At 46.4% G+C, this 261739-nt stretch overlaps 80 protein-coding genes and 5 non-coding genes across 85 annotated transcripts; 49 read left to right on the top strand and 36 right to left on the bottom strand.

Moving 5' to 3' along the window:
* Positions 1–2563: 2563 nt before the first annotated feature.
* On the bottom strand, positions 2564–3192 carry BJ212DRAFT_1298986 (uncharacterized protein; the record flags this gene model as incomplete). Its single annotated transcript, XM_041332774.1, has 2 exons — positions 2564–2614; positions 2674–3192. 2 exons carry the CDS (start codon positions 3190–3192, stop codon positions 2564–2566), a joined length of 570 nt encoding a protein of 189 aa, XP_041194212.1.
* Positions 3193–3705: 513 nt separating this feature from the next.
* Positions 3706–4603, top strand: BJ212DRAFT_1298985 (uncharacterized protein; the record flags this gene model as incomplete). The annotated part of the gene is made up of 4 exons (XM_041332773.1): positions 3706–3816; positions 3886–3951; positions 4037–4206; positions 4336–4603. 4 exons carry the CDS (start codon positions 3706–3708, stop codon positions 4601–4603), a joined length of 615 nt encoding a protein of 204 aa, XP_041194211.1.
* A 351-nt stretch (positions 4604–4954) lies between these two features.
* BJ212DRAFT_t52 lies at positions 4955–5026 on the top strand. The gene has a single exon. It is a non-coding gene; the product is annotated as a tRNA-Thr (tRNA).
* Positions 5027–6438: 1412 nt separating this feature from the next.
* Positions 6439–6739, top strand: BJ212DRAFT_1269843 (uncharacterized protein; the record flags this gene model as incomplete). Its single annotated transcript, XM_041330832.1, has 2 exons — positions 6439–6532; positions 6585–6739. 2 exons carry the CDS (start codon positions 6439–6441, stop codon positions 6737–6739), a joined length of 249 nt encoding a protein of 82 aa, XP_041194210.1.
* Positions 6740–7307: 568 nt separating this feature from the next.
* On the top strand, positions 7308–8296 carry BJ212DRAFT_126564 (uncharacterized protein). Its single transcript, XM_041330504.1, has 2 exons — positions 7308–7514; positions 7576–8296. The coding sequence occupies exons 1-2, from the start codon at positions 7502–7504 to the stop codon at positions 8103–8105; spliced, it is 543 nt and encodes a 180-aa protein (XP_041194209.1). The 5' UTR covers positions 7308–7501; the 3' UTR covers positions 8106–8296.
* Positions 8297–9696: 1400 nt separating this feature from the next.
* Positions 9697–11844, bottom strand: BJ212DRAFT_1269615 (cytochrome P450; the record flags this gene model as incomplete). Its single annotated transcript, XM_041330821.1, has 12 exons — positions 9697–9754; positions 9803–9946; positions 10004–10126; positions 10189–10199; positions 10237–10307; positions 10358–10547; positions 10648–10782; positions 10830–10945; positions 10996–11144; positions 11203–11391; positions 11450–11579; positions 11646–11844. The coding sequence occupies 12 exons, from the start codon at positions 11842–11844 to the stop codon at positions 9697–9699; spliced, it is 1515 nt and encodes a 504-aa protein (XP_041194208.1).
* Positions 11845–14906: 3062 nt separating this feature from the next.
* Positions 14907–15289, top strand: BJ212DRAFT_1479974 (uncharacterized protein; the record flags this gene model as incomplete). The annotated part of the gene is made up of 2 exons (XM_041339982.1): positions 14907–15036; positions 15066–15289. The coding sequence occupies 2 exons, from the start codon at positions 14907–14909 to the stop codon at positions 15287–15289; spliced, it is 354 nt and encodes a 117-aa protein (XP_041194207.1).
* A 398-nt stretch (positions 15290–15687) lies between these two features.
* BJ212DRAFT_1349025 (Neutral/alkaline nonlysosomal ceramidase) lies at positions 15688–19516 on the bottom strand. The gene is made up of 19 exons (XM_041335446.1): positions 19399–19516; positions 19117–19335; positions 19048–19066; positions 18967–18991; positions 18801–18915; positions 18302–18753; positions 18196–18250; positions 18090–18149; positions 18010–18037; positions 17714–17815; positions 17184–17327; positions 17072–17133; positions 16993–17017; positions 16671–16943; positions 16450–16607; positions 16266–16390; positions 15907–16216; positions 15824–15855; positions 15688–15773 (listed from the first exon to the last, which is right to left on the bottom strand). The coding sequence occupies exons 2-17, from the start codon at positions 19289–19291 to the stop codon at positions 16043–16045; spliced, it is 1992 nt and encodes a 663-aa protein (XP_041194206.1). The 5' UTR covers positions 19292–19335; positions 19399–19516; the 3' UTR covers positions 15688–15773; positions 15824–15855; positions 15907–16042.
* A 303-nt stretch (positions 19517–19819) lies between these two features.
* BJ212DRAFT_1269495 (DUF1479-domain-containing protein) lies at positions 19820–21583 on the bottom strand (the record flags this gene model as incomplete). Its single annotated transcript, XM_041330813.1, has 8 exons — positions 19820–19985; positions 20040–20093; positions 20148–20244; positions 20299–20600; positions 20649–21015; positions 21066–21123; positions 21182–21292; positions 21347–21583. The coding sequence occupies 8 exons, from the start codon at positions 21581–21583 to the stop codon at positions 19820–19822; spliced, it is 1392 nt and encodes a 463-aa protein (XP_041194205.1).
* Positions 21584–24079: 2496 nt separating this feature from the next.
* Positions 24080–25509, bottom strand: BJ212DRAFT_126215 (uncharacterized protein). The gene is made up of 2 exons (XM_041330241.1): positions 25407–25509; positions 24080–25340 (listed from the first exon to the last, which is right to left on the bottom strand). Exon 2 carries the CDS (start codon positions 25232–25234, stop codon positions 24122–24124), a length of 1113 nt encoding a protein of 370 aa, XP_041194204.1. The 5' UTR covers positions 25235–25340; positions 25407–25509; the 3' UTR covers positions 24080–24121.
* A 534-nt stretch (positions 25510–26043) lies between these two features.
* BJ212DRAFT_1298979 (uncharacterized protein) lies at positions 26044–26750 on the bottom strand (the record flags this gene model as incomplete). The annotated part of the gene is made up of 2 exons (XM_041332772.1): positions 26044–26439; positions 26712–26750. The coding sequence occupies 2 exons, from the start codon at positions 26748–26750 to the stop codon at positions 26044–26046; spliced, it is 435 nt and encodes a 144-aa protein (XP_041194203.1).
* A 5072-nt stretch (positions 26751–31822) lies between these two features.
* On the bottom strand, positions 31823–33547 carry BJ212DRAFT_1348998 (uncharacterized protein). The gene is made up of 8 exons (XM_041335445.1): positions 33261–33547; positions 33096–33206; positions 32593–33040; positions 32530–32537; positions 32415–32473; positions 32099–32365; positions 31929–32029; positions 31823–31871 (listed from the first exon to the last, which is right to left on the bottom strand). The coding sequence occupies exons 1-7, from the start codon at positions 33289–33291 to the stop codon at positions 32024–32026; spliced, it is 930 nt and encodes a 309-aa protein (XP_041194202.1). The 5' UTR covers positions 33292–33547; the 3' UTR covers positions 31823–31871; positions 31929–32023.
* A 483-nt stretch (positions 33548–34030) lies between these two features.
* Positions 34031–35962, bottom strand: BJ212DRAFT_1479969 (glycoside hydrolase family 18 protein; the record flags this gene model as incomplete). Its single annotated transcript, XM_041339981.1, has 15 exons — positions 34031–34071; positions 34133–34182; positions 34235–34263; positions 34316–34521; positions 34573–34760; positions 34814–34833; positions 34889–34929; positions 34977–35057; positions 35114–35130; positions 35179–35268; positions 35320–35551; positions 35608–35695; positions 35749–35830; positions 35888–35895; positions 35945–35962. The coding sequence occupies 15 exons, from the start codon at positions 35960–35962 to the stop codon at positions 34031–34033; spliced, it is 1191 nt and encodes a 396-aa protein (XP_041194201.1).
* Positions 35963–39953: 3991 nt separating this feature from the next.
* Positions 39954–40713, top strand: BJ212DRAFT_1348977 (uncharacterized protein; the record flags this gene model as incomplete). Its single annotated transcript, XM_041335444.1, has 2 exons — positions 39954–40419; positions 40481–40713. Coding segments are annotated over exons 1-2 (229 nt in total), but the record flags the coding sequence as incomplete, so codon positions are not given.
* Positions 40714–44447: 3734 nt separating this feature from the next.
* On the bottom strand, positions 44448–44831 carry BJ212DRAFT_1269392 (uncharacterized protein; the record flags this gene model as incomplete). Its single annotated transcript, XM_041330807.1, has 1 exon — positions 44448–44831. A coding segment is annotated over one exon (384 nt), but the record flags the coding sequence as incomplete, so codon positions are not given.
* A 5340-nt stretch (positions 44832–50171) lies between these two features.
* Positions 50172–50546, top strand: BJ212DRAFT_1220924 (uncharacterized protein; the record flags this gene model as incomplete). The annotated part of the gene is made up of 2 exons (XM_041329380.1): positions 50172–50365; positions 50414–50546. Coding segments are annotated over 2 exons (327 nt in total), but the record flags the coding sequence as incomplete, so codon positions are not given.
* A 3585-nt stretch (positions 50547–54131) lies between these two features.
* BJ212DRAFT_1479963 (uncharacterized protein) lies at positions 54132–54952 on the bottom strand (the record flags this gene model as incomplete). The annotated part of the gene is made up of 3 exons (XM_041339980.1): positions 54132–54507; positions 54564–54868; positions 54926–54952. The coding sequence occupies 3 exons, from the start codon at positions 54950–54952 to the stop codon at positions 54132–54134; spliced, it is 708 nt and encodes a 235-aa protein (XP_041194197.1).
* Positions 54953–57524: 2572 nt separating this feature from the next.
* On the bottom strand, positions 57525–58159 carry BJ212DRAFT_1499165 (CHAT domain-containing protein). Its single transcript, XM_041341563.1, has one exon. It carries the CDS (start codon positions 58023–58025, stop codon positions 57561–57563), a length of 465 nt encoding a protein of 154 aa, XP_041194196.1. The 5' UTR covers positions 58026–58159; the 3' UTR covers positions 57525–57560.
* A 593-nt stretch (positions 58160–58752) lies between these two features.
* Positions 58753–59562, top strand: BJ212DRAFT_1348969 (uncharacterized protein). The gene is made up of 2 exons (XM_041335443.1): positions 58753–59221; positions 59283–59562. Exons 1-2 carry the CDS (start codon positions 59152–59154, stop codon positions 59447–59449), a joined length of 237 nt encoding a protein of 78 aa, XP_041194195.1. The 5' UTR covers positions 58753–59151; the 3' UTR covers positions 59450–59562.
* Positions 59563–59646: 84 nt separating this feature from the next.
* BJ212DRAFT_1446585 (YIF1-domain-containing protein) lies at positions 59647–60806 on the top strand (the record flags this gene model as incomplete). The annotated part of the gene is made up of 5 exons (XM_041338274.1): positions 59647–59958; positions 60006–60204; positions 60252–60465; positions 60514–60610; positions 60660–60806. The coding sequence occupies 5 exons, from the start codon at positions 59647–59649 to the stop codon at positions 60804–60806; spliced, it is 969 nt and encodes a 322-aa protein (XP_041194194.1).
* Positions 60807–62982: 2176 nt separating this feature from the next.
* Positions 62983–65918, top strand: BJ212DRAFT_1348957 (P-loop containing nucleoside triphosphate hydrolase protein). The gene is made up of 11 exons (XM_041335442.1): positions 62983–63175; positions 63238–63360; positions 63414–63859; positions 63913–63981; positions 64038–64326; positions 64376–64786; positions 64836–64875; positions 64898–65034; positions 65090–65469; positions 65522–65653; positions 65679–65918. Exons 1-11 carry the CDS (start codon positions 63048–63050, stop codon positions 65765–65767), a joined length of 2244 nt encoding a protein of 747 aa, XP_041194193.1. The 5' UTR covers positions 62983–63047; the 3' UTR covers positions 65768–65918.
* A 12-nt stretch (positions 65919–65930) lies between these two features.
* Positions 65931–69528, top strand: BJ212DRAFT_1348952 (uncharacterized protein). Its single transcript, XM_041335441.1, has 7 exons — positions 65931–66182; positions 66245–66408; positions 66462–66844; positions 66956–67066; positions 67130–68437; positions 68490–68960; positions 68987–69528. Exons 1-7 carry the CDS (start codon positions 66010–66012, stop codon positions 69284–69286), a joined length of 2910 nt encoding a protein of 969 aa, XP_041194192.1. The 5' UTR covers positions 65931–66009; the 3' UTR covers positions 69287–69528.
* On the bottom strand, positions 69476–69547 carry BJ212DRAFT_t51. Its single transcript has one exon. It is a non-coding gene; the product is annotated as a tRNA-Thr (tRNA).
* Positions 69548–69558: 11 nt separating this feature from the next.
* BJ212DRAFT_1348950 (DNA-directed RNA polymerase) lies at positions 69559–70500 on the top strand. Its single transcript, XM_041335440.1, has 5 exons — positions 69559–69669; positions 69725–69822; positions 69883–69909; positions 70094–70143; positions 70205–70500. The coding sequence occupies exons 1-5, from the start codon at positions 69640–69642 to the stop codon at positions 70333–70335; spliced, it is 336 nt and encodes a 111-aa protein (XP_041194191.1). The 5' UTR covers positions 69559–69639; the 3' UTR covers positions 70336–70500.
* A 55-nt stretch (positions 70501–70555) lies between these two features.
* On the top strand, positions 70556–73264 carry BJ212DRAFT_125408 (uncharacterized protein). The gene is made up of 5 exons (XM_041329746.1): positions 70556–71631; positions 71684–71836; positions 71935–72648; positions 72781–72901; positions 72983–73264. The coding sequence occupies exons 1-5, from the start codon at positions 70770–70772 to the stop codon at positions 73080–73082; spliced, it is 1950 nt and encodes a 649-aa protein (XP_041194190.1). The 5' UTR covers positions 70556–70769; the 3' UTR covers positions 73083–73264.
* Positions 73265–73776: 512 nt separating this feature from the next.
* On the top strand, positions 73777–76993 carry BJ212DRAFT_125386 (quinon protein alcohol dehydrogenase-like superfamily). The gene is made up of 5 exons (XM_041329744.1): positions 73777–73881; positions 73939–74250; positions 74302–74965; positions 75025–75045; positions 75099–76993. Exons 2-5 carry the CDS (start codon positions 73976–73978, stop codon positions 76764–76766), a joined length of 2628 nt encoding a protein of 875 aa, XP_041194189.1. The 5' UTR covers positions 73777–73881; positions 73939–73975; the 3' UTR covers positions 76767–76993.
* Positions 76994–77105: 112 nt separating this feature from the next.
* On the bottom strand, positions 77106–77542 carry BJ212DRAFT_1348921 (uncharacterized protein). The gene has a single exon (XM_041335439.1). The coding sequence runs from the start codon at positions 77503–77505 to the stop codon at positions 77221–77223; it is 285 nt and encodes a 94-aa protein (XP_041194188.1). The 5' UTR covers positions 77506–77542; the 3' UTR covers positions 77106–77220.
* A 3917-nt stretch (positions 77543–81459) lies between these two features.
* On the top strand, positions 81460–82518 carry BJ212DRAFT_1298966 (uncharacterized protein; the record flags this gene model as incomplete). The annotated part of the gene is made up of 1 exon (XM_041332771.1): positions 81460–82518. The coding sequence occupies one exon, from the start codon at positions 81460–81462 to the stop codon at positions 82516–82518; it is 1059 nt and encodes a 352-aa protein (XP_041194187.1).
* A 3689-nt stretch (positions 82519–86207) lies between these two features.
* BJ212DRAFT_1348894 (uncharacterized protein) lies at positions 86208–87962 on the top strand. Its single transcript, XM_041335438.1, has 4 exons — positions 86208–86586; positions 86635–87013; positions 87141–87245; positions 87445–87962. The coding sequence occupies exons 1-4, from the start codon at positions 86277–86279 to the stop codon at positions 87536–87538; spliced, it is 888 nt and encodes a 295-aa protein (XP_041194186.1). The 5' UTR covers positions 86208–86276; the 3' UTR covers positions 87539–87962.
* Positions 87963–89423: 1461 nt separating this feature from the next.
* Positions 89424–90739, top strand: BJ212DRAFT_1429494 (uncharacterized protein). Its single transcript, XM_041337674.1, has 2 exons — positions 89424–89548; positions 89631–90739. Exon 2 carries the CDS (start codon positions 89636–89638, stop codon positions 90521–90523), a length of 888 nt encoding a protein of 295 aa, XP_041194185.1. The 5' UTR covers positions 89424–89548; positions 89631–89635; the 3' UTR covers positions 90524–90739.
* Positions 90740–91049: 310 nt separating this feature from the next.
* Positions 91050–93391, bottom strand: BJ212DRAFT_1348877 (uncharacterized protein). Its single transcript, XM_041335437.1, has 21 exons — positions 93321–93391; positions 93229–93247; positions 93094–93172; positions 93032–93045; positions 92891–92986; positions 92826–92835; positions 92741–92764; positions 92666–92691; positions 92590–92615; positions 92498–92532; positions 92419–92443; positions 92352–92363; positions 92275–92290; positions 92194–92221; positions 92039–92145; positions 91929–91988; positions 91846–91873; positions 91741–91795; positions 91653–91677; positions 91504–91599; positions 91050–91448 (listed from the first exon to the last, which is right to left on the bottom strand). Exons 1-20 carry the CDS (start codon positions 93355–93357, stop codon positions 91518–91520), a joined length of 804 nt encoding a protein of 267 aa, XP_041194184.1. The 5' UTR covers positions 93358–93391; the 3' UTR covers positions 91050–91448; positions 91504–91517.
* A 2178-nt stretch (positions 93392–95569) lies between these two features.
* On the top strand, positions 95570–96865 carry BJ212DRAFT_1479953 (uncharacterized protein; the record flags this gene model as incomplete). Its single annotated transcript, XM_041339979.1, has 6 exons — positions 95570–95723; positions 95783–95854; positions 95927–95948; positions 95999–96556; positions 96617–96701; positions 96770–96865. The coding sequence occupies 6 exons, from the start codon at positions 95570–95572 to the stop codon at positions 96863–96865; spliced, it is 987 nt and encodes a 328-aa protein (XP_041194183.1).
* Positions 96866–98350: 1485 nt separating this feature from the next.
* BJ212DRAFT_1348838 (uncharacterized protein) lies at positions 98351–98897 on the bottom strand (the record flags this gene model as incomplete). The annotated part of the gene is made up of 4 exons (XM_041335436.1): positions 98351–98465; positions 98515–98601; positions 98647–98831; positions 98895–98897. The coding sequence occupies 4 exons, from the start codon at positions 98895–98897 to the stop codon at positions 98351–98353; spliced, it is 390 nt and encodes a 129-aa protein (XP_041194182.1).
* Positions 98898–99486: 589 nt separating this feature from the next.
* Positions 99487–101456, top strand: BJ212DRAFT_1348834 (uncharacterized protein). Its single transcript, XM_041335435.1, has 4 exons — positions 99487–99927; positions 99986–100248; positions 100296–101098; positions 101159–101456. Exons 1-4 carry the CDS (start codon positions 99558–99560, stop codon positions 101385–101387), a joined length of 1665 nt encoding a protein of 554 aa, XP_041194181.1. The 5' UTR covers positions 99487–99557; the 3' UTR covers positions 101388–101456.
* Positions 101457–101951: 495 nt separating this feature from the next.
* Positions 101952–104299, bottom strand: BJ212DRAFT_1348823 (chaperonin GroL). The gene is made up of 4 exons (XM_041335434.1): positions 103978–104299; positions 103863–103913; positions 103752–103812; positions 101952–103695 (listed from the first exon to the last, which is right to left on the bottom strand). Exons 1-4 carry the CDS (start codon positions 104141–104143, stop codon positions 102219–102221), a joined length of 1755 nt encoding a protein of 584 aa, XP_041194180.1. The 5' UTR covers positions 104144–104299; the 3' UTR covers positions 101952–102218.
* Positions 104300–104335: 36 nt separating this feature from the next.
* Positions 104336–108915, top strand: BJ212DRAFT_1460488 (MED14-domain-containing protein). Its single transcript, XM_041338908.1, has 19 exons — positions 104336–104573; positions 104628–104766; positions 104811–104902; positions 104956–105034; positions 105085–105217; positions 105268–105408; positions 105462–105647; positions 105699–105740; positions 105792–105882; positions 105934–106225; positions 106280–106427; positions 106478–106680; positions 106735–106813; positions 106863–107184; positions 107235–107282; positions 107334–107803; positions 107855–107940; positions 107991–108403; positions 108459–108915. Exons 1-19 carry the CDS (start codon positions 104458–104460, stop codon positions 108754–108756), a joined length of 3378 nt encoding a protein of 1125 aa, XP_041194179.1. The 5' UTR covers positions 104336–104457; the 3' UTR covers positions 108757–108915.
* Positions 108916–109854: 939 nt separating this feature from the next.
* Positions 109855–109932, top strand: BJ212DRAFT_t53. The gene has a single exon. It is a non-coding gene; the product is annotated as a tRNA-Leu (tRNA).
* Positions 109933–110859: 927 nt separating this feature from the next.
* BJ212DRAFT_1499133 (phosphoglycerate mutase-like protein) lies at positions 110860–113467 on the top strand (the record flags this gene model as incomplete). The annotated part of the gene is made up of 12 exons (XM_041341562.1): positions 110860–111137; positions 111192–111493; positions 111551–111644; positions 111700–111722; positions 111774–111803; positions 111853–111899; positions 111952–111998; positions 112049–112148; positions 112202–112470; positions 112567–112787; positions 112845–112970; positions 113020–113467. The coding sequence occupies 12 exons, from the start codon at positions 110860–110862 to the stop codon at positions 113253–113255; spliced, it is 1773 nt and encodes a 590-aa protein (XP_041194178.1). The 3' UTR covers positions 113256–113467.
* Positions 113468–125989: 12522 nt separating this feature from the next.
* Positions 125990–126548, bottom strand: BJ212DRAFT_1479946 (uncharacterized protein; the record flags this gene model as incomplete). The annotated part of the gene is made up of 2 exons (XM_041339978.1): positions 125990–126483; positions 126533–126548. The coding sequence occupies 2 exons, from the start codon at positions 126546–126548 to the stop codon at positions 125990–125992; spliced, it is 510 nt and encodes a 169-aa protein (XP_041194177.1).
* Positions 126549–127550: 1002 nt separating this feature from the next.
* On the bottom strand, positions 127551–130253 carry BJ212DRAFT_1587148 (uncharacterized protein; the record flags this gene model as incomplete). Its single annotated transcript, XM_041342398.1, has 4 exons — positions 127551–129524; positions 129720–129878; positions 129949–130001; positions 130236–130253. 4 exons carry the CDS (start codon positions 130251–130253, stop codon positions 127751–127753), a joined length of 2004 nt encoding a protein of 667 aa, XP_041194176.1. The 3' UTR covers positions 127551–127750.
* Positions 130254–130693: 440 nt separating this feature from the next.
* Positions 130694–132462, top strand: BJ212DRAFT_1298955 (uncharacterized protein; the record flags this gene model as incomplete). The annotated part of the gene is made up of 3 exons (XM_041332770.1): positions 130694–131063; positions 131126–132042; positions 132097–132462. The coding sequence occupies 3 exons, from the start codon at positions 130694–130696 to the stop codon at positions 132460–132462; spliced, it is 1653 nt and encodes a 550-aa protein (XP_041194175.1).
* A 30-nt stretch (positions 132463–132492) lies between these two features.
* BJ212DRAFT_1348797 (thioredoxin-like protein) lies at positions 132493–133773 on the bottom strand. The gene is made up of 6 exons (XM_041335433.1): positions 133552–133773; positions 133465–133488; positions 133318–133403; positions 133066–133264; positions 132934–133012; positions 132493–132884 (listed from the first exon to the last, which is right to left on the bottom strand). The coding sequence occupies exons 1-6, from the start codon at positions 133650–133652 to the stop codon at positions 132726–132728; spliced, it is 648 nt and encodes a 215-aa protein (XP_041194174.1). The 5' UTR covers positions 133653–133773; the 3' UTR covers positions 132493–132725.
* Positions 133774–134563: 790 nt separating this feature from the next.
* Positions 134564–136332, top strand: BJ212DRAFT_1446574 (uncharacterized protein; the record flags this gene model as incomplete). Its single annotated transcript, XM_041338273.1, has 10 exons — positions 134564–134589; positions 134642–134856; positions 134911–134967; positions 135025–135395; positions 135448–135465; positions 135516–135557; positions 135585–135744; positions 135769–135833; positions 135886–135936; positions 135988–136332. 10 exons carry the CDS (start codon positions 134564–134566, stop codon positions 136330–136332), a joined length of 1350 nt encoding a protein of 449 aa, XP_041194173.1.
* A 2607-nt stretch (positions 136333–138939) lies between these two features.
* On the top strand, positions 138940–140880 carry BJ212DRAFT_1576554 (uncharacterized protein; the record flags this gene model as incomplete). The annotated part of the gene is made up of 3 exons (XM_041342163.1): positions 138940–139561; positions 140487–140597; positions 140650–140880. The coding sequence occupies exons 1-3, from the start codon at positions 139040–139042 to the stop codon at positions 140878–140880; spliced, it is 864 nt and encodes a 287-aa protein (XP_041194172.1). The 5' UTR covers positions 138940–139039.
* Positions 140881–141665: 785 nt separating this feature from the next.
* BJ212DRAFT_1479939 (uncharacterized protein) lies at positions 141666–142182 on the bottom strand (the record flags this gene model as incomplete). Its single annotated transcript, XM_041339977.1, has 3 exons — positions 141666–141704; positions 141753–141900; positions 141953–142182. 3 exons carry the CDS (start codon positions 142180–142182, stop codon positions 141666–141668), a joined length of 417 nt encoding a protein of 138 aa, XP_041194171.1.
* Positions 142183–142559: 377 nt separating this feature from the next.
* Positions 142560–144016, bottom strand: BJ212DRAFT_1446573 (uncharacterized protein; the record flags this gene model as incomplete). Its single annotated transcript, XM_041338272.1, has 6 exons — positions 142560–143024; positions 143121–143201; positions 143254–143402; positions 143453–143620; positions 143737–143877; positions 143926–144016. The coding sequence occupies 6 exons, from the start codon at positions 144014–144016 to the stop codon at positions 142560–142562; spliced, it is 1095 nt and encodes a 364-aa protein (XP_041194170.1).
* Positions 144017–144754: 738 nt separating this feature from the next.
* On the bottom strand, positions 144755–145462 carry BJ212DRAFT_1479937 (uncharacterized protein; the record flags this gene model as incomplete). Its single annotated transcript, XM_041339976.1, has 1 exon — positions 144755–145462. The coding sequence occupies one exon, from the start codon at positions 145460–145462 to the stop codon at positions 144755–144757; it is 708 nt and encodes a 235-aa protein (XP_041194169.1).
* Positions 145463–146423: 961 nt separating this feature from the next.
* On the bottom strand, positions 146424–148008 carry BJ212DRAFT_1479936 (peptidase family M48-domain-containing protein; the record flags this gene model as incomplete). The annotated part of the gene is made up of 10 exons (XM_041339975.1): positions 146424–146537; positions 146588–146681; positions 146732–146792; positions 146842–146997; positions 147050–147064; positions 147114–147188; positions 147243–147409; positions 147481–147548; positions 147600–147666; positions 147725–148008. The coding sequence occupies 10 exons, from the start codon at positions 148006–148008 to the stop codon at positions 146424–146426; spliced, it is 1101 nt and encodes a 366-aa protein (XP_041194168.1).
* A 110-nt stretch (positions 148009–148118) lies between these two features.
* Positions 148119–148209, top strand: BJ212DRAFT_t54. Its single transcript has one exon. It is a non-coding gene; the product is annotated as a tRNA-Glu (tRNA).
* Positions 148210–149992: 1783 nt separating this feature from the next.
* Positions 149993–153962, top strand: BJ212DRAFT_1446571 (uncharacterized protein; the record flags this gene model as incomplete). Its single annotated transcript, XM_041338271.1, is given in 13 exon segments — positions 149993–150343; positions 150395–150473; positions 150522–150636; positions 150682–150976; positions 151026–151047; positions 151103–151546; positions 151596–151838; positions 151875–152369; positions 152424–152492; positions 152512–153143; positions 153197–153537; positions 153592–153649; positions 153699–153962. 13 exon segments carry the CDS (start codon positions 149993–149995, stop codon positions 153960–153962), a joined length of 3408 nt encoding a protein of 1135 aa, XP_041194167.1.
* Positions 153963–155178: 1216 nt separating this feature from the next.
* On the top strand, positions 155179–156805 carry BJ212DRAFT_124241 (isoprenoid synthase domain-containing protein). Its single transcript, XM_041329608.1, has 4 exons — positions 155179–155453; positions 155529–155666; positions 155731–155952; positions 156011–156805. The coding sequence occupies exons 1-4, from the start codon at positions 155334–155336 to the stop codon at positions 156656–156658; spliced, it is 1128 nt and encodes a 375-aa protein (XP_041194166.1). The 5' UTR covers positions 155179–155333; the 3' UTR covers positions 156659–156805.
* Positions 156806–156820: 15 nt separating this feature from the next.
* Positions 156821–158393, bottom strand: BJ212DRAFT_124269 (uncharacterized protein). The gene is made up of 4 exons (XM_041329611.1): positions 158078–158393; positions 157289–158021; positions 157158–157235; positions 156821–157095 (listed from the first exon to the last, which is right to left on the bottom strand). Exons 1-4 carry the CDS (start codon positions 158325–158327, stop codon positions 156984–156986), a joined length of 1173 nt encoding a protein of 390 aa, XP_041194165.1. The 5' UTR covers positions 158328–158393; the 3' UTR covers positions 156821–156983.
* A 1466-nt stretch (positions 158394–159859) lies between these two features.
* BJ212DRAFT_t55 lies at positions 159860–159930 on the top strand. Its single transcript has one exon. It is a non-coding gene; the product is annotated as a tRNA-Gly (tRNA).
* A 246-nt stretch (positions 159931–160176) lies between these two features.
* BJ212DRAFT_1348770 (uncharacterized protein) lies at positions 160177–160814 on the top strand. Its single transcript, XM_041335432.1, has 3 exons — positions 160177–160397; positions 160465–160569; positions 160624–160814. The coding sequence occupies exons 1-3, from the start codon at positions 160260–160262 to the stop codon at positions 160675–160677; spliced, it is 297 nt and encodes a 98-aa protein (XP_041194164.1). The 5' UTR covers positions 160177–160259; the 3' UTR covers positions 160678–160814.
* A 331-nt stretch (positions 160815–161145) lies between these two features.
* BJ212DRAFT_1348752 (permease for cytosine/purines, uracil, thiamine, allantoin-domain-containing protein) lies at positions 161146–164274 on the bottom strand. Its single transcript, XM_041335431.1, has 23 exons — positions 163747–164274; positions 163645–163692; positions 163559–163594; positions 163500–163508; positions 163414–163448; positions 163344–163351; positions 163268–163292; positions 163204–163216; positions 163097–163150; positions 162951–163043; positions 162794–162889; positions 162703–162741; positions 162586–162638; positions 162503–162533; positions 162331–162450; positions 162266–162282; positions 162203–162215; positions 162070–162153; positions 162011–162022; positions 161828–161952; positions 161675–161777; positions 161486–161628; positions 161146–161425 (listed from the first exon to the last, which is right to left on the bottom strand). Exons 1-23 carry the CDS (start codon positions 164067–164069, stop codon positions 161283–161285), a joined length of 1623 nt encoding a protein of 540 aa, XP_041194163.1. The 5' UTR covers positions 164070–164274; the 3' UTR covers positions 161146–161282.
* Positions 164275–178619: 14345 nt separating this feature from the next.
* Positions 178620–179079, bottom strand: BJ212DRAFT_1249184 (uncharacterized protein; the record flags this gene model as incomplete). The annotated part of the gene is made up of 4 exons (XM_041329697.1): positions 178620–178673; positions 178720–178845; positions 178873–178877; positions 178902–179079. Coding segments are annotated over 4 exons (363 nt in total), but the record flags the coding sequence as incomplete, so codon positions are not given.
* A 1450-nt stretch (positions 179080–180529) lies between these two features.
* On the top strand, positions 180530–184043 carry BJ212DRAFT_1446567 (uncharacterized protein; the record flags this gene model as incomplete). Its single annotated transcript, XM_041338270.1, has 17 exons — positions 180530–180631; positions 180981–181286; positions 181347–181438; positions 181504–181564; positions 181621–181696; positions 181766–181803; positions 181861–182057; positions 182106–182257; positions 182379–182428; positions 182471–182526; positions 182579–182675; positions 182726–182905; positions 183013–183153; positions 183209–183400; positions 183527–183544; positions 183594–183660; positions 183727–184043. 17 exons carry the CDS (start codon positions 180530–180532, stop codon positions 184041–184043), a joined length of 2142 nt encoding a protein of 713 aa, XP_041194161.1.
* Positions 184044–186402: 2359 nt separating this feature from the next.
* Positions 186403–187175, top strand: BJ212DRAFT_1479925 (uncharacterized protein; the record flags this gene model as incomplete). The annotated part of the gene is made up of 5 exons (XM_041339974.1): positions 186403–186495; positions 186567–186695; positions 186744–186897; positions 186946–186987; positions 187036–187175. 5 exons carry the CDS (start codon positions 186403–186405, stop codon positions 187173–187175), a joined length of 558 nt encoding a protein of 185 aa, XP_041194160.1.
* Positions 187176–187771: 596 nt separating this feature from the next.
* BJ212DRAFT_1298943 (uncharacterized protein) lies at positions 187772–188893 on the bottom strand (the record flags this gene model as incomplete). Its single annotated transcript, XM_041332769.1, has 4 exons — positions 187772–187884; positions 188224–188420; positions 188691–188723; positions 188832–188893. 4 exons carry the CDS (start codon positions 188891–188893, stop codon positions 187772–187774), a joined length of 405 nt encoding a protein of 134 aa, XP_041194159.1.
* A 1569-nt stretch (positions 188894–190462) lies between these two features.
* BJ212DRAFT_1298942 (uncharacterized protein) lies at positions 190463–191207 on the top strand (the record flags this gene model as incomplete). Its single annotated transcript, XM_041332768.1, has 6 exons — positions 190463–190501; positions 190540–190556; positions 190686–190820; positions 190883–190926; positions 190968–191105; positions 191185–191207. The coding sequence occupies 6 exons, from the start codon at positions 190463–190465 to the stop codon at positions 191205–191207; spliced, it is 396 nt and encodes a 131-aa protein (XP_041194158.1).
* Positions 191208–194103: 2896 nt separating this feature from the next.
* On the top strand, positions 194104–194319 carry BJ212DRAFT_1269486 (uncharacterized protein; the record flags this gene model as incomplete). Its single annotated transcript, XM_041330812.1, has 1 exon — positions 194104–194319. A coding segment is annotated over one exon (216 nt), but the record flags the coding sequence as incomplete, so codon positions are not given.
* Positions 194320–198925: 4606 nt separating this feature from the next.
* BJ212DRAFT_1298941 (uncharacterized protein) lies at positions 198926–199851 on the bottom strand (the record flags this gene model as incomplete). The annotated part of the gene is made up of 5 exons (XM_041332767.1): positions 198926–199008; positions 199062–199160; positions 199205–199405; positions 199626–199730; positions 199821–199851. The coding sequence occupies 5 exons, from the start codon at positions 199849–199851 to the stop codon at positions 198926–198928; spliced, it is 519 nt and encodes a 172-aa protein (XP_041194156.1).
* Positions 199852–207898: 8047 nt separating this feature from the next.
* BJ212DRAFT_1479921 (uncharacterized protein) lies at positions 207899–209167 on the bottom strand (the record flags this gene model as incomplete). The annotated part of the gene is made up of 5 exons (XM_041339973.1): positions 207899–208180; positions 208230–208557; positions 208678–208730; positions 208784–209067; positions 209092–209167. 5 exons carry the CDS (start codon positions 209165–209167, stop codon positions 207899–207901), a joined length of 1023 nt encoding a protein of 340 aa, XP_041194155.1.
* A 557-nt stretch (positions 209168–209724) lies between these two features.
* BJ212DRAFT_1446566 (uncharacterized protein) lies at positions 209725–213895 on the top strand (the record flags this gene model as incomplete). The annotated part of the gene is made up of 13 exons (XM_041338269.1): positions 209725–210407; positions 211141–211333; positions 211384–211585; positions 211633–211861; positions 211929–212040; positions 212092–212192; positions 212314–212410; positions 212462–212686; positions 212798–212885; positions 212972–213144; positions 213224–213354; positions 213655–213671; positions 213708–213895. The coding sequence occupies 13 exons, from the start codon at positions 209725–209727 to the stop codon at positions 213893–213895; spliced, it is 2439 nt and encodes an 812-aa protein (XP_041194154.1).
* Positions 213896–213979: 84 nt separating this feature from the next.
* On the top strand, positions 213980–214183 carry BJ212DRAFT_1269688 (uncharacterized protein; the record flags this gene model as incomplete). Its single annotated transcript, XM_041330827.1, has 1 exon — positions 213980–214183. The coding sequence occupies one exon, from the start codon at positions 213980–213982 to the stop codon at positions 214181–214183; it is 204 nt and encodes a 67-aa protein (XP_041194153.1).
* A 252-nt stretch (positions 214184–214435) lies between these two features.
* BJ212DRAFT_1446565 (isoprenoid synthase domain-containing protein) lies at positions 214436–215792 on the bottom strand (the record flags this gene model as incomplete). Its single annotated transcript, XM_041338268.1, has 4 exons — positions 214436–215083; positions 215142–215363; positions 215413–215550; positions 215673–215792. The coding sequence occupies 4 exons, from the start codon at positions 215790–215792 to the stop codon at positions 214436–214438; spliced, it is 1128 nt and encodes a 375-aa protein (XP_041194152.1).
* A 1955-nt stretch (positions 215793–217747) lies between these two features.
* Positions 217748–218944, top strand: BJ212DRAFT_1348692 (proteasome endopeptidase complex beta subunit). The gene is made up of 6 exons (XM_041335430.1): positions 217748–217820; positions 217873–217970; positions 218030–218106; positions 218159–218435; positions 218485–218686; positions 218741–218944. Exons 1-6 carry the CDS (start codon positions 217788–217790, stop codon positions 218852–218854), a joined length of 801 nt encoding a protein of 266 aa, XP_041194151.1. The 5' UTR covers positions 217748–217787; the 3' UTR covers positions 218855–218944.
* A 1176-nt stretch (positions 218945–220120) lies between these two features.
* BJ212DRAFT_1446563 (uncharacterized protein) lies at positions 220121–221689 on the top strand (the record flags this gene model as incomplete). The annotated part of the gene is given in 9 exon segments (XM_041338267.1): positions 220121–220135; positions 220655–220765; positions 220860–220910; positions 220978–221065; positions 221113–221157; positions 221177–221196; positions 221275–221442; positions 221502–221583; positions 221613–221689. The coding sequence occupies 9 exon segments, from the start codon at positions 220121–220123 to the stop codon at positions 221687–221689; spliced, it is 657 nt and encodes a 218-aa protein (XP_041194150.1).
* A 1065-nt stretch (positions 221690–222754) lies between these two features.
* Positions 222755–224662, bottom strand: BJ212DRAFT_1479916 (uncharacterized protein; the record flags this gene model as incomplete). Its single annotated transcript, XM_041339972.1, has 6 exons — positions 222755–223739; positions 223808–223823; positions 223895–224137; positions 224192–224269; positions 224322–224505; positions 224558–224662. 6 exons carry the CDS (start codon positions 224660–224662, stop codon positions 222755–222757), a joined length of 1611 nt encoding a protein of 536 aa, XP_041194149.1.
* Positions 224663–225861: 1199 nt separating this feature from the next.
* Positions 225862–226607, bottom strand: BJ212DRAFT_1298933 (Redoxin-domain-containing protein; the record flags this gene model as incomplete). The annotated part of the gene is made up of 5 exons (XM_041332766.1): positions 225862–225969; positions 226020–226114; positions 226168–226202; positions 226279–226388; positions 226443–226607. The coding sequence occupies 5 exons, from the start codon at positions 226605–226607 to the stop codon at positions 225862–225864; spliced, it is 513 nt and encodes a 170-aa protein (XP_041194148.1).
* An 808-nt stretch (positions 226608–227415) lies between these two features.
* Positions 227416–228313, bottom strand: BJ212DRAFT_1269808 (emp24/gp25L/p24 family/GOLD-domain-containing protein; the record flags this gene model as incomplete). Its single annotated transcript, XM_041330831.1, has 6 exons — positions 227416–227476; positions 227524–227577; positions 227630–227680; positions 227734–228050; positions 228103–228114; positions 228167–228313. The coding sequence occupies 6 exons, from the start codon at positions 228311–228313 to the stop codon at positions 227416–227418; spliced, it is 642 nt and encodes a 213-aa protein (XP_041194147.1).
* A 148-nt stretch (positions 228314–228461) lies between these two features.
* On the top strand, positions 228462–230776 carry BJ212DRAFT_1348660 (uncharacterized protein). Its single transcript, XM_041335429.1, has 7 exons — positions 228462–228539; positions 228636–229806; positions 229850–230047; positions 230150–230172; positions 230225–230388; positions 230438–230454; positions 230504–230776. The coding sequence occupies exons 2-7, from the start codon at positions 228638–228640 to the stop codon at positions 230607–230609; spliced, it is 1677 nt and encodes a 558-aa protein (XP_041194146.1). The 5' UTR covers positions 228462–228539; positions 228636–228637; the 3' UTR covers positions 230610–230776.
* Positions 230777–231556: 780 nt separating this feature from the next.
* On the top strand, positions 231557–232446 carry BJ212DRAFT_1348648 (uncharacterized protein). Its single transcript, XM_041335428.1, has 5 exons — positions 231557–231702; positions 231790–231885; positions 231940–232010; positions 232074–232142; positions 232201–232446. Exons 2-5 carry the CDS (start codon positions 231806–231808, stop codon positions 232275–232277), a joined length of 297 nt encoding a protein of 98 aa, XP_041194145.1. The 5' UTR covers positions 231557–231702; positions 231790–231805; the 3' UTR covers positions 232278–232446.
* Positions 232447–233940: 1494 nt separating this feature from the next.
* BJ212DRAFT_1446560 (kinase-like domain-containing protein) lies at positions 233941–235157 on the top strand (the record flags this gene model as incomplete). The annotated part of the gene is made up of 4 exons (XM_041338266.1): positions 233941–234001; positions 234066–234340; positions 234509–234740; positions 234796–235157. The coding sequence occupies 4 exons, from the start codon at positions 233941–233943 to the stop codon at positions 235155–235157; spliced, it is 930 nt and encodes a 309-aa protein (XP_041194144.1).
* Positions 235158–235267: 110 nt separating this feature from the next.
* On the top strand, positions 235268–235781 carry BJ212DRAFT_123314 (uncharacterized protein). Its single transcript, XM_041329513.1, has one exon. It carries the CDS (start codon positions 235441–235443, stop codon positions 235717–235719), a length of 279 nt encoding a protein of 92 aa, XP_041194143.1. The 5' UTR covers positions 235268–235440; the 3' UTR covers positions 235720–235781.
* Positions 235782–235855: 74 nt separating this feature from the next.
* BJ212DRAFT_1446559 (MRG-domain-containing protein) lies at positions 235856–237151 on the top strand (the record flags this gene model as incomplete). Its single annotated transcript, XM_041338265.1, has 7 exons — positions 235856–236016; positions 236071–236293; positions 236367–236465; positions 236515–236600; positions 236664–236875; positions 236932–237016; positions 237067–237151. The coding sequence occupies 7 exons, from the start codon at positions 235856–235858 to the stop codon at positions 237149–237151; spliced, it is 951 nt and encodes a 316-aa protein (XP_041194142.1).
* Positions 237152–238867: 1716 nt separating this feature from the next.
* On the top strand, positions 238868–239620 carry BJ212DRAFT_1429443 (HSP20-like chaperone). Its single transcript, XM_041337673.1, has 3 exons — positions 238868–239102; positions 239157–239367; positions 239432–239620. Exons 1-3 carry the CDS (start codon positions 238981–238983, stop codon positions 239564–239566), a joined length of 468 nt encoding a protein of 155 aa, XP_041194141.1. The 5' UTR covers positions 238868–238980; the 3' UTR covers positions 239567–239620.
* A 201-nt stretch (positions 239621–239821) lies between these two features.
* BJ212DRAFT_1269404 (uncharacterized protein) lies at positions 239822–240827 on the top strand (the record flags this gene model as incomplete). The annotated part of the gene is made up of 5 exons (XM_041330808.1): positions 239822–239980; positions 240035–240113; positions 240163–240251; positions 240312–240514; positions 240578–240827. The coding sequence occupies 5 exons, from the start codon at positions 239822–239824 to the stop codon at positions 240825–240827; spliced, it is 780 nt and encodes a 259-aa protein (XP_041194140.1).
* A 1263-nt stretch (positions 240828–242090) lies between these two features.
* BJ212DRAFT_1348617 (uncharacterized protein) lies at positions 242091–242448 on the top strand (the record flags this gene model as incomplete). The annotated part of the gene is made up of 2 exons (XM_041335427.1): positions 242091–242105; positions 242199–242448. 2 exons carry the CDS (start codon positions 242091–242093, stop codon positions 242394–242396), a joined length of 213 nt encoding a protein of 70 aa, XP_041194139.1. The 3' UTR covers positions 242397–242448.
* On the bottom strand, positions 242413–245134 carry BJ212DRAFT_1348595 (Aldehyde/histidinol dehydrogenase). The gene is made up of 15 exons (XM_041335426.1): positions 244882–245134; positions 244723–244826; positions 244491–244664; positions 244147–244444; positions 244022–244094; positions 243932–243972; positions 243818–243880; positions 243666–243765; positions 243565–243619; positions 243472–243518; positions 243402–243418; positions 243319–243354; positions 243134–243270; positions 242999–243075; positions 242413–242948 (listed from the first exon to the last, which is right to left on the bottom strand). The coding sequence occupies exons 1-15, from the start codon at positions 245065–245067 to the stop codon at positions 242893–242895; spliced, it is 1464 nt and encodes a 487-aa protein (XP_041194138.1). The 5' UTR covers positions 245068–245134; the 3' UTR covers positions 242413–242892.
* BJ212DRAFT_1348592 (glycogen synthase) lies at positions 245135–248158 on the top strand. Its single transcript, XM_041335425.1, has 6 exons — positions 245135–245777; positions 245830–246309; positions 246359–246961; positions 247010–247444; positions 247496–247572; positions 247624–248158. Exons 1-6 carry the CDS (start codon positions 245274–245276, stop codon positions 247784–247786), a joined length of 2262 nt encoding a protein of 753 aa, XP_041194137.1. The 5' UTR covers positions 245135–245273; the 3' UTR covers positions 247787–248158.
* On the top strand, positions 248159–249908 carry BJ212DRAFT_1348587 (integral membrane protein DUF92-domain-containing protein). The gene is made up of 5 exons (XM_041335424.1): positions 248159–248497; positions 248553–248832; positions 248895–249174; positions 249228–249377; positions 249425–249908. The coding sequence occupies exons 1-5, from the start codon at positions 248305–248307 to the stop codon at positions 249482–249484; spliced, it is 963 nt and encodes a 320-aa protein (XP_041194136.1). The 5' UTR covers positions 248159–248304; the 3' UTR covers positions 249485–249908.
* Positions 249909–250986: 1078 nt separating this feature from the next.
* On the top strand, positions 250987–252840 carry BJ212DRAFT_1348580 (glucosamine-6-phosphate isomerase). The gene is made up of 9 exons (XM_041335423.1): positions 250987–251187; positions 251238–251301; positions 251355–251471; positions 251524–251627; positions 251684–251842; positions 251969–252169; positions 252253–252272; positions 252332–252398; positions 252532–252840. Exons 1-9 carry the CDS (start codon positions 251184–251186, stop codon positions 252660–252662), a joined length of 867 nt encoding a protein of 288 aa, XP_041194135.1. The 5' UTR covers positions 250987–251183; the 3' UTR covers positions 252663–252840.
* A 595-nt stretch (positions 252841–253435) lies between these two features.
* BJ212DRAFT_1298923 (uncharacterized protein) lies at positions 253436–256079 on the bottom strand (the record flags this gene model as incomplete). Its single annotated transcript, XM_041332765.1, has 7 exons — positions 253436–253498; positions 253562–253795; positions 253838–254277; positions 254434–255357; positions 255521–255668; positions 255708–255952; positions 256037–256079. The coding sequence occupies 7 exons, from the start codon at positions 256077–256079 to the stop codon at positions 253436–253438; spliced, it is 2097 nt and encodes a 698-aa protein (XP_041194134.1).
* Positions 256080–257197: 1118 nt separating this feature from the next.
* BJ212DRAFT_1479903 (uncharacterized protein) lies at positions 257198–258621 on the bottom strand (the record flags this gene model as incomplete). Its single annotated transcript, XM_041339971.1, has 3 exons — positions 257198–257824; positions 257878–258203; positions 258258–258621. The coding sequence occupies 3 exons, from the start codon at positions 258619–258621 to the stop codon at positions 257198–257200; spliced, it is 1317 nt and encodes a 438-aa protein (XP_041194133.1).
* Between the last annotated feature and the right edge of the window lie 3118 nt (positions 258622–261739).

Raw genomic sequence — 261739 nt, 5'->3', positions numbered from 1 at the left:
TATCGGTGACAGCAACGAAATAATGTATAAATGGTTAGGAATATTGGTATCATGAATGATACTTAAAGTCGAGAATCAGGATGTGGCTGTGCAAACTGCAACCAAGTTGGAGCTGAAGCGCTGAAGTGCGGCTGATGCCGTCAAATTGAACGTTGCATCAACTGCGCTGTCATAGATTTATAGTGCAGTGCCACGTCTTGTGTTGGCTCGATTCATCACAGTTGTACTGCCCTCAAACTGCCCTTATCCCGTTTTTGGCATTCTTCTGGCGTTATAGCCCGATGGGCTACACAATTTCACTGATGGAACTCCTTGGACGATGCAAATGTAACAAGAAGATCTTGAGAATGGTGTCAACGCGAACAAATTGCAGAAATAACACAGTTCTTCGGTCTTTTGCGGTGTTCAAAGGTTTCGCCTGTGGTTTGTGACCTAAAAAAAATCTAGTGCGTTGCCATTGATGGCACTGGATTAGCTACTCTTTTGCACTCAACCTCATACGACCATACTTCGGTCAATAAAGAATCAAGATGGGAACGTGTATCATCCTTATAATGCCAATTTTGGTGGTAGAGTCAAGCGCTGGACGGCGGGTATTTAGAACGAACACCATTGTCATATACCCACAAAGTTTTCCGCTCCTTTGCACCCATCCCCGAATCATAGTATGACTTTAGTCTCAGATGATCCCAGCTGGTGGCCGTTTATCAATTCGAGTCGCATAGCTAGCTATTTCGCAGGTTCGTGGAGGGCTATTCGGATGATATCTCAATCTAATATTGGTTACTGTCTTGTAGTTGCCGCCTCTGCCGGAGTGATGTACGATTGGGGTGAGTAAGGTGGTATCAATGAACGACTGGCATTCAACTCACGGCATTTGCAGCACTAACACTCGGACAAGAGGTAAGTTGATGACGTTACCGGAGCCGCCAGCGCGCTAAGAATGGTTTTATAGGTCGAACTGCTCTGGGTGAGCAGAATCCCACCAAAGAACATGAAAATACAGTTAATTCGTTGCAGAGGCAACGTTGGTCCCTGATGACTGTTCTGTATCTCGGTGTACGTAGCAAGTATGATTGGTAAGTTGTGCTGACTTGAGAATATCTAGTTGCGCTATCTTGGAATATTATATGCTGTGTACGTTTGGAAGGCTAAGCAATGGGCGCTCTGCTAATCGGTATCTTATATAGCCTCAACATCCTTTGTACCATGTCTCCTCGCATGCACTATTTCTTTCTTCTAACAAGTGGTATACAGTCAATGTTTTAACAATCCCGATGACTGATACAGTGAGTATTCTGCACTGATTCTTGTCATTGTTGTCCAATCACTGCACTCCCATGTAGGGGTGAGTGACATTCTTGACTAGCTTGTCGGTTCAATGTAATAACTGCCGCAGCTGTGAGTTTGTTTGGAGCGTATGATTCTTTGAGGTTGGTCGCTCACCTCTGAATTTTTCAGGCCGTATTATGTACCTCGCAATGAGCTGGGTAGACGTCGTCGTATTGGTAATAATGGGCGGTGAGCTAGGCAGCTATGATACCTCAATTATACTGAAACATCGTGCAAGTCGTCATGATTTCTCGGTTACATGCCATGTATCAGCAATCTAGACGTTTATTGGTTTTTCTTATTATCATCTTCTTGGCAGTCAACATCGCGAATGGAATGATCTTCGCGATAGCGATGAAGGGTATTTTGGAGGGTAAGTCATAATTATAGTACTTATGCGTGCCAGGCTCATCGGGAAATACAAGAGGAGCTCATTCTCTCCGGCACCTATCAGTGCACTGATAGCTTGGAGGGAGATACCCTAATTCTTTTTGCCACGAGGTGGACGCTGGCCACTATATGGGAGATCCTCGCACTGTGTCTCGTAATTTGGATTGCTGTCAAACACTTCCATGAACGGCAACGAGCTTGGATAACTGTCGGGGACTCTGTCACGGAATTGATGAAAATTCACGTGTTTTATTTTGCGAGGTGAGCTCGTAATGTGAACGAGGTCCTCATTTTATACTGAATCTTCGCATCTCCTAGCATTGTCACTATTTCTTGCTTTAAGCTTATTTGTCTATCTCCCACAATTGCTGTGGTATGTTGATCTGTGACTGACCTCTGCGTGTGATCACGCCTCATCATTTTATAGGACACATATTCTCTGGGAGCCCAGATGTATCTTGGTGTTCTTTCGATTGTCTCGCTCGTCCAAAAGTTCGTGCTGGGACCACGCCTCATTCTTAACGTTCGAGAACATCATGCTAAGCTTGCGGCTGACTCCGATGCGGGGATTAGCATGACTTCAATTGTCTTTCAAGATCGCATACACTTGTCAACTTACAGTGGTGTGTAGCACGGCAGAGGCTGTCATAAACACTTGCTGTGTATTGTGTAGGAAGCGGCTGAACTGTATGCTTCTTAGATAAATTACTACGTTCAGTACTATGTAGCAATTGATATCAAGCACTTTCAAGCGTCCAGTATGAGTATAATGCTATGAGTGGAAACATCCAAAGTGCCAGTAAGTAGGTATCCGTCGCAAGCAAGCCATTTCAGTATCGTCCTACGCAAAGCTGTAAACATTATGCAGCTGAGATCCTTGCGCCGGATTAGCCTGAGAAAAAAGTACAATAAGCCAGTAGAACAAAAAGACGCATACGTACGTGAACTTACAGGGTATACGACTTCATCTCGTGAAAGCCGAATTTGGTGTTGGGGTAGGTATCCTTCGAGCATAATTTGGGTATAAGGTAGAGAGCTGACTACCTCCTCTGCAAGCAGGCGTCCCGGCCGTAAAACACTCGGTTCTGTTACCAAAGCACCGCGCAGTCCACGACCTGCCTTCTGCTCCTGTCGAGCCCATCGGATACTTGCGGGATTGAAATCTAAGATAAAAGCTGCAGAACGGGAATGCTCATCGGAAATGCAAGTCCGGCTGTCGCTGCAGTCTACGTTTGTGGAAAAAGCTATCCTGTAGCCTTCTACGTCCTGCAAGGGCTCTACGTCACCTTCTGTACGGAAAACCTCGTTGATCAAGAAAACACGCGATGTTTTTGGACCCCATTCTCTCCAGAGCATCGTGCGGTCAGATATGTCGTTGCCACGGGCGATGGAAAGTAATCTTGCAACGTCAATGGCGATGTCCAATCGAGCCTTCTCGACACCCATGGTAAGGGGTATTGATAGAGCCATGATTCCGCTGTTCAGAGGAAATACTTCTCGAGGGCGCTGATTGAACTGGAGCACCTGCTCCTGCAACGCTCTCGGTAGCATCATACGACTTGGAGATATAGATACCTGGTCCTCGATACGTGGTAAACGCAATGACAAGCGGAGTCTAACGCAACCAGACGAAGAGAGGTGGTTTGGAAAAGTGACGTCGTAAAGGCGAAGTATTAGCCCAGACGGGTTCGAAACTCTATGAATGACGGCAAGTGTACGAGAATTTAGAAGACTAAAATCGTCGACTTTGTCGGGATGAATTCCCGCCTTATGTACGCCAATTCTCGGTTAGTTTAATTTACTTTTCAAGTTAGAAAACATGTGCATACCAATTTAAATAGTGCATTGGTTTTCCAGTTGCAAAGTAAGAGTGTGTTGGCTTGCGCTTCCGGCCAGCTTGAAGGCCGATCCGTTGTGAGCAGTGCGCACCAAGGACCAAGTATTCTTAGACCATGAGCATGAAGCGGAGCAGATAAATATCCTATGGGACTGATGCCGGCGAGGAGAACACAAGTAGGACTAGCAGCTGTTGGATGCGGAGACATTCCTCTTAATGAGAGGAAGCAGAGATATGACAATCCTGTTCTAAAAATGGTTCGTCAATGCCATTAATTGCGGGCATTAACGTGAGAGGACAACCACTGACCCAAGGTGCATCCGTAGGAGAACAAGAAGGTCCTGCAGTACATCAGCGGCATGGAATCGAGTAATCCCGTCTATTTGGCCATGGTATGTTGAATGTTCAACCGTGGCCCCATAGACAACAGTAGATGCTACTTGTCTGGATACATGCAAAGCTATATTTTGAGAGTAGCTAGTGAAGTGGCTCTCATTCAAAGTTGAACGACAGGACGAAGTGATTGGACGCATCGTCCTCCACCTGTTTTCCCTGCACCTGAGGGAAGCCAGTGCCTGCGAAAAGGACACCGTCGGTGATGCGGACGCAGCATTGTACTCCAGACCCTCTTGGTTGAGCTCATGCAGGTATGGGGCGCGAACAAGTCCACAAATAGTTTGAGTTGTTTACACGTCTGTGGGAGGGTTAGTCCAACGCGTACACAAGGGGAGACGTGAGGGCAGCTACCTTGGAGACACTCTCCATGTCACTCATAGGTGTCAGATCGAGAAGATATGCAAGCACATCGTCAGGGAGGCGAAGAAAGCGGGATGTATCAGGCATTGGAGAAAATTGTTCGACGTCCAACGGAGTCATTGGAGAATCTATCGCATAAAATACGTCGGGTCGAAACTCCGACCATATCTGTTCGTATGCGTCCTGTCCACATCAGTACAACTTGGTAGCAGAACTATCGTATCTGTGCAATCGGCACTCCGAGGAGTCGCTTTTGTGCAGAATGTGACGAACGATGACTACAAGTAACAAACTTCAAATTGCAACGAAATTGTCAGGTTCCTCTTGAGTAATGATCAGTGAATCGTTTCGCGACGGGGGATCCGCGTGAGGATTTGATGTTTGTGGCCGCTCGGTCCAGCAGTGCATTCTAGTGCATTGCGATATGATAGACAGGAACTACTGAACTTGAACTTCGCGAGTTAATTGGGATTTCAGAATAAAATCGGGACGTCACAAGTCAAATGAGGTGGAGAGGCTTATTGACGTCTGTCCACAGCAGGAAATATTATTGATCCCGGGTAAGCTGCGTGCCTTACTGCCTAAATCGGAGAACCAAGCCAACATGATCGTGTATTCTGGTTTCAAACGTGTCATCAAGCCCGTTTAGCTCAGTGGTAGAGCGCGCCACTCGTAATGGTGAGGTCGGTTGTTCAATCCAGCCAGTGGGCAGGTGTGTTTTATTCCTTTTTCTTGCCTGCGTGACGCATTCAGCACTCCAGATCTTGACCTCGCAACTCCAGTCTGTCGCACTTGTCCGCTAATATTGTACCGCAGCAACGCGTACACATCCAACATCCCGCTAGCAAGAAGACGTAAACCAAACATGGACAGTCAAACAACGGACTTCATGATACTTACCACCACATTCAAATCGGGCAAAGTATGTGCCAGCTGCAGCGGACGATTTTCTTCATATTCTACACAAGTTCGAGGCACGAGAACGAACTTCGAATGAGGTCGGCCGTCTAGTGGCAGGCCGCGCCCGCCTACGTGGCTTATTGCTTTCATACTCGCAACTTCTCTACTGCTCGACTTCTTTTTGGTTCGTCGCACCTGCCCACCACTCCCCTTTACAGCATGCGTCTTGGTGAAAAGGTCATAATTCTAGATTTTTATTATTATCGTTATTGATCAATTCACAGGATCAGTCATTTTTGTAAGGCTGGCAATGAGTTCGATGGGGATTGATGGATCATGAGTGAGTGGGAGTTGATTCACTAAATATACGGAAAGTAAGGACACGCTCTTATATCTAAGCGAGTAGCTCATCAAAGCAGTACCAAGGGAATTCCATTATCAGCGGAGCAGCACTCCTTACGCTTGCTGAATACTTAAACTCGACGCATCACTTCCCACCGCATAATCATCTTCCAATACCAGCACAGACTAGCACTCACATACTCATAGTCTAGGATCGTTTCCCCAATTACAGGTAATTGATGTCTCTCGATCTATGGCGATGCCTGTGGCTAGTGACAGCTGTTACATAAAATGCCCTAGGACGCCTTACACAACATTACATGTAATTTCGAACACAGCCCACTGGACCCACCCCAACAAAATTGACACTCCGTTCTATGGGCACGACAACGATATCTGACATGAGGAGCGTTCGGAGTTTGAAATACGGTGTGCAGTTGTGGGCCAGAACTCCGCACTAGAATCTGGAACTGAGATGGTTGATTAAAGGTTAGCGACGTTAAAGAGACCACTGGGGAAGGAGCCTGATTTTAGACTTTAATTAGTACCCTTGCGGTCGCAATTCGAAGAATTTCGAACTTCCAGTGGAGTCGTGGACTTGGCACGAGCGCGGAGCGCTGGCGTTATTATCGTTGCAGCTCATGTCATTCAAAGTCAGCAGCCGACTAGAAGATGCAATATCACAGCAATCACACAGGTGCCCATGTGATAAATCATCAGGCGAGATATTTGAAACGGAGCTACGACCTCCTTGTCACCCACCTATATAAACCTGGGGTAAACACATTCACGGGCTCTACTCAGACTCATCTGATGCCAACAACCATCTCACCCAGTCGAGTCACTACAAATCACTACTGTTGACCACTCTCTGGGCAAAAATGAACTTCAAATCACTTGCCCTATTCCTCACTGCCGCTGCAGTCCCCCAGGCCGTAGTCGCGGGTCCGCTTGCCTATGGTATTTGTCAGACAGGTAAGGTCCAATCACATAATTTGAATGTGCACCGCTGACTCGACTTCAACAGGATGCAACGGCCTGGCTGTTGCTTGCTATGCTGCTGCTGGATTCACATTCGGGGTCGCACTCCCTGCAGCACCTCCTGCATTGGTTGCATGTAATGTGGGCCTTGGGGGGTGTATGGCGGCTTGTGCCGCGGTCGCGCTTGCACCCACTCCCTGAGTGAGTGCAATCGTGAATGTGGCGACGAGAACCCACGGGTTCTCGTCTTGCGTGGTGAGAACGGCATTTTTGTTGTAGCATGATAACGTGACGCAAGTTCAGCGGTGCATAGAACCAGAAATACAACCATGGGCTCTTACATATCTCGTTTCCTTTGTCTTCCCATTTCTCACAGTCAGTTATCGAGGGTCTATGTCTTGCCGTTTCCATTTTGCGCTAGCCATGGACTCGCTATATCTAGACTATGATTCTTGTTCTCATAGCATCGGTATCTTGTGATTGGTATTCAAACCTTAGCGGAAAATTAAATGAACATGCGGTTATTTGGCAAAGGCTTTGGATCCAAACAAACGCCCATGCTTTCCATCGTGGATTGTTTTCAATGGCATCAATCTAGTGGTTCTAATGGGTCATTCAAAAATTCCTATGGCTCATCGAACCACGCACCGAACTGTTTCACTTTCAAAACGGAGTTCGCTTGCATGGAGCGCTGTCACAATCGACATGCCGCGGCTAATGCCATTCAAAGTCAGAAATGAAACGTCGTTTATGGGATACATCACCACGTGTATCACCTCGCTTGTGGACCCCGCTAACACGAAGTGGGGTCACTAATAGTACTTGCGACATAATGGTTTGGAGCGGAGCTACGACCTCATGTCACCTACGCATATAGTTGGGTAAACACAGCAAGTTCACCAGGCTCTCTGGTACCAACCGCCATCTCATCCAGTTAACCAGCCACACGGTGTTCCACAGAACATGAGTAATCCTGGTATGGGGCTGCCTATTAGATGTTAAACCCATGATCAATAACCCTTCAGATATACCAGAAGGGTCACCTCACGACGCTCCCGCTGCTCCAGGCCAGAGAGGGCCTTTATTCAGCCCTATGGGGAGCGCGCACGGCACTGCACCTCCAACTCCAAGTATCATCAACTCAAGCATCATGCAGTCCCCTGCTCCGAATGGGACACCTTCAGTCCCTCCGGCTTCGAATCCTGCGAGCCAGCCACAACCCAATCCATCGGATCTACCACCTAATTACATGTCTCCAGACTTCATTCAATCTATGTCAGCATCGGAGGACTTAGACCCATCTATGTTTCGGACAGATTTTGAGCGAGCTTTCCGTGAATGGTTCGATGATCCTCCAGGCCAAAGAGGGCCTTCATCCAACCCTACGGGGAGCGCACTCGGCACTGTACCCCCGACTCCAAATACCACCAACGCAAGCATCAGGCAGTCCCCTGCTCTGAATGGAATACATTCAGTCCCTCTGGCTTCGAATGAGCCCATGTTTCGGGCAGATTTTGAGCGAGACTTCCGTGAATGGTTCGATCCGACGGGTGTGGATTTCAGGTGAACGGTGGATGGAAGATATGATTTTTTTCGGGCTATGTGTTTGTCTGATTCCTCTTGCTTTCCGAACATTTTTACCTCGATTCATACGTGTACATGTTTCACTTTACCCTGACCCTTTGTTTTCTCCCTCTTTGCGCGGAATAAGGATGTCTTAGTTATTGCAAAAGCAGCGACATATTGTCTCCTCCCAGTTTAGATGGCTTATTTTTGTCGTCAACTTGTTGCGATCGTTCCACTTGCTGTTTGTTGCCTCGCTCGGTCACCTTATCTCATCTTGCTGCATGTATAACTAATCTGATCATGATCTACTTCTCGCTCATCCGTGTTCTATATGCCCCAACATGTCTCATAGCACTTAAGCACGCTACAATGAAGGTAAGTCGCGGACTCAAAGTGGGCTGGAGCGAAGGACATGAAGGTACCCTGCATAGGAACAGCAATGATGTCATGTACGAGCCCAAATGACATCTCGAACACAACCGAAGGTACGACACAAGAACAGACTCCAACCCCGACAAAATGCATCAGGGGTCGCAAATGCAGCAGGATGGGCATCCCATCAGTCCTCGGAGGTCATGGTTCCAGAAGCCGAGTCCTGATAGCCCACATCTATCATTCAAACAAGGACCAGGTGAAATAATGTAGCACTGCCTCACACACCGTCACACGGACCGTCGACACCTTAATAGGATCGATTGGACATAAGCGCACTGAATTCTATCGCATGATCTCGGAGGGTCGTGAAAGAAAGCCCTTCTGACCCCCTTCCATGGCAAGCGAGTACGCATGCTCCTATCTTCTTCTGACGGTTAGCCACCGTCAGCCTCAATAGATCATCTTCGAGTGCTTTTCCCCAGCTGATTATACCAGTGGTGATGTAGACAACATCTCAAGATGCTCTTACTGAAGATTGGTTGCTTTTACGTCAGCTCAAGAAGCTTGCAGAGACACGGGATTATTTCTCGAATCGTGAAAGAGTAGGGATACATACCAGCCAAATTCTTCTCCCAGTGCTAATGTTTGTTTAGAGGGACGTTCACGTGTGCCTTTGCAGCCGGTGACTATATATACGATCTTCACGTATGAGAGACGTTGAAGGCAATAATGACAGGAACGCTGCTGTATGAAATCATCGGTCTGTCTATGACTGGAACAGAGGTCAGTTTTACCGCCATAGCATCACAATAAATCACACCCCGAAATTGTTGCCGCATTTACGATTCAGCTCTTGAGGGAAAGTAAGACTGTTTGGCCCATGGTTCACTGAAGCTCGCGAGAAACGTCTATTCCCAGCGTAGCAGCAGCAACTGCAGTCATCTGTCTGTCGCACGGTGCTAAGCATCCGCTCCTTGACTGCAACTTACCATGTCGATCCAGCATGGTTACTCACCATGCAGAACTCAGTCGTGTCCAATGGAGGAGAGGAGCCACTGAAGGAGAAATCTACATTGAAGTCAACGAGATGGACAGTCCTCCTATCACAGGATGTCATTGCAACGAGGGTGGAAAGCTTCGGGGAAGCATTAAAAAATGAAGTCACATGTAATGACTGTAAAAAATCGTCCTTTCGATTAAAATAGTTGGATTAACGATCATATATCTGCCTTGCGGAGCCTTGTAGTGATGCTGCACGGAAAGGGAAGTGGGTGACTAAAAAAAGTCTTATTAGTTGGGACAGAGGAACGGGAACGAACGCACGTTGCGACACCACTGAACCATTGTGGTTCGAACTCAATCGCCTCCCCATCTGGACCAATTTGCTTCGAAAATTTAAACATAGCAAGTAGACCAGACATTGCTATCCATATAGACGCGTCGGCAAAATGTCGACCAACGCAAATCCTGCAGTATCACAAAGTTATCCGATGTCATATGAAAAGAAGAGATATTATAACAAACCTTCTTCCAAATCCAAAGGCCATATCGACGGTGTCGTCATTGAGGTCGCCATCGGCGTTCAGGAAGCGTTCGGGAGAGAATTGTGAAGGATTTGGGTACTTCTGTTCATTTTGTGACATCGCCCTACAAAGCAGTTAGCCTCCGGGTGATCCCTTGGACATGCGGACTCACCACACATTCGGCACGATAATGGTACCTGTTTACGAGGCTAGCAATGAAATTCATTAGAAAACATGAAATTTCGTGCCTTTGGGTATGTAGTACCCCTCATACACATCGCTATCCACCGACGCATGGCTTACTGCTACACAATTCCGTAAGAAATGGGCGGGCGCCTGAAGACTGTACACGTACATAGGGGCAAAATCGGATGCCAACGAAGAGTTTCCCGAAGGATAGCATCGATATATCGCAGGGACGATCTATCTTCGAAAGTCGGCAACCTTGACGTGCCAACGACGGCATCAATAAGAGCGTGGGCTTTCACCTGAACTTCCGGGAAGAGCACCATGGCAAGGATGAATACTTGCAATACCGAATCTGTCTAAGTGAAAGTTAGAGCAGTGCAAGATAGATCTTGAAAACTGGATACCGTTTCGGAAGCAGCTGCTCAAGTAGTTCTCGTTAATATTGTCTCGACACACCGTATCCGACTGGCACTCACTTCCAAACGCCGTAGCTGCACATTCCTTGATGACTGTCATCTCACCAGAAGTATCTTTTCCGTCGATCCGTCTGAGGGCGTTTGAAACCATGCACGATTGGGCTGTCCCTTCAGCCTTTTGGGACATGTCAGGTGCGAATATGCGAGAACTCGATGGCATACCATTCTTTTGAGCACATGTTGGAAAGGATTGTTCATCCACTCTTGAACACGTTCTCGTGACTGGATAGCCTTCCTCTTGATCGACATGCCAGGGAACCATGCTGGTAGTCGAAGAACTGTATAAATAGCATCCAGTTGATCCCGTAAAATACGATTGAAGACTCACGACTCGGAAATGCGATGAACACAGCAGCCACCTCAGGTCTGAGTTCTTGCACGGCCAACTCGAGAGACTTCCCGATGAGCTCCACCAATGGGTCATCGTGCTTTGTATCATAGTCGTATGAAGCCGACATTATGACGGAAGACGAAAATCTGGCAGAGAATCCAGGCGTTAATGATACACCGCACCGACCGGTGGGAGAAGACTTACACGCGAATATGGTTTAGGAACTCTTCTGGATTATCAAGCATGTTATGGATAAGCTGTTGAGCTTTCCGCTGCTGCATTGGACGGTAACTTAGAGCTGCCCTCGCCCTGAATGCTTCATGGAATATCCTTCTTTGGCGACGCCAACGAGCTCCGTATTGCATCAGTATGGTGTTGAAACCGAACCCGAGACTGTTAAAGATGCTGTGTCAAGGACTGCACTGGCTGATTAATTAAATGTAGCGCCTACAGAACATTCGTTGGAAGCTCCGGCCTGTCAGAGTAGTTGTATGACCGCCTCTCCAAAAGCTCGATCGCCACTTTCTCCGAGTTGACCACAACAATGTGTTGGCCAAAAAGGTGCGAGTACACAATATCGCCTGCCAGGAGACCATTTAGCAAAATTCGGCGTAGTGATATTTAAGTTTTCGTGACATCGCACTCACCGTATTGTTTACCCCATTCCGTATAAGCCAACCATGGGGCATTGATGTCAATCCCCCGGATATTGCCAATGATTGGCATAGGCCGCGGTCCCGGTGGCAGCGGAAGCACTTTTCTCCTCTCCATGCTATAACAGACAGCACCAACGAGAGTGGCACAGATCAAGGCGCCAATGTAGCTGTCTCTCCAACCCGACGACATGATGGGGATGAAAGAATTGTGTTTGGGGCATGTCCATTTATATGCATATGCTGAGCAATTTTTTTTTACACATTTCAATTAGTGTATTAGTCTTCGCGTCCAGACCCCAGGGCTGGTCCCATTAATACCTGTGGTGCGTAGTTCGCCGCAAATATTATAACGAGCTCGGAAGCAACGCGCCTGGTGTGCCAGTATACAAAGTTGGTTCCACATGTCCGCGAGTTACACACGTACAACTTCCGGTGAGTACTTACTAGGAGAGAACAAGATGTCTTGACGACCGGTACGATATCTTTGAATGTGCAGATCTAGGTGTTTACAGACATGCCGAGGATAATTTGAAGCTTCAAAGTGCTGCTTAACTTGAACTTGAAAATGTCGTTGTCGATGTCGGCTTCACCTTACGGCCGTCCTCTCGTAAATTACTTCGACGGACCCTGAACCTTTCCTGACTTGGCTACCACCGCGTCGGCTAATGTTAACGTCAAGTGGCTACGTGCCTAAACCTCACCATGTAGTACTTGACAGGCATAGCAGTTTCATTGCTAGATGTCCTCCTTAACCTGATACAATTTCACTCCGCAATTTTTTATTTAATTTTGTCCCTCGTCGATCATCCAGCATCGGAGACACCAAAATTTCCCAATCGGTTCGGAAACAGTTGATTAGGGTTCCTCGGCGAGCGTGTTTCTAATAGGGTCCGGATGTGCTAAAGGCCGCCGGATCTGGGATCTGAAGCTTTCTATCCCCTAGCATTTCATTTCGTTTGTTTCTAATAATAATTCTTCATGCACAATGTACATGTTCAACGCAGTAAGACCATGATATCCTCTGTCTCGAGTTTCAGTGAATTGAAACCGTTCGGTGACCTTGATACCCATACAAGTTACGAGATATACCGATGACACTAATATAAATTCAATGCGACGACAAAGCAGTCAAGCAAAGTGTTTCATAACAAAAACCAGTCATCACTCCAATCCGATCTGCAGATTCATCCCATAGTAAAAGTCGAAGAATCACCCGTGAACGTTTGAATGTCGATATACTGCCCAAGAGCGACTTTGAATCATCGTAGTATGTGTCCCGCTGCAGGTGTTCTATCCTCGATGGTCCTGTGTAAAACAAACTCACCATCGGATATCAACCATGCTCATGTCAAGTACCTAAAATGACGTTAGTCAATGAATATGCATATCTTACATTTGAGACGTGCCTTGCTCGTCCGATTCCATCGGTACGTCGTCTAAGGATGCAAATCCGTCCTCACTACCACCCACTCCGTTCATCTGCCTGTCCACGGTGAGGAATGTCCACTCTAGTCTCAGATTATTCTGGTGGTATTCATAATAATCGGGTCAGAACGAAAGTACAAGGAAAGCATTCGTGATGGAGTGATAGACCTGCCCGTGAGTTACATAACAGAACAACCATGGACCCTTACGTGTCTTTTATCTGTCCTTTTCTCACACTCGGTTGCACGTAATCGAGGGTCTGACGTTTATATTTCGCCGTTTCCATTTCGCGCTAACCACGGACTCGCTGTGTCCATGATTCTTTTTTTTTTCTCCCGCCACATCGGTATCCTGTGATTCGTACTCCAACCCTGGCGGAAAATTACAAATGAACATGCGGCGGGTGCAAGTTGGGGAAGTCTTTGAATGCTTCCCGTCTTGGATCATTTCCAATGGCATCAATTCTCCCAACAAGCGGTTTCAACAGCTCATCGAACTACGCACCGAGAAATTTGCTATTGGTTGATCTTTAAAACGGATTTCGGTAGGAGACCGGACAGCTCGACGACTTGCACAGAGCGCTGTTGCAATCGACGTGCCGCAGCTAATGCCATTCAAAGTCAGAAATGAAGCGACGAGCAAGAAGACGCTGTTTATGGGATATACTATCACGTGTATCACCTTGCTTGCAGTGGCCCTTGATAACACGAAGCGTTGCTTATAATTTCACGCCGCACATACACTGCGAGGCGACATACATAATCATGTTTTAGAGCGGAGCTACGATCTCATGTTATCCACACATATAGCTGGGTAAACGCACCAAGTCTACCAGGCTCTTCTGGTACCAACCACCACATTCAGTCAAGCCACCACCAAGCTACCGTCAATCTGTCAAGATGAACTTCAAATCCCTTGCTCTGCTCCTCACTGCCGCTGCAGTCCCTCAGGTTGTAGTCGCGGGACCGCTCGCCTACGCCATTTGTCAGACAGGCAAGTTCCAATCACACCATTGAGCACCGTCGGCTAGACCTGTTGAGCAGGATGCAATGGCTTGGCCGTTGCTTGTTACGCCGGCGCTGGATTCACATTCGGGGTCGCACTCCCTGCAGCACCTCCTGCGTTGCTTGCATGTAATGCGGGCCTGGGAGGGTGTATGGCGGCTTGTGCCGCAGTCGCGCTTGCACCCACTATATGAGTGGGTCCCATCGTGAATGCGGCGACAAGAACACAGGCCCTCCCCTCAAGTGTGATGGGAACGGCTTTTTTTTTTTTTTGTAACAGCTGTGTATTGTATGATTTCTCATCTTGTGCATCGGTCTTGTGTCGGTCATGTTCTGTGGCTCGTACGTAGTCTGTGACTGCGTTTCATCATCCGTCTGTATTATCAGTATACATCTTACGACTTCCTCCTATGCACTCGTAGCTATTGTTTTTTCTTCTTGGTTTTAGTCATAGCGTTTCGTTTCGTTTGTCTCTGAAAATAATTCTTCATGCACAACGTTCGATGCAGTGAGACTAAAGTTACCGGGGTGCAGTTCTGAACTGCCCGAACTGGTTCCAAACCGTGAACCGCACCATCGGTGCAGTGCGGTTACGGTTAGGTTCGACTGACGCACGCTGGGAGAGGTTCGTGGTTCGGGCACTGAGCGTTTTGTATGAACCATAGGGAACCTGTTCGAACCGTAACCGCACCATATGTACTAGTAAATAATCACCTTGAGAAAGAGGAATCTTGGTGTCTGTTTTGGTCGTGCAGCCGGCAAAAATTCAACAAAAATACAAAGTACTATTCAACTGCATGCAGCCAGTGTGATACACTTCAAAATGCCTCTGCAACTCGATGCTCCAGCACTCAATCCTGATAGATCCCTAAAAAATGCCGAAGAGATGGAATGGGTTCACTCTCCTACTAGTGAACCTGCATCATTGACTCTCAAAATACCAGCGAGGAATAGTAAACCATCCTCACCAACCCCATTCAAGGCTCCTCTGTGCCTTGCGAGCGTGCATTTTCGGATGCTGGGCTGACAGATACCAAACGCCGTGCACGTTTACTTCCAGCAAACTTTGGTGACATTCAAATTGTAAAGAATAAGTACAAGAAGGAGCGGAGGCATCACGAAGCTGAGATGGAAGCCAAGGACGCTGCGCGGAGACAACGTTGGCTCGACGACGCTGTCGACGAAGTGCAGTTGGGTGCGAAATAGCTCTAATACCTATTTTTTTCAATTTTGGTAGTAGAAAAAGTTCGAACCGGTTCGCACCTGAACAGCACCATATAGGACCGGTTCTTGACCGAACCGTTGGCTAATGTTCGTGTTCGATGGCCTTGAGATATCATGAACAGGTTCGGGTTCGGGTTCGGGTTGTCATACCTCGAACCAGTCTTGAACCGCACCCCGGCAACTTTAAGTGAGACCATGATGTCGTCGATCTCGAGTCTCAGTGAATCGAAACCGTTCGGTGACACTAAATTATAAACTGAATACGATGACATGGTAGTAAAACAAAAAGCGTCCCATAACAAAAACAAGTCAAAGCCAGTCACCACTCCGATCGGATCTGCAGATTCATCCCACAGTAAAAGGTGAAGAACTACCCGTGAACGCCGATATACTGCCCAACAGCAACTTTGAATCGCCGTAGTATGTTATTCGGTATGTCCCCACTGGCGTCCCGTCCTCGATGGTCCTGTGCAAGTGATCAGCCAACCGCACAGTTTCGCACTTTTAAAAACTCACCATCGGATATCAACTGTACTTGTGCCAAGCACCTAAAATGACGTCAGGAGATGGATATGCATATCTTGCATTTGAAAACATACCTTGCTCGTCCGATTCCACTGGTACGTCGTCGAAGGATGCGAATCTGTCCTTACTACCACCCACTCGCCGTCTATTTGTCTGTCCACAGTGAGGAATGTCCCCTCTAGTCTCAGATTATTCTGGTGATATTTATAGTCAAGACAGAACGAAATAGAGGGAAGGAGATGGGGTTGAAAGACATACCCGTGGGTTAGCACCAACAAATCGCACAGCTACAGTGTCTCCCGCGTGATATATGCCACTCTCGACATCAGCGAGGACGTCTCCAAAGTGCTTGAAAATAGGAGGATTGTCAACGAGCACTGAGGTCTGCGAGTCATGAGTCACTCATTGAAGGACACGTCGATGTTAGACCCGCCTGTAATGAGATTGCCTTGCTCGTCTGTTCCGGAGGAGCTGCATTGGATGACGGGATCCCAGTAGCATTCGTCGCGAGGTACGGAACGAGCTCGCTGTACTTGTTGATATACGCCTCAAGCGTGGCTGGCAACACAACCCGTCAAAACATAATTTCCTGCAAGAAGCTCGAAGGGCAAACTCACCAGGTCCAAATATCGTACTAGCACCTTCGTATCGCTGCACACTATACTCCTCGCGCGTCGTGACGTAGTGTCCGTATGTGTTCGCAGGACCCGCAATCACCACGTACGCCCTATCGTCCAGGACGCCCTCCGCAATCAGCCTCGCCCTCAGCGCATCCCTGCACAAGAAACACATCTATCAATGACCAAAGATCAAAAACCCAAGCACAGAATGTACCCACCTCATCCTCCTCCCCGCCATAGTCGTCAATTCCCCTGGCATCACAAGAATCACGAATTGCCCCACCCTCAACATCTGCACGTCCACTATCCCAGGCGACCAATCGTACGGCTTATGGTTGTATCCCGAGTTCAGTAATATGGGCTTGGGGTAGTGACATGCGATTTGTTCTTCTGAAGGGGCTGGAGTGATAAATCTTTTGACGACTTCCCAGAAGGGGTTTTGGGAGGAGGTGTTATCTCCTTGGATGAAGTCGAAGGCGCCGGGGCCATCACTGAAGGATGTGTTATGTAATGGGAAGTGGTCAAGCGACATGGGCTTACGTGGTTCCGCCCGCGAAAGAGTAACCTAGTGGGAGTCGGCTTAGGAGGGAGCGATAACGGAGGAAGATGAAACACTCACCAAGAGCAGCGGGGCATGTTCTCGCAAGCGTCCCATTTGGCAACGTAAACGTATAAGTCGTCCTTCAACTATATTAATCTCACCGCTAACTCAACGATGAAACGCAGCTTACATATCAAGATATACATGCACGCTTTTCACACTCCCGCTCACAGCGGTCATATTGCTGTCTTCCATCACAGTCCGTGTTGCTTCAAATTGTGCCTGCCCGATTAGCCTGTTGGATTCAAAATCCGATGTGCGGAAGCCGGGACCCCTTAATATGCGGAGAGGAAATAAGTTATCATTGTGTGTTTTGGTGCAAGTCATGAAAGGTGATCCCAAGACTGCTCCGTGTTTGCTGTTCGTTTCAACAACAGGAACGCGGTGCAGCATACGACATGGGTCACAAACCACAAAAGAAATGATGCAATAGAAAGTGAATGAACAGCGCAGCGTATTGCAACTATAACAGAGATGCCAAAAGTAATGGTGGAAGAACAGCAAGTACGCTGTCTCTTGCTGTGACCAGGGGGGAACCTGGCGGGCAAGAGACAACATACTCGCTGGCTCGACCGGGACGATCGAGTTATCGAAATCGAACGTGAAGAATGCAAAGAACGAACAACCAAGTGAAGAGAAAGGACGAAAGGAAAAACTCACCGTCCGTGACAGTCCTCAGTCCGATTACCACATGTCGAGTGCTCAAACTCACAGGGTTGACCATCCCATGGTTTTCCGGGTGATTCGCAGTAAGCGCCCAGGCTATTAGAGGCGAGTAGGGGGAAAGGGATTATATGTGGATATGTGCATGCGGTAGAATATATGCATGGGTGCAGACCGGGAGGTGGATTATATGTGTCGTAGAAGGGGAAATGTGTATATATATGCGCATTGTCGAGGAGGATGCAAATGAAGTCAATACATCAACATTCTTGACACTGCAACAGAAGGCTCACGTATTCGGGGTGGTGTCGCCCACATTGGCTTCAAGTGCCTTATTTCAACATGAAGGAAGGAAGGAGGCATGGTAACTCACATTGAACGAACCCTGCAACAAAGGAGTTGTTACCAGGCATCGAGGAAGGTTCGATGTATGCTACTGAAGCATTAGATATGCCAAATGTGGGTGAGCAGAAACTCACATTCGTACATCCACGCTGCCATGCCCTTGTTATCACCGCTCACCAGGGTATTGTTCTACCGCCTTGAGTTTTTTTGAAAATCAAGCACGTAGAAACGTTCACGTACCTCATACAAACTCGTCCCATGCACCGGGAAAAAGCTCAGCAATCCCATCGCATCTCCATTCCCATTCTCGAAGCCCAAAACCGTCACCGTCGTGTCCTGATTTTCCTCATACATCGCTCTTTCCCACTCCGGATTCGCCAAATACGCACTCGGGCTCCGATTCCGATTCGCATTGAGCAGCGTCGTGTTTCCGAGCTTTATATTACCCGGAACGAGTGAGTTGTGTGCGTCTGCGATGGCTTTGAGGGTACCGGAGACGATGGCAGCTGCAGTTTCATTCACGTATCCGAGGGAAGTGACTTGTGGGAGGAGGTTCTCGAGATAACCGCCAACGCCGCTGTGGGCATGAGTTCCAACGAGAGCAGTGTTGGCGGGTGTGTAGAGGTCTCCATAGAGCGATTGAAGGGAGGAGAGAATGGTTCGTCGGATGCCGGTGTCGCCCATGCAAATGTCTGGTGGAGTTGAATTGGAGGGTATAAATTGGATATAAATGACGTACCAGAGTTAATGAAGAGAACACGTTCAGATGGGTTGGAACCGTCGGCGACGATAAACGCGCGGCTGCGCTGGCGCATGTGGAGGCCAGTGTCGGTTTGTGGCAGGAATGCATAGCCCTGACGCGCTACTTAGGTGGTAGATGCGATTAGAGATGAAGTAGGACGTACCATCATATTTGTCTCGACAACTGGGCTGTTGGAGGTATCATAAGAGGCACCCGAAGAACAGCAAGAGGGCAGCGAACGTACCCAGTAACATCCCCAATGCCTGTAGCACAGATTCTCAGTATCGCACTAGCTCTCTAAGACTGTGCTCACCAAGCCCGATCAGATATTCCCCACTGCTGCTACTACCACCCTGGGCCTCGATAGTTGGCGAACTAGCAGCAAAGAACGTAGCTAGATACATGACGAATAAACGCATGGTGTCATGAATCCAATTGAATGGAAAGGCGGAGTCTGCGAGTGCTGTGGAGAATGATGGGAGATACATCTTTGCTTTGGCTCATGCGAGGTCTTTATGACTGAGTTTTGCACCTAACGGGCTGCAGGTGAACGTGTGCTTAAAGTCGGTTGATACGAAGAATGAGAATAACGTACTGTATTTGGGATTGGAACGGGACTTGTGATTATTACTGGATGAAAAGGATTCAAAAGGATGATTGGGAACGGAGAGGATGACGTTAGGGAGGATGGGAACCGTGTGGGAGTAAGTTCACGGAGCCGTGCGAGCCTCGAGGTATGTAATTCATTGACCCCTATCTGGTGCCACTAACACAGAGTGTACATAGGTGTTGAGTCAGTCAAGGCAAAAGTAGTAAAATGCGCCCGATGATCTGATGCCATCTGGCACACGACAATCCAACGGTCTGTATTTTCACGTAAATCTCTCCTCAACTTGACCATTCCGTTGATGTACCTAGACTGATCAACCTATCAACCAAGTGTTTTGCATTAAGCAACCAAGAACGTTCTAATTGCAGCGAGATACATGAAACTTGTTCTCTAGTACACGGCATCCTCAACCGAACAACGCACGATTCGCTGTATCGATAAGCTCGTTGTTCTCGCCACCCCTTGATACGAACGGTTCGAAACCCAATGCCCGACGTCCTTGGCTAGTGGTGATATCCTGTGCCGTAGCTCGTCCTATGAAAGTAGATTCGCCGGAGCCTCCCGGGAAGTCCCTACCAACATTGAGCAGTCAGCGTCACGAGAATCGCCCGAGACGAAAGACATACGGAGCGGGAAGACCGTGAACGAAATTAGCTCGTTGGTCCCGAATGTATGATGCGCTAAGCAATGCAGAACTTGAGTTGAACTTAGACTATTAGCTACAAAAGACTCACTTTTTCACGGAAAGCGGGACTGCAGGAATATAGAAAACCGACGAATCATTTTGACCACCGTGCAGTTTTTCAACAGAATGTACAGTGTCGCAGTGCCCTGACAGCGCGAACACAATCAAGAAATGTAAAGAGTATATAAGAAACCACATACAGTAAACCTGATCACCAGGTTGAATCTCTGGAATGCTCGTCATGGTCTCGCCGAGTCTCAAATGCGGGTGCGTTTCTTCGTTAAGCTCCTGCCCCTTGCCTGGTACACTTCCTGGAAAAGAGCTACCTTCCAAGTCTAGCTCCCACTCCCCACCATCAGGGTTAGGTCGGAAGAAAGGACGAAGTATGATGTACGCCGTCGCTAGGGAGAGCATGGGAAGTACGCGAAGTGTACCCTCACCGACGCCAGTTGTGGAGAGTGAGGTCCAGCCTTGCCAACAACGGAGCACAGAACATTGACCTCTTCAAGCTTTGTGAGCGTACATATAAAGGAGAACGTAGAACACATACGGTGCATTATATAGATCTTGCTTTGCATCCATGCGCCAGGACACATCAAATGGGTCATGTAACTTCCAACCAGCTCCGCCTGCTAAGATTCGGCGAAAGACCCTACGGTACGCAGGGTCCTCCCAGCGCTCGACACTACCCCCATCGATATGAGGACCAAGTGTGAACGATTTGTCGCCAGGAGTACGAATGCGCAAGCGGTCGAAGTAGCTAATAGGTGTACTAAAGCAAACGTGCTTGTTTGATGGGTCGTGCCAAAGCTGAAGGAGCTCTTGTTGAGTACGGAGAATGGCTGGATGAGTACGCGCCGCAATTTGAGGTTTGGTATTGTAGAGCTCGTATGCTTGAATATCGTTCGCTGGGAAGCCTACGACACGACATCGAGTCATCGAAAGAAGCGTGAGGGAAAGTACGGACCTTTGACAGGGTTTGCGGCGATATATTGCTTCAGTGACGCTTTCCACTGCAGCGCTTCCTATATGTACCACACTAGTCAATAAACCCGACTGGTATCAGTGATAAAGTGAACAGACCTCCTTTGGAACTGCGCCAGTGACTACAACAACACCAGATTTCTTGACATCATCCTTCTGGGTGTTGGACAAGCCGCGTTCAATATCGGTAAACGACACACGAGGAATAACCTATTTTCTTGACAGTGTTGGTCATGTGAAAAGCACTTGAATAGGTGCGTATACTTGTCCTCCCAAATTAACAATCTCCTTCGTCCGCTCTTCCAAAGCAGCTAGAACCTGCTTCCAAGCCAGCAAGATGCCCGCATGGGTTGCACCCATATCGGCGAGCACATCCTTCTTCAGCTGAGCGAACCGAGCTGGAAGTACAGCGACTTCGGTACTAGGTCCGAGTGTCGTGAACACGTCTGCGATCGTGCCTTCTTGTTTGGCTGCACGCTTCGTCTGTGCAGCTGCTGTCATCATTGTGCGGCTGCGTCCGAGTCCGGGAAAGTAACCGAGTGCTGAGGACATATCGTGCGGGCGCGTGAAAGATGGAGATCATGTTGATAGCAGGGATGCTAGCTAGGATGCAAGGACTGATTGTTAAGTTGCATACCTGGGAGCATTCAAGCTCCGATGTTTGAGTTACGGGGCCCGAGGATCTCCGAGGTGATTATTCAGGGGCTATATACACATTCGGACAGCAAACATAGCATCCTGGTAGCTAGAGTGACCAATCCGTCTATGAGGCAAGCCGTCGCCTGGTAGCAAACATTACTTGAATGCGTCTTGCAGACAAGTCGAATTCAAAATCCACTGATCAATTCAACAGTGCATGAGATAGGCTGTCAGTACCTCGTGAGCTAAGAATTGGGTATGAAATTGACTCACCTGACCGTCTTATCATCCAATCAACATGATCTAAGCTGTACCGAATCCGATGCATCAGAACTTGCTGCATTGAGCCTCCGAGCAGTGAGTCCAGACAACGAATTTTTGTGGGACAGCAAACTATTTGCCTCCATCGACGAGTATTCAAACCGAGTCGCTCAAGGGCCAGCATTCTATTGCGTATGCAACAAAACCAGTACCCACATGTACATTGCCGACCCATGCTACATCGAGCTTGTCACCTAGTCCACCCCCGCCAATTCCTCCACGGATCCAGTAATTCATCTGTAGAACTTCGGTGGCATAACGTCTACCCACCACTGCGGCTCTCTGCCCGTGAACTTGATGAGTTCATCAACCTGTTTCTGAGTAGGACGCCAATGATAACTGTCCGGCTGGTCGCTGAAAATGTACAACACGCAAACAGCATCGTTGTCCATGCATTCCGCTGGAATTATCTGTCCGGGAGAAAAAGAATTGCTAGAGCAGTTGACAACTGAATGGACGTGGAAGTTTTTTTTAAAGCTGTAGCTAGGGTTTGCATGGGCATTGGTCCTAGCCATCGTTTCGGGAAAGTCTGGATGTAGGTTGGCGAGGAAGGAACGAGCCGTTTCATAAAGCCACTCCCCAGACACGTAGTTAACGGTGGCATTGCGGGGGTGGAAAGATTATATTGATACGGTTTCATTTAGATCGTCTGGTACGTCCAGAATCGCGCTGTTGGTCTTCCTTGGCTTCACCAAGCTGAGCAAGAGCAATTGAGAGGAATGTCAACAAATAACACCTGGACGCACCTGCATACTAGACATCGCTCCATCGAGGCTTTGGAATGATTGTTGAAGCATTGTTCAAGTAACGGGGGGGACGTTCGGAGTTGTGCAGCTTCAAATTCCATCGACTTCTATCTGACAAAACTAACTCCGACTTCAGCGTCAGTCGTGAGGTCAAACGGTTGCCCATCCGGCCATCGATAAATCCGACCTCTCGGTGGCCTGCATTTTCACGTGCTCAACGTTCCGTTGCTTGCCAACTTGGAACAGTCAAACTTTCAAGAATTGAGTACTCGTATCCAGCAGTACTAGTCAATGTTTTTTCGCAGCAAGATCATACATACAACTTCATCAGGATATCTGCCAGGATATATCAAACCATGGGTCGTGTGACCTCTAGCCCACGTTACCTCTTCGTGAGTGAGTGATCTCGGGCTGTAAGCTGACGCCGTCCGATTTTCCCAAGTTCAACTTCAAGGCAAGACCCAGTGAAAAGCGGACATTCAAGAACAGAGCTTGGAGGAGACGTCGACACAATTTCAGCCAGTCGTAGGTTGATCTGGTGGTATGTATCATCACTATACGCTCTGCTCATGCTTGATCTCTACATTGAGCTTCGCCCATTCTCGGCCCAACTAATAGTCTCTAAGTCCAATCACCTTCCAAGTCCATCGTCCTGCACCGCCCAAAGTACCAGTGTAACATGGTCGCTAACCTCGGAAAGCCCTCACCGCAGACGCTATGACCGAGCCATGCGTTCAAAAGACTGTCACCGTGGGTGTCTGGGAATGCCTCCATGGAATCAATAGTCTCTATACCTGGACCACCGAGATCGGAGAGACTAAGTGAGTCTTACACCAAATTTTTCACCAAAGCTCTCGCCCCGATTATCACGAACCAGGCATTGCATGACAGATATTTGGTCAACTCATAACCATTCTCGAATGTCATGCACTATCTGCTTCGTGAATAAGAATTAGTGCATACTCATGAGGATGGATGGTCCAGCTGTAGAGCGACGGGGCCTACCCCAGAGCCTCTTGGTGTCCACATACACATCTCCATCTATGGCTTTGTCCCAGTGATATTATGACAAGCCTACTTGCAGCTTGGTCCTTGGGCCATTCGGCATGGGGGTACTGCTTCACCAACGTCATCTGGGCCGTTCAACAGTGACTCAAACTTCAACGTCGATGGTTCCCTCCATCACTGACAAAGCATGCAGTCGTTCATCGGGCGCCTGCTTTCATTGGTATACAGTAAGTGTACAGTAAGAAGGGATTCCAAGTAAGTACATATCCAAGATAAGTCATATCAAAGCATTTATCATGATTTTCATAACACCCGGTACCACTTATCAGTCGGCTAACCCGCAGGCCCAAACCTTATCCCACATGTAAAAAAACTGCCAAAAGTTTGCCCGATCTTGTGTAACCTCGAATGAAACACCATTTGATGGAGTACTCTTCTCTCCAGGACGGGTCACAGGAAACGGCGGTGTCACCCACGGGAAGGATGCAGGGTCCTGCCTGAACAGGGAAGCAGACACCGTGAGCCGCTCTACATGCAAGTCCAGTCCCACTGTGTCATCGATATACGTGAGTATGTCGTAGGGGGCATCCAGGTGCGGGTAGACTACTGAAAATGTTTCGAGGCTCTTCATGCAAGCCCACGGAATGTCGCGCATCCACGCACGCAGCGGGTGTTCCGGGGATACTAATCCCATGCTGAAGTCGCGAAAAATGTCACCCTCCGTCCCAATATTGGCCAGGTAGGTGAGATGGGGGATTGATGCGAGGAAAACAGATCCTTTTCGAACGTGCTTGAAGATATCCCAGTTGATGCAGTGGCCCATTATCGTCAGACTTTGGGTTTTCCCAGGGAAAAGGGCATGTCTGCGGTCGGCATCGAGATCTGCGCAGGAGGTCCTCACATCTTCCACGATCTGAACAACAAGCTTTAAATTGTACCAGTCAATCGCAAGTGCTGGTGCAGCGAGCAACACCGGAACCAGCAAGTTCAGGTACAGCTTGCTCTCAGAATCTCGGCAGCGTTGTTCTACCAAGTCATTATGACTAATCCACATCCTCTGTACGGCGGAGGTATAGTCGAAGAAAAGATCGCTTTTTTCAATAGCGTACACTTCCTGGATAAGCAGAGTGGTTGCGAACATTCTCATGCTGTCACATCGGTGGAGCGAGATGGTGTGCAGGAATTCGGGGAGGATCGTGCGTCTCACAAGTCGAGAGACAAGACATAGGGAGAGAGCGGTTGCATAGGGATTTTTATCAGCATATTTCTCTCTTTGGGAAAACGTCGGTCTGGCCGCATATTTGAGGATCAGGAGGGCAATCTCAAGAGGAAGGTCACTAAATCGAAAGCTGATAGCAGGCTCCATGACAGGGGAGTAAGATGCTAAGCTGGTTGGAAGGAGCCATACCTTAAATACTCGCCTCGTGAATTGTGGCATCACATCCACAGCAATAGACGCACATTGTGTGCGGGACCACAAGTTGTGACCCGGTGGCCCAGAGCAGACTTATTGTTTCTTCTAGGTTTCACAATGTGTTATTGTCCTGTGGAAATTACTATTTCTTAGTCGTCACAGATTATCATAGCAATGATGCGGATGTGGCACGAACCATAGAGCCCACCTTCCTACCAGATTCGACGGTGCACACACAAACTCATTCATGTTTCGTCATGGTGCAACTCTCACAATGCATGGTTTCCAGGAAAATGTCACTGCACTCGAGCAACAGGTGACAAGGATGCCCACTAAAGTATGAAATCAAACCTATTTCTAAGTCGATTAAGCACTTGCCGTATTTCTCAAACTGATCCCATAGCACCCTGTCTGTGACTCGGAGCCACATATTTACCGGGTAGATGCAATCGCCAACTTCGATTAGTGAGCATCCATGCGCAGGTGAGTCAATGCATAAGCTGCGCCTCTATCTTGAGGTTGTTCGACTATGGGTGCTTAATCGATGTTGCGTTGAGGTGTAGAAGGATTTAAAGACTGAATCAAAAGTGATGATACATAGAAGATGATGCCACAGGATTTTTACCGTGACTTGAGCACATGACACTGAAGTAGAGAACAACATGAGAGAGAGGTGTATACAAAAGCATGATGACTACACCGCGTATATCGAGGTAATTTGTACAAAACTTGGGATTCTATATTCCGGTGTACGTCACGTGCATTGGGATGTAGAATCCATGATCAATAACTGGCAAAACTAAAGCAGACGACAGCAATACAACACAAAAGAGCTATACACCAATATGAATGAAACCAATTCTTTGCTCGAGCCCCGTTTTCTTCTCGGAGCATGTAGCACGCTCAAGTGTCTGGGTCACCTTTGTGAAGTCCATGACAACGCTATCATCCAATTGCTTGAACGTGCTCTCGTAGAAAGCTTCAACGACGTGTTTTGCGACAGCGTTGTCGATCTTCCAGTGTGCCAACGACACCCTCGAACTCTGAAAATTGCAGGTGACTTCGGCGGGTGTCCCCCTCGTCGCCAATGACGATATTTCATACAGACAAGAACGCAAAAATTCGGCGTACGAATTGTATTTCTCCGTGATATCGAGCTGCGTTAGAGTGTATCTCTCTTCACGAAATGAGATTGTGAGGTTGCGTTCGGTCCTGCTTACCGTGGCGAGCTAGGTGCACCAAGCTGTTCTGTTTTTGAAAGCTCCAAATACACCTACTCATGTGGCTTTGTCACAAGAAAAATTGAAATAGCGGTACGGTCGGCCGTCGCAGCCACCGAGGTTCCAGAGAAGTTCAAGCTTGCCTCCAGTGCCTCCTCGAATCGACATTAATGGATACATCGCCCGGAAGAAGGTTGAAATTTATTTGCGCCGACGACTGTAGATTGAGCGTGAGGATCACAAAACAGATACGAAGTGATATAGTAGTGACTCACCTAAACCTTCAAGTCTGAATACTGGCCTTCTAAGCTACCAGGCATGATGGTGCGGGCGGTGAAGCAACACAAGGATCGAAGATGCGCTGAGTGGTGGGTAAAAATATCTGGGAAGATGTACGAGTGGCCGCCCAGTAGATGGGTGTGTCCTTCAAATGTTGGAGGAGGGCAGAGTAGCACGCATTTCCGGCGGTTTATGTCCACAGAGCAGTGCTGAGTCAGCACTGCACGGTGGACATGCGGCCCATGCTCTGATCCCCTTTTTTGCTTTCAATTCAAAACGCATCTACAAATCAATACAACAATAAAAACTACTGGAAATACGACGGCTAAATCACTCTTCCTGATGGTGTCCTAGCGGCAGCGGTGACGGCAACCATGCGTTAGTCATTCTCATTCTAGCTGGGAAAATCACTTGAGGCAACTATCAATCGAAACGACATCACGGTCTATCCGCAAGCTCATCCTCGCCTGTCTAAAACACCTCTGCGAATGCAGCAGTACTACAGATAACAGCTCTGCATCGTCGATTCGTCCAAGTCCAACTGCTCACAAATTTCAAAACCACTGTATTCCTTGCCACCACCTTCTCATTTTTGCTTTCATCACATCTTCACACTTGGAAATAGTGTCAGTGGATACGACTACATGCTGCAAATCATTGACGACCTCTGGCAAACTCAACTCCGAGATTACGGACTAAGGCGACGGAGATCTTGGAAGTATACAACGAAGAGTTATGTTTGCGGAGGAATTGGGATACATTTCACGCAGAGGGCAAGAATATGTATAATCAGCTCAGTGCTTGACAACAGCATGTTTTCGAACAGATCTACCATGTAATTCAGAGTTACGAGAGCAGGTTTTTCTTTGTAAAGGGTCGACCAGGACGAGGATAGTCTTTTTTGGTGAAAACATTATCCTCCGCATTGCGAGCACACGGAGACATCGTGCCCTTGGCAGCAGCTGTGCCCTCTGTGCAACCGCATATGACCGTGGACTCACAGCTCACGACATATTTGGAACTATTATCTGCGATGGCCGGTGAATTGCAAACAGTTTCCTTTGAGACTAGCTTATGCGACTACTTTCAATAGCTGCCAAGGCCTCACGCTCTCGCACAGTTCTGGATCTCCCAACGGATCCTTCGCTCATAGTCAGCTGTATGCTACATCTTCGCGTGTTCAAAAGCCGTCGAGATAGACTGCTTATTTCAAGAAGCAAACGAGGAGAAACATACAGCAAGTATTGTGCAGAAATATCTGCTTTTGTAGCGAAAGTTCTTCATGATACGAACAAAGAGCAACGACCGAAGGTCACCGCTTGTTTTATATAATGGTACGTTGAACTCTGAATTAGATTATCATTAACAGGATGTTGGCATAGTAGTTTATCATGCAGGCCCTGGCTAGCGACTGATATGTACACTGCAAAGACTTACAATTGATCATATGAACCATGTTGTCGAGCTGAACACATCTTATAAGTATCAACCACTCTTGCACCGATAGAACACACATCTTATAAGTATCAAACCACTCTCTTGGCACCGATAGAACACACCTCCCATCGACCATTCTAGCCGAATACTGTGGCTCAGGTCACATTCGTACTCGAGCACAATTGCTTCATCGCGAAAACCGTCATTATCACATTTATCGTAAATGGCCCCAGATTCCATTCTCACAATTGAAGCATAGTTTGGCGCAGATGTTTAACGACGAGACTTCTTCGGAAAAATTAACCACAATAAGTACCACGACACAACTCGGAATAAATCAAAACAAAAACCGCTCCCTACAGACTACCCGCCGATTGTAAATCTCGAGTATCTCCCGTACTATACGCTAATACTAGTTGCCACATGGACTTGCTCTTGGAAAGCAATTGAAGTCGTACCGGTTGCTGTATCGGAGTTGGCCACCACTGCCAGCTCAGCGTAATATTCTCGCACTCCAAGGATGAGGCGTGGTCCCAGCACGAACATCTGCACGGATATAAACATCTGAACGAAACCAGCAAAAATCTGGGAGTCCACGTAAGATATGTCCTGTAGAAATGATGAATCATGACCGCATGCAGAGATCGATGACAGATCGGCGTACCGTGTAAAACGTCAGAAACAAATAACTGAGTTCAAAACAAGAAACTGCGAGGAAGCTTGAACGTGCAGAACTTTAGCAAAACAGAGAGCCACATTCACATTATGAGCTCACCTCGCAAAGTAACTCACGTGAGTTTGCATTAACACCGCGAAACAGTCCCCCATAATACCTCCTGTTGAGTGTTGTCGCAATTCACGGAAGTGCTTCACAGCAATCCAGACTGCGAGACACAGTGCAAGAACCTCCCATAGAGTCCCAATTATCCAAGTCGTGGAATCCAAAAGTTGGACATCTCCCACATAGTCAAGCATGCACTGATAGGTGCCGAAGAGAACGAATTCCTCTGATGTTTGTCGATGAGCCTGGCGCACTTGAACATTGCATACATAAGTAAGCTTACCCCCTGTGACCTGCATCGTTATTATTGCCATAATCACTGCGTCGGCGATTCTGATAGACGAAAAGATGACAACCAGACATATCAGCACCTTTCTAGATCGCTGATACATGGCATATAATCGAGTGATCATGATGACTTGCATGATTATGTTTCAGTCAAGTCAATATCATGGAGGTGTATAGCTCACCGCCCAGTAATACATTCACTACCTCACCCATCCAAGTAAGTGTGTCGTTTATGATAAGGCCTGACAAATTGAGCAACATTAGTTATCAGCTCGGAAGATCGCAAGCTCGAAACTCACAACTGTGGGAGTCGTTATGTTGAATCAACGAGTTGTTTGAGAATCTCACTCACCCCTACATGATTAGTTTTTGGCGGGAATGGAAAGCATCAGTGCGAAACACTCACTGCATCCGTCGTCGAAACAGTTGGTACAGTGACTGTGTGCCGCCCGTCACAAAAAAAGAAGAAACAGAATCTATGCGATGAAACATACTCAACATGTTCATGCTGATTGTGAGAGACGGGTAATGAGCGCAATATCAATAGTTAAAACTTCCAAACGTACACAGCAAATCCTATTCCAGCATAGCGCAGCTAGGATATTTTGAAGTTAGCAAAACTTGTACTTGCCAAGCGTACACAAGGTACATACACTGAGATAGAGAAAGGTCATAAGGGACCAGCGTTGCCTCTACCGCGAATAAGTTGTACTTTCATGTCGTTCCTTTGATATGGGAGTCCGCTCACCCAGATCAGTTCAATCTATAACACAATGCTAAGCGAGTTGGTTGCCCCAGTAATGGATTGACCTACCTCTTGTCCGAACGTAAGTGCTAGAAACATCATAAGGATCGCAGTGACTCTTTTGTGCTTAGTCTTACTCACCCCAATCGTACATTATCCCGACAAGGGTGGCAACTACGAGATGGCAGCAAAGATCAGTCACTATTATCATGCGGCTGGCTCTCCACGAACCTATAAAATAGCTGGAAATAAGATTCCCATCGATGATTGGCCACCAACCGGGATCGTTCGAGACCAGGGTCATACTATTGGAGAATGTGAGTGAGCGAGTGGGAGAACTTGGTGGACGTGTGGCGATCGCATTCGTGCTTGATATATGACCATCCAGCGCTTATATCACCAGAATGAGATTTGAAAGATGATATATGGTCGGTATTTCAGAATGGCTTCTGAAATACGTATCCAGGGATATCGATGGGATCAAAGTCTGTTGGTGGAATTGAAATCTAGCAGTGACTCGCGCGGAGTGTTTTGAACGGCACAAAAGAAGTGTGATCTCCGAGGTATTTTTTTTTGCTACAGCACAGGGATTCTACCTTACCCCATTATCAATGACACCATGTAGTTCACAGGTTTGAACAGAGCCCAAGTTTCCCTGGTAACAGACATTCAGGTCAGCAAAGTTTTTTTAAACTTGTCTGAAATCCGCTCTACTTACGAGCAAAAATCCATAACCTTTCTTCCAATTCATGTACACACTGATTAGTGTAAATGCGATCAAAAGTACATGCGTTGTATGTCATGAAACACAATCGACAGGTGTAGCGACGAGGGCAGTCGTACAAAGAAAGTGGGAAGTTGTCCAAATAAGGGAAAGACGCGGTTGTACAAAAGAGGGCGTAGTGGTACAAAAACGACCAGGTGATGCGGGCAGGAACGGAGGCAATATGAACGATGACAAATGGGCGGTGATCGGTACATGCTTGATTGCGAATTTCATGAATATGCGATGACTCCAGTTTGGTAATTCATAAGTAACGACGGGATGGGGTTGATGCACTGGTGAATAGATAGATCAAGGTCGTCGACAAGCTTGAGGAGCGAACGGCCAGTTGGGTGAGGGAGAATTGAAGAGAAATTCGCCATTCGTCGAAGAAGAAAAAACTCCTCCATCCGTACAACAACCCGACCCAAGGACGCAGAGACAGATGTTGATGAGATTAAGAAACCGAAAAATAGAGATAATGAACTGCGCGTTTCGTGGGACGAGTGAGAGTGACAGTGGTCACCTAAAGAGGAGAACGAAGGAGTGTGCCCTAGCCAAAACGGACCTTCAAGGACAGAGCCGTAGATATATCGACATGACATGACCAGTTGTGACCATTTTGAGAGTCAAGGGCATTCGGCATGGGACATGGATATGAACGCTAGGATCCAGAGCGTGCAACTCTGAATGAGCAGTTCATGCTACTATGCGGTTTTGAGCGGCTGAGAGGACAGGAGGGCAAGTGGCCTAAGCTTCAGGTCATTAGTCTTAGCGTGGTAGCATAGTGATCTATGTGAAAAAGAAGGAGGAACAACATACTGCGCACTAGCCTTCTACTACTACCTGCCTTCAAGCACGGGGCAGTTGAAACTTGAGAATCGCCATTTCACCGCAGTCAGGGAAGTCAATCAACGCGTTTTGGCTTAGAGCTTACAATTCCATGTGTGAAAATGTATGACGCTGCGAATCGCTATCTCGTAGATGTAAGGACAGAGTCACAGCACCAGCGCTAACTTGCATAGCAGACCCATCCGGCAAGTTCCGGTGACGGTGGCAGTAACCGCAAAGGGACAGGACGCGCGACTGTAACGCGTTTGCTCAGTACTGCTCTGGTTTACAACTCCCTATAGCCTGAGAATATTTGTGTATGCAAATCGCCTATCGACTTGCGAACGTCCCTCTCTTACATCAATCTTGCACAGAACCCAGTACATGAGTCCCGGCCGTGCAAATCTAAGCTAATTCATGTTGCTGAGAGCAGCTGATCACATATACACAACTCAAACACCAAAGCTATTTAGACAGGTATGATGATCTTGGCTCCCCCATCAGCTCTCTTTAAATCCACCGACCATCCCTTCGTCTCATCCACAGTCGCCTTCAAATCCTCAATCCTAAGATTCAGCAACTCAACCGCATCCAAACCCATAGGCAACCGCTTTGGTATCTTTCCTCCCTGTACGACCTCATACAGAGTCCGCGTGAACTTGTCCGCGTCTCCTTCCAAAACCACACCCTCAAACATCTGACGCAATTTGGAACTCGCAAAGGACTCATCAGCGTATGCTGGATGCTGCGGTAATACCACTGCCCCATTCGCTCCGTTTGTCTGGAATGCTCCGGGTTCGATGATGCAGATCTGTTTTCTTGCCGTGAGTGCAACTTCATTGGTGAAGAGAACAACGTACATTTATGTTCCAGGAAGCCGACAGCTCTTTCGCGAGACCATCTGAGAACCCCTCCAGCGCTGTACATCAAATCAACCATCAGCTCTTCCTACTTTACACGCATCAAGATTCTTACCATGTTTGCTGCAAACCCAGGTCAGCATCATCCCAGCCGACATCGGATTCAAACCCCACTCACGTCGCAGCATAATAACTCAACCCAGGGAGCGCACTGAACCCAGCAACCGAACTGTTTTGAAGAATCATCCCCCCCTTGCCCGGTTCATTCACCTCCCTAAAAAACTTCACCGCAGCACGACTAACGTATGTCGCCCCCCAAAAGTTTGTCTCGAAAAGCTCACGCGCTTTATCATCGGGCGTGCCTTCGATTTCCGTGATAATTCCGTATCCCGCATTGTTGAACACTACGTCTAGCCGTCCGAACGCCGAACGCGTGCGCGCAAATGCTTCGTCGATGTCTTCTTGCTTCGTGACATCGACTTTGAGCACGAGGAGCTTGTCTGCTGAGTATCGGGCTGCGAGATCGGATAGGACTTGCGGTTTACGGAGGGTTGCTACTACGATGTCACCTTGGTTGAGTGCGTACTCTGTCATGGATCTTCCGAATCCTGAGGACGTCCCCGTTACTGTACACGGTGGTTAGTATTAGCCAAATTGCTAGTGAGTAGAGGAAACACTTACTGAGCCAGACTTTGGGAGGTGACATTGTAGCTTGTTGACGAAATAATGGTTCCTCTGCCCTGTGGCTTTTATGCCATCCTATGGTCCACCAGGAATACCGGTCGGAAACATCTGTAAGATCGGTCAATGCGTCAGAGAGCTGACAGATCCACAGTTCGTATGCACCAGTCACTTCGGCATCCTTGTTATGAATCATTCTCCCAACACTCGTTATCTCTGCTTCATTGAGTTTCAAAGAGCTGACAGATCAACAGTTCATCTTCGGCACTTTTAAAGAACTCCATATAGTCAATACTTGGTACTCGTCATCTACTCGACTCATTACTGTACTCCGCAAGTCTCGGAATATACATGACTAACGCTCTTCGGCTCCGATTCCTGGTCAAGATTAGCTGACCACCTCGAAGTGAGTCACACATGGACGTAATACTGGCTTCAACTCCAGGATGAACTTCGACATTCACCATCAACAAGAAAATGCAATGTTGGAGATACTGTATAGATATCATACTTGCGTAGGCTGCGCTCGAGTCACGGACGAAGCTGTCTTCAATGATAGTTCTGTAACTAGGTGAGTGGATCACAGACTAGGAAAAAGGAGACGCAATGGTTAAATCATTTGATGCAGGAGCGGAGCACGTTGGTGCAGAGGTGCTCGATTAGCAGCTCGGTACATTGGCAACAAGGAGAGACTAGTGGGTTGGAGGCCGCAATTGTCCACAGCTTGACACGAGCTTGCGGACTAGCTGTCAATAGTCGAGAGCTTCTCACCTCAAATAGTAGGGAACTACGTCAACGTCGAAAATAGATGGTACAAAGACAAGTCATAGTATGAATATTTGTTGTACATAGGTAGGAGGTATTAGGTTGGGCTTGAGCAGTCTAGCAACGGCAACAACCTCTACATCTAACGAAAACGTGCCGAGGCAGAATTGTTATACACATGCGCCATCGTTCGTCCAGTCACCGGAAGTGCCTAAGGATCATCCCAAATAGCGTCAGCGTCACCAGCAGCGTCACCAGAAACCTTCACTTACCGTCCGGAATATCATTTTCCGACCACCAATTTGCAGTCCAGAGGTCCCCGCTATTATACATTAGGTTCTAATCCACGAGTGCAAATCAACTTGCACACGCACCCATAAGTGACTTCGTCGCCTCCAACATACTAAGTGGAGTGATTAGACTCCCAGAATTGTGCAATATGTAATTGAACTTACAGCAACACCGGTTTGCCATGCTGCCACACCAGTGCAGGAAGCAGTCCCAGATGTTGTTGTGGGAGAAGGACTTGACGTTGTGCTGGTGCTCGTTGTGGCAGTAGTCGGCGCAGTCGTGGTCATGGTCGTAGTCGTAGTCGTCGGCGGAGGGGCAGACACAACGCCTAGCAGTGAATCCTTGACAGAAATGTCGTATCTACCATTTGCTGAAGTTTAAGTTCAGTCATAAGCGCATACAGGCAGTATAGCCACTTTACCGTACGCCTGAGACGCGTCCCACAGCATGACGCCTCCGAAAGATGAATATTGGGCCATTGTTTGCTGGATGATTGGGGTAAACGTCGATGGACTGACATATCCGGATCCGGCTGCACTCGTTGATGCTGGGGCACCAATGTAGACTTTGACATTTGAATTGGGGGATACTGTCTCTGCCCAGTTGTCCCTGCGCTTTGGTCAGGCCAATAAAACTTCGGCCAATCGAACGAGGTTACATACCATGTACTAAAGTCCCAATCCTACGCCGGCTCGCATTGTTAGCCAATTATAACAATCGGTCTTTGGGCTGCTCACATTCGTGTCGTTGTAATTCGTCAATTCGCAATAGTTGTTATCTAGAAGCGTGTGAGACATAGAGACTCAAGCTAAAAATATCACCCACAAAACTGGACATATACAGCGTCAAATCCAAACTGATCCAGAGTAGTACCAATGTAGGCATCGGGGTAAGGACATTGAGGTGCTAGTAAATCTCACAGTATCAGTAACGGTCGTCGTGTGATGCATCGGAAACCGAACCCGCAGTGATGTAGTACCTTTAAGGGCTGTTAGAAAGCAAATAAAAAGCCTGTGGAACAACATACGGCTTACTGCCACCGTCCATCAAGGTACGAAGGGCAGACAAGAAAGATACAAATCCAGTCTGAGAGCCACCTTCGATGTCCATATCAATGCTGGATTTGGAGTCAGATCGCACATTTCTTAAGGGGTTGATGCATTATTACCCATCCAAAACAGCGGACCCGAAAGGACGCATGCTGCTCGAACCTCCCAGGAAAAGATCCCAGATTGTCTGGGCATATGCCGTTGCTTCGGTGTCATTTGTAAAGCCGATAGAACCTGTTGCTCCTCCCAATGACATCGTTACGATTTTTCCGGCAGCTTGACAAAACTCGATACTTGATGCGAGGAATGAGCAATTGAGGAGGTTCGTCCCTGGAAAAACAGGATCATCGGCTGTGTTGCAAGTCTGCAGCCGGGTTAGACAGGTATGGACAATCAGAAATGAGAACTTGCGTTTCCAAGGTCGATGGACGGGAGATTGCCTGTTGAGTAGAACTCGTCTAGAAAGGCTACCGGGAAGGTGTCGATCACGGTATCCTGCGATTAAGACGTGAGGTAAATTTTCCAGTATAATATGGGAATAAGCTAACATTGCAATAGTAAGAGATCGGCTGCTGCCAATTTGCAGTATCGGTTGGATTCACAGCTCCATACGAGTTCTGACCCCAGTACCTGCAAACCGTAGGTCGTCGGAAACGGATATGTATCTTGTGTTCGTGATCCACTCACACAGCCAGCTAGTCAAAGTTGTCAATCATGCATCAAGAAAGAGGAAGGCTAACTGACATTCTGGTTCGATGACATGTCGAACGCTGCAGTAGTGCGGGTAACGAAATGGAGAAACAGCACACATGTCAGGGGGGATTTGGAAAACATCGCAATGATTCCTGTTGCAGTAGAACAGTGACAGGACGGGGGTCAATGGCCGACAACATATTATTGCGCAGCACCACTTTCTCTTTATGCAACACGGAATGCAGATGAGAATACGGAAAGGGTCACGCTTCATGGTAGTTCGACTGTAATGATTGTACCCGCCATATCAGCGATGAACAACTCAGCTGAACCATTCGGGGTAGCTGAGTCGTGCTCATACAGAGTGATTCGCATGGCAATTGGATGGATATGGAGTTCTGGTTAACCATCCATGTGATACGACCAGACGAGACCACGAACAACTGGAGCCATGTTGTAGCCAAGTGAGTGTCCAATAGGGGCCACCTGCTAAATTTTCGTTACCTCTGCGATATCCAAGAATATACCATGTAGCACTTGATGCGCCCTTGCTTCGACTATGGTACTGGAGGAGTGGCTTCCACGGTGCTTAGATAAGGGATTTATTTTCCAGTGAATTCCCCTAAGAATATACGAGGTGATGGCGACGTACCTCGGGGAATCCATAGGCCCTGTTCGTCACGTCGTAACTTAGTAGATTGGGACCGTCAACTGGTCGTCAGAGCCAGGTATATCAACCCTAGTAATTTCCGTATCGGCAAACCAGAAACCACTACAAGTTGAACATTTGAGGTACATGATATGCCCACGAAATTCTTCCGATGCGTATCGAGATCCGATGAATACTCCAATAGGTCCCATAATGGAAGCATATGTAGAGGTGTTGGGGGAACACCTAGTCAGCATCAAAATAAATTTCTCGGACTGCTCAATTGGGCTGAGCGCCGAGTACTTGATGAAGTCGATGTATATCGGGAAGCCGAATCAAAAAACCACCAGGAACTACCTCTAAAGGCCAGCGTGGTCGTGCTGGTCGAGCGCGATTCACAGCGCATGAGCTGGGTGAAGCTCTTAGCACCTGGATCTACTTAGGTCTGTTCCAAAAATTCCCGGTAACAGGAGCCTGGTCATGGCTGAAGATCTCAAACTGATAGATCGACTTATCCCTGTCCCACTGTCCCACCCATCGGATGAGCCTGAGAGTCTGGAGGACATCTCTGGAATGGCCGGTTTGGGTCACAGCAGGCCAATCGTGAGTATGAAAGTCACTGTGTGCATCACGCCTGTTCGCTGCAACTTACTTCCATGGATGTCGGGAGCCTGTTAAAAGCACATGATGTCTCACCGCAGCCCGCACAATCAAGAACGATGCCAATTACCGATGGACACAGAAAGAAGCTGACAAGATCTGGAAAGGTGCTGGGTTGATGGCCAAATCTCTGAGTCAAGTAAGTACCTGTTTGTCTCGCCAAACAACAACTTACTCATCATTCTGTTCCCGCTACCTCAGTTGGGTGGATGGATGTATATTTGTAGACCGTTCAAATCGAAAAAGCGTGGTTTTGCATGCCGGAAATATAAAGCGACATCTTCCCATGTCTTCCAACTGGAACGACCGCGTGGGCTTGATTACAGTGTGTTGGCATACGAAACTACAGTATGAGTTTTTGAAAAACTCAGTTTCACAGCTCGCTGGTATTACTGGGACTTTTGGCATCCAGATTAGGCAAAGTGATGTGATCGGATCCGTACGTTTGACCGTATTTGGATGCAAAAGTCCCGGCGGCGTGGCTGAGTTTTTCAAAAACTTATGCTGCAGTTTCATACACACCACAGTCCTTCTTCGTCACGGTCATCGTGTCGTCTATATATGCTTGAGGGCCTAAATATATCTACCGCGCGAGATGACTCTTCTGCAGATTCGCTACTCTCTATGTCCTTCTTGAATTCGGGCCCTTGTCACTTTGGTCGATGGCGACGTTCAGTTCTCTACCGAATTTCTATTCGACCTTCGCCGGGTCACGACTCCTTACCGACCACAGTCGCTTTGGGTCGTGACCGATTCGCTTCTCGTCACAATACTCTGGTCAGTCATCCTGAAGTATGGTTGCTGTTGTGCGAGTGGGTGCTGACGAAAGTTATGGTTCGTTGTTTTTTTTGGTCGGTTGATTCTCATGTTTTTAGAATGTAACGGCGTGGCTGATAGTAAATCGTCAGTCAAGCTTCCAGAGCAAGTTGTTTGTCGGCGGATCTTGTCATTGCTGAGGATATGTCAGTGGCTCATTAGCAAATATCTGTTCATTGCTTTATCGGACGAGGATGCTTCAGTGACTGACGAAGGAAATCTTCGTGGCATCCAAAAATACTTGCTTCGATCAAAGGAACAGATATAATCCCTACGACTGACCAAAGAAGACTAAAAGCATGCGATGGTAGTATATCAAGATCGTCATCGTGATACGTTCCCCAAATTTAGTCGCTCCCTCGCCCTCGATTACTATGACCCTAGTCTCCAATCACCCCAGATGGGGTTCGTTGATCAACTAAACAAGTCATATCCAGCTACTTTGTAGGCTCATAAATAGCCAGTCTGTATCTAACTTCGGCTGCGATTTCGCAGTTGCCGCGGCTAATGTATGATTGGGGTGAACAAGTTAGTATTTTTGAGTGAACCGTACATCTTAAAGTAGGTTGACTGTTTATGCAGTGGCTGATGACTCGAAAAATGGCAGCCGCCTGCAACCAGCTAGACGACTCGGTCAGCAAATTCGAACTTTGCTTAAGGAACTCGGGTGGCACAAAGACCTGTCATCCATGCTGAATGCTACAATGTGATTAAGGCGTAGATTCCCATGAATGAGGTGGACTAACTTGATTTGTTTGAGTGTTTCGCTTCGGTTCTCACATTGCTCTTCACAGCCGGAGTACCTTATGCAACTTCAAATTCTATCGGCTCCTATATCTAACAAAACTAACTCCGACCTCAGCGTCAGTCACGGTTGCCCATCCAGCCCTCGATGGATCCGACCTCTCTCGGCGGTGGCCTGCCTTTTCACGTGGAGTCAACTACTCAACTTGGAACAGCCAAACTTTCAAGAATTAAGTACTCACATCTGATGCAATAAACCATAGCTCGTGCGGCCTCCAATCCATGTTGCTTATTCGCGAGTGAGCGATCTCAGGTTGCAAGGCCGAGCATGCTGACGCTGTCCAAGTCTAACTTCGAGGTAAGACCCAGTCAAGAGCGGAACTTCAAGCACAAAACTGGGACTCGGAGACGACACAAATTCACCAGTCGCAGGTTGATCTGGTGGTATCATCACTGTAGGATTTCCAATGCACAGTGACGTCGGTTCGACCATTTAAGAAGGCCACGATCCTGAATGGGTAATTCCTACTGTAAGTTTTGGGCAGGAGATAGGCACGGCGAGACACTCGTGGCGTCAAAATAGTAGCCAGTGACTCGGACAGCAAGGAAGAACTGCAACAGAACTTACTCGTTTGGAGATCTTCGGTAAAGCGGATCGTCTCTATGAAATTTCGACGCGAACTTGACACTAGTGAGTTCTCATGGAGCCACGTCTAGAGATATCGAGTTGCTGTGGAGCATCATGTTGCTCCGTTGGACGCATAGCAGATGCATATTTTGAACCATGGCGGTGTTGGCAGAACCCGAGAGCTTTCTCAAGCGAGTGAAGGCAGTTGAACTTGTCTGGCAAAACTGGCTGTGCTTGGCCCACGGCAAAACCGCCCGAAGGGAGGGTGGCGGCAGAGCGCGGCAGAACTTCAGGCTATCCGTCTTGCGGGGATGTAGTTTAGATCTGACAGCACAAATCGAATTCAATAGAACAAGAAAACTGATGTTTCTAATAAGTAAGACGGTGCATGCTGGACATCACCGTTGCTACCGAGACTGCACAGGATCTTGAAGCATACTTTCGCGTGAGCACCTCCGCTCTCGACCGAGCCTCGTGATAGATGACCTTCTCGCTGGTCAAGAGGGCATCTCGCCTGACAACGTTGCTGCTGAATTTGCGGCTCTCAAGGAATTGAAGAGGACCAAAGAAGATGAGGGCTTTGATGAAGTTGAAGTGCTCGAGGGAAATACTTTTGATTTTGGCGACTTGGATCGGGTCGAACAAGGAATGATTCCGCAGGTTATTCTAGATAAGGTTAAGGTGGTTAATTACAATAGTGAAGATGACGAATGGGATGAGGCAACATTAATATCATCGTTAGGAATGTCATACAGTCTATATGACCTAGAGTTCTGCCACCACGGCAAAACAACCAATTTCACCAGTTCTTCCGGTTATAACTAGAAGAACGGCAAGTAGTTCTGCACCATACACTAGTTTTGGGGCTGACACCCCTTTACTGCCTGTATATAAAAGCAAAGCGATAACTTTCAATTCAATAACAAAGAACATCATCCTGAAGCACAGCAATGAAGCTCATCTCACTCACCGCTATGATCATATCTGCCGCAGTACTGGTGGCTGCTGGCGGTCCATGCTACACGCCTGGTGAATACCTTCAGCATACTTGTATTTTGATCTCAGACTGCGTACTTACGGGCGCCTGCAGGATATTGGGAGTGCGGAAATCTCAAGGATTATAATGGGGGCAATGCGTTTTTGTTTTACTGTTCGCCACCTGGTTATATCTCAAACATTCAAGATTGCAGCTGTGTGAATTGCTGTTCCAGTCGTTGGTGGGCACACCAGTTGCACATAAGAGAGCCATGTTAATGATGAGTTACAGCTGTCTCTGGAGAGTGGTACCCGCCATAGTAGGAGTGAGTTCTGTAGAAAATAAATCACATACTGTCTGTAATTTTTAATTTTTTTGCGCGGAAATCATATCAGGTGCTGTTCCGATGCTATCATCATGTCTCCCGGCGGGCCGGTCCGACTACTTTGAACATCACCAAAACTTCAAAACCTAGATATGCCCTGATTAGGCTGATGCTGTCCTGGGTGACGCCGTTGCGATGTTGATTGGCAGGCAGTGCCAGGCACGCGATCGTGATGACGTAGCTGGCGAAGTAGCACACTGTAGTATACCATCATTATATGTACCTACTATCCACATTATAATGCGCTGTTGTTATGTCTGTACTGTGAGATTCCCTTCTCAATCTGAACACTGTGTGATATTCCCTACCAATGCCATTCAAATTTTCCTGGTAGGCCTTCCATGCAGTGCTGACCAAAATGAAAGGTTTAAAAACTTCTTGATCATCTCAAGCATTGTTTGGATACTCCTGCCAGTATGATATTGTCTGATATTCACTGAACTACACAGGAAAATCATAATGCTCCATACCCCTCTTGTGTGAGAATGTCGTCATCAAGCTCCTCTCCCTCATCAGCCCTAATTTGATCTTCTTTGTCCTCCAAGCTGTCATCCTCAGTGTCCTCGTCCTCTGAGCCATCCTCCAAGTTATCATTCTTGTCCTCCAAGTCATCATTGTCATCCTCAGTGGTTTCGTCATTGTTGTCCTCATCAAATTGCAAGTCTTCATCATCATCAACCTCAACCACAATACCATCTTTTTGCAAGAATTCATCCCAGTCTCATGTGATCTGATGACCAACACCACCTCCATGGAATCGCATGAACATGTCGTGATCAATGAAACTATTACTTTAAATCAGTCTATAGCAATACAATTTAGAATGAAAATACATACTGATTAATGTAGAAATATAAAAAATCTTGATCATGATCTTCTGCTGGACACACAAATGAAGGGGCAAGTCTGGTGTCAGTGCACCCATATTCAAATGCTGGAATCAAATGAACAGCACAGATCACTTGATCTGGGTCAACAAACCCAAAGCTATCTGGCTTGTTGCACCTGAAAAAACCAATGAGATGGAGCTGTTTTGCTGACCAACTGGCTTTGAAAGGCATGTCTTGGCCAAACCAGCGCACAAACACTACATCCATGCATGTTGGTGTTCATGCATTACTACCAGCGCCCAGACCATAATACCAAACATTTACATGGAAAATCTTGACCACTTGAGCATACCAGTATGGGTGTTGATCATTGTCATTCTTGTGTGATAATACCATAATGTCTGCATGAGTCTGTGGATTAATTGAGTCTTGTTCTCTGAAGGTCATAAGTGGTGTAGTTGATCTGTAAGATGCTGTGTTCGAAAAGCTGGTTGTTTGCAAAAACAATCTGGCTCCTGTCATTGTTGGAGAAATCCTGCTCATCCCCTGAATAGTCAATGCCACGAATTCGACCCAACAAATGGTCTTTGAGGCGTGGTATGAAGTTCTGAGCATTGGGTTAGTACAATGATTTCAAGAACATCATATGAACTTACCTTGATTGCTGGATCTCCTATGAGCTCACTGAGCCATGCTGTCATATCATAAGAGCTTCTTGCATATTTTGAGATATGGTAATGCAAGGCAGGAGATGTGTGCTCGCATGGTGCCTGTTGCAATGGAGGTTGCACTATTTCCTCTTGTCATTTGTTGATTTTAGTGATAATTTGCTCTTGAGCTTCAAGGTGAGTCATAGTGGCAACCATTGTCTGGTTTTTGGGTGTTCTAGGGTACCAGTGCTTGGCCTGTTTGTGCTCCAGTTCTCCCTAATGATTAAATGAACAACATTGAAAATATATACTTACTGGCTGTGTACTGTAGTTGTCTGTGGTACCAGTGCATCGAATTGTATCTGCATAATCTCTGAGTGCATGAAACTTATAAGTCGAAAGGTTGAGAGACTTGAATTTCAGGCCAGCTCTCCTCTCTCCATTTGTAGGTACCTGCGGCTGTTTAGCAGCTAGTTGTGACTCTTGCTGTCCTCATGCTGCATATTTGTGAGGGAGCTCAGTAGTATAGTAGTGACTGCATGTGGTCCTGGCGAATTTTTGGACAGAATTACCAAGTATATGTAATGGTAGCTGTATCAAAAAATTTGAGTGTGTTGTCCATATGCATATGTAGTTTCACATACCCATGCCACACAGCCAGGTCAAATAACATGTTGAGCACGATGTCATTATGTTCCTTTGGCAAGAGGCCCTCGAATACAGGTATCACGCACTAGAGAGCAAAGATGTCAAACTGTGAGGAAAATTGTAAGGCTGAACAAATTACCTGTAAAAGATCCTCAGAGTCACAGGCAGTGAGTTTCTTCATGGCAGATGCATTGGTGTGAAACCAATGGATTGTCCCTCTCCTGAATGTTGACACTGCTCAGTACCTAAAATGATGGTTTAGACCTAATATGAAACATAAAAATCAAAAATCTTACCGCTCATTGAGTTTCTGAGTTGCAGTCCCACCAACAGTGTGAAGTATTTGCATGAGATGGGTGAATAAAGCCTTCCAAGATCCTATCTCAAACTCATGAAGTTGGTCAACCACCCATAGCTTGAACATATTGAAGCTGTGCCTCTCAAATTGCTTGGAAAAAGCATTCTAAACCTAATCATCAGTTACTTGCGTGATAATGTACATAGGGTACTCACATGAATCAGAACATACGATTCATCATCAAGGATTGCTTTGACATGCGCACCATCAACCAGGACTCCAAGCTGGAAAATTAATGCCCAGGCTTCTTCAACATGCTGTTGCTGTGTTACATTGTCAATGCGCTCACATGTAACCCAACACCTCATATTGAGCTTCAACCTCATCTTGCAAACATCTGTCTTTTTCACCAGACAGTGAGGACATGGGCACTGCCCAAGGAATTTGATAGTTGCCAGTAGGATCCTAGATAATATGTCAGTGTCTCGTGCTTCATACTTAATATCAGACATGTACTTACTTTTCAGGATAATCAGTGGAATAAGAGAAAAAACAGGGAAATACTCACCACATGATCCCATCAGAGCACTGGATTACTAATCCATGCTCATATGCTTCCATAAACTTTCCATCCAGGATTAAGTTCCATATAGCATGCATCAACTCCTGTTTCAGATGGGTATGCACTGTGGCTGTTGTTGCCTCACCAAATATATCAATATAAACCTCCTGGATATCCTTAGGAAGCTGAAAAATAGTGAGTAAGCAAAATGATGGGACATGTAGGTATATGTACCATAGGAATATATGCCAAATGATGGCACACTTGAGCAGTTGGCTTCCCTTGTGTGTACTTGGACTGGTTACCAAAATACACATAAAATGGCTAAAGAGATGCATCTCCAAAGTTAGCCAGGTGTGTTGCATCTGACCAAACCATGACTGAGGCAACAACATGCTCAAGTTTGTCTCCAGGCTCATGTGGGAGGGAGTTGATTTCTGTGTAAACTTCAAGCATGGCAGGGGAGGAATAAGACTTGGAAAAAACTTTGATATTGCGATTATCGGGGGTCTTCCAATATTGTTGGAATGGTGTCATGTTGAAGGTTTTTGAGACCTCATTTTCAAACACATGTGTGATCAGATCAGTAAGGCAGTGGTGATGAACACCTGGAATTTTGAGCTCTGGTGCATCATTTTCTGATTTTAACATCTCTCTTTCTTTTGGTAAGCGTATCTTGACAGTTGATTGGCACTATCCATACTCTTCTCAAAAAGGGTTGGCTTTATTCTTGAGGTATTCATCCAACCACCTAAGCTTGTGTGTGTGATTCAAGCTGCCAAGGTCTTCCAGTCTGAAAAAAGGGTCCTTGAGGAATTGCACAAGATGATCCCACTCATCATTGGACTTCTCATTCATTCCAGTATACTGCCATGCCATCAAAATACCTGCTGAAGGGTTTGTAAATGCTTCAAAAAGCTGATCAGAGGTAATCTCAGGTGAAGGAAGTCCTGGATGAACACCTGAGTTAATGCACTCCCCATCTAATGTGGGAGCATCAGTGGCACCCTCCAGGGTTAAGTTGGCTTTGGGGGCTAGAGTTGGACACATGGGATATCTGCGATAAAGACCCATAGTGTCAGGTTCAGTTGTTAAGAACCATGTTGCTCAAAAGAGAGAGAGACTGACTCAGAGGGGCTTGGCCTCAGCTCATATGCTGTGCCCCTTACCTGAGTATGTGCCCTTCATTTCATATGAGGTCCAATGATGGTCCAACAAAGTCCAGAGGACTTCCAGAGGCTGGCTACTCTGGTGGAGAGTGCAGGAGGACTTCTGGAGGAGCATGGGAAATGTCTGGAGGAGTGCAGGAGAGTTCTGGAGGAATGCAGGAAGTGCTCAGGAGAGTTCCCACTGCAAGGTAATACTTCTACAGGAAACAGGATGGAAGGATAGGAGGTCTGAAGGTCTGGAGGACAGGAGGACAGGAGGACAGGAGGACAGGAGGACAGGAGGACAGGAGGACAGGAGGACAGGAGGACAGGAGGACAGGAGGACAGGAGGACAGGAGGACAGGAGGACAGGAGGACAGGAGGACAGGAGGACAGGAGGACAGGAGGACAGGATGTCTGAAGGATAGGAGGATAGGATGTCTGAGGGTTAGGAGGACAGAATGTCTGAAGGTACGGAGGGTGGAATGTCCGAAGGACAGGATGCCCGGAGGTATGAGGGATGGGAGGTCCGGAGGTCTGGAAGGAATAGGGGCTACATTGGACTTTGTCCGATATAGAAGCAAACAGAGGTAGACTACCCTAATGTAGAGTCGGAGAGACAGGGATTGGACCTAAGTCCGGAAAGAGGGTAAGTGCTGGAAAGGCAGAGCTCCAGCCTAGGGAATCAATCCCTAGGCCTGATGGGTAGGACAGACTTAGGTAGACCAAAGTCTGAGAGAGGATTGGGCAAGTCTAAGTTGATATTCAAACTGAGGAACTACAGGAGTATCTACAAGGGTTATATACTGGACAACATCTGAGGGGATCAGTAAGCAAAGGAGCAAAGCTATGTACAAGCATGTGGAAACACATTAGTAAGTAAGATGGAACATAACTAAATGAACTCGGAGATGAAGACTTGTACAAGGATCAATAAGCAAGACAGAAGAAGAGGTAACCGAAAGCCGGAAAGGTGGAGATGCCTAAATGGGGATAGGCGCAGGATATCGGACAGAGGGTGGGAATAGGTCCAGCATTAATATCCGGAGATCTGGGGATCTGGAAGACAAGGTGGATACAGGACCAGAATATGAGAAGGTGGATATAGTCCAGAATCTGAGACAAGGTGAAGTCTGGATGTCTTGCTGGATGGAGTGTGCATAGGGTGGATGGGACAGGGGGGTATGGATCAGGCTAACAGTGGAGATCCGATGGTCCGGAGCTCAGGGGTAAATCTGGAACGGAGTTGATCCTGCTGAGGTGTGGAGCACACAGCAGAAGGGGATCTGGGAATGAGTTGGATATGAAGTGGGGTCTGGACATAGGCTCAGAAGGCGTGGGAATATGATGGAACGTGGGTCCAGATTGTGGGATATGACATCAGTCTGGAAAGGGACAAGTTGTCATATGCCATTCTGGACTCTCAACTCTAAATCCGCTTCTCTGGATATCTGGATCTGAGATTTGGATCTCAAATGATCTGATCTATCTTTATCTCCCTTCCGGAATCCAAACCCTATATCAGCGCCCAACTCCATTTAGACTGCCCCTGTCTCCAGACTCCGGTTAACCATGTTTCCCTTTTGATTATTGATCCGTTACATACATTCCATTTCTGGTGTTCATTATTTGTGATCCATCCCACTTACTAATAGACTCTGCATATGCTTCATACATAGCCTTTATGTTTGCTGACTGATTCCTATATGATACCTACAGTATATAAACCTCCTGTAACTCTCAGAAATACTCCAGTTCAAATATCATCTTAGTTCCTGCTCATTCCTGTGTCCTCCGGACTCGAGATAAGTCTCTTGTCATATTCCGAGTCTTAGGATTGCATCCTGGACTACATTTCCGACTCTACCTCAGGGTAGTCCATCCTCTGTTAGTTTCTAGTCCAGACTTCATCCAGATTAGTCTTATCCGCTTGCCCAGGTAACATCCGGACGTCCATTGGATTTATCTCACATCTCAGATCTGGACATCCGTTATCCACCCCAGTCAAATCCTGGAAAACTCCAGACAACTGTTCTAGCCCCCAGAAATTAAGGGCACATACTCGGGAAAGGGGCACAGCGTATGAGCTGAGGCCAAGCCCTTGTGATCCGACCCCCTCGAGCACATGACCTTAACACAAGTGCAGGGCAAGGATCTTCTGGCTCAGAAGAAGGGGCTGGAGATGGAGATGGTGCTTGAACATCTTGAGATTGATCTTCATGCAGAACACGCCCTTGTTGCTGCCTGTTAGTGGGAGGCATGTGTGCAAGGTAGGTGGCTGATCCAGGGAGGTAGTCGATGAAGTGCTGAGGCATGCATACTGCACATCCAGAGCACTTTAAAGTGACTGGGGGAGGTGGTGAGGGTGAGCATAGGATATTCAACAGTCCTGCAAGATTTTTGGGCTTGTAATATTGAGTCAAGGACATATGATATATTTTTAAAATTACCTGCTCAAACACATCACCATCGACTTCAAATTCCATTTGGACATCATGGTTGAGGTCAGCTCCTATACCTTGTTCAATAATTTCTTCCTGCTCAATGCATGTCCACTTTGACTTCTTCCCAGCTTTATTTGACTTGTGGTGTTTCTTGTCAAAAGTGGTGTCTTAATAACTGAGGGTCTTATATAAATGCATGTAAAATGTAATGACACCACAATTACACTAGGATAAGACTTCTTGCCAGTCCTTGATTAACACGGTCTATGACTTTTCTTCTTTTGTGGTAGATAACGTGTGAGTTCTTGGGAGGCTTGCTAAACCAATCTATGTGATTAACTTAGCTAGAGCTTTTGTGTTATATCCCAACTTATAAACTTGTCTAGGATAAACTGTCTAGACACTGGAATGTGGTTCCTTGTTAAGATAATCCTCTGTAGAGACTACAGTCTCAAATATGAATATGTTGACCAAAGACTGGTTGGTCAAATAGGCACAAAGTGGTGAGAAACTGGTCTCACAAATGATTAGATTGACCAAAGCTTGTGTTGGTCAATTTCAGTAAACTAGGTGAGAAGCTGGTCTGACAAACTGTTTGAGAAGCTGGTCTCAAATAAACTAAGTTTCTATCATAAGAAACTTATGTAATCTCAAGGGAATGTCTTTTCCCTGCACTTGGTACTTCAAAGGGGCTTTCTTTGTAATCAACAATCTTCACAGTGAGTAGCTCAAACTGAGATTCAAATGATTGCAAGTGGGAGATCCTATTTTTTGGGGGAGAATGGGCCCTCCTTATATACATTTTGTGTGGGAATATTATGTAAGTAAACAAGCGGAGCAATGACATCAGAAGTGGAGCAGAACATTCCAGAACAAATGACATCATCATGACATCATAACTTTCAACAGAATACTTGCAGGAGTATCTGTGGAGCCATATGACATCATTATGACATCATACCCTGTAGGTACAATTTTGTGAAGTATCTGATGGGTCAGAGCATCCCAATAGAAAAATAAATCAAGGAAATACTAGAGAAAACAACTCAGAAATAATAATACAATAACAAGACACAAAACACAGGCTTTTTAGATAGGTTTTTGTTAGGCTTTGAACTTTTCTCTATGGTTTTCTCTAGCCAAAGTGAATAAGCCAAAGGCAAGGCAATACCTTAACCTTCTTGCTTCACAATATCAACTAGGTCATTATGTGATTCCCATCTCACAAATGACTTTTCTTCAAGATATAATAAATTCATGAATCACAGAGGGGAAACTGAACTATATGACCAAGGTTTGAAACCAAGGTATGGGTTGACTAGCCTGATGCCTAAGCTAACAGACTTTGTCTTTTAGGGGGGCTACCTAGTCGTCATGTCCATGCATGATTCCCAAATCATGCAGGACAGTGGAACTCATAAAACTGAGGGCATTGTTTTGTGAGCATCATGAGGAGTGTGCAGATAGTTGTTTCTGGGTAGGAAAGGGTTTACCACAGCCCAGACAAGCCAAGTCTGGCATTGAGAGTGATTTCAAGAGTTAGACATTGAACCATACTTTATATCACTCACTTGCACTACAAATATCAATCATTTGAACCACAGTGAATCACAGAAGATGGTCAACTCAGATTCATACAATGATTCTAAGTACATGTGAGGCATATCATGATACAAATATAGACAAGGTAGCTACATAGATAAGTCAGGGTATCAACAAACAAGAAACTTAGTCCACTCACATCTACCAGAAGTTCTCCCAGATTCCCTGTGCTCCAGATCCTCAAGCTTCTGCACATTACCACACTGGTAGAATCATCTTCTCCTGCACTAGAAAGGTGTTAGATGTTGATAGAGAGTAGTAGCCATTGGCCTGGGATATAATGATATATGTGATCATGATCATACAACACCAGTGAATTCATGTGCAGGATCTGATTCAAGCTCCAAAAACATCAAACAATAACAATGGACTTCGGAGATTTTGATGATGATGATCTGATATTGGTCTCACTCTCTCCAATACCCACAGCTATCACTGTCAACATTTGATCAAGTATTATATGATGCCTCAGAAATGACATGCAGTGTTAAGCAGTGCATCTGAGGGCAGTATTAGCAACACTGACTCTTCCATTTCTGGAACTTCTTTGCATTCAACATCTCCAACTCCAACTACTACTATCAAAAGTAAGTTGCAAAAGGAGTCTGATAAGGGCAAAAAGCCTGAGAAGAAGCTCACAAAGTAAGTTGCAAGCCTAGACTGATTGAATCATTGCCACTGATAGTGCATATATTCACAGAAAATCCAATAAGAGCAATTCTGATCAGAGGTACATATGTCATTTTTCATTTGTGATTGGTTATATGCAAGAGAACTGATCTTAATTCACACAATAGGGACCAATGTCTGCATGTTGCATGTTGGATTCCGTGTGCAATCAACATGTATGTTGTCCTCAAGGACACTTTCAGAATCAGTATGCTCCTTGAGCAAGAAGATGCTGCAAAGGACAGAACTTTGATCGAGGATGATGCCACCAAGAAGGAGTGCCAGGAAACCCTTCAACATGTGTAAGTCTGGTGTTCACTTTCTCACTCATCATAGATAACACTCCCACAGGAAAAAAGATGTACAAGAGCATTCCTGGAGGACCTACAATTGGATCCTCATGAGTGCACCCTACCTCTGCACCCTCATTGAGGGTAACATGAAGAAACATTGAAAGGAGTTAGGGCACATATTATCGGAGGTGCACAAACTAATACAAGTAGTACAGTATACATAATTATCAGCACTGACTCCATGAGAAGATGCAGGACGTCATTGGGCAGATTTGCTCTGAAGATGCAAGTAAACTGAAGCCTTATATAGGGTGTTATGTGGCCCTAGATGCAGAAAATGAGCTGCTGAAACCTGCCATCTATTCTGATAATCGGAAGTTGCATGCTAAGATGGGCATGAACCACCCCCAACTCACTGCAATGCTTTGCCCCATTAGACACCTTGCAGCCTACCATGAGAATCCCCAAAAGTATGTGTTTATTTTTAAAGCATCATCTGTCTCACCAGTATTGGCTAGAGTACAAGAACAGCTGCAAAATGGTCAGGTCAAGATGCATGCAGCTGTGTGGCCCACATTCACATATGAGGGCAACTTACCTGGACAAGATTTCGATCCACTCAACATGCAGGATGGCCTTTTCAAAGGTTATCGTATGAGACAGGTATGTGACTCACTTTTTTTTAGGTTAACATTCTCTAGACTCTATAATAGGTGTTCTGTCACATATTCAAGGGCTCTTCCTCTGCGCTTGTCAAGGACGGAGAGGCCATTACCACTTGCTCTGGGAATGCGACGCTCCACAACATGCTGAAGGTGGAAGCTGAACATGTGGCCTATACATTTGTCCAAGTACATGTTTTGATATGTCTCTGTAAACATCTCTGATGACTTAATTTGTAGTGCTGTTTCAGTATTTCATCTCGTGACAAATGGCAGTCCACTGATGGTGCATACAACTACAATGACGCCTACTACAGGATAATCTGAGCTATCTGAGAGCCTTTTGACAAGACATGGGCAGATTCATTGCTTGAGTGGTGGAATGTGTATGTACTATTTGGTCTAATCCTTTGTGCATTGCTGACTTTTCACAAAGGTCTGTATTTGGTGACAAGGAGGGCATACCTGCCTTTGACCTCAGTGATGATGACAATGAGGAAGAGGATGATTTGATTAGCATGCAGAAACAATTCACAAGTTGTGCTGCAGCAGCGCAACTCAAGGTTCGTTTTTTGTCATTTGTAATATTATGCTAATGTCTATTTCAGTCTGTATCTGTAGACATACAGCCTCCCAAAGCTAGCACTCCACCTTCTGATCCTGACAAGTCTGGGAAATCTCTGATCAGCACAACTTCAACTCCTGCCACCTCACCACCTCCTGTCGACAACCCAGCACCTGTCCCCACAAAGGCCATACCTAAGCCTCATCCTATCAAACCAACTTCACACCAGCAGGCACTGACTCCAACTATGGATGCTGGATTGTTACCTAGTGCACCTGCATTGGCTCCTGTCCCTTCTGGTTCAGGTACTGGCACTCGAACGTCCAAGAAGTGTGGCAGGGCCAATGTAGTGGAATCTGATTGTGAGAGCTCACTAATGGAATCAGAGGAATTGGATGTGCCTGCCCCATCAAAGCATATGAAAAGAAGCAAGGGCACCACCACCACCAGCAAGAGGAAACACAGGGGCAGGAAGTGAACTGGTATGTTACTCCATGTTCCTTAGGTATATTTGACTGATCATATGGTATAATGGTTTGATTTTTAGCATTGCTCGTCACATTCCTGTTGTCATGTTTTCTCTCACTAGCATCACATCACAGCTTTGGACAGACTTCGCATTTTTCGATATCATTGCACAACTACTGGACTCTCACAATTGCACTCTCTATTTCCTTGTTGCCATCATGCATACATGTATTTGTGGCTTGTGTTTCCTTTGCACTCAGTTTATGTGTCTATGCCTGCACGTCTATGTCTGGATGCTTGTACTGTATTATAATGATGACATGAGCTTACACAACATGAAAAGTCTAATAAAGTATCATAAGGTGCCAGCAGGTGCTAAGGTCTTCCATTCAATACATCAAATGATCAATCATATGACAAAAAATCATCATCCTGATCAATCATTGCTCAAAAATGAGTTCCTATATAAGCTTATATCTCAGTGCTCTGAATCTGCTGGTACCTTCCAGGCCTGTTGTATCTCTAGTACATGCTGTGTGGTGATGTGACCTTATCTTCCCATATCTAGGTTTTGGACTTTTGCTGATGAACTCACAAGTGTCATATTCTCAGTTCTGTTGATGCTCGATTGAATTGGTTTATACCATGCCTGTCATGAAGTTGTATCATTACAGATGTACTACCAAGCCCAACAGATGAGCTCATGGATGCGTGGTGGACAGGTGGGCCTCACCTCTGGATAGAGGACAATGTTGCACATGATCATCATGATGGTTATACTTAAAGTCAGTCCTATCTCCCCCACTCGCTCTCACATCTTCTCACTTGCTTTAAGTTATCTCCCCATGTTTGCCCTCATTTTTGGACCTTGTTTCTCCTTTCATCACTCAGATACTCACAATCAGGCCTCTCTCCCATTATTTCAATTGCATCATTCTCCAGTCCCTTTATGGTTCAGTCTCTCTTATTTGATTTTGCTTCTTTTACTCATCTCGACACCAACCATCATCAATCTCCTTCTTCAACTTCCCAACTGTTGTCATTGCTGCTTATTGCCACTGGCCTGGGATACTTCCAAATGTTAACCATCAACTCCAGACACTGTCTGTTGACATAACACTAATGCTTACACAACTCTCTGGCCTATCTTCTGTTACCTCCTCTGGCAGGCATAACAATGGAGCATGCAAGTGCAGAGTATTATAAGAAGGTACATTCATTCATTTTATGCCTTGCCATCTGGGCATGTTTAATCTGATGATCTTGATCTGTATCTGTACATCTTATTGTACATCTAATCATCACACTCACGGATCCTTGCACCCATACATCCAGCCATCTCATACAACACCCACAAAGGCCAATCAAATATTTGCAACCTGGTCCACCACTCTCCTCCAATCAGGTGACTTCATCTGTGTCCACAACTACCATATCCTCTTAGTCCCATGCACACTCATGAATGTGATACATTCTGGTGCTGTGAGTTGCAGGGGTAGAGAGAGTGGTGGCTATGTGTAAGTGTTTTTTGGATGACAATGGCAAGAGTACTGATATACTACATCACAGGATTATTGGTCTTTTCATCCATATGCCTTTCCAGTTCAGAGGTGTTGAAGCATTTACTGTGTGCATCCCTCTCCTCCCCTCTCTCTAGAATGCTCACAGACAATACCAAAGAGCATGGCAATGTAGAGCTCATTGTGTCTCCAAAATAGTTTGCACAACTGCCATTGGGCATAGTAGCAAGCGAATGCATTCAAATTGGTATGTAATGATGCCCAAGTAGTGGTGGAAGATTGGTCTTGGAGACACCTCAGGGGGAGGTGGTGTGTTTGTACTACCAGCATAATTCCTGGGAAGTGTCACAGACTCACAGGACTGCTGCAGAGAATTACATTCAAGATTGTCTTATCATCCAATACCCAGATCCACCCACATGATATTTTCCCATTTCCCAGTGTTTTGACAGTTTTACTTTGAAGCTGGACACACTTGAGGGGTGGTCTGTACCAGCTGAGTCTACTTCACTGGTGTCTAGGGGTATACAGGAGGGACCATTTGTGGCATTTGTAGTTGTTGATGACATAGTGTGTTTCAATGCAACAAAGTAATTGTCACTGCTCACAGGCATTTCATTTGTCATAACGATCTAGAGTATATCAAGTGGGACTTGCCAACATTTCGAAGTCAAAGAGGGTGCCCTGCACAGGTGAGTCAGTATATGATGTGCCTCTATCTTGAGGTTGTTTGACTATGGGTGCTTAATCAATGTTGCATTGAGGCACAGGAAGTTTTGAAGACTGGGTCAAAAGTGACGGTACCAAGTTGACTCACTCACATAGAAGACGATGCTGCAGGATGTTCATTGTGAGTTGAGTATAATGACACTAACTTTTAAGCACAAAAAAGCTAGGAAAGTGAATGTGTGATTCCCTGATGCTAATAGTACAGGAACAACTATCTTCCTTCATCTATAAAGGGCTGAAGGGGAAACTAACAGCACTAGTACAAGACAACTTTGTGTCAAATGATAGCAGTTCAAGTGAGTTCCCACTCTTCCCCATCATCCATATAGATGAGCTCCTCCATGTCCAAGCCCTGATTGTCCTTACACAAGGTAGGCCCTACACTGAATTTGCTCAACAGGTCACTAAACTTCAACCCCAACTTAGGAGCACTTGAAACTATTGCTTGACCACTGGTGGTGAAAACATTAATGGACAGATTGATGGTGGTCAACATGATAATGATCTTGTCAGAGCCAATCATGATGGTCCCTGCAGTGCCCCCGTTGCTGAGACTAACACAGAAGCGAGTGCATTTGGTGTGTGAAACATAGACCGCGTGTGCCACATTAGACAATTTGGGATAGTACCAGTACTCATGAGGAGAGACTTTGGAGTGAATGAAGAAACTTTGGTAGGGCTGCTATCAGCCAAATATGGAACATCACACAAGGAATTGACTCACGAGTTCCCACTAATGTGGTCCACAAAATGGTCAGGTGGCATGATGATGTTCAACCTGCAACCCATAAGGTCACTCATTGTCATGAAAAATACCTTGTCAAAGAATTGGGTTGCAACCCCAGGCATGATGAGGGAGCTGCAGGGGTCAACCTGTCCCAATTCATAGGTGTAGAACTGGGCATTGACATGCCAAATACTGTTCACGAACTTAACAATGGTGGAAGTGGACACAGCGCGCCACCACTCATCAGCAACTGCACAGCTAGCGAAGGTAATCACAAACCAATAGCCCATGCCATTGTCGCTCTGGATGGCAATTTAGTATGACATTGCAAACATTCAAAGAATGAACTTTGGACATACCTGTTTTACATATGCATGGAAAACCATGATTGTACATTAAGAGATGATTCATTGGTTGTGTTTGGGCTGAAATGAGTTGCTTTAACACTGTTATATAGGGAGAGCAAGTTATTTGATGTCAAGAACTTGCACGTACTTGCGGTGTTGTGTGAGCTGGTCTGCACTGGGCAAGGGCTTGATTGGATCATCACTCTGCAGGTAATGAATACTAATTGTGGGCAGAAGATTAGGCATGCAGTCATGTAATACCAAGACTCACAGATATACATTGGTCTGCCTTTAGAAAAATTTAGCCTGGGCCTGCAGTGGTTGTGTGCCCAACCCTTGACCCTTACCACTCACAGGGCTAAGCTGGACTGATAACCACTGTTGCTCTCCAAGGCTGGGCCATGTGGGCCAGAGCCCTGGCCCTCCTAGTACTAGCCCTACTCAATAATGATTTTATTTCACGAAAGTTCTTGCCAAAGCTTCTGAGAGAAAATGCAAATGAAATGAACAAGGCTTCAACACGTTCGGGAATCGGCACGCACATAGCGGCGCTTGAAAGCAGCTAAGCGAGGGCACAGGGGTTTCAAACTTAACTAAAGTCAGTCCTATCTCCCCCACTCGCTCTCACATCTTCTCACTTGCTTTAAGTTATCTCCCCATGTTCACCCTCATTTTTCCGCATGATGGTCTCCCGTTTCCTAGCATTGTAACCGTTTCACTCTGAAGCTGGACATACTTTAGGGGTGGTCCAGCGTAGTGAAGGACCATTTGTGGTATTTGTGGTTGTTGATGACATAGTGCATACCACAACTTTCAATGTGACAAAGTAATTGTCACTGCTCACAGGCGTTTCATTTGGCATAACGATCTAGAATATATTGAGCGGGACTCGCCAACGTTTCGAAAGGTTTCGAAGTCCCGTTGGACCAATTTGATAGCCGTGAGATAGCCTACCCAACGGCTATACTTATTATTCTATTCTGCCAGTATCTCCCCCCAACGTGTCTGAAGTCAATTTGACACTGCACACATTGGCTTCAAGCTTCCTGCTTTCCTCCTCACTAATTCCAGCTCACAATCATATCCAATTATGTCTAACAATTTCGACAGTCTGGGGGGCCTGTTATGTTCGTAGAATATGAAATTGGTCCGGTCCGCTTGCTGCGAGGCTTCGTTATGAAGTTGAGCAGATCAATAAGTGGCTGGGTCAGATGCATCTCTGCAGAATTGAGGTCAGCAGCTTTCTTTCATCGAGCTTGTAGTTTTAGGACAGACATCTACAGTATTAAAGAAATTGGAGATATTCGTGTAAATGTGTTCACGTTTGGTGCCAACACTAGTGCTCCCGCCGATCAAGATGGAATCCATCTGTTGGATGCGTGGACAATTATTGGTCCTATCATCAATGATGAAGGCAAATCTGCGCATTCCCATTGTTGATCATGTACATGACTTCTCTTCGTCTTCGTATTTTTGCTCATTTATCTATCTATGTACAACTTACAACCCCTTCCTGATGGTGCTCGCACCTTTCCAATTGACATCATAGCAGGTAAAATTTCGCGCAGTACCTTCTCAGTCAAGCAGGAAAATGGATTTGATATGGATGTCTCACATGGGTGACTGGTGACCTGGAATCCACGGTATTCGTGGATCGGATTGGAGAGGACTGCTATGGAAATCGGCAGAACTTTGCACTCATAACAGCGACCACAACTTGAAGCTTCGACGACACCACATTGATCTCCTCTTCCTGCCACATGTTCTCGAAGACGTTGAGACCTGTCTTCATCGTGCATTCCTTTCCCCTTTCGATGTCCGTGTCGATGAATTCAACGACACAATTATGGATAAATTGCCGGGCGATTTTCGTAAGTATCGCAAACAGACGATGATTACATATTCCACTTACGAGACAACATAGAATCTTATTTTAGTTACTCCATTGAATGCACCAGAATACACCCCCGTCTACCTTGTAATGTTAACCCATCCTAGAGTATCTTCTCGTCGCTTGGATCTCAAATAGAACTGCATTTGTGCCATTCAACGAAGGCTCTCGGTAGAACAGGGATCAGTCAAAAACATGCGCGTGGTTACACTGCGTAGCGCAAGAGCAGCAAACAGGATATCTCCACAACTACGATGGAAAGCCGGGAGTAAGCCCACCGCACTTGAATAGGGCTATGTCCAACATAGGGTCTCCGACTCCAAAGAACAATAAATTTGATCTCAAAAGATATCTCCATGATCCCCTTCTCGCTGGCGTGGAAGTTGTTGCCCTCTTCCAGACCTGATAATAATATTCCCGACACTGTTTTGAAGATATCAGAACTTCAAGATAACGACTTCAGTCGTAGTGCAGACGGCAGTGCCTCGTGTTCAAACCAATGGCACAATTTTGGGTTCCATGCTTACCCACGAAGCACCACCGGTCACATATAACTCCAAGGCAACAGACTGGTAATACAAATAGAAGTCTATTGGGTGCAGATATCGGAGAGGTATACAGTCCCAAAGTCTGAAACATGGAAATTTGTTTTCTTGGCAGCAGGCTACACGTAACCACAGCTGGATGCTACACGCGAAGTCGTCAAATTAACACGTTAATCCGCAAGCTGGGGGTACGCATAAAATTGATCATATGCTAATATGTATGAACACTATGCGCTGGCCTAAGGGCATATCCTTGCCGCAAGCCAACGACTGGACCGCTCGGTGCAGCGCTCGGGCAGCTCGTAGTTCGTTTGGAATTCATCTTGCCATCCCCGCACAAGTTTTTGTAGAATGCCTCGACTAAGCGTTGCACAGTACTATCGTTGACCTTCCATAATGACCCGACAATACTCTTAATTCCAGCGAATTGCAGGCCAGCCGCTAGGTGTATCACTTCGTCGGGCGTTCCAGGGACACCGACTGCCGTTTCACAGGCAGAAAGAAATGCAAATCGATGCCGAGAGATCCATTTGGGTGATATGGAAGAGTGAAAGCGGGTGGCCGCGCATAAGAAAGGCCGAATTGAAGGGTTCGTCAAATTTTTGTGTCCCGTAACACGCGAAATGGAGCCAAGTATTATCTCGCAACGCGCACTGTGCTCTCGATTTCGTGGCATCAACGCTCGTTATCCTGGTGAAGGAAACAGTTGTAGGATGGGGCAAAAAACTCGCATCAATTCCAGCTCAGGTTCCACACTATCCAAAGTGAATGAAGCACCAGCTGGGCGATTCTCAGGCTGGCCAATGGCAGCGAAGAACACTGACAGCAACTTGTCATGACTTCTGCGCCCACATCAGCGCGGCAAGCGATGGGGTGTATGAGGAGATATATGGGACTCTCCAATTGGCCTGTATTCACCAGGCGGCAGCGTGCAATGGCAAACTTGACACCAACGAGTTCTCATGGAGCATTATGTTGCTCCGTCGGACGCATAGTAGACGCATGTTTTAGCCCGTAGTGTTATTGACAGAACTCACGCCAAGGGAGGGTGGCGGCAGGATGTGGCAGAACTTCAGGGTATCCGAGACTCGAGTCTTGCGGAGATGTAATTTAGATCTGATAATACAGTTCGAATTCAATAGAACAAGAAAATCGATGTCCCTGAGTAAGACGGTGCATGCTTGCATGACTGATCAATGACAATTTCGACATTGCTGCCGAGACTGCCAAGGATCATGAAGCATACTTCGCGTGGGCACCTTCGTTCTAGACCGAGCCTCGTGATGCAGATGACCTTCTTGTTGGTCAAGAGAATATCTTGCCTGACAACGTTGCTGCTGAATTTGCGGCTCTCAAGGAATTGAAGAGGACCAAAGAAGATGAGAGCTTCGACGAAGTTGAAGTGCTCGAGGGAAATGCTTTTGATTTTGGTGAGTTGGAACAAGGAATGACTCGGCAGGCTATTCTATATGAGGTTAAGGTGGTTAATTGCAATGGTGAGGAGAGGATGACGGATGGAGTGAGGCAACATTGATGTCGTCATTAGAAATGTCATACAGTCCTGCATGGCCTAGAGTTCTGCCACCCGGCAAAACAACCATGTTTGCCAGTTTTGCCGGTCATAACCAGAAGAACTGACCCTTGGCAAGTAGCTCTTCCCTCTACACTAGTTTCGGGACTGACCCCCCTTTACTGCCTGTGCATAAAAGTGAAGGGATAGCCTTCAGTTCGATAACAAAGAACACCATCCAGCCCTATCCTGAAGTGTAACAACGAGGTTCATCTCACTCGCTACTATTATTATGTCTGCCGCAGTGTTGGCGGGCATTGTTACAGCACAAGATCCTACCGGCGGTTCATGCAACCAGCCTGGTGAATACTTTCATCATACCTGTGTTTTGATTTCAGACTGCGTACTTACGGGTGCTTGCAGGACAGTATGAGTGCGGACGATCTGCAAGTTATAACGGGAACAATGCGTATTTGTATTTCTGTTTGTCGGACAACTTTGTCACGGAAGTTAAAAATTGCAACTGTCCGCAGTGCTGTTACGTCGTCGGTGGAGGTTTAGGTCCCAATGGATCCAAAAGTTGCACATAATTAGAGGAGAAGGGGAGCCCGCGTCTTTCTTGCCGTATCATAGTGATAAGTTACGATTGTCTCCGTAGGGTGTATAGAAATATCTTGTTGAGGCTCAATGATGCTGCCAGCAGATTACAATTTGTTTGCTTTTGTTTGTATCACGCGTGACGTTCACTTGTAAATCGCAGCAGTGTCCTTCACCTGCCCCTTCGAGGATGTCCTACTATTCACGATCACCTCCGCCTCTTCAACACCCAGTTCCGACTCATCCAGCTTTCATACCAGAACCGCCTTCAACGCCAGCTTCACCTCAAGGCTACCAACGCTTCGCTAGTTCGCCACCACAAAACCAACAATATGCCGCACGAACTCAATACCATCCTCCTCCATTTCAACCAATCCCGAATCCTCAACCCCAACACATTCCAGACTTTGCAGCATGGGGCATGAACGACACTACCGCTCAGTTCGGAATGCACTTAGGTCAAACAGCTGTTGCTGCAGGCCAAGACTATGTCCAAAAGAATGTACGTGTCCTCGATTTATTTATACTCTGCTTTCTCACCATGAACAGTTTGCCGGCATGATACAAGTCACCATGCTAAAACACCACTTCAACGTTTCAAACTCCTATGTCATGCACAAACTCCAGCTTATCATATTCCCCTGGCGACATAAACCCTGGACACGAAAAGTCCGTCGCACAGAGGCTGGTCTTACAGAGTGGCAACCTCCTCGCGACGATATCAATAGTCCCGATCTGTACATACCCCGTGCGTCTTTTTCCCTCTCAACTCACCCCTTCTTATTCCTCGCGCAGTCATGGCACTCGTCACCTACATCCTCGTAGCAGCGTTTCAAACTGGCCTTCAAGAACGATTCCACCCCCAAATCCTCGGTGCAAGTGCAACACGTGCTCTCCTCGTCGTTCTACTCGACTTTCTATTCGTTCAGTGTGGCTGCTACCTTCTCAATGTCCAAGGCACGGGTCAGGTGGTGGATTTGATTGCTTATGGTGGGTACAAGTTTGTTGGGTGAGTTCGCTCCTTATATCCTTTCACTTCATTGCTAACTCGAGCCAGCGTCATCCTCACACTCTTCGCGGGTCTCCTCAATCTAAACCCGACGATATATGCCCTCGTATTCCTCTATGCATTCGCTGCAAACGCGTTGTTTATAGTATGTCCCTTCTATATACCAAACACCTTACCCACTCACATTCGTGTAGCTTCGGTCCCTCCGCTCAGTGGTCCTTCCCGACTCACCCGCCAACGTGGGCACAGTTAATCCCGCATCAAGAAAACGCCGCATCTCATTTTTGTTCCTGGAAGCTGTTTTGCAGGTCGTCTATATGGGTATTTTGGTGAGGGTGTGAGTACCTGGCGTACTTTCGAATCGTCGCACGAGGGTAATATAAACTGCCATGCATGCTTTTTTCGTGAGCGTTGATCGTGATGATATTAATTAACCGCATGTAATAATATAGCTCCTTGATAACATTCCCCTTGCATCCAGCGCTTGATACGCCAATATAATGGTGGGTTGGATGACGGGAAGATGGCATGATTCTCGGTCCAAATGATTTTTCGATACCAGTTCCCGCTAGCCAGGCAGTGTCATGCATGTGCTCCTCGAAGTTTATATCTCTGGCAACAAGTCATCAAAATCCGAGCTAATTTTCGTGGTTCTACATCGTGGTGTATAATTAATTAATCGTTGTTTCTGGTCTGCTTCCTCTCAGCTTTTTTTCCAGTCTTCTGTCAAGAAACTCAACAGTATCATGAAAAAGCAGTAGCCCGGGATGCTCGGCCTCATCGCAAAGTATCTCACTGAGATATGTGCTGCTATGTAGCGCAGCGACGGTCGGCAGTGGTCGGTTTTCTTCAAGAGCTCAACTTGAGTATCTTGCGCCCCAAAGGACACACTAACACAAAACAAGGCGCCTGTCACTGCCCAAAACAAGTCAGATATCAATGAAATGTCTTCTGTTCTCTACAATATCGACGTCAGGACCTCAGAGCCAAGAAAGGTAGCACTGACCGCGTCTTGAGATGCCCTTCAGTGTTGTGAACACGTCCGAGATCATGCCTTCTTCTTTTGCTATGTGTTTCGCCTGTGCGACTGCTGTGATCATTGCAGGAGTGAGTCCGAGAAAGTAACGAAGCGCCGAGAGAATATTGTGCGTGAACGTTCATGCTCCGGTTCGAGCCCTCATGCAAAAGGCTATAGCATCCTGGTAACAGCACCGTTTTGCAGCTGACAAAACCTCCAGATCAAGTTGAAAGAGTACGAGATGCTGTCAGTAACTTTATGAAGAATTGGGTACGAGATTGATTCACCTCACTGTCTTATCATCCAATTATCATCTGCCAGAACTGTGCTGTACGCCACCGCACCAGATTTGATGCCTTGCTATATGTGTTCGAAGCGAATTTCCAGCTGGAATGCAAGAACCAGGATCGATCACGATATGAGGTCAAGTGTGGCTCTGGGGCAAAGACACCGTCTCGTGGCTAACGTTGTCGTAAACTACCCCATCAAAGGGTCATCTAGGGTTGGCATGAGCTGATCAGATGGCATGCGCACTCAGTTGTGCGCAAACTATTTCCTTCCTTGTAAATACAATAGGAGGGTCCTAAACAGTATTGGAAGGTCGATCAGATGTTTGTCTTCCAGGCCCAGAAAAGTTCAGAGCAGTAGTACTATCATACGAAGGAGACAGCTGACTTCAGCCACAGCCTCACAGGTGCGAATGATGCGACCCGTCTAGCAACTTGGACGGGGCAATTGCGGCTCAATCGCTGTTGATAGTTTAAGCTATACTGGTCGAGGTGCCGAGATAGTAATAGATGGTATCATGGTATCATGATATATCAATCAAACGTTCAGGGAGAAAAATGACACGGAGGACAAAAACACTACAAGTTAATAATTTTACAATGTGACTGCATGCAGCAAATAAGCGTGGGACTAATGTTGGACTCTGACTCTCTGAGATCTGAGAGGTTCCCGTGTTCTTTCTCTCATCAGTATGACAGTATTCTGTGACCGTGAGCCTGTGAGAGGTACTTTGAGATGTGCTGTGCAGGCGAGTGCTCTGATATTCTTGGACTATCATGATCCTAATTAAAGTACTTATACTTCTTGTAAAGGGCGAGCAGCAACTGTTGATATGTCGATAAGCACCTCGTTACAACTTCATGAAAGGATATCACTATTGAAATTCATTGTCTTCTTTGCAGTCCTTTGTCCTCGAGCTTGTTACAATCATTCACTGTGCAATCCGTTGTCCTCGTTTCTAACCCCATGACATATCTATACGGCAGTCTTCCGATTCAGGCTAGTCACTCTGCTCTTTCTTATCATAAGAAGTTCTCTGCATCGCAACTTGTGGGTCCACAGGTAGCACAGGACCACAGCTTTGTGACGGGAGTGCCAATGGTTCCTTCCGACAGTCGCTGGAAATTTCCTTCTTTTGTTATTAGTCTGTGGTTCCGACTATCTTAACTGACGCCGAAAATTTGTATAAAAGGCCCATCGATCTATTAGTACTTGTGTACACGATACATACCCTCCTGGGATTCGAATTTTTAACCGTGATCATTGTTGTCTTGAAATGATAACCTCATCTTCCAGCGTCGACCTTACAGCGTCTGCAGACAATGGCGTCGGGCTCTCCGACTCCACTTTGTCACAGCACCGCCGGAGGATGCTTGACCTCATCAATCGCCTACATATGACAGGGTTAGTCCCCCCCCTCCCCTTTTTTCATGTTCTTGGGCTCATTGAGTCAATGTAAATTCTAGTGTACAGACGGACATGGACCTGCCCATAATCGCAGTCATTGGTTCGCAGAGTGCGGGCAAATCGTCTCTTATAGAATCTATTTCTGGGATCACACTCCCTCGCTCGGCTGGAACGTGCACGAGGTTAGCTCATGCCCGTTTTATTTTTGGAAACGCCGCGTCTGATCCTGTTGAAGATGTCCAACCGAATGTAAACTTTCACACTCGGAAGATGCCTGGAAGTGTCTCGTCAAACTCCATATCACCACCGGCCCATCGGGCCAACCCTGTGATGTGGTCAACATTCCATTTGGATCACCTATCACCGATAAGGCGGATGTGGAAGATCGGATCAGGCGGGCTCAAAGAGCAATCCTGAACCCCAGCATCAACGCCCAGAAATTCTTACATGAGCTAGAAGATCAAACTGCTGACCAAGCTGAGTTATCTTTCTCCAAGAATTGCGTCTCGTTGGAGATAAGTGGCAAGGATGTGGCGGATCTTTCATTCGTGGACCTTCCTGGACTCATCGCGAGCGTCGGGAGTGCAGGAAAGGCCGGGGATATTGATCTCGTCAAGGGTTTGGTGACGTCCTACATTGAGAAGCCCAGTTGTGTTATCCTTCTTACGGTTACTTGTGAAAGTAAGTGGATTTCGCGTTTCAGTTACTTTTCTTTACAACTCCTATTTTCCTAGCCGACTTTGAGAACCAAGGAGCACATCACTTGACGAAGCAATACGATCCTGAAGGCAAGCGCACTGTCGGTGTGTCTGTGCATTTATGAAACCTTCGAAAACAATGATTAACTTCCATGTCGCAGGCGTGCTCACAAAGCCGGACCGCATTCCTGCTGGTGAAGAGAGCACTTGGCTAAGGTTCATCCGGAACGAGCAGGAGCCGCTCGTGAACAACTGGTACTGCGTCAAGCAGCCTGGGTCTCAGACGCTCAAAAACGGGATCTCCTGGGCCGAAGCAAGGAAGCAGGAAAATGACTTCTTTGCTTTGACACAGCCCTGGTCGACCGTAGAGCCGCAGTACCAGAAGTTCATGCGGACAAGCAACCTGACGGAGCGGCTGAGCGCGATTCTGTCCGAGCTTATCGCGAAAAGGTCGGAATTCTTATCTTGGCGCCTTGCAATGCTGATATGCACGTAATAGGCTTCCGGATATCCACAAGGAATTGTACAATATTTTGCGCAAGACTCAAGACGAAATAAGAAAGCTTCCCAAGGCCCCGTCTACCGATCCCGTGGGTGAGGTTTGGAATGTAGTCGGTCAATTTTCGAGCCAGTTATCTCGACGACTCGAGGGGACGCCTGATAAAGACGGTATATTGCAGACTATTCGACCACACCAGCAGGCATTCAAACGTGCTGTAAGAGCAACAGCCCCAAGGTTTATTCCATGGGGAAAGAACGACGTTCGTGAACTGCCGGCGATTGATTTCCTGGCGAACGAGGAGGACGAACCACAGGAGCCTCAAGTGGGCCCTCCCGTGGATACTCCAAGATTGCCCACACCACAGTTGGATAAAATTTACATCGAGGATGTTCTCAATCACGCCCAGAGGTCCTCGAGGTTCATTCTTGTGTTGTAACAAAAACTGACTAGATCCTAGGGCTCGTACTCGCGAACTTCCCGACAACTACCCCTTCATTGTGCAACAGGACATATATAAAGGAGTTTACCGAGAAATGGGAGACGCCCTCGCTAATACTTTTCGACAAAGTGTACGACATTCTGAAGAAAGACCTGAGCGATCTAGTCCACGAGCATTTTGGGAAAATGGGAAGGGGCGGCGCACTTCACAGCGTGCTGTATGTGCATCCCGCACTATTCGACATCTTTACGCTGATGCCATCGTTCCCCCAGGATGATAGTCAACGAGCACCTTGACAGCGCCGCAAAGCAAGCAAAGGAAAAAATCTCTTGGCTTTTGGAACTCGAGAAGGCACCGACAACTTTGAACGTGCACTATTACTCTGACTACAAAACCAAATTCCTCGGATATTACAAGGGTTGCAGAGATCACGGAGAGCTGACAAAAAAGCTGCAGAACTATCGTGCGCCTACTACAATTCACCCAAACCCAATCCATGGGCAAGCGTTCCAGCAAGCCGTCCACAAGGCTCTCGCTGGACTGACCGAGGCTGGTTTTTCCGTGGAGGCCAGTGATCTTCCACAGCTTCTGCCCGTGGATTCCATGGAGCCTGCCCTTCTGATTATGGCAGGAGTAAGGGCGTACTTCCAGGGTATGTTTTTGCACGGAGACGTGGATTTAAAACTGAAGGAGCTCCTTTGTAGTTGCCTACAAGCGCTTTGCTGACATGATTCCGTTGGCCATCGACTATGAAATAGTCCGCGGTCTGCATAAGGGCATGGAGCAGGCGCTTCTTGATGGGTTGAGCTTGACAGGGCCCGATGCATACGTGCGGTGTCAGCTGATGGTCCAGGAGCATAGTGCCTGTGGCCTCGAAGCGTACAGAGCTGCAGAAGAAATTGGACAGGCTTCATGCCGCTAGTTTAGAATTACGCAAGCTCTTTGTATAGGATTTCGCATGCCAGTAGTGTATCTAGATCGTACCTAGATAATCATGAATGTTTGAATGCTTCTCATGTAACAAATGTGCGCTTACACAACGCGGTGGTCTGTGCGTGGGAAATGTACTAGCCAAGGAAGTGTGTGACTTTTCAGTATGAGAGTGACGGTGACCCGAAATCGAATCTGTGGTCCGGCTGTCTACCATACGCTAATCAAGGCCTAGGTCCACTTCGCACAGGATACTCAGATAATGGCCCCCTCGCCGTCGACGGCGTCGGTACCCCTTTCAACGTCGTCCACAACATCCACCATGGCCTTATCAACGGCGCCTGCTACGACTGCGAGCTACTCAACCGGTGATCATATCTACAAGGGTAAACATACAAACAGATCATGGCAACAGCTCCCCCCAGAGCTCATCAGGTACCTCTGCGCCACTGCATGGCAATTCCAGCTATTTCTAATTAAACACGCTTGCATAACAGACATATTGCGTCTTTGTACCTCAAGGATGTCGCTACGCACCTATACTGTCCGTTCACTTGGGAAGTTAGGGAGGTTTGGCCCTCAAGAATGGTCTACGCAGCTTTATGTCAGGCCATAGAACTCGAGAAGTTGATGAATGTCACCCCTTCTTGGTGTACTGCTCGTGTGTTTACCTACTTTATCTTATCACTGTGACGCGCTAATTCACTGTGCTAGTCAAATCCCATCTATTTTGGAATCATGCATGCGCACTCCTGGATCCTCATGACATACTTCACCAATATGCAATCGTACGCCCTCAAGCCCCCGCAGATGGGGCTGCAGGGGCTGCAACTATCGCGCCACAGCCTTACCGTTTACCCCCTCACACCCACTTTCGCACTATGACCTACCATTCCTGCATCATCTGCCGCGTCAATTCACCTTGTTCGTCCGTTGGCCTCGGAGCCGCAAAGCGAACACATGTTGTCCCAAGGTTGGGCGTGATATCCGTGTGTCGCGAGCATCGCAAAACCGCATTTTGTGGTGTATGCCTACGTGAGGCTCCCGCCGCCGAGTGTGATCCCCAGTTTGATATCAGAGTAACATGCGTCTCAGCGGTTATAATCAACTGTACAGCCATGGAAATTTTAATCTGGCCTTGGGCGGCTATAACCCATATGCAACTACCCTCAATCCTGCTTTGATGGTATTGTGTTCTGAAAACGAAGATGACGAAACCTGGCCTGGCGTTGATGCAACGTGTAGGTCATGTCGTTCGGAAGGTCTTTGGAACCGCATCAAATCAAGTGCTCGTGACCGCGAGGCGATTGGTGGTCCACGTTTTGTTCAATCCTCGTCATCGTCACGCTCCTCACCCGTAAGCCCGCGACAACTCGCATTAGCACGTGTTCCACCCTGGAAATACGCATCGGCAGGATTGGGAGACGCGTCAAACAGTCGATGCGTTCATCGAGCTGGGCGAAGGCTCAATTACAGAGGTCCTAAACGTTGCCCGCGAAAAGCTGTGGCTACGATCATACACGAAAATGCCGGAGTTGATGGAGCAAGCTGTTGCTGCTACTCGTTGGGCTAGCGAAGGCATGGGGACAGATTTCTCGCAAAATTCTTATCATCATCGTGAACCGGAGAGTGTAGCAGCGCCGCAGCAAGATCATACACGCACTACAGAAGGAGGGGACTCGTATAGCCCCGTCAACAGCCTGTCTCCACGTCGTTCGCGCTCACCGTCTCCGCGGTCAGCGTACTCCTCGGATTATGAGGGCTCGGAGGATGAAGACGATCCTGACTTGCTTTCTATGACTGAAGATGCTGGTGGTGTGCGCGACCTGGCCATTGCTGATTGGGCACGGACACGAATTCTTGATGGACACTGGTGTAGTCCTGCCGACCAGTGGTATGGTTACGCTCGACCGACTGGTGGAGGTGTCAGGGATCCTGGCGAGGAACCTGACTACGAGTCGGAAACTGACGACGATGAGCCTCTTGAGAGTGGACAGTCTCGCCGCCGCATCAGAGTTCCCGCTACACATCCTTGTCCGTGGACACTCTCGAGGCCATCGTCCCCATCATCTCTTCCCTCACCCACCGACGACTCGCATCCACGCCTCTCGACTGTTCGTTCTCAAGCCCCACCGTCGTTCGGACTTTGTGAGCAGGCCTTCCGTGCCTTTTCAAAACAGTTGCGCCAGATCCTATTGCCTGGGATGAACAATATTGTCCGCCGGCTCGTTATTGAGTCTGCAAATGGGATAGGAGGCGCTTGGATAGACCCTGCTGTGCGCGCATCGAAGATGAACCTTGAAGATGTGCTTGCTGAGTTGCGCACGCCTGGAGTATGGTTTGATGGCGTTGACTGGGCGGCCGGCGGCTTGGACATCGGCGGTAAGCGCGAGGACGATTCCTTGAGTAGCACCAGTGCGTCGACGAGAAGCGATGGATCACATACGACGAGCCCTGTTCTTTCTACGACAACGCTACACACCACGCCGTCGCCTCCACCGTCACATCCTGAGGAGAAAGAGCATGAGCCTGCAACGATAACGCCAACAGTAAGGCCGAAACCGCCACAAGTCGTTATCCCCATTCCCGTGTCACCGGTGTTAGAATCACCCAAGCTTTTACACCCTATCCCTTATGTACCGGTTACGCTGGCCCATATGGCACAGTACAGTCTCGAAGCGTTCAAACAGGTGAGTTTCATTCTGTGCCGCAATGCTACCTCGTCCGAACCAACTACATTAGGTATGGCGCGAGGCATGTGCACCACTGTATCACTGCCGATGCTCTGTCTGCGAACGTGCTATGATCAAGGCAAATGTTGCCGCCGGTAACCCTGTCACTGCTCAGGTGCGGCCTGCGCCCAAAAATGAACCCCAAGCCCGGGTACCACAGCCTCAACCACAACAACCGCCAGAATATGAGAACCTTAGTGAAATAGTTCTAGAAGAGGTACGTGTTCCAAGAACCAAGGTGGTGAAGGAGGAAGAGGAGGAGGAGCTAGAAGAAGAAGAAGAGCTGTATGAGGACGAGGAAGAAGAGAGTGAAGAGGAGCAGTATGAGCTCACGAACACACATTCCCAGACGCACACTGTCACACCCCGGAAACGCTCTTCTGGGGACCTCGAGGCAGAGAACGCTGCTACTGGTGATCCCATCGAGGTCCCTCGTACCTCGACTCCGCCAAAGCGTCCCCGGACAGACTCGGATCGTCCTGTTGATGACCGAGCGCGGCGCGAGAGTCTGTCGCGCCAATCCCTACGCCTCGCCAACGAAAACGCTCGTCAGAAGAGCTGGACGTGGGCAATGACTCTCCGTCCCGGGGTGACTCCCTACAAAAGCGACTGCGCGTTGAGGAGTCCTCGCCAGGCTCCCACTCAGCGCCTCGCACACTCAGCGTCTCACCTCCTGTGGTGGATTGCGCAGATGGGTATAGCAGGAAGGGCTTTGTTGACGCTGGGGATGGGGATTTTAGCTGTCTGCGAACGGGTCTAGTCAATGGTGGCGAGCTGGACGGGTTGTACGTGTTCGAGGAGCCGTAAGTTAATTTAAAAAGTGGAATTGTGTTCAGCATTAGCATGCTTTCAACTCTTGTATTTTGCATTCTGTACAACTATACCATATCTCCTTGGTTTTTTCTACGGCGACGACGACCACAACTAACACTGTTTACATAACTGAATCGTTGGGGATTTGGTGATAAGGGCTAACAGCAAAACAAAAATCCATCGTGCCCGCTGGCTGGATTGAACAACCGACCTCATCATTACGAGTGACGCGCTCTACCACTGAGCTAAGCGGGCAACGGGGAAGGTAGGCTGTCAATCCTACAAAATACCAATGATGCCTTGGACCTCATATTCATTATCATCGACCCCATCATTCTTCCCCAACCATGGCAGAGACGAGCCCAAAAATCAAGATTGTGCGTGCACGAGCTATAACTCGGAGCCTCCCACGATAACATGAAACTCTCCCAGATGGCGGGTGCCGCGCCAGACTTATCTGCGGCTACATTCCAAATTTTCGACGAGTCGCATACGATTGGAAATGCTCTGCGGTGGATGATCATGAAAAAGTATGTTCTGTTTTTTTTTTGTTTGATGAACGTTGAATTGATTGATGATGGTATTGGAAGCCCGAAGGTGGAGTTTTGCGGATATAGGTTAGTGAATGGTATCGGCTTGTTGTCTGCAGCCGCAGTGCGATTTGCTTTATTCTCTTGGGGTGCTAGTCGATACCCTCTGAACCTGGTTATCGCGGAGAGACACTGAGATGTGCTAGCGTGGCATCACTTGCTTCATATATGATGGATGTGTTTCGATTTACTGATCTGCTGACGCTTACAGCGTACCCCATCCTTCCGAAAACCTCATTCAGCTGCGAATACAGATGTATGGTATGCAATATTCGTTTGTCCCCACTTTTCCTCCTGAGGAGCCTGATCCGACTTTTTTCAGATGGGCTCTCGTCCTTGAATGCGCTCCTTGAAGCACTGACAAATCTTGATGCTGTATGTGAGGCCGTTGAAAACAAGTATCACGCAAGTCTTGCTACGAATGACTATGAGCGGTGGGAGGAGAGGAGCTAGGCAGTGCTGGTGTCCGCAACAAACGACTTGCTACTTTCATAACGAGTGCACTGCAGTTTGTTCGTTATGCAGTGTGCACGCGATAATGTGGACTACTCCCTTCTGGAGTTTGGCGCAATATCACATATGCATCTTCTGATGTCTAACAGAATAAGCGTCCTGCACGTAACAATTTGTCTTGCGAACAAGTGAGTATCATTGATCAGCTGGGTTGGCGATACTTCCTGTGGTAGCGATGGCAGTGTCGGGTTCATTGCGTGTGCTATTCGAAGTGGTTACCGACTGCGGGGTTAAACCCAGTGCCCACACTGCACAGCCGAATAACGTTAGTGCATGACCCTATAGCATGCTTTATAAATCCAAATGGTTGTGGTTCTTTGCATACGTATTGCGTGTTTCCCTTCAAGCCGCCAGTGAATATACCGCTGGTAATCATGATCCTGACGGACAAGCTTGCAGAGCCTGAGATTGATGCACCTCCTCCTGCTTATGACACATTATCAATCCACAGGGGCGCTCCATCGATACCTGCCATCGCCACTGCTTTCGCTCACGACAATGAGGCAGCTCCCACTGGCAGGACTAGTGTTGTTGTAACGGACGTGCATGAATATGAGCCTCCTTCTCGGGGTCGGCTGTGGGCACGCACGTTGCCCAGGAGCAGGAGCAACATTGACTTCACAATACAAGTTACACAACCTCAAAACGATGCAGTGATGTCAGCACCGGCCGCAGTGGACGTGGACAAATCTCTCCCAGAACGCCCACAGCTTGATTCCCGCAAAACCGTTCCCGCAGAATCTGCGTCCTCCTCCTGCCAGAAGCGCAAGCACGCCAAGGCATGTAAAACAAAATCTGGCCCAAGCTCATGGCTTTTTCTCCTCCCATTCACATCCTCCAAAGTTACGAAACATGTCCGTCAGTCCGTGCTCATGCTTATTCACGATCTCGTCGTTCCTCCGTCAACCAACTCTGTCAACCTGAATCCTAAATCTCCGCAAGTGTCCCTCCCAGATCCACACGAAATCCTAGCCTCCTGCGCCCAATCCTGCTCTGCGAAGAACCTGTCACTGTCTACGCTTCTTCAAGAGCCAACTGTAGCAGGTCACACTGCCATCTATTGGGCTATCGTCCACTATCGCCCCTCGCTCCTCGATGCATTGCTCAGGCACTCCTCCCCTTTAACGCCTGTAACGCAAAGTGAAATGAGGAAGGCATGTTTGGTGGCAAGTAATCAGGAATTGTTCCAAAACCTTAGACTCAGTGCGGGGTTGTGCGCAAGTGGGTTACGGAGTGGTGAGTCTTGAGTTGAGAAACTGGATTGGAGCTGATGCTTTTGACTCATTAGCCGCTGATAGACTGCTTCTTGGTCAGCGCCCACCAGATGACGTGCGTATTGAAGAGGGCCCTAATGGTGCCTTTGCTGCAACGCTGGATATCGCGATGTGGCAGAAACGTATACGTGCGGTTGGAAGCGTGAGCGTGGAATTCATTGCCTCTGGTGAATATCCTGTGCTCCTTTAACCCTCATTCCTGCCTTGATTCTTCATTAGTTTCTTTACCGTTAAGAAAATCCAGCTAACGTTCTTTGCATTTCAGGTCGTATATTCGCACTAACCTTCTTCACCACCGATCGTCCCCAACCCAACACCAAGTGCACCAAAGCCACAAGAGCGGTAGGAACATTGCACGTCTCACTCTCCCTCCTCGAGCACAGCCTACCAACCTACGTGGATGCAGCAGTAATCATCGATCGACCTCCTCCCCTTCCTTCTCCAGGGCCTTCTCCACGTTCACCAAGAAAGGAAAATTCCTACTTGCCAAAAGAGCACATCTACAGGGCCAGTTTCTCAGGCGGAGAGAAAAGCTATGACATTGAGAGCGGAGTGGGGTTTGGGGGTTATGAGGCAGGGAAGTGGGACTTCAACTATGATGGACAAGCGCGTGCGCGCTCGCCTTCTCCTCCTTCCTCGCCTAGCTCTGCTGGCTCTCCTTGCCATGCAACGTTCTCGGGTGCACATACACCTACACAGAAACATGGACAGAAACAGATGTTACTTCCACCTCCCTCACACCCCCACCGCAGGCTAATGCAGACTTGTTCGTCTCCCTCGCTCAAGCAATTGTCCTCGTCCCGTTCCTCGCATACGTTAACATCTGTGTTGGATGGCAAGGCCACAGCTTTCACGCCCAAGAAGCAGCTCGTGAAGTTGAGGAATGCCTCATTAGGATTGTGTGCCAGTGGGCATGCTCCGGTGGTGCTCCGTTTTAGTGCAGGCGAGTCTATGCTTGCTTGTCGTACGAGGAATGGAGGTGAGGTTCTTTCAATACTGTTTAATTTTTCTGCAATGAAGCGAGAAGCTTCTGTTGAATGAATCATCATAAATTCTGGCTGTCTATCCATCATACATATAGCAAACTGACCAATGACGTCTCTCGCCGCAGATCCACACGCCCTACCTCATCCTACCGCCAAACCTGATACCTGGTCCGAACATGGCACGTGCTATGTCTCTGCAATCGTAGTGCCACTCGGCGAACAAGATGGGGGCGGGTTGATGTTTGAGTGAGTTTTCCACATGTCCTCTCATAATATCCAACGACAGATCGGGGAATCGAAGTAATAGACGCTAACGTCCGTTTGCAGCACATCCCCGCATATCGCGCCTGATGGTAGTTTACGAGCGCGGCTAGAGACGAGGTTGGTGAAAACTGAGGAAGGAGGGAAGGAGTGTATTATTTGTTAGTTTGATGCAGGGCGATGGTCATTCTTTGGTATTGTAGTCTGGTGGATCTTGTATAGGATTGTACTCAGAGTCTCAGACATATGAGACTGTGGGATGGGCGGACAGTATGCTGCTACTAATCTACTAATCACATATTTCTTTCACCTCAGAGTTCGTCTCGATTCCAGTACTTCATATGTTAGACAGGTGTGTCTCGTAGATTTCGTAACCTGGTCCACTCAACGTAAGTGAATAATGTATAATGGATGAACGAGCAAGCTTTCAACCACGACTTGGACTCAAACTAATAGGTACCGGAAAAAGTTATCGACTTTGATGAGACGCCCATGGTGAGGAACTGTAAGTGGCATGAAAAGAGGTCATTGCATCGAGGAATCCGGTTGTATTCGTGAACCATCACCAATAATAGATATTGCAAGGGATCGATATTCTCGGAGAGTTGCCATGAGCAATACATCAGAATCAGATAGATAATCATCGTCAAGGTCACCATCATTGCCAAGCTCATTGGGGTCATCGTCATTGTTCTCCGGCACAGCTGCGAGCCTCATGAGTTGGGCTTGCCCTGCGAGATGTGCTCGAAGTTCAGCCTGTGTTCAGGTCCGGGCTGAGCCCGCGAACAAGAATTGAGCAGCTCTCCGACTTAGTAGAGGGAGTCACGTTCCGTGACCCGAATGAGATGATTTTTGGGCGTTTCAGCTGCACAGCCTATGCTGTGTACATATAAGCTGTGAAGCGAACACGTACCAGGAAGCAAAGAACTGAACTGACTTGACCAAAACAACCATTATTCCCTGTCGTCCGTCCATCACTGCTGATAGACCCCCTCGTAAGTGCTGATTTTGAAATTTGACAGATGAAAGCTGAGACAGCGCTGCACTTAGTAGTTGACTATGTCTTCATCCGTTGCTGGGGCGCAGGATACATCAGAGATAACACTCCGCCAGGAATTCAAAGGACACACTGATTGGATCTCGGGCGTCATACACCTGCCCAACGGACAGCAGATCATCACTTGTTCATATGACAGCTCACTCCGAGTGTGGAACTTGGAGAATGGGGCACAAATTGGAGAAGACTGGAGAGATGGAGAAAGTAAAGTGCACAGTATAGCATTGTCTCCAGATGGGAAGAAAGTGGTTAGCGGGAGTGATGATCATGCAGTGAGGTTGTGGGACATCGACACCGGCAAGGTTATGGCTAAATGGACGGGGCACAGACAAGCGGTGATATCTGTCTGCTGGAGTAGAGATGGTCGGAGAGTGTTAAGCGGATCTGATGATGGGACTGCAAGGCAATGGGACGTGGAAAGTGGGGGAGCTACACTTCGAGCATCGATCGTGACCAGTGCGCACCAAACAGTGTGGGCAGTCGTCTATTCACCAGACATGACCATGTTTGCAACTGGTGGACGTGATGGGCCCTTCACTGGAACACACTCAGTCGAAATCTGGAATGCAAAGACTGGCAAGCTTGTCACTATTCTTGAAGGACACACGGACTCTGTTCGCTGCCTGGCTTGGACCAAGGACGGAAAAATGCTCATCTCCGGGTCATTCGATTGCTCAATTAGGACATGGGATACAACCAAGTGGAAGCAAATTGCGATACTGGAAGAGCACACCGAAGGTGTCTTTGCCATTGCAGTATCTCCAAATGACCGCATCCTCGCAAGCGCATCGTGCGACAAGACAGCGCAATTGTGGAACCTCGAGAACAGCCAACCCATCAGATCCCCCCTCCAGCACGCAGAGGAAGTGTACTGTGTATCCTTTTCCATGGATGGAAAGCTATTAGTCACTGGCTGCTGGGACAAAAACGTGTACTTACGGGATGTTGCTGTGATTGAAGCTGGCCTCAACGACCTTTTGTCAGATTCGAAGGTGAGTTGACAGGCATGTTTCATTGTATTACATTCTCACAACTGAACGCGCCCTGCCAGGTTAACAAGTCGGCACTCAGTGTACGTGACACTCTCATTCAAAGATCTGATTGTGCTCGACTAATATACTCTAGGCTGATGATACTGGCATAGCCACGACTTCAATACCCTCAGACCCAGATGCAATGATAAGAGAAGAAGCTATTCAACGAGCGGTTTGGATTGAACTCGAATATGCCCCGCTACGTCTACTCAATACCTCCACGGGTCTTCTGTGCGATCGGGCGGCACAACTAAACGCCTTCAAAACGAGTGCAAAGTACAAAGAGCTTTTGTCATTCATAACAAAGCATTCAGAACTCCAAATGGAGCGCATCAAGGAAGTGGTAGCGATGTACTTTCGCTGCGTCCTGCTATCACACAGATGGGAAGAGAAGGAGGCGCTGCTGCACGACATCCAGGACAAAGTTGTGTACGAGTTGAGTGGACTTGGTGGTATCAAGAAACTGCAGTCATTCTGTGAAATCGCTCGTGACGCTGGGTATTGCTGGGCATGGATGGATACATGCTGCATCGACAAGAAGAGTAACACTGAGCTTCAAGAATCGGTCAACTCCATGTTCGTATGGTACCGCCACTCAGCGCTTACTATCGTCTACCTATGCGATGTCCCCCCTTCATCCCAGTCTGGTGCACTGGCGAACAGTGTTTGGAACGAGCGAGGATGGACATTTCAAGAATTTGTCGCTCCGAAAGTTGTTATCTTTTATCAGAAGGATTGGTCATTATATCTCGACGATCGCACTCCCAATCACAAAGAGTCCCCCACAATCATGAAGGAGTTGGAGGGTGCGACGGGCATAGATGCACGGGCCCTGATCTCCTTCCGTCCGGGGATGATCGACTCCCGGCGGAGGCTTCAATGGGCATCATCACGTGTTACTACATTGCAAGAAGATATCGCGTACTCATTGTTTGGTATCTTCGGTGTCCACCTACCTGTAATCTATGGCGAGAAGAAGCAGAACGCGCTCGGGCGGCTCCTACAGGAGATCGTGGCTCGGTCGGGCGACATCACCGTCCTCGACTGGATTGGACAACCTTCCGAGTTCAATAGCTGTCTTCCAGCCTTTATTACCTCTTACGCCACTCTTCCATGCACCCTTCCATCTTTGTCCGAAGACCAGATTCAGACAGCTATGTCTTCGCTGCGAAAAAATCCTCTGGCTGTGGAATTGGCTTCGAATCTTTACGACCGGCTTGATAACACGAGCGCTGCTCGTTTCGCGAACTGCAGACTGCATTTGCCTTGCGTAGCGTTCTGTGTTACAGAAGTCAGTCTGAGCTACAGTGCATCCCAGGAGACTCGGTATGAAGTCAAGGCAGACGGGCTTTATGACCTGCTGATCACCACCAAAGAGCCGATTGAGTTCTCGCGGACAAGGCCCCTTCATCAAACGTTTGTGCTTGTCTATCCCTGGGATCGGTCTCTCCTCGAGCCACCAGACTTTGCAAATCTACTAGACGATATGGAGAGCGGGGAAGGTTATTGGACGCCACCTTCCTCCCCGTCAGACGAGTCACCTAGCCGTTCTCTTGCAAAACAGGAGGTGGATGATTTAGAATCGCGAGCATTGCGGTTAGTTATTCGCCTTGGGCAGCCTTTTGGCGCATTTTTGCTAGCGCGGCAGCGCGGCGGAGAATACAAGAGGGTTGCATCGGATCGTGATATCATTGCACAGGTCAAAGATGTGGCTTCTGTTCGATACCCGATGGACGTCAGGACGGTAGAAATACTGTAGATGCATGTTCTCCCCGAAGATTAGAGATCTGAGCGGCTTTCATTGGTACTTCGTATGTGATACTACTAGATACGACATGCATGTGTTGGACTATGGTTTCCTTCCAGAGCAGACCATGGGGATCTATCTGCACCACTTCTCTATCCGATACTACTAGACTGATGTCCCATCATCCTCATTACATCTGCCTGCATGGGTGCTCGGGTTCAATTTGTGCTCCACCTCCCTATGTGCCTTCCTTTGTCCTCTGAAATTCTGTGCCATGCGGCAGTACAGAGCACCCGGAACGAGCCGCAACCTCACGCGCACACCTAGGAGATTATGCTAGCCCTATCCTTCGACAGTGGACCCTCGCAGCCTCGACACAGAATAAAAAAAATCTCTTTGCTGAAAATGCTCCGTGGCATGCGGATGACAGCTACGGACCTCCTGCTGTATACCATCTCAGACAAACCTAGCATGGCCACTTGGAGGGATGGATTTTTCCGAAGTAATGCACCCGCACAGTTTCAGCTTGGAGGATCACATTTCTTCCTGCCAGTAAAGATACGAGAGCCTTGAGTTGAAATAACTTCGGATTTTTGGTGTCTTTCGAGACGAAATCAAGGTGCGCGAAGGCTTCGAGTACTTGCTGGAACTGTATGGTTGAAAGCGTGTTTGTAAAGTCCGTTGGAAGGTTGTCGAGAGCATTCAAAGCAGATATGGACATGGGCAATACGGAATCAACGTTAAAGCTCATGATTTGGGCCGGTCATAACATAGAGCTGTAGCAATATCCGTATGATATGATGGACGACGACACGGCGTCGGCACAAAAGGCACCTGCAATTTTCAAACTCCGTGCTTCGCCTGCCAAATTTCTCCGAGATCGACCAGTCTGACTACGTCAAGATTTCCCACTCTCAAAAGGACGTACGTCAGACTGGTCACGAGTCTAGTCGACAATCGTACTTCAATCCAAGCCAATCCTGATGGGGTCCGAGGCTCAATTTGGGTATAGGGAAAAACTGTGAAAGATGCAGCTTGAACGTGTTCATCAGGTGCAGGGCTGTATGAACGAAATAGATAAATGAAAGGGCCTGTGCATCCTCCGCCCACACTAGAGGCACGGGATTTGCGCATAGTCGATTGGCCCGCGTTTCAATATTAATACTTCGAAGATCGCACTGTACCGCACGTCGCCGAAATTGGCCGAAACCAAGAACGGTTCTCGGAGCCGATCTTTTGCGGGGTTCAAACATTCCATGCGAGTCGCTGCTTTGCAATTTCACCGGCACTAACAGCTGCCATCAATATCCCTAATGCATGAAATATAAAGAGGCGCAGCACGAGTTCAGGCTCTCTGGGGAACGTAATGTGAAAATTCGGGAAGAACTGGAGTGCCACGGTGTACACGGTGTAACTGCAATATCGATAGATCGACTTCAGATTGCTGAAACACTTCATTCCTCAAATATCACTTCGGCGCTGAATATTGAATTGTGGTATATCAAGCATGAATGTGATCGTTATACGTCCACCGAGTTCCCCCGCTCACTCACTCCCATCCTCTGACAGTATGACTGTTGTCTCGAATGATCCAAGTTGGTGGCCAATCATCAATGGGAATCTTATTTCCAGCTATTTTATAGGTTTGTGGAGAGTCAACCGCGTGATAACGGTGATTATTCGATTCGCCTTGACTTCAATTTCGCAGTTGCCACCTTTGTCGGGCTAATGTACGATTGGGGTGAGCAAGCTTAAGTATGAAAAGACCACTGATATCCTGATGGTATTCTTAGCGCTTACGTTCGGACAAGAGGTAGGTCGATCCATTTCTTGGGCAGCCAACTCTCTTAGAATTGTGTTATAAGTTGAACTGATCTGGGTGAGCGGACTCCTACATCAAATGACCGACGTGAAAATATTGAACTTGTTCATGGCAGAGGCAACGCTGGTCTCTAATGACCTTTCTCTATCTCAGTGTATGTACCTCACGTTTCCATATTCACGCCTAGCAAGTCCAAGATTTGCTGACTTCAGAATATCCTAGGTGCGCTATGCTGGAATAGGATATACTGTGTACGTTTGGATGTTGAAGCCATTGGTGTTGCGTTCATTACCCATCTCTCACAATCAGGATGGACGTGTTGAGTATGTCTCCTCGCATAGAATCTGTTTCTTTCTTGTGACGAGCGGCATACAGTCAGTATTCCAACGATTTCGATGACAGATACAGTGAGTATTCTATACTGATGCATTCCATTCCCGTCCGGACACTGAACTACCATGTAGGGGTGGGTGAGATTCTCGAACAATTCGTTGATTCAACGTAACGCCTCCCACAGTTGTGAGTTTATTTCACACTTATGATCTTCCGAAGCTGATAACTAATGTTGCTGAATTTGTCAGGCCTTATCGTGTACAACGCACTTGATTGGATGAGTGAGGTTGTAAATGTAATACTGGGCGGTGAGCTATACGCCTCTCCGTGATATTGACTTGACTGAAATATCATGCAAGTCATTATGATAACTCGGTTACATGCCATGTATCAGCAATCCAGAAAGGTGCTGATATTTCTCGTCGTCATCTTTCTGGCCATCAGAATCGCCAATATAGTTATGGTTGCAATACAGATGATGCAGATGTCAGGGAGTGAGCCTTAATAATCTGTTGTTCAAGTATATCAGGGTCATTGAAAAATACCAGAGGTACTCGTTCTCTCTAGCACCTATCAGTGCACCATTGGCTACGCGAGAAATTCTGTATTTCTGTGTTTCATGACTTGGATACTTGCCACTGTATGGGAGGTCCTTGCACTGTGTTTCGCGGTGTGGATTGCTGTTAAACACTTCCGTGAACTGCGACGACACTCAACAAGAGGTATTATCGGGGACTGTTTCACGGTGTTAATGCAAACTCACGTTAGCTACTTTGCAAGGTGAGCTTATCATATAAATGCGGTTCTCTTGTTCCGCTAAAGTTTTGCACGTGCTAGTTTTTTGGCTATCTCTTGCCACCAAATCGATGTATTCTCTCCAATGTTCTCAGCGGTATGCCGATCTGTCACCGACCTCTACATGTGACCATGATTCATAATTTCTATAGGACATGTCTTACCTGGATGCTCAGATTTATCTTGGTCTCGCTCAGGTATTCCAGTTCGTGCAGTTGTTTGTGCTGGGACCATGCCTCATCCTCGGTGTTCGAGAATATCACGCTGAGCTCGTGGCCAACTCTGATATAGCAACCGCTATGACTTCAATTGCTTTTCAGGAGCGCATCCACGTGTCAACTAGCAGTAGTGTGTAGTTCAGGAGAGAATCGATATGATTGATTTACGACGGGCAGCCGGGGCAGGTAGCGCGCAGGGAGCGGGAGAATTTGCTTGTATCCATTCCAGGTTTTGTCATGGTACTTATTTATGTAAGTTGCGAAGTAGATACAGGTCATACAAGAGCTTTTGACGAACTCTGAGCAGAGATCTGTCCTCGACGCTGAGATTCATGTACTCGATCTCAGTAGTGTTGTCAAGATCGTAGTGGCTGGTAGAAGTTTGTTCGCTCCTGATGTCATCGCTGAAAGATGCCTGTTTCCAGTGTGAATATTGGGAATTTAGATAAAACAGACCAACTTTAGAACTTGTATAACGTTTGCACGATGGCCCTACTTCAAGTTAGAATTGAGCGGTCGTCGAGCAAGTCACTCAACGAAGTTGTCCTGTCAAAAAGTTTGCGGGTCCTTATTTATTCAAACCTTATCTCAATCATTAGTCATTACCTTGTACGCTAATCCAAGACTTTCCTTACTCAGGTGGTGACCTTGGATCGACGTCACGGTTGAGTTCGTTCTTACACTCAGGCTCGTTCTCATACATGGACTTGTAGTACGCTAGTCCAACATCAAGTTGTTGTATAAATTATCGTGATGCTCTCGTGATGTAGTCATTTTGCTTTCGCAAATACCTCTCTTTCACCTTGCTCCATACTTCAGTGTCATTTACTCAGGTAACGATGAAAATCCTGTGCCATCATCTTCTGTCACAGTGAGCGTGAGAGTCGACCCAGTCTGCTGCACCTCAATGCAACCTCAATTAAGCACCCGGTGTCCAACAACTTCAAGATAGAGGCGCGGCTTATACACTGGCTCACCCAGCGAAGTTTGCGGTTTCATCAATGCCTTGAGTGCATCTGGCATTAGGATCTGCTTGGTGACAAATGTAGTTCGCACAGACGGAGTGCTATGAGGTTGATTTAGGAAATACGGCAGGTGCTCAATCGACTTGGAAATAGATTTTATCTCACACTTTACCGATCATCCTCAGTGTTACCTGTTCCTCCAGTGCAGTGAAAAATTTCCGGAAACAACTCATCTCAGTGATAAACCGTGCACCATAAGAGCTGTGCCATGACGAAACCTGAACGAGTTCATCTGCATGCCATCGAGTATGGTCGGAAGGTGGATTCTATTGTTCGTGCCGCATCCACATCATTGCTATGATAATCTGTGGCAACTAGCAAATAGTAAGTTCCACAGGAGAAGAGTACATTGTGCAACCTAGAAGGAATAATAAGTCTGCTCTGGGCCACCGGGTCACAACTTGTGGCCCCACACACAATGCGCATCTATTGTTGTGGATGTGATGCCACAATTCACGATGCGAGTATTAAAGGCAGGGCTCCTAATCAGCTTAGCATCTTACTCCCCCATCATGGAGCCTGCTATCCGCTCTCGATTTAGCGACCTCCCTCTCGAGATTGCTCTCAACATTCTCAATTACGCAGTCGAACCGACGTTTTCCCAAGAAGAGAAATATGACGATCAAAATCCCTATGCAACTGCCCTCTCCCTGTGTCTCGTCTCTCGACTTGTGAGACGCATCACCCCGCCCAAATTGCTGCACACCATCTCGCTCCGCCGAAGTGACAGCGTGAGGATGTTCGCAAATGCTCTGCTTATGCAGAAAGCGTACGCAGAGGAAAAAAGTGATCTTTTCTTTGACTATACCTCCGTCGTACAGAAAATGTGGATCGGAGCGTCTGCAGAATCTGAAATATTCGTCTATGATCTCGCTCCAGAAATCAGCGTGCTAGTTCCGGTGTTACTGGCTGCACCGGCACTTGCGATTGACTGTTACTATTTAAAGCTTGTTGTTCAGAGCGTAGAAGATGCATCGAGCTCCCGCGCAGATCCCAATGTTGACCACGGACCCTCTCCTTTTCCAGGGAAAACCCAAAGTCTAACGATAATGGGTCATACCACCTCCCATATGATCTTCCAGAACATTCGAAAGGGATCCATTTTCCTTGCATCAATCCCCCATCTCATCTACCTGATCGATCTGCCCATGGACTCGGACATTTTTCGTGACATCAGCAGGGGCTTAAAGCTCACATCATTCCTGCTGCGTCCGTGGCTGTGCGACATTCCGTGGACTTGTATGAAGAGCCTGGAAACTTTTTCAGTTGTCTACCCGCATCTGGCTGAGCCCTACAAGATACGTTCATATATCGATCACACAAGAGGAGTAGACTTGCACGTGGAGCGGCTCACGGTATCTGCCCCCCTGTACAAGCAGGACCCTGAGTCCTTCCCGTGGATGGAACCGCCGTTTCCTGTGACCCATCCTGGACAGAAGAGGATTCATTCGGATGGTATTTCCGTCGAGGTCACGAACTGTCGCGAACACTTTTGGCGGTTTCATTATACGTGGGATAAATTGTGGGCCTGCGGAATAACTGACGGAGCTGGGGGGCAGCGGGTGTTATGAAGATGATGATAGATGCTTTGATGACTTTTCTTGGATGTAGACCTGTTTACAATCGGTGCTTCTTACTGTACACTTACTATGGACTTCTCATACCCAATGCATGCGATGGGGACTGTATGATTCACGAGCCATGGTGTAAGCCTGGCGCTTACTACGTGACAGCGTACTCCACGCTGATTGGACAGATACATGCCGACTTATATATGTAACTCGACGCATACATAATCTTTCTTACCGTACCGTCAATCATACGCTCTTCCACGTCACTGTTTGTCTGTTAGTGTTGCCGTCGACGTGATGGCTTTCCACATAGGCCGCATGGCTTTTCAAGTGAATGAGTGATAGACCGTTGGCGAACAAAGCAAACAATTGAAGAGGGTTGTATAAATTTTGCGCTGAAACACAACGGATTTTATTTAAAGATATAATTTTTCCTGCTGAGACCATAGCCCATGCACGAGACTCATTTCACAAGGTAGCGGGAATTTTGCCAAGGATGCATTCATGATGCACGCCAAGAATGCAACTCGAGTAGTATGGCCTAGCTTGGTTTCTTCGCAGGCCAGTGGTGAGCTTCCGGAACGTTTTTTTTAAAAAAAAGACCCCACGTCAGACATAGCTCTACTCGAGTACGGGGAGCTTACTCGCCACTTTCTATCGTCTGGAACGTTTTGATAACCAGTTGTGAGGCCTTAAGCTGTATCAACCAATGCAGGGTCAGATATGAGCTCTGGCTTGATTCTGAAGGTAACAGCACGAACTTTCGTCTCCTAAATTTGCGCTTTGAAGTCATCCAAGAGGCCTCTTGGTATCATTGACAATGACCCTCGTGATTGTCTTGGACACCAAGAATCTGAAACACTCTTACAGTCTCTCAACGCGTACATACGCGTTTCGTTTTCAACAAATCTACAAATTGTTATATCAAGTTACATCGGTGACATTACATCATAGATGTATCATCAGCCGAACGTTCTCGATAGCCAAGGAACGATCGCAGAGACTCACCTAACTCCTACATCTTCACCTTCGTGCTCGCCGAACTATGTTGAATCATACACAGGATCTAAATCCGCCTGGTTCGTCTTGAGGAACCTACATTTGGAAGGATCAATGTGCTATACCCACCTCGACAGGAAATGAGATGGGATTACACACCAGATATCCTACCCCCAAGTTGAATTGTAGTCCGCTGAGACACGACCCTGTACTCTGCGGAGCCAAAAATCACCTTCATAGGGAGCGGTGCCTTGAATCTGGTCTGTGATGGGTAGAGTTCCTTTAGCCTGGTTTTACCTATGTTTTCCCAAGCATTGTTGTTAAACTTGACAGTACCCGGAAAAAGCAAGTTTTCGATTCGAGTCATGGATAGAATACGTACGGTATAAAAGTGGTCTTCGTATGCACCGTAGAGGTAGAATGTAAGCTTCGATATTAATCTATGTCATTGAGGTCTTGTACGACGGATGCATTGCGGTAAAAGAATCGAGTTGGGCTGAAAACTGCGGTGGATTCGATTACGGCTGATAAGCAGAAGGATAGGTCTAGTGTCAGACTCTTCCCGGCCGCATAAATCCAATTAATGGCCTGTCCAATGATAATCTCAATAGTTGCAGAGTTGACGAAGGGACAATTGTACAATTGCACGGCAACACCCGGGACATGTACATGAGCAACTGGAACTAGCCGAAACCTTCACGACTAAAGCTCTGCCCATGTTCAAGTACCCTATCCTTACTGTACGAGATAGCGATTATGGTTAATGCAATATCTATGCTATGTTTGCGCACCGTAATCATTATCTCGTACGCCAATCCAAGACTTTCCTTAGACTAACTGCGAAACTCCGAGATCGCAATTCCATGGAGACATGAGTGATGTGAAACTATTGTCACAGTCATTTTCTCTGTGAATTTTCTATCTCTAATCCAAAATGCGTGTTGGTTAATTGACCCTTTTTAAAGTGGTGGAATGATGTTTAAATTAGCTCGGACTTGGATGCGTGGAGGGGAGTGTATTATAAGGTGCGTCGTCCTTCTCCTTCATAGATTAGTGTGCTGATATGGACGTCCTCTGAACCAAGGGTACCTAGCTATTGCAAATGTAGTACCTCTGCGCCTATGTATCTCGCTCAAAACCAGTATATACTTACAGCAGGAATCGCTCGGATAGGATCGTGACATTCTTAATTGGTTGAACCGACGTTGCTACGGGAAATCGTACAGTGACGATGCACCGTGACACTACCAGATCAATTTGCGACTTGTGAAGTTGTGTCATCGCCTCCCAGTTCTGTCCGCTCTTGATTGGGTCTTCCCTTGAAGTTGGATTTGGACAACATGCTTAAACTTGCAGATCGCTCGCTCGCGAATAGGCAAGATGAGCTGGAGGTTCTACCATGGTTTGATGCGTCCTGACAGAGTGGTCTCGTTGCGAAGAAAAAAAGTTGACTAGTACTGCTGGATGCGAGTACTCAATTCTTGAAAATGTAACCGTTCTAAGGTGGCAAGCAACGGAACGTTGAGCAGAGATTTACGCGAAAATGAAGGCGTCGGATCCATCGAGATATTACTGACAGATAGGAGCCAACTGGATCTTCGTTAACTTTCAATTATCTTGAACAAATTCCACAGCCTCGATGAGTGCGATGTCTAGCATGCAGGTGCGTCCAGGTGTTGTTGGCTGATATTCCTCTTTCTCACCAGCTGAGACCAAACAAAACCAACAGTGCGATCCTGGAACTACCCTTTGAAACCAAACCGTATCAACACAACCCTTCCACCCCCGCAACATAATGCTCAGGTGCTACGGTTACTACATATCTGAGGAGTAGCTTTATATGAGACAGCTCGCTCCTTCCTCACCAAGTTACATCCCGATCTTCCCGAAATCAAGGCCATGGCCAATGCGAGAGCAAATCCTAACTACAGCTTCAGAAAGACCTTCCACATTCACTCGCTGTTGCAATGGCTTATGCAATCCTACCTCCCGGATAGATAGTTCTAGAGGAACGTATAGTTGATGATGCTGTTCTCGTGTTGGACATCTTCGATGACTGGCAGACAGTATCTCGGCGCCCTACTCAGACACAGGTTGATGAACTGACTAAGTTCATGAGCAGAGAGCCACAGTGGTAAGTAGATGCTGTGCCAGCAAGGTTCTACAGATGAATTAGGTCGATGTACTGGTTCCGTCGTAGTCGTTCCCACTGTCAGTCACGAGGGCGCAGCAGTTAAGCGCCTAGTGTTGCGCAGCCATCTGCGTAGCCCGCAGCCTCTAGATCTATATAATTTTGATTCTCCTCAACGCGTCGAGTCACAGCGCCAAGATGGTCTTGCTCGACAAATACCTCGATGAAGCCGACGACGAAGTTGACTTGCCTCCCTCTTACGACACCATCGCTTCTGTTTCAACCGTTGTATTAGATGAGAAACCTCGTCTCTCACCGGAACCACCTACCCGTCCCACAGCATCTTCATCGTCCTCAACGTGGTTCTCCCTACTTCCAAATGCTCGCACCAAACAAGCACGCCAAACTGTCATCTCCCTCATTCGCGATCTCGTTGCCACATCCACCACTGATAACTCTGCTGCTACCCCAATCCTAGCCTCATGCGCATCTGCCCTATCTCCCTCATCCTTCTCCGCCATCCTCCAACAACCCACCTTCGAAGGACACACTCCCATCTACTGGGCCATTCTCAACCGCCACGCTCATATCCTCCCTGATATGCTCCAATACGCAGGTCCGCTCAACAATGCCTGCGTTACAGACATCCGTCTTGCCTGTCTTGCGAGTGGCGATCAGCTATTGTTTGGGAAGCTTCGCAGGGGAGAGTTGCCGTTTATACCTGTACTCAGAGCGGGTGAGCACGCTCTTTTGCCTTCTGTGTTGTTGGCTTGACGCACAAGATCTAGACGCCCTCGTTCTAGGCTCCACATCCGCAGATGACATCGACGTCCGCGAGGTCGATGGTGAAGCTGCCTTTAGCGCATCTATCAAAATCCGTCTCTGGCAAAAACGAATGCGCGTCGCTGGTGTGGTAGGTGTAGAGTTTATTGCACGAGGTGAGTGTCCTCTCATTTCCTTCCTCATCGCACTCATATTTTTTGTAGGACGTATATGGTCGCTCACTTTCTTCTCCTCTCCCTCCCCCTCTCCCTCCTCCAGCTCTCTTTCTACTCGTAGTGCGGGGAGTGGACCCTGGCAAGTCGCACTCGGTCTCATGGAGCACAGCCCGCCTACATTCATAGATGGAAGACTTGTCATCGACGTCTTTCGTCCTCTTCCATCCTCGATACCAGACTTACCCTCCGAATCATCTTCACCTGCCCACTCAAGATACCCATCCCTTCCCTCAACACCAGTGCCTACCTCACCTACGCAAGCAAAACCGCCCGTGATGATACGACTTCAATCTAAAAATCGACTTGCCCGTCGTACGTCGGATGGGTCTGTGTTTAGTATGTTGGAGCTTGGGCGGGATGGTCCTAGGTGGGTCTCATTCTTGTGAGATGTGTTGTATTGCCTGATGTGTTTTTGTCTCTTCCGTGCATTCTCTCATTTTCACCGTTCATCTCTCCCCTGCACCATTAATTTACTCTACGACATCTACGCCCAGCTCACAAAAACCCTGCAGACCTCCACAACCAGCTGCGTGGTCCGAGGAAGGCACGCAGTATACGAATGCGTTGATTGGTGTGTTGAGCGATGATCTTGGATGGGAGTGAGTGTTTTTTTTTGGTTTGGTTGGCTTTTCTGTATCGCCCTTTTCTGCTGCCTTGCCGTTTCGTTTATTCCTCGCCCGTCATCTATTTCGTCACTCCTCATGCCCTTATCTACACCGTTTTCCATATACGCTACCGCTCCGTCATCTGTCGTCTGCCCGTCCCCACCAACAAACGCTAACAACCCCCTCCCTACAGCAACACACCCTACCTCGCACCCGACGGTACCCTCCACGCACGATTAGATGCAAGACTTGAGAAAGCGGAGGGTGGGAGCTGTATTATTTGTTAGCGGTTGTATACGAGGTGTGTTGGTGCTGGTTTATGAAGATCACGTCGGGTTTTCTAGGATCGTTTGTGAGGGAAGTTCCTCCTCTAATATGCAATGCGCATCCCATCCAAATTATCTACGATGCGTAGAGTCCTGATTGATACCACTGTGGAGCTGGCTGGCACTAGTTGGCTGTGTGTTCCGCATATACCTGCGTCCCGAGTGCGTTTGATGTAGTTGAGTAGATCTATCTATCTCTGTTATTTCAAACGCGTGAGGGATGCGATAGTTGAACAGGGAGCGCATTTCATCGTTTTCTCTGTCACAACGTAGAGTCGGTATCTGCGATGGGATGCATCGAGTCTTTTTAAGCTATTATTTAGGCCGTCGTTAATGTGTATAAAATATCCTTCTCGTATCTCCGAGTTTGAGATTTCAAAGTTGAGCATATGCTGGGGAAAGATGTTGTTTTGATTCGAGTCAATACATAATACACAGTGCGGTGTAGGGAGTGGTGGACATATGTATCGTACAGGACTGTACGAAACCTATGACACCATTTCCTACATCGATATCGAGCAAGTGGGATGTACATCGAACGTGAACGCGAGTACTCAAAGCTTCAATATCTGATCAATCTGTCAGCGTGAAATTCCTCAACTTGCTCTGCCCTTCTCACCTCTTCGTCACATATGCTCCAGTATTACCTCCCTCGTGCGTTTGAGAAATCGGTGCAGCTCCACTCAAGGGAACAACTCAGACTGATCAAACGGACGAGGGAGTGCGAGGGTGTTGGTTCGCTCGAAGCTGGGTTTGTTGATTCTATTCTGTGAGTGAAGAGTATTGGAGGAGTTATCTAGGACGTACTTGACTTGAGTCAGTTTTCTCTGATATACCGTAGATAGCGTCCTTTCAATAACACCGTGTCTGTCGTTCGTAGCCCGACTCGGACTCTGAGGGCGCCTTCGACTGAAGTATCCGAAGACGCACCCGGAGTTTTTGGGTGGATAGTTGAGGTGATGCCACTAGGGAGTAGTGCTCTGTGTGCGGTGTGGTTGAAAAGTGGGCTATCATAATTAGGACAAGGTAGGGGATGATGACGACATGCATCACGTCTTGGGCAAATCCTCATTAACCGTTCTCGATGCCTTGAACGATGTCGAAAAAGTACGAATGCGTGTGTTAAGGAGTGAGTGAGAAAAATTCGCATGGCAGCGCGTAGTTTTATAGTATTAGTATGGGGGATGTGACTCACTTGCGACTCACCATGGGGTGTTGCTGACCAGGACTTCGTTGCTTACACGTGGTTGGTGAGGATCCCTGATTCTATGGTAGTTGGCTTCTTGGTTTGTTCCTCCACGGCATCTCCTTTCCTACTTCTTACTGTTTCTCCGTTTAGTTTTACGCGCCTTTTTATCACAATCCAAGAACAACTGTCAGTAAAGTTATTACACGGTAACGCCTACCTTGCAGCCGATAACACCCTCCAAGTGTACGAATGTCTGGATGCAAGGTTGGAGGGAGGAAACAGTGAGATTACATAAGTGTTAGTGAGGTTCAAGTTCACATCATGATGAGTACGTCCGACTCGGAGCGTATGTTTGTTAACTTGGTTGGTTGGTTGCTGACATGAATCTTAATGTTGGCGAGGAGGGTACCAGGTCTAGGTTGCTGCTTCGCTTCTTCCGTTACATAATACTTCTTGCAAACTTCTTGGGTTCGTTTCGCCCGTTTCCTTGCAGGTGATCACTTCGAACTGTCAGTGCCACCTGGCCGCCATGATGGACATGTTGTGGCACGTTATCACACGAGCTTACCTCGGCTTACCATATCTACTTTTTGGACTTCTGGTGATATGGGTACCGCTCATCTTTGCCTGCAAACCCCGTCGTCGCATCACCACCGCAGACCATCTAGCGCTTGCCGTCAGAAACAACCTGTTCCCACAAGATCCACAGACTTGCAAGGATTATGGGTTTGAACGTGCATTCACAGTGGAGAACAGGTCCAAACTTCTTGGCTTGTATATCGGTATGTACATGTAGAGTCGACTGAGTCGATTGAGTCCCCGAAACTATCATCACACTGCCCCTAATGCGTTTATCATTTTCAGGGTTGATGAACCCAGGACGCATAGGAATTCCCCCAAAGACCATCAATGACTGGCGGGTCAGGGGCGTGCTTGTAGAAGAGATAAAAGCAGCATACTACAAGATTCCCGCCGAACTCAGAGGCGGTTACTTCCCTTGGTTCTTGCAGAATCAGCACATTCTTAATCCATCTGCTGCTGAGACGCAGTCAAATGTCGAAGGGGATGCCATGGTTCTGCGCGCATGGCGCTTTACCGGAGGCGCAGAAACAGACTCGCCTGCAGACATACGAGCCCGCATAACTAGCATGCCTCAGGACAGGCAATCATGTTATTTGTTCTACGTGATGCTGTTGAGTAAAGTGCATCCTGCACCGTTCGATGGCCTCTGGATTCCCTTCGGTTTCTGCTCATGCGCTTGCAAAGAGGAGGAAATGTATCTGGGCGGACGTTATCAGGTCCTCATTACCAAATGCACATTCGACGAATTCTGTGATGCCTTCCGCTCTGCACGTATTCTTGATCTCTTCCGCAAGAATGGAATCAACGTGGATCTTCGCTACCTTGCGGACGTCTTGCAACACCACCGTATACGCAAGTCTGTCTGGGTCCTCAAGCAGTTTGTCATCCAGACTAATAAACAAAATCCGGAGAGTAGAATGGAGAATTTTATTGCGTTCGACTATGGATTCATGAATTGTAGAAAAGATGCTGAGATCCAGGCGCTGAAGAAAGTTTATAGGTCGTTTTTTGAGCGCCACGATGCGAATCCTCTAGCGCTGCACGATGCTGCGATACGCGGAAACATATTTGGGTATCTGGGGAGTTTGATGAAGCTGAACAGGAAGCACAAGGGTCTTATGAAGAATCCGTATCCGCTCCCTGGCCTGTACTTAAGTGAGATCACAGGCAAATGACTTGGTTTCATGTTATTGTCGTCATCTTCGAACTCCCACGCAGTGTTCCTCTTGACCCCTTAGGCTCTCAGACTCCGTTGCTAGTACTGTCCCATTTCCTCCATGACAGATGTACCTCATAGGCTCGTATTCACCTCGCTTTTCACGCTCATAGGTGAAATGGTTGTCTCGATAAAATGTACAATATTGCCGCACCGCTAGATGTGGAATCTATACTGCCACTATCTAGCACCTCCTCCGATTCGATGGTCGGTTAAGTTGCACAAAGTCACTTTGGCCACTTCGTTTTGTCCAGCGTTGTCTGGTCTGTGAGTCAGACTGATTATGGTTCAGAGACGATTTCGCACCTGAGTAACACCCGAATTGTCACTCATCGAACGTCTACTTGTCGTATCAAAGGCAGCCCAGAACGACCAAAATGAGCTACCAAAGGATCTCGACACCATTATGCATAAAAGTACCTGTCATACATAAATACAGCAGTGGTCGAGGGTAAGCATGAGCCATACATAACCATGGCATCTCTCACCAGCCATGATTATGTATAAATATGACACCAGCCTGTATATTGTACTTGTATCTGAAACCAAACCGGTTTCCATCCGTCACTCCGGCTCCGCTACAGTTCCTGCGTGCATGCAGTATTCTACTGCAATCTTATATCCACTACCCGTGGATATTGGACGACCCCCATTCGAAATGATCGAGGGACACGGGCAGCAACTTGTATGGAGAAGGCTCAATGATAATTCGTTGTATACAATGTTGACTGAGTGATGTGAACATCTGAGGTCTCTATTCGACAGCTGGGAAGAGCAGTCTATTGGAGGTAGTTGCATATGCTGGCGCCGGAACTACTGGTAGTAGATGTGGTGTTCCACTGACTTGCATTGCATGCAATGAATACATAAAGATGACACATATTCTAAGTGTTGAGCTATTACATTCACAAGGACACAAAGATCTAGAACTCGACGCACGCAGGGTAGCCACTTTATCTCGAAATGTGCCCTGAAATCGTTGGAAGTTCGATTTCCATCGTTGGAAGCCTATCGGGTTGCTTCCTGGCGTTGAGTCTAGTAGTCGTACCATGAGTTAATGTGGATGATCAGCTCGTAGTTTCACCTACGTGGACAGTAACGAATTTGCATATGCTATTTGATCCATGCCATCTCAGACTCTGGAACGACAATAACTCAGGAGAAGGCATCACTCACAGCTTCTGAGAACCGTGGCTACCCCTGCGATGGCAACAGACGAGTTTGCCCAGAACTGGACATTGTCATTTAGTTAAGAAGTTTTGCATAGATCATGCTGCATACCAAGATGCATATGCTGATAGCCAACAAACTGTCACGAAATAAGGTGCTTAGTAGTCATCGCATCAAAGCGGTACAAGACTTGCCTCACAAGAAAGCCCATGCTGGTGAAATTCTTAGTTATGCTCTGGATACGAGTATCCGTGCTACACCACATGGGTGAATACTTTAACTAGGTTGCAGCACATCGACATACCGGTGGACACCAGATCTTCCAGAGCGTAGGTAAAAGTAGACGGAAAGACTGATCATGGAGTCACACAAAACGGTCTGAACTGCTCTTGCAACAGAGATTTTGAGTATCTACCAAAAAGATGTCAGGAAAGGATTCAGGGAGATAATCCGACGCACTGCGTGGTTCGAGAAAGCCCCGTCCTCCCTAGATATGTTGCTGAACTAGGTTCTTCAAGCGTTATCGAGAAAAAAACTCACTGCGGTGGAATAAGTACTGAATGCAAAAGAGAACTGTCAGTCACATGCACAAAGTGAACACTGTCCAGCCGACTAACTCAAACCGAACACTATCATAAACAGGTCTGAGACCACAACCGAGATTTAGTGCACAACGAAACTCACCATAAGACGAAGCTGTAAACAAAATCTGTTGCTCACCGACGTAAGGTCATTGATCTCGTTAATGCGAAGGAACACCTACTATCGGTATAGTGACGTAGAAGTTTTTGCCGCTGACTGTGTACACAGTTGAATTACAGATGCACATAGTACAATTAAAGTATGATGACGTACTTATCCATACACGATGACAATAAAAACTGCGGCGCCAAAAGGTAAGCATAACTCGTATTAGCAATTAGCGCGGTACCTTTGCACGATGAATGGTAAGGTATACTGGAAATAATATCAGATAACTGATCCTGAGGACGTATTTGGAACTCACATTCACAAAGAGAAGGATCATCGCCTGCCGTAGGTCGAGTTCAAGTTGGGTATGCTCGATCTGAAAGTAAAGGCATCTTGCTCACCGCCATGTCCCTGCAACTACGTTAAAACCGGAAGACACCATGATTATGCACGTGAGGCAGCTCACCATGCCTGACACCTCGGGGATGTACTTCGAAAACAATTGTAAAAGAACGACCAGTACATGAAACTGGTCAATATCGCCCCGATGGTATTCAGAATCCTGGATCATAGTTAAACAATGCATACGATAAGTATGAAAACAAACAAGACAGTGACAACCTAAAAGTCCTCAGTTGGAGGATATAAGTGATATTGTCATGTACTCACGAGATACTTGAGAAGCAGTTTGTCACAAGGGAAGGCTCGATAATAACAGAAGCCCTGGGCAGCAGCAACACCTAGTTGCCTATCAGAACTATTTAAGCGGGTATCAAATGCGTTCGGCAACCGAGACAGACTGACACGAAAGAGATGGTCAACCCTAAAAGTTTGAACGATAATATATACTCAGTATACAGAGAATCAAAGCACAAATGTTAATGCTCTGCTCCTACCTATGAACTGAATTGTAAATGAAGACATGGCGCTCATTGCTGAAAGCTGGGAGGAAGGTAGCTTAGTGACGCTGCACCGGAGGGAGGTTACACAAGACAAGTTAAGGTAGACTGCATCTACTTACTTATAATCCAGGTACTACAGGGTACTACTGGTATTGGCGAAAACGTGGCGCGGCTCAGTTTGCCAACCCAATTGAAACTCAAAGTCCTGAAATGAAACGTTAAACATTTCAATACAAATTGAGTATAAAAAATCAAATACACATTGCAATGCCGTAAAAGTGAGCGAGCCCCGGATAGCAGTAACCACACTTATATGACTTTGTGCTAGTGGTACCTGGCAGTGTTGTTATACGCTGAACTGACGCTGACAAGCCTGTGTATGGTGCGCAAGGCTTGATCTGGGATGACAGTTGCTACTCGGTAGGTTGCTCTTCCAATGGTTTATGATGTCTGAGCTTTTATTACTCATAAATCAGCCGCCACTGATTACACTGTTCCCTTTTCATCAATCAAACCCAAGTCAGTGTTCAGGAAAGTTTCAGGGTTTGACGTACAAGCGAACCTGAGTAGTCCTAGCCCAATTTTCCTTTCAGGCCCATCATATGCTATGTGGTCCCATCTACAGTGGCGCAATCTCCAATCCTCCCTGTGAAAGTGACCCTTCCCTGATCCTCTAAAAAGACCGGCTTGTTCTAATGCTATGTAGACAGGATAGAGGTCGGGGAACTTTAAGGCTTGACCATTCATCATGCCATGCGCAATTGTAGATCATGGCTCTGTTTCCCTTGATGGTGGCTGCACGTCAGACGCGGAGCATCGTACGAATAGGAAGGGGTGGCCTTCGTATGTAGAAGCAGTTGTGCCTTCAAATCCCTGAAGGCTATGTTTGACATAGGTCCTTGACCCTATGAACAATAAATTTGATTTAAAAAAGAAAGAAAACCAAGTCTCTGCGCATCCTACATCGTTCGTTCTACCATCAATAAAAAAAAACAACGGGCGCTACATTCGTCCCAAAAGTGAAGACCGGACATAATGACCACCACGAGAAGCAGCAGCAATATTCGACGATTCGTCGAGCCGTTCCCTCGTCACTGGTGGGATATGTTATGTAATAGGCCAGGGTTTTCTGATCTGGCAAATTTGGGGAACTTACAGACGTACGGACTCGAAAAAGTTCAGCGTGCATTTGATTTTCCTGCACATCTGCGACATCTCCATCCACGCTCATGATTGTTGACATGCCTTCTTGTCTGTTTCAATGGGGTGACGAAGTACTTACTATACGTAGTGCCTGTGTTCGGCCTATCAGTAGTCGGCCTGTGAAAATCGTTTATCATTTATCTAGCGAATGACACATAATCCCACCTGATGTTATCAAACCATACAATGGTTGGTTATGTAAACAAGTTCTGAGGCAGATATATTATGAAGATAAGTCGCCGCAGGAGGGAATGACGATAAGACATTGCTTAGTAAACTAGTCAGGCAGTGGGCTGGGCAGGGGAGACAACCAATTTGGGATGTGGGATGCGTTCAGTTATGAGCGATCTCCAACAACTCACCTTGTAGTTGTAAGGCAAAGACCATGATAAGCTGTGGTGCTGTGCGACGTGCGAAGAAACTGCGCTTGAGTCTTGAGCAGTTGCTGCAGCGGAACCGACTCATTTGTTGGTAGGTGGCGTTGAAAGTTTCTGGGGAAAGGGCACCATTGAATCATTGTACCCCATGATCCCTGATCATGCAAGAGCGCCCTGACACCGACCTGTGACAATCCTATAGAAATGACAAGGCACGAGTACGGTTGCGTTATTCGTAGGAACTCCCACAAGTCGACCACACTCGGAAGAAAGCTAGCAGGAGTTTCTGATTGGAGTTGGTAAAAATTAGTACGGCGTAGTCCCTGGGGAGTGGCGATCTCCACACAATGTACGAGTAGGAAGTCATGTCACTGGGTGCATGAATCTGTGTCAGGAACTGGAATTCCCTTACGACGACACCTCACTTGGTTGCGACAGAGATGCGAGTTACACATTGCAAAGATCTGAAGCGGAGAAGTCAAACCGGCAACGCCCGATTTCCACGAGAGATGCGACTCGCCGAAGTAACCGGAACTTTGTTGCTAACATGGTTGGGGAGAAAGTTGGCGCTACTAGTAGCGCTGCCCTTGGTTCGTCTATCAGTTTGTCCCTCTCTAACGAACAACCTATTACAGGTTGATTTTGGTTGAACACTGGAGCCAAATGTCGCAGCTCCCGGCGCCCGAGAGGCGCGTCCTCTCATTACATACAACTCTAGGCTCAGACCCGGTCGAACTCAAGTGTTCTACGCTGTACTACCCCGTCTCCTGCACCAAGGACGGTCTCACACTCGTGTTCACGCACGGACTTGCCGGTCGTGAGTTCTTCCATCCATGAGCGGCCATATCTCGCACCCTGACCCAAAATATGCTTCAGATAAGGAACAGTACGACCCTGCTATCGCGCGCCTGCTTATCGCACGCTCAAACTCGCGCTACGATCCGAGATGTATGGGTGCTTGACTTCCCCAACCATGGTCAAACGGCACTTCTCAATCGTCCCGTACTTGATGCGCGCAAGACAGCTGGGAAGGCGATGTGCAGTACGTTTTTCCTCCTTATGTATAACTACTAATACTAACATTACCTCCAGCAACGAAAGATATTGCGCTTTACCTACAAGCATTCCTCTCTACTCCCTCGCTCAAGTCCAGCACAGTAGTAGGAATAGCTCATTCAGGAAGTTGTACTCTCTGGATATTTGCACTCACATCCATGCCTCCTTCTCTTACGCCCTTTGCTCTCGTAATGATCGAACCCACATTGATGTTCCTTCTCTTACTCCTACTGACCCTCGCTCCATCCACGGAGCCGCAAACGTCCGAGGGTCACTGGCTAAACGCGATCGCTGGACGGATAGGGAAGCATTGACGAAGTGGTTGGTTGGTGGGAAAGGCGTTTGGAGGAAGTGGGATAAGAGGGTTTTAAGCAGTTATGTGAGGTATGGATTTGAAGAGGTCAACGAGTCCGAACTTGGTGCGGGGAAGAGGAAGAGTTATGTGACGCCTACGTTGAGGAAGGACGAAGAGAGCCCATTGTATGCGTGTTTATCGCATACGGTGGAGCCCGAGTCTCTCGGGCGTGCGTGTAGGGCGGTGGAGGAGGCTGGGAGGGGGGTTCATGTTGTTTGGGCTGATTTTGAGGAATTTATGTGCGTTGTTTTCATTTCATTTCGCTCGTGGTCGACAGTAGTGTGACGGGATTTATATAGATCTAAAATGGCGAAGAAGGAGATTTTAGACGCTGCGGAGCATAGGGTAGTGTCTCAGCGGACTATCAAGGGGGCAGGACATCTGGTACGTGGCTCCGTCTTATTTTTCTGACGACGTGGGTTGTAAGATATTGTGTTCCTAAAACCTATTAGGTTCCGCAAGAGAAACCAGACGAACTTGGTGAGGCACTTGTCGAGATCCTGAATGAGATTGTGAATGGTTCGGGGAACACGAAGGCGAAGATGTAGGATGTTAGGTGAGTCTTTGCAGCTGTTCCTTGGTGGTCGAGGACGTTCGGCTGATGATACGCCTATAGATATGATCCCACCAATATCGCTTGCATGTAAAATTTATAAATTTATCAAAACGAAATGTGTACGCGTTGAGATCAATATTGTTAGAGCGCTTCATCGCTATGCATGCGATTTCAAACTTGAGGCTCTTGGTATAGCAGTTTATTGTGCAGGTGTTGCCTACACAATCAATTATTGCACGAAAAATCTTCAAGGCGACTTCTTCGAAGACGGGTTCGGGAGATCAAGCTTAGTGTTCCAGCAAGCAGCTTTTTCTAGCACCCCTGAACGCCTCGCGAGTGGATGTCAAAATGTCCTGGAAGCGCATCCGCCCGCGAAGACTAAGCTGGGGACCATTTCCCTACTCGACGTGTATCCTATCACCTTTTGACTTGGCAAGGAACTCTTTGGACACCGGACTCTGTTGGTTTCATATCTCATCATAGCCTGCTTTTTTGTTTAAGGTTAACGTTGATTCAAGACCTGGAACCAAGACACATTCAATGGTGCACAGTAACGAAGGCTTAATCATGTCCATTGGGTATCGCGACCATGTACATACATATAACCCCAGTCATATCATAATATCCCTTATCAGCTTCATAACACCCTTCGTCAGGCGCATAACCCGCAATCATCATCATCATACCGAAATTGTATGGGAGAATGGGGCACTTTCAAACGAACTCTATCCGATCGAATATACTCCTTGCCAGGACCAGTATCAGCAAACGCATTTATCCTCCAATCACAGCTATCATCGCAACGGCGAGTCAGCAAGCCTGCAGACAACGTCAGCAGCTCTACGTGAAAGCTTCTTCCCTTTCTCTTTTTGAGCTCTATGAAATCATATATATCGAATGGGGGTTTGATATGCGGGTAGGCCATTGAGAAAGTTTGAAGGTTCTTGAGATAAAGCCATGGAATGCTCTTCATCCACGGAGGTAGGTGGTAGCTTCGAGATAAGCCATTAGACATGGCTATAAAAAGAAATTCGTCGAATGTGGTTGTGTGGGACCGTAGGTGAGGCGAGAGATTGACGCAAGGAAATGGATCCTTAGGGAGTGTTTTTGAGGAGCTCCCATTGGCCGCCGGCGACCTGTCTCACCCGACAGTGTCAGGGTTTGGGTATTCCATGAATGCGGGGAATGTTCGTCGTTGGCATTCGTATCTGCACAGGACTTCCATGCATGTTCTAGGCATTCTGAAAAAGCTCCAGACTTGTCCAAGCAAGGGCAAGGGACGGCGTAGCGAGTAGCGCCGGTATCAGGACGCTGATGGTAAGCTTACGTGCCGGTGCATAAGTGCGGGTGGAGCAAGTGATCTGGTACGATATTCGCATCAGAGCACCCAATCCATATCTTGTGTACGTGGGGTGCGTACTACAAAATAAAGATCGTTTTGTGTTTGTTCCTCCTCGCACTTCAAACGGAATGTGTTTTATTTTTGGATCTCCGCATCCTCTTGTTGCATACGTAGAGCATCGACGAACATTGTCAAGTTTTCAGATTTCGACAGCAATACGGTGTGCAGGAGTTCGGGAAGCGCAACGCGTCTGACGGCTTTGGAGACGAGATAGAGTGCAAGTGTGGAGGAGTATGGACATTTGAGCCTCATATTTGTCGGTCTGGTCAAATATGGGTTGCGCGGAATATTTGAGGATGAGGAAGACAAGTTCAGTTGGAAGGTCGCTTAATGGAAATTAGGCCATAGGGTCCATGACGGGCGAGTAAGACGAGAAGCTGGTTTGAAGGAGCCCTGCCTTGAATACTCGCTTCATAAAATGTAGCTTCATCCACAGCAGTGTAAACTCATTGTGAGTGAGACCACACGTTGTGGCCCGGTGGTCTATAGCAGCGTTCCTTCTAGGTCGCACAACGTGCTTGGCCCTGTTGCATTCTGGCCCCGTTGTGCTCAGGCCCTGTGAAACTTCATTTTAATCACCTAGAGATTTTCGTTAAATAAAGAAAAAGGTAGCACGAACCATAGAATCTACCTGTATTCATACTTCCGACCAGACTCGATGCACGTACGCTGAACTCATCCATGATTCCGTCGTGGCAGAACTCTTATCGTATATGGTCGTTCGCTGAGTTGAGTTACTCCTGGGCAAATTTCACTGTGTTTGAGCAATGAGGATCCTCCAACTGAACATAGTACCAAGCGTGCTGAGCATATCAAACACCTGGTGCTATGTTCACTTAGAAGCACGAGATGTGGACGACAGACTAGTATTGCAGCCCTAGTGATCATTAGCTTGAATATCAACAATCTCACATCATACGTTTTTCGCTGGGCCTATCCACGCAAAATCGCAAACCAACCACTCCTCCACTAAAAATCTTCTTGTAGTACCACATGAGGTCCCTCACCCGTCCCTCGAACTACGCTTCAAATGGGTCAGACATGTCAGACAGCTAACTCACAGGACAACAAGTTGTTCAGCAAACCCTGGTGTTGAATATTGGTCTCCAGCATCGATGCGCTGGATTGAGAGCATAGTGAAGCTGGGTATTATCTTCGTTCGTACTTTGAAACTAATTGTGCGGAGTTTACAGTTACAGTAGATCATTAAAACCCCGTTGAGTCTCAGCGGTGGCTGATATTTAGGCTTGATCGATTCACGGGTTTGAGCTACAGTAACACGATGCACATCCCTACTATGTCGAGGGATTCTCCTGTCAAGGTGACCTCTGGAAAATCATTGTACGGTCCAAATGACTTCCAGATAAATGAGGATGAGCCGCTCATTTCCTTCTTCAACCATTGCCTACCCCGCGAGCCCCTCAGCGCCAAACTTCCACGCCATGGCAATGAATGTAGTACTGATCGCCTCTCCGTTGATTCCGATTCCCTTCAAATCTCTTTCCGGCGCACAGTCCGTGTACCCGAAACCGGGGAGCCAAACAATCTTCCACCTGGACTTGGGGCCTTCCCACTCTATAATGTTTCCGAATTTTCTCATGTCTTGCCACAAGATATGGTAGAGAAGGGCGGCTTGTTCTTTGCAATGTACCGTAAGTTTGGTCAGTCTTGGTTGAGACTTTATCACACATACATCGCTGCGAGCCGTAGAACGGGAAGCAATGTGGTTGCAGTTCAACAGCAACAAAAAATTCGCTATTCGGATATATGTTGGTGGCGTCAATGGCATCACTGGCGAGCCTATGATTCCGAACATGGCTACTCTGCTCAAACGGCAAAATGGCGTTGAAAAAAAGCAGGACTACATTATCGTACCCGAACAGCCATGGGTAGATGGCATCGCAACTGGTCCAGGTATAGTTAAGCAGTTTGTTGCTGTTCCTTATGGATCGGGTTATTCGATTGAGTATCAGGTACATTTTTGAGTCCACGGAATTAGTGATGTCTAAGAAAGATTCAGATCACCGGGTCAGAGACAACGAGCGGGATCCAATTCGAGGTCATACCGGCGTATGAAACTTCTGTGCGTTTCAAGGGAGTAGATATCTATCGCACACCTCACGAACTTGGACTCTCCCTCGGCTCCGAAATGACAATGACCAACCTGAAAATACTACCCTCACCAACAACCACTTACAGCGGCATGAGTCTTTTTGTGAAGACCCTCACGGGGAAGACAATAACTCTCTGGGCAGAAAGCTGCGATACTATACACGCTCTCAAATCAAAGATTCAAGACAAGGAAGGAGTTCCGCCGGACCAGCAACGGCTCATCTTGACGGGAAATGAACTCCAAGATGGCCTCACGCTATCGGACTGCAATATTCAAAAAAATTCGACGATCCTTTTAGTATTGAGACTGAGGGGGGGCGGGGAATTGTTGCCAACGATGAGTTTCGGCGCTGGCGGGATGATCAAGCAGGCCATCAATGAAGACTGCAATAATCCACGTATCTGGGACGCTGAGAGGGCAAAGGTCTTCAACGTACAAGTCCTGAATGCGGCCCACTTCGAACATATTACCAAGATGATGGCGCCCCCAACCCCAGTTGACGTCAAAGTGTACACAGCAGCAGGCCTTCCCTTCTTTGACATCTTCAATGAAGTGCCAACTGACATCCACGGATATGACGCATTTAAGACGATCAAGTCTGTTTCTATGTTGGATCGGGTGATGGGTGAGGGGACAGGCGTCACATACGAGCCCGGCGTGGGTGTCCCTTTGCAGAAATGCAAATGCCAAAACAATATGTTAGGCTGTGTGTACGTACTAGATATCAAACCTTATTTTCCTCGCATTGAAGCTTACCAGTTTGTTTGTAGCATTCGTCCTTGCAACCATGCCGTTTGCTCGGAGTGCGCATCGTACGGTTCCTGCACTTGGTGCCCGGTTTGTAAGAAATCGGTGACAAAGGTCGTGGGCATTGCTGGCCCAATGGGCGCCCCCGGCATGGAGTCAGTTCCAAAACTTCCAGTAGTATTATTGGAGATGACCCAAGTGGATGATGGGCGGGAGAAATTCGTCAGCATTGTCCGTGGCGGAACGAAATGACGAAACTAAATTTATCATGGTTGAGTCGGGGAGTGGAATATGCTCGGCGGACTTGGGTGCCTTTCAGTGTCCATTGGCTAAGGGGAAGATAGAGGGTTAAAATGACGAAACGAATATAAAGGTGATGCAGGGTGCCTTACCTTCAAGCCTGATATATTGGCCATCCAGGCTACTGAGTGTGATGGAACGATGAAGTAGATAACGAGCGGTGCGTTGGAGCATCGAAGATTAAGTAGTGAGCGAAATGAAGAGTGGGACAAGAAGGGGGTATGGATGCAGACCGGGAATCAAGCTAGTGGGGTTGAGGAGAATGGGTGAGGGGTGGGTGCAGGACATATTCCACGTGCATGTCCATACTGTCGATGGTCAGTTGGCATGAGAGACGCCGATCCTGACTACACTGAGCGCGAAGATCAAAAGATCAGGGAGAGAGAAGCAGGCAACGGCATGGTCACTAGATTCGCGAAGATGACACACCGAGTTGCTGTTACAATGAGACTGCGCGTCAAGATCACATGATTCATCTGAAACAACACCATGTGCATATAGGTGCCTGGACGTTAAAACTGTTCATGAAACTAGTGGTATGCCGAGCACAGATGCTGAAAACTACATCAAGGACACATAGACTGAGTGGTGCTTCAATTCCATGCAAGTAAGTAAGTAATAATGTGGTTTACAAATACGTGGAGTGCATGATGGTGAGGGGGGCGTAATGGCGTGCAACAACAGAGCAAAAGTATAATAAATCAGCATAAATGAGGTAACGACTGACGGCGGATGAAAATTGATATGCCCCGCGCGTCACAAGGTTCAACGTCGAGCACTTACTTAGAACCCGCCCATGCCGCCCATACCTCCCATGCCACCAGGCATACCACCAGCAGGTTTCTCCTCCTCACCATCTACAACGCAGCATTCACTCGTGGTCAGCAAGCTTGCGACACCTGCAGCGTCTACGAGTGCTGTCCGTACGACCTTGAGCGGGTCGACGATACCACGCGCGATCATGTCAGTATACTCGCCCTTTGCCGCGTCGTAACCGTATGCGAAGGAGGTGTTGGACGAGTTTGTAAGCGTGCCGACGATGACGCTTGCTTCCTCGCCCGCGTTGGTGAGAATCGTGCGTGCGGGCTGTGCCAATGCGCGGCGGATGATGCTAACGCCAAGGCCTTGGTCGAAGTTGGCAGTTGGGATGATATCAGGGTCAGATGAGGCAGGTTCGCCAGCTGCGGCTGTCTTGAGCGCAAGACTGGCCTTGAGAAGTGCGACACCACCACCCGGGAGGATACCCTCCTCGACAGCTGCACGCGTTGCATTAAGTGCGTCGTCATACCGGTCTTTCTTCTCTCCGACCTCAACTTCAGACGAGCCGCCAACTTTGATGACGGCGACACCTCCTGAGAGCTTCGCAAGACGTTCTTGGAGTTTGGTCTTGTCGAACTCGGAGGTGGTGGGGTCGTTCAGGAGTGCGCGGATCTGCTCGCACCGTGCTGAGATGGCATCCTTGGAGCCGGCACCGTTGAGGACGATGGTGTCCTCCTTAGTAATGGTGATACTGCCAGTGCTGCCCAAGAGGTCAGCTGTTGCGTGCTCAAGCTTGACGTCCAGTTCATCAGTGAAGACTGAGCCACCGGTGAGGATGGCGAGATCGCCAAGAATGCTCTTGCGGTTGTCACCGAAACCGGGTGCCTTGACGGCCACGACCTGGAGCTGGCCGCGGAGCTTGTTAAGGATACAAGCTGCGAGGGCTTCGCCATCAACATCCTCTGCGATGATGACCAGCGGCCTGCGAGCGGAGGCGGCAGTCTCGAGGGATGGGAGAATGTCTTGTAGCAAGGAAATTTTCTTCTCGGACAGGAGAATGAAGGGCTTTTCGAACTCGACTTTTTGAGTCTTGACGTCGGTAATGAAGTATGGGGAGATATAACCGCGGTCAAAGCGCATGCCCTCTGTCACCTCAATCTCATCCTCAATCGTCCGGCCCTCTTTTACGGTGATGACGCCCTCCTTCCCAACTTTCTCCATTGCTTGCGCAATCAACCCACCAATATGCTCGTCGCCGTTAGCAGAGATGGTGGCGACTTGTGCAATCTCAGCCGTAGTGGTAATCGTTTTAGTGTTGGCTTCCAAGAACTGGACAACCTTTTGCACGGCGGATTGAGCACCGCGACGAAGGTCCATGGGATTGCACCCTGCCGCAACGTTCTTCACACCCTCGGCATAAATAGCACGAGCGAGAACAGTTGCGGTAGTAGTGCCATCACCAGCAATTTCGTTTGTTTTTTGCGCGACATCCTGCACAAGTCTGATTCGAGAACGCGTAAGAAGTGGTATGTTAACAGTGGGACAAAAGGAACTTACCGGGCGCCGAGATTTTCAAACTTGTCCTTGAGAGTAATGCTTTTAGCCACGGTTACTCCATCTGATGGTGATTCAGGTAAGAGTAGACCTAGAGAGAGAAAAAGGGCTTACCCTTCGTAATTTTTGGGCCACCAAAGCTCTGCTCGATAATGACGTTGCGGCCTGTGAAATCGCGATTTTTTTTAGTTCAGGTTCGGTTCACAAGAGTGAAAGAGGTAATACTGACCTTTTGGACCGAGGGTGACACTGACTGCATTAGCAAGGACGTCGACACCCTTGAGGATGCTAGCACGACCGTCGTTACTGAACTTGATCTCCTTGTGTGCACCGCGGGTCAGAGTAGGCTTGACCTTTGCGGCAGCGCGACGAAGGGCACGGGAAGACGTGTGCATAGCTACTTCAACGACGGATGAGAACTTCAGGGAGAAGAAAAGAGAGAGAGGGAAGAAAAGAGTTGGTAAAAACTCGCAATAAAAATGTTCGGGGAAAAATCTAGAATTTCGCTGATTATGTCATCAAATACACAGTCATGAAAAAGGAAATCAGTACTATATTTGGCACAGAGTGTCACGACACACGTGACGGCTCCTTGTTAATAACCACTACTACCTCGCAGCGCTGATGGTCCTACGGACTATTGCGCTAACCCGTAGCTCACAAACTGGCAGTCATCATTAATAGCCTCAACGGCTACCACGAGCCCTCTATGGAGGAGCTAGAGAATGAGCTCCCTGTAGTCCTTGATGGCCAGGTTCCTCTAGGCGACCTTCTTTCTAGAGTGGCCCAGGCCATCTATGCTGAGCTGTCTGAACTTGCTGAGACGTGAGTGTACCCCATGTTCACTCCATATATGTCCTTTGAACTACCTCCATTAAGTCTTCCAAATATGTCCGATGGTGCTCGAAAACGCACGCTCGCTGATTGGGTCGTGAAGATTAAGAAACAAGTTGTAAAGCTGTATGCCATCACTAAGTGGGCGCGGGATGCAGAGACCGTACAGAAATGCATGGCGAGTGTCGCGTTTGTTTTAAGGCTTTATACTTCATGATCATTTTCCAGAACATCACTGCTTTTCTCATGAATCAGAACGAACAATTCGAAAATGTCATGAAAGGTCTGACATACGCAAAAGAAAGCTTGGATCCTGCCAGGTATAGAAACATTGCACGCCCTCACGCTTGTCCTCACGCGCTCTATACTGTAGGCTACGAAACCATGACTTACTCACCTCGCTGGATGTCCTTACTACGGGCGCATATCAGCGGCTACCGTCTGGCATCAAGGTTTTCCCTATCCTGCCGTATGCTAGGATTGTGCTCATATCTTCCCATAGAAATCTATCATTCCAATTACTCCTTTAACAGATGCTGAAATTATAAGTACGCTCAGTGACATGGAAGACGCCATCCGCTACCGTCTCCGTATGTCGGAGATAATCCCGGTGGAAATGTTTCAGCATCATATTGGTATCTTTCTGAGCTTAGAATCCCAAAGTCCCTTACTCAATTCATCTCAGCTAATGGACGTGTGCACTTCTCGGTCCCTAAGTTGTTCGAAACTGCTATCTGCCTAAGAGGTGCAGAGAAGAATGACGGCTGGTTCTTTGTTAGCGTCAAATTCTTGATCACAGTTGGCGGTGACCTTACGGGCATGCAAGGTATCGATGTCGTTGATCTACTACATACCGTCGTTTATGACGCGTACACCTAGAGTTCCCTTCAGAGCCCACTGGCCTCCTCAGACGACACATTGCAGATGAGGCTGATCTACGGATGTCATGTTACCTTCCGCTCCCAGATAAATCAGAATTTGCTCCGAATCTAGAAGATCCACCGCGACCGCAGCTTCCAGAGGGAACAGTAGATGCACCTCTTGTGAGGCTCTTTAATTTCCTTCGTAAGTGAAAGAGTTTCTTGTTGTTGAATGGTAATTCACGGAGACGCACAGAGATGATGTCCATGTCCTATCAGCTTGAAATATTGTGCTACCAAGTAAGTACATCTTCATGAGCGCAATACTGTTGACTGATGGCTTTCCCACAGGCTCAGAGGATGCGCTCCCTTGGTTGGGCTGACTTCCTCAAAGTCGAGATGCGTGATGGGCGTAAAACACTTGCTGTGTCGTATTGGATGTAAGGCCCTCAGTTCCATAGATCATTGTCTTGTTGCTCATGTACACTCAGGCGACCCCCACAACCTGGAGCTCCCGCGGCAGCCCCCAATCGTCTCAAATTACCACCGCATGGTGGTACCTTGACTATTTCTATTGTTGAAAAGGTTGACAAAAAAGCTGCGCGATCACCTATAGCGCGGATGCTTGCCGAGCTTCAGCGAAAGTCAAAATTAGGTGACATGCGCCCTTCTGATGATGTTGAAAGCCTGCGGTTTGACGCAAAATGGGAACCGATGAAGGGCGTGTTGGCTGCCAATATCGATGCTGAGGAAGCGATAGTTGCGGTTAAAGAGCTTGCGGTTGTATGTTGATGTTTTCCTACGTGACGAGGCTGCTCACAATATATGTTTCGATAGGAGTCCGATAATATTGACTTTGAGTCGATGTTGAGAAAGGTGATCGAGGTGCACACCCAAGCAATCCTGAGATTCTATCAGGTCCAACTTCAACGGGGTCCTGTTCGGGTATTCTCCCCTGCAGGCAAAGTGGTTCTGGTTTCTGAGAGTGGGTACCAAACTATCACAATCCTGATTTAGTGCTAAATGTCACACAAGGGGGTTATCATTCTCTGCGCGTGCATCTCTGTGCCAACGAAGTCGCGATCGTGTCCATCGACACTAGGACAGGCCGGCTGAGTATTCGGGATACTGGTGACCTCGCGGCAGCTGGCCGAGGACCACGGTTTTCTGCCATCTCTGACAAACTCAACGAAGCACCCAATATGCTTTTCGATGTGCTCATCAGACTACGATTTAACGTGCGCAACCTTACTTTTGCACTGATCATGACTCTCACGGTAGTATATTGGCAGACGATTACAGATATCGTGGAACAGAAAGCTAACTACCTTGGCTTCCAAGTGTTCCGACACCGAAACTTCTCAAAAGAAGGTTTGGTGCTGTTAATTCATTTTCATGCTCCGTCTCAAGTCCATCTCAGAAATTCAAAAGCTTGGACCCGCAGCGCGCGGCATGATGTATATCCAACTTGCCAACTTCCCCACGCACTACCTCGTGCTTGTCCTCACGGATGAAGAGTTCAGGTACGCGCTTATATCGACAAAAATGCTCTCAGACACGATGTTTGGCAACATGATCATGGAGGATATCGGCTGGCTTGATGTGAGACGAATACGAGGTGATAGGAATGCTGGTGCTGGCATGGATGAGATTGTGATCTCATCTATGTCGCACGAACCACTGGTGTTGCAAAAGAGAAAACGAGATGATATCCCTCCAGAATTATCAAGAAGCGAAGATAGGTAAGATATTTTTCAGCTCTCCGGTTTGTATTGCTAACATGTAAGCGCAGTTTCAACTTGGAGACGCAAGTACTCCGGGAGTTATATGCATATTGTTGGTATGAAAGCTTATTCTGTCGTCTTCTAACAATTCTCAATTGTCCTTCCAGCGCACGCGTTGCATACACCCGAGTCGAGCGTCAGTTTAAGCTCCGTGGCATCCCCTACACCCATGTCAACCCCACGGTCACTCTCCCACAGATATCCGAGCTTGGACACATTCAATCGTCCCTTGCCCGTTCTGTACCGGCACTTTGTGTTCAGTCCTCAGACATTCTATCAGGCGCACCAGCAGCCGAAGCGGCCATGCCCAACATCCGCGTCATACCATTGAACTGGTGGTCAGATAAGAAGGCGCAGGTAGTAACATGCGTGAAATTGAAGTACGTACAACAGCCAGTTGGGAAGCGTGCCGCAGCAGGGTCTAGCAGCAAAAATATCATTCGTCCATCGAAAAGAATCATCTACGATGCAGCCGAGGCTGTGGTCTCATTTTTATCTGAAGAGGTCGATACCTGTGTGGACGAGTTTCTAGAGGAGTGGGCCCGCGTTTCTAAAATGGTCGTCATTGCCCGTGAAGGTATGCTGTGCTTGAAGTTGTTGATGTATTATCGATACTTACACAATGCAGTGGCACGAATGGGGAAAGGCAAGAGATGGCCGGACGTGAGACTATTATCATTTGACCTGCAAACTGTAGAGTTTGCGTACGCCTCAGTGAGCTTCACCGTCCATTTGTCGAGTGATGTCTCACTCCACTTCTGCAGGATTATACGGTCTTAATTACTTGTACGGACCAGCTATCGCCTACAGGTGGATCTTTCGAGTTACGCTTTTCACGTTGTGCGCCTTCGCCGACCCTCCTACAACCTTCTTCTCTCGCTCCGCCTCAAGTTCGTTTTTCAAATCACCAGCTACGAACCAATCCCCATGAAGAAGCTGAGCCATATCTCCGCCATGTTCTCCGCCACGGCCCATTGGCGTCATCACTTGACCGCCTTGTCGAACTCCTTCGAAACACCCTTCCTATAGCAGTGGAACTTGAACACATGAGAGCGAGCTCCCGTGACGCCAAGCAGTCGCCAGGACGCGGTAGAGGTCGGCCACGTATATCCGACCCGTGGGTAGACACATACGTCAAAGGCTTGGGCTGGTGGAGGGTGCTATATGGCGACCTCAGGTGCGGTTCTTCGCTATCATAATGGTCATGAACGCAGCTTAACATAACGTGGTAGACATGCTCTTGACTTCCGGTTAATGATAGGACAACGGATTGCTATTCTAGATGCGTCATACTCTCTTTTCGGCTCAAGCTCCTCTTCAACATCATCACCATCTTCCGAGCTTCTCAGCCTGCTACCAATTCCAGACTTCAAGACCCTTATTGTTGATGCCATAAAGTCTGTACGTATAAAAGACGAACATGCAAGGGTGGCCTACATCGACGCCGGGGTAGTCTGTGATAGCTCCTTTGTGAGCGGTGTGGCAAGGGCATTGCATGAACGGGTGTTGAAGAAGTTACGGGATAGATAACCCCAAAGATTTCTTTACTCGATTGGTATTCTTTATATACTTCGTGAATGCGTCTTTTGCGAAAACACCGCTACGTTATATCGTGCATGCTGTGGTTACCTCATACTACGAGGTCGATATCAACCCATAATTAAGTGGCTGTACAATCGACCCGGTGAGAATTAATTGCCATTAGCAATCACGACGCTGGCATCCCGACTCTGGCATGTTTTGTGTACATGATTCTACTGTCAGTGCATGATCATTCTCGACTTGTACTACAGAGGTCCATCTTATGTAGCCAAGTGATAAGCGTGACAGAACAGAAATCTCTTGCAGGTTCGAAACAATCTTTTTCCTTTTATCACGTTTTGAACATTGACTTATAGATGGATCCTTCAAAGTCTATCTTTAGTCATAGCCAACTGGCAGTCTGGCACCAGAACAGATCAGAAATATTTGGCGGTGCAGATTCAAAACCTGCCGACAAATGTCTTATTACACCTTGACCTTCACTCGTAGATAATTTCGTTGGGGGTTCGCCTAACTGGCCTTAGTCAAGTGGCTACCACAACAGAATCGAAATCTGTTTCTCTTGGACTGTGCAGGTTCGAAACTTGCCGATTGACAGATTTTTTCTATCGGAACACGCCCTGAAGATCCTCATGGGTGGATTTCCTCAGATGTTCATCTCAACTTCGTCCTAGCCAAAGTGGTTACCACGACAGAATCTAAATCTGTCACTTGGTTTGTGTTCGAAACCTGCCGATGACAAGGTGTTGTTTTTCTATCGGAACGTCCCTTGAAGAGTCACTAGTCACTTATGGATGGTTTCCTTGAAGGTCCATCTTAGAGCCAGATGAACGGTTTCCACAATAGAGTCAACATTTGTCAAACCTGCCGAAGACAAGGTTTTTTCCCCTATTGGAACACACTTCGACATTCACTCTGGTCTCCTCTTAATTGGTCTTAGCCAAGTGGTTACCACAACAGAATCAAAATCTCTCTCTCTCTTCATTTGTGCAGGTTCTTGAACCCTACCGAATGGCAGGTCTTCCTCTATAATCAGAACACATCTTGACATTGACTCATGGGTGATTTCCTCAGAGGTCCATCTGACTGGTCTTAGCCGAATGGTTACTACAGCAGAGTCAAAATCTGTATCTCTTAGAGTTGGTTCGAAACCGACTGACAAGATTGTTGCGGTGTATAGATCCTCGGAGGTCCATCTTAAGTAGGCCCAGTCATTGCGCTGAAAGCTCTTTTTTATGATAGTTCGTCCATGAAAAGGAATTCACTTTTGTGCCCTATGATAGCTTCAGCTCTTCTTCGGAAGGTTCTTACACCATGCCTGCCTCTGTGATAAATATTATTTCTGGCAAATACTCCCAAGCTAGGCACTCTTGTACATGATGATCTGCATAGTAGTGGTTTGTGTTTTTATTACCGAGTACTAAAACTCTTTCGTGCGATCGAGCCGGTATAAGTGTACCACTCACTGCATCCTTGGACTGATCCGCACCCGTGACATCGTCATCTATCGTCATCCACTCCGCCAACAACCACATTTTGAGTTCATGGTACCCTGTTATCACTGGTGACTGGTCGGACCTTGCTCGCTTCCTTCAAACAACTTCAATGAGCGAACACAGTCCGAACACCCTCACGGCATTCACAACAAAAGACCCCAGACTCTGATCGACATGTTTGCTTCAGTTTAATGTCCTTACTTCTCCCTTCCCTTACTCTATCTTCAGCTTTGTCGGTCGATTCAATGAGTTCCGACTGATAGCCTATGTTTGAATCTGAAGACTTTTCTAAATTTTACGGAAAATCATGCACTAGCGCGGTACCGTACAAATGAATTATTTCATGAATAACACTCATTTTATAAAGAAGCGAAGCGAGAAGAAAGCGAGGAGATGACGTGAGGCTGTCTCAGCCAATTGGCAAAATAGTTCACTGCTCCCAATAGTATAGAAGAAGATGGTCGAACGCCTCATAAGGCCATCCACCAAGTTGAAGGAGGAAAATGACCTTCTTCTGACTGAGCACGTACAGGTGCAGGACTCCGAGTCACGACGCGACCTGACCCTCCCAGTGTTTACACCCGAAGTTAAGAGAATGGGCGGCCAGAGTCGAGTTTACCTCGGCGATCTGACATTGCCTTCCTCATGCCTTAGTAGTGCGCGGCGGTCACTGTTCTTGCGCATTGGCACTGCCTTCTTCGCAGGATTCTTCGTATGTCTGGCTGTGGTTGCGCAATATGTCTCCTCAAACCAATCATGCTTGCCATTTTCACTCTTCACTGCTTTACTGCCTTCGCACGTAGGAGCACCCGAATGGCATGAATACCCTCCGGCAGAGCCCACCAACGCGTTCCCCTCCATGTTTCCATCCAGGTATGTTTCTCTCCAGCTGCCATTGTTTTCAAGACTAGAGCTATAGTTGTGTAGTGTTGGCTCTCCAGGTCCAACACAAGCAGGTGCCGAGCCTGGCGTAGCTGCTACAGCTCCTGCTTATCCTTTGCATTCTGGTGTGGTGCACCTTGTATCCCCCACGCGATTTTCTCAGGACAACGTGAAGGACAGAACGAAGGACTTCGATATTTTCCGTAGCTGGGGAAGCCTATCTCCGTGGTACTCCGTCCAACGTGGAAAATTTGGTATTGATTCTGGTCCGGAAGCTCCCGATACCTGCAATATCACTGGCGTTCATCTTCTACATCGTCACGGTGCACGATACCCTGGTGATTACTGTGAGTCGACCACACCTAGATGTTTAAGTAGCTTCTGAGAGAGGGTTTGTGCAATAGCTAACGGTACTGGGCCGGGTAGGTTTGCCTTGAAGTTAAATAGGAATGCAGAAAATGTCACAGCTACTGGGCCTCTTTCATTTTTGGACGACTGGTGAGGTCGCTTAGAAAATGAACAAGGTAGCCGATATCTGATTTCACTTTCACAGGACATACAAGCTAGTAAGCCAAGGTAGCGGTCATATGTTATCAGAAAGTAGCTCCAATGCTCAATTATTGTCAGGATTGACGCATTTTGGGAGGTCTCAGTTGTGTAAGAGAACCATCACCTCTTATAGCAGCAGATTGTGATATTCGTTTAGACGATCTCGGCGTGTCGATGCGTATGAGATACGGGTTCCTTCTGAAGGTTGGCTTTTACGTCTCCCTGCTTCGTTCTTCGATTTGACCATATCATTCAGAATTTTAGCGAAACAAATACCTTGCCTGTGTTCAGAACGGCGTCCGCGTAAGTATTTCAAGGGTCGATAATTCCCATGCTGAAGATGACGTATGAAGAACCCGGGTGTTGAACTCTGCGCAAAATTTTGCTCTCGGATTTTTTGGTTACCCTCTCGAGGGCCAGTATCAACAACAGATCATGATCGAGGCCAAAGGTGTAAGTCATCTGAACTATTCTAAGATACCCATTTAACAATGCGTGCATGTCAGTCAAACAATTCTCTTTGCCCTCAACGATCTTGCGCCAATAATGACGATCCCGATCGGGGCTACCGCAGCCAAACACATGTTAATACGTGGAAAGCAGTGTATCTCAAGGATACCGTTCCTCGTTTGCAGCAATACCTCGATGGATTTGAATTGGATGTTGAAGATGCTTACGCCATGCAAGAATTGTGCGCCTACGAGTCGGTCGCTCTTGGTTATTCCAAGTTCTGCGAACTCTTCACAGAGAAGGAGTGGGAAGGCTTCGATTATGCGTGAGAAATCTCTTTTATAATGTTTGCACGCCGCTGATCTCGACCAGACAAGATCTTATTTTTTGGTGCATTCTTTCCTTCGCTTGCCTCCGAAAGTCGAATTCTGATAAAAATATACAGGTACATTGTAGCTTGGGGCTCACCTTTTGGCAGGGCAGAAGGAATTGGCTATGTGCAAGAGCTCGTGTCTCGTCTCACTCAGACACCAATTGAAACGCACAATAGTTCTACCGATGCGACACTTCATAACGCTGTCACTTTCCCCCTTGGACACAGCCTTTATGTGGATGCGACACATAAAACTGTGGTATTAAGTGGTCAGCTCGTTGATGGACTTGACCTTGGAAAACGTTCTGATCTTCGTTCATTGACAGTCCTTACCGCATTGAACCTTTCGAGCTTCGCGGCAATGGGACCATTGCCCACTGATCATATTCCAGAACAGCGCACGTTCAGGACAACAGATATTGGTCCCTTCGCAACCAATGTACAGTTCCAGCGTAAGTAATTTTGAGATCCTTCTAAATTACACCTGATTTTTTTCATCAGTTCTGTCGTGCTCCACGGAACACGACCCACAAATTCGTGTGATCATTAATGATGGTGTTGCACCACTGGCGAATCTAAAAGGGTGTCAAGATCATCCAGATGGGATGTGCTCGGTCCATGCTTTTGTCGACGCCCAGAAAGAGAACATTCGGAGTACGGACTGGGACTTCGTTTGTAACGCCGATTGGACAATCCCCGATGGATGGAAAACTACCATGGGCTACCCTCCTCTTTAGATTGACTATGATTGTTGGGATGACTTATACCCCAATCACTCCACACGGTCACAAGTCAGCGGCGCCGACCTCTAGTCTGATTACTATCCACGTGTCAAGGGTATAACTTGGAATAAGTATGCAATGGCTGATCGATGCAGAACGTAAAAAGGAAATACGAAGATACAATGCTTACTACATATCCATCAAACTATAGTCATGCTCTCATGGAACGACTGGTGTGTGAACAGGCTTTGGAACATGCCACTACTCAAGAGAGAACTCTGGACAGAGGTCGATATCAAACTGTAAAACGCTCCCATGTACTAACAACAAGCGGCGAACTACATCACGTTATCCGCCGTAAGAACCCATAGTACATTACATACCGGTGCTCTTGCGTCGCAAATGCTGCTTCATTTCTGACATTTTGATGGGCTAGGGGTGTCCGACTCAAGTGGACTGTCGCTATTGATCTCAGCCCCATCCGATGTTCGCTTTCTGGATGAGCCAGCATGTAATACAGCTGTATTGGGCCTTGAAGAAGGAACGGGTGGCAAGGGTGGTGCAAGAGGCGAAGTAGGAGGTTGGCAAGGATTAGGAACAGGCCACGGATGTGAGGCAACGACTCGTTTTTCTGTGAGAAAAATAGTTCCGAGAGTCGATGGTACTATGGTTGACATTTCAGAGGTGGACGCGGGTGCTGGAGCTTCTGTTGTCGAGTATCGGGAATCGGGACTGGTGGCTAACAGCCCTTCGAAAGTAGGCCGCTCGTTTGCGGGCTCGAACTAAGGATGAGATGTTACAAAGGGTGCCATAGAATGGAAAAAACCTCAAACCTAAAACAAGGCAATATCAGCTTTTAAATATTTGGGCGGGTGAATTGAGAATTATTAGAAAAATGCATACCTTGGCAAGTTTCTGTCCTTCAGATAGCATATCAAGACAAGACCACAGACCCCTCAAACACCACTGCCGTTCGAACCAGGAAAGGAGGTGACAATTCCAGAAGGCTTGGAATACATGGTTAAGCGTGTCGTCCCATGGATTTAGGGCATGTGACAGATAAACAACCCAGTTTTGACATGTGTACTTGAGAGCATTGGAAGCTGATTGACTTCGTTTCTGTGCCTCATGTGCAAAAGCTGCAAACACATTCATAGCATGGATGACCCCCCTGTCAGGAACTGCTGGCAGTGCAGATGTGAAATGATCTCAGGGCATCAACACCAGGAACATTGGAAACATTAAGAAATCTGGCAAGCTTTTGAACTGTTGGACTACTTGGAAAGGCAGTAGTAATAGTGATTCTGGGACAATGATATACTCATTGACTGCTTCCAACATACTTGAGAATTCTTCCATAGTCACCCAGACAGATGCCACAGGAGTGGATTGCCATGCTTGACCATGGGGCATCTGCAGCCAGTCTAACCCACCCAGGGTCTGAAGCCAGTCTCACCTGCCCAGAATCTGAAGCCAGTCCAGCCTGCCTGGGGTCTGAAGCCAGTCTCTCCCTCCCAGAGTCTGAAGCCAGTCTTGCCTGCCCAGAGTCTGAAGCCAGTTTTGCCTGGCTGGGGTCTGGAGCCAGTCTTTCACTCCCTGTGTTTGGAGCCAGTTGCACCCTTGCTGGGTCTGAAGCCAGTCTTGCCCTACTTGTGTTTGCAGCCAGTCTCACCTGCTTGGGGGCATCCAGATCAGCCCTCCTGAGGCCTGCAGCCAGTCTTGTGCTGCTTGAGTCTGCAACTGGTCACTCACTTCCTGGGTCTGCACCCAGTCTGGTTCTGCTTGGTTCTGCAGCCAGTCTGGTTCTGCCTGCATCTGCACCCAATCTAGTCCTGCCTGGGTCTGCAGCCAGTATCATCCTGCAAGGGTCTGCATCCAGTCTCATGCTCCCTGGGTCTGCAGCCAGTATCATCCTGCCTGGGTTGGCAGCCAGTCTCATCCTGCTGGGGTCTGCACCCAGTATTGTGCTCCCTGGGTCTGCAGCCAGTCTCCCTGTTACAGTTCTTATTTTTCCTTTCACCTCTTCACTTATTCACGATTACTAATCATTCTCAGACATTCTATAATGTTCTATCGTACGATTCCTTATTCTCTTTTCTGATTCGCTATTTACTTTTCATCTCCGATTCATTTATTAAAGCTCCGCTTTAATCCTCTTATATATACTCTATCTCTTACACTTGTATTCTTTAACTTGACCTACGCAGACCAGGGCCTGCAATATACTGCTTAACTTGCACGACTCGTACATAGGTGTATGCTTTAGACTCTTTGTGACTGTTTAGCCGTTCTTACGAACGCCGAGCGTAACAAAAGGTCAAGTTACTTCTTTACTGCGCGGTTCCCCAGAACTCGCGCCCAGAACCAGACACCATACCACCGATCACCCCGACTCCTCCCGGTTTCACCTGGGATGAAGAAGAACAAGAGTTCTACCAGACAGACGCCAAGGGCACCAGATATTCCATCGACCAGTGGGCAGCCTACTACGCTAGCATCGCCCCTAAGAACAGAGTTTGGAACTTCCATACCCAAACCTACGAACGATCCCTATCAGCACCAATGCCTAAAGAAATCGGAAAGACCCCCTCACCCTTCAACGGCGATACCCGCCTTGCCCAGGGATGGACGCTTCAAGTAGAAGCGTACCTAGATATGAACGATGAAGTCTATGACAATGACAAGAAGAAAGTCATCTTTGCCCTCAGCCTTATGACTAAAGGCGAGGCCGCGAAATGGGCCAAAGGCCAACTTAAGGCAGCTGCCACGACAAAGAACTACGGAACCTGGCTGGATTTTGCTAAGCAATTCAAATCCACTTTCTTTCCTAAGAACATTGAACAAACGGCAATCCGCCATATTTCTTCCCTTAGACAAACCAGCAGCGTAGCCGCTTATGCATCCTTATTCTGAACCATCCTCACCGACACCGGCATCTCCGAAGAGAACACGAAGATCATGTTCTTCAGAAACGGGCTAAAGCGTGAGATAGTCTCCGCTATTTATGCCTTCGAAACAACCCCCACTACTATCAGGACATGGCTAGAGAAAGCCTTAGACGTCGAGGTACGAAGGACCTTAATAGCACCTCCTTCCTATACCAAGGCGAAAGATCCCTACGCTATGGATATAGATAAAGTAGAAGTAGATGACGAAGAAAGTGAGAAGAAGACGAGGAAGACTTACCTTACTCCTCAAGAATGGGAGCGCAGGTGCAAAGGCGGCCTATGCTTCAAATGCGGTAAGAAGGGCTTAGCCGCAGATTGCCCTAACCATCCCACAGTTACAACCAATACCAGGAAAGTAGTCAAGGAGTCATCTGACGACGACTACAAAGAATTCCAAGAATGGAAGGCGTTTAAAGCACACCAGATGAAGAAAACTGGTAAGAAACCAGTTAAGAAGGATGAAAGCAGCGATGAGGAGGATTTTGCTTAGGGGAGTCTGCCATGGTGTCAGAAACTCCCAGAATTGGACTTTTAGTACAATCTATTGGCGATACTAATTCTATTCGTTTGCCGTTAACCATTAGATCGAAGAAGACCGAAAAAACCACCGTAGCCGCCGCTCTAATCGACTGTGGCACAGAAGGTGAATTTATCGATGAGAAATTCATACTCAAAGAAAACATTTGCACGCACAAACTCGAAACCCTGATACCTGTGCGAAACATAGACGGCACGTTAAACAAAGCTGGAAGAATCACATGGTACTGTGAACTTTCATTTTTAATTAAAGATATCCCTATGCGGAAGTGATTCTTTGTAACCTCTCTAGGAGGAGAAGACGCTATCCTAGGAATGACTTGGCTAAAAAAGGAAAACCCAGATATCGATTGGACTAATCAAGAAGTCCACTTAAGGGAGCGTACCCTGAAAAAAGCGACCATCGAAGAAATCGAAGAAGATGAAGACGTCTTTTACGACGCACTAGAAGAATTAGAACCAGAGTGGGACCCTGCTAACGAAACTCTCCCACACCTTCTAGATCCCATCAACGATGACGACGACTTCTATACCTATATATGAAAAACTGACAATATTTCACAGACACTCGCCCAGGACGCCGCCAAACCAAAGAAAACCTTTGAAGAACTCGTGCCCGAAGAGTTCCGACAATACAAGGATGTATTTGGTGATGTAGCTAACGGTACCCTACCCCCAGAACGAAAATACGACCACAAGATAGATCTCAAAGAATCCTTCGAACCACGGAAATGCAAAATCTATCCGCTTAATGCCAAAGAAGATAAGGCGATGAACGATTTTATTGACGAACATCTCACTAAAGGAACTATCATTCCTTCCGAATCCCCTCAATCCTCTCCATTCTTCTTCGTCGGGAAGAAAGACAGTTCCCTCCGACCCTGCCAAGACTATCGCTACTTGAACGAACACACGGTTAAGAATAACTACCCCTTACCGCTAATCTCCGATCTTATAGATAAGCTAAAGGACGCCAAGATATTCACCAAGATGGACATTCGATGGGGCTATAATAACGTACGTATGAGAAAAACTGATCAATGGAAGGCGGCGTTTGCCACTTCCAGGGGACTCTTTGAACCCATGGTCATGTTCTTCGGAATGTGTAATTCGCCCGCTACCTTTCAATCTATGATGAACGACCTGTTCGGAGATATGATACAGGAGGGGTGGATCATCATTTATATGGACGATATACTAATCTTCTCTAAAGACAACGAGACTCACTGTATCCATACTCACAAAGTACTTCAAAGACTACGCGACAACCTCCTCCACCTTAAACCCAAAAAATGCACCCTCAACATAACCGACATCGAATACCTCGGCATGATTATCAAACCCGGTTCTATCGCCATGGACCCTGCTAAATTAAAGGGTATATCTGAATGGAAGACTCCCATGAAAGTAAAGGAAGTTCGATCATTCCTCGGATTTGCTAACTTTTACCGACGGTTTATTGCTGATTATTCTTCAATTGCCAGACCCCTAATCGACCTTACCAAGAAAGACGAAGAATTCTCTTGGACCCCTGAACATGAGGAAGCTTTTAATAAACTGAAACGTATCTTCACCTCCTCTCCGATCCTTCAAATACCTGACAAGAACTCCCCTTTTGCGATTGCAACCGACGCATTGCTTTACGCTACAGGAGCAGTACTCCTCCAGAAAAACGATAACGGAGACTGGCTCCCATGTTCATTTTTATCTCAATTGTTTAACCCCGCTGAACGTAATTATCAGATTTACGATCGAGAACTACTTGCAATCGTCCGTGCTTTGAAAGCATGGAGACATTATCTCCTCAGTTCACCTTACCCTGTGACCATACAAACTGACCATAAGAACCTTACTTATTCTAGAGACATACAAGATCTCAACCGACGCCAAGCAAGATGGCAAACCTTCCTTTCCCAATTCGAACTCCAGATTCAACACATACCTGGAAAAGAACTCATTATTCCTGACTTACTCTCTCATAGAACGGATCACCTTCCAGTTGATAGTGATGAAAAGGACAATACTAGTATTCAACTCCTTCCCGACTCGATGTTTATTAACGTCGTTGACACTTCATTTACAGACAGATTACGAATTTCCTCTTCCATTGACCCTGTAGTACATACCGCGCTACAAGCGCTCACAGACTCTTCGATTCCCCCTCCCCTCCGCTCTGCTCTTTCTGATTGGAAATTGAGCGACAGAATTCTCTCATTTAAAGGACTCACTTATGTACCTCCCGGAGATCTCCGACGAGAACTCACTTCACTACACCATGATTCCCCTACTGCCAGACACCCTGGACGCTTCAAAACCCAGGAACTTCTCTCACGCGACTACTGGTGGCCAGGTCTAGCCACTTTCATCAAGAACTTCGTAGAAGGCTGTTGCATCTGCCAACAGAATAAAGTAAACATGCACCCTTCTACTCCGCCACTCTTCCCCATACCGGCCCCCATTTCCAACCGACCCTTCGCCCACTGTTCAGTAGACCTGATCACGGACCTTCCCCTCTCTGACAGCTTTGATAGCATCATGGTCGTGGTCGACCACGGACTTTCGAAGGGGGTAATCTTCACCCCTTGTCTCAAGACAATAGACGCTGAAGGTGTCACGAACATTTTCTTTTCTAAAGTTTTCTCTAGATACGGACTTTACGATAAAATTATCTCTGACCGCGGACCTCAGTTCGCTTCTAGATTCCAGGTTGAACTCGGAAAACTCCTCGGATACAAGAATTCCCTTTCCACCGCATTCCATCCCCAGAGTGATGGAGAGACCGAACGAGTAAATCAAGAACTCGAAGTCTATCTCCGGATCTTCTGTGCCAACGATCAAACCGGTTGGGCGCCCATGTTGCCACTAGCCGAATTCGTTCATAATTTGTGTCATCACTCCGCACGTGGCACATCCCCTTTCTACCTCATGATGGGTTATCACCCACATCACCTACCCGATTCCCATCCGAAATCCAACATCCCTAACATAGAACAACGACTTTCATTACTTAATAAAGCACGCGATGAAGCGCTAGCCGCTCACGAACTCACACGAAATACCATGCGTCAACGAATCACATCTAAATTCGTACCATTCTCTAAAGGCGATAAGGTATGGCTTGAAGCCAAAAACCTTCATCTCGGATACCCTAACCGGAAACTCGCGCCAAAACGCGAAGGACCATTTATCATCACCGACGTTCTTTCCCCCATAACTTACTGACTCGCCTTACCTGCGCAATGGCGCATTCACCCAGTATTCCACACCGCACTCCTTTCTCCTTATAAAGAGAACGATACCCACGGCCTTAATTATATTCCGCCTCCTCCTGACTTAGTTGATGGTGAAGAAGAACACGAAGTCGAAGCGGTCGTCGGACACCGTGGATCTTTGTCTAGAAGACAATACTATGTAAAATGGAAGGGATTCCCGAGTTCCGAGAATGAATGGATGAAAGAAGCCGAACTAGGTAATGCTTCTGAACTTCTTACTAATTATAAACGATCGCATCGCCTTCTTTGATAGTAGTCGGTGCCTACTACCCTTACAACGGGGGTAATGTTACAGTTCTTATTTTTCCTTTCACCTCTTCACTTATTCACGATTACTAATCATTCTCAGACATTCTATAATGTTCTATCGTACGATTCCTTATTCTCTTTTCTGATTCGCTATTTACTTTTCATCTCCGATTCATTTATTAAAGCTCCGCTTTAATCCTCTTATATATACTCTATCTCTTACGCTTGTATTCTTTAACTTGACCTATGCAGACCAGGGCCTGCAATATACTGCTTAACTCACATGACTCATACATAGGTGTACGCTTTAGACTCTTTGTGACCGTTTAGCCATTCTTACGAACGCCGAGCATAACACTCCCCCTCCCTGGGTCTGCAACCAGTCTCATGCTGCCTGGGTCTGCAGCCAGCATTCCCCTCCTTGAGTCTACAGCCAGTATTTCTCCTTCATGAGTCTGTACCCAGTCTTGTCCTCCCTGGGTCTGCATCCATTCTCATCCTCTCTGGGTCTGCATCCATTCTTGTCCTCCCTGAGTCTGCAGCTAGTCTCATCCTCCCTGGATCTGCAACTAGTCTTGTTCCACCTGGGTCTGCAGCCAGCCTTGTCCCGCCTGGGCCTGCAGCCAGTCTTGTCCCACAGGGGTCTGTGTCTGCAGCCAGCCTCATCCTCCCTGGGTCTGCAACCAGTCTTTTCCTCTGCAGCTCTGCAACCAGACTTCCCCTCCCTGGGTCTGCAGCCAGTCTCGTCCACCCTGGGTCTGCAACCAGTCTCTGCCTGCTGGGGTCTGCACCCAGCCTCTGCCTTCCTGGGTCTACAACCAGGATCGTCCTGCAAAGGTCCGCAGCCAGTCCTGTACCCAATCCCATGCTCCCCATGTCTGCAGCCAGTCCCATGCTCCCTGTGTCTGTGTTAAGGTCACATGCTCAAGGGGGTCAGATCACAAGGGCTTGGCCTCAGCTCATATGCTGTGCCCCTTTCCTGAGTATGTGCCCTTAATTTCTGGGGGCTAGAACAGTTGTCCAGAGTTTCTGGGATTTGACTAGGGTGGATAATGGACATCCAGATCTGAAATGTGAGATAAATCCGACGGATGTCTGGATATTACCTGGGCAAGCAGATAAGACTAATCCGGATGAAGTCCGGACTAGAAACTAACAGAGGATGGACTACCCTTAAGGTAGAGTCGGAAATGTAGTCTAGGATGCAATCCTAAGACTCGGAATATGACAAGAGACTTATCTCAAGTCCAGAGGACACAGGAATGAGCAGGAACTAAGATGATATTCGAACTGGAGTATTTCCGAGAGTTACAGGAGGTTTATATACTGTAGGTATCATATAGGAATCAGTCAGCAAACATAAAGGCTATGTACAAAGCATATGCAAAGTCTATTAGTAAGTAGGACGGATCACAAATAATGAACACTGGAAATGAAATGTATGTAACAGATCAATAATCAAAAGGGAAACATGGTTAACCAGAGTCCAGAGACAGGGGCAGTCTAAATGGGGTTGGGCGCTGATATAGGGTTTGGATTCTGGAAGGGAGATAAAGATAGATCAGATCATTTGAGATCCGGATCTCGGATCTGGATATCCAGAGAAGCGGATTTAGAGTTGAGAGTCTGGAATGGCATATGACAGTCTGCAGCCAGTCCTGTCCTGCCTGGATCTGTAGCCAATCTCATCCTGCCTGGGTCTGCAGCCAGTCTTGCCCCACCTGGGTCTGCAGCCAGTCTCACCCCACCTGGGTTCACAGCCAGACTTGTCCTGCCTGGGTCCGCAGCCACTCTAATGCTGCCTGGGTCTGTAGCCAGTCTTGTGCTCCATGTGTCTGCAGCTGTTAAGAACCATGCTCAAGGGAGAGAGAGAGACTGACTCAGAGGGGCTTGGCCTCAGCTCATATGCTGTGCCCCTTACCTGAGTATGTGCCCTTCATTTCAGAGGAAGTCCAATGATGGTCCAACAAAGTCTGGAGGACTTCCGGAGGCTGGCCACTCTGGTGGAGAGTGCAGGAGGACTTCCGGAGGAGCATGGAGAGTTCCGGAGGAATGCAGGAAGTGCTCAGGAGAGTTCCCACTGCAAGGTAATACTTCTACAGGAAAACAGGATGGAAGGATAGGAGGTCCAGAGGACAGGAGGACAAGATGTCTGGAGGTCCAGAGTATGGAGGACAGGAGGTCCGGAGGTATGGAGGACGGAACATCCGAAGGTACGGAGGGCAGAACATCTGAAGGTATGGAGGGCAGAACATCTGAAGGACAGGATGCCCAGAGGTATGAGGGACAGGACATCCGGAGGTACAGAAGACAGGAGGTCCGGAAGGAGTAGGGGCTACATCAGACAAAGTCCAATGTAGAAGCAAATGGAGGTAGACTACCCTAAGGTAGAGTCGGAGGGACAGGAAGTGGACCTAAGTCTGGAAAGAGGGTAAGTGCCAGAAAGGCAAGACTCTAGCCTAGGGAAGCAATCCCTAGACTTGGGACAGAGACATAGGGGACAAATCTGAAGGTCCAGAATTCCGGCCTAGGGAATCCTTCCCTAGGCCTTATGGAAAAGGACGAGACTCAGACGGACTGAAGTCCAGAAGATGATTGGCAAGTAGAACAGGATCTAAGATGAGAGAGCAGGAACTAAGATGATATTCAGACTGAGGACTCTACTGTAGTTGTACAGGGGTTATATACTAGAGGCTATCTGAGAGGATCAGTAAGCAAAGGAGTAAGGCTATGTATGAGCATGCAGAAACACATTGGTAAGTAAGATGGAACATAAGTAAATGAACTTGGAGATGAAACTAGTACAAGGATCAATCAGCAAGATGGAAACAGAGATAACTGAGAACTGGAAAGGCGGAGATGCCTAAATGGGGATAGGTGCAGGATCTTGGATGGAGGATGGGAATGGTCTGGAGATAGTACAGTTAATATCCGGAGGTCTGGTGTCCTGCATGATTTGGGAATCATGCATGGACATGACTACTAGGTAGCCCCCCTAAAAGACAAAGTCTGTTAGCTTAGGCATCAGGCTAGTCAACCCATACCTTGGTTTCAAACCTTGGTCATATAGTTCAGTTTCCCCTCTGTGATTCATGAATTTATTATATCTTGAAGAAAAGTCATTTGTGAGATGGGAATCACATAATGACCTAGTTGATATTGTGAAGCAAGAAGGTTAAGGTATTGCCTTGCCTTTGGCTTATTCACTTTGGCTAGAGAAAACCATAGAGAAAAGTTCAAAGCCTAACAAAAACCTATCTAAAAAGCCTGTGTTTTGTGTCTTGTTATTGTATTATTATTTCTGAGTTGTTTTCTCTCTAGTATTTCCTTGATTTATTTTTCTATTGGGATGCTCTGACTGATCAGATACTTCACAAAATTGTACCTACAGGGTATGATGTCATAATGATGTCATATGGCTCCACAGATACTCCTGCAAGTATTCTGTTGAAAGTTATGATGTCATGATGATGTCATTTGTTCTGGAATGTTCTGCTCCACTTGCTAGAATGTTCTGCTCCACAATGACTCACCTCTGATGTCATTACTCCACCTATGGAATATTCTGGAATGTTCTGCTCCACTTTCTGGAATATTCTGCTCCACTTCTGATGTCATTGCTCCGCTTTTTTACTTACATAATATTCCCACACAAAATGTATATAAGGAGGGCCCATTCTCCCCCCCCAAAAAATAGGATCTCCCACTTGCAATCATTTGAATCTCAGTTTGAGCTACTCACTGTGAAGATTGTTGCTTACAAAGAAAAGCCCCTTTGAAGTACCAAGTGCAGGGAAAAGACATTCCCTTGAGATTACATAAGTTTCTTATGATAGAAACTTAGTTTATTTGAGACCAGCTTCTCACCTAGTTTCTGATATTGACCAACATGAGCTTTGGTCAATCTGTTCATTTGTGAGACCAGCTTCTCACCTAGTTATCTGATATTGACCAACATGAGCTTTGGTCAATCTGTTCATTTGTGAGACCAGTTTCTCACCACTTTGTGCCTATTTGACCAACCAGTCTTTGGTCAACGTATTTGTATTTGAGACCGTAGTCTCTACAGAGAATTATCTTAACAAGGAACCACGTTCCAGTGTCTAGACGGTTTATCCTAGACAAGTTTATAAGTTGGGATATAACACAAAAGCTCTGGCTAAGTTAATCACATTGATTGGTTTAGCAAGCCTCCCAAGAACTCACACGTTATCTACCACAAAAGAAGAAAAGTCATAGACCATGTTAATCGAGGACTGGCAAGAAGTCTTATCCCAGTGTAATTGTGGTGTCATTACATTTTACACGCATTTATATAAGACCCTCAGTTATTAAGACACTGGAGATCTGGGGATCCGGAAGGCAGGGCAGAAACAGGACTGAGATATGTGAGGTGGTGGATGTAGTCCAGAATCCAAGAGGAGGTAAAGTCTGGATGTCTTGCTGGATGGAATGTGCATAGGGTGGACAGGATAGGGGATCCAGGAATGAATCAGATATGGGGTCCGGAAATAGGTCCGGAAAGCGTGGGAATATGATGGGATCTATATCTGGCATATGGGATATGACAGCAGCCAATCTTGCGCTCTGTGGGTCTGCAGCCAGTCTTGCCCTGCATGGGTCTGCAACCAGTCTTGTCCTGCCTGGGTCTGCAGCCAGTCTCTCCCATTCCTGGTCTGCAGCCAGGCATGCCCATCCATGGTCCCCAGCCAAGATTGTGAATCTGAAGTGCAATCTCCCTGAAGCCATAACATACAGATGAGAACTGACAGCAGCTCTGGTGGCAGAACAAGGAAGGCTAATGAATCTTTTAATCTATGGGAGTCCCGAGCTTTCATAGCTTGGCTCTGCTTCTTCAGTTCTGAGAGCACATCTAAGAGGGCTGTGCGTTCTGGAATCTCATGGATCATCAAGTGGAGAGAGGAATCAGTGAGTAGGGAATGGGGTGAAGACATATCATGCACTTGAAGGAGGCTGCAGTTTGAGGGGTTGGAAACATAATTGCGAATGGATGAGTGATGAATATTTATGGGAAGACCGGTGTTGGTAGGAATATCCATAACAGACCATAGCTGCATTAGTGATGTTTTGACATTCTTGCCCAGGCAAGGACCAAGAAGTTTTGAGACTTGTGATATCAGCAAAGGGTCTGCAAGGGCAGCAATGATGGACAAGTACATGTATGCCCACTGAGGGTCTGCACATGTGCTCAGTATATAGTCATACAGCTTGTACACCTCTGTTCCTGGCAACAGCTCACTTGATAGCTTGAGTATGAGGTGAAGCTGATCACAGGGATCATGGTCTCCATCACCAATAAACTTCATCATCATAGATGCCACAATGAAATGTCTGCCTGCTCAGCTTGCCAGCTTCACAAGTTGATCCCTTGATGGCTGCAGGAAATCAGGGTGGTTATCTGCTAGCTCTTCAAAGGAATGCTGCAAAAATATATAGATATCATTGTCAACATTGGTGCTGTCTAGCAAGACGATGGTCCCAATGCCTTCCCAGAAGTTTTCACAGGTATTTCACACAACAATGGCTGCACCTCCTTATTCTGAAAGGCTTTGCAGATATGCAATTCCGAGCAACTGGTGAGTAGAATGTGTGTCATGGGTAGATCAGGCTCATGAAGAGCCTGTGCAAGGAAAAGGATAAGATCAGTAAGCTCAGGTTCAGATGTGCATTCATCAAGGGCATCAATAACAAATGTCAAAGGGGGACACTTGTGCAATCTGGATCAAAGCCACCAGAGAGGTTGGGGAAAGAGAGCCTCCATCTGGTCACAGAGAGGTGCATCAGGGTCTAGTAGAGTGGGATTATCATGGATAGCCCTGTTTACATCCTTCCAAATGCTGGGGAAATTGTTGGCAAGCTGGTAGACAAGTGTTGCAAAGAAATATCCAGCCATGCAACATTTCATGTGCTTGTGTGAGAAAAAGAATGTTCCTGCTAGCTGCTTTTCAACATTCATCTCTTCTGTCACTTTTAGACCTTTCATCCTCTCAGCTACAGTGAACATGATGGCAGACTTTCCAATGCCTGCCATGCCATGCAGCCATATAAGTTGATTCTTCTCTTGTTCATCCAGTAATCGGTAAATGTATTTGAGGAAATCCACCCAGGTCCCATCCAAACATTTTGGATGGGGCTGATGTTCATGGGAGTTATATTGAGCACCCTTGACAGCAACTTGGGACAGCCTCGCCCAAGTTCCTTCAAATGATGGAAGAACTGTCAAAGGTCAGAAACCAGGAGAGGAACGAGAGTGAGAAAAACCAACATTGTTCCTCACTCATTCATGGAGGTTGTGATCTGTGTGATGAAATGGACAAGTTGAGAGTACTAGCTGGGTGCGGTTAGAAATCATCTGGGTGATGATTATCTCCAGGGACAACATACAAAGTTTTGAAGAATCTGTTGGAGTCAAAGTTGCCAAGGTTCCCAAAGTGCGATGGTAGGATAAATGGATGTTTCAGTCTATGGAAAGACTGCTGGATGGTGGTGGGATGCAGTTCAAGGAAGAGCGGGTGCTTGTCCGATTACAGGAGGCCACAAGGTTGCTGTGCATGCTGTAGTACTACATCATCAGAGAGATCTGGGCTGTACAAGTGAAAACCTGTAAGTTTTGCAGTATCAGGCACAGCATCTGCATCCTAATTCCGCTTCGACTCTACATAGAGCAATATATGATAATCCAAAACACTGCATTTCAGCGCGTTAGTAGTACTTATGCCCTTCCATTCCTAACAAAGTCAAATATCGAGTCTCCCATAGATGTGCTCTACTAGATGGTCACGCGAGTTCATGTTTTCACTCTAGCACACGCAATTCTACACAGAATCCTTATGTACATCGCACATAGGTTCTCCCCAGCATAATACACATTGTCATATTTTTTTGGTGAAAAAAAACCAAGTGCTTCCCATGCCAGGGCTCAGTTTATGGTGCTGGAGGCTAGTTTTACACATAGAATGCACACTCCAGCAGTCATATCATCATGGAAAATTCTGAAATGGTACATGGGGATTGTACATGGGCCATGTTAAAATAAATACTCCAGGGACCACTTTCTTGATAGAATGATGCATATGTGCAGCATGTATGAATTGAGACTTCGCTGTGCCGAAATGCGGCACTGAACACACGCGTTGATGCTGGTGTATACGCAGTTGTGTGGAGTGTGAAATGGTTCGACGACAGGGTGACATAGTGTAACAAAAACGCGAACTCTTGAGACAATCCCACTCTGCTACACTCTCCGCAGGACTCAACTCTTCGCATCTCAAGAAAAAAACTAGCAGGCATTGTATTTTAGACATCAGGCTATCCGACGGTAAAAGAATTGTACATTTTGACCCAGACGTTGAGGAGCTATTGTTGTTGCAAAAAAAACGCGAACTCTGGTGACCATCTAGTAATAGACGCTACGCCAAAAATGTGCGAACTCTAGTGGACATCTAGTACACAATGATCCACACAGTAGTAGCCTATATTTTCATTACCGAATACTAAATCTCTTTCGTGCGATCGAGCCAGTATTAACTTCGTGGCTGATAGCTATTCCGAATCTTCTCCATGTCTTTCCCTCATCATCTGTTGCCAGTAAAAGCCAGAACCACCAGTTGGGAACATCATCAAACGACCAACTCTGTTCCCCAAAGGTTGCCAGTACAACTTCGCCTTTTTTCGCTTTCCGATTCAAGAACCTCTCTCTTTCCTCGCGCTCCTTGCTTGCGATTTGCTGTCGCAAGGTAGGCGGACCAAAGAAAGAAGGTTCGCGCCCGCTATTGGAGGGTTCCAATATCCCCCCAACAATATATATTCCGGTTTGAGGCGGCCTTTTACGGAAGAGCTCGGCATAGCGTGGCATGAGATGGATCTCAATATTGAGATCATCATGCTCTACCGCAATCGACGCGAAACTCAAGCTTGTGGCAACTTTCTCCACTTCGAGATGGTACATGGACATGTGCAGTATGCCCTCAGGGTCAACATGAGACAAGAGTTCGGCATGCGGCGTAACGCCAAATATATCTTTTGGTTGCCAGCCAAAGCCCGCAGGAAACCACGAGACGCCGAGACCGGGTTCATCCCTTTCGTAGAATTCGTGCTGGAGCGTAAGTAAAGCAGATAAATCCCCATCTCGAACTCTCAAGTAGGAAAATATGGCGAGAATGATCCCTGGTGAAAGTTGATAATCCACCGGGAGTGAATTGCGAATTTTGAAGGGAAATAGGCCAAGAATGCCGTAGACGTTATCATGAAGGAACGAGCAGTCTCGCTTGCGACAGTACTGCAAGCAGAGTTCAGGTGACATTGGGCGATCCCAATTTGATATTGGGAGAGAAATGGGAAATTCGTCGCTCGTTATGCTGAGAAGGATACGAGAGCGGGGCGAAACCGAGTCGCTAGTCCTGACCAATTCATTGGCGTCGATTCGGATGTTTCTAGCGCGGACTACAACTTTTCTGGCCAAGTACGTCTCTTGGAAGACCCAGACCCGTTTGGCATGATACCCCTTCATCCAAGTTATAATCCTGCGCCAAGCTTGGTCGCTTCTGGATTCTGGCCCTGCGTCATCTTGGGAAGGGCCTTCGGCGGTAGCATAGCGCCGGCGTAGCGCTTCGGATACAGCAACGCAGCAAGCTGCATTACTGTAATAGTCACTCATCCTTGGTATCTCACGTGCGACATCTTCTGGATCCGCTTGGTTGACGCAAATGCTGTCCATCCAGACATACTCAAGACCCATCAACAAGGCTTCCCTGGCGACAAGGAAAAATATCTCTCGTAAATATTCCCGCGATAGCCCTGCTGGCACTTCCGATGGGCAGTGCAAACGATCCAACTCCCTTTCCTCTGCATCAACTGCCTGAACGATGTTTGGATGCATGAGGCAAGTCAGACGGAACCAATCGTCGAATGTGGGTGCCTGGGGTATGTCGTCCCACAAGCCAGAATAGTGTTCTGAAGTGCCCGTAAATCTGTCTGGATTCCAGAGGTAGGATGCAATGACGTAGCGCTTTGTGGTATCATTCTGGATGGCTTCGACTTGTCCCGTGAAGATGTTAATCAGCCTTGTGGGGACATGTCTGGGGGCCGATAATGCATCTGTGCTCTGATCTAGTGCATCGAACTTTTGCATTGCGTTGATCCAGGCTACCCGAGCCCGGTCGGGTTTAGCAATGGATGATTGGCCATCCAAGTTCCTTGACGACCCGAGTCTAACTTGAAGGAAGGTTCGTAACCAGCGAAATGCTGCCAACAAGTACCTAGAAGCAGGGTGAGTTGACTCGAGTCTCCACAGGTTCACGATATAGTACCTTAGCATTTGGGAAGTAAGCTCATCCAAATGCGTACTAGCGGTAGTAAGTCCAAGTTGACACCCAAACGACGATCGAATCGACTAGTGCGAGATTGAGATTGCAGGAGGATGATATAAATTGTAGTACGGTATTGCCCTGTACCAAAACGTCCTTCTAGTCAGCTTCAAGTTGCCCACGAGTTGGTGCACTACCGGCAGGCCACCGTGAGTCGTGACAGCATACAACGTGGTCACTGGCAGTCCCAGATTGGCAGGAAGGTTTGATACTGCGTTGACGACTTGATTGTGGACTCGGACCAGTCTGATTCACGTACGGAGTTTTGAGTAGTAAAGAAGGTTATTATTGGTGCTCTAAGTCATCTGCCGCTCACTTCGAGTATTGCGGCTCCAGGCGCAAGACTTCAAGGACGCCTACCAGTAGGAGCTGATGGGAGAGAACAAAATTAAGTTAAAACAGACCAGCCAAACGGTGTCTAGAGGAGAAGAGACGGGAGGAACCAGAAGCAAAGCAAATGATTACGTCGATGATGTGGTAGGTATTTGGTTAAATTTCCGAGTTTCCTCTGGATGACGTGCACCGGTGTTCCCAGAAGTAATTTAGTAAATGACGAAGAATCCGAGTCTTCACACACTGTGTGAAACCCATCGATGAACTGACCACCAATATTTCAATCATTAAAATCAATCATGAACGGTACTTGAAAGACTTGTGCAATTCGGACCCTTGAAGGTATTACAAGTTGCACCCCAGCGATTCAGTTCTGGAGAACGTTTGTGTCAATCACGAGTGGCTGTCAAGAATCTTGGCAATTACAAGTACTGTTGAACGTCGAACTGCTAGTCGAACTGGAGTTAAGGCCGTGACAGCGCGGCTCTAAGCTTGATTCAGAGATCTCGACATCGACGTTCATATATATGATTTATGGGCAATATATGAGTCTTGTATACGGCAGCACCTGAGAACGACTCTATACTATTCCCGCAGCTTCTTTGTTCTGAACAGGCTGAAAGTTTTTCAAAATAACTCTGCAGCTACTCTAATATGGCCATCAACGTCCCATCTACAAGATTGACTTTTATAAGCTCCTCAAGTCCGAACTAACTCAACGTTCAATCATGCACTTCCTCTCTCGACGCTCTGCGGAACCGTCAAGGCTATCTTCTGATTTGGACATAGCTGGAGGAAGAAACGCTGCAGCAGATAGTGCTGTTCCCCAGGAGAAATCTCCAAGTCGTGTTCTTAAACGCGTCACCACCCTCTTCAACCCTCGCAAAAGAACTTTGTCCAAGAACACTAGCCCCGTGGGCGGCCATGGAGCAGTTGGATTCATTCGTGATGCCGCTGCAACATATCCCCGATCCTCTAGTGATTCCTCTACTGCATCACCAGACGAAATTAGGAGACCCAGCGGCCTGGGACGCAGAGCCAGTTTGATGGAGTCTTTACAATCACCCAGCGATCTAGAACGGTCAAATGAAAATGGAGGTGAGGCAAGCGTGCTCAAGTCTTTGCCCGTTCTATTAACTAATCTGTTCATTTTTGTGCAGGATTGTTTGCAGAACACGCAACACATGCAGGTGTTGCGATCCAGCGCCTTCCTGTGGAGCTGTTAGAGACAATTCTGTCTTTCTTACCCAAGTTCGATTTGCCGCGTATTGCCCTTGTTTCGGCTCAACTCTGCGACGCGTCGCGTAACATATTATATCGGATACTCGACTTCCAATTGATATCAGAGCCACAAGTTGAAAAGCTTTGTAGAACCCTTGCCACCCATGCGTCTCTCGCTGCAAAGGTCCAATCTTTCTTGTGTCACTTTTGGCCAGCAACGACATCATCTGACGGCCATCTTATACCATCTCTTGATCTCATGACTGCGTTGCATAATATGTCGAACTTGCAATCTCTTACGCTACGGACATTTGTTCCAGTATTTTCGCAGTCGCCTCTTCTTTCTTTCCGATTGAAGACATTGGTCATCCTTGATGACACAATCTCTGTGGAGCAAATCATCGACATTCTACATTTCCTCAGAAATCAATCCTCCCTACAATATCTAGCCTTTCCTAACGTCGTCGAGAATCCCTCATTACCCGAATGTTCCTTCAATCAACCCATATTTGCATCTGGTCTCGCACGAGAAACCATGTTGCCATCGCTCTCTCAACTACATGCTCCTCCACGACTCATGATGGCAATATGCTCCTTACTGGGACAAGCGCTCCAAACTGTTGTTTTGGATGTCACCACCACGCTGTACACAGGGTTGCGGCCTGCCGTACTCCTCCGTGCAATTCAAGGTGTCTCCAAACTGGATGTAGTCTTCACTCACGAAGTGGACAAACGAACAGTTGAAAAATTCTTGGGTGCTGCTGGTGGAATACTGTCCGGTAGCGGCGCTGCCAATAGTCGCGGCCTCACCGTTTTGGAGGTAGAGGTGCTTTGGATGGAAGATGACACTGCCGAAGTCAGTAATATTTTCTGAATTCAAGAATCGTTGATTTTGACGCTTTGCTCGAAGATACTATATGGCATCATCGATGCAATCATCTCGCGGTTTAATGGCCTGCGCACACTCAAGATCACCACACCATTTCGTTCCAGACAGTCACAATTGTTGACACCCCCATTGTCTGGATCCCTCCAACTGTCCACATCATCCAATACTCCCACAACGCCCTCGTCTGGCCTTTCCTCGATGTTGATTACTTCACCTGTGGGCGTTGTTCTATCAAGTGAGTTTGTGAGCTCAGGTACAGAGAGGACACATGCCAAAATGTGGACGAAAGCTTGCTCTACGCTGAGTGACATTCAGTTTTGTTTTCCGGATCCATCGCTAGAGGCAGACGTTGGGCTGTGTGGAGTCTGGTTTCACAGGAGGGAGTGATAGTCAAGCGTTGGCCAGATACACTAGAGTAGAAATTTATCTATTTGGCTTCAATTATATCTGACTTCATTTCGTCGAGCTTGGTGAACTTCAGAATGTTGAAAGTCAAGTGTTACCATAACAGGATGTAAGTATGTATAGTGATATGCAAGATATATGTATGCGAAAATTAAACGGCTAGATACCGAAAGTCTACCTTGGTGTTCTAACTGCACGAGAAGTGTCGACCGTAATCACATCTAGCAGTCATGCAAACCCATCTATCAATTTGTGCGAAGACGTTTCTTGGCATGCCCGTTCGCATGACCATTGGTGGCCGCATCATCCACTGTCGAGAAGTAGTCCATAGATCCTTTAGGGTCCGGCTTGATGGTTTTATCACCCTCAGTCCAGCCCAAAGGGCAAACCTCTCCATGTTCCTCCTGCAAAAGATGCAGTGAAACGTTACGATATACAAAGAAAAAACCGTACCACAAATTGGAAGGCCTGGAGAAGACGAATGGTTTCGTCCACAGATCGACCAACGGGCAAATCATTAACAGTGATTTGCCTATTAACAGTCTGTCAGTTACCAAAGTGGTCTAGGATTTATAGAGAACCTACCTGACGATACCCTTGGGGTCAATGATGAACAAACCACGCAGTGCGATACCTTCCTCCTCGATGAGGACACCATAATCCTTGGATATCGTCATGTTCCTGTCCGCAACCAAAGGTAGCTTGAGGTCAGGTCCAATGCCGCCCTGCTTCCTCGGTTGTTGCGCCCATGCAAAGTGTGAATACTGAGAATCCGTGGAAACACCTATAAAACCATCAGAACGCGTCTAATAGACCACAAAATGATTCCGAACTAACCGAGAACGGATGCATTCAGCGCTTTGAATCGAGGAAGCGCATCATTGAAAGCCAAGATCTCAGTTGGACAAACGAATGTGAAATCCCTGTTTGCGTGACGACAGCCATGGTGAGAATATGACGCTGGAGGAGAAAGATCATCCTTACATGGGATAGAAGAAAAGAATCACCCTTGCAGATAATTGCTAATGTTAGCCACTCCTCTCACGAATGTCTGACGCATGAGACGCGTACCATTGGCCCAGGTATTCGGACAAGGAGGTCTCCTTGAATTCACCCTCTACGACTGCGGTAGCTGTGAAGGCTGGTGCTGGGCGCTGAACGAAGACGGCCATTGTAGTGATGCTGGGTTGCGAATTCAGAAAAGAGGCGAATTGTTTGAGTGGTGTCCCACGCGTGAAGATTTTATATGAAATAATAAATCCACTTAACCGACGTGTTATGTGTCTTTGTTTGGCTAGTCGTGAACCCATCAAACGCGTCCGAATGAAGAATTTGTTTCAGGGTCTGATCCTGTGTGCATGTACTTGCACATGCTTGCACGCCACTCAAGAAGACTATATCATGTGGCGAATCTGCCATAGCATAAGGAAAACTTTGTCGAAACGACGACGAAGTGCGAAGCTCGTACTAAGTAGTAACTGACGAGCTCTGATTATGGTGTCTTGTTATCATTCGTACCTTTCTCGGTTCCACTTCAAACCCTGAGCAAACAAAGTCCGTCATTCATAATGAAAAGACCCCAGATTCCATCTTCGCTTCAAGGTAACGTTGCACCCCCGCTACTGTCTTTTCTTCATTAACGTCTCTCCTTCGTTACTTGAGATGGCGCTGAAGTTTGTCGTTGTCAGTAGATTCCTGGTGCACATTGCAAATACTCACCGTGATCGATCAACAGGCAAAACGATCTCCACCATGTATTTGCAGCATTTCTCCGATCGATGGTTAAGTTATGGGCACAATCGTATTTATGCCTGATAAGTCCAATTCAAACAGGGCCCCGGCAAGGTGCCTGCATATGTGCATATCATGCGATGAGGGCAATTGGAATCCAATTCAGAAATCGAGAAGTACATAAAGCCATCAGACTATGTACTAACTGCGTAAGTGGCAAGGTCATTTACTTTTACACCTAAGGCCTGCGAGGAGAATTTACACAACTCAAATAGCGCGACCAGGCGGGGTGACGGGAGTCGCATGGCTACTCAGCCTACTATGCTACTCCAATTCAGCTAACGCACGTCCAATGTTGTTCTCATCCTCCACTCCCAAGTTTCGAGTAGCAATCTGGTGAATCGGATAACTTCTCACAAACGGGACGCAGACTAAACTCCCTATGTAGTGGTGCAGGCATAGGAGGGCTTGTCCTCGCTATCACGATTGGCAAGTTCGCAGGGCGTGATATTCACATAGACTTATACGAAGCGCGCGATGTCATCGCGACCGCTGGGGCTGGGATTTCAGTCTCGCGACGCACGGCGGAGGTCATGGTGGAACTCGGATTATATGAAAAATCCCCCCACCCTTCCTCTAGCTACGGTCTGTTTCGAGAACCTGTGTCGCAACCGCGTTTAACCTGGTCCGTTTCAACAGGTCTGAGATTAAGGAAGTCTAATGCCCCAGAGGGTGGTTTTGATGTCTTCAAAACGTGTCTGTGAACTCCATTATTTCGAACTGGGGGTAGGAAGATGACAAGACCTTTCACAGTTAGACCGGGATCCAATATGCATCGCAAGGATCTCATTGACGTTCTCAAGCAAAGCATCTCGTCCTCATGCACTGTCCACTTTAATAAACGGCTTACCAAATATGAAAAGCAATCACCAGGATCACTCATCCTCTACTTCACTGATGACAGCACATCGACCGCCGACGTGTTAGTAGGGGCAGACGGTATCCACTCATCAGTGCGGAAGACATTCTTTGAAGCAATAGGCCCAGACACCGTAGACCCAAGCAAGATAAGACACTATACTCAACCATCTTGGACTGGAACGCTTGTCTATCGTAGCGTCTTTCCAGCGGAGAAGCTCTCGGAATTGGATCCAAATAACGTAGCTTTGAAGTATTTCATTATAGTAAGTCCTCAGAAAGCGGTCAGGATTGTCAGGAATAACTTTTATTTCGTAGTTCTGCGGGAAGGGAAAGGTAATTTATCACAACCAACTGGTCCCTACTTGCTGACGAACACTTGAAAGCACATCGTCTCGTATCCTGTTTCGCAAGGAACGCAGATCAATGTCGCAGCATATGCTTCTGATGAATAGAAAGCTGGCACACCTTTTGAAGGCCATTGGGTTTCAGATGTGTCGCTAGAAGAGGCTGAGGAAGCATATCAGGACTTCGAGCCTGACGCCAAGCACCCCCTGAACGTAATTTGGGCCGAGTCGTTTGTGCTATCCTCGACTCATGAATATTTTTCGCAGCGTTTCGAAAACCCTTCAAGATGAGCACTTCACGTGGTAAATGAATTGCCGTTATTCACTTGCGACAGAGTTGTGCTGATAGGTGATGCGGTGAGCCCCTCTTTGCTGCCACGACAATCCTTTGACTAGATCATATACATAGGCCCATGCCATGACGCCCTACTGTGGGGCTGGGGCTGGTCAGGCAATCGAGGTATGGCATGTTCATTTAGCAGATCATGCAAACTCATCTCTTTGTATCAAGGATGCTTTTGTCCTTGGTCGCCTTCTTGCACACCCACTCACAACATTGGATAACGTGCCCGTCGCGCTGAAAGCATACCAGGACGTCCGCCTCCCGTTCGCTCAATTCGTAGCATGTGAATCGAAACGTACAGGAAAGATGTACGATTTTCGCGCACCTGGTTATTATGATGGGACAGATCGAGGCAACGGACGAGAGGAGATGGAGGTTCTGAAAGAGAAGATCTTAGACCAGTGGCATTGGGAAAGTAAAGGTGAAGGTGGTACTGTTGCTGAATGGGAAAAGGCAGAAAGGCAACTGCAGGAGGGCTCGTGCAATGGAGGATATGAGAACGGTACATCATGATCACTGTGTTCTACACTGTACACTAGCACTGAGATCGACCGCTGTTTTAAAATGACCTTGCGGAATAGGCATGTCCTTGATAGTCCAGCTGTGAACCTCTGCTCTCATTACCAGCATTCGATCCCGCAACCCAACACTGCAGTTGCCTTTTCCATCTGCAGAGGTGCTGACCAAAGCTGTCTCCTTACCTGAGAACTGCTGCTTGAGAATATCAGTATCGGTATCATTATTCACTGACTTCCTTCGTTGCGAGAATACCCACCTCTGGTAAATGTGCTTCCTGTTGCTAACATGGCAGTCAAACCTCATTCAGACGCTGTATTGTTTGTATCCTAGCGTGTAGTACATCAATCAATGAATAAAATAATATGATGGGTAGCCTTATACAAGGGGGCACATTGCACAGCCGCGAAGCCTGTTCGTGACGACCATAAAATAAAGCGTGCCTTGAGTCACCGGAACAGGACGAGCGCAACAAAAGTTACAAAAGAATGGTGTTTGATGCGGTGAAGTGGGGTATTCTGGATAAGCAAAAAGATAGGTGATAAAGAACACATGACCGCGAAGCCTGTTCGTGGCCGTATACTAAAATAGGTCAGAGTGTCTTGTTGTAGCGCTCATGCCCGTGCCAATGCGCATGTGCATCAGGGGTTCCAGCAAGCTCGGGCAACAATGTTGGAGGGTGCACGAGTTGAGTGCCGCGTTTAGCACCGCTGCCGTTGCTAGAGTGGTGCTAAAACGTGTTGTTACCATTCCCGCGGAACACAGTGCAAGGACTGGGGAATGGGAAGTTCATCCTGCTCCGCCGTAAATCTGCAGATCTGGAGTCGGGGATTTGCTATGTGAGCGGTGTTACGTATCGATATGTGATTCATTCAAATTTGTACCTGTATGTATTCGAATGTGGTGATGGGTGCACCGAGTGAGATCTTGAGAAGCAATCCATTGACCATGTGTCTGAGAACAAGAATTAGGATGTAATTAGTCTTGTAGTAAGTAATGTACATAGATTTTTCAAAACTCTTTAGCGCAGCACTGCGATTATGCTCAGCGTGCGGGTGCCAGAGGATGGCCATGCAAGTAAAAATGTTACTTGAAGCGTCAGTGGTACTTTGCACAACTGAACGCCAAACAAATTACCATATTAAGAAGGAACAAGTATGCAATCGAGATCCAGGTGCAGATCGGACAAAACCTTCGCCGTGGACAACTACATATGTCAAACATATCAAAATGTTGCAGCTACCATTGAAGCCAGATTAAAATATAATAATTTATTGCTGCTGTCTATATAAGTAGGATCCTACGTACATTGGTTTTCAATGTTTCCATTACCTTCCGAGTCCCAAAAAGACAGCACAGACTCAATGTACCAACAAGACGACTCATATCCCGGGCTTAAACTTGCCAATCGCCAAGGTTTTGTTACAGACGGCAAGCACGATTGAAATATACCATCCCTGAAGGCCTGACATGTGGCTGTGTCAGTTTGCCTCTCTATCGTGGGCACCACCTGGGCCGAGCTCGAAAGAGTCACAGCAGCAGATAATAGCAGTGAGTTTCACCAGTTGGGCGAACTATTGTTAAACCGCATGATCGTCACAGCCACTGGCTATACAATCATATCAACAATCGCCATACTGAAGACACCTTGGGATCCATCTGCGCTATCAGTCGTAGGAAATTTCTTCACTGCTTTCGGTGCGTGTCTGTGAATTCGGATCACATTAAACGCTGATATTTTCACCATATAGGCGCCATCTCTGGCATACGAATCTATGCATGTTTACGATCGCTGATGAGTTCCCGCCGCGCTGTGTATGTAAGTAAAATTATTGTTACAGCAATTTTTAAAATCTCATTATTCAAACAGAATCTATCTCAGTCCAGCTGTTTTACTCTATTCTTTCTTCACCAGACATTCACGTATACTTCTTCTTTCATTGCATGTTTACTTACAGTGGTAAATTACCTTTACTCTGTGCTGTGTTACACAGCGCTGCCTTGGAAAATTTCCCCCCCCCCTTTATTGGGATTGCTGCGGTTGTTTGCATACTAGACTGTACCTTGTAATTGAGCAATGTGATTTTGCACCTGTGACTTCCACTAATTGGAGGTGCTAATGCATAGGGTTATCTGTGCTGCTTGGTCGCCAGAAAGCTCGTCCTCTCATGATGCCATTGCTTGAAGTGTCAAGGCCGTATATGCGTGCCATGTACCTTCAGATATAAAGCTTGCAGGACAATATAGGGCCGGCAGTGCGAGATTATTAATGGAAGCTCTCAACAGATATTTGCAATGAGTCGTTGCGGGCCTACATCCTAACCTGCTCGGAGGATTGGATATATATTATCAAGCCTGCATTTGTTACAAAGTCTTACACCGGAATTTGGGGTCAAATAATGGTAGGGGAAAATGTTGTGGAAATGACAAGTAATGGAAAGATATACAGTGGATAACCATAAGATAAACATGTCACCTTTATTTTACCGTTTGTCCAAGCAATCAGCAAGTTATCGCCCAATAAAGGAACTCATTTCCCCTGAATAATCAGAAGCCATTATTTGCACATGGTCAAGCTACTTGAAACAGCTCAATTGGTGGTAGCCTAGAAATTGCTCTAATCTACTCAGTTCCGTTCTTCCAGCCTCGCATCCTGCACATTTTGACCCATCCACCTAAGCTGCACCCTTTCCAGACCATAGTTATGGTAGGCCTCACAAGAAATGTGCCCAATAAGCCAGCCAGTGTCCCCTTCAGGCCACCCGGTGCTATCAAGCCACGATCAGCAGCTGGCACGAAACGGAAACCAGAAGCTATACCTAGCATGTCTGGTGCAAAGCAAGTACAACCTGCAGGAGGGGGGAAAGGGGACGGGTCTGGCCCTGTGACATTCCTAGATCCATTTGAACCTCCCAGAGTATTTGAGCCAGAGATGAGTATTGCAGAATCAGAGGCACTTACCAGGCAAATGCAGCAGCGGCAATGGTACCACACTGAAGAACAAGCCGAGGATGACAATGATGAGGGTCTCAATGATGACCCTGATGGATATATCGACCCAGTGCTTTGCACAGAGAGACATCAGCCAGTGTTCAATAGACAGCGCAGTCCCACACCTGTTGAAGATGAAGAGTACTCCTCCCTTCCCCCCAGCTCTCCTCTGGCTGCCCCATGGCACATTACAAAGGCTTGTGCTCCAGTGCCATTGAACCTAGCGACAGGTCGGGTAGGCCCAAGGACAGTCTCCTCTCGACCCTCATCAGTCACACCGCTACTGGAATCGTGTGAATTGTCAGTTACTCCAGCAAGCAGCGTATTTGAACCTCCTATTAGACATCACCTGGCACTGCAAGCACCAACCCCATGATCTGGACAGACTGGTGCAGGTGGCTTTCGACCCGGAGCTCAACCAGAACTGAAATATCGCAATGCTCAGCCTTGTTGAACTCACATCAACAACCAGCACCTATGCATATCAATTCCAGACCTGGAGCTTCTAGTGCAGCACTCTTGGATAAACTTGTACATATAGACACCCTCATCTCAAACCTTTGCATGAAAATTGAGCAGCTAGAGTTGGTGAGCAACAAGCGTACTGACCACGAGCAATGCATCCAACATCTCACCAATGAGAATGCTGCATTGTAGACAATTGTTGAAGAGCACCGAACCATGGTATATGATCTCCATGTGACAGTCAAGGCGCAAGGCATGTTGATGCAGGAACTGGTCACAATGATAGATGACCTTCGAGGCTTGAACATTGCAGTTCTGACCATGAAGTCTGTGGACAAGGCAACAAAGGCGGTAAGAGACAACATTTTCAATGTAAGTCACCTGTGTTTCATAATAAATATATCCACTTACATGTTCTCCAGAATGCAATCCGACACTCCTTCTTTCACACAATGGGCATTTCGGATTCAAAACAAGCTCTGTTGTTTGAGGTGATCGAGGACGGAGTTTTCTGGTTTGAGTGCCCCACTCATGATGCCAACCTCCTGCATCCAAATTTCATTGGATCATGGTCTGATAACGCAGAGTGGTGCAATGACATGATTCATTATGTTCAACAAAAAGGATGTGAAGTGTATCCTCAGCTTCATGCAGACCATCTTGCACAAAAAACAGATGCTGACATTGTTAGACAGTTGTGGGAGGTGTTTGAAAACACCAAGGACATTGTGAAGAAAGGAGGCAAAGGGGCAGATATGGTGGTTGCAAAGAAGATCAAGCAGTGGCAAACTGCCCACAAAGGTCGTGTAAGTATTTTTAAGCTGCATACTAAGCACTGAACTTACCATATTGTGCCAGAAAAACACTGAAAGATTGGCTGTTGATGTCAGGAAGGAGACTGGCACGGATGGCCCTGAATGGGACTGGTTTTTCCAAGTCTGTTATCAATCTACAGATGAGTCAGATAGTGGGGGAGGTAACAGTAGCAGACCCACCATCGAATTTGAGTCCAATACTGAGATAGCTCCACAAATGACTGGGAAGAAATCATCGAGGGGGAAGAATGCAGATGCTTTTTGGGCTTCTTGACCCCCAGCCTATCAAGATGAGCAGGTGAGACAAGGACAACACTGCTTGAATAGACCTGACCTTTTGCACTTTAAGGTCAATGAAAAAGTCCTGTTGATGGATGCTACTGTCAGTAAATGAAAAGCAGAGCGAGGTGGACATAACTTCAGTGTTCCCATCACAAGAGGAGAGCTGTGTGACAAGGACCTACCACAACCAGGAATCAAGAAACTCAAGATCTCCAGGGCATTCATTAGTGCTGACTGGCTAGCTGCACACCCTAACATGGATGCTCCTTCCCAAATGACTCCATGGCAAGAAGACAGCTTTGACACTGCAGATCAGAGGAACAGTGAACTTGGAGCTGCTCATAGTAATGATGTGGCATATGATGGAGAGGATGAAGAGGGTATCAAAGACCAAGAACTGATACCTGGACCAAATGGTCAGTGTTCAAGGTATGGTTATGACTTGTAACTCATGCTCAATCATTTGCATCCAGATGCAGACTTTGACAGTAAGTTAACAGTTTGATTATGAACCAAATACTAACAGTGAAGCGACATGGATAGGCATTTACGAATGAGCATTGGCACTTCTCTGCTCTGTTGCAGAGAGATAGGTTGGACTTGTAATGTTAGACTGCACACACTGTAGAACCTATCATGAATGGAATCTTGATCAGATAGTCAGTGGTAAGATCCCAACCAGAATAGTGTGACAGAGAGTAAAACCTTCATACTAGATAAGAACAGTGTGGGTGACGCAGTCACCAGGGTCCTTGGTACAATATCCTGCAGGCATAATCAATCATCAGTGACTTCCATGTCAACCTCTGTCCTGTCCTAGTGCACAATTAGCAGTAGTGGCGATGTAATTTGTACAGTACATACATGGTTGTGGGTGACTGTCACCCAGTAATCAGAGCCATGGACAGTGATCGGGATAAATATTAGCTGACCAGACAAGAGCTCAGCATCAATGGCCTCTGTGTCACCAAGAATATTGGCATGCCAGACCTGAACACCTAGATCAACAGCACTGCAATAGAAAAATTGGGAACCAATCACTCGAGAAATGAAACAAGACAAACTGTAAATCCCATGGGAATGCAGGCACTCCATCACTTGTAATGAATCGACAAATGACAGCTACTGTTTTAGAAAGTTGACGGTCATGGTCATAGTCAAGTTTGATCTTGAATATCCACTGTATTTCAACAGCAGTGCAACCTGCAATGTAGCCATAGCAAGCTGATTGTCCACAGGGCTGGGTTGCAGCACCATAATGAAGAGCTTCAACAAAGATGTGCGAATAAGACATGACGTGTCCCATGAAACAGATACCCTCATTTGCAAGAACAACATCAGCATGGATGATGATATTATCATCTCTCCAGGTGTTCTGCAGAAAACGCAAGACCAGTCCATACAGTAGTGGATTGATGGCCTGAAGATTAAGGTTCTTGTGATGGTGGGGATAAGTCACATGTCCTGCTCTCATTAGAACGGACACATACAGTTCAACTAAGGCAACTCACATAGATTTCCTTCCTCTCCAAATTGTGCTAAGTACTCCTGTAAAGTTCCACGACATGGACAAGTTCCTCCTTTAAGGCACGACTCAAGAAGCTCGACAGAATCACAATCATTATCATCAAGCTCCAGAAGTCTATGAAAAGCATTCAGCTACAACAAAACTCAGCGAAAATAATGTGATGAAAGGAAACAGCCAATGAGATCACATACCAATACCCATTTCCACCATTTATGCATCATGGTACATTCAAGCTCACCGCCCTTGTGGTTGTTGTGGTTCATCCTACCAAGAAAACCATTATTACATTCGTAAGGAAAGGCCCATGTAGCATAGCACAGTCCAAATTGGAGAAGCTGACAGTGAAGGTGCTGAGCGAAGTGAAAGTAGGGTGTCATATGACAGCCCATATGGGCCCAGTTTTGACATGCTCTTGACAGAGCAGCACATCCACAGTCAATCTCATCTGGACTAATCGAGCAGGATGAAAGGATTTGGATTGTGGTAGAGAATGTGAGGACAGTTTCATAGTGGTGCCGAATAGATCTATCCATTGTTGAAGTGTTGATCTCATCGAGCTGCTCATCTGTAGGATTTTCAGTTTCTGATAACAAAGTCTCTAAACATCGCTGTTGCATAATTTTCTCAGCCTTCACATGTGCAGTCGCATTCTTTGTATTTGATCTTGATTTCAGTGCATCAATGTCAGGCAACGTGCCATCAACCTCCCATGAAACAAAAAGTCCAACAAAAAGAACGCTAATGTGAAGGTGCCATTGATCAGCCTTCAAAGAGGAAGAAGTAACCTTTAATTGTTGATTAGAAAGCACAGCAAGTATATTGTGGATGACCACATACTGATGGAGGTAATCGTCCTACTGAGACTGGCCATATGATTTGGGAGAAAAACTCATCAATTTGTTCAAGGGGATACCAGTCGTTACGTGGAATTGGACTGAGCATTCCCAATTGAAGGATAATTATCTTTGTGACGTGCCTGACCATGCCTAGTAACAGATTTGTCAATCAATCATTCATTATAGAATGAGTCACTCACACAGGTAAATGCAGTGCATAAATTCTACAACAGAATTGAGTGATGTAAGCCAACCTGGGAGTCTATTGAGAGGGGACCATGATACTCCATGACGGTCAAAGATTTCTTGCTTGTCTGCATCTTCTGCTGAGTGGGCTCGAAATGCATATCGGATATATCGCCAGGGGTCTCATAATTTGAAACCTGCAAATGTGTCAGAAAACATATGTGTCAGACTCGGACAAATTACTTACATTCTGCATCGAAGCATCATGGATCGGCTAGGTGATAAGATGGAGTTTCACACTGCGGGCACATAAAAAGTTTTGATGAGAATGATGCAAGTCCCTCGAGCTTGCGATTCGCAGGTAAATCACACACCTCGGAGTTGAGAACAGAGTGGATGGGAAACTTGTTCTCATGTCCGTGTACCCGAAAATCATGTCCTAGTGCATAGTCAGATACAATGACTCGTTGTTTAGAACAGCACATACTGGAATATAGTTGTATCATTTCACTCATGAACCTGTCCATTATCTTGTTAAGCTGGTCGAGTGTCAGTTCATTTGGTCCTGGAATGACCATGATAAGGAAGGTCTCTTCAGTTAAGTACCGCACGCCTCAAGGATTGTTACAACATGTCATATAGAGCACTCTGGTCGAATGATTCCTGCGCTTGACAGATTGAAACCTGAAAATAGATAGATTAGTGGACAACAAGGATTGTAGAGTGAATGCTTACCAGTCAAGATTAATCTGCCAAATAAGTCTGCACAGGAGGGACACAAAGCATTGCAGGAGGTGGTTTACACCATCACCATATACCTGAGCAATTCGTGCTTCAGGGTGTATGCGCTGCAAACCTGCTTGAATAGCACGCCATCTGAAGGCATCATGGATATTGTGCATTGGGAGCCATGGAGTTGGAAAAGCATCCATGGCGTCAACCAGTGGTACATGTGTGGGCTCGTCATCCTCCTTCCTCCATTGCTGCAGCTGTTCATACTTCCCAGGCCAGAGAAGCCAGTGCTGGATAGCACAGCATGGTGGAACATAAGGGAGGACTTTTGTTGGTTTTCATTTCTGCTTGCCAGTGGCAAGAGACTTTGTAGTGTAGAGTATGCCATCACAGTCTTCTTCACTGCATATTGCATCAAGGTCGTCATTATAGAGTGTCGATGAGTCATGTACCTGCCAGCAGACTGGGCATAGAAAAAGGTAGGTGATGATTGAGTTGAGATTAATGCCAAGGCACTTCTCAATAGTTGGCAGAGTCCTGCCCATGTTATTGAGGCCCTCGAAATCGAGATCTGGTGCATTGTCTCAAGTGGAAGTCAGTGCACGTGTGACACCATCTAAGATGATGCGGCACACTTTGTGAGTGGCTCCCTTAAATGCAGCAGCAACATATGCTCGCACATAAGCATTCCAAATAGCAGAATGTTCATCAAAAGCAGGAGGCTCATCGAACAAGTCTTCGTCTTCATCAGCATCTCCTTGTTGTGCATCATCTTCACCATCATCAAGTGCATTAGCTGCTTGAAAGGCAGGGTTGTTGACAAGATCATCTGCTGCATCAAGATCAGCACCCTCATCTGAAAGGTGGTCACCAATGTCATCATCTAGTATAAGTTCCTCCTCCAGATCATGCAGAAACAGCACATCATGATTATGTACTATATCTTCATCGTCCAAGCTGAAAAAAGGGCAGTCATCACCATCTGCACTGGACATGTCATCCAAATCCATCAGATAGCCATCATCATAAGGGCCTGACCCCCAATTGTCGTCTAGGTCGGGTAATGGATGTCCATACAAGCCCCCACCTGAGGCAGGTGCAGGTAGAACCATGGCTGCCTCCACCTGAGGCAGAGCTGCTTGGTCATGGGTAGAGGAAAGGGGGGATGATGACTGGGCTGGGAGATTGCTAGGGCGGGTGTCTGATGAGGCTGTGGATGTTCCTCGCTGATGCTTATCTCCAAGTCTCCAGCATTGCAAGGCGGTCTTGATTGCGCTGATCAGCCTCAACATGCCTGCAGCGGGTTTTTTTGGCCTGCAGAAGACGGCCACCATCAGCAACAGAACAACAACTACATGTACACCATTCGGACATTCCGAGAGCTCGCGATGACAAGTTCCAATGCTGTCCTAGTTGTCCAGGGCAGTGTTTTGTACTGCTGGGGTGGTAGGTATTGCGGAGCAAGCAGGATGCCATGCGCACCATCGTCGTGAGAAGACAATGAGCGCGCAAGGCATACTGCGAGCGCGCAACGGGCGAGACTTGGCTATAGCGAGACGAAGTAGTAAGTGAATATTTACGGGAAACACGAGGCGCTCGTCCACGTTGGGTTTATTTTCCGATTACGTATGATTTCCGTAAAATAATGGCTACCTTTATTTCAGTCGAAATTCCGGTGTTAGTAAAGGAGAGCTAGCTGCTAATACACTAAAAATAACGTGTCGAAGATGTGACAAGGAGAAGATCGAACAGACAAAACTGAAGTTCAAGAAGGAGGGAAGAGAAGCATGCAGCTGGGGAGTAAGGATATGTTGAAGTCGTTATACGATGACTACGACATCAAGCTGAGCAGAGTCTGGGGTCTTTTCATTGTGAATGACGTGAGTGATCCGGACTGTGTTTGCTCAGGGTTTGAAGTTGTTCGGAGGAAAAATGATAACAAGGTACCAGACTGCATCGGTAACTTATATACCATACACAATTTGCACCCAACCCAGTTCTCCTGTCACTCTAAAGGATAGTGGATTTTCCTGCAATGGCTCTTCCTATGATTCGGGGGTTCGGAAGGGACAGAATTTCTGCTTGAAGAAATATGGCACACGCGAGCACTTCAAGTTTGATGCCGTTCATTTTCTAGTAGCAACACTGATTTGTACCTCTTCGAATCCACTCTCCAGATCACACAAATAAAAAATAAGCAGCGAGAGAACCCGAATGTAATCACAAACAGAAATCCTAACTCGGGTGGATAATCTACGACCATCTAGGAGCAAACTCCCTAAACCGGCTCACAGAGCCTTGCATACCTGCGCATTGAGGGCTGCTGGCTTGTATGGAGTAGGCTTCTGGTATTAGTTCCTCGAGATGCTAACGGAAAAATAAGACCATGAAGCTCAAAGTGGGAACACTACACTGACTTTGATTCTCCGCTCCGCACCAGGGTGCGTGCGCAAGAATTCCAGACTTGTTGTTCCATGCGCCTTTTCAAATTGTGCAAGTCGCGTATGCATTCTGTGATGTCGCGCACATAAGTCAGACAACGGAAAACCCACATCACTCACTCCACAGCGGCTTGGGGGTCAAAACATGCCTTTGCACTGAGCTGCATGCCGATAGTATCAGCTACGTCCCTGACGTCAGCATTTCCATATTTAAACTGGAAGAAACACACCTTCGTATTCCTGAGTCCGCGAATTGGGTAGCTCCAGTAGCAGCGTGCTTATGAGGTGGGTGATTCCAAAATCGAACCCGAAGACAGTTTGCAGAAGAACCGCTAGCGCTAGGAATACTTTAGAGGACGAATAACGTTCAGAAGCATGTCGAGCAACTGGCAAAGGGGTATTCAGAATGTACGTGCATGTTGTATCATGCCATCATACCCACGTGGGCCATCTCTGCCGAATAATTTGAGTTACGCAGATTATCCTTGGCAGAATTGCGTACCGTGTCCAAGGACAGCAGCCAAACCCTGTTCATCCTTGCATATAGGTAGAATTCCAGTGAAAACCACGATATTTCCTGTGGCCAGCATATATGTAAAGGTTCACTTGCAGAAGCAGCTCAAGAGCGAACCAAAGGTGGCCATGGCGTTCACACATGACGGATCATTCACAACAAGTAAATTCCATTCTTTACCTCCGCTTTCTGGGGTAGACGACTCTCCAGAAGGCCTTCCAGCGGTAAATGGGTCTTCGCTCCAGAAGTCATCTAGTGCTTCCACTAGTGACCGGCGAGGCTCGCTAGAACGTAAGTGGCCAAGATCCGACGACTCAAGAATACGATTAACAACTCGTTGGACGTGTTGTGTCACAGGATGATTGGAAGGTAGTATCTTGCCCTGAATTCAGCCAAAAGCTCGTCATATGCTGCCTGTGCAAGCTACAAGGGGGAATATGAGAGTTTATTCCTTTAGGCCAAGCTTGCTCTCACATTTGTCTCGTACTTGGGACTAATATCCATAAATCGCCACCTACCTGTTTCAGGGACTTGTTCTAAACTTGAGGGCTAAAGTGAGACAAGGCATCACAAGTAGTGCACTGCCAGTGAACACGTACTGCACGACATAATATGCTCCTCCAACTGCAACAAGTGCAATAGCAAACTTCATGCGATTGTCTATCACCCCTCCCGACGGGTGGCGGTGTTTTTCGGATGGAAAGCGCGTATATTGAGCATGTCGAGGAGAGGATGTTGAGAGTTGGCGGAGGGGAGTTGAACAAAGGCTGGGTGTCGGTAGTCGAACTCGTGGATAATTTCTAACAAGGACTGGCAGGCCCCGAGTACCACGCGACGCCCGCAGGATAGGCGCTGTTGTCGTCCACATGCGAGCAGGGAGCATCACGAATGGCGAGATGAATGTCCAAGCTTGTAAATTGCAAAGCTCAGTCTACCTGCATATAGGGACTAACAGCTAGCATTACTATTACTCACAAGGCCCTTGCCATTCAATCGGATATGGTGTAATGGTTAACATTACCGCCTCTCATCAATCGGTACATCGGATTCGCGGTAGCTCGGGGTTCGATTCCCCGTATCCGAATTTTTATTTATTTCCATTTCAATCAATAAATAAGTGGTCATTTTCGAACCTGTTGAAACTCTGATACGTGACTTACTTTTTCTTTTAATGCACGATCTAACTACGGAATGTTGTAAGCTTAGACTCAGAATCGTCGGACAATCTCCGGATATCACTCTTGCGAAGTGCTAAATGCTATGTTGGATGCAGCTTGAACCCGCATCACTTTATAGCCAAGACCACATTAGACGGTGTCATGGCTTGTCGACCTCACTCAAAATCACATCATCCTAAAAGTTGCGCCTTGGAACCCATGGGGTACAGTAGCACCCCGGAGGACCCTGGAGAGCGATAGGTGTCCAAGTAATAAGTTCTCCCAAGTCCAGGAAAGTAAGTACTACTGTGCCAGCTCCAAGATTGTCTCCAATTTGTATACTACTTATTGATTTTACTTTTACTGGAAGACTTCGATCCCGGGTTATTTTCTACTTGACCAGATACGCGTGGAGCATGTGCAGCAAATTGGGAGACTGTCGTTTCTGAAAATTTTCGACTGTGCGTATCCTTGGTTCTAATTGAAAACAGTGTTAAGCTAGCATGCTCCCCAGCTATGCATATGTATTTCCTGTAGAATGTAAATACAAGACTGAGGGACTAAAATTGATCCGAATACTTCTGGAACAAATGAGACAAATGGCTGGAGGAAATCCGAGGAATAACAGAATCGCGAGCACTATCATCCTCTTTTGTCCCCATATCGTTGCTTTGAAGCACATATTTCTTCCACTCGGGTATGTCTTCCGAGATAAGAGGAGGTCAACTGTGTAGAAATCCCGAGCAGGTTCGTCATTGCCGGCTATATGGTGCACAGCACTGTGGCATGGTTTACGAAGTAAGGAAAGATAAAATTAGACCAAACAGGAGAGGGTGCACAAGCTTCGTTGACATAGTTACGCAGCACGTTTCGGACGAGTATTTGAGACGAATCTAGATCAGTGGCCAGGCTGTAGGCTGCGAGCGTGACACCGACTGTGCACGGAGGTGTATTGAGTGTGTCATTGGGATCTGGTGTTTTAGGGTGGCTTTCGTGGGTCGCCACGTGTAACAGGATGGTGTTGCACGCGGAAGGGTCGTAGGCATGCTAGGCGGTGCGCGTGGGTGACATGTGCGCCCCGGCCCCCCAACATCGAGCGTCCCTATATTAATATTGAAGTAAACTCATCCAGGTCAAAATCACTGTCGGCTGCTCTGAGCTATTATTCGGCGTGCAAACCAGTCTTTGAAAATAGAAAACTGCTAGATATGACTCTCGTCGAGGATGGTCATGGGGTGAAGTACAAGTTTAGTTTACGTGGTTCATGATGGTGCCAAATGAAGCCAATGTGGATAAGATTAGATTACATCCCATGCACACAGCTGCAGCCGCGCCGTGTGGCTGGTACGGCACTCAAGTTGATCAGGCACCAAATACATTCAACAATACCCGTCATCTCATTCTCCTCATCGTCGACAACAGCATTCAATCACAGTTCGTCGACGTATCGCGTCCTCCAGAGACAGCTGTATACCATACTACTTGTATACCTGCATGTAAATTTGTATCTTCCTTCACATGGCACCTCCCAGGCGTAGGGTATCATATGTGATACCTCCACCCACGGACGATGTTCCACGGCTTAGGCTACCGCCACTTGGAGTCCTCCGCAATGGTTCAATACGCCCACTCCTCATACCCTCTCAGACACCACTGGCCGACTCCAAGAGCATTTCGGAGAATTCTCATCCAAGGCATCGACTGGGCGTCATGTCCCTTGCGCTCGACACAACCACGCGTCTCGAAGGTCGGAACGCACCGGAAGGCATACTATATACTGGGGGAAGGGATGGATTGATCATATCATGGGATTTAGGACTTCCGTTCAGGCGGAGACACGATAGCAGGCACCGCAGAGACCGGTTAGACCGGTGGGAAATGTTGACGGGGATGGGAGATGAAACACTTGCTGAGGAGGCCGAGGAAGACGAGCGACGAGATGGTGATGTGCTTGGAGATGTAAAGGAGGGTGGGGGGCGAAAACGAAGAGGCAGCACAACGGACCAGTTACCGTACGAACTTCAGTGGCAGTTGGACACCGATGCGTTGACATCGGGATCGGTAAGACACAATATTTATTGTGTTGCGTGTAACTGGAAGCATCTCTTGTAGCCTTCTAGCTTCCGTCAGTGCGCGCAGACCCACACGGACTGGGTAAATGATCTCTTGCTCTGTAATTATAATCAGACAGGTAAGCACATGGAATGCAGTGGCGCGTCAACGGGCTGACCATAAGCAGTTGTCTCTGCATCGTCTGATGGAACCATCAAGGCCTGGCATCCCCATGCCATTTCTCCCAGTGACCCGTCTGCAATAGGGTCTCATGCCGATTATGCACGCTGCCTTGCTCTTTGGTACGCGTTCCTCGAATATAATGGTTCATACTGACATATATTTAGTCGTGAACAGAATTGGATAGCTTCTGGCTCATTTGACCGGACCATTAAACTCTGGGATCTTACCCGAGCATCGACAACGCCCGAACCATTCCTTACCCTCAACCCACCTGATGCTACCGCGCCCAAAGCTTCTGTATATGCAATAGCCTCCGACCCGTACGGACATGCCATCGCAAGTGGATCTCCGGAGCGTGTCGTCAGGATGTGGGACCCGCGCTCGGGAAAGAGGACAGGGAAGCTGGTCGGCCACACGGACAATATCAGAGCCATTCTTATGTCAGAGGATGCGCGATATGTAAGTTATGAATGTTTCAACAATGTTCTGTTCTGACGAGTTCGGCCAGCTCCTCACTGGTTCTGCAGACGGTGTGTAATTCATCATGATCTGTCGAATATTTTTTCTGAATATTTATATTACTAGCATCCATCAAGCTATGGTCATTGTCGTCTCAGCGATGCCTACATACGTTTGCATACCACACAGATTCTGTTTGGTCTCTACATTCGACGCATCCCTCGCTCGAGGTGTTCTACTCTGGCGACAAGTCGGGTATGGTATGCAAAGTCGATGTGGAGGGATGTGCAGATGTTTCGGACGGTGCCTGCATCACCGTTGCGCGGGAATCTTCTGTCGAAGTCGGAGAAGGCATTAATAAAATCGTGACCGCGGATGACGGTCTTCTTTGGACCGCCTCCGGTAAATCGAGCATCAGTCGTTGGAGGCTGCCGAAACACGTACCGAAACGGGTCTTAGATGAAGAGAGAGAAATCATCGCTGATAGTTCCTTTGCTACGATCTCGAGGAGACAAGTTTCCCTTGGACGTGACTCCATGCAGTGGTCTGCACCACCATCAATACATCAAGGTGCACTTGCAATTTTAAGTTAAATTTTCATTACTGAGCTATCGACTAGTTCGTAGGGATGACGCAACAGCAGCCTACCCCGGTGTCCCGCTCACATCTTTTGTACGACTCACCTCTCCTGATGGTCCTTTCTCCTCTTCTTCATTCGCTCTGCGTGGACGCGATCCCGAGGTTGCAACATTATACTCCGCAGCATCCATTGCCTCCGTTCCGGGAGGACGTCCGCCACTCCATGCTGCCTTTCACCACTCTCCCACCCTCATGCCCCCCAACACTCTCCGGAGCACGAAAAGTCAGATCTCGATGGCGCCTACCGATGTTGATGCAGTGCAGGACCATCGAACAGCATATGAAGTTCGGGAGTTCGCTGCTGATGCTGAGCCTTTAAATGTAAACGCGGATGCATTGATAGTAGGCTCTCCTGGCCTCGTGCGAGCTATCTTGCTGAACGATCGGATGCATGCGTTAACGGTGGATACGACCGGCGAGGTTGCTGTGTGGGATATCGTGCGAGGAGCTTGCAGAGGTTGGTTTGCCCGTGAGGAGGTGCGTGCTGCGAGTAGATCCTGCAGTACTTCAAGCAGTGGATATCGTCATGACAACGGGAGTGTGACAGGGGGTGACAAAGAACGGAGTCCTCGTGAGGCGCTTGAGGCAGTCCGAGAGCGCATCGAGGGTGATGCTGTCAGTTCGCCTTGGTCGTCTGTGGACACGAAAACTGGTGTCCTCACTGTGCATATCAACGAGCGCTGTTTCGATTCCGAGATATATGCAGACGAAGCTGGTTTTGACCATGACAGGCATTTTAGTGATGAACTCCGGTGTAAGGATATCCTTCTTCGTATTAATTTTCATCTGATCTGAACGCGCACTTTAGTTAACATTGGCAGGTGGGTCCTGCGAAATTTGTTCCTCGGCTTTATCCGCGAAGAGCAACGCATTCGTCGTAAACGCGACACCCACAGGTTCCGAGACTGGTCACTCAGCCATGCAGCGCACTGCGGCTCCACTATCACTGGAACTGAATGGGAACTCTTCTAGTTCCACACTGCAGCATTCCTTCGAGTCCCCGACAAGGCCGCCACGAGTTCTTGTTAGTAGTGCGGTCGTCACATCAACCACTTGTTTGCCCGCTGTCCTTCCTTCACTTCCCTCTTTGACCCGACCCAGCCCTCTTCTTACCCCGATGATACCGCTCGTTCCGCTGAAATCTCCTCCACCTTTATCCATTATCCCTCAATTGCCCCCGAACGATGCCACCCCTGGTCCTCGATCAATACGCACGCAAGGCCTTGATCCAGTGACTTCGCTCCCCAGCGCGTCTCGGGACCTGGATTATTTCTCTCCCCACCCTCATACACGGCGCCCGTCTACGGGAAGCACCGCGCTGTCAGACGCCGGTGATTTTTCTGCATGGAGTGGTCCTCCGAGTGTCCTGGCAACACCGACGCCAAGCACACCTACTGGCAGCGGGTTCATGGGGCGTCTGAAGAGCCTTGGTAAAGGCACTGTGAGAAAAACGACCAGCGACATGTTGCCGGGTTCACCTATATCTAGCCCTTCTGGCAATCTGGCTGATACGTCAATCGCTCCAGAGGTGAATTTGGTGAACACGAAGATTTGTGTTTGTCTGACTATTGCTTTGTCCAGGCACCTACAGACACTGTTGAAAAATCGCCTGTGCAGGCGCTCCTCGCAAACCCTATTTCACCTCCCATGTCCAGCGATGCTCCCACCCTGATGTTGCCTCCTACAATGACAATATTAATATCTGACGAAGTATATCCCGGGTGGAGAACGGTTTATAGGGGCAGCGTGTCAACTACATGGGCCGACGTATACAAGTTGGAGTCGACGATACCTCTGTGGCTTGCTGAATACCTGCTATTCAACAAAATTAACACCCCGCCTCCTGTAAAGGTCTCTTTTGTATTGTTACCCTGGCCAGGCACGGAACAGGGACATGAGCCACTCCCCGAGTTGCTCAACACGTCAGTGAACTTCATTCATTACACGCCGTGTATTCTGAACGTGTTCTTCAAAAGGTCACAATCCAAATTAACGTCGAGCAAATTCCTCAGAGTGCGCAAACTAACCCATCATGTAAGTTAATCCCTTGTGTGGGCGATGCAATAGTTGATATCACATGCAGGTTCAAGAAAAGTTGGACAGGATATCTGGCAGTCCTACATCGACACATCATCCACCGCATGACGATAATCAAAACCTGCATGATCGTGTTCGGGGTGAAGACCTGTACGAAATCCTCTGCAATGACTCTGTTCTGCCGCTGGATATGACTCTGGCTGCTGTGCGGCATTATTTCTGGCGTCAGGCAGGCGAGCTGGTGATGCACTATCGTTCTAAAATTCGGACGCAAGCACCGAGTGTTAATGTGCCTTCACAAAATATATAATTTCCTGTAGAAAGTACTTATGTTTGTGATACGAGATCATTGCGCCCAGCTGTTAGAGCGCTCTCGATGCCTTTCTCTTTCGAATTTCTTACTGCTCTCCGCACCACATGCATATTCGTATCCCACGCTGCGCCAGGAATTCGGGTCAACATCGTCACGATCTGCTCGAACCTCATGACTTCCATCATCCATGGTCCAAGCGAGTCCTGCAAACTGAGTCTACCATCCCGTTGCTTTTCCTCAAAATTTCGGTTCCACATCACTTCAAGGTACAAGCAATCATTAATCACTTTTCAAACTTTTTCAAGTTCAAACTGCGTGAGCTTGGGCTGGGTAGCGTTCCTCTCACGTGCCCGCTCTGGCACGATGAAAATCTCGACGGGCCTTATAGGTGCCTGCGCCGAATGCGGTGTGGCGAAGGAGTTATGCCAAGCGGCGAAAAGCATTGTAAATCACTGAAGGTCATATCGGGTTGGAGGTATGCAACTGTAAGTATGCCATCAGCGCTTGTGATTCCAAGGTCTCATCATAGCATTGTACCGTCCCGCACAAGCCCCACAAGGTTAACGACTTATCGTAAAAAGTAGCTGGTTTGAGCGTCCCTGTTTGGTGTTGCTCCAGCAATAAACAAAAGCGGCCAAGTGAACTTTGTAGATTCTGGCCTATGAATACGAAGATAGCTGTAACAAACGTGAAGACTATATGTGATGTGACAATATAGGCATGTCGATAAAGGTTGACATTCCTTCATAGGCAGGTAGCGTCGAAGCGTTCGCATGCTTGGTTGATGTCGATGGGGTGAATGAGTGGAGGTCAGAGACGAGCTGACGCGTGTTTGTGATTCGAATTGTTGTGAACGCGCGTGGATAAGTTAGAGTGAGTGTTAGGAGGTCGGCATGGCTCCTCGGGGTCTTGGATAGAGGGAACCGAAGTTCGAACGAGTAACACAGGACTGGTCAGTTTCTACCATTCCGGTCAAATGCATTTGTGCGTTTCAAATTTGAATCCTAGTCGTGTCCGAGTCTATCCGTGTTCCTCACTGTCGGACAGACTGAGCTGAGCTCGTTCGGGACCCAGGCAGATCAATTTAAGTCATCCGATCTCGATTCTCCATAAAAATCAAAAGTGGTCTCATTCTTACACTCTCCGGTCAAATAATATAAAGATCTGGCCACTCCTAAGTAATGTTTATCCACCCTGGTTATATCTACAACCATACTTAACCAACGACCAAGGATTTATCATTTTGTACCAGTACTCTTCTTGTTTCTAGCTTTCATCGTCACCCAGAAGTACCATACCCTAGACCTGGTCTCCCTAGCCTCAAGCCCAATCTTATCGCCAACTATACATTCGACCCACGCATACACAATGTCGAAAGCAGACAAGCGCAACAAGTTCCTCGCCGTATTCGAGCGCATCCGCGAGGAACTTATTGACCATATGAAATCAGAGAAAATGCCCGAGGACGCCGTGACGTGGTTCAACGAGGTAAGCGATTTTTCGCATGTTCGATCGATAGAGATGTTGACATGATCATCCACCTCGTTGGCTTCGATCGGCTAGAGTCTCATTTACAATGTTCCAGGAGGAAAACTCAATCGTGGCATATCCGTCGTCGATACCGTCGCTATACTTCTCAACCGACCTCTAACCGACGACGAGTACTTCAAAGCCGCCCTGCTGGGATGGTGTATCGAACTCGTACGTTTCAGCTTTATCGGCTTCTTCCACATGCTCAGCCAATAGCACCCTCTTATATTTATAGCTGCAAGCATTTTTCCTCGTTTCTGATGATATGATGGATGGTTCCATCTCGCGACGCGGTCAACCTTGTTGGTACCGCGTCCATGATGTCAAGGGCCTTGGAAAAGTCCACAATGTTGCCATCAACGACTCATTCATGCTCGAGGGTGCAATTTACCACCTCCTGAAAACCCACTTCAGGCGAGAGAGCTACTACGTAGATCTATTAGAGCTATTCCAAGATGTATGCCTCTCGCAATCCCTTCTGCTACGTTCTCACCTTCTGACATGACGTACTACAGGTCACGTACAAAACCGAGATGGGCCAGCTCGTCGATCTGATCACTGCCCCAGAAGATAACATCGACATTCGCAAATACAACCTTGACAAACATACCTTCATTGTACGGTATAAGACTGCGTTCTACTCTTTCTACCTCAGTGTCGCGCTCGCCATGCGTATGTGTGGTGTCCCGGATGTATACGAGCTCAATGGAAAAACCGTTGAGCCATACAAGGAGGCAGACCGCATTCTCATTCCTATGGGCGAGTTCTTCCAGGTACAAGACGACTACCTAGACTACCACGGCACCGAGGCAGAAATCGGAAAAATTGGCACCGACATCGTCGATGGCAAATGCTCCTGGTGTGTGTGCACAGCACTCACATACGGCACCGAAGCGCAAAAACAACTCCTGTATGAGAACTACGGGAAGAAGGGCGCAGATCAGGCTGTGCGGGAACAAGCTGTGAAGGACATGTACAACGACGAACAGGGATTGAACATTCCCAGGCGCTATGAGGAGTATCAAAAGAAGGCAGTGGAAGAGATCAATGCCATGATCGATCAGGTCCCTGAACCTGCTGCGCACGAGGTGGTCAAGGGTAACAGGTTGAGACGCGACGCATTCCGCGCCTTCTTGAGCAAGATCACTGATCGCAAGGCGTAAAAAAGGAGAGTAGATGCAAAGATCAATCACTGTAATTGTTGCTTCGTTTATATCCACTGTTGTGTTAGACTACTAGAATTATTGGATCATGGATCCTAGCACTAGTAGAGACATGACTACAAGTCATCGTTGACCGACAACCACATTGTTAGAATAACTGTGGCTCATGAGGGACGTACGTGATAAAGACGAGGAATGGTTCTACTCAGCAGCCTGGATAGGTATAATATCTTAGCTATAGGCCGCATGACACGCGTAGGCAATGTCAAAATCACGATAACGATAGCAGAACATTAATACAATAGAGATCTAGCGCACTGGAGCCTCAGTGCACATGTTGCGGTGGATATGCAGCTGGTACATGGTGCGCTTGTGGTGGTAGGCTCCGGCGAGCTCGCTGTGGGGGAAGGACATGTGCGACAGCTGCTGCTTCTTCTCTAGATAGCAGTAGGACCCAGTTAATGAAGATCAGACAGAGTACGGACACGGACAAACGCACCCAAAAACAGTCTTGATCAACTCATCCAGCATTACTTCCTTCTTTGCCTTTTCTTCCTTCGCCTGTGCCCTTGTAACCCTAAATGATATGACATCAATGCTGCGAGGACCATCCAAATCAATTCAGCGCACCTGAGTTCCTCGATGAGCGCCGCGTGGGTCTCGAGCGCGTATCGCATTTTCGCTTTCTGAATTATATACATGACGAGTGCAGGACTGCGACCCATGATCAAACCAGTCCTGGGATCCAAGAGCCGCTGCAAATGCGGTGGAAGTCCATCGTCCTCTCCATCATCATCGTCCTCATCGTCCTCCTCCCGCACGAGTCCCGAAAAGTAATCTCCCCCACCTCCGAGTCCGTTATCAAGCTCAGAAGGTGTCTGTGGTTCGAGCTTGAAGGTGTTGAATGCGGAGTGCTCGGGCGCAGGTGCGTTGGTTTGGGGGTGGGAGGGAGAGAGAGAGCGCTTGCGTTTACGTGTTCCTGACGAGCCCCTACCGGACGGTGGAGGGGGCATGTTATGCTGTAGTCGCATGTGTTTTGCTAGCGCGTCGGAGCGGGTGAAGGACTTGTCGCATTCTGAGAATATTTGAGTAGGTCGATAAAAGGAGAAGTTGAAATATGAACAATGACAATTGGCATATGGAGGTAAATTGTAAGAGTAAAAACAGAATACAGGTGATGTTCGTTTACTTTGAATGGTATTAAGAGGACACCACTTACCTGGCCGGGAACAAATGAAGGGCTTCTCGCCGGTATGCGAGCGGATATGGGATATCAAGGCGAATCGCGAAGTCTGTGCGAGCCCACGACGGTTGCATGTCGCCCACTCGCAAGTATAGTTCGACTTGTGCACCCCAATATGCGCTGTAACACACTCACACATTATGTTTAGTTTCAACGACGTTAGGACATGGACGCACTAGAGTGGATGTGTTCTATGAGACTGGGTAGGTGGCTGAAGACAATACCGCAGTCGTCCCAGAGGCATGTCATCGTGTCCGCCCCTGCTGCCTCCCCATGCTCGGCATTTGGAGGCCCCGGCGAACCCGTCCGGCTCGCGCTTGGTTGAACATCGGGTGCTTCGTCTGCTGAGGAGTCATCCAGTAGTATGGAACTCTGTGAGAATATAGGAGACGGCGAGCGGCCGTAGGCCCCGTACGCGTACGACATTGTCGACGAAAAGATGCTAGTGTTTGCTGGCCGGTATGATGAGCCATTTAGTTGCACTTGCCAAATTCGGTGCGTAGGGCAATTTCCGGGCGAAGGCTGTCGTTCCTTCCTTGTATCAATGGTCTATTTTCTCTTCTCGACGTTTATTGGACTGTATCTTGTTCACGATAATCCGATGCTTTTTGGTGACTGTTTTTGTATTTCGCAGAAGCTTCAGACCGACGGCCTGCGGAACCGCTTTCACAGTTTGCACTTTGAACAAGCATCGATCAGCTAAATTTGCCAACTTGGAGTCAGATGGACCCGGGAATATCATCATCATCATCAAAGGGCACAAGTCCAATGATCACACATGGAACGAGTCAGTACTGTGCTAGGCTAATATGTCTGAGGTAGTCGGGGTCTACAGGATCGCCAAATTTTCGTGCCTCATGCTAAAGTCAACACGATCATGACAGCAAGCGGAGTGGTTTGCTGGAGCTAGAGCTGTTGTTGAGACAGACAAATGGCACAATCCTAGCATGCTGACATTGGGCAACAGGGCGCGAGTAATCCTGCGGATCGCTGAATTTGTTATTGAAACAGATAAATGGTATGACCCTACTGATATTGGCCTGACATGCTTGACGGTCTTGGTGCTGTCCATACCCGTAGTACAGCTTTAACCACCACTAATATGGGGAACTCGACGAGTTCCACATAGATTCATGTACGTATTGGTGACATTCACTTGATTTTGCTGATCCGCCCTCAGTGATCTTCCTAGAGTTTATGCATGCTCTTCTTCAAGTTCTTGGTCTATATGTGTGAGGTGAAAGTATTGGATCTTATTATATAATAGACGGTTCAGATGGGAATTCGTGGCCCCTCCGGACCCCGACTAGACAGTCCCAACAGGCAAGACGAGGTTCCGCTAGCCACTGGTAAGGAATATGCATCCGATACTCTGCTTGCTGGAACCTGCGTTCTCCAGGTCTTCTACATGGCCGGCCGCTGTCTTCTTTTTGTACTGATCGGAATGTAAGTGCACCATGCTTTTTGCTTCGCCGGCTCTCACTCTTCACCGAGACCTGTAGCCCTTGATACGCCAAGGTATATTGAGACATCAATATTAATTCTCGTTCCTGCATAAACGATTTTGTTTCTCGCCAGCGAAATCGATTGCTGCGCACTGTGTGCCTTCAATCAAGTGAGTTCTCATTTTGGAAGGAATCTTGCTATTTTTCGATATATTGCGCTACCACATTGCAATGTGCCGTACCATTGCCGTACTATTGTAACAACTTTTCTATGACAATTTCAAGGACGACTCTATTATTTAAACCCATTTCAAAAGCCATTTTACTTCTGAACCTTGAAGCCGTTGAAATCGAAGTTGAAATTTCTGACGTATAACTGCCCTCCCTGGTACAATATTCCAAAGACACAGCTACAGGTTGTTGGAGGAAACGACCGTTAATAACGTTTAACAACATCAATCATTCATCGACACCACTGATGCCGTCATGGTGGCCTCCGAAGTTCTGATCGAAGCATTAATGGGGTAGTGGTAACCTGGGTCGTTGCCATCGACCCGCCGAGGGTTCGATTCCCTCTTAATGCACTGGCAGTTATCTGGTTTCGTTTTGGTTTTTTTTGCCGCTCGGGATGGTTTGTTAACCTCTATTTTTCTTCTATAACAATTTGCTGCGTGCTGAATCCGAAGCTCTTCCATAGGTTGGTTGGAGATTGGTTACTTCGAAGTTCGAATTCATGGGTGATGTCACATCTTACAATTGGATTTTAAATCTTCGAGAAGTTCGCCTAATGACATCTCGGGTATAGCTCGGTCGCGATTCTCTAGCGAATCTTGAACTGCCACCGTATTTCTACCAGTCATGCTGAAAATATGATCTTAAAATTTATTTCCCTGAGTTTGCTGCACATCACGCCATGTTCATCCATCTACTGGTGTTACTTTGTGCATCTGTCTCCGTGATTGCGACACCCAGCGTTGTAGTCACTGGCGTGGACGTGGGAGGCTGCGCGTTGGGGTTCCCGGTGTGTTGTGAGGCTGCCAGCTCTGATTATGTGCGTTTTGGATTCTAGTTTCAAAGGAACACACGAACTAAGTTGATCTGCACTTGACGTTGCATAGAGCGAAGGTACGAGGTGCCGGAACGTTCCCAATGTGGACGTATGTAGTAACTCGAGTCAATCGAGTCCATCGAATCAATCCACAACCACACTCTGCTGCAAGGACGTGCGTATTTCAATTTCCACCTGTGTCACTGGCATGTACTCATCATCGATGTAGGTCAGCACTGTGAATTTGAACGGAGCAGCAACGAATTGCACTGCCTACGACTAGCTCTAGAGTATATCTCTGCTTTGTTTGTAAAATTTCTGCACTATGAAGTGGTTGCAAGTAAATGATTTGCAGAACACCAGCAAAAATGCAAATCACCAGGCGTAACTGATCTAGATCTTCCTGACCGGTTATTTCCCACCAACGTTCTTCCTTCGCTTTGTACACCCAATGTATAAAACGAGGGGGTTGCGTTATACACTTGCATTTGACGGTGAGATTTCAAAATTTCGGAACACGATAACAAGAGTCATTGGTTACGCTAACCTTGCCTAACCACACTCTCGCTCGAGTTGCTATGTAGATCTTACTAGCAACGTGCTTACAGTTCCATTCGTGAAGGTGTGAGAGCAGAATCGTGAAGTGATGTCGGTTCGATGCTCGTCCTTTAGTACTCTTTGAGCACCAATGCGCGTTCGGACAACTTACCATCGACAGATCACTGCGTGGCTTGCACGACTCCTCGGTATTGTGATGCCCACCATTGAAGAACTTGTTAGCTTGGGTCGCAGTCCTCAGTCTACAACACATTTTGGTGGATCGACATGAGGGCCATTGTGTCTTTGAATATGGTAGGCTTGCAGAATAAACCATGATCTATGCCAGTCCTAGACTGGTTCATCCTTCTCGGTCTCCGGCTCACCCTCTGCTTCAAAACCACTGTCCTCGTGATACAATACTCCAATACCCACATTTCCAGGGGGTGAGACCCAACAAATCACCGAGAATGTGATGAATGATATCAAAAGACCTGCGGAGTCACCGAATTTCATTCAATATTTAAAATGCCGTTTCATAGCGGCAAACCTACCGACGAAGAACGCAATATGGAAAATGCGCACCCACACATTCCACGCAGTCGCGTCGCGGGTTGTCATGATTAGCCCAGGCATAGTTGGGAAGACCCCAAGCACCCAGGCAAGCGGGGCACGCCAGTGGATGCCGTTGCGGTACCTTGGTAGAAGTGAGATGAAGAATATGCCTTGTGATGTTTGCGCACCAGTAAATAGAGCGTTTGTCGCCGATGTAGCAGTCCTCGAGCTTGATCACGCATCTCCTTACTACGAAGTAGTCGGCAAGAAGGATCCCAGAAAAGGGAGCGACTAAGTGGGAACAGTTTACGCGTGATGAATAAAACATCCTGAATACGTACAGAATATTCCGAAGCCAGATATCACGGTCAGAAAAGTTGAAGCATTAGACAGGTATTGCCAAGGGTTCGAAGCTAGCCCCAGAAAGGCAAGCAAGTAAGCACCCCTCCTGATGTTGATATAGCGTCTGCGGAAGAACATCTGTTGATCTGTGCATTCGGAGTACAAGAAACGTAAATACGGACGGTACGACACCCCTGCTCGTGTGTTAGGTATATGTTGAGATACGAGAGTAAGGACGTACGAAAGATCCATCCCGGCGCTCACAGAGTTGAGAACAATGCTAATACCGAGCTGGGCACATACACAACCGAGTCCGGCAAAGAAACTGAAGTGCAGTCAGAGAAGGGGCTAGAACTCATTAACGTGTCACGTACATCGCAGCACGAACTGTCCGATGAAGAATTGAGCACCCATACTTACTGCAAGATTGTCCTTACCTCTTGGTGAGTCATGACTGAAGAAACGAGTTAAACTATGCCCCAGCGGATGAACCTCCACTTACTAGTAATCCTGCAGAGTTGCGAGAAGCAGGAAAGGCTCCCAAATCAGGCTCCCTACAATTTCTTGGGCGCATGACGTGACGATGATGCCGATCGTGGCACATACAATGATGCAAAATGGACTGGGAGTAATCATTCAGGTTGAACCAAGGCGAATATGGGTAGTGGACGTACGCGGCGATGAGCTGAGATAGCGAGGGCGCATCTGAATGGACGTGTTAGTCTGGTAAACAAAAATGCGATAGTGTTGAACAGACATGGCCGGTTGGCATAGCGAGTCCAGTCGCTTTGACCGAGGGTCCCACCACCCCTTTTCACCATAGCCACAGCATATATTAGATGCGCGTGCAAGCGATGAAAGGACAGTCTCGCACCATGCGCCGAGAATCGCGGTGATACCGAATAACATGGCCCTATCACATTGTGTATCAAAATATCAAATTTCATCTGAAGTTATGGTCTCACCATCCCGTTCCACCGTGAACGGGACTGGATTGCTCTTGGAACAAGGAACCACCCGAATGCGTGTTCGAGACCGCCCAAGCAAGAAGTCCGATCAAGCTGGAATTGTAAATTAAGTGTAGCACATGCGTGAAATTAGATTCATAATGACGGTGCTTACGTGCCGCCGAACATGACAGACGAGACTATGAATGGTCTCTGGAGTCGCTCGGGAGGGATGCGCATTGTTGCGATGAAGAACACATAGTAAATGCTGCATACGACATGTCAGATTCAATGGGTTTGTGGAAGGAGGATGTATCAGACATTATGCCTATGAAGTCCTTGGTAAACAAGATTCCTCCCGCTAACGTCTGTTTCCTAAGTCATTGTGCGTGAGTGGCGAAAAGAGTTGACAAGTTGAGTGTGCTCACATGTGGGCAAATCCTAAAACAACATAAAATAAGTATTGCTTAATCTGAAAGGAAGGTTGCGCACCAGGAATAATAGCGCCGATTGTTACCTACTCAAATGCGTGGAATGAAGTAAGATGTGCGAAGACTTGAGGACATACCGCAACAGCTGCACAGAATAGCGCAGTTTATCAGCGACGGGACAGAGAACATGAGTAAAAAGTAAATTACCTTGTCCACCCCAGTAGGCCTGGAGGCCATCCCAGCTAAATACGCACATCTGCTTTCGGCACTTGAAAAAAAAATTCGAGACTTACAAGATGGTCCTTGAATTGTGAAATCAAGTAATGTACCACAATATGTTTACATCACTCACACAAAAGCGCGAATGATGACAGGAAAATAGGCGCCTCTGCAAGAGGAATCAACACAATGTACCGCTGTCGGTTGTTGCATACTCACCGCATGCCCCAGCTGAACCTGCACGCTACAGTAAAACCTATGTGATGTCTTTAAGCTGTCAGCATTTTGATGGAACCCGTCCCGTAACCACAGCATCCCTACCTCTCTCCCATCCACCCGCAGGCGACACAAAGCACTCCAACAATGAGACCTCCGATGACGAGGGACACGATAGCCTGTCGCGCATCTAGGCCGTACGCGAGTAATGTGCTGCCCGCCGCATATCCTGAGATGCAGAGACCAGAAATGCACCAGTAGATGAAGTAGGACCATATCTTATATGTGCGGCGCTCTTTGGGCATGGGGATGAGGTCGCGGTTAATCCATGGTGTATTGGGAATTCCAGGATCAGTAGGTACCTCAATGTACTGGAGGAACTTGCGCCATCGAGACGGATGCGGACCTACTTCCTTCGAGTTGGTCATCGTAGGTTGTAGGTAAGTGATAATCCGCTAATACTCAGTATCAACGTCTCAACGCTGGTGATCGAGTATTACTACTTGAGCTCCTTGGAGATGAGTGATCCGAAGAAAGGCACGAATTCAGCTCCCCATTCTGCAGAGAACTACTAGTCCCACACCCATTGTGCCTTGAGCACAGGAAGCAAAAGGAGCGCTTCGCGCTCCTTTTTGGCTTCTGGCCTTGGCTGCATCTTAATATGTTCAATAAATAATTGATGAAAAATTGACATGTGCTGCACTTGAATGGGCAACCATGTATTGAGTCGAAGCTCGAAAACTAGTGACCTATGGAAGCCAGCATCAGCAAAAGACCCGTAAATTTCGCTTGTCAAAAAGAAGTTTGATGTTTACGGTGAGCTTACGGCGCTGGTGATGGAGCAATGCGATTGGTGGAGCCAAGAGGTGTGCAAAAGGAGAATGCCGAACATAGGGCTCGATATTATTAAGCTTGTAAACCTTAATATACAGCCACTCCAAGTTTCAAAACATCAATTCTGAGTTTCTCGATAGCGGCCCAAGCTCTTTGTCAAATCATTAGAGTCTGTTCGGCCAGGACAACTTTGCCCAGCTTTGCCCGATTTCAAAAAAGCAAGTATCATTAAGTAAGCATGGAGCTTGAAACTGATGTCACACTGATTAGCGTTATCAGTAAAAAAAAACACATGTCCCACACACCATAATTGCCATGCTCCCCTGTCTCTTATATCACACTGACAACCCTCCCACTGATGGAGACACACATGAAGATCAGGAAGATCAAGAGGAGCAGGATGAGTGGGATGAGCAGAATGAGCAGGATGGTGGGCAGGGTGTAAAAGATGCAGAGCAGTCAGATATGAAGAACCTCTGAGCTATCATAAGCTTCTTCCAGGATATGGTACTTTCAGCCTCTCAAGTTGTTGGTCTTGCCAGGGACACCCTAAGCTCATATACCAACACTTACTACAACAAACAACCTTACCATACTTCAGTGCTGTCCAGGATTGACTGGGTCAACAAGCTCCTTAACGGTCGCCCAGAACGAATCAGATGTGAGCTTGGTGTACATCACCACATGTTCATTATATTGTGCAATATACTTTGTGGTGGCGGAATGAATGACTCCAGAAATGTAACACTGGAAGAGCAGCTAGCCATCTTCCTGTATGCCTGTGTTACAGGCCTTGCTGTATGCCACCTTGCTGAGTGCTTTCAGTGCTTGAATGACACAATATTGAAGTACGTCCCCTAGCTCTCATCCTAATCTTTGTTTAATATATTCTACCAGGTATTTTAAATGAATTCTTATCGCATTGTCCTCCCAACCAATCTATTCCACCTATGTCTGGCTTCTGGATGCACAAACCCCTGTGCCTGCTGAAATCCTCGGGATGACAAAACTCTATCCCTACTTTGCCAATGTGATTGGTGCCATCAATGGCACTCACATCGCATGCCCCTGGCGCTGTTACAGTTATGTATGCCCCTATTCATTTTCTCCTTTTTACTGTGTATTACATCATGAGCTGCATGATGCCACCGCTAGACTTATCTCTGATTCATACCTTGTATTACATCACAACCGCAGTCGCCGTTGCTAGCTGACCTATTCTTGTTATCGCTTATGCATTTCTTATCTCTGACTCACCTCACTCTCACGCCTGCCCTAAAGCACAGTAGTCTACTATAAATAGCTCTCCTGTACGCTTTAGTTACCCCACTTTAATCTTACTAGGTTTTACCTGGATAACTCTTTTGCTTAGGACCTCCAATCCTAAGTTGTCTGAAACCAATATTCAAAGCAAAGACACTCTCTTTGCTTTGTCTTATGACCCTTACATTTGTAAGGTCCTGAACATAACTTCAGCCAATGTTCTTATTGAACCGCTGTTGTTACAACTATCCTAGTCTGTAACAAAAGATTAAAGTGCTACTCTGACCCTCTCCATCAGGGAGGTCCCAGAACCCAGAACCCAGAAAACAGAGAGAGGTGCAACGTCCCCTGTAACCAGACACATCACTAAGACCTGAAGATCAGGATGTCAACCACCAATACCGCAGAACTTAAAGCCAGAGCTCCAATGACATATGATGGAAGCCCTCAGCAGGCTTTACATTGGTTGTTTGCGATTAAGGCATACTTTGCCCTTAATGCCACAATCTACAACACAGATGAAAGAAAGGTCATCACTGCTCTTGTGTACATGACTGAAGACAGCGCTATGGGATGGGCACTCACCTTTTACACTGAGGTTGAGAACTCCACCTCCAAATCCTACGGAACCTTTGTGAACTTTGAAACAAAGTTCAAAGAAGCCTTTGTGCCAGCCGATGCCATTGGTACAGCTATGAACAAACTCTGCACCTTGAAACAGATGGGCGATCTCACTTCCTACATCCTAGCTTCAAAACCCTTGCTGCACAGGCCACTGTAAAGCAAGATGCCATCTTAATCACCTTTTTCAATGACGGACTTAAGAAAGAAATTGGCAATTCCATCTATCAAATGGAAACCATTCCCATGGACTTCGAAAAGTATGTTGCCGCAGCCATCAGGCTTGACAGTAACTGGCAGAGGGGTGCCATGTTCTGACAGAACAATTGCACCACTACCAAACCAACCAGACAATGATATGTACCTAGACCTTCTGTTGATCAGCATGATCCAAATACCATGGAAGTAGATCAGCTTACTGAAGCTGAGAGAAGCGATCATATGAAGAAAGGGTTATGCTTTACATGACACCAGAAGGGACACATGACTAGAGCTTGCCCTCAGAAGAAGAATGGGAAAATCCCAGTTCGTTGTGAAGAGATTGAGGATAATGATAAAGAAGATGAAGATACAACGATCCATCACCTAGCCGAGGATTTTTGATGTGGAAGACTGGATTGATGTTAGTATCTTCTGATGTATGTACCTATCAGACTTGTACAAAGTATTGGAATCAGAAAGGAACTTCACATTTGTTAAGGTCATACTCAAAGGGTAACTAGATCTGAAGGGCTTCAGCCTCAGCTCATGTGCTGTGCCCCTTACCTGAGTATTGCCCCTTATTTCAGGAAGGCAAGACTAGCGCATCTGGAAGGTTGGACGAGTAGCATAACGGATCTGGATGACTTCTGGATGAGGGATAAGTATTGTAAGGCTAATCTGGACGAGTCCAGACTAGAAACTAACAGTAATGGACTGTCAGGGACAGAGGTGGATGCAGATAGACTATAGGAATCAATCCTAAGTCTTGGAGGGTGACAAGAGTAGAGGTACTCAAGTCCAGAGGACAGGAATGAGTAGAACTAAGATGACATTCGAGCTGAGGTACTACAGAAAGTTACAGGAGGTTATATACTATAGGTATCTAATGGAATGATCAATCAGCAGAGTCCGAGGCTATGTATGAAGCATGTGGATAGTCTATTGGTAAGTAGAAACAGATCACAAATCATGAAATGGAAATGAAGCATAGGTAGCAGATAAGGGAGCAGGATGGATATACAGATAACCGAAATACTGGAGTTAGGGGGTTACCGAAAAGAGACAAGCACTGGTTGTGGATTTGGATAAGTTGTGGACCAGACTGGACAAGTGGACAGATTGAATGATGAGATGTTGGAGGGGGATAAGATGTGGATAGCATTGGAGATAAGATGTGGATCTGAGATGAGATAAGGGTTGGATCTGAGATCTGGATATGCGGATATGACAACATTCCTATTTCGCTCATCTCCAAAACTCATCTGAAAACCATTGAAACAACAGCCATTGTTGACTCTGGTGCTGCCAGAACATTTATCTCAGAAGAATTTGTCAAAACCCATCATATTCGAACACATAAGCTCACAAAACCATTCCAAGTCACAACTGCGGATGGAAGTTATGCAAAGGGGGGCACTATTACCCAATACTGCATCCTCATCATGAAAATTGATGAATGATCTATGATTGGAAAGTTTAATATCACATGGCTTGGCCGTTGTGATCAAATTTTACTTGGGATTCCCTGGCTGCGTGCTATGGACCCAGTAATCAGATGGAAAGCAGGAACACTGGAACTCCCTCAAAGTGAGAGGAGCGATTTAATTGAAGAAGATGTTGATAATGAATGGAAGAAGAACGGCCTCCTGCCTCTCTTCCAAAAGACTGATCAGCAATTGGAACCAACTCCAGTTGTAGTGCTGCTGAAGGTGCCTCCTGCAGAGTTGGTCACAACCACATTACCCAGAAAACCGATACCCCAGGCTACCATTGAAGAAACCCTGGACAAGGAAGAACCCCCAGTATTACCACACTTTGATCCCATCCCTGGTGACAATGACGACTCTTTTGACACCAAAGATGATGTATGGACTTTGGACTATGCCCTACCTGTATGCGAACTCGCCACATATCATCTCGATGATGATGAATTTTTGGTTGAATACCCCGCCAATGCTACTGAACTCCGGGTTATCACCAATATCTCCATGGATACTCCATTAACCAAAGATGGTACTAGCATTATGGAACAGAAACCCACAGTTACACCCCTGTCATGACCTACTGAATACGTCAAAACCAGTAACAAAGCACAGCAGTTTGCTTTAGCAGCTGGGCTTGAACAAAAGAAGAAATCATTCGAGGAACTCATCCCTTCCTACCCTCATGATTTTGCTGATATCTTTGCAAAAGATGGTCTCAACCAGTTGCCACCAGAATGACCTGGTATCGACCATCATATTGAAACCAAACCCAGTTTTATTCCTAAAACATCAAAGGTGTACCCATTATTGGAAGTGGAGCATACTGCTGTCAAAGCTTTTATTGATGAAAATGTGAAGAAAGGTTTTATCTCTGAATTGAAATCACCACAAGCAAGCGGTTTCTTCTTTGTAGGAAAGAAAAGTGGAGACCTTCGTCCCTGTCAAGACTACTGATACATCAATAACTGGACAGTTAAGAATGCTTACCCTCTCCCATTACCACTTTCATTGGTTGCTCAGTTGCATGGTGCTAAATATTTCACAAAGATGGACGTCTGTTCTGGTTATAACAACATTCATATCCACCCCGATGATAGATGGAAAGCCGCTTTTACCACAGAATATGGTCTCTTTGAGCCAAACATCATGTTTTTCGGTCTCTGCAACTCCCCCACTACTTTCCAAGCATATATGAATCGGATGTTCCAACAAGAAATCAATGAAGGATGGCTGGTTATCTACATGGATGATATTCTGATTTTCTCCAATGACCTTTCCTCTCACCACAATCATACCTGACACATCCTTGATAGAATTCAGAAGGAAAAGCTCTTCCTTAAGCCGGAAAAATGTACCTTTGACGCACAAGAGGTGGAATACCTGGGCATGATTATTTGACCAGGTTGTGTTGCAATGGATGTTGCCAAAACTGACGGAATCAGAGATTGGCCTGTTCCAACAACAGTAAAAGAGGTTCAGTTGTTTCTAGGATTTTGCAATTTCTATCAAAACTTCATCCCTCACTACTCCAACATCGCCAGACCACTCATAGATCTAAGAAAGAAGGCCACTATATTCCAGTGGTCAGATCTCTGCCCGCCACCTTTTCCACATTAAACGACTGCTTTTTGAAGCAACCTGTCCTCAAAACCCTGACCCAAGCCAGCAGTTTGCTGTGGCAACTGATGCTTCTCTAGTTGCCACCGGTGCAGTGCTGTTACAGACTGACTGACAATGGGATGTACCACCCATGTGGGTACCTGTTGCAGACATTGAACCCTGCAGAATGAAACTATCAGATATTTGATTGCTGAACCTCATGGCCGGTATTCAGGCCCCTGACAGAATGCATCACTATTTGAAGGAACTCCTCATCCCGTCCTTGTTTTACTGATCCTTAAAAACCCCCTCTACTTCCATTCCGCAGAAGCTACTCGCCCAGCAAGCCGTGGCAATTGATTTGTCCTGCCTAACATATAGAGCTCACTCACCTGTCGCTTGGGACAAAGCTTGCCGCCATGGATTGCCCTCTCCCGCTGTCCTGATCCCTAGTGGATGTTCTGCACCAAGATCATCTATTGATGTCACTCTCCTTCCCGACTCCATGTTCATTCACCTCCTTGATGTTGAACTTATGACCACTCTTGTAAACCCCAATCCCTCTGACTCTGACCCCACCTTCCAAGCTGCCTCCAACACCCTTGATGGGTTATCTCTTCCCCCAATGAAATCCGCACTCGCTGATTGGACAATAAAAGACGATATCCTTTATTATAAAGACTGGGCTTATGTCCATCCTGCCAGACGGCATATTATTTTGGAACAATGTCATGATCACACTACCGCTGGTCACCCTGGTTGTTTTAAGACAGAAGAGTTGGTCAAACAGGACTTTTGGTGGCCCTCCATGGGCACTTATATCCGAAAATACGTCAAGGGTTGCGCCCTTTGTCAGCAAATGAAGTCCAATACCCATCCAATGACACTGCCTCTTGTTCCAATTCCCTCCACCGCTACTGCTCCATTCACCCAGGTCTCCATTGATCTCATCACTGATCTTCCCCCATGTGTGGGATTTGATTCTGTTATGGTTGTGGTCGACCATGGCCTTATGAAGGGGGTAATTCTCATCCCTTGTGTGAAAACTATTACCTCCGAAGGTGTTGCCAAGAAATTCTTCAAATATGTCTACCAAAGATTTGGACTACATGAGAAAGTCATTTCTGACTGAGGGCCACAATTTGTATCGAAATTCTCAAAAGCCCTTGCCAAGCTTTTGAAATATGACATAGCCACATCAACCACTTATCACCCTCAGACTGATGGCCAGACTGAACAGCTCAATCAAGAACTTGAAACCTACCTCCATATTTACTGTCACAATCACCCTGAAGACTGGGTAGAACACCTCCCAATGGCAGAATTCATCCACAACCATTGAAAACATGACTCTCATAATGCATCACCATTCTTCCTTATGATGGGATATGAACCAAGAGCTCTACCTCATGTACTCCCTGACTCTACCATCCCTGCCATAGAAGACAGACTTCGCTCACTTCAAAAATCTAGAGAAGAAGCACTATTGTTAAGAACCATGCTCAAAGGAGAGAGAGACTGACTCAGAGGGGCTTGGCCTCAGCTTGTATGCTGTGCCCCTTACCCAAGTATGTGCCCTTTGATGATGGTCCAACGAAGTCCTAGAGGACTTCCAGAGGCTGGCTACTCTGGTGGAGAGTGCGGGAAACATCTGGAGGAGCACAGGAGAGTTCTGGAGGAATGCAGAAAGTGCTCAGGAGAGTTCCCACTGCAAGGTAATACTTCTACAGGAAAACAGGATGGAAGGATAGGAGGTCTGGAGGACAGGACAGGATCTGAGGTCCAGAGTATGGAGGACAGGAGGTCCAGAGGTATGGAGGATGGAATGTCCGAAGGTATGGAGGGCAGAACATCTGAAGGTATGGAGGGTAGAACGTCTGAAGGACAGGATGCCTGGAGGTATGAGGGACAGGAGGTCCAGAGGTACAGAAGACAGGAGGTCCGGAGGTCCGGAAGGAATAGGGGCTACATCAGACTTCATCTGATGTAGAAGCAAATAGAGGTAGACTACCCTAAGGTAGAGTCGGAGGGACAGGAAGTGGACCTAAGTCCAGAAAGAGGGTAAGTGCCAGAAAGGCAAGACTCCAGCCTAGGGAAGCAATCCCTAGACTTGGGACAGAGACATAGGGGACAGATCCGAAGGTCTGGAATTCTGGCCTAGGGAATCCTTCCCTAGGCCTTATGGAAAAGGACAAGACTCAGATGGACTGAAGTCCAGAAGATGATTGGCAAGTAGAACAGGATCTAAGATGAGAGAGCAGGAACTAAGATGATATTCAGACTGAGGACTCTACTGTAGTTGTACAGGGGTTATATACTAAAGGCTATCTGAGAGGATCAGTAAGCAAAGGAGTAAGGCTATGTATGAGCATGCGGAAACACATTGGTAAGTAAGATGGAACATAACTAAATGAACTCAGAGATGAAACTAGTACAAGGATCAATCAGCAAGACGGAAACAGAGATAACTGAGAACTGGAAAGGCAGAGATGCCTAAATGGGGATAGGCGCAGGATCTTGGACAGAGGGTGGGAATGGTCTGGAGATAGTACAATTAATATCCAGAGGTCCGGAGATCTAGGGATCCGGAAGGCAGGACGGAAACAGGACTGAGATATGTGAGGTGGTGGATGTAGTCCAGAATCTGAGAGGAGGTAAAGTCCGGATGTCTTGCTGGACGGAATGTGCATAGGGTAGACAGGATAGGGGATCCAGGAATGAGTTGGATATGGGGTCCAGAAATAGGTCCAGAAAGCGTGGGAATATGATGGGATCTATATCTGGCATACGGGATATGACAACTATCCTGTCATAACCTTGCCATGCAACGAATGGCAGAATGAACTCATGGACAGAAATATCATCCATGGAAGATAGGAGATAAGGTTTGGTTATCTGGAAAGAATTTGATCACACAGCTACCATCTAGGAAACTCACACCAAAACAATATGATCCCTTTCCCATCACCACCAGTAATATCCCCTATCACATTCACACTCCAATTACCACTGCAGTGGAAAGTTCACCCCACATTCCATGCTTCTCAACTATCATCCTATCATGAAACAGAAATTCATGGACTGAACTTCCATGACCCTCCCCCAGACATCATTGATAACGAAGAAGAATACGAAATTGATGCAATCTTATCGCACAAAGGCACGGGTAAACGAAGATGCTATCTAGTATCTTGGAAGGGATATTCTTCCACCAGTAATGAATGGATCCCAGAAGAGAACCTCAGCAATGCCGTCAATCTCCTTTCTGCATATAAAAAGACCCATCGATTGTAACTCCAGAACAATGTCTCTAGAATGCTTACACCTCTGCATACAGCACATCGAAGAACTTACCACTGCTATGAATATTGTATCTGAAAATGCCACCCACCTATCCCTCCTTGAATACCAGACTGCTACTGCCAACGACCTTACCACCAATGCATCTTCCCCTCCTCTAACTGACTCTACCTTGACCAGTGACTCTACCCTTATCAATTACTTTTCAATCATTGATCAAGTCAAAACCGGCACCCTGTTCGAGTCCACTATCACTTCCCAGCAGTACGCTATTGAGATAGACTGCCTCCTAGGAGAAAGAGGAGCAATCTCTAGCAGACTTATTATTCAAATCATCAGAGACGCTAGCCTTATTGAGCATACCACCAACCTTCTTGATGACAAATGTCACAAAACTATCTTCCGCCACCTTCATATACGCATTCATAATACTGCAATCCATCTGCTGCCTGACAATACTAAGGAAGCTATCAGAGAGCTATCCACATTGTCACAGAACAAATTGCTACCAACCCAATCGCACGGCCCCCTTCCCCACATGTTACCATTCCAGTCCCACCACTGGTCCCTTCAGCAGTTACCACTGAGCATCAGGATGATAATATCCCTCCTATTGCTGTACTTGATGTACCAGGTTCTCCTTCTCTTACCCCCATCGCACCCACCACACATCGATACCCCACTAGGCGCAGATCCACCTGTATCGCCAAATGAACCACATCAGCTTCGTCACATAGAAATCGCAAGCGACAATCCAGATCCCCTTCTCCTCCAGCACAATCGTCCGCCATCACTATTGTAAAAATGGCACCCATTGACAATGTCATATGTTGCAACTGTTGCACTGTCGGGCATTGTCATAAGAACTGCCAAGCTTATTACTGTCAGGTTTGCAAAGAGTATGCACCTGGACATTTATTGGTCTTTTGTAAGGACCTCAAGGGAGAAGTGGTCATTCCACTGGTTTGGACTGACACTGGGTTCTACGAAGCCCTTGCTCATTGGGAGATTGAACAGGACACCATTTATCATGCTGCTGAGTTAGCTGATAGATCGCTTCCTATTACTGAGGAACAGAACGACCTCCTGGATTCAAATTACAATGCCGACCCCATCTATTGGGCTAACCAGGATAACTGAAGTTGGTGACTTCGTTCCTAAACAAGGGGTAATGTTACAGTTACATATGCCCCTATTCATTTTCTCCTTTTTACTGTGTATTACGTCATGAGCCGCATGACGCCGCCACTAGACTTATCTCTGATTCATACCTTGTATTACATCACAACCGCAGTCGCCGTTGCTAGCTGACCTATTCTTGTTATCGCTTATGCATTTCTTATCTCTGACTCACCTCACTCTCACGCCTGCCCTAAAGCACAGTAGTCTACTATAAATAGCTCTCCTGTACGCTTTAGTTACCCCACTTTAATCTTACTAGGTTTTACCTGGATAACTCTTTTGCTTAGGACCTCCAATCCTAAGTCATCTGAAACCAATATTCAAAGCAAAGACACTCTCTTTGCTTTGTCTTATGACCCTTACATTTGTAAGGTCCTGAACATAACTTCAGCTGACATTCTTATTGAACTGCTGTCATTACAACTATCCTAGTCCATAACAGGCGCTGCTGATCATGATGCTGCTTGTGACTGCAAAGGCAATTTGACACAAAATTGCCTTGTCACCTGCGATTTCGATATGCGTTTCACTTACATGTTGAGTGGCTTCCCAGGGTCTGCAGCAGATGCTTGCCTCTACAATGAGGCTTGTTTAATGAATTTCACAATCCTGCTGGGCAAGGTGTACCTTGCAGATGCAGGCTTTGCTGCATGTGATGAATTACTCATGCCTTACTGTGGTGTGCACTACCACCTTGCTGAATGGGGCTGGGCACAGATGGTGTATGTGATTCTACTGGCTTACCACCTAGTACTAAATTTTTTCAGGCCTTGCAATCCCAAGGAGTTATACAATCTACATCATGTGCAGCTCCACAATGTCATTGAACACATTTTCGGTGTGTTGAAAAAGTGCTTCTGGATTATTTGCTTCCTTCCTGAGTACAGCCTGGAAATTCAATCTTGCATCCCTCCAGTGGTGTGTTTTGTCCACAACATCATTCACATTCATGACCCCAATGACATACTGGATTATTATCATATCTCACAATCTGGACCCACGTTCCATCATATTCCCATGCCTTCCAAGCCTATGTCCAGACCCCACTTCATACCCAACTCATTCCCAGATCCCCTTCTGCTGTGTGCTCCACACCTCAGTAGGATTGACTCCGCTCTGGATTTACCCCTGAGCTCCGGACCTCTGGATCCTCACTGCCAGCCTGATCCATACCACCCTATGCACACTCCATCCAGCAAGACATCCAGACTTCACCTTGTCTTGGATTCTGGACTATATCCACCTCCTCATATTCCGGTCCTGTGTCCACCTCATCTTCTGGATCCCCAGATCTCCGGATATTAACTCCTGACCTATTCCCACCCTCTGTCCGATATCCTGCGCCTATCCCCATTTAGACATCTCCACCTTTCCAGCATTCGGTTACCTCTTGTTCTGTCTTGCTTATTGATCCTTGTACAAGTCTTCATCTCTGAGTTCATTTAGTTATGTTCCATCTTACTTACTAATGTGTTTCCACATGCTTGTACATAGCCTTGCTCCTTTGCTTACTGATCCCCTCAGATAGTCTCCAGTATATAACCCCTGTAGATACTCCTGTAGTTTCCTCAGTTTGAATATCATCTTAGACTTTGCTCTACTTGCCCAATCCTCTCTCAGACTTTGGTCCACCTAAGTCTGTCCTACCCATCAGGCCTAGGGATTGATTCCCTAGGCTGGAGCTCCACCTTTCTGGCACTTACCCTCTTTCCAGACTTAGGTCCAATCCCTGTCCCTCTGACTCTACCTTAGGGTAGTCTACCTCTGTTTGTTTCTACATTGGACTTCATCCGATGTAGCCCCTATTCCTTCCATACCTCTGGACATCCTGTAGAAGTATTACCTTGCAGTGGGAACTCTCCTGAGCACTTCCTGCATTCCTCCAGAACTCTCCTGTGCTCCTCCAGACATTTCCCGCGCTCCTCCGGAAGTCTTCCCACACTCTCCACCAGAGTAGTCAGCCTCTGGAAGTCCTCCGGACTTTGTTGGACCATCATCAGACTTCCTCTGAAATGAAGGGCACATACTTGGGTAAGGGGCACAGCATATGAGCTGAGGCCAAGCCCCTCTGAGTCAGTCTCTCTCTCCCTTGAGCAACATGGTTCTTAACAATTATCATCATGTGGAGTCTGATGAGTGGGGGGCTCCTTATGACAGTGGCACACTTGCTGATGGGCCACCTACCAATGTGGCATGCACCCATGCACACCAAGTCCGCAATGAGATCACACAATCAATGTGGGTTGATTATTTGCAAGAATGGCAATGTAGAGGCCTGCTGCCACTGCCTGGTGTACAAGAGTAGATTAGTTTGTTATGTTTGAGTATCTCACGTACAATGTATTGCGCTCAGTTGTTTCTTTAATCACTCAATTGCTTGAACACAAACACGACATGAGTCTATTGATTGCAGGATTGTACATAAGTTCAAGTAGGTAGGTTCAAGTAGGTATGTTTTCCCTAGCCTGCGCTTCCCTCACTTCCTTGAGGTGCCACGCCAAAAAAACCTTGTGAATGCCATCTCATTTGATGGAGTTGTAGTTATCAGTGATGGTGACATCAGACTGAAAAAGGTTCATCATGGTGATGACATTGTTGTCATCCAAGTTCTTCTCCTTTTGGACCTGAAGTACAGTGTGCTGCTTGCAGACTGGGACAGGATCAGTAAAGTGTCCGGCAATGGTGTCCTGAAGGACCAACATGGTGTTGGTGATGCTATCAACCACTTTCCCCCCAAAGTATTCCAACATGTGTGGCATAGTGAGGTGTTGGGATTTTGAGGACCCTGCCACACTCCTGGACTTGGAGTTTGGGGGGTGGGACTGACCATGTGAGTTGTCATCTCCATCGGACTTGTGTTTCATTGAGATTAATGAGGTAGGTGTGGAAGATATGGAAGGAGCAAGAAATGGCTGCAATGCAGCATTGAAGCCTCTTGGCGTGATAGGAGTGAGAGGCAGTGGCAGCAGTGGCATTGACCTAGAGTGTTAAGAACCATGTTGCTCAAGGGAGAGAGAGACTGACTCAGAGGGGCTTGGCCTCAGCTCATATGTTGTGCCCCTTACCTGAGTATGTGCCCTTCATTTCATATGAGGTCTGATGATGGTCCTGACAAAGTCCAGAGGACTTCCGGAGGCTGGCTACTCTGCTGGAGAGCGCTAGAGGACTTCCGGAGGAGCATGGGAAACGTCCGGAGGAATGCAGGAAGTGCTCAGGAGAGTTCCCACCGCAAGGTAATACTTCTACAGGAAACAGGATGGAAGGATAGGAGGTCAGGATGACAGAGGACAGAAGGACAGGATGTCCAGAGGTATGAAGGACAGGATGTCCAAAGGTACAGAGGGCAGGATGTCTGAGGGTTAGGAGGATGGAATGTCTGAAGGACAGGATGCCTGGAGGTATGAGGGACAGGAGGTCCAGAGGTCTGGAAGGAATAGGGGCTACATCAGATGAAGTCCAATGTAGAAGCAAACAGAGGTAGACTACCCTAAGGTAGAGTCAGAGAGACAGGGATTGGACCTAAGTCTGGAAAGAGGGTAAGTGCCAGAAAGGCAGAGCTCTGGCCTAGGGAATCAATCCCTAGGCCTGATGAGTAGGACAGACTTAGGTGGACCAAAGTCTGAGAGAGGATTGGGCAAGTCTAAGTTGATATTCAAACTAAGGAACTACAGGAGTACCTACAGGGGTTATATACTGGACAATATCTGAGGGGATCAGTAAGCAAAGGAGCAAGGCTATGTATGAGCATGTGGAAACACATTAATAAGTAAGTTGGAACATAAGTAAATGAACTCGGAGATGAGGACTCATACAAGGATCAATAAGCAAGACGGAACAAGAGGTAACCGAAAGCTGGAAAGGCAGAGAATGCCTAAATGGGGATAGGTGCAGGATATCGGACAGAGGGTGGGAATAGGTCTGGAGTTAATATCCAGAGGTCTGGAGATCTGGGGATCTGGAAGACAAGGTGGATACAGGACCGGAATACAAGAAGGTGGATATAGTCTGGAATCTGAGATGAGGTGAAGTTCAGATGTCTTGCTGGATGGAGTGTGCATAGGGTGGATGGGACAGGGGGGTATGGATCAGGCTAGCAGTGGAGATCTGATGGTCCAGAGCTCAAGGGTAAATCCGGAGCATAGTCGATCCTGCTGAGGTGTGGAGCACAGCGGAAGGGGATCTGGGAATGAGCTGGATATGAAGTGGGGTCCAGATGTAGGCTTGGAAGGCGTGGGAATATGATGGAACATGGGTCTGGATTGTGGGATATGACATAGAGTCGGCACTCATCTCAACATCTCTGGTGCCACCAGTACCGAACTTGACCTGGTCAAGTGCTTTCTCCAGCGACAACATGGTGATGTCACTGGCTGCAGGGGTTGACGTACCTGCAGTAGTGTCAGTAGTATGGCTTGGGGTTGATGCATTTGTGGTGTTGCTCAGGCCAGTGTAGAAGCCAGTCCAGCTGCCGGTGGTCACCAGGATGACACCCTGGAGCTTCTGAAAATGGGGCCACCCTTTGTTCTTGAAGGCCCTCACGTCAGGGTTCTTCTATGTAAATAGTTAGCATGGTAAATAAAGAGAGATGAAGAACACATACTGAAATATAATCCGCCCTCATAGTCTCCCCTCCATCATCTATATTGGCCCCTTTCTCCATGTTGTACAATAAGCCTGAAGTGTCATTCATTTTATTGATGACCTTGTACATTTTTAATATCTATAAATGTGTTAGTTAATTAAGTACCAGCGCTCACAAACAAGTACTTATGCGACCCCACTTGGACTGACAGGAATTGTAGGTCTTGGGGGCACCTTTAGGCACTGGACCAGCCACCATATGTAAAGTGGTGTTAGTCCAGAAAGTCTTCATAAAATTCATCCCATCACCTCCTTTTGAGTGCTTGTCAACGATGTAGTCGACCAACCTTGTTTCATCAGCCAATAACCAGACACAGCAGTCTTTCACCTCTCTGATGGAGTCCTTGTCTTCAGTGGCTGCCTTTTTTTTTTTACCTTTGCCCTTGGGTGGCATCCTGGCAGCACTGCACAAATGGTGAGAACTCAATCACATATGGGTTGAGGGCATATCAAGTGATAACATAGATAATTGACACATCATGATCAGTCACACTCAACTGGCACACACTGGCATTACTTAATCAAACTTGCTTTTTTGAAATTGGGCAAAGTTGGGCAAAGTTGTCCTGGCCAAACAGACTCTTAGTTGAGTAGTAAAAGTGTGGTATAATAACTACCATAGAACATGCCTACATAGTTATTTTAATAAGTAGTGCATGTTGAGGGATGCTGTCATATCCGCATATCTGGATCTCAGATCCACATCTTATCTCTGATGCTATCCACATCTTATCCCCCTCCAACATCTCATCTGTCCACTCATCCGGTCCAGTCCACAACTCATCCGAATCTCCAACCAGCGCTTGTCTCTTTTCAGTAACCCCCTAACTCCAGTATTTCAGTTATCTGTATATCCGTCCTGCTCCCTTATCCACTACCTATGTTTCATTTCCATTTCATGATTTGTGATCCGTTTCTACTTACCAATAGACTATCCACATGCTTCGTACATAGCCTCGGACTCTGCTGATTGATCATTCCATTAGATACCTATAGTATATAACCTCCTGTAACTTTCTGTAGTACCTCAGTTCAAATATCATCTTAGTTCTGCTCATTCCTGTCCTCTGGACTTGAGTACCTCTACTCTCGTCACCCTCCAAGACTTAGGATTGATTCCTATAGTCTATCTGTATCCGCCTCTGTCCCTGACAGTCCACTACTGTTAGTTTCTAGTCTGGACTCATCCGGATTAGCCATATGATACTTATCCCTCACCTGGAAGTCATCCAGATCCGTTATGCTACTTGTCCGACCTTCCAGACGCGCTAGTCTTGCCTTCCTGAAATAAGGGGCAATACTCAGGTAAGGGGCACAGCGCACAAGCTGAGGCCAAAGCCCTTCAGATCCAGTTACCCTTTGAGTATGACCTTAACAGATGCCAATCAAGAAATGATGATTTTGAAGTGTAATTTTGAGAGCATGTGACAAAATAATGTGATGCATGTCGGAAATTTCCTAGAAGCATTGCAATGATGTGACATTGCAATTGTCATTGAGATGTCACTTCCACAATATCATGTGGTGTTCTAATCAATAAGAATAACTGATAATTGTGACAATTATCTTGTTGATGTTGACATGTCATTCCCACAATTGTGCGCACCATTTGAATGCATTGGAATGCGACTTGAGTGCCACTGTAGCATCTCCATCGATAACATTGATATCCATATTCCCTTCATATTCTTGTATTCACACTTACTTTTGAGTTTTGTACATCTTCATGCCACCCAAATGGACCTCAATCTGTGAAACATGCCATGAGAAATTCAAAAGTTGTGGACTTGCTGCCCATCAAAAAGCCTGCAGGAGTGACACTATATGGATGCAGGAAGATCTTGAGAGACAGAATGCTTGAGCAGGTGAGTCTTTTATACTTTGTTCCAACACACTGAGTATAATTCCTCTTGACAGCTGCTCAAGCACACACTGAGCTGTTGAACCCTCAATCTTGTCCAATCCTGCATTGATCACAATGACCAGGTGTGTCCCAAGGTTTGATTCATTTTTTCATAGATTCATGTTTTATTTAATAATTTGTGGGCTTTCATGTGGCTCCTGCCACTTGTGAACCTACATTCAATGACTCAGAGTATGTACATCTTGATGAACTTGGGGGTATGTCAATATTTCTATTGTCAAAAAACTGGTCAGTCCTCATAACATTATATAGGTCTATCAAATGATCATGTCCTTCCACCTGCAACACAGCAGGATGATATCAGGACAGAGTATCATCAATGTAGTGGCATCCCTATAAAGACTGATCACTTTGCTGATTTTCACTGCCACACTGCTGCTCCCTCACTCATACCCAAAAATACCACTCCCTGGGAACCATTTTCCTTGCATATTGACTTCAACTTTGCTGAACTAATTCTGAAAGCCAACCTCACAAAACTGCAGATGAATGAACTCATCAGTCTCATCTGTCATGCTGTGCTTGAAAGATTCTCAGTCATCAACTATGATGGCATCTGTAAGCTGTGGGATGCTGCATCTTCATGCCATGCAAAAGTGAGCCTCTGCTGAGTACTGACTTACTATACCTCATTGACAATCAATTTTCAAGCACAGTTCAAAAAGGAAGTGATTTCTGTCCCGCATAAGGACCAGGAGCAAAATTTTGATATCTGGTATAGGTCACTCTGGGATTGGGCATGTGACTTGTTGAAGGACCCTCACCTTGGTCTGCATTCATGTTCAATGCTCAACGGTTGTACAAATTTGACAGACAATACTTTGTATGGTTCTTTGATGAGCCATGGACAGCTAATGCCTTTTGGAATAGTCAAGTATGTATGTGCTACTAAGTTTGAATGTTCTAACAATGTAAATGTATGTTTCATAGTCATCCTTGCCGAAGGATGAAGGAAAGCCCTTTGCTTTCATTATATATGCTGATAAGGCAAAGCTCTTCTTGTTTGGTCATCAAAAGGAATATCCCATTATTGCATGATGTGCAAATTTACCTGTTGGAATATGCAATGGTGAAGGTTTTGGTGGCAGTCACCTTGTAGGCTGGCTTCCAATTGTATGAGAGATTATTCGATTTGCTGTTGGCTTCTATGCTTATGACTAATTTTTGTAGGTCAAAGAAGACAAACAGTATTCTGGGACTCAGTCCTTTGTCAATTTCAAGAACGTTGTCTGGCATGAATTGTTCAAGCATCTTCTCAAATCAATTGTGCTGCTCTCAAAAACTGGTTGTTGGGTCACATGTTGGGATAACATCAAGTGTCTCCTTTACCCGCTTATTCTCATTTTATTAGCTGACTATGAGAAGCAGTAGGTGTATTGCCTTGTCATTATAGTTTTCTAATGGTTATTCTACAGATGTGTTATGGCATTGATACATGGAACCAAGTGCAAATGCCCTTGTCCTGTTTGTCTCATTCCTAGAGAAGAGCTTGGGAATGTACTGACATTGTATCCACTGCAAACAAGTGTGCCTATGCAAGCAACAATCATGGAGGCTCGAAGTTTCAGTCAACAAGAAGACAAAGAAAAGTAATCAATGTCTCAAGGCCTTCAAGACATAGACATAAGTTCCTTTTGCTGTATTCTCATTCTCAACTCTAATTGATTCCTTTAAGAATGCATTTTCAGATGTTGCTCACATGGATGTCCATTCTGCAGTCTCATTTGACCACTTACATGTAAATAATGAAGGTAATTTTTCTAACCATTTGTGAACTCAGTTTCAGGAATGCATCAAATCAGTTGGTCAGCAGATACAGTCTAAAATCAATGTACAGTACATTTTTCAACTTTGGGCACAGCAGCTATTGACTTAACAACTGGAATAGCTTTGACTCAATGCCTCGTTGGTGCAACATCAATCATTTTAACCATGTTATGGACATATCATTTTCTGACAGCTCCAAGTATGAAGATATCTCTAAGGTAAGGTGTTTCATTGACTCTCACTTGTACTAATTCTGATGGTTTCATAGCTTATTGTATTTGCTGCACATGATGTCATTGACCAAGGCACTCATGCACTCCCTTATCTGCTCCTTCAATGCATCCATGAATATGTGAACATCAACATGTATGCTGCTCTTGAAGTGCACACATTGGAAACCATTGCTATGGGCCGTCTGGCCATAATGGAGTTCACACAACTATTGGATGTCAGTTTCTTGTTTGAGTTGTGTTAAAGTTTTACTAACAATCTAAATTATTTAGTGATATAGTGCAGAAGATGACTCAGGAAAGAATTGGGCATACCTGAAAACAGCATGCATATGCCCACCTGTTTGATGATATCAAAGTGAAGGGTGCTACACAGAATACTAATACCAAGCCAAATGAGAAGTGTCATGGCCCAATCAGATGGATTTATCTTTGGTGGATGAACTTCAAAAATATTGCTGAACAGGTGTGTACTCTCATTTGTTCATAAAACAGGACAGAATTGCATTGATCTTACACAGGTACTTTGCCTCGACCATTGCTTCCTCATTGCACATTCAATTTGTTTGGATATTGAGGACTATGATGACCTCATTGCATCTCAAAAGGACCCTTCATACTCGAGCAGTGCAGACAATGATGAACACCTTGACAATGACTTGGACACTACATTTCATGTTAAGTTGGGTGCAGTGCAAAACAAGCAAACATTTGTGGCCTTGAAGTAAGAGCATGCAAATGATAATGCATTCAATTGGTTTCGCAGTAAGCTTGCAAACTTTCTGAGTGATTCCCTCCCTGCTTGTGGAATACCACTACCTGGCGGAAAATGAATCAAGTTCATGCCTGATGAAACTGTATGTTGTTTTATTATTTTCTGATTCACAACTAACACATAGAATGCAGGTAACTGAGCATCACTTTGTAAAGGTCAACTATGAGTCCATTATGGACTGGTGCACCACTACAGACTGTCTTCGATGTAGTCCTTCATTTCACAACTTCCCTTGATATGACTGCATCATCCTTCAAACTCAAGCTGGAGTGATATTTGGGCATTTACTGATGCTTTTCACTTGTGTCATGGATGGCCAAACTCATCCAGTTGCTCTTGTTCACCCATATGATGCTCCAGTTGGACAACACTCTCTCAAAGATAAACACTTTCAGTTCTGGCATGTTCATCAAAGACCAAGGATCTCATCTGAATTTTTTTCAGTTCACTCAATCATCTGTGGTGCAGCACTGGTGGAAGATCATAGCATCCAGGGCGATTACCTGGTTATTAACACAATTGATACTGACATGTTCTTGTGCATGAAGTTGATGCACAAGTCTGCCGGTCATGTGGAATGAGGAACTGGCCTCATCTTGTCTTATATCTCTGTCATGCTCACTCTTTGCTCACTCAACTCTCAATCCTTATATCCCCCTGTCATGCTCACCTTTCACTTGATCAACACTCAATCCTTATATCCCTGTCACACTCACATTTTGCTCGATCAACACTCAATCCTTATATCCCCATCATGCTCACCTTTTGCTCAGTTGATTCTCAATCCTTATGTCTTCACCTTTTGCTCATTCGATTCTCAATTCTTCCATCTTGGTCATGCTCACTTTCTTGGCTACCATCACAAAACATGCTGAGATGCTTTCTGAATTGGATATCTCAGCCACTGGCTGCTCACACTCACCATGAGGAAGCTCATGTGTTCATTGGTGTCAACATAAGGTAATGATTACACTCTTGGTTATGCCATGTAAGTGAACCATGCATGATTTTACCTGTTATCATTGGATTGACCTAGTCTATTCAGGGCCTAATTACCTTGTTACCGACATGAGGCATCGCCTAATTCCTTATATCAGGTGCCTCAAATGACTTTTTTTTTGTTGCCTTTCCTTTCATCAAACTGCTCTGGTCATTTCCATAATCACAATGCCACCATCAAGCACAATATCCCTTGCTGATCTTGAACAGGTATGTGTAGGCTCTGTCATATCCGCATATCCGGATCTCAGATCCAACCCTTATCTCAGATCCACATCTTATCCCCCTCCAACATCTCATCATTCAATCTGTCCACTCATCCGGTCCAGTCCACAACTCATCCGAATCCACAACCAGCGCTTGTCTCTTTTCAGTAACCCCCTAACTCTGGTATTTCGGTTATCTGTATATCTGTCCTGCTCCCTTATCCGCTACCTATGTTTCATTTCCGTTTCATGATTTGTGATCCATTTCTACTTACCAATAGACTATCCACATGCTTTGTACATAGCCTTGGACTCTGCTGATTTGTTAAGAACCATGCTCAAGGGAAAGAGAGACTGACTCAGAGGGGCTTGGCCTCAGCTCGTACGCTGTGCCCCTTACCCAAGTATGTGCCCTTCATTTCAGAGGAAGTCCGATGATGGTCCGATGAAGTCTGGAGGACTTCCGGAGGCTGGCTACTCTGGTGGAGAGTGCAGGAGGACTTCTGGAGGAGTACGGGAGAGTTCCGGAGGGATGCAGGAAATGCTCAGGAGAGTTCCCACTGCAAGGTAATACTTCTACAGGAAAACAGGATGGATGGATAGGAGGTCCAGAGGACAGGATGTCTGGAGGTCCAGAGTACGGAGGACAGGATACCAGGACGTCCAGAGGTACAGAGGACAGGAGGTCCGGAGGTCCGGAAGGAATAGGGGCTACATCAGATGAAGTCTGATGTAGAAGCAAACGGAGGTAGACTACCCTAAGGTAGAGTCAGAGGGATGGGAAGTGGACCTAAGTCCAGAAAGAGGGTAAGTGCCGGAAAGGCAAGACTCCAGCCTAGGGAAGCAATCCCTAGACTTGGGACAGAGACATAGGGGGCAAATCCGAAGGTCCGGAATTCCGGCCTAGGGAATCCTTCCCTAGGCCTTATGGAAAAGGACAAGACTCAGATGGACTGAAGTCCAGAAGATGATTGGGCAGATCTAAGGTGATATTCAGACTGAGGACTCTACTGTAGTTGTACAGGGGTTATATACTAGAGGCTATCTGAGAGGATCAGTAAGCAAAGGAGTAAGGCTATGTACGAGCATGCGGAAACACATTGGTAAGTAAGACGGAACATAAGTAAATGAACTCGGAGATGAAACTAGTACAAGGATCAACCAGCAAGATGGAGAGAGAGATAACCGAGAACTGGAAAGGCAGAGATGCCTAAATGGGGATAGGCGCAGGATCTCGGATGGAGGGTGGGAATAGGTCCGGAGATCTGGGGATCTGGAAGGCAGGGCGGAAACAGGACTGAGATATGTGAGGTGGTGGATGTAGTCCAGAATCCGAGAGGAAGTAAAGTCCGGATGTCCTGCTGGATGGAATGTGCATAGGGTGGACAGGATAGGGGATCCAGGAATGAGTCGGATATGGGGTCCGGAAATAGGTCCAGAAAGCGTGGGAATATGATGGGATCTATGTCTGGCATATGGGATATGACACACCCTCTGGTTGTGGATAATCACTTTGCATATGTTGTAAGTAACATCTTTATTTCATTAACTCTTGCTGATAGTACTTAAGTTCAAGGATGCAACAAACAGTAGCCATGCATCCAAAATCAAGAAACTATGCTCCAAAGCTGGACTTATCTTTGGTCTCTCTGAACAGTATTTTGCTGATATAGCATATGACTGAGCAAGTGTACCTGAGATCCAGTGTCTCCTCGGTACCTCTACATCCCAGTGTATGCCCAAGCCTTTCCCACCCATCCTTTTCCCAAATCTCATTGAAGATCCATCACTGAAAACGGTCTTTGGAAATTGGGAACTCTTTGGCAAGGTGTGTGATTGTGTCTCTTAATTCAATACTTATATTTATCATATAACATATCTTACCTGTCATGTTTTTAGGCTATGTGGATACTGCTGTGGGGTGGGAATGGCTTGACTGCACTACAAGCAGGAGGACCTCTGCGAAATGGTAATAGGTGGGAGGTGACATCTTTAATGCCTGGTTTGTTGGCATGGGTGGGCATAGTTGTGAGTTTTTGTGTGGAGAGAGAGTCTTGGCTGATGTGTTTTTGTCAGGTTGTTTTTCTACTGAGTGCTGACAAGGAATTTTGCTATTCTGGCAAGGGCAAGATGATGAAGATCCAGTACAGCTATATGTTCACCTCATATAAGAAGATTCTTGTCAAGAACTGGAACACAGAGTACACACATGACATTGTGAAGAAGCTGAGTAATTATGTCTTCTCCAGAGGTTTGAGAACAACTAACTCAATGTCAGATGAAGAGGATTTCACTGCAGCTATGGATCGTGCCTTAGCAGGTGTGACTGAAGGCAGGGTGTGCACTGTGCAGCCTGAACCACTTATAGAGGACATTATGGATGAGACAGTTGCTGATGCCAAGGCTAACAGAGAGAGACTGAGACCTAATAGTCCTCTTACATCTGAGCCTGATGAGGATGAAGTTAGTAACATTGTTACAGCACCTGCAGCTGCAAGAGGCCATTGAGGAGGCAGAGCAGCCAGACACACTGTATCTAACACTAGTACCCATACTACCCACAATGCTCACACCACTACTTAGGCTTGACTACATATAATATTAGACCAGATAGGATGAGCTTGAGTGGATTATCTAGAAAGACTTGACAACAGCATTAATGGAGTTTACTTTGGTTAATTTGAAGCTGAAGGTAAATTTGGAGGCTTGCATGGAGATATGTTCTGAGATTGAGCTGAATAAATGGGCAATTACTGGGGAGCACATTGTGACTCCTTTGAGGACTGTGTCTTTGAAGTATTGATATCATGGCTGTAGAGTGATCCTTTAATAGAGTTGGGGTTCCCTTATAACAAAGCCCTTGTAGTCTAATGTTATTATAGAGTATATAGTCTAAGTCCCTAGTTTGAATCAACCTAAGTACAAGTAATAAAACAAGTGTATTAGTAAGATAATTAGATAATAGTAAATACATAGATAGTAGATAACATAGACAGTAGATAAAAATAAGCAATAGATAATAATAAATGGCAAGATTATAATAGGATAATGACAATGGCCAGCCAGGGTACATAAATGGGATTCCCACAGACTGTAAGTTTATTTTAATGCCATTGTAATAATACAAAATTTAATGTTACAATGGGCATTGGCATGGTCATTGGTGCCACAAGGTACCACATTGGCATTGGCAATGGTGCCACATTGCCACCAGCACCTGTCAGCATTTCAAAATGGGGCTTACATTACTTTCCCATTGCCATGGGTGGGTTGTCATTGTGGTATTAGAATGCATTACAAGGCATTAAAATGAAACTCAGAAATTTCCAACACATTGATATCAATATCAACGTGTCTCATTGATGCATCCTCAACATCTCTCTTTTGTCCCAGCATCATGCACTTACATCAAACCATTAGACTTGCATTATACCATTGCATTATGTATTCTACAGCACAAAACAATTACAGTAATGTTAATTCAGCTTGTATTAATATTGGCATGAAATATGACCAAGGGACTTTACCAGGCCTTTTGTGCTGGTGGAATACTCACATGTGTTAGTGCTCAGCACCAATAGAGCATCTGCTACCCAGACTGCTACCCAGACTGCATGGACTGGTGTCAAACGAGCCTCCCATATGGAATTTCTCTCTGGGCCAGTGGGCATTTTAATGCTGTGAATGCCCATCAAGGCAGTAGGAAATGCCTCCAGACTATTGCTAGAAGGAGTAAGGAAGCCAATGAACCAACTACACATTCCCTGTCATTTACCTTAGATCAAAGCATGTATGTTTCCTTTCAGTCCCATTTCTCCCTTGTCATTTGTTTGTTACAATCATTGTATACCTATACCTATTTTCTTTCTTACCTATCTTACTTGTTACTGTTGGGCTTATGATACTTGTATTATGTCATGCACTGCTCTTTGCCACCATTAGACAGTTCCACTTATGAACTGTATATGTGTCCTTTTCTTGACATCATTGCTTATGCATTGCATTCTCATACTTTGTACTTACCTTTCCCATCTTGTTCCATGTGCTCCATATGGACTATTTAAGCATGTAGTTATCACTTGTATTCCTTGCTTTAATCTTACTGGGTTTTACCTGGAACTTCCTTTGCTTAAGACCTTCAATCTTAAATTGTCTGAATCTTACTTCAAGTTGAAGACACTCTCTTTGTCTTGGCTTAAGCTGAATATCTTGCATATGTGAGACATATTGAATCTCACTAGAGGTCCTGACTCTTATTGAGTCATCTAGTATTAGAACTATCCCAGTTTATGACACTGTTTTTGAACTGATTGATAAACTTCACAGTAATTTTTCTCTCATTCAGCCTGACCATTATCCAGGGCTCTTCATTGTCTGGCCTGGAGACCTTCACCCATTCCATATGTTAGTACCTTAGGAACTATATCATGATGGTATGGACAGACTACCTTTCCTAATTGACATCACACAAGTCAGTGCTCCTTGAGTTCAATCAAAGCACTGTGTTGAGTTCACCTTGATCCAGGGTTTGCCCTGTGCTGAGTGCACCTACCTCTCTTTTCATATAGATTGCCTTGTGGAAAACACATAGTATTAAGGTCGTGTACACAAGGGGGGTCAGATCAAAGGGCTTGGCCTTAGCTCATATGCTGTGCCCATTATCCAAGTATGTGCCTCTAACTTCTGGGGGCTATGAGAGTCATCCAGATTTTCCAGATTTAACAGGGGTGGATAATGGATGTCTGGACCTGAAACATGAGATAAATCCAATGGACATCCAGATATTAATTGGATAAGTGGATAAAGCTAATCCAGACAAAGTCTGGACTAGAAACTGACAGGGGATGGACTACCCTAAGGTAGAGCTGGATATATAGTTTAGGATACAATCCTAAGACTCAGATATGACAAGAGACTTAGCTCAAGTCTGGAGGATGCAAGAATGAGCAGGAACTAAGATGATATTTGAACTGAAGTATTTCTGAGAGTTATAGGAGGTTTATATACTGTAGGTATCATATAGAAATCAGTTAGCAGAACACAAGGCTATGTACATAGCATATGCAAAGTCTATTAGTAAGTAGGATGGATTACCAATAATGAATATCAGAAATGAAACACATATAACAGATCAGTAATCAGAAGGGAAACATAGTTAACCAGAGTCTGGAGATAGGGAAAGTCTAAATGGGGGTTGTGTGCTAATATAAGGTTTGGGTTCAAGAAGTAATATATAGGTAGATCAGATCATCAGAGATCCAGATCTCAGATCTAGACATCTGGAGAAGTGAATTTAGAGTTAGAAGTCCAGAATGGCATATGACACTGCCCTTGTCTATCAATTGGGCAGTTGTTAGCTTTTGTTCATGCTCAACCACAAACTTGGCATTCCCTCTCTTTGAACTCTTCAGGCTAGATCTACATATACTACCATCATGCCTACCATTAGCCCTATTTGTGACCAGAACTTTAACAACAAAATTCAATCCCTTATCTTAAATACTCATGCTGATGCTATCATGTCACTTCATGGGGTCAGTCTCATGATTGATGAAATGGCCATTGAAAAGATGGCCATGCACTACAGTCAGCATAATAAGATAGGCAGTCTATGTTGGAAGCACACTAACCTTGTTGACCCTGTCCTTCACACTTACAACTTGGCTGTCAGGATAGCCCAGAAAATTCACAATGGAGATGTCCACTTTGGAAAGGAAGTTTCAGTCCCTGGTGCTTGTGTTTTGGAGAGAACAAGCTTTACCTGATTCTAATGATGCCAACATGCAAGACAGAAGATGTGCATGACATGGAGGGTGATTGAAGCTAGACACCAAGTAAGTCTCAGCAGTCATAACAAGCAATGTTAAATTAGATCTACCTAGACACCAGGTAAGTCTAGGTAATATGTCAGCAAGAACTAAGTACAGGTGGCAAGAGAGTGTTTATACCTCAGTGATTGTGACAAGCAATGCTGAGGTAAACTATGTGCAGGAGAGACTTTAAGTATTAGACTTCAAGATGTCCGAGACAGGAGGAAGCAACCGGCAATAGTAACAGTGGAGAAACAGCACAAGGTATCGAAGATGTGATAAAAATAAAAGAGGAAAGAAGCTCAAAGATTCACCCAGAGGCTAATCCTCCAAGGCTCATACTGTGTGTGCTCTGCTCTTCTTTTCTTATCACCAACAGAGGGTGTCCTCACACATGCTATACAGCGCTAGGATGCCTCTGGTGCTAGTGCAGAGGTCTGGTGCATCTGGTTAGTTGCAACTGATGGTGATACAACTTGACATGCCACAGGCTATAAGCTATTTATCAAGAACACCCTGTCCCTAGACTCTCAGATATATGGTATTTTTACCAACATACCTGGGATGAATGCTTTGACTAGGGGTGGGGAGATTACACTAGATTTTGATCTGAAGCATATTTTGAAGTGTAAGTTTTTTCTGGATGATTAATATCCAAATCTAATGATTAGATTCAGGTATCTGTACTCTTATTTGCTGCCCTGCAGGTATTACTCTTAATAATGGTTAGATGATCATCTCTACTGATGTCAATATATATGCTGACTTGACAATGATCATGGTTCTCTGCAGTCTCATCAAGTCCATTCTTGTTCCATTTACAAATGTCAACCTCTTGCTGACAGAGCAAGTACAGCACCTTAGCCACTATGTGCATCTCACTTTTGCAGTCTTCCAGTCTCATTGACATTTGTTCATGTCCTATCCACTATACTATGACACTCAGACAATGGTGAAGAATGCTATGTTTTGTATTGTGAAGCAGCAAGTCCTTGATCCATATGCCTCTTTTTTCCTTGGTAATTGTGGAGACAATTGGTTGGAAGTTCATTTTGGGTGCACTTGCATGATAGGCAGGCATAATTTGGGATGGTCTTATTCACAGGTTGTAGATTGCTTGGGTGCTGCCAAGGACATTGATGGTATATTCAAGTGACACCCTGAGCTAGATCCAGGTCACCACTGACTTAGCTTGGGCACATGAGTTGACCATGTTGACCACATTAATTGGCATATGTGGAAAGATGATATCATATCAGGCTGATGTGACCTACTGTTAAGGTCGCGTGCTCAAGGGGGTCGGATCACAAGGGCTTGGCCTCAGCTCGTACGCTGTGCCCCTTTCCCGAGTATGTGCCCTTAATTTCCGGGGGCTAGAACAGTTGTCCGGAGTTTCCGGGATTTGACTAGGGTGGATAATGGATGTCTGGATCTGAAACGTGAGATAAATCCAATGGACGTCTGGATATTACTTGGGCAAGCAGATAAGACTAATCCAGATGAAGTCTGGACTAGAAACTAACAGAGGATGGACTACCCTTAAGGTAGAGTCAGGAATATAGTCTAGGATGCAATCCTAAGACTTGGAATATGACAAGAGACTTATCTCGAGTCCAGAGGACACAGGAATGAGCAGGAACTAAGATGATATTCAAACTGGAGTATTTCCGAGAGTTACAGGAGGTTTATATACTGTAGGTATCATATAGGAATCAGTCAGCAAACATAAAGGCTATGTATGAAGCATATGCAAAGTCTATTAGTAAGTAGGACGGATCACAAATAATGAACACCGGAAATGAAATGTATGTAATGGATCAATAATCAAAAGGGAAACATGGTTAACTGGAGTCCAGAGACAGGGGCAGTCTAAATGGAGTTGGGTGCTGATATAGGGTTTGGATTCTGGAAGGGAGATAAAGATAGATCAGATCATTTGAGATCCGGATCTTGGATCCAGATATCCGGAGAAGCAGATTTTGTTAAGAACCATGCTCAAAGGAGAGAGAGACTGACTCAGAGGGGCTTGGCCTCAGCTCATACGCTGTGCCCCTTACCTGAGTATGTGCCCTTCATTTCAGAGGAAGTCTGGAGGACTTCCAGAGGCTGGCTACTCTGGTGGAGAGTGCGGGAGGACTTCTGGAGGAGCATGGGAAACGTCCGGAGGAGCACGGGAGAGTTCCGGAGGGATGCAGGAAATGCTCAGGAGAGTTCCTGCTGCAAGGTAATACTTCTACAGGAAAACAGGATGGACGGATAGGAGGTCCGGAGGTCTGGAGTACAGAGGACAGGAGGTCCGGAGGTCTGGAGTACAGAGGACAGGAGGTCTGGAGGTATGGAGGACAGAACGTCTGAAGGACAGGATACCAGGACGTCCAGAGGTACAGAGGACAGGAGGTCCGGAGGTCTGGAAGGAATAGGGGCTACATTGGACTTCGTCCAATGTAGAAGCAAACAGAGGTAGACTACCCTAAGGTAGAGTTGGAGGGACGGGAAGTGGACCTAAGTCCGGAAAGAGGGTAAGTGCCGGAAAGGCAAGACTCCAGCCTAGGGAAGCAATCCCTAGACTTGGGACAGAGACATAGGGGGCAAATCCGAAGGTCCAGAATTCCGGCCTAGGGAATCCTTCCCTAGGCCTTATGGAAAAGGACAAGACTCAGATGGACTGAAGTCCAGAAGATGATTGGGCAGATCTAAGGTGATGAACAGGAACTAAGATGATATTCAGACTGAGGACTCTACTGTAGTTGTACAGGGGTTATATACTAGAGGATATCCAAGAGGATCAGTAAGCAAAGGAGTAAGGCTATGTACGAGCATGCGGAAACACATTGGTAAGTAAGACGGAACATAAGTAAATGAACTCGGAGATGAAACTAGTACAAGGATCAATCAGCAAGACGGAAACAGAGATAACTGAGAACCAGAAAGGCGGAGATGCCCAAATGGGGATAGGTGCAGGATCTTGGATAGAGGGCAGGAATAGGTCCGGAGATTTGGGGATCTGGAAGGCAGGGCAGAAACAGGACTGAGATATGTGAGGTGGTGGATGTAGTCCAGAATCCAAGAGGAGGTAAAGTCCGGATGTCTTGCTGGACAGAATGTGTGTAGGGTGGACAGGATAGGGGATCCAGGAATGAGTCAGATATGGGGTCCAGAAACAGGTCCAGAAAGCATGGGAATATGATGGGATCTATGTCTTGCATATGGGATATGACAGATTTAGAGTTGAGAGTCTGGAATGGCATATGACACCTACTAATGACATGGTGCAATGGGTGTGAGATGGCCACTTCTATTCTCACTGCAACTCAAATTGATCCCATTAACTTTGCATTTGATGATCTCTTCTCTGATCCAGGCCTTAATATGTGACATCCATTTGGACTGAACAAATACTTGGGGGTCTTGGGAGAGGACAAGAATTCTAGTGCATTTGTCCCCTTAGCACTGTCTGTATGTATCATGTTCAATGACCATGCTACTGAGACAGAAGCCAACATGCAAGAGGGCAATGATATAGAGCTGATGCTAACTTTAAAGAGGCTTTGACTGCAGAGTCTGTTTCTGATGCTCCCCCTACCCAACACTCTCCCCTTTGTGTTGAGGCATTAGCTCCTCTATTGCCACAAGGTCCAGGTATTTGTCTTGACAACTACCTTCTTTTCAGAGGTCAATGGATCCATAAGCAGATGATCTGTCATCTTGTCATCAATAAAGATTTCATCTTGAAGTCATTCAATCAACTTGAACATGTACATTCCAGCTATACAAAAGTTAACAATCAGATTGACATGTCTGCAGGATTGTTAAGGTCATACTCAAGGGCTAATGAATCCTAAGGGCTTTGGTCTCAGTTTGTGTGCTGTGTCCCTTACCTAAGTATTGTTCCTTATTTCAGGAGGACAAGACTAATGTGTCTAGAGGGTCAGACAAGTAGCATATTAGATCTGGATGACTTCTGGATGTAGGATAATAAGACTAATCCGGATGAGTCCAGACTAGAAACTATCAGTAATGGACTATTGTAGACAGAGGTAGATGTGGATAGACTATAGGAATCAATCCTAAGTCTTGGAGGGTAATGAGAGTAGAGGTACTCAGGTCTGGAGGACAGGAATGAGCAGAACTAAGATGATATTCAAACTGAGGTGCTACAGAGATTTACAGGAGGTTATATGTTGTAGGTATCTAATAGAATGATCAATTAGCAGGGTCTGGGGCTATGTACAAAGTATATGGATAGTCTATTGGTAAGTAGGAACAGATCACTAATAATGAAACAGAAATGAAACATAGGTAACGGTATAGGAAACATAACAAGAAGAAAACTGGAAAGTAGCCTTCTAAAGTTGGATCAAATGTACTATGCCTAGCTTTTATTCAACCCTAAAGGGTTTCTGGACTAAGCTCAGTGCTCAGAGAGGATAGGAAATCATGCTAATAACTCTCAGTCTCAGACTGGTACTGGTAGGTGGTGAAAACTATGATGATTACATAAGCACCAAAAGTGCAAACATAACACTAAGTAATATCTGCCTATACAAGCCCACAGTAAATGAAATCCCTACAATGGATCAGTGAGCAGGGCAGATATACAGATAACCAAAGTACCAGAGTCAGGAGATTACCAAAAGGAGATGAGTGCTGGTTGTGGATTCAGATGAGTTGTGGACCAGACTGGACAAGTGGATAGATTGGATGAGGGGATGTTGGATGGAGATAAAATGTGGATTGGATCTGAGATCCGGATATGCAGATATGATAGGGGTGCATCACTAACAGTAATTTATTCCTTATTAAAGACATTTTCCTCACTATTCTTCAATCAGGTCACACTCTATCTATCAGCATACTTTGTTCTATGGTGCTGACACTTAGCAATGTGTTGTATGCATCAATTAATGCTGGGGTGATGAAAGCTTCTGGGATGACTGTGAAAAAAAACTGGCCAACTCCTTACCATAATTCCAACAAACCATCCTTCATCTGAGTCTCAACAACTATTTCTATGAAACAGGGAATATGTCAAAGCCCACTCCATTATCCAGGGTACACCAGGATCAATTGTCACCAATCATGTGATCATTCTCACTGTCCCTGGTTCCCTTGTTGAGCCAATTAACCCCAAACCTACCTTCTTATGCTTGTGTGGAAATCAACAGAGACCAGAGCACTTGGCAAGTCTCATAATGCATACTCCAAGCTGCATGTGAGCTCTTGTGGGTGAAGGTGGTGGAGATCAAAGTCCCTCTCAAGGGCATTGTGTCAGTCACTCCCATGGATATCAAGATCTTCCCATGTCAGTTGTCCAATGGTATGTTCTATGTCTTCTTATCATGACTTCTACTGACATTTTCAGGTTCTCTTGCCATTATTTGCATTGAGGGAAGCAACCTATTGGCAGCATCTGATGGGGAGTGTATCACTACATGCCCCCTTTGCCTTCCCAAGATCACTGACATGTATTCACATATTGGTGTGCTTATTCTTTGCTCACTCAGGAACATACCTAAGGAGACTGCATTGATGGAGAAGATATGTATTTTTAAGAAGATTCTATCACTGCAGGCATTTTCCAATTTTCCTCCAACAAACATCCAAAAGAATTGATTAAGAAGATAGAAATTTCCTCTCATGTTGCCTGTTGAAGCATTGAAAAAAAAATATTCATGTGTTAAAGATTTTCTGTACATGGGACATGATGCAAAAATTGGACATGTTCCTTCAAGAATAATACTGGATTTTCTATCTATTGTCTTCTAAATAGCAGTTTACAATAATGTTAAATTTTTTGTCCAAATATACTATGTTTTCAAATGTTTTGTATATATTTGAAAATGCAGACCAGAAATTTCAAGAAACCAGAATTCTTGAAAGTCCACCAGGTCTATCTGTCTACCCACCTGTCTGGCAGGAGGGTCTGTCCATCTGTTGGTCTGTTGACAATGCAACCAAATGTCATATCCCATATGCCAGAACACCAAACAACACAATTAAGTACATACTAGATGCAGCAGTGTCACTGCCCTTCTCACTCTAACCACCATCATCCTCACTGTTAAGAACCATGCTCAAGGGAGAGAGAGACTGACTCAGAGGGGTTTGGCCTCAGCTCATATGCTGTGCCCCTTACCCAAGTATGTGTCCTTCATTTCAGATGAAGTCCAATGATAGTTTGGTAAAGTCTGAAGGACTTCCAGAGGCTGGCTACTCTGGTGGAGTGCGGGAGGACTTCTGGATGAGTGCAGGAGAGTTCCAGAGGAGTATGGAAAATACTCAGAGGAGTTCCCATTGCACAGGAAGTGAAGAGACCCCAAGGTAATATCTCTATGGGAAATAGGATGGAAGGGTAGGAGGTCTGGAGGTCTGGAAGTATGGAGGACAGGAGGACTGAAGGTCTGGAGGACAAGATGTCTGGAGGTACACAGGACAGGACATGGAGGTATGGAGGACAGGATGTCCAAGGGTTAGGAGGACAGGACATCCTAAGGTACAGAGGGCAGAACATCTGAAGGACAGGACATCCGGAGGTCCAGAAGGAATAGGGGCTACATTGGACAGAGTCTGATATAGAAAGAAACAGAGGTAGACTACCCTAAGGTAGAGTTGGAGAGACAGGAAGTGGACCAAAGTCTAGAAAGAGGGTAAGTGCTGGAAAGGCAAGACTCCAGCCTAGGGAAGCAATCCCTAGACTTGGGACAGAGACATAGGGGACAAATCCAAAGATCCAGAATTCTGGCCTAGGGAATCCATCCTTAGGCCTTATGGAAAAGGACAAGCTCAGATGGACTGAAGTCCAGAAGAAGATTGGGCAAGTCTAAGGTAATATTCAGACTGAGGACTCTACTGGAGTTGTACAGAGGTTATATACTAGAGGCTATCTGAGAGGATCAGTAAACAACAGAGTAAGGCTATGTATGAGCATGCAGAAACACATTAGTAAGTGAGACAGAACATAAGTAAATGAACTTAGAGATGAAACTAGTACAAGGATCAATCAGCAAGACAGAAACAGAGATAACTAAGAACTGGAAAGGTAGAGATGCCTAAATGGGGATAGGTGCAGGATCTTGGATGGAGGGTGGGAATAGGTCCAGAGATAGTAACAGTTAATATCCAGAGGTCTGGAGATCTGGGGATCCAGAAGGCAAGATAAAAACAGGACTGAGATATGTGAGATGGTGGATATAGTCCAGATGTCTTGCTGGACAGAATGTGCATATGGTGGACAGAATAGCGGTGTATGGATCAGGCTCATAGTGAGAATATGGAGGTCTGGAGCTCAGGGGCAAATCAATAGCAGAGCTAATCCTGCTGAGGTGTGGAGCACACAGTGGAAGGGGATCTGGGAATGAGTTGGATATGGGGTCTGGAAATAGGCCTGGAAGGCACAGGAATATTATGGGATCTAGGTCTGGCATACAGGATATGACACAATGTCAGGCTATCAAACTGTTAAAGATTTTTATGTGTGTGTGTTGTGGAGTAATAGATGTTGCCTTGAAAATGTGTATACTGAGCTAGCACTATGGAGCATCTAGTATCTGTTCAGTCTGAACTATTGAGTGTTTGGATGTAATCTGTGGGGAGCCATTATTGGATTACATGAATCACATACAAACCAATCCAGTGCATCAAGAGAGACATTATGAATGACTTGGATGATGGAAGATTGATCCATTGACTCATTTGAAAGTGTAATGTGCATTGCATCAATGGCAAGAAATTATATTGTTTGTTTTTTATTCTATGCAACATCACATCATTCAATTCAAACTCAGTTTTACCAGTCCATCTATTAACAGCTTGCCTCATAAACAGGCTGGTCACCAGTCCAGCATGATGTTCATGCGACACTGAATTTACAGGATTGTATAAAACATCACACTTCAGAGACACACTGCATCAACTGCAAGTGTACCTACCCTACTGGCCAGACAAGAGATTACCTTGAAGGATATCCTTTGGCATCTTTTCCTAGAGCCATGTCTTGAACACCTCTTCATCATCCATTGTAGCCAGATCAGATGAGCCTCCATATTTGTAAACCATCCCTAAGCACTCCTTTGCAACTCACCAGGACACTTCATGCAATATTGGTGTGTGTAGCCTCTTGCTATAGATCCCTTGAAATATAAAGGCAGCCTTTTCTTTTGCATATCCAAGAGCATTCACCATCAGCCATTCATCCAGTGGTCTGTCCTTACTGAGGAGGTTACTACCTTTATATTGAAGACAGATCCATGTGAGGACCCAGATGAAGGATTTAACATCATGCCAGTACACATGCTCAACTTGACCTGTGATGACTTCTGATATGAGAAGGTCTAACAACATGAATAGTACCATTTCTGTGTGCTCAAAGTCTCTGGGACAATCTTGTTTGATTGAAGACATTAATTGTATGATTGATGATAGGACAAAATCATAAAGGATGCTGATAAATCAACCATCAAAGTGATATCCCATAAGATTGCTGGGGCTGATGTTGCAGTGATGTATGTCCCTCTTCCAGAGGGCATAATGACCTGTCAGAGTGATAAGTAGATGATAAAGAACATGAAAAGGACAGAACACTTACACTTGACAGCCTCCCACCATGCAAGAAGGAACTCTTTCCCACTCAACATCATGATTGGGTCAAGCTTCTTGAACATGATAAGGTATAGGGTGTGGCTGCCTATATCATTGATTCCTAGTGCTTTTTTACTTATTTCCATAGACATTCTTCAAACTTGTGACACAGAACCATCTCTGGAATGTGACCCAACACATTCAGATTGTCTTGTGCAATCTCATAGACCTCTTTGAGGATCTTGGGCTCACTCTGGTGTGCCTCCTCTGGCCAAAAGAGCTTGGCAACAAATTTGGTGGACTGGTTATGAAAGTGAGACCACTGTGGCAGAGCCAATATGATCTTCTGTGCTATACTTGACTCATTATAGAGGTGCAGCTGTCATTTCAACACCAGGTGGGAGGGGAGGCATATCAGGAATGATCACTGGTTTCTTATCCAGACACCAAAGGATGTCATGAATACCTTTGGCATGTAAGAGCTGTAATATATATCCTTCCCTCAACTTGTCATAGGGTTCCTCCTATGTATCCTTGCAGACAATGCCAAATGGTTTCCTGAGCTTCATACCTGGGGGACTCTTACACCCATCTTCACTATGGCCATAGAAATCAGCTACTTGGTTGCCTATGACCTTCAGTAGTTGAATGGTGAAGCCATAGCTATTGACTTTGGCTGTCATATGCAGTACAAGCTGCAATTATAGGTCTCATAGGCCTTGCTCATTTGATCAATTAATACACACATATACATACACTCTCTTACTTATTTGGTCTTCCTTAGAGAACTTTGACATGATTTTAAAGGGGCCAGTTAGAAGCTAGACAATGAAATATACAGGCCAATGACTTATAGAGACTATAAGGGGAGCATCCTTTTCCCCTCTTGCATTCACAGACTGAATGCCCACATCATCTGAGCCTTTTGTCCTTAGTTCCTCAAGGAACTAGTGAAGTGTCCCAGAACCAATCCTTTCGCTGCTCATCTATTGTAAATGGTTTATTTTGGACCTGTTGCAACACACATCAGTGGGAGGTAAAATAAATTATGAAAGATGAACTTGCTACCTGTTGGACAGGCTACCTCCCAGTATCTCCCACTTCAACCAGTCTACAATCCAAGGCTTGGATTTAGACTCCTCCAAGCTTGAATCCACATTCTTAGACAATGATTGCATAGTATTAGATTTTAAAAATGTTGATGAGGGTGAGAAAATGTAAGAAAGGTGAGAAACCAGAAAGGTTGAAAGGTTCTGTTGCCTCCTTTCTCTTTCAACAGCTATATTATCAGGATCATTCCTACCAGCTTACAATCATAGAAGACATCTTATACACAGGCACTGAGGAAGCAGGTTACTGAGTGGCAGGGGTGTTTATTATGTCACCACTTATATCAAGGAACTTATTAATTACCTGATGACTGTCATCAAGTAATTGTCATTTCTCTCTACATGTTTTGTTGTATTAATGTGTATTATAGGTATAATTGCATTAATGATACTGCTTCTTTACTGTCCTTCACTTGTATCATGGCACCAAAATTCAATCCTGAACTCTTATGCAAGAAAGGAGAGGGAACTTGTAACCACAGTCACCATATAGCTCCTATAATGATGGTAGAAAAGTTTGGAAAGTTATGTGGTAACCATGTCTACTATTGTATTAATGCTGGCTGTGGGAGGAATTGGTATTCCACACCAGGTAAAAAACATTCCCTGGAAGACTATGCTCAACTTACTATACCTTTACCAAACACAGATTGTTAACTGGCCTGCAGGTGTCTCCTGTAGGCTCCAATTTCAGACTAAATCCAGTAAGGACATGCCTCAGCTTGTTTGCCCTTTCCAATATGTTAATGTGCGACAAGGAGGTAAGGCTACATCCAGATGACGTTCCGTGGGTCCAGATTTGAGGACAAGGAACAATCCAGATGAAGTTGGGCTAGAAACTCATAGAGGAACAACCTAAGGTATGACGGAAGGTGTAGTCTAGGATACAATCCTCAGACTTGGATGATGACAAGAGAACTAACTCAAGTCTGGAGGGCACAGAAATGAGCAGGAACTAAGATGATATTCAAACTGAAGTATTTCCAAGAGTTACAGGAGGTTTATATACTGTAGGTATCATACAGGAATCAGTCAGCAAACACAAAGGCTATGTACAAAGCATATGCAAAGTCTATTAGTAAGTAGGATGGATCACCAATAATGAATACCAGAAATGAAATGTATGTAACAGATTAGTAATCAGAAGGGAAACATAGTTAACCAGGGTCTGGAGACAGAGGAAGTCTAAATGGGGTTGGACGCTGATATAAGGTTTGGATTCTGGAAGAGAGATAAAGATAGATCAGATCATTAGAGATCCAGATCTTGGATCCAGATATCTGGAGAAGTGGATTTAGAGTTAAGAGTCCAGAATGGCATATGACATAAATGCACCTATTGGCCCCTACTTAAAATGCTACATGGGCACTCAATATCATGCAAAGCTTGCTGATATAAGAACATCTGCTAGCTTGGCCCCTATTCATTTTCCTTTACTTCTCACATCTCACTGGACCTTCTATTCTTGGGTGATCACCCATTCCATTTTCTGGCTTGTTCTCATTTCTTCTTACTTGCATTGCCTTCACCAATTGTCATGATGGTGGTACCATTCTTTTGGTTAGTCTAATGACTTACCGACCCTATGCCCTTACTGCCTAACTGGTACTCCTTACTTACTTTGGTATTCTGACTCATTGTGACTTGTCTCCCCTATGCCCTTACTACCTGACCAGTACTCATTACTTACTTTGGTATTTTGACTCACTGTGACTTGTCTCCCCTTTACCCTTACTGCTAATATGGCAGACCTGCCCTTATCCCCTCCAATGATATATATATCTATTGGGTAGCACTTGTATTCTCTAACTTGATTCTAGCTATTCCTTTTCAAAAGCCCTAAGCAAGCTTTTACTCTTTGTCAAGTATCTTCATTGGAGCTCATCATTGCTAACATCTCTAGAAGAGAATGATCAACAACATGCCATTGTAATCATTGATAATCAATAGAGCCTAGATAGCTAGATCAATTGCTGTCAACTCACACCATCAAACACTTACTGGTTACAGCAGGCTTGGTGTGAGCCCCAATCCAAGTTCTATATTACTCACTTGCTTCATTTGCTTATCACAGACTTAGCTTAATCATAACACTTACTCATATTGAACACCTAGAACTAAAAAAAGGAAAGATAAGTGAAGGTTCCTGAGAAAGAGTTAATACTTGTGCCTTAGTCAGATGGTAAGATTGAACTTAGCTATATCATGGGATGACTCACTGGAATTTTGACAGAGTTAAAAGAATTGATAGACAACAAATATTCTGCAATGTTAAACACCCCCCTGATCACTGACACAGATGGTAATGTCCAGCACACTCTAATGGATTGCATTCTATTTATGAAGAATCTTCTAGCTAATATTGAGCCATCAAATTCTGCTGGTTCCCATCACAATTCTCTGAGTTCTCAGCCTTTCTCATCACTTACCTGGTCACCTTTTTTACCATGTCATGATTACCAACAGGTCTTGCCACCTCCTTATTCTATCCCTACCAGAGTCACCCCTCATTAATCTTCATGGCAGCAAGGTATTACTATCATGCATGGTTCAGACCACCAACATATGTCTCAAACTACTCACCCTATACCTGCCTTACTGAATCTCACAAGGTTCCAGAATTCTCACCTGTCTGAAAGTGTTGATAAGATGAGAGTGATAGTGATAATACCAAGGTCAGCAGACAAATATAGAGCAGTGCTATATAGTATGTCTTTGCCTTGCCACATAGACCCTCTGCTCATGACCATGACTGGTTATCATTCATAGCACTATCTACATCATCATTATAGCCTATCACTACCTATGCACCTATCTTATCAACATGCCTGTCCTCAGTCCAGACCTTCTATTTATTACTAGTATGCATATACCCAAGAGTCTACATCTACTGCTGGTTCATCATGGCCTTGTACCAAGGTTTGGGTATCCCTGGCAGAAGAGGATGGTGAGGATGATAATAAAGATGGAGTTTATAATTGTGATCTCCACAATGATTATTAGTCAACTTTGTTACTAATTCTGTGATGTTGCTGTTCTCCCAGAGCCATCTGATATTGTATGAATTTGTCTTGTAATATTGTGTGAAAGAAGCTTGTCATGACTATTAAACATCATTCTGGTACTTGTAAAGGACAGTCACAAATATTAACTTGGAAATTCCTAATATAAGGATAGATATAAATTGGGACTTCTCACAATGAGAGTATGTGAGCCTGGGAATCCCTGACATAAGAATACATATAGTGAGAATTCCCAGTCTGAGAATATATATGGATTGGAAATTCCTGACATTAGAACATATATAAAGTAAGAAATCCCAGTATGAGATTCATATGCATGAGCCTAGGAATACCTGATATTACAATATATGTGGATTAGGATTTCTAGCCTGAGAATATGTGTGAGCCTGGAAAATCCTGATATTATAATATATATAAAGTGAGAATTCCCAGCCAGTGAATATGTGTGAGCTGTTACAAGTACCCTATTCTTTTTCCCATCATCACTGTGAACGCCTAATGGCTATACTATTAACACTTCCTTTTTGCCTTACTATTTCCTCATGTTACTTCCTTATCTCTGACTCATACTGTGTTCTCTCATGAACCTTCCCTTCTTAGTACTTGTTACCCTTTGCCTAGCTTGGTCTGTGCGCACTTCCCTTACATATATAAACCCTAGTTACTACTTGTATTCTCTCTAACTTGAATCTACTCAGTTCTCTTTGATACTCAAACTCTAGCTCCTTCTAGTCATTGTCCCATTGAAACTCTAGATCCTACAGGAGTCTAGATGATTGCTCCTGAGGAAGGCATTGACTTGACAAGGTCTTATCCTTGGTTGACCTTGATCTTGATTCCTTTATTGGAACAATGCTCTATCCAAGTTCATAACATGAGCCTGGGAATCCCCAACATTACAACATATGTGGATTGGGAATTCCTGACATTACTATAAGGATAGCATATCCTCTGCACCTGCATAATACTTTAAATCAAGACACTGTTGTCCACACAACTCAGTGATGCAAACAGTGTCACACTTCACATCTGAGTTACAGGGATACATATCTCCCAACTCAATCTCAGTCAATGATGCTGAGATCATCATACTTCCCAACACTGTTGACTGATCTGCTGGCTGCTGTCATCTGAGATGAGGTGCATTTTGATATTTATATTTTGTCTTCTTTCACAAACATTGGGATACTTTTTGAGCTACTGTATGTTAAAGTTCATGATGTTATATGGGTTTATATATGCAAATGATATTAAAATCAGACCAAATATTGATTATTGTACCACTTCTATCAAGAATAATATGTGTGAATGGTCTGATTTTATAATTTGGATATAAAGTCAACAAGTGTCCAAATGAGTCATGTGATTAGAATTATCATATCTTGTCCATATAAGGTCTAATTCCCACGATATATATTTCAGATTATAGCTATGATATCAAGCTTTCAGACATCTCCCTATGCCATTATATTGTACTTAGGTGCTGGCTTGCTATTATCCAATTACTTGAAAATGCATAAACATTTGGACACTTTTGAGCCACTGTATGTACAAGCATGTGGAAATATATTAGTAAGTAAGATGGAACAAGAGATAACTGAAAGCCAGATAGGCAAAGATGTCTAAATGGAGATAGGCACAGGATATTGGACAGAAGGTGGGAATAAGTCTGGAGATAGTTACAGTTAATATCTGGAGGTCTGGAAATCTGGAGATCTAGAAGATGAGATGGATACAAGACTAGGATATGAGGAGGTGGATATAGTCTGGAATCTGAGATGAGGTGAAGTCCAGATGTCTTGCTGGTATAAGAGTGCATATGGTGGACAGGATAGGGGTGCACAGATTAGGCTCACAGTGGAGATCCAGAGGTCTAAAGCTCAGGGGTAATTCCATAGCAGTGCTGATCCTGCTAAGATATGAAGCAGACAGTGGAGGGGGATCTGGGATGAGTTAGGGTCTAGACATAGGCTTGGAAGGCATGGGAATATGGGTCTGGATTGTAGGATATGACAGTCAAGTAAGGATATCATAGAACCTAAGCATACAATAGAGTAATAAAAGAGAATGGAAAAAATATATGTACATACAATAAGCTCAACACTGGTGACTGAGACTGGGTTGGGAGTGCTAGTGACTGAAATGGGGTTGAGAGATGCAGTTATTCTAGCATCATTGACTGAGATTGGGTTGGTAGTGCTAGTGGCTGAGATAGGATCAGGAGATGCAGTGGGTGATCTCAGCACTGGTGACTGAGATTGAGTTAGGAGCACTAGTGACCGAGATTCCTTGTTTCTGAGCTTTCTCCTTCTCTTGGAGACAGCTCAAAGTTACATTGTAGCTTCAGTGACTGGCTTGGACATGGCCAAAATAGTCTCCTGTGCATGAGGATATAATCAGGGTAAATAACAGTAACAACAATTAAGAACTTACAATATAAGCTGGGGCCTTGGCACCTATTTCTGTCAATGTGTCATATGCCATTTTGGACTCTCAACTCTAAATCTGCTTCTCTGGATATCCAGATCTCAAATGATCTGATCTATCTTTATCTCCCTTCTGGAATCCAAACCTTATATCAGCGCCCAACCCCATTTAGACTGCCCCTGTCTCCAGACTCCAGTTAACCATGTTTCCCTTTTGATTATTGATCCAGTTACATACATTTCATTTCCAGTGTTCATTATTTGTGATCCATCCTACTTACTAATAGACTCTGCATAAGCTTCATACATAGCCTTTATGTTTGCTGACTGATTCCTATATGATACCTACAGTATATAAACCTCCTGTAACTCTCGGAAATACTCCAGTTCAAATATCATCTTACAGTGGCTCAAAAAACTGTCCACATGTTTTTGCATTTTTTACTATTTACAATATTGTGTGAGAATACATAAAGACCTCAGTGAGATGCTAATACCATATTGTAGTGCTGCTTCAGGGCTTTGAATTGAGCACCACATCGTGAGAATCAGAGGAGATATGGTGGAGATACAAGGCTTACAAAATCATGACTCATGTGGACAGTTTTTTGAGCACATATTAAAACTATATAAATCATCATTTATGACACCATAACAATCATGCCACCATTAAATAAATTATAAAGTGGTGTCATTATGTCATTTTAAAACCATATCTAACTATACAAACCAAAAATTTCCATATGTCATGGTTATATTCACCATGAAAGCCACCCCCCCTGCTCAAAGGGATAATATCCTCTCTCTTTCCTATTCTGGCCTCTCTGCTTGTCAAATTTCCTCTAGAACTGGAGTATCCAAGTCCACTGTGGCCAAGTTCATCAAAGAAAGTCACACAGACAAGGAAAACCTCTGTGAAGGGTGTCCATCCAAGCTCACCTCTACTGATAGGAGGGCTATTATTCAACATATCACTACAGGAAAGGCTGATAATGCTGTCCAGGTCACCTATTACATCAATTCCACCATCACATTCCCTGTCTCTTCACACACTGTGAGAAACATTCTCAAGACAGCTCATCTCAGGTCAGTAGCAAGGAAGAAAAGGCTCTCCTCTCTATCACACATATGCAGAGAGGACTAGCACCCTTCTTGTTTCACATATATACCTTGCCATCTGACCCAATCCTATTTATTGTGGTCTTATATGATCATATAACATGCTTCCAGTCTGTGTAATCCAATTCTGATGGGCTAAGGCAAAGGTTAGTCATCTCTGTTTATGTGTGATAGAGAGGAAAGTCTTTTCTTCCTTGCTACTGACCTGAGATGAGCTGTCTTGAGAATGTTTCTCACAGTGTGTGAAGAGACAGGGAATGTGATGGTGGAATTGATGTAATAGGTGACCTGGACAGCATTATCAGCCTTTCCTGTAGTGATATGTTGAATAATAGCCCTCCTATCAGTAGAGGTGAGCTTGGATGGACACCCTTCACAGAGGTTTTCCTTGTCTGTGACTTTCTTTGATGAACTTGGCCACAGTGGACTTGGATACTCCAGTTCTAGAGGAAATTTGACAAGCAGAGAGGCCAGAATAGGAAAGAGAGAGGATATTATCCCTTTGAGCAGGGGGGGTGGCTTTCATGGTGAATATAACCATGACATATGGAAATTTTTGGTTTGTATAGTTAGATATGGTTTTAAAATGACATAATGACACCACTTTATAATTTATTTAATGGTGGCATGATTGTTATGGTGTCATAAATGATGATTTATATAGTTTTAATATGTGCTCAAAAAACTGTCCACATGAGTCATGATTTTGTAAGCCTTGTATCTCCACCATATCTCCTCTGATTCTCACGATGTGGTGCTCAATTCAAAGCCCTGAAGCAGCACTACAATATGGTATTAGCATCTCACTGAGGTCTTTATGTATTCTCACACAATATTGTAAATAGTAAAAAATGCAAAAACATGTGGACAGTTTTTTGAGTCACTGTAGTTCCTGCTCATTCCTGTGTCCTCCGGACTCAAGATAAGTCTCTTGTCATATTCTGAGTCTTAGGATTGCATCCTAGACTACATTTCAGACTCTACCTTAAAGGTAGTCCATTGTCTGTTAGTTTCTAGTCCGGACTTCAGTCCGGATTAGTCTTATCCAGCTTGCCCAGGTAACATCTGGACATCCATCGGGTTTATCTCATGTTTCAGATCTGGACATCCATTATCTGCCCTGATTAAATCCTGGAAACTCTGGATGACTGTTCTAGCCCCCAGAAATTAAGGGCACATACTCGGGAAAGGGGCACAGCATACAAGCTGAGGCCAAGCCCTTGTGATCCAACCCCCTTGAGCATGCGACCTTAACACTTTGGAGGAGCCTATCAACCCAGCTTCCTCAATTATTCTCTTCATGGACAAGACTGCACAAGGTTGCCAGGCCTGCTCCAGAGCAAATCTTACTATGTCAGCTTGTTGACTAAACGGCAGTAGATTAAATGGTGTGGATATGGGAATGTTGGACAATCTGTCATCTGAACTCTCAGTGATCTGTATGATAGACTAAGACAAACTGATGTGAGTATGCATCAAACAAAGATGAGCAACTCACCTTCATTCCCACCTTCCCTTTTACATTAGTAGACAGGTGCTTTTCAAAGTCTTCATTGTCCCCATCTCCATCTTCTTCATTGCCTCCATCCTTGCCATTGTCTGATATGGAATTGTCTGACAAATCTATCAAGGAAAGGGGTGGGTCTTTTGCAAGTGAGACCATGGTTGCCACAGTCTGACTTGTCTTTAGAGTTGTCACTGACAAAACAGAGCCACCTGAAGGTTCAGTTTCAGGTCTCACAACAGGGGACACTTTTGACTTGGTTTCAGGTTCCACATGAGTGCACCAGTTGTTGACCTTTCCTGTCAAACCGAATTTTTTACTACTAAGTGCCCAAATCAAGGTCACAGTGTGGATTCAGTGAGCATTAACATGATGGTGAGAAGATAAATTCACTGATGGTAAAGGATTTCCTTTCTTGTCAGTACCAGTCCCTTTGACTCACTGATCACTACCAAGGATTGTAGCACCAATTGCCTCATGCACCTTCTTGATCTTCTTCAGCAGCTTTGCAACTCATTCCTAACTGCTTCAAGATCTCCTTCACCCACATCACCAGCATCCTGGCCCTTCATGCCACCTTGACTCTGAGCCAGTGCTGGAGGCACAGGCAGACTCCCAGAGGTAAGTTCACTAGCTGCACCTACCCTATCTGTCTTTTTCTTGACTGGCCTAGCATGAGGCTTTACTGGCTTCACTTTTTCAGTCACCTGGATGCCCTGCTCCAACTCCATGACAGCCTCAATGCTTGCAATATGATCAATTCCACACTGCAAATCAGCTTCCTGTGTGTCCTGTGCATCCTTGGCATGCTGTTTATCCTCCTTGATCTGGGCTTGGGTGCATCATTTTTGTTTACCTTCAAGAAGCACAAGCCCAGGGTGTTGTGTGGCATTTTTGACATGTGTACAGCGAGGAGAGAGGGGAGGTGCCATGGCAGATATAAATGACAGGCAAGGACAGAAGAGGAATGTGGCAAATGACAGTGATAAAAGGTAAGTCAAAGTAAGTTGAATGTACAAAATTTCCTAAATGCAAAAAAAACAACCCTTCAGTAGCACTCAATACTGATTTTCCAAGTCTGCCTATACTCACTACAGGTATGTGTACTCACCTCCAACACAGGCTAGTCAACTTAAGCTATCAGACAGTTCCTTCTGTGCTTAGTCTCCAGTCCAGTCAACTGAATTCTTCCATACATCACTCAAGGCAAGGGCATACCACCTGTCTCAGTAAGTCAATCAAATTCTTCCACACATTACACTCAAATGTCTACTCAAGGAAAGGGTGTACCACCCTCCCTCCTGTGCTCAACCTCCTCTGGTCAGTCAACCAGATTCTTCCACCCATCACTCAAGGCAAGGGTGTACCACCCCTCCATCCTGCATTCAGTCTTAGTAAGTCATTCAAATTCTTTCACATATCACACTCAAATGTCTACTAAAATATGTCTACTCAAGGCAAGGGCATACCGCAACAGGTTCTTGGCACCATGTCACAATCACCCCGAGAGCCTAGCAGTCTTTGTATCTCTTGTATGAAGCCAGGGTGCAACTGCTGGTTTAGAAATTGGTCAGGGTACACTCAACATATGAATGCAAAGCATCCTGCTTTCTTAACACCACCTTGTCCACCAAGTTTTGGGCTTGTCCCTGATATCACAGATCACAACTTTGGTGACACCAGTCCCATGGATGACGAAGATCCTCTGCAATCAATGGCAGAATTTTTAGGCACTGGCGATCAGTTGTATAGGAATTACTATCCTTTCCTGTTGGTAAGTTGTTCAACCATTCAATTTTTGTTAAATGATACTAAAAAATATACCTACATCTACATAGCTCACCCTTGTGATCCTGACAGCACATTCCTTCCACCAGGAACTCCTCCACCACCACTCACAGAAAAGTCACTGGATGACTGGACTCCCTGTGGAAGCTGTGTCAAATTCAAGCTTGCTGACTACCTGTTTACAAGGAATCAAACTCCCACATATTCAATCAATCAACTCCTGAACATTTGGGCAGCTTCCTTAGTCCTAGCTGGGAGTAAATTCATGCTGTTTTCTGATCATTGCAACCTCTACAAGACAATTGACAATGCTCCCCTTGGTGATGTCAAATGGCAGTCTTTTTCAGTCAAATACACTGGCACCATTCCAGATGAAGATGCCCTGTCCTGGATGGAAGATTCTGTTAAGGTTGTACTCAAAAGATAACTGGATCTGAAGGGCTTTGGCCTCAGCTCATGTGCTGTGCCCCTTACCCAAGTATTGCCCCTTATTTCAGGAAGGCAAGACTAATGCGTCCAGAAGGTCAGACGAGTATTGTGATGGATCCAGATGACTTCCGGATGTGGGATAGGTATTGTAGGGCTAATCCAGACAAGTCCAGACTAGAAACTAACAGTATAGACTGTCAGAGACAGAGGCAGATATGGATAGACTATAGGAATCAATCCTAAGTCTCAGAGGGTGACGAGAGTAGAGGTACCCAAGTCCAGAGGACAGGAATGAGTAGAACTAAGATGATATTTGAGCTGAGGTACTACAGAAAGTTACAGGAGGTTATATACTATATGTATCTAACAGAATGATCAATCAGCAGAGTCCAAGGCTATGTACGAAGCATGTGGATAGTCTATTGGTAAGTAGAAACAGATCACAAATCATGAAACAGAAATGAAACATAGGTAGTGGATCAGGGAGCAGGACAGATATACAGATAACCGAAATACCAGAGTTAGGGAGTTACTGAAAGGAGACGAGTGCTGGTTGTGGATTCAGATGAGTTGTGGACTGGACCGGACAAGTGGACAGATTGAATGACGAGATGTTGGAGGGGGATAAGATGTGGATAGGATTGGAGATAAGATGTGGATCTGAGATGAGATAAGGGTCAGATCTGAGATCCGGATATGCAGATATGACAGATTCTCATGATGTTTGGTTTTACAACCCCTGCGATGTTGTTCAAAACATGCTTGCTAATCCAGAGTTTGCTACAGAGATGAACCTTCAACTCTACCGCAAGTTCACAACAGAGAATGATGAACACCAATGGAAAGATTTCATGTCTGGAGATTGGAGCTGGGCTCACACTGTATGTATTTCATTATTTTATTATGTGCAGTTTAGCCAAGGTATTTACAGGACAAAATATCCAAAGATCCTGACACTCATGGCTTAACATTTGTGCCAGTCATTCTTGGAAGTGACAAAATGACTGTTTCAGTTGCAACAGGACAGAATGACTACTATTCGCTCTACACCTCTATCGGTAATGTTCAAAATAATGTGTGTCACACTCATCGCGGTGCTGTAGCTGTTATAGGCTTTCTTGCAATGCCCAAAAGTAAGTGGTGACTTACTCCCTGTTGCATCATTCTGACATCTTGAAAGTGATCAAAGAGCATGCTGAGACACCAGGCTTCCGAAATTTTCAATGCCAACTCTTTCATTCTTCACTTTCATTCATCCTCAAGAACCTCAAGCCTGCTATGACAAAGCCTGAGGTTGCACAGTTCAGGGATGGCCATTATCAGCATGTGATCTACAGACTTGGACCTCACATTGTGGATTATGAAGAGCAAGTGCTGCTCACCTGTATATTACAAAATTGGTGTGCCAAGTAAGTTTTTCTTGATAATCCACTGTTGTTTATGCTTATGCCAAGCAAGGTGTCTTTCACATCACAGAAACCTTGATGATATCAGTCTCTGTCACTCAAGATCTCACATGGATGCACTCATTGAGGAGTGCAACTCTGGAACCCTGAAGTCCAAATATGGTTTAGTTGGTGAGCTTGTGGTACCTCACTCCCTCATTTTTATTTACACTTAGATTCACTCATGAATATAGCCATTTACAAATGATTTCCCCCATGCTGATATTCATGAGCTGCTCACACCTGACATTCTCCATCAGCTCATCAAGGGAGCATACAAAGATCATTTGGTTGAGTGAGTAGAGAAATATCTCCTGCAGATGCATGGAAAGAAGCAAGCTAACATTATTCTAGATGATATTGACTGAAGGTGCATTTTCTCTATTGTAATTTCACTTTGACTTAATTTTTTGTAGGATCGCAGCAGTTCCTCCATTCCCTGGATTGCGCAGATTTCCCCAAGGACATCACTTCAAACAGTGGACAGGTGACAACTCAAAAGCACTTATGAAGGTAATCTACATTTTGTTCTATGTAAAACATTGTAGCACTAATTGTCCTAAGGTTTACTTACCCACAATTGAAGGTTATGTCCTGGTTGATGTTGTGTGTGCCTTCCAGGCATTACTTGAGTTCTGTTACCTCATTCATTGTAATGTCATCACCAAAAAATCCCTCTCTGAAATTGAAGATGTGCTTACTTGTTTTTGCACATATCACAAGGTTTTCAAGACCACCAGAGTAGTCACTACCTTCTCACTTCCTAGGCAACATTCCATGTCTCATTATGTCTACCTTATTCAACTGTTTGGTGCCCCAAATGGGCTGCGCTCCTCAATCACAGAGTCCAAGCACATCAAAGCCATAAAAGAGCCTTGGAGGCATTCCAGCTGATACAAGGCACTGGGACAGATGCTGCTAACTAATCAGTGTTTAGATAAATTGGCAGCATCACACATGGATTTCCATGTTCATGGAATGCTCACAGGTACATGTTTATCTGCTGTTCTCACATCACTCAATATATTTTCCTTATCATGTTTAGTATTTGATTATGACTTTCATCACTACTAGAATCATCAGCAGATAGAGGACCTGCTATTCACTCTGCACAAACTGATGCAGAAGAGCCCCATATCAGCTCAGACTCACAAGAACCTAGCATGCCAAAAAGTGCCAGCATGCCTGATGCTGATGTTATCACTGACTCTGAGGACATTGACATACCAACATCTGTCCTTGCACATGTTGAACTCACGCAAACATCTTGTATGTCATTTGTTCATCTGCTCAATCTTAATATGCTTACTATTAATTCAAATAGAGGGGACAAAGCAGGTGCAAAGTGTCCATGCACTTGCCAATGAGCTTGATATCCCACATTTGGCTGATCTTGTCTTGCAATTCCTTGCCAGACAATTATATCCGGACATGCATCAGCAAAACCCTAACCCTATGTGCAGCACTGCACAATGCTGCACAGCAATCACAGTGTCACAGCAAGGTCCCCCCATGTACAGCACTGTACAGTGCTGCACACTACACAATTTCTCAATAAAATATAATTATTAGCACACCATCTTGTTATATACATGTTTATGACTACATTACACTCATTTTTACATAGAATCAATACTTGTGTGGTGCTGCAGAGCCTTTACAACAAAATCTATGTGACCTGTGACACACTGTGTGGCTGTGGCACTGTACCCAAATCAGGGTTTTGCTGATGTGGACCCTACCAAAGTGCCTGACAGTCTCATGGACTGCGCTCGTTTCAATGGGAAAATATGAGTCTTTAATTCTGCAGTATCAGTGTTCTTTGCACTGAGCAATTTGAGTGAGATTGGTGGGATGAAACATGAATACATTTGTGTGTCTCCCAAGTGGAGAAGTGGGCATGCATGCAGAGATTGCATGTTTTTCATTACTGACCCAAATGCTCACGGAATGCAGGGTATGGACATTGCTCAGGTACTCACTTTTTTTTCTTTTTGACTTAGGGGTGTATACTATCCATGTGCGGTTGTCCGCTGGTTCAACCAAGTTGGAAATACACCAGATGACAACACTGGAATGTGGATGGTGGAACTTTCTTCTGTTGATCAGCACGCACATTTTGCAGTTATCCATGTAGATACTATTTTTCATTCTGCTCACCTTATTCCTCTCTATGGTACTGATATGCTCCCCTTAGTGATGAAATCCCACCACATTCTCAACATATTCACCCTTTTCTACATCAACAAGTATGCTGACCATCACACCTTCGAAATAGCATGTTAGCATAACTCACTTTTTTCTCTTACCTCGTTTACTTCCTCCTTGTAGCTCACTTTTTGACTTGGTCACTTCTTTACAGTTTTTCCGCTTATTATATGCTTGTTACTTAATTTCAAAGCATGAGCTTTTCATGTCCAAACATCTAGTGGGAAAAAGTGACGATCTGTAATGATCCACATAAATAAGTGCAAAAAAAGCTAGAAAACTAAACTCATGATTTACTGATGTTCTTACACCTCCGAGGCTTATGTAGTCCTACGCCGTACGATCAGTAATCTTGCTCAGGAAGGCCCGGAACACGTCCCGCCTCAGCCTATCACCCCTCAACTCATCCTGCGCATCAGGCTCTGGTACCAACTCGATCATCGTATTGATCTCTGTCACCGTATTCTTCGAATACTCCTCGTAGCGCTTGGGAATGTTCAACCCCTCATCGTCGTTGTACATGTTCTTCACAGCTTGCTCCCTCATAGCCTGTTCGGGACCCTTCTTGCCGTAGTTCTCCAACAGAAATTGTGTTTGCGTGTCGGTGCCGTGCGTGAGTGCCATGCATACACACCAGGAGCACTTGCCGTCAATGATGTCCGTACCAATTTTCCCAATCTGTGCCTCGGTGCCATGGTAGTCGAGGTAGTCATCTTGCACCTGGAAGAACTCGCCCATGGGAATGAGAATGCGGTCGGCTTCTTTGTATGGCTCGACGGTCTTTCCGTTGAGCTCGTATACGTCCGGGACACCACACATGCGCATGGCGAGCGCGACACTGAGGTAGAAAGAATAGTAGGCTGTTTTGTACCGCACAATGAAGGCATGTTTGAGGAGGGTGTATCTGCCTATGTCGATGTTGTCCTCGGGGGCAGTGATCTGGTCAACGAGTTGACCCATCTCGGTCTTGTAAGTTACCTGCGTGACTGAGGTAAGAGAGGCTCTGTGAGGTGCAGTGAAAGGATGTCGTGTGTACCTCCTGGAATAATTCCAATAAATCGACATAATAGCTTTCACGTCTGAAGTGGTTCTTGAGGATATGGTAGATGGCACCCTCGAGCATGCATGAATCGTTTATAGCAATTTTATGTACCTTTCCGAGCCCCTTGACATTAGAGACGCGGTACCAGCACGGCTGGCCGCGGCGTGAAATGGAGTCGTCCATGATGTCGTCGGAAACGAGGAAGAATGCTTGAAGCTATCAGGGAGTGACTATGGATATTCAGAATGGAGAACGGAGAACATACAAGCTCAATACACCATCCGAGGAGGGCGGCTCTGAAGTATTCGTCATCGGTTGGAGGGCGGTTTAGGAGAATCGTGACGGTGTCAACAACGGATACGCCACGATTGAGTTTACCTCCGGGGACATTGTAGATTAGGTTCTAATGGGACGATAGTCGAGACAGATAAATTGCGACAAGTGGTGTAGCCAGTGACAACATTGATGGCAATCCCGACGAAGATGTGAACATCGATATTCAGTGGAACGCATATAACTAGTCACCTCGTTGAACCACGCAATGGCATCTTCGGGCATCTTCTCGGACTTCATATGTGCAACCAATTCTTCCCGGATGCCCTCAAAGACTGCGAGAAACTTGTTCCGCGTGTCTGCATGCGACATCGCGTACGAATAGGTAGCAATGGGATCGAACGTGAAGCTGGTGTATGGGATGAAAAAAGCAGGGATCGATAAGCGCTTGAATATCTCCACTATTAGTACCTGATTGAGATGAGACCACTTTCATAATTGACAACTTGCCGTGCGGAACGCTATGAACGTCCCGCGCTAGACGTACGAATGACAATTCATCCAGTAATCAGGAGATTTGTATGCTTCTGGTGTGTCGGCCGACCACCCGATCCTAGGAACGTTAACTGATGGTGAAACGTGTCGGCTTATATATATACACCCGAACCACAAGTCTTAACTGAAATGAGTGACATCATGGGATCGGTGAAATGGGGTCTTCCTCTGCCCTAACCAAGCTAGATGTGTGGTATGTTGCTGCACCTTTGATTCGAAGAGCGAGAGCTCGAACGACAATTAATCACTGAAGTATTGACTGACCATTATCCTCAAGGTCGCATTCGAACAATGTTGCAGGCTGTCCATGCATTGGTTTCTGCTGCCTGATTGCATCCCAGGTAAGAAGAGTACGCGATGCAAACTTGAAGATGAAATAGTGAGACCGCACTGATAGAAACCAAGAAATTAAGTGACCATCTACAGAAGGCCAAACGCCATCAGACACCGGTAAGCAGGAATACTCCTTCAAGATTTAAGAACACGTATACGTACTTATGGTGAACGGTAATGTGTATCTCGATGTAAGTAGAACTAAGCCTAGAACCGAGATTCGACATCAAAAGTTGGGTCAGACCCGGTCGTGACGCGCCTGTCACGTGGCACTGTCACAAATCCTAGATCATGTTCAAACACCATCTTATGTCGAATTCCAAACACTTTGAATATGATCAAACTGTTTCAAACATATTAATGACCATCTGCGTACAGGCCCCGGAGTGTTGTATTCACTTCTCACCATATTTACTTAATGCTTGTCCTCTGCGTTCGTGCTATGTAGTGTGCATCTTGTGTTTGTCTTGTATTGCCTCTAATTATTGATACAATGTTGGTTTTCAGACCCAGATTTGTCTCGACTCCATCTTGTCAAGTCCAATGCAGCTTCTGTACTTTATACTACCATGTCAAGCCTCATTCAGGCTGGGTCAAGCACCACTCATGCCACGAGTAGTTCTGCCTAACATCGTCGCAGTCTCTGTTTTAATGACAACATCCACACCAACCTATTCCGCGTCAAAATCGCGAGCAGCATGAAATATGAGTTCGAAGTTCATCAGCTGGCTAGATGCATCCACATTCGTCACATTTCTCCGTGTCTTCATCCTGAAGGGGAAAAATCATCGAGTTTCATGCCGCCCATACTCTGCGGCAACTTGTCACATGAATTTGGTAGGGTCAAAGTAATGAGTTTTTGCCCTAGGGGCATAGGAGTGTATAATTTGTCAGTCAGAGAAGTAGCAGTAAGGACTCGGCAAAATATAGGCGCCTGACTGAACTCTGGCAAAGAGGCCATCATAAACATACATTGGCACCGGTTGGATTTCAGTGGGCGGAAAGTCTTGCGATGGCTGATTTACTGCGAGCCTGCCAATGTCATTAAAACGATGCTTGACAATGGTGATGTGTGTTCCACTTAACTTACGATCGGTGAATGTTGAATATGTCTCCGTCTGCATACTAGTCATCATCAGACAAGCGAGTGGGTAGCATGCAAGACGTGCTGCGGGTCTGCATGGTGGACAACTATCAGGCCTCCGAAGGATGTGCATGGGTGCGTGTGTCATTATAGCCTTCGGCCCATATCCCAGCTTAATAGGGTCCAGATACCGAGCCTGAAATTCCAATGTAAATACCATGGAGCAAGTTGCAGGCAAGCTGGCTCCAAGAGAACTTGCCACGTTTATTGTAGGTTTTTGAACACAGGTTGCCTACCCTGGTATTAGCGCTGGACACATACCAGACCTGCTGACATAATGATGTCGCGTCTAGCCCGGGCTTGCGCGTCGATTAACCTATTCTACCAACTCTACCATGGACCACTTTCCAACTAACTGGGGCCGTCCAGTAAGTACCGTTTATTGGAGCTAGATTATACCACTGAATTCTGATCTTGCAGAGAAACGACGCATTTGATGCATATGCTACCTACCCCATTCATCAGCGACCATATAATGGTCCAAAGGATACTTTCGCTGATGGCGTACAGCGAACACAGTAAGTCTGTTCAATTACCGCTCTTCCTCTCTATCAACAAGACTCGACTCGATATGTAGACAACCTATTGTAACTGGAACGAGCGTGCTTGCGATCAAGTACAAGGATGGTGTCATGATGGCCGCTGACAACCTCGGTACTTTCACTTCCAAGTCATTCCATCCATCAGCTCATGTGTTATCTAACAGCATCATACGGATCCCTCGCTCGATTCAAGGATGTGCAGCGTCTGCACCAAGTCGGTAACTATACTGTCATCGGTGCGGGAGGCGATATGTCAGACTTCCAGTACATTCAGTACATCCTTGAGGAACTATCCATCGATGAGATATCAGCACAGGATGGACACGAACTTGGTCCTGTCGAGATCCACGAATACATGTCGCAGCTCATGTACGCGCGTCGGTCCAAGATAAACCCGCTCTGGAATTCTCTGCTTATCGGTGGATTCAAGGATGGCAAGAGGTAAGGATGTGCTACGTCATTCTCAAGCAGGAGTTAATATTATTCAAAGGTTCTTGTCGTACGTCGACCTGTTGGGTACGACGTATTCTGCTTCGACACTTGCTACCGGGTACGGCGCTTTCATTGCCCAACCACTGTTGCGTAAGGCCGTTGAAGGGAGAGAGGATGTCATTACTGAAGAGGAAGCACGAAAGATCCTAGAGGATAGCATGCGCGTGCTATTTTACAGAGATGCCCGAAGTTTGAATAAGGTACATTTTCACAGTGACTATCATTATCACCTAATCAACCGATTTCTCCTTCAGTTCCAAATCGCTACCATCTCTAGCGCAGGCGTGTCCATCAGTGATTCGATGCAACTCGAGACTGCATGGTCATTCGCAGAAAACATCAGGGGTTATGGTGCTCAGACACAGTAGCTTGTATGCGTGTATTCTTAAGTTTAATTCATCATCCCTCTAAATCTATGAGACATGAATGTCGTGCAGCGTCAACCTGAGGTTATGTTGCTGCCTCTCCTTTGTTGCATAACTGAAGGTTTGAAAGTTTTTTAACGGTCCTGTCACATTTGATTTCATCCACTTTCCAGAGTGCGTCGTCGACATCCCATTTAAATACATGGATGAGTTGCCAGAGAACAGTACTCACCATAGGGTACCCTCAAGCAGTCCAGAACAAGCGCACTCCCCCGACCCCGCTGTTTGCCTGTGTAACTATCGAGCTCAGGTTGCTAGCCAACCCTGAAGGGACCGCGGTGTGCACGCGCATAGCATGGCATTTCCCTACTCTATCTCTAATGACGAACCATCGCAGTTCACTACCAAGGAAGGACGAGCTCGTGTTTGAATATGAGCAAGTCGCGAATGCCGAAGGAATGAACGCGGCAGGAGGCGTGAACTTCATGCTATCTTGTGGGCTATCAGCGGTGAAAACTCCACATCATTGGGCACCTCTATTTTTACTGCCACTGGGTGTTTGTACGGGTGGTTGAAGATGGTTGATCTGGGACTTTCTGAACACGACGGGCTAAATCAAGGCGGCTCGGGCTCGGGCCGGGGCAATGTGCTTTAATGCCCTCTGTATCAACCTTATTGACTACCTATTAGGTTGGAGCGGAAGGTGCTTGTATTGTGCTTCAGTGAAATGAAGTACCATACGCATGGCTGTCGGCTGTGGGTCTTCAGCTCAACATTTACATGTTTTCCAGAATCCACATATCGCGCGCCGTCATAAATTGAGGGAAGTCCCGAAATTCGTACACTTAGTACAACACAGATACTAAAAGTGTTGCTGTTGTTGGAGCTTAGCTTGAAAGGCGCTGGCCGACTCCCGGCAAAAGCGAGCCGTCCACACGACACGCGTGCAAGTTACAGCCGGTCTTAGTGCAGGTCTTCGCAGATCTTAGGTCTGTGACTATGCCGGAGTCTTGGGACCCTCGGCAAATTAAAGCGGAGTTGTATTACCACGCCTCCATTGCCATCATCGTCGCCCGCCCGGTGCCTGCCCGCCCTCCGTTGCCTGCCGTCCGTCGTCTCGAAAGGAAAACTGATTTCAGGCACTGTCTGCACTTCTTGATGGGAGGATAGTGTACGCTCAGTTGTTTCCGCTGCTAGCATTGAAGTGGAGGATCAGACGCACTAATTTCTTGGCTATGACCATGGCGCCTAAAGACCTCCTCGTCTGCGATGGCCTGCGACAGTGTGGCTAGGGCCAAGATAAGATCCTTGGCGATCCCCAATAATGCATTTACAGCATCTTATGAGAGGGCAGCCTGCTCAGCGAGAAATGCATTTATCGTGGGGCAGAACTTCAGGAATCAATTAATCAGGAGTGACCATGACAGATATGAGGCTATAAGATGTCGTCTTTGGGCGAGCTTGCACAGCGGAGGAAGAGGTCGAAGTCGACAAAGGCCATAGTGGCGAGCTCGGTCACGGTGTGTTGTATTGCTGCAAAGATGGATCCGACGTCCATGGTTTGTGCTCAGCATGTTGCGGTGGGTGGTAGCGGTGGTGATCTGGCGCGTGTTAGCCGCTGGCAACTTTATACTCCATAGATTGTGCCGAACATGCACCAAGACAGCCGTAGGCATAGGGTCTGTGAAGACCCGTACCAAGACCGGCCATTTCAGACTCATCCTCTGCGGGGATCTCCCTCGCGGCCTTTCTCCAAAACGCCGACATACAGAACATCTGCCGCTCGTAATCACACTCATTCAGGTCCTTGCAAAGATCACTCGCGCCAGCGCGCTGCATTTCTGCACGCGCTCGTGCGCTTCGTCGGCGCTTAAGAAACTTGTCCTGAACAAGGAATTCAAGATTCATCGCTGGGTATTAGCTATTAAGCTAAGGTGAAGGACTATAATGTTTTGAATATGGTGAGCTGCCGATGTGCATGTAATTGAACCCAGACGAAGCTGCCAAGAAACCAACTCTCCAGTCTCACACCATTGATCTCAACCAAAACGGGCCCATAGTGCGTTCACGCCCACGCACTTCTCATTGTGATGTTTGAACTCACCTTTTACTTTCCTTTGCAACAGGTACTTGACGCACTCATCAAAATTAAGAATGAAGTTGACCCCATGCTCACCTTCCGTCGTTCGTGCAGAGAGGGTATCTGTGGTTCTTGTGCGATGAATATCAACGATTAAACCTCGCCTGTCTCTGTCGCATAGACAGAAACCCGATCAAGAATTCCAAGATTTACCCTCTTCCTCAAAGTACGTTCCTCGCTGTGAGTTTACATCGTGAAGGACCTGGTTCCCAACCTGACCCTCTTCTACAAGTAGTACAAGTCCACCAAGCCCTACCTCCAGAACGACAACTTGCCTGAGTAGGGCGAATTCTTGCAAACGCAGGAGGCCCGCAAGAGCCTCGATGGTCTGTATGGGTGTGTTATATGCGCATGCTGCTCGACAAGTTTCCCGTCGTACTGGTGGAACCAGGATGGATACTTGGGTCCTGTAAAGCTGATACAGGCATACCGCTGGACCGGTGACTCTCGTGTACGTGATGTTTCTTCGTGAGATACGCTGTGGGACTTCATTCACGTTTTTGGTGACAGGATTCATGTGGCTCCCAGAGAACGGAACAACTCCAGAACGAGATGAGCATATGTACCGCATGTTGCCTCACTCACTTTATGCGTATCACAAATATTTATCGTTCACTTTAGGCGCATGTACCTGCCCCAAGGGTCTTAACCCTGCAGAAACCATTGCGAAGATCAAGCTTGAGCTTCCAGCTGACTGAAGTTCACATAGCCCTGCGTGGTGCCAAACCACGGTGGGACGGGACTGCTTCCAGTGTATTCACTCCGTATCATCGTGCCTCTGCAAGTGAGAATTTACTGCGTCCTGTGAAATTGAAACTGCACACGGGCACGCTTCAGCCAGATAACATATTCACCAAAATGTTGATGATTTCTTTCTGACATTGATGCCTGGTTTGTCTTTTTCATTGTTACTAGATGCAATAAGGCATCTCCCAACTTCCAATGAGGAGCGGATTTTCATCTTCCAGACTCACGGTAGAGTGGGCCATCTGGGGAGCCGAATCGTGATTTGTGCTGGACATTCTTGTTAACAGCAGACCATATTGAACAACTTCTCTTGGCAAGCAGGTCTGAACCATGTTGCGAGGACTCTGACAAGAGTGTCATGCGAATGTCTCTCCCTCGCATGTCATTTGGGCAGTACGACAATGTTTCTATGGGTTTCAAACAATACAGCATATGGTGCTATCTAGATTGCCCTCCATCACCACAATGTACATGATCATCTCCGGCACTATCAGGGGCATGTCACTGTAACACATACCGATACCGCTAGGGCAGGCAAAGAGGAATGTACTGGGTTAGACGCAGGGTGGCGGATAGCGAGTGCTGCAGCGAGGGCGGGAGGACAGCTATGCTACTGGTAACTGGGCACCCCAATCACACAGGGCCGAGGTTTGATAGCCGGAGATGCTAATAAGGTGCCATTGGAGTTGCTCCAGATCTGTAATGACTGCTTCCCTCAGCATACTTTGCCGCAGACGTACGACTTCCAATTGCATGGGAGAGCCATTCTGTATCTCAGGGCTTACAAGAGTGTTTGTGTAAAGCAAACTTATATCCGTGCGGTTCCTGCCGTTCAGCTTTAGTGGGTAAACATCCTCATCAGCCCGTGAACTCCTTGGCCAATTTTCAATTGTTCTCACTGAGAGCCATCCATTACCTTCATGTGAACGACAGACGAAGCTCTTTACTTACGTGTGGACCTAAGACGCCCATTATCAACAATGAAATCAAAGTACTTCTATTGTTATCCTCATACGCTACTTGCCAAGTGGTCCGAGCTTATGATATGGCGGCGGCGGATCCCCTCTATCACGGTGCTGGTGAACTGGATCGAGCACTCCACGATCTGTACGTGCAACATTCGACGCAGAGTAGTAATGTCGCAGGTGGTTCGTGTGGCGCATATCTGATGTCGAGCGGGGTACAGTTGCGTGGTGTCGGCGGGAAGGTAGTGCTATATCGTCACGAGGAATGTCCCCTGTCGAACGTGAAGGATGGAGTATGCGTTCGTGCCCCTCGGTGCGAGAGCGGGGAGTGAATCGTTTGACCTCTTGTGCAAGTGCAGAGCGCTGCGGAGACATGGGTGAATTTGCAGGACGGTGGCTATTATTAGCGGAGCGTATGGAGGAAATTGACTGCTGCTGGAGGGGGATTTGCGAGGGACCAGCTTGTGGAGATTGAGTAACGTACGAACTAGATGGGTTGCGTGGTAGCCGTGAAGGGGGATCTTCAGGACGCAAAGAAGTATTGGATGGCTGGCGAGAAGCAGTTGGAACCGGCAACGGGCGTGTAGGGGTGCGTAAAGGAGAGGGCTTCGGACCGACAGGCGAGTGTGTGGAGGATGCCTCCGTTGGAGACGCCATCCAATTATTCCGCCAGGAAATGTCAATGACGGACAAAGGGACCGAAATATTCACCCGCGGCACAGATGCATTAGCGCTTGGTACGGGGTTGGCGGCCTCAAATGGCCGGGGCCGCGCATCTTGCCCGGCAATCAACCCTCGCTTCCTGCGTCGAAACTTTACCACAGCAAAGCACAGAGCAGCAAAGATCATAGTGCCACCGACTGATGCGCACACAGCAATGATGATCGTGTCTTGATGGCTTAACTTTACACCGCCATTCGATCGTGTGGCAAGGATCACTCTGCTGGCCTGTCCCCCTCGATTCCCAACCTCACAAGATACTCCACTGGCCTCAACAACTTCTACAAATTCAGTCGTATGCCCAAATACGCCAGACCTGCGGAAGAGACAAGGTTAGCATAGGTTTGCTAGTGGGATCTAACGAAGGTGGAGGAGACCACTCACGAATCACGCACGGCAGCTTTAACGGGAACAAAATGCACAGGCTTACCCTCAGTCAACAATCTCAGGTTCCCGAGGACTCCGACGCACCTATAGTAGGTCCTCTTAGTGCGATGCCGCTATTTATAAATGAAATCAGGCCAGACTCTTGTGGCACAGCGAAATCCTGCAAAAAGGGTGCTCCGGGAGATGCGAGCATGATGGTGTATGGTGGGACTCCGCCTGAGACGGACATCTGCCAGGAGTCGCAGGGCTCGATATGGGAGGCATTCGTTATAATCATCGGAGAAACTACAGACGTGGGAAGTGCAGAAAGACAGTCTGAGGATCCTGCTGCAAAGATATCTCAGTGTGTTTCTGTGGATACTTGCAGGAGAAAGGGCCCACATGCAACCGTGAAGACTGTGGGGAGCACCCCACCTGAGTTTCCCAAGGAGTCGACGAGGGCGAGGAGTAGCTGGGACCCTGTATAATGCTGCTCTGTAATTTATTCCAACATAGGGCCAGTTGTACGAACCTGCTGGGTGCTTCACTTGCCACAGACCATCTTCGTGTATTTGCGTAGCAGTCAGTGCCCCACCAGCTTCAAAGGCAAGAAGGGTGTATGGAGAATGTTCAATATCGTTATAGTTTCCCAACGACGAAGGAAGCGAGATGTGCAGGCCATCACAGACGGTCAGATTGTGCACTCGCTCAAATTCCTGATCAAAATACTTGAAAAATAACATACGAAAAAGAGCAACCATAACTTACGTGATTTGTTAAATCCCAGGAAAAACTTCGGCTAACCTCCGCAAGGCCTAGGAGTGCATGAAGGAAAAAACATATCGCTAGGCCTTGAAGAAGCAGCAAGACCATGACTTTTAGGAGATAACAAGCTCCAAGGACCAGCCTGAAAGGGCCTCCAGCTCCGCTCAAGGGTACCAATCAAGAGACGCCCGCGTCTTTCCAATTAGAAGTTTGGTAAGGAAAGGAAAGGAAGCAGGAACTGAGAAGTTTCATAAGTATCTCGGTAATTGCCATGCGATAAATACCATAATACTTCTGATCACCGAGACGTTCCGAGAATGCGTGCATGTGCCAGCCAATTGTGGCTGGAGCAATGCTGTTGTAGTGTTCAGCACAGGTATCTTGAAGACGCCTTGCACAAAATTCACCGCTCCTCTGATCGGCTGGGGCTATTGTGGGCAATAATCAAGCGATTCCCATTGGCGTAGGCTGCGTAAGTAGATCATTAAGGCAGTATAACGGATCAAATGGGCTCACAGTTGTCTAGAACGCTGGCAGTTCCTGGTAAGATGCGAGCAATTCTTAGAACACTGACGGATATTTCTTTCTGTACAACTCGGTTCGAATGGAGCAATACTAGGTTGTAAGTACTGAGCGCCATGCACAGCCCGGCGGGCGGTACACAACCCGCGCACATGGACCAAATGCACTGGTAGTGGCAGTGCAGACAGTAGAGATATCACCAGCACGTGACTAACGCGTACTTACGTGCCAGGTGCATCATATTGACTGCCAACCTGAAGCACCTCTCGCTGTTCATACGGTTACAATTTTATCCTATGACTGTTATTTTGCTCTTGTGGCTCAAACTTCACTCAGGCCTTGCGGTGTACCTAACTTAGAAATAACGTAGATGGCTAAATATATCTCATTTCATTTTGAAATCTAAGCTGTACACAGAATCGCATCGATTCGTCCCGTGAGTAACACTAGCTACCGTGGCACTGACCGGCGCAGTTGAGGACTACGTGGTTCAGAAGCATCGTCTGTAGAGAATTAAGTAGGCACATGCACCTATAATTGATATTCGTTGAATATCTAGAACAGGGTGCCGGAGGAGCACGAATCGATTATCATCCATGCCCACTCTGTACCAGTATCGGTTGGCATGAGAGTATCAGACCTACCAGCGAAACTTTCTTGGGGTACGGTATGAGCGGGGTTTGCTTGTCTTCAACATATCAAGGGTGAATGTATCCCACTCCAAAATTGCAAGATATCATACATGTATTAGTTCGAAATACTTTTCTGCATCTCCATGGTACAGTTCAGAGCTGAGCAATAACAACGTTTGCAGCGGTGGAAGTGATATTCGCAGGCTGCTCTTCCACTGCAATGAAGTCGGCGTTCCCATCTTGGGCCACAATGACGTAGCGCTAGAGAAGATTCAGTACGTCACGAAATCTTGAGCAAAGAACAATATAACCTTGGATCTAGGTGAGGCTAGAAGGCCAGGGGCGTCAAAAAGGAGTCCCACACTGGAGGTAAACTCCCCTTTATCATCCGCAATGAAACGGACGCCTGAGCCACATCACAATGCGATGAAGAAGTTATCAATGAACAAAAACTCCTACCTGTGCCCTGTGGAGCAAGTTTTTCTTTCCAAGCCCTGCGAATAGGGTGGTTAAGTATATGCGCTCGGATATGCATATACGTGCTCACTTTACCACGAAGGCGTCACTTACAGCAACAACATAGATGTTTTCACGCCTTTAGCTTTGAACTTGTCGTAGTCTGCGATGTACTGCGGGACCTGGGAGCTACACGGCGGTGTGAACGCCCCAGGAACGCCAAGCTGTTATTGCAACAATATGAGCGTCTAGCACAAAATTGACATGGGGCCACGTACAATGATATTCTTGCCAGAGAGATCGAGCGTAGTGGAGCGCTCGGGATCTTCTTCTTTCACAAGCTTCTGGGGGATTGGCTCGCCCACCTCGATCTGGGCAGCGCTGAGCACCGCAGCAGCGGCAGAGTGCGCAGCCTGCGCGACATTTGTAAGAATGGAAGCCATGGCAATCTGTACAAATGAGATATGTAGGTGATTGAGAAAAACTGGGGAGATGTTGGAATATACATGGTCCCCTTACTTATATAGGCATCGATGCTCCAAATGACATTATGTAAGCAAGATATAAGCACTTCCCGGGGCCGCTGCACCTTCTGACAGTTGTAGTGAGTGGAACGTGTATTGCTATTAAGGTGGTTCCACTTCACCCAGCGAGTTTACCGCTATTTTCCTAAGTAGTTCTGCCTTTCAGATTTGAAACCAAGGAGACTCCACCACGTGAGTTCAAACGATTTCGATTGGAATTTCACGCTAATATTGATCGATGACTTGGGAGACAAGTAAGCAAGTCAATCGATATCAGCTTTCAGGATGCTTGAATGACTTACTCAGTATTTTGTATTCCCTGGTTCTGATTGTTATAAAAGTTCCACGAGCATGGAAATAGGGATTCCACCTGTCCTAAACATGAGAGGCGTAAATTGGTCCGACAGATTGCGGCTTATAATCAACTTGGATCTCGGCATCCACGCGTACGGGTAAGGATGCGACTATGTCCTAGCACTCAGCTCTAAAGCTGATGCGCATACGTCGCTGCGTGCATCCATTGATGCAGATCGTAAAAGCATAATTCTTACACCCTTTTGCGTCAGAGAGCTCCGTGGGATTTGATCAGATGTTGGCACTGTGCACTAGTCATAGTAATCGTATTAACCAGGTTAGGGCGACCAAAATACGATGCTGCTTGAGGGCCAGTGTGGAATCACGGCGGAAAGCAATGGAGGTATATAAACACAGATGCTGGCACACGAAACTATACTTTGTACCGACGACCTGTTTTCGTAAAGAAGGTTTGAAGGATATACACCTGAAGGCTAAACATCATTCAGCTGTGGTTGAATTACGTCTGGGTTGCACTTACACAGCCATGCCCACAATGCCCAAACTCTCCAGAACCATATACCAGAACAGGCGACTATATTGCTTGTGAGCGACCCAGTCACACAAAAGTGAGAATATCCACCAACTTTTGTGTCGACCTGACCAAAGAGAACCCTCTGTTCTCTCGTGTATGGAAACTTGGGAAGAAAGGTCGGTAAGGATGATAACTTCGGATAATAGTTAAACATACTATTTTTGAGTACGTTTGATGTTCAAAAGGAGCGAGTTCAACCGGAATGTGCTCTCCTCTAGTGCACTGGTGTGATCAGCCACCTGTCCTGGCTTGGCAGGTGCTTCCCTGCGAGGCTCACTCTCCACCATGATGTCGAAGTCAACTAGCTTCACCGTGAGAGTCGACATGTCATTCTCGAAGCAGAACGAGTACTCTCCAACGGTGTTGGCAGTCAAAACGTAGTCGCCTTGCCTTTCACTTTTACCGTCAAGTATGACCTTCTCATTGGGATCCTTAACGTCGAAGTCTATATCGAACGATCCTCCAGATTGAACCTAGTTTGTGGGACAATGAGTATATGAGCTGGCACAATGCCGCATGACATACTGCAAAGTAAAACTTCAAGCGGGATGTTCAGTATAATTCAACAAATATGAGTATTCGTGCTCACTCCAATCTTTTCCCCTGCTTTGTCTGCATCGACATAGAAACATAAACGCTCATTTGCAGCAATGGCAGTGGTCAACGCCGAGCTTCTTGCTGAAGGAAGAAGTGATAGGAAGAGAAAGCAGTTGTACAGAAGAAGTAAGAGAATCATCGTTGGAAAGCATGTATTGGTTGCATCCTGGTTGTGTGCTTATGATGGTGACCTTGCCGGTGTGCCGGTATCGAATTACGGACTCCGCGAACTCCGAGTCGTTAGAGGTCAAATTGGTCTCGACTTGGTTTTGGCCTCCATTAAGATACATATATCGATTCGTCTTCCCCATCTATAAGCATTACTGATAGTGAAAGTGACCAAGCTGCTGCGACCCCTCCGTCTGGTGTGTATCATTATCATTGTGATAATTTGACCTATTCAGTGGCTTTGTCCAACATGAATTCACTGACAAATATTCATACTTGGGATCTTATTTCAGAGATGTTTTGCGAAGTCGATGGGTCTCGTTACTCCGATTGCCTCGAGTTGCCCTCGAGTGATCCTCCTACAAGTCCAGCGCGACTTCAATTCCAGAGCGACAAATACGCATACTCTATGACTATATGCTCCGATGCTCCCCCTGTATCCACGGCGATGCGACACTTTATCATGGATTCTATCCCTCCTAGTTCAGGACAAGACGTCCTGTTTCAATTTCCTCGAGCCGAAAGTTTTTTTCGATCCATATCAATGCCATCTACTCCTTTACGCCGGTATGGCATGTCGGCTTCTTCGCCAGGCTTTCAGCAATTGTCTCGTGTGTATTCGGCACCTTATACTGAATCCTGGGTAGAACAACAATTGTCCTCTTCGCCTAGTCCCCTTCCAAAGATCCCTCCTCTACCTGGCTGCGGCCTATCACCTTCAACTCTTAATGCTGAAGGAACACCATTTGATCGGCATTTCAACTTGTCACAATCGTGGCACAGCTCCGATCCAGATATGTCTCCCATAGCTAGAAGGATGTCTGATGACAATACCACTGCGTCTCCACGTGAAAGCGGACACCTATCTAATCAGTCTTCTGGAGGATCTTGTGTTCCAAGTCCGTGGTTGCTGATGGAGAAGCTTCCTTCGTTAAATTCCTCCGGTCATTTTGCCTTCTCCCCAGGATTCACTTCGAGTCCTGTCATGCATGTTAGCGAACGGTCTTTGTCCCCTGTGTCCTCTCTCTCTGCGCTCACCCCCCTTTCATCTCCCGAGCGCCCCCTTAGCGGTAATGTTTCCGGTGGCTTGTCTTACACTTCTTCACTATGCTCGCCCACTTTTGGACAAAACTTGACCACTGCGCGACATTCAAAAGACAACCGCGGGCTTGATTCTACTTCTCGACGTTCGCTTCGTACTGCTAGTCGTGCGATTCTCGTGCGGAGTCCCAAGCACCCCCTTACGGACGATCACGATGAGAAACAGGCTTCATGCCGGACAAAACGCACATGTACCTCTAGCGGCCCTACTGCTGTCGATCTTACCTCTCAGACTCAGGAGCCCAAATCTCTCTGCATACCGTCACAGCGTCGCCTTCCCTCAGAGGTTTCTCGTCACCCCGATTTTCCTTTATTCTATCGGCGTTATCCTATAAGCTCATTTCTACAACTTGATGCCGAGGAGTAAGTTATTTCTTGTATGACACCTGGCGCTCACCGTGCGCAGAGCTTCCCTTTTCAATCGCTCCAATCACCCTGGTGGTATCTGTAACCCTCCACGCGATCCACGAGATCTGTATACTCCCCGTTTTGTCAAAGGTAAGGGTAGGTCCAAGATAGGACTATGCCCGATCTGCATCGAAAGCCCTTTGCGCGGTGGACGGGGACAGAAATTATGGTTATCAACAAAATTCTCTGCGTTTAAGTGGTCACTTACTTTTCCCTCGCAACCTATATATGATTGTGCTAACGGTTTTGTTCAGAGAATTTAAGTCTCTTTCATGATATCACTTAACTTTTTTTTCAGCTACCACATGCAGTTTGCGCATGGTAAGGCACATTTGAATAATCTTCACCCACTGATTTTTTCTCGCATTTTAAGGAGTGTCGGCGACGACTGGACGTCCATTCTCACCTCCACTGTCGTACAGGACAATTAGTCGCCACCACCCCCTCAAACTTGAGCGGTCGGAGATTCTTGAAGGAAGGTGTCATAAATGCAAGAAGTGGGTCCCTGTCGAAAGTATCAAAAATTGCGAAGTGAAGGTATGAGATCAGTACGATCTCCCGTGCCATTTCTGATGATCCCCATTAGGTCAAGGAACTGTTCTGGTAGGGCACATGCGAGGCATGGCGAGCAATAGACTCACTCTACTTCTAGGTGGAAACACGCTGCAACCTGCCACCAAGGATCCCAGGTTCTAGGGGACGACGACTTCTATGAACAAGACGATGTGTTCCGTCGCTTAGAAGAACTCGGACTTTGAAAGTATCGCTATTCTCTTCTTGTTCTGGAATATGGACCGCGCTGGACTTTCAACTGTATATGTATTGCGGTCGCTATGTGGACATCATCGTATACACGTGCTGTATTTTGTTATGGCTTGTAGTTATAGTGCCGACAAGCTAGTCTGAATGTATTTTTTGGTCACTACCACTCCTCGATGTGTGATATCATCTTTTGGTTTGGCAGAGCTGTGGACAACATTTTCATTTTATCGTTCCTTGGTCTTGGTCTCGGACGCTTACCCTGGTCAAATACTCTTCAGCAACAGTTCAAGGTGTTCATCTCTTTAGTCGTTCGTCTTTCGCCCGAGCCATGGATTCATGCATCTGGACTGGCACCAGCGTAGAAGAACTCCGAGGTTCTACTAACCATCTTTCTGATCTCACACACTCATCCAACTTCGTAGCTGTTAGAATTAGGAAAGCGTATACAGCATCCAGCGACGCGTCTCGCCAGGACAATGTACTAATATTTCCTTGTTCTCTGACTCTTGGCATTGTCTGCTCTTACTATGACAAGTCTATTGATTGTCCAGGCCACTGGATTTTTGTTTGCGATATGGCCAGCATCAATTTTGTGACTTATAGCTGCAAGTCATTGGCCTTGATAGCAATGTTTTTGTACCTCGTGGCGTTTTCTATGCAATGTAAACAGTTTCAGCGAAGTGCTGGCCACAGCTCGCCCAAGTTATTTGACTCCCTATCCAGATCTATCCCATGAATTTTGAGGGATGCTATTTTGCGGCCCATCGGAAGGATTCCAGAAGTATGTAGATTTCTATTGTATTGATATCTCACATAGTGAGAAACAATTATCTTGCATGGATGAAAAGTATGCTTGAATATAAGACGCAATGACAAGCCGCAACACACGTCGGCAATACACTTTTACGCGTTCGCGCACGTGACTTTGATTACTTTCGCGTAAGCTTCTTCTGAGTCTTCTCGCGTCTGGGCCTCCTCAAAATCCGCACGTACACACGACACACTTAACTTGTTTTGTTGGGATTGAGGGCTGCATTGCTCTGGTCGTAGCCAAGAACTTTTCACCCTGCAGTAGTCAAAATTCTTCAGGCGGGTCCCTCGATCTCTAGTAACGGTTAAACCCCTTCATTTGGGTTTGGTGCTCATGGTGGATACCGTACTCTATTGAAATATCAGGCTTCGAGGAACTGTCATGTCCAAATCGACCTCCGAAGCTGAAACGCTTTACGTAGAAGTTCACCGTCGAATGATCGAGAATGGAGAGTGGGATCGGTGGGTGCTTGTTCGATATCTCTCATAGCTACTGAAAAACATCTCACAACATAGAATGTTGCATCTGCTGTCCTCTAAGCTGTCTGAAAGCGGATGGACAGATGACCTTCTGCACCGTGCCAAAGGTATGCATGCCTGTCCTGTTGTTACTTGGTGCCTAATCCCCAGATTCATATGCAACTAATTAGAAAACAGCAGAACTATGGATCCGCTTTCCCTTCAGACAATCCTGCAGGAATTGTTATCGCATGCGCAAAGTGCTAATCTCCACTCGATCATTTGCCGGCGTCACTGACCCCTTCCATCATCCCCTAGCAAGCGTGCCTCTCTCCGTGAAACGGGAAATTACAACTCTTATCAAGCAGTTCGTGAAGGAGCAATTCGAGAAGTAGCAAATACACCTTGCATGACTACCTTTATTTATTCCATGCGAAACCATTCATGTAACTCTGTTCCCAATCATAAGTTAAATGGAATGACTTTGGACGATTGGACCAGGGTATTCGAAGGCTACGTGCCCCAACATTTTCCTGCGGTAACCGATTTCTGCTACGTGAAGCACCGCCCGTTATTAACTTGATACAAGTCCCATGATGTTACGCCTTCTAGCGTCTCAACATTGCAACTGAGTGGTTACCCATGCAAACGGATAGCTCCGCACTAATGACGTCGCTTTTGGAAACACTCGGGAAGAACCCATACGACCAGTTTACCAGTTGAGTTATATAACAAGTACTTACTTCTAGGACTCCATGTATCATGTGCCAGCAAATATTCTCATTCTTCCTTGTTTGGATGCTCGCAGCTCCCCCACCTGCAGGTTTTTTATGAACCTCGTGTTCGTGTTCATGGCCACTTTGGGTCGATAGACATGTTCTCGAGTTGTTATCATCAGACTTGTAACGAGTTGAGTTCTCTACAAAACCCAGCAGAACTCTCATAAACTCCTGTCTCTGCATTCCAACAGTTCGACGCTATGTAGGGTCATTCTCCCTCTCGATGATCACAGTGCTGAATCACATCTAGGCGCGTAGTGCCCACCAGTCTGTCCCACATTCAAGGATACGCATGTAGAATGAGTTGAGTACGCCTACAGGGAAGCGGTATCGCATGTCGAAAAAATGGTTCAAAGTTCACGCATCACCGCGAGATTAATGCTCGCTCCCGCCAAATGGACAACAGGTGAGCTGCCATTCTTTGCAATCTTTTACTGGGCTGCCAATGATAAGCATGTCTTAGATTTGGACGTGAGTAGCATATCCTGCGCCCTTGTTGAGATTACGGGATATTGTCCTTCAAGGATTCCCGCTTGTATCAAGACCATCTCAAAATTGTGTGCCTATGTGACCGGATCTGGTACCACAAGCTTTGGGACGACGGCTTGGCTCGCCATCAATCAAGCAAGTGGCACTACGCATGTTTTGAGTGGAGCAAAGGACCGACATAGACTTTTTGGAGCACTGGAGCCCCACTACTCAGATGTACGTCATGCTGTTCAGAAATACGACTGGCCGATCGAGGAAAAGGTAGGGTACCGAACGAAGAGCGTTGCAATGCGGAGGCGTTAGATGTCGCTCTTTATTATTAACCAACCTTCTTGTTTCTGAGGGTTAAAATTAAAATGGTGTCACCGTAATTTACGATACGGACGCAAGGCGGTGATTCAGTAACTGCTATGGGGATTCATATTATGCTGTCTCATAGTGTCTCGCTCATAGAATGTGCAGCATTCATTGAGAGAGCTGAGCTACACAAAAATATACTAGTGCCCTCACGTAGTAGGTACAGAGTGGACACGAAGCGTGACGCGTCGCGACGCGGTCTCGTGATTTCCAATTCAGGAAGGACTGTGGAGGTCATTGCCGAAATGCCGACTGACATAATCATCCACAAACTGAACTTTCAATTGAATACGCCACTTCCAGGTCTCTCTGCCCCACATTCATCGCGCGTATTTATAGGGCAGCTTAAGGACGACTATCATCTTAAGGCGCTAACTACCTTACTCATCGTTCTTCACGTCGTCGAGCTTAGTATTTTTTGCAGGAAGTTACCATGGATTTCATGCTCGGTGGTAAGTACAGACTTGAAGAAGAAATCGCCATTGGAGGATGTGGTAACTTTCTTTCTCTCTGCTCATCTACCACTGGTCCCCCTGATTCTATATCACGTTCAAACAGGCACAGTGTTCCTTGGAGTTCATACAATCGCAGGAAAGGAAGTTGCAATTAAGTTAGAACCAGCCATAGCACGCAACAGTCCTCTCAAGCAGGAGTCCAAGGTCTACAAGACCCTCATGGGTGGCCCTGGGGTGCCATGGATAATGTGGTCGGGAAAGCACGGCGATTACAACGTTATGGTGATCGATCTGTTGGGTCCATCCCTTGAAGACCTCTTCAAGATGTGCAATCGTCACTTCACAATGAAGACCGTACTCCAGCTTGCGGATCAATTAGTGAGTCTTCTTTCTTATCTGCGATATCTCCTCAGGCGAGGTGTATGTCTTATCCACTGTTCCGCGTCCTGCATCTACACGTTGTGGCCCAGAGCGTCATTTATGATGCCAAGCTGTGTTGGGCTTTCCTTTTCTCTCAGCGTTGCTTATGCCTTCCCAACAACCCAGCTATCGCGCCTCGAGTTTATCCACTCTCGAGATTTTGTCCACCGCGATGTCAAACCCGCCAACTTCGTAATGGGGACGGATCGCGCAGAACATTTGGTCAATGTGATCGATTTTGGGCTCGCCAAAAAATTTCGAGACCCAAAGACAAGCGCCCATATCCCGTACCGACAGGACGACCATCACGGCGTGGGTACATCCCTCTTTGCATCTATCAACGCGCATCACGGCATCGGTGAGTCATACTTGGCTATCAGGGTGGCATTAATTGATCTAATGGCTTGGTAAAGAGTGCTCCCGGCGTGATGATTTAGAATCCCTTGCTTACATGTTGGTTTACTTTCTTCGAGGCACGTTACCATGGCGGAAAATCAAAGGCACTACAGTCGCTGAGACGTGGGATGCTATACGAGACAAGAAGCTCGAGGCTTTATCAGTTCTCACTGTGGGTCTTCCTGTGGAGTTCGAAATTTTCTTCAACTATGCAAGAGGTCTCGAATTTGAAGACCTCCCAGACTATGTAGGACTCCGAGATTTGTTTAAAGGGCTGGCGAAAAAAATGAAGATAGAGTATGATGAGGTTTATGATTGGACACTACCCTCGAGGCGGACGACGAAGAGATTCTGTGAAGCGTGCAATGCGCGGCGGTAACGAGACACGAAGATGGGGATGGTTCTATCCCAGCCGTGAGTACATTCTCGCTTTATGAAGCCCGAGTGGTCAATCAACATGTTCATTTGTTTGTTGATCAGACTTTCGAGCAGAACACGTGGCGGCACTCGTGAATTGGCATGACAAAACCCTTCGATCACATGCAGCCGCTGTTACGTTGTCCTCGTTTGTGAGGCACTTATTATGACGCCGGCCTGATACTGGCCAGGCTTTCTCTAAGTAGCCGACAGCGATTGTTCGGCGAGCTTAGGTTCGTCTCAATATGGCCTGGCCGTTATCAGGACGTCTTGTGCTGAACAGTCTTCTCACAGAATCTTCCATACCAATGTCGCGCGCGTTCATCTCTGCTTCAAAATCGGAAGCACGGCTCGAGGCTACAATGCCTCTGCAGTGCGGAGTTGTATGGGTGATCCAGAGATGGGGTTTTGTTCTTGAAGGTCCTCTTTATGTCTTGCGTTATTTGGTTTCTATGGGTGTCTCATATCTTACTGCTTGCTGTCGTTCCTGCTATGCCATACTTTTAGATCACTTGAGTACCTGACCGCTCGCTGCTTAGTGATTACTCGTGTCGAAAAATGTGCAAATTCTAAGGATAGGCACCTCTGGGACATCTTACATAAACACCCGACCTTTCAAACCGCCAAACACCCTGAGCGTACGAAAGTCCTGCGCAGCGAATGTCTTCATCGTTCACAGTCGGCGAGCGTATTTTATGCTATCACGGGCCCCTCGTCTACGAGGCTAAGATACTAAAAGCAGAGATGTGGGACGAAACCAACACTAAGCTCTCCACGGTTGGCCACCATTTCTTCGTGCATTATAAGGGGTGGAAGCAAACGTGCGTTGTCCTTTGTGTTTGTGCTTGACTCATTTTTTGCTCACCGCTGGCTAGGTGGGATGAGTGGGTGCCTATCACACGGCTGCTCAAATTCAATGACACGAATGTGCAGCTGCAGAAAGCACTAATGGCACAGGCCAGCGCGGCTGCGTCTACTTCGGGGTCGTCCTCAAAAGGGAAGGCTCATGGCGGGGGTATGATAAAAGACAGTAGCTCCTCACGCGGTGGCGGGCTTGGGCGTAAGGATGGTAGAGGAACCAAGAGAGGGAGAGAGGAGGTGCGTTTTTTTTATATGCAAATCTGTCTCATGGTGTATTCTCTGTGGTGGCGCTGATGTCATTTTATAACAGGACGACAGCAGCAAGAAGCCGGAAATGAAACTCAATGTCCCAGAGGTGCTGAAAGTACTGCTTGTGGATGACTGGGAGGCGATCACAAAGAACAGTCAGGTAGGATCGTGTCGCTTTTCGCCTGAGTTGGATATTGATAACCCGAAAGCTGGTATCTGTACCACGAAGCCCAACAGTCGTTGAGATCCTCCAGGAGTTCAAAGATTATGTGATAGGGCTCGGGAAAAGCACAACGTCAGCTCCTCTATCGGGAATACTCAATATTCTGCTGACTCAAGTGCCAACCTGTTTTTTTAGCCTTCGTGAGCCTGAACTCGTCCTCCCAACGGTAATTTCAGGGTTGCAAGTTTACTTTGATCGCTCGCTCGGCGCAAACCTTCTCTACCGCTTTGAGCGTCCACAATACGCTGAGATCCGCAAGCAGTATGTCACGGGCCCCAAGGTGCAAGTTGGCCAGGAGAAAGATATGAGCGCCATATACGGAGCAGAACACTTGCTCAGGATGCTTGGTGCGATCTTATCCACATGAAGTACTTAGCGTCAACTGATGAGTTCCTCGGCTTAGTGAGTCTACCACAGATGGTCGCCAGTTCTACAATGGACGCGGAGAGCGTCGGGCTAGTGAGGGATTATGTCAACGAGCTACTAACGTGTGTTGTTTTACCCTTCTGTTGTATTTATTTACTGATGTCTGGCGAAGGTTTATGATGAATGACCGCAGTCGGCTGTTTTTGACAGAGTATGAAAGCTCAAGTTTGCAATATCAAAATATCTCTCGATCGTAATTCATCATCGTCGTTACTGTGTAAATATCATTACTCACGATCTTAATCGCCTACGTTAGCCTTCGATCTGAATTGACGCCAATTGTGAGGTGTCTGCTGGTCCACAACTATATCAGCTCGATCAGCCGAATACGAGGATTCGATGACATCGGCTAGCTAATCGCTAACACGACTCTGCCACCTTTTCCTCTTGATTAAACTGCATCTCCAGGACCAGTCGATCATGTGCATAGCCGCCACTTCTCACTTACTTCGTTCAGATACTGCTACCAAATCCTAAACAGCACTTAGCCTGAGCTTTCTCCATGCCAACACGTGTGCCACCTTTACCACGCTCGTTTGTCATTTCATCGCCTGCTCTCCAGCCAATCGCTCTCACCATGCGTGTCATGCTTGGCGTGCCCATTCTGCTAAAGGCTCGACGGTGTCACTCCTTTGCCTGACCCTCATGATGGATACCCAAGTCCAAAGTCTTCGGTGATAGCACGTCCGTTACTAACTCGCTTCCTACATACCACGCAATTTCCGTCCAATGCAAACAATCAGTATCTTCCTTTTTACAATCTAAGCAGAAACTTCAAGTCACGGTTCTATCTCGTATCTGTGACGTTATTTCCTCTTGCAATCACGCCCTTTCTTCTGTCATGCCAATTGCCGAGTTCTCCAACCCCCTGCAACAACCCGATATCGAGGAACACGGCGCTGTATTGGGCGGTTGTAAATAATCAGCGAGATGTCCATTGGGCGTTTGAATCCCCCCCCCCCCCCCGATATACAGCTGCTGGCTAGTACGTTACAGTTTAGTTAGACACCAAACCCTGCAAGATCTCCAAAGTAGTTTGGAAACGGTTGGATGATGAACGAGTAAGTCTTCTAACTCCAGCGTTATCAGTTTGATCAATTTCGCAGGATGTGTTCCCCTGTGCTCGCAAAGTTGTTATCATCCATCGATGTGTATTTCAACTTCACCCCAAACTAACTGTCTTGCAGTAGCAACACCGTATATGTGGATTCTGATGGCAGCATATATAGAAAGCTCGAGATAACGGTAAAAAACGCCATCATGCCAGGTGAGGTCAGTCAATCTATCCCTTCGATCCAGACATCTGCTCAGGATGTTCCATTCGATATAGCTGATCATGGTATATTGGTACTTGTGTTGTCATAACGAAAGCAAGCAATGGCCTAATGTCGATGAGCTAGCGGCACGGTGCACGAATATTTATTTGACAGATCTCTGACAAGTGGGAAAGAGGAGGAAAACCACAAGCAAGGAAATTATTCAAGCTAATCCCGCATCATGTTTTGCCGTGTAGTTTCGCTTCGTTGTGATCATAGGCTGTTGTTTCTCTAGTGAGTAGATTAACAATTCATCTGGGTCCATATGAACTTGATGCTAGATTCACTGAAAGACCAAGGATTCTACAGCGCCACCGACAAACAGGGGGCGTGATAGTGCTGAAAGACTTTTGTGCCGGCGAATCCGGTAATTTGAGTCGAAATGATGATCTGGAGTGCAAATCGGTGCAACACACGTCGAGAAGACAGTTAGAAGCATTCCAGGAAATCATACATGTTTTTAATGCGTGTCCACTCTTTCATGATCAGCACTCAATATTTACTTTGCTAGTCGTGCAGATTTGCGGTCTGAGTTTCTCGCAGTCGTTTTCTCTGGGGATAAGGTTAAACCCGGACGATCGGCTTGGCTAATCCAATCACGAGTTCAATAGCCCAGTTACAGGAGCAACGCCCAGAGGTCAATAGGGGCGATATATAAGACGCGTCGCCGGGGCCACTGCTGTTGCCGCACTACTGAGTCTTACCTAAATATGGCCCACACACAGTTTCTGTATGACCCATTCACTGAATTCGACCGTCTTTTTGACGATGCGTTTACTTCACGCTTCCGGCCTGACTCCGACGAGGCTCGTCCTACAACAATCCGCCCCAAGTACGTGCTGCCTGTACGGGAACGATGATGTACTCTGACATTTTGAATACGCAGGATGGACCTGATTGAGACAAAAGACAACCAGGTCGTGGCAAGGTTCGAACTCCCCGGCATAGCACAGGGGGAGGTTAACGTTGAAGTGCATAATGACCGCCTGACCATCTCGGGCGAGAAGAAAACCGAGACTGGAGAGGGTCGGTTTGCGGTGCGCGAGCGCTCTTTCGGACGTTTTGCTCGAACTCTGCAGCTCCCTGAGGGAACTAAGGTACGATCACACACAACGGTGAACACGAGCTTGGCACTGATGTAACATGCTTGTCGCAACTAAGCCTGGACAAATCCAGGCGAATATGAAGGAGGGCATCCTTCGGGTCGCCTTCCCAAAGGCGCCTCCAGAGCAGGAGACAAAAACTATCCCTATCGAGGGACCACCCCCTGACAAGGGGAAAGGTAGCAAGAAATAAATCAAGTTTGGAGCAATTGAGTCTGGAGATCCAGTCGTGTACTCTTGATGTACTCTTAACTTTCTTTACTTGATTGTGTGATTATGCGTCGCTTTCGAATTCTGCATCAGTAGCAGCTCTAGGATTCGGAATTGTGTATTTCTCGGCCGTAGCCTGAGTATCAGTATTGGCCCAGCATTTTTTCTCACGGGGAGACCAATACTTGAATCGTGCAGATGTCGATGAAGGCTGGTTTGAAGACACTTGAACGTGGAGATGGAGTTAGGAACGAACTTTGCTGCAAAGCTCGAGCCATTTCTTCTCATCTCAAAGTCAGCCAAGGGTGCAGCAGCAGCGAAACTTATTCAGGATGCCACTTCAGCTCAAGGCGTGTTTGTCTTTGCCGAGCTCCTTGAGCTCCCTAATATTCAGGAGGTATGTCATGGCATCTCTGGTCGCTGCTCTCTTTATCTATATTCCGCGAAACAGCTGGCAAACAACGAGCAGCATGCTCCTTTCTTCTCCCTGCTGCAGGTATTCTCGTATCGGACGTACAAAGATTACCTTGGTTTGTGGATCATCGTCTCACACTGTTATTCGCGCTGACGGTCATGCAGCAAACAAGGACTCGCTGCCTCAACTAAACCAAGCTCAAATAATCAAGCTTAAGCACCTGTCTATCGTATCGCTTGCCGCCAGCAGACGCGTACGTCCAGGCATACCCTAACAGTTAGTCCACTAACACTACTGAACACTACCCTTTCAGATTCTCCCATACTCTCTCCTCCTACAAGAGCTACAAATGCCCACGATCCGCGATCTTGAAGATCTCATAATTGATGCGATATATCTCGACATCCTCCGCGGGAAGCTCGACCAGAAGGAGCAGCAACTTGAGATTGAGTACACGATGGGACGAGATCTCGAGCCTGGAAAGGCAGACGCAGTGCTTGCGGCCCTAAAGACATGGTGTGTATTATTTCAGCTTTTATTCCAGCTCCTCTTGTCCGGACCAATCATGGTCTTTTCTAGGGCTTCGACAACCGCTTCTGTCCTTTCCGCATTAGATAATAAGCTCGCCCAGATAGCTTCTTACAGTGCGGCTGTTGCAGTGGATAATGAAGAGCACGATAGGGCATATAATGCTATCCTCAAAGATGTGTCCAAGGACACGAAAAAGCGAGGACCATTGACGGCTAGTGGGAATATCATGCGAGGTGGCGTCGATTTGGCAGATGCGATGGATGTTGACGAAGAGCCGAGAATGAAAGGACGGAAGTAAGTTCTATTTTCTTCTTTTTCGTTTTTACTCTTGCCTGCTACAATCTTTCCGAATCCTCAAGCCGCCCGACCTACTGTGTTGTACTGAGCACTGACGGATCTTTTACAGGGGCATGGCGGTCGATGCAATGATAAAGCAGCAACGAAAGCGCAACCGATTCTAATTCTAGGTCTAGATACATACACTGCAGTGTATATTCCAACTAGCATTCACGATCCACACTGTACTATTAACTCAAGTATTTGATTTTGCCTCGTCGACACCACTTCCCAGTTCTCCTAGCAGTTGACCGGGCCCTGCTGCTGCTCGCTTGCCATATCTCCAAAGAACCGAACTACCAGCACTATTACACGGTTGGATTCAGTTGTATACCAGGACCCTGAGATGAAGCAAGGTGCTGGGAGACGCTAGAGGACCCCTTCCGTGGAGCCTTGGAAAGAAAACATCACTTCTCATGAACAGGATTCTCTCGAAGAGCAGATATTGCGAGCTACGTGACGTATGGCTTGACGTGTGACTCTTAAGCCACTGTGTTCTTTCCTTTTCACTGGGCTAATATTCTAAGAGCCTGCCCCCGCATGGCCAGGTCGGGGTGTTGTCAGGGCTGCCGCTCATGGCCGTACGAGTGACAGTTTTGGGAGTGGAAGATTGGTGGGCAATTCTTAGCTAACATCGCGAGTTTGTATCTGTTCCTTGCACCGCATTAAAAATTGTATGCAGCACGAAAACCCCGTTGCCAAATGATAATGCCCATGCAAAAATCAGGATGACCGAGCTTGAAGATCCCTTTGAATCTGGACCTGAGCTTCGTCACAAGCCGGCAATACATAGAAAGAATCACCGCCTTTATCACGTCCTCCGACTTAACTTGAAGGACGATCGTCGGCGGTCTCATGGCCATGGAGCCTGAGATTGGCCCGAGGCTAGTGTTGTGGGCAGAACTCAGGGTTGGCAGAGAACTAGTCCATAATAATATATACACTGTGTATAACTTTACAAGTGTGAAAACAGAGTTGCAGATGCTCTCGGCTGATCCTTCGTCTTAGAGTATGGTCTATGTGGGTGGCCGCTCAGTGCCATCCCTAATCAACGATAACTTTGAGCATCTCGACAAAGTTGCCAACAGCTCTGGCCGCTACCTCTGGAAATGCAACCACTGTAGTCACCTCGACAGTTCCCCTAGTGCCAAAATCCAAGGTCGCGACAATAACCTGGCTAGCCATATCATCCGCTACTGCAAGGATGCTACTCCCGAGCTTCGCCATGCCCCCACTTGCGGCAGAACCACAAGATGCAGACGACCTCCTTGCAGGTCCCGAGACCATATCAGTTGATTAAATTGCCGAAGCATTTGTCGCTCTCGAAGTACAGGAAGAATTTGTGAATATTGACAACTTGGAGGTCCTTGGAGGGAAGGCATTTGATTTTGCCGAATTGGAGCGTGTTGACCAAGGGATAATACCCCAAGTTGCTGTAGATGAGGTTGATGTCATGAATCATGATGGTGAGGATGATGGATGGAACGAGGCGTCATTGATGTCTTCGGGAGGACCGTCATTGATGTTGTAGATAGGAAAGTTTCACCGCTAGAGTTATGCCACTCGGCAGAACCCGTTATTCTGCCGGTTCTACCGGCAAAACTAACCTCAAACTCGCGTGCGAATATCTTACGTCAGCAGCTGCAAAGTCCATAAAAATTGTTGTCGGTTGGATGACCGTCATAGCTGTTTCTTGTTCCAAACTTCTTGGTTGATGGGTTGAACTCACAGGTGAGATTTTATACCTTTAGCCGATTTTTTATTGTGATGATTGTATTGCTGTGCACCAGACCGAGTGTCCGCACGTTGGAGATAATTTCCCTGGCTCTCTATTTACGTTTGAGGGTCCTGATCCACTATTTTTTGCATCTATCGTATGCGTTGATCATAACTGACAATACTTGCCCGTAGGTATCCGGAATACACTCTTGATCCGGGAATTGGGATATTTATTATGCTTGTTGTACCGAGACCTATCTCAAAAGCACACCCTACAATATTGATATCATGATCATCCCACAATCTGATTACGCTGTGTTGATGCGTATGTTGATGGATTTCGCCCTTGTGAGTTGGTCGTATCCTGTGGCTGCATTAGTAGCCTCAACGCGAGCTGTGTCAATGGGAACGCACCGAATTTGCTTAGACTGACGCCACGTCCACTGTTCTTGATCCCTGTCCAAGCCAAGGCTGGGTCGAGCGAATCGCATCTTAAAGCATGGGAATCAGTGTGGTGTATGACCAGCAATCCGGATGACGAATCCACACCTATTGAGAAATATTGTTCCAGTTTGCACTTGGTCTGCGAGGGTGCTGAAGTCATCCAATGATTTGGTCCAGATGGAAGCGGTAAGACCGTATTCCGACTCATTCATGAGTTCAATTGCTTCTGCATCAGACGAGACCTGCTGAAGCTTATTACCGATCTTTGAAGACAACACTGATCAAATCACCTTCTGGATGCCAATGATGGGTCCGAACGTCTCTTCCTGCATCAAATTAGACACAACTTTTGCATGATAGGAGAAGGATTGACTTTCATGACGTCCATCGCTGTTGTCGGAACCTCAGAACAGTATCAAAGGACGCGAATATAACAAGCTCACTGTGATTCACATCAACCAGGACTTGGGGCGCAACAAAGGCAGTGCCTCTGAAGATGCTGAATACCCGTTTCTGTCATACAAACCTTAACTTACGGTTCTGCCTTTGGATACAGGTTCTCGGGTATTAGTGCTTTCGCGCCCGTTTGCACTACGATATGATCAGCCAGTAGCAGTACGATTTGTGGAACACTTGCCTGCACTGGAAACCTGCTGGCGAATTCTCTCTGCACTAGCAATGCTGATCACTGGACCAATGGTCGTTTGCTTGTTCGTAGGATCCCCCAGTACGAGTTTCTAGACTTACGTTCAAGCTACATCAAAATATTCCACAGGAGTCACGACTTGCCTTGGTTTCGTTGACATATTCATCTACAAAATTGTCATACACGGACTCGTGAACATAGATCCGCTGTTCAGCTGAGGTAAGTCATGCCTCGACGTTGAAAGTAATATTTCTTACTTCGACTGCACAGCAACTCTGCCCAGCGTTGTACATTGCACCTACGCACATCGGTGAGAGAGCAGCTTAGTTGTACATTTATTGACTTACCATCAACTAGCTGTATTACTGCATCTTTCAAGTCAGCATCTGCGCGAACATATGCTGGATCCTTTCCTCCGAGCTAAAAGTCCTTTGACTTAGCGACTCATACTTTTGATGGTGAAACACCACACCTCCAAACTAACGCCCTTGAATCCATCAGCAGCAACGGCTGCCGTTTCAATCGCTTTCCCTCCTGCCACGCTGCCTGTGAACACAACAAAATCGACTAGCTTATGCTGTACGACATATCGAGTAAGCGGCAGCGAGAGGTGCACGACTTGTATGAGATCGGTTGGAAATCCAGCGTTGTTCAAGGCTTCCTTGAATCGCACGGCTGTGAGAGGCGTTTGGGGAGAAGGTTTCAAAATAACGGCATTTCCAGCGATGAGCGCCGGAAGTACAGAATTGATCATAACAAGATACGGGTAGCTGGAAAAGATGAATCTCGAGTATCTTCAAGACTAAATATGCTCACTTCCATGGAGCGATGACGAAGATGACACCGAGGGGAACGCGTTTGATTGAGCGACTAAAACCAGGTTGATTATCTGAAAAGGTTATGTCTGAGAGACATGATTCAGCAATGTCGACCATATAGGTTGCGCGCTGTAGAAATCCTCTAAACTCCCCCCAACACTGATCGGTGGGCCTAGTGTGTGCACTCCGAATCAGTACGTTCGCGACATTTTACCCGTAAAGGCATGCACCTGCCCATCTGATTACACAGCTCTTCGGCAAGGTTATGGTGTCCAAGGGGACCATGATCGTATGTTGCTGGTGCCTCTCGATTCGCAAGAGCAGAAAAATTCTCCTAGAGGGCGTGTAATGCAGCTCTGAAAGTACCACTTTATCAAGAGCACACGGACAATGAATTTGCGACCTTTCGCGATACGTTCGTCCAGTGTAGTCTGGATCCACTCTTTCTGAGACTGTGCTGCACTTTCGAGAGTGCGGTCTAGATCACTAGAAACAGGATATGTTTCTACATGGTATGCCTGACCATTATGGGGTGAGATAGTTGTCTGAACATGGAGATCGAATGAGCTGGACATGGTAGTAGAAGATGAACTAGTCGATACGGATACACGGCGCGTCTCTTGGTCAAAAATCTATTTTTTTTGTCAAGATCATATCTAAACCTGCTAAGCACCGACTCCACTGGGAAGGTTGATAAGAGTCACGTGGGTATGAGGTCAGTCCTATAAGACGTAGCTCAAAATCATTTGCTCGACTTTGGAAATTGGAATCACCCAATAACATGGCCAGCTCCATCTCCACAGATGTCGTGCCTCCCAAATCGCTCGCCATCGCCATGCCCGATGATCCCTTGAAGCGTGACATCCAGAACCCAATCCTCTTCGAGTGTGCTTGGGAGGTTGCTAACAAGGTTGGAGGCATATACACAGTCATCAAGACCAAGGTCCCCGTGACCATGCAGACGTACGGTGATCGTTACACCCTCATTGGTCCCCTCATTTACAAGACAGCTCCTATGGAGGTTGAAACGCAAGAACCCACTGATCCTGCTTTAGTCGCAACACTCCAGTCCATGAGAGCACAGGGTGTGAAATGCCTCTATGGTCGATGGCTCATAGAGGGTGCTCCACGTGTCCTACTCTTCGATACCGGCAGCCAATATCACCGTCTTGATGAGTGGAAGGCCGATCTTTGGAATCTTGCAGGCATCCCATCACCTCCCAATGACCACGAGACAAACGAGACCATCGTCTTTGGTTATCTTGTAGCATGGTTTCTTGGCGAGGTATGTGGTTAATCTACTCCAACTGATTGGCTCCCTACTTATCAACGCTCAGTATGTTGCGCACAAAGCTCATACAGCTGTAGTTGCCCACTTCCACGAATGGCAGGCAGGGCTTGCTATTCCCCTCGCCCGAAAACGCCACATCGATGTTACCACCGTTTTTACGACACACGCAACCCTGCTCGGTCGCTATCTCTGCGCTGGAAGCGTCGACTTCTACAATAACCTATCCTACTTTGACGTTGACCACGAAGCTGGCAAGCGTGGCATATACCACCGCTACTGCATCGAACGTGCTGCTGCACACTGCGCGGATGTTTTCACGACCGTTAGCGGAATTACTGCATGGGAGAGTGAGCATCTCTTGAAGAGGAAACCGGATGGTGTCCTTCCAAATGGCTTGAACGTGGTCAAGTTCCAGGCAATGCACGAGTTCCAGAATCTGCATGCGACTTCCAAGGAGAAAATCAATGAGTTCGTTCGTGGGCATTTCTATGGTCACTATGATTTCGATCTCGAAAACACCATTTATGTACGTCGTGCCCCTCTTCTGTATTACTCCAACCAATCACATCCACCAGATGTTCACAGCCGGTCGGTATGAGTACCGTAACAAGGGCGTCGATATGTTCATCGAGTCCCTTGCTCGTCTCAATCACCGCCTCCAGCAGAGTCAGAGCAAGACCACAGTTATCGCGTTCATCATCATGCCCGCTGCCACCAATAGTTATACTATTGAAGCTCTTAAGGGTCAAGCAGTTATGAAGCAGCTACGCGATACCGTTACCGAGGTACAGGCCCGTGTTGGCGCACGACTGTTTGAGCACGCTGCGCGGTTCCATGGTGAGGGTCGCACAGTGGTCGCGCCAGAGGACCTCCTAAGCGCAGAGGACCAAGTCCTATTGAAACGTCGCATTTTCGCGCTCAAGCGACACACTCTTCCCCCGATTGTTACACACAATATGGCAGACGACTCGAGCGACCCGATCCTCAATCAGCTACGGCGCGTACGTCTCTTCAATACACCGGGAGACCGCGTCAAGGTCATCTTTCATCCTGAATTTTTGAACTCAAATAACCCGATCCTGGGTCTCGATTACGAAGAATTCGTGCGAGGGTGCCATCTGGGTGTATTTCCGAGTTACTACGAACCATGGGGATACACCCCCGCGGAGTGCACCGTGGTACGTTGTATATTCGTTATATCGTGCGATTCGAGCTCATTCGAGTAGATGGGTATCCCTAGTGTTACAACAAACCTCTCCGGATTCGGGTGCTTTATGGAGGATTCGATCCATAATCCCTCTGACGAGGGTATCTACATTATCGACCGACGCACTACCTCCATTGATGACAGCGTCAACGCGCTCGCGAACTCGATGTTCGACTTTGTCAGGAAAACACGGCGCCAGCGGATCAACCAGCGAAACCGAGTCGAGCGACTCTCGCCACTTCTAGATTGGAAGAATCTTGGCCTTGAGTACGAGAAGGCCCGGATGCTTGCGCTTCGGAGGGCATACCCTGACGCATTCATTGGCGCAGACGAGGACAACGGGGAAGATGTGGAGTGGGGCTTTGGGGAATTCCCAGTTTCTGTCCAAGCCAGTCCGAGGCTCAGAATTTCGGGGCTCGCGACACCAGGTGATCTTGGAACACTTACAGAGGAGGTAGGCATCTTTTGTCATGAGGCGAGTTGGGATGTACTGATTATTGTATAGATGCAACGCTTAGAAACTAGCGATTACAGGGGCCATTGGTCGCGTACAGGGGAAGATGATGAGGACGAATATCCCTTGTAAGTGCTTTCTGACCTACTGGTGTTTTACTCATGTGTTCCTGTACCCAGCCCTCTTGTCATGAAAGTGCGCTCGCGAGCGTCCTCCGTGATGTCCGGGGCAAGCACGCCCGGGGGTGGGGCATTCAAGAGCCTCAGCGAACACGATCTTCAAAAGGCGGACGCTGCGCTCAGCCAGGTGAACGGAGTGTCTACCGCCTCTCCAGCTGCATAGGTGACACATCTGGCTGAGTATACAACCCGAATCTAGGCTCGTGATATCGAATGACTCAAGCTTGGTTGCTGGCTTGGTGCTAGGATCCAGAAGCCTTCATGTTACGAATGCATGCTTGCTCTTATTTTCTCTAAATACCCTGGTTTTTGACTTCCAGAAATCTGGTTACATGTTTTCTGGTCATCTTCACGTCATGATCTATGTTCAGCTATCGAGATTGGTACTCATATCTGCTTTTATGTCTTATGCTTCTGAATTGTACGTACGCCTTTACAAGATACGTTGCATATCCAGACTCCATACGCATTATGGACTCTATGTATCCAAGGCTCTTCCTTGATTGCACTTGGATCTATTCTTTATCACCATCACTGCCAGAAATGCGACGCCGAGATATCGGTAAGCGATTAAAGAGAACGTAAGGTCTTTATGTAAAGCTGGTCTTAGTCATTTATGTACTGGGAACATTGTATGATGCTCGCGAACTGCTCGGACGAGTCCTCGTTTGTTGACCCATCATGGCACCCATCCCTTTGATACCGTTGACTATCGCCACTCTGCTCAGTGTACATGGACTGCGCTCGCGATCACTTTCTTTCTCCGGTGCAGTGACCGCATTCGTGGTTGGCTTCAGCATTCTTGCAGTGCCTGTGCGGACCATTGGGATCACTCTCATCGTGTTCTACTTGATCGGGTCTAGAGCCACTAAATGTAAGTGTTGACCAAATGAGTGATTCCACTGGCATGTCTTTTGACCAACAATTAGATGGCAAAAAACGGAAGGCTCAGCTTGAAGATGACTATCAAGACGCTGGCTACCGATCAGGCGCCCAAGTTCTCTGCAACTCATTCACCGCGTTACTTGCGAGTGGAATATGGTGTCTTGCCTTTGCGCCTGATATCTTGCCGTGGAGTCTAGTTAACTCTTACATCCCTTCTGTTTCAGTATTGCTGGAGAGTGTCCCATACCAAGATGGCCAATGGTGCCCACTGGACGCAACGGTATCAAGTGGATTGAGTCGCGCGCTGATGTTTATGGTGCTTGGGTAAGCTCCGCCCTTCTACTTAATGTATCTTGTTCATTGGCCTATAAATACCGTGCCACCAGCCACTTTGCCTGCTGCCTGGGGGATACTCTCGCATCAGAACTCGGTATCCTCTCTTCCCGCCCGCCAATCCTTATCACGACGCTGAAAACTGTTCCACCCGGTACAAACGGTGGTGTTTCACTCGGCGGGACACTTGCCAGCTTATTTGGCGGTTTGTCCATGGGTGTAACAATATTCGTTTCACTCATTGTAGAGAATGCACACTGCAGGAGCAGTTGGATGACTATTCTTCCGTCACTCGTATTCTGGGGTAGTGTGGCAGGTGCTGGCGGGAGCTTGGTAGGATTCGACTTGTGTCACAATTGTGCCGTGTATTAATGCGACGACACTAGCTGGATTCGTTCCTCGGAGCGACCGTACAGCGCACACGCTACTCAGTTGACAAAAAGATCATTCTTACTGGCCATTCGGCGGAACCTGATCGCGGGCGGAAAGACACTGTCAAAGTTATTAGCGGACTCAATTTATTGACAAACAACCAGGCAAGCTAATTTTATACTTCTCTATCTTGATGCTAACTGTCCCACAGGTCAACCTGCTGTCATCGATAGGGACTGCGCTCATTGTCGCAAGATTTGCCTCAATATGATTATTTTCTGTGCTTCATCTGTAGAAACTCCTGATCGCAGCTGTATGCCTCCAACCATGCCACCACATTCAAATTTTCTCTTGACAGGAATCATAGGAGATACTGAAAAGGATTCGAGTCAGTCCGAGTTCTGTGTGCAGTAACATTGATTCGAGGATGAGACTGGCTGCAGTTTGTGTTCTCAGACCTTCCTTTACAGGTTCCTCACCTTGAGAACCACTCTAACATACAACAGTTAAGTCAGGAAACAATAGCTCCGGCCGCGGCAAATTGGGTGATGAGGCACGCGCTGGCCGTCGTGATGACCTAATAGATCTGTAGTATAGGTTGCAGGAACGGATCACAGCATAGTAAGATTCGTAATTATATATGAGATAAGACAATAGTTCATACCACCAAGTACTATCGGGCTCACATAGATACGGATCCACCAGCAAAGTATAAGGACTAGCTCCCTGTTCTCTGTGTCAATATGAATACGATGCCAGGACTGACATGCAAATGAATATCAATAACATCACTTAGACTGCACTGCAAGGTCAAAAATCACACATCACACATGCTTTAAACTGGCCAAGAATGTGGAGAGAAGCGGCATTGTGATTGAAGCTGCGTCATTCTGGTCACGAATTCAACCTCGATCCCAGTGGGCGAGTGCCGACGCGATGCATTTATCTAATCAACTGTTTTAAACCTCGACCGCTGGAGGGCGAGCGACATGCATGCGTGCCGGGACGATTGAGGCCCATTGACTCTATCACTGCAACACACGTGTCTGAAATAGCAAATCTTGAAACTATTGGTGATCTACACGTGTGTCTACAACAGGAATTTAGACGAGTGACAAGCCGCATGTGTCTGTATGTCCATAGGAAGACTCTTGCAAAGGGCATACCAGTGTCAGCGACGTGCATGATGCATGACGTTGCGAGGTATCACACGTAGATGGGATTACCGCACGGCACTAGTTCACTACTTGATACGATCATATCGCTTTGCGGCGGTTCACGGTAGTACCGGCCAGGGCCAGTGGCAGCTGCCAAACCTGGCATTTTCCTCAAGATCTCTTGTGCGCTGGATATAATGTAGCTTTAGTATGCGTGGATATTGCTTTTTGACAATAGATAAACGTGGCACTACCTGAGGTGCAATTTTGAAAAGTCACTATCAAATACACTTCTTTCACGAAGCTGAGAGGATATGGCCGTTCGGGTTAGCTCCGCGGTGCGAACTGTTGGGGTTAGAGGCTAAGTATCACTATTCTGGTGACTCAGTACTAATTAACATTTAATTCTCGCTCCTGAGACTCAGATTTGGACAAATCTGCGACCGAGGATTTTAAACGTGCGCGCACTTGAAGTATTAACTAACAAGGTCTGCAGGAGAATGATAGCGTCGGAATAGGATCCGTTGTAAGCGGTAACGAGTTAACATATCTGATAGCGATTAGGCCTCATGACATTTGATAGCGTGTGACACATAAGTATATTATTGTTTGAGCATATGGCGCCAGTGAATGCGAAGGCTTCGCCTTCGGAATGGATCCCAGTCCATAGCACCGCCGGCACGCATTATTTATTATAATGCTTAAGGATAAAAACACATGCATTGATCTCACATGCAAGTTGGAATTCATACTAGCGCTTTGTTGAATCCTGCCTCTTCCTTCCCTATCTTTGTATCACTATAGACTGCCGCTATGCGTCCGCTCACGTTCCTTCTAATCATGTTCGATGTGCTTACGTCTCTGCAGGTCTTATCATCCGCGACGACCCTGCCACTGTCGGCGACTATGTTGCCAACTACATTGCCAAACGGTACTATCCTCATATCCATATTTCCCTGTCCACGACTCATTCCTTTCCCCTAGCATTAATGGCTTTGCACCGACCGCTGACAAACCTTTCGTGCTCGGTCTCCCAACAGGCTCCTCTCCTATCCCAACTTACAAAGCTCTCATCAACAAAGTCAAGGAGGGCAGCCTATCGTAAGTGCTGAACAGTACACTTGAAGTCGCGTTTATCCACTCATGACTCCAGGTTCAAGCACGTCGTCACTTTCAACATGGATGAGTATGTCGGCATTCCTCGTGACCACTCAGAGTCCTACCACACATTCATGTTCCGCGAGTTTTTCTCCCATAGTCAGTCTAGTCCAGCCACCCTCGCTGAAAATCCTGTACTAATTTCATAAATGCAGTCGATATTCCCCCTTCCCAAGTGAATTTACTAGATGGGAACGCTGAAGACTTGGTCGCAGAATGCAACGCATACGAGTCCCGCATCAAGCAGTGTGGTGGTATCGAGCTCTTCCTGGGTGGTATTGGTGAGGATGGTCATATCGCATTCAACGAACCTGGTATGTTTCGTTTCTTTCGCCACTTCACTCCCTTTGATATTGTATCGTCTGCGACTTCTTTGCCGTATTATTGTTCTATCTTCTTTCCACGTTCACCAACTGAATAAATGCTCGTTCCTATGAAAGGCTCGTCCCTCGCCTCCCGGACCCGCATCAAGACACTCGCTTACGACACCATCCTCGCCAACGCCCGCTTCTTCAACAACAACATTGCTGCTGTCCCCCGTATGGCCCTTACAGTCGGTGTTGCCACAGTACTTGAAGCCAGGGAAGTCGTGGTTGTGGTCACAGGCCAAAGGAAGAGCTTGGCTCTTAGCAAGGCTATTGGTGAGTCATGGTTTCATGCCATCTTCGGGCTCATTCATTGGTTTTCTGATTTCAACTTTTTCGTGGTGTGCACTCACTTACAGAGGACGGCGTAAACCACCTTGTGAGTAGGCCATTTTCTAATACCTTGCAAAACTCACGCTGAGGTGACTCCTAATGTAGTGGACTCTTTCTGCGCTGCAGCTCCATCCTTGGGCGTTGATTGTAGTCGATGAGGATGCTACAGCTGGTGCGTGCTGTCGTTCTGATACAATACGACTTTCGGTTGACATACGGATGTTGTCTGTCACCCCTCACTTGAAATCCTACTTTTCTCGTCCACCCATTCTGAATGAAACAAAAACTGCGGAACCGCATCCCAGAGTTGCATGTTAAAACAGTCAAATATTTCAAGTCAATTGAACGCGTGCAAGACGAGGTGGAGCAACGGCAGGCAGAGCTGAAGGCGAGAGGTCGGACAGAGCATCAGGGGCAGGTCGGCAGTATGGAGTGATGCTATCTGTCCATACTATGAGCTACAGTATGATGATCAAGCGGAACAGACAAGAGATATATTGAATCTAATACTGAGTAGTGAGATTCAAAGTAAGATCTCGAAGCCCAGGAAGATAATCCAGTAGCTCACAACCGCTCGTTTCGTTTGTTTGGGTCCATTTCGTTCTGAAACGGACTACTCCCATGGGTGTCACACTCGTACGTATGAACTCAGTAGATACTACATCAGATAATGAATGATAACCATCAGTTTGCTGCTTGAGCTCTACAACTATGACCTCTTCATCATCACAGAAGAGAAAGGCCCCCCAAACCTCTTTTAAGGCAACACACTCGCAGAAAGAGAGCTGCAGACTGCAGTGCTAGCTGCTGCATTTTCAGCTCATCAGGAAAACCTCAGCTGGCGAAATTTATGCCTCGGCACACCATATACGGTAATTCAGTCACGTGATGATGGAACCTCGGGGTTCCCCGCTTTGTTTGGTGTTGGTTTGGTGCCTCTTTTGCCTCGGTGCCTTCCCTAGCGCCCTTCTTGTTTTGGTAGTTAGTAGTGGGGATGGGCAACGCCTCTAAGAAAGGCGTGACATTATGTAATCAAAATTGTAGCAGTACGAGCGGCACACTGTAGCAAACTGTGTATGGAGAAGCCTTTTGACACTATCAAGATCATAAGTACCTATAAAATGCTGTATTGTTGAATTATAATAAATTCTAAACATTATGCATTAATAGCCATGGTCAACAAAACATAAGGGTCACTCATCATTATACTCATCCTAAGCATCCAAGCATTCCCTGAGCATTGTTACTACCGTCTGGCTGCTCCATCGAGTGCTGCATATCATGTTTAGGGCGTGTTTCACCTCATATGTAGTGCCCAACTGCATCCATCAATACCTCAACCCTTTTTGCTTTTCCTGATGGTGTGTTTTTTGCAGCAGGCACATCCTTGTCAAATTGACGATGCCACTGGATCTGCAGGTTAATTTCGTTGACATAGAGCTTTTCAACTTCTGCAAGGGTCAAATGAGGCACAACTGCAGTGAGCTTAGCCTCTGCAGCATCCTGCCATTCCTTCCTCCACACATCCAGCTGCTTGTTCTTCCTCACCTGCTCCTTATCATAGTTAGCCTGCACAACCCGCTGTTTTCACTCATCACCTTGTGTATCAACAGCATGAGCCTGCTTGAGCAACCTCTTTTGAGCCCCTGGCTGAAGAAAATTCTGTATGTAAGTTCCTGTCATGTTCTTCTTGTATATGAACCAAGAGTTGAGGTGTGACAAGGACATGTGCAGTGCTTGCTGCAAAGATGTATGGACTGTCCCTAGGGCACCTTTGTTGTTGTCATTTGTTGTTTTCATGTAAGCCATCTCTCTTTGAGCAGTGGATGACTTATCTATCACTCCACCAGCAGTGAACTCGCCACAAAAGCAGACCCAAGTGTCAAGAGCACCTTCCAAAAATGTGACAAGAAGACAATGAAGGTGAGGGTAATTTTTTTGGTCTTGGGCGATTTGCTGGATTGCATAAAATGCCTCTGGATGCTTGAATGGCCTACCATCCAGGGTTGCTGTTTCGTGAGAGGTGCTTGGACCCAAAACAAGGTCAACATCTGCAATGAGACACTGTAGGTGAGCAATGACCTTGGTATGAATGGGCCCCAGGTCCAGTATGTTGGTGGATGAATTTTGGATGGTTCATAGATATGGATGGGTGAGGCATTGGTTGTATGATGCCCAGCATGTAATTTCCTCCTCTGTCCTGAGACACAAGAAGCCTTGGAAGACATTCTGCTCCATGTTTGTGTGTGTCCAGCTTTCTTTTTTGAATAGTATGATCTCCAGGAACTGCATGTACCAAGATTTGTGAACAAGATACTTGCATGCAGCATCACCATGGCTGTGATAGCAAGTGTTACTTGTGTCAGGCCATTGACTGGTGAACCCTAACTCTGTCTCAAGATAATATTGAAGGGAGTAGTGTTGGCCCTTTTTGTCATCCTTGTGATAAAATACACTGCCTGCAAGATCCAAAGTCTTCTGCCCACCTCCTGTTGACACCTGAACAGCCTGATCTTTGGCTACTGAGGAACCTGCTGATGCTGCAGCTGCATTGTCCTTATTCATCAATAGGACAGGGCTGTCAACACCATTCTGTTCCCACCATGCTTGCATCCTTGTATTCCCCCCTTTAGCCACATTTAGCTCCTTATGCATGCAACAGCCTGCCCACACGAAAAAATCCACAGCCTCCTTTTCAGCACTTGAGAGGGATGCAAACTCCTTCTCTCCAAAGGTCATGCACAGTTGATGGATGGCTTTGCTAGAATGGAGCTGCCACTCATCTGGAGAAAGCAAATCCCATTGCTGATAGCCACCCACAGTCTCAATGACATTTTCCATCATTTCCGAAAGTAGATGTATGACATCAGCCAGAGGTAAGCAGGTGAGTGCCTTTTCACCATGAACTTCTTGCTTGCATTCTTGTTTCCACTCTGCAAACAGACAAACAAGCTTCTTCTGGTCTTCAGCATGGTCTGTCAATATTCCTTTGACTTTTGGGGCAAAATCCTGAATGTCTGCAGCATCATGACCCTCCATGACATCATTGTAGGTGGAGTACATTTCAGTAGCTTGATGTTTCCACCCTTGCAACTGAGTCTCGCTAGTGTGGTTGACTTCATGCAGAATTCCTGCCAATCAAGTCACAGTTTGCCCATCTGGCAGAGTAAGAGTGACATGGTGGGACTGGTAATTGATATTTTTGTGGGTGGTACCATCTCCGCTTACATAACTCCTGTTTTGCAGGGGTTGGGGTCAAGATCTCTTTGATTCTGAGTCAAATAACTTGCATACCTCTTGCACAAGTGATCTTGTCAACTAGCTGTGTCTCTGCTGCAATACCACCTTCAATTACCATCCGGTGAATACTGCATTGGCTAACATCTCCCTCCACCTCAACACCTAATGCCTCCACTACCACATTGATTGTGGCATTGATGCTCTGAAGAGGTATGTCCAGATTTGCAACCAAGTCTCACACCATCACACAGGATACATTTGTAGACATGCCTTTCTCCTTGAGAGAAAAGGTGCTGGCAGCTTTGGTGGCAAGGATATTCCATGCCTTCTCGTTTGCATGTGTTTTTGCTGCTGAGGCATGTGTGATGTGCATTACGAGTGCATGGTTTTGTTTGGTGAGTGACTTGTTTTTGTGGTGCAGGTGGCTGATGCTTTGCATAGCATTATCAAGATGCTCTCGTGTCTTCTTGGCTACTGCTGTGATCTCTGCATTTGACAACTGCAATGAGTGCATCTGCATCTGCAGACTTGCAGCAGCACAGTCCTTTCATGTGGCCTGCTTGCGCTCACTTTGGTAGTGCCTCTTGTAAGTAATGGCTTTCTCTTGTTGCATGGTGAGCTCATTTTGTGTCCATGTTACAGGTCTAGGAGTGGTGTTGCTGAAATTGGGTTATTCTCTTTTTCTGTGTGTCTTTGAGTTTAGGGATATACATAAGGTGAGCTTTTTGTTTGCTAGATCATTTCTTTGAGGGATTATAATGGTCACTTGTAATATATCTCTGTGCGATGAGGGCCATTGTGCTTGGCTTGATGTGTCAAAACATGTCACGTCATGCTTAATCTTAATTAGTCAGCACATATTTGGTGTGCTTCAAGATCACATGGCCACAGACAATTCAGTCACACTATTGTGGTCAAATTGGTATGAGGGGCTTTTTTTTTATCCCAACTTTGTATTCTCTGAAAAAAATCAGGAAAAAAGCTGCATTCTACCCCATTTGAAAATAGGATCACTGTGAAAGCAACACCTTTGTGTGTTTTGCCTCATAGAATACAAGTATCATCATATTTAATGTCCATCTGCTTCCAAGGTTTTTTGTTACAATGTGAATGTTAAACACTACCATGCAATATTTCTGCTGGACATTGATTCCAGCTGTAGAGCAGGAATTGGAAATCACAGTTGGAGTTTAAAGTTGGCAGGGTCTTGCCCATCCCCATTAATAGTCATTTCTCTGTTACTGGGGTAACAATATTTGATGGTGATGGTCCTGATCCTTTTGTCCCTTTGTCTTCCCTCATTCTTCCCTTCTCTCTCTATTGTGCTCTTGTTCTGTAAAATGTGTGTCCCCATGCATTTGTCTGTTGGTTGTCTGCCTTTTTGAAGGGCCCACACTGTGCCTATGGCCATGCTTAACTGTGTTTTGCTTGATGTGTGCCCACCTTTCATTGTCTCAAGGTGCATTTGTCTGAATGCACTAACAAATATTCATTGACTAATTTAAAGAGATGGGGCCATGATTATTAGTGCATATGTTATTGAAATCTACCTAACAGTCTACTACTTGCAGGGGATGATCTCTCCATGGTTCTTCTTGGCACATTTGATGGCAGTGAGTAGGGCTGTGTGTCCTTCCTTGTACTCTGGATATGTGGCAAGGAATGCCAACTCATTTCCTTGGTACTTTCAAATGGTGAGTGGCTTTGGGTGCTATTTGGGAGGCAGGTCACTCACTGTTCAAGGAACTCCAGTGTGACGAGAGCATGCTGGTGGTACTTTGAACTGAAGATGGCTTTGTTCTTTCCCTTGAGCCATACAGCTGGCCAGTCTTGGAGGGCCACATGCAGGCCATGTCTAGGATCAGCTTCTGTCCAGTGCTGGATGATATACCTCCAGGAGTCCTTCTTTGGAGCATAGCTCCCATCAGTGCACTGTATAGGAAGGTTTGGAATGTCCAAGCCCTTCTTGGGGAGTGGATGAGAGCCAAAGTTCATGCTGCCAGTGTTGTTTGGAGCAGAGACTGTTTGCTGTGGGATGAGTGTTGGTGACTTGCAAGGAAGAAAGGTACTGCAGAGTGGGTGCTGCAGTGGCTGGTGGACAAGAGTAGAGCTAGGTGGTCCATTTTTGCTGGAGATGAGTGTGTTCGTTAGGAAGCAGATGTCACTTTGCAAATCTGCGACATCCACTATGATGAACTGCTGCATGAGTTGCAGATCCTGGGAGCATGCAGGCTTGACAAGCTGGTGCTTGCCAAGCAAGAAGCCATCAGCCTCATTCTGTGTGGGACAAAGGGCATTGCTGTGGTTGTTTTTGTAAGTTGAGAGCTCATTGAGTAGGTACTGGATGAGTATATCATGCTGATTTATTTTCAGGAAGTCCATTGGCTGATATTGAGGGACTGTTGACTTACATTCTCATTTTCTGCCCATGATCCCCACCATCTTACCCTAGCCAACATCCAGTGCCACTGTGCTCTGCCACAATGGCAGGTGCAGGTGGTGAAACTGTCACCTGCACTGGTGGTTGCTTCATTGACCCAAGCCTGCACAGTGTCATGTGAGATATGTTCACCATGATGGACAATGCCATTAGAGCCAATTGCAGGGAAGAGGAAGTTGTCAGGCTTGAGCTTGTCATTGTAGTGAATATGCTTGAGAAGGGCAAGCCACAGCAGCATCCAGAAGAAACAATCACAGCCAGGCATGTCTGGCTGTGGATAAATTTTGTACTGGTTACCTGAGTAGGGCAAGTGATCAGTGATTGCACTGGCCGCATGACATGTTTACTCACTGTGCAAGTCTGCCTCCTTTAGCCCTTTATCTACCTTCTGCTGCCATCCTTTGTGATTTGACAAGAAGACTTCAAAGCAACCATGTGAGTCCTTGATCAACAGTGTCTCATTGTATAGGTACTTCCCAAAGGCTGTGTTAACTTTGGATGGATCAATTGTAAGGTCTTTCCTTTTGAGTTTAATCAATTCAAAACACCTTGTCCATAGATTCCAGGCAGTGGTGCTGAACACTTGGTACATCACAATGCGTGTGATTGATGTATGCAACTCTAGGGTGAGGTTGTTAGTAGCCATTTGTCCCCTTTGAGCAACATTCTGACAAGAGTCATATAGGTCTTGCTCAGGCAGCATTTGTGGACCCATGTTAGAATCCTATCCATGAAGCCTTTTGACATGGTGATCAAGTGAGTTCTGTCAGTGCCCTCGCTATTTGTCTTGTGTCAAACTAACTTGATGACATCCTGCACCTCAGCTGAGCATGCAGGATTCCCTTCCCAGTGCTCCTGTGTCTTGTTGAAATGCCATTTTCCATGATATGTATTGCTGGCTCTGTTGTATGGAGTGAGTGTTAAATGGGTTACTGCAGAGGTGCTACACTAGTACTCATACTTCCTCCCAATACTTTTTGAATGCTGTGTGAATACTATCACATGTACTTTGGCTGTTATTTTCATGAAAACACTTGTATGAAATAAATAGTGTGAGTGCCTTATCTGAATGTTGGTTTGGTATCTCCTCAAGCACATCTCTGAATGCTGGATCCTCATAAGCATCACCATTGTGTGATTCCTCATCTCAACAGCCAGTAGTGGAGGTATGCACCTTCAGCCATTTCTGTCATATCCCATGTGCCAGACCTAGATCCCATAATATTCTCATGCCTTCTGGGCCTATTTCTGGACCCCACCTCTGACTCATTCCCAGATCCCTTTCTGCTGTGTGCTTCATATCTAAGCAGGATTAGATCTGCTACAGAATTATCCCTGAGCTCTGGACCTCCAGATCTTTACTACTAGCCTGATCCGTACACCTCTATCCTGTCCACCCTATGCACATTCCATCCAGCAAAACATCCAGTGTCTTAATAACCAAGGGTCTTATATAAATGTGTGTAAAATGTAATGACACTACAATTACACTAGGATAAGACTTCTTGCCAGTCCTTGATTAACATGGTCTATGACTTTTCTTCTTTTGTGGTAGATAACATGTGAGTTCTTGGGAGGCTTGCTAAACTAATCTATGTGATTAACTTAGCTAGAGCTTTTGCGTTTTATCCTAACTTATAAACTTGTCTAGGATAAACCATCTAGACACTGGAATGTAGTTCCTCGTTAAGATAATTCTCTGTAGAGACTACAGTCTCAAATATGAATACATTAACCAAAGACTGGTTGGTCAAATAGGTACAAAGTGGTGAGAAACTGGTCTCATAAATGATCAGATTGACCAAAGCTTGTGTTAGTCAATATCAGAAAACTAGGTGAGAAGCTGGTCTCAAATAAACTAAGTTTCTATCATAAGAAACTTATGTAATCTCAAGGGAATGTCTTTTCCCTGCACTTGGTACTTCAAAGAGGCTTTCTTTGTAAGCAACAATCTTCACAGTGAGTAGCTCAAAATGAGATTCAAATGATTGCAAGTGGGAGGTCCTATTTTTGGGAGGGAGAATGGGCCCTCCTTATATACATTTTGTGTGGGAATATTATGTAAGTAAAAAAGCGGAGCAATGACATCAGAAGTGGAGCAGAACATTCTAGAATATTCCATAGGTGGAGTAATGACATCAGAGGTGAGTCATTGTGGAGCAGAACATTCCAGAACAAATGACATCATCATGACATCATAACTTTCAACAGAATACTTGCAGGAGTATCAATGGAGTCATATGACATCATTATGACATCATACCCTGTAGGTACAATTTTGTGAAGTATCTGATGGGTCAGAGCATCCCAATAGAAAAATAAATCAAGGAAATACTAGAGAAAACAATTCAGAAATAATAATACAATAACAAGACACAAAACACAGGCTTTTTAGATAGGTTTTTGTTAGGCTTTGAACTTTTCTCTATGGTTTTCTCTAGCCAAAGTGAATAAGCCAAAGGCAAGGCAATACCTTAACCTTCTTATTGCTTCACAATATCAACTAGGTCATTATGTGATTCCCATCTCACAAATGACTTTTTTCAGAATATGATAAATTCATGAATCACAGAGGGGAAAGTGAACTATTTGACCAAGGTTTGAAACCAAGGTATGGGTTGACTAGCCTGATGCCTAAGCTAACAGACTTTGTCTTTTAGGGGGCTACCTAGTACTCATGTCCATGCATGATTCCTAAATCATGCAAGACACCAGACTTTACCTCCTCTTGGATTCTGGACTACATCCACTGCCTCACATATCTCAGTCCTGTTTCCACCTTGCCTTCCAGATCCCTATATCTCCGGACCTCTGCATATTGACTGTTACTATCTCCAGACCTATTCCCACCCTCTGTCCAAGATCCTGCACCTATCCCCATTTAGGCATCTCTGCCTGTCCAGTTCTTGGTTATCTCTGTTTCTGTCTTGCTGATTGATCCTTGTACTAGTTTCATCTCCAAGTTCATTTACTTATGTTCTGTCTCACTTACTAATGTGTTTGCGTATGCTTGTACATAGCCTTACTCCTTTGCTTACTGATCCTCTCAGATAGCTTCTAGTATATAACCCCTGTGCAACTCTAGTAGAGTCCTCAGTCTGAATATCACCTTAGACTTGCCCAATCTTCTTCCAGACTTCAGTCCATCTGAGTTTGTTCTTTTTCATAAGGCCTAGGGATGGATTCCCTAGGCCAGAATTCCAGACCTTCAGATTTGTTCCCTATGTCTCTGTCCCAAGTCTAGGGATTACTTCACTAGGCTGGAGTCTTGCCTTTCCAGCACTTACTCTCTCTCTCTAGACTTGGGTCCACTTCCTGTCTCTCCAACTCTACCTCTGTTTGCTTCTACATCAGACTTTGTCTGATGTAGCCCCTATTCCTTCTGGACCTCCTGTCCTCTGTACCTCTGGATGTCCTGTCCTTTGTACCTCCAGACATCTTGTCCTTTTGATCTCCTGATTTCTGGACATCCTGTCTGTCATATGCCATTCTGGACTCTCAACTCTAAATCCTGCTTCTCCGGATATCCGGATCCAAGATCTGGATCTCAAATAATCTGATCTATCTTTATCTCCCTTCCAGAATCCAAACCCTATATCAGCACCCAACTCCATTTAGACTGCCCCTGTCTCCGGACTCTGGTTAACCATGTTTTCCTTTTGATTATTGATCCGTTACATACATTTCATTTCCGGTGTTCATTATTTGTGATCTGTCCTACTTACTGGTAGACTCTGCATATGCTTCATACATAGCCTTTATGTTTGCTGACTGATTCCTATATGATACCTACAGTATATAAACCTCCTGTAACTCTCGGAAATACTCCAGTT

The sequence above is a fragment of the Suillus subaureus genome, assembly GCF_016647635.1.
Source record: "Suillus subaureus strain MN1 chromosome Unknown BJ212scaffold_12, whole genome shotgun sequence".
NCBI classification, from domain to species: Eukaryota; Fungi; Basidiomycota; class Agaricomycetes; order Boletales; family Suillaceae; genus Suillus; species Suillus subaureus.
The sequence above is the reverse complement of the archived record's forward strand: the minus strand, read 5'-3'. Positions and strand labels throughout refer to the sequence as shown.

Bases quoted from the DNA above. Each gene is read 5' to 3' on its own strand.
- BJ212DRAFT_1499165 (XM_041341563.1), bottom strand. From the start codon at position 58,025: ATGCCACGAAATCGAGAGCACAGTGCGCGTTGCGAGATAATACTTGGC.
- BJ212DRAFT_1348595 (XM_041335426.1), bottom strand. From the start codon at position 245,067: ATGTCCAGCTCATTCGATCTCCATGTTCAGACAACTATCTCACCCCAT. The intron at 243,271-243,318 runs GTGATTTGATCA...AAGCTTCAGCAG, and splicing joins CCATCATTGGCATCCAGAAG to GTCTCGTCTGATGCAGAAGC. The intron at 243,076-243,133 runs GTGTGGATTCGT...CCATGCTTTAAG, and splicing joins GGAACAATATTTCTCAATAG to ATGCGATTCGCTCGACCCAG.
- BJ212DRAFT_1348752 (XM_041335431.1), bottom strand. From the start codon at position 164,069: ATGACCAACTCGAAGGAAGTAGGTCCGCATCCGTCTCGATGGCGCAAG. The intron at 162,742-162,793 runs GTGAGACCATAA...ACAATGTGATAG, and splicing joins GTTCACGGTGGAACGGGATG to GGCCATGTTATTCGGTATCA. The intron at 162,639-162,702 runs GTGCGAGACTGT...TATGGTGAAAAG, and splicing joins ACCGCGATTCTCGGCGCATG to GGGTGGTGGGACCCTCGGTC.
- BJ212DRAFT_1348692 (XM_041335430.1), top strand. From the start codon at position 217,788: ATGGACCACTTTCCAACTAACTGGGGCCGTCCA. The intron at 217,821-217,872 runs GTAAGTACCGTT...CTGATCTTGCAG, and splicing joins CAACTAACTGGGGCCGTCCA to AGAAACGACGCATTTGATGC. The intron at 218,436-218,484 runs GTAAGGATGTGC...TATTATTCAAAG, and splicing joins GGATTCAAGGATGGCAAGAG to GTTCTTGTCGTACGTCGACC.
- BJ212DRAFT_1348921 (XM_041335439.1), bottom strand. From the start codon at position 77,505: ATGAGCTTTAACGTTGATTCCGTATTGCCCATGTCCATATCTGCTTTG.
- BJ212DRAFT_1348894 (XM_041335438.1), top strand. From the start codon at position 86,277: ATGCCTGCGTTACAGACATCCGTCTTGCCTGTCTTGCGAGTGGCGATC. The intron at 86,587-86,634 runs GTGAGTGTCCTC...TATTTTTTGTAG, and splicing joins TGTAGAGTTTATTGCACGAG to GACGTATATGGTCGCTCACT. The intron at 87,246-87,444 runs GTGAGTGTTTTT...CCCTCCCTACAG, and splicing joins AGCGATGATCTTGGATGGGA to CAACACACCCTACCTCGCAC.
- BJ212DRAFT_1429494 (XM_041337674.1), top strand. From the start codon at position 89,636: ATGAACCCAGGACGCATAGGAATTCCCCCAAAGACCATCAATGACTGG.
- BJ212DRAFT_1348580 (XM_041335423.1), top strand. The intron at 252,273-252,331 runs GTGAGTAGGCCA...CTCCTAATGTAG, and splicing joins AGGACGGCGTAAACCACCTT to TGGACTCTTTCTGCGCTGCA. The intron at 252,399-252,531 runs GTGCGTGCTGTC...ACCGCATCCCAG, and splicing joins CGATGAGGATGCTACAGCTG to AGTTGCATGTTAAAACAGTC.
- BJ212DRAFT_1348957 (XM_041335442.1), top strand. From the start codon at position 63,048: ATGATAACCTCATCTTCCAGCGTCGACCTTACAGCGTCTGCAGACAAT. The intron at 63,361-63,413 runs GTTAGCTCATGC...ATCCTGTTGAAG, and splicing joins TCGGCTGGAACGTGCACGAG to ATGTCCAACCGAATGTAAAC. The intron at 64,787-64,835 runs GTCCTCGAGGTT...ACTAGATCCTAG, and splicing joins GTTCTCAATCACGCCCAGAG to GGCTCGTACTCGCGAACTTC.
- BJ212DRAFT_125386 (XM_041329744.1), top strand. From the start codon at position 73,976: ATGTCTTCATCCGTTGCTGGGGCGCAGGATACATCAGAGATAACACTC. The intron at 74,251-74,301 runs GTTGTGGGACAT...GACGGGGCACAG, and splicing joins AGTGATGATCATGCAGTGAG to ACAAGCGGTGATATCTGTCT. The intron at 74,966-75,024 runs GTGAGTTGACAG...GCGCCCTGCCAG, and splicing joins ACCTTTTGTCAGATTCGAAG to GTTAACAAGTCGGCACTCAG.
- BJ212DRAFT_1348950 (XM_041335440.1), top strand. From the start codon at position 69,640: ATGGCAGAGACGAGCCCAAAAATCAAGATT. The intron at 69,910-70,093 runs GTTAGTGAATGG...TGACGCTTACAG, and splicing joins GTGGAGTTTTGCGGATATAG to CGTACCCCATCCTTCCGAAA. The intron at 70,144-70,204 runs GTATGCAATATT...GACTTTTTTCAG, and splicing joins GCTGCGAATACAGATGTATG to ATGGGCTCTCGTCCTTGAAT.
- BJ212DRAFT_125408 (XM_041329746.1), top strand. From the start codon at position 70,770: ATGATCCTGACGGACAAGCTTGCAGAGCCTGAGATTGATGCACCTCCT. The intron at 72,649-72,780 runs GTGAGGTTCTTT...CTCTCGCCGCAG, and splicing joins TTGTCGTACGAGGAATGGAG to ATCCACACGCCCTACCTCAT. The intron at 72,902-72,982 runs GTGAGTTTTCCA...GTCCGTTTGCAG, and splicing joins GGGGGCGGGTTGATGTTTGA to CACATCCCCGCATATCGCGC.
- BJ212DRAFT_126215 (XM_041330241.1), bottom strand. From the start codon at position 25,234: ATGCCACAATTCACGAGGCGAGTATTTAAGGTATGGCTCCTTCCAACC.
- BJ212DRAFT_1348952 (XM_041335441.1), top strand. From the start codon at position 66,010: ATGGCCCCCTCGCCGTCGACGGCGTCGGTACCCCTTTCAACGTCGTCC. The intron at 67,067-67,129 runs GTTTTGTTCAAT...AACTCGCATTAG, and splicing joins CGAGGCGATTGGTGGTCCAC to CACGTGTTCCACCCTGGAAA. The intron at 68,438-68,489 runs GTGAGTTTCATT...CAACTACATTAG, and splicing joins GTCTCGAAGCGTTCAAACAG to GTATGGCGCGAGGCATGTGC.
- BJ212DRAFT_1348660 (XM_041335429.1), top strand. From the start codon at position 228,638: ATGTTTTGCGAAGTCGATGGGTCTCGTTACTCCGATTGCCTCGAGTTG. The intron at 230,048-230,149 runs GTGGTCACTTAC...CTTTTTTTTCAG, and splicing joins ACAAAATTCTCTGCGTTTAA to CTACCACATGCAGTTTGCGC. The intron at 230,173-230,224 runs GTAAGGCACATT...TCGCATTTTAAG, and splicing joins CCACATGCAGTTTGCGCATG to GAGTGTCGGCGACGACTGGA.
- BJ212DRAFT_123314 (XM_041329513.1), top strand. From the start codon at position 235,441: ATGGCCTGGCCGTTATCAGGACGTCTTGTGCTGAACAGTCTTCTCACA.
- BJ212DRAFT_1348592 (XM_041335425.1), top strand. From the start codon at position 245,274: ATGGCCAGCTCCATCTCCACAGATGTCGTGCCTCCCAAATCGCTCGCC. The intron at 246,310-246,358 runs GTACGTCGTGCC...CACATCCACCAG, and splicing joins ATCTCGAAAACACCATTTAT to ATGTTCACAGCCGGTCGGTA. The intron at 246,962-247,009 runs GTACGTTGTATA...TCATTCGAGTAG, and splicing joins CCCCCGCGGAGTGCACCGTG to ATGGGTATCCCTAGTGTTAC.
- BJ212DRAFT_1460488 (XM_041338908.1), top strand. From the start codon at position 104,458: ATGGAGGAGCTAGAGAATGAGCTCCCTGTAGTCCTTGATGGCCAGGTT. The intron at 105,218-105,267 runs GTATCTTTCTGA...AATTCATCTCAG, and splicing joins AATGTTTCAGCATCATATTG to CTAATGGACGTGTGCACTTC. The intron at 105,883-105,933 runs GTAAGGCCCTCA...ATGTACACTCAG, and splicing joins CTTGCTGTGTCGTATTGGAT to GCGACCCCCACAACCTGGAG.
- BJ212DRAFT_1348797 (XM_041335433.1), bottom strand. From the start codon at position 133,652: ATGGCCGTCTTCGTTCAGCGCCCAGCACCAGCCTTCACAGCTACCGCA. The intron at 133,489-133,551 runs GTACGCGTCTCA...ATTATCTGCAAG, and splicing joins TCCGAATACCTGGGCCAATG to GGTGATTCTTTTCTTCTATC. The intron at 133,404-133,464 runs GTAAGGATGATC...TCACGCAAACAG, and splicing joins ATTCTTTTCTTCTATCCCAT to GGATTTCACATTCGTTTGTC.
- BJ212DRAFT_1348969 (XM_041335443.1), top strand. From the start codon at position 59,152: ATGTCTGCCGCAGTGTTGGCGGGCATTGTTACAGCACAAGATCCTACC. The intron at 59,222-59,282 runs GTGAATACTTTC...GGGTGCTTGCAG, and splicing joins CGGTTCATGCAACCAGCCTG to GACAGTATGAGTGCGGACGA.
- BJ212DRAFT_1349025 (XM_041335446.1), bottom strand. From the start codon at position 19,291: ATGTATCTCCCATCATTCTCCACAGCACTCGCAGACTCCGCCTTTCCA. The intron at 17,816-18,009 runs GTGAGCCTTCTG...CGCCTCTAATAG, and splicing joins GGCGACACCACCCCGAATAC to CCTGGGCGCTTACTGCGAAT. The intron at 17,134-17,183 runs GTAAGCTGCGTT...ATATAGTTGAAG, and splicing joins GTGCATGTATATCTTGATAT to GACGACTTATACGTTTACGT.
- BJ212DRAFT_1348877 (XM_041335437.1), bottom strand. From the start codon at position 93,357: ATGAGCGCCATGTCTTCATTTACAATTCAGTTCATAG. The intron at 92,616-92,665 runs GTACCGCGCTAA...TTGGCGCCGCAG, and splicing joins TTACCATTCATCGTGCAAAG to TTTTTATTGTCATCGTGTAT. The intron at 91,989-92,038 runs GTATGTCGATGT...CATGTGGTGTAG, and splicing joins GGAAGATCTGGTGTCCACCG to CACGGATACTCGTATCCAGA.
- BJ212DRAFT_1429443 (XM_041337673.1), top strand. From the start codon at position 238,981: ATGGCCCACACACAGTTTCTGTATGACCCATTCACTGAATTCGACCGT. The intron at 239,103-239,156 runs GTACGTGCTGCC...TTGAATACGCAG, and splicing joins CCTACAACAATCCGCCCCAA to GATGGACCTGATTGAGACAA. The intron at 239,368-239,431 runs GTACGATCACAC...GTCGCAACTAAG, and splicing joins AGCTCCCTGAGGGAACTAAG to CCTGGACAAATCCAGGCGAA.
- BJ212DRAFT_1348587 (XM_041335424.1), top strand. From the start codon at position 248,305: ATGGCACCCATCCCTTTGATACCGTTGACTATCGCCACTCTGCTCAGT. The intron at 248,833-248,894 runs GTAAGCTCCGCC...CCGTGCCACCAG, and splicing joins CTGATGTTTATGGTGCTTGG to CCACTTTGCCTGCTGCCTGG. The intron at 249,175-249,227 runs GTAGGATTCGAC...CGACGACACTAG, and splicing joins CAGGTGCTGGCGGGAGCTTG to CTGGATTCGTTCCTCGGAGC.
- BJ212DRAFT_124241 (XM_041329608.1), top strand. From the start codon at position 155,334: ATGTCGAAAGCAGACAAGCGCAACAAGTTCCTCGCCGTATTCGAGCGC. The intron at 155,667-155,730 runs GTACGTTTCAGC...TTATATTTATAG, and splicing joins TGGGATGGTGTATCGAACTC to CTGCAAGCATTTTTCCTCGT. The intron at 155,953-156,010 runs GTATGCCTCTCG...GACGTACTACAG, and splicing joins TATTAGAGCTATTCCAAGAT to GTCACGTACAAAACCGAGAT.
- BJ212DRAFT_124269 (XM_041329611.1), bottom strand. From the start codon at position 158,327: ATGTCGTACGCGTACGGGGCCTACGGCCGCTCGCCGTCTCCTATATTC. The intron at 157,236-157,288 runs GTGCGCTGAATT...CATATCATTTAG, and splicing joins GCGCTCATCGAGGAACTCAG to GGTTACAAGGGCACAGGCGA. The intron at 157,096-157,157 runs GTGCGTTTGTCC...ACTGCTATCTAG, and splicing joins TTGATCAAGACTGTTTTTGG to AGAAGAAGCAGCAGCTGTCG.
- BJ212DRAFT_1348834 (XM_041335435.1), top strand. From the start codon at position 99,558: ATGCACATCCCTACTATGTCGAGGGATTCTCCTGTCAAGGTGACCTCT. The intron at 99,928-99,985 runs GTAAGTTTGGTC...TGCGAGCCGTAG, and splicing joins CTTGTTCTTTGCAATGTACC to AACGGGAAGCAATGTGGTTG. The intron at 101,099-101,158 runs GTACGTACTAGA...GTTTGTTTGTAG, and splicing joins AACAATATGTTAGGCTGTGT to CATTCGTCCTTGCAACCATG.
- BJ212DRAFT_1348648 (XM_041335428.1), top strand. From the start codon at position 231,806: ATGTCCAAATCGACCTCCGAAGCTGAAACGCTTTACGTAGAAGTTCAC. The intron at 232,011-232,073 runs GTATGCATGCCT...GCAACTAATTAG, and splicing joins CCTTCTGCACCGTGCCAAAG to AAAACAGCAGAACTATGGAT. The intron at 232,143-232,200 runs GTGCTAATCTCC...ATCATCCCCTAG, and splicing joins ATTGTTATCGCATGCGCAAA to CAAGCGTGCCTCTCTCCGTG.
- BJ212DRAFT_1348770 (XM_041335432.1), top strand. From the start codon at position 160,260: ATGTTCATCCATCTACTGGTGTTACTTTGTGCATCTGTCTCCGTGATT. The intron at 160,398-160,464 runs GTGCGTTTTGGA...GACGTTGCATAG, and splicing joins AGGCTGCCAGCTCTGATTAT to AGCGAAGGTACGAGGTGCCG. The intron at 160,570-160,623 runs GTGCGTATTTCA...TCATCGATGTAG, and splicing joins CCACACTCTGCTGCAAGGAC to GTCAGCACTGTGAATTTGAA.
- BJ212DRAFT_1348823 (XM_041335434.1), bottom strand. From the start codon at position 104,143: ATGCACACGTCTTCCCGTGCCCTTCGTCGCGCTGCCGCAAAGGTCAAG. The intron at 103,914-103,977 runs GTCAGTATTACC...GCGATTTCACAG, and splicing joins TGTCACCCTCGGTCCAAAAG to GCCGCAACGTCATTATCGAG. The intron at 103,813-103,862 runs GTAAGCCCTTTT...AATCACCATCAG, and splicing joins TGGCCCAAAAATTACGAAGG to ATGGAGTAACCGTGGCTAAA.
- BJ212DRAFT_1348998 (XM_041335445.1), bottom strand. From the start codon at position 33,291: ATGATTCATAACAAGGATGCCGAAGTGACTG. The intron at 33,207-33,260 runs GTGCATACGAAC...CCGATCTTACAG, and splicing joins CAAGGATGCCGAAGTGACTG to ATGTTTCCGACCGGTATTCC. The intron at 32,366-32,414 runs GTACGTTGTTCT...GCAAGAAAACAG, and splicing joins CGGCTTCCTGGAACATAAAT to ATCTGCATCATCGAACCCGG.